At 39.8% G+C, this 272,309-nt stretch overlaps 37 protein-coding genes, 1 long non-coding RNA gene and 1 other non-coding gene across 54 annotated transcripts in view; 16 read left to right on the top strand and 23 right to left on the bottom strand.

Annotated features, from left to right (window-relative positions):
* LOC102719838 (cation-transporting ATPase HMA5-like) overlaps window positions 1-5,113 on the top strand; it is a 5,255-nt gene extending 142 nt beyond the window's left edge. Inside the window, exons 1-9 of the mRNA XM_006648291.2 lie at window positions 1-155; window positions 873-1,487; window positions 1,762-2,191; window positions 2,389-2,714; window positions 3,122-3,180; window positions 3,263-3,605; window positions 3,707-3,907; window positions 4,017-4,274; window positions 4,452-5,113. The exon at window positions 1-155 is cut by the window's left edge and continues 142 nt beyond it. Coding sequence (XP_006648354.2) covers window positions 1-155; window positions 873-1,487; window positions 1,762-2,191; window positions 2,389-2,714; window positions 3,122-3,180; window positions 3,263-3,605; window positions 3,707-3,907; window positions 4,017-4,274; window positions 4,452-4,928 — 2,864 coding nt within the window. The 3' untranslated portion in view covers window positions 4,929-5,113. The remainder of the gene's footprint in view (window positions 156-872; window positions 1,488-1,761; window positions 2,192-2,388; window positions 2,715-3,121; window positions 3,181-3,262; window positions 3,606-3,706; window positions 3,908-4,016; window positions 4,275-4,451) is intronic.
* Window positions 5,114-6,343: 1,230 nt separating this feature from the next.
* On the bottom strand, window positions 6,344-6,784 carry LOC107303657 (defensin NsD7-like). The gene is made up of 2 exons (XM_015833718.2): window positions 6,733-6,784; window positions 6,344-6,543 (listed from the first exon to the last, which is right to left on the bottom strand). The coding sequence occupies exons 1-2, from the start codon at window positions 6,782-6,784 to the stop codon at window positions 6,344-6,346; spliced, it is 252 nt and encodes an 83-aa protein (XP_015689204.1).
* Window positions 6,785-17,439: 10,655 nt separating this feature from the next.
* Window positions 17,440-18,607, bottom strand: LOC107303634. Its single transcript, XM_015833697.2, has 2 exons — window positions 17,956-18,607; window positions 17,440-17,799 (listed from the first exon to the last, which is right to left on the bottom strand). Exons 1-2 carry the CDS (start codon window positions 18,050-18,052, stop codon window positions 17,558-17,560), a joined length of 339 nt encoding a protein of 112 aa, XP_015689183.1. The 5' UTR covers window positions 18,053-18,607; the 3' UTR covers window positions 17,440-17,557.
* A 1,019-nt stretch (window positions 18,608-19,626) lies between these two features.
* Window positions 19,627-24,267, bottom strand: LOC102705220 (glyceraldehyde-3-phosphate dehydrogenase GAPCP1, chloroplastic-like). Its single transcript, XM_006646883.3, has 14 exons — window positions 24,138-24,267; window positions 23,471-23,532; window positions 23,310-23,368; window positions 23,184-23,222; window positions 22,742-22,842; window positions 22,082-22,194; window positions 21,449-21,548; window positions 21,208-21,354; window positions 21,021-21,081; window positions 20,775-20,872; window positions 20,559-20,701; window positions 20,138-20,221; window positions 19,965-20,054; window positions 19,627-19,871 (listed from the first exon to the last, which is right to left on the bottom strand). Exons 1-14 carry the CDS (start codon window positions 24,228-24,230, stop codon window positions 19,817-19,819), a joined length of 1,245 nt encoding a protein of 414 aa, XP_006646946.3. The 5' UTR covers window positions 24,231-24,267; the 3' UTR covers window positions 19,627-19,816.
* A 3,563-nt stretch (window positions 24,268-27,830) lies between these two features.
* Window positions 27,831-36,238, top strand: LOC102704945. Of its 3 annotated transcripts, none has more exons than XM_015833449.2 (14): window positions 27,831-28,009; window positions 29,105-29,313; window positions 30,413-30,463; window positions 30,676-30,707; window positions 30,798-30,914; window positions 31,027-31,149; window positions 32,115-32,173; window positions 32,503-32,672; window positions 33,110-33,163; window positions 33,655-33,764; window positions 34,208-34,321; window positions 34,417-34,542; window positions 34,796-34,860; window positions 35,766-36,238. In XM_015833449.2, exons 2-13 carry the CDS (start codon window positions 29,137-29,139, stop codon window positions 34,821-34,823), a joined length of 1,161 nt encoding a protein of 386 aa, XP_015688935.1. In that variant the 5' UTR covers window positions 27,831-28,009; window positions 29,105-29,136; the 3' UTR covers window positions 34,824-34,860; window positions 35,766-36,238. The 3 variants fall into 3 exon arrangements, with proteins under 3 accessions (XP_015688935.1, XP_006646945.1, XP_015688934.1); XM_006646882.3 differs by having other exon boundaries at window positions 30,577-30,707; XM_015833448.2 differs by having other exon boundaries at window positions 29,100-29,313; window positions 30,577-30,707.
* Window positions 36,239-38,203: 1,965 nt separating this feature from the next.
* LOC121053617 lies at window positions 38,204-39,265 on the top strand. The gene has a single exon (XM_040521276.1). The coding sequence runs from the start codon at window positions 38,341-38,343 to the stop codon at window positions 38,680-38,682; it is 342 nt and encodes a 113-aa protein (XP_040377210.1). The 5' UTR covers window positions 38,204-38,340; the 3' UTR covers window positions 38,683-39,265.
* Window positions 39,266-42,836: 3,571 nt separating this feature from the next.
* LOC102704484 (nuclear transcription factor Y subunit C-4) lies at window positions 42,837-46,767 on the top strand. 2 transcript variants are annotated; one of them, XM_015834000.2, is made up of 2 exons: window positions 42,837-42,891; window positions 45,675-46,767. In XM_015834000.2, the coding sequence occupies exon 2, from the start codon at window positions 45,709-45,711 to the stop codon at window positions 46,483-46,485; it is 777 nt and encodes a 258-aa protein (XP_015689486.1). In that variant the 5' UTR covers window positions 42,837-42,891; window positions 45,675-45,708; the 3' UTR covers window positions 46,486-46,767. The 2 variants fall into 2 exon arrangements, with proteins under 2 accessions (XP_015689486.1, XP_006646944.1); XM_006646881.3 differs by lacking the exon at window positions 42,837-42,891 and adding an exon at window positions 44,470-45,184.
* A 7,399-nt stretch (window positions 46,768-54,166) lies between these two features.
* On the top strand, window positions 54,167-57,573 carry LOC102703931 (MADS-box transcription factor 29). Of its 3 annotated transcripts, XM_015833649.2 has the most exons (8): window positions 54,167-54,189; window positions 54,506-54,757; window positions 56,024-56,093; window positions 56,199-56,360; window positions 56,486-56,527; window positions 56,656-56,697; window positions 56,801-57,081; window positions 57,246-57,573. In XM_015833649.2, coding segments are annotated over exons 2-8 (786 nt in total). In that variant the 5' UTR covers window positions 54,167-54,189; window positions 54,506-54,569; the 3' UTR covers window positions 57,247-57,573. The 3 variants fall into 3 exon arrangements, with proteins under 3 accessions (XP_015689135.2, XP_015689134.2, XP_006646941.2); XM_015833648.2 differs by lacking the exon at window positions 57,246-57,573 and having other exon boundaries at window positions 56,801-57,085; XM_006646878.3 differs by lacking the exon at window positions 57,246-57,573 and having other exon boundaries at window positions 54,180-54,189; window positions 54,524-54,757; window positions 56,801-57,085.
* Window positions 57,574-60,191: 2,618 nt separating this feature from the next.
* On the top strand, window positions 60,192-62,293 carry LOC102704210 (style cell-cycle inhibitor 1-A). 2 transcript variants are annotated; one of them, XM_006646879.3, is made up of 4 exons: window positions 60,192-60,313; window positions 60,399-60,542; window positions 60,725-60,783; window positions 61,752-62,293. In XM_006646879.3, exons 1-4 carry the CDS (start codon window positions 60,265-60,267, stop codon window positions 61,977-61,979), a joined length of 480 nt encoding a protein of 159 aa, XP_006646942.1. In that variant the 5' UTR covers window positions 60,192-60,264; the 3' UTR covers window positions 61,980-62,293. The 2 variants fall into 2 exon arrangements, with proteins under 2 accessions (XP_006646942.1, XP_015689144.1); XM_015833658.2 differs by having other exon boundaries at window positions 60,242-60,313; window positions 60,404-60,542.
* A 460-nt stretch (window positions 62,294-62,753) lies between these two features.
* LOC102703650 (glycine cleavage system H protein 2, mitochondrial) lies at window positions 62,754-65,112 on the bottom strand. The gene is made up of 4 exons (XM_006646877.3): window positions 64,923-65,112; window positions 63,757-63,845; window positions 63,400-63,570; window positions 62,754-63,173 (listed from the first exon to the last, which is right to left on the bottom strand). The coding sequence occupies exons 1-4, from the start codon at window positions 65,008-65,010 to the stop codon at window positions 63,045-63,047; spliced, it is 477 nt and encodes a 158-aa protein (XP_006646940.1). The 5' UTR covers window positions 65,011-65,112; the 3' UTR covers window positions 62,754-63,044.
* Window positions 65,113-67,274: 2,162 nt separating this feature from the next.
* Window positions 67,275-70,122, bottom strand: LOC102703366 (elongation factor 1-alpha-like). Its single transcript, XM_006646876.3, has 3 exons — window positions 70,036-70,122; window positions 68,912-69,394; window positions 67,275-68,428 (listed from the first exon to the last, which is right to left on the bottom strand). Exons 2-3 carry the CDS (start codon window positions 69,371-69,373, stop codon window positions 67,547-67,549), a joined length of 1,344 nt encoding a protein of 447 aa, XP_006646939.1. The 5' UTR covers window positions 69,374-69,394; window positions 70,036-70,122; the 3' UTR covers window positions 67,275-67,546.
* A 2,588-nt stretch (window positions 70,123-72,710) lies between these two features.
* LOC102702816 (pentatricopeptide repeat-containing protein At2g35130) lies at window positions 72,711-81,893 on the bottom strand. The gene is made up of 19 exons (XM_006646874.3): window positions 81,538-81,893; window positions 80,869-80,936; window positions 80,486-80,619; window positions 79,991-80,079; window positions 79,799-79,856; window positions 79,648-79,700; window positions 79,337-79,435; window positions 79,141-79,254; window positions 78,810-78,911; window positions 78,489-78,584; window positions 76,164-76,183; window positions 75,838-75,885; window positions 75,365-75,579; window positions 74,974-75,206; window positions 74,635-74,884; window positions 74,400-74,545; window positions 74,055-74,260; window positions 73,812-73,936; window positions 72,711-73,466 (listed from the first exon to the last, which is right to left on the bottom strand). The coding sequence occupies exons 1-19, from the start codon at window positions 81,826-81,828 to the stop codon at window positions 72,862-72,864; spliced, it is 2,952 nt and encodes a 983-aa protein (XP_006646937.3). The 5' UTR covers window positions 81,829-81,893; the 3' UTR covers window positions 72,711-72,861.
* An 8,084-nt stretch (window positions 81,894-89,977) lies between these two features.
* Window positions 89,978-93,804, bottom strand: LOC102702530 (phosphoglycerate kinase, cytosolic). The gene is made up of 7 exons (XM_006646873.3): window positions 93,714-93,804; window positions 93,412-93,620; window positions 92,076-92,153; window positions 91,714-91,974; window positions 91,020-91,337; window positions 90,510-90,668; window positions 89,978-90,427 (listed from the first exon to the last, which is right to left on the bottom strand). The coding sequence occupies exons 2-7, from the start codon at window positions 93,604-93,606 to the stop codon at window positions 90,230-90,232; spliced, it is 1,209 nt and encodes a 402-aa protein (XP_006646936.1). The 5' UTR covers window positions 93,607-93,620; window positions 93,714-93,804; the 3' UTR covers window positions 89,978-90,229.
* A 2,688-nt stretch (window positions 93,805-96,492) lies between these two features.
* On the top strand, window positions 96,493-99,359 carry LOC102702250. Its single transcript, XM_006646872.3, has 7 exons — window positions 96,493-96,930; window positions 97,193-97,252; window positions 97,479-97,727; window positions 97,910-97,986; window positions 98,548-98,624; window positions 98,719-98,851; window positions 98,928-99,359. Exons 1-7 carry the CDS (start codon window positions 96,534-96,536, stop codon window positions 99,081-99,083), a joined length of 1,149 nt encoding a protein of 382 aa, XP_006646935.2. The 5' UTR covers window positions 96,493-96,533; the 3' UTR covers window positions 99,084-99,359.
* A 2,454-nt stretch (window positions 99,360-101,813) lies between these two features.
* On the bottom strand, window positions 101,814-104,360 carry LOC102701975. Its single transcript, XM_015832897.1, has 4 exons — window positions 104,251-104,360; window positions 103,916-104,144; window positions 102,335-102,459; window positions 101,814-102,248 (listed from the first exon to the last, which is right to left on the bottom strand). The coding sequence occupies exons 2-4, from the start codon at window positions 104,108-104,110 to the stop codon at window positions 102,131-102,133; spliced, it is 438 nt and encodes a 145-aa protein (XP_015688383.1). The 5' UTR covers window positions 104,111-104,144; window positions 104,251-104,360; the 3' UTR covers window positions 101,814-102,130.
* A 5,900-nt stretch (window positions 104,361-110,260) lies between these two features.
* On the bottom strand, window positions 110,261-118,644 carry LOC102701694. Of its 2 annotated transcripts, XM_015833783.2 has the most exons (3): window positions 118,470-118,644; window positions 118,289-118,365; window positions 110,261-111,050 (listed from the first exon to the last, which is right to left on the bottom strand). In XM_015833783.2, exons 1-3 carry the CDS (start codon window positions 118,627-118,629, stop codon window positions 110,496-110,498), a joined length of 792 nt encoding a protein of 263 aa, XP_015689269.1. In that variant the 5' UTR covers window positions 118,630-118,644; the 3' UTR covers window positions 110,261-110,495. The 2 variants fall into 2 exon arrangements, with proteins under 2 accessions (XP_015689269.1, XP_040376699.1); XM_040520765.1 differs by lacking the exons at window positions 118,289-118,365; window positions 118,470-118,644 and adding an exon at window positions 111,455-113,366.
* A 2,731-nt stretch (window positions 118,645-121,375) lies between these two features.
* Window positions 121,376-123,159, top strand: LOC107303606. The gene is made up of 3 exons (XR_005811158.1): window positions 121,376-121,469; window positions 121,969-122,362; window positions 122,438-123,159. It is a non-coding gene; the product is annotated as an uncharacterized LOC107303606 (long non-coding RNA).
* Window positions 123,160-128,318: 5,159 nt separating this feature from the next.
* On the top strand, window positions 128,319-131,307 carry LOC102701510. Its single transcript, XM_015833487.2, has 3 exons — window positions 128,319-128,625; window positions 130,749-130,828; window positions 130,907-131,307. The coding sequence occupies exons 1-3, from the start codon at window positions 128,461-128,463 to the stop codon at window positions 131,028-131,030; spliced, it is 369 nt and encodes a 122-aa protein (XP_015688973.1). The 5' UTR covers window positions 128,319-128,460; the 3' UTR covers window positions 131,031-131,307.
* A 5,398-nt stretch (window positions 131,308-136,705) lies between these two features.
* On the bottom strand, window positions 136,706-138,305 carry LOC102719272. 2 transcript variants are annotated; one of them, XM_006648290.3, is made up of 3 exons: window positions 138,036-138,302; window positions 137,824-137,951; window positions 136,706-137,165 (listed from the first exon to the last, which is right to left on the bottom strand). In XM_006648290.3, the coding sequence occupies exons 1-3, from the start codon at window positions 138,174-138,176 to the stop codon at window positions 136,961-136,963; spliced, it is 474 nt and encodes a 157-aa protein (XP_006648353.1). In that variant the 5' UTR covers window positions 138,177-138,302; the 3' UTR covers window positions 136,706-136,960. The 2 variants fall into 2 exon arrangements, with proteins under 2 accessions (XP_006648353.1, XP_015688414.1); XM_015832928.2 differs by lacking the exon at window positions 136,706-137,165 and adding an exon at window positions 137,188-137,636 and having other exon boundaries at window positions 138,036-138,305.
* A 3,689-nt stretch (window positions 138,306-141,994) lies between these two features.
* LOC102701233 lies at window positions 141,995-144,959 on the bottom strand. Of its 2 annotated transcripts, none has more exons than XM_015832902.1 (5): window positions 144,850-144,959; window positions 144,515-144,743; window positions 142,587-142,663; window positions 142,370-142,501; window positions 141,995-142,244 (listed from the first exon to the last, which is right to left on the bottom strand). In XM_015832902.1, exons 2-5 carry the CDS (start codon window positions 144,707-144,709, stop codon window positions 142,238-142,240), a joined length of 411 nt encoding a protein of 136 aa, XP_015688388.1. In that variant the 5' UTR covers window positions 144,710-144,743; window positions 144,850-144,959; the 3' UTR covers window positions 141,995-142,237. The 2 variants fall into 2 exon arrangements, with proteins under 2 accessions (XP_015688388.1, XP_006646932.1); XM_006646869.3 differs by having other exon boundaries at window positions 144,515-144,730; window positions 144,850-144,958.
* Window positions 144,960-147,732: 2,773 nt separating this feature from the next.
* LOC102700958 (ribonuclease H2 subunit C) lies at window positions 147,733-150,101 on the top strand. Of its 2 annotated transcripts, XR_001549548.2 has the most exons (5): window positions 147,741-147,919; window positions 148,070-148,147; window positions 148,671-148,846; window positions 149,558-149,718; window positions 149,818-150,101. XR_001549548.2 is itself a non-coding variant. In XM_006646868.3 (4 exons), the coding sequence occupies exons 1-4, from the start codon at window positions 147,769-147,771 to the stop codon at window positions 149,621-149,623; spliced, it is 471 nt and encodes a 156-aa protein (XP_006646931.1). In that variant the 5' UTR covers window positions 147,733-147,768; the 3' UTR covers window positions 149,624-150,100. The 2 variants fall into 2 exon arrangements, 1 of the variants encoding a protein (XP_006646931.1); XM_006646868.3 differs by having other exon boundaries at window positions 147,733-147,919; window positions 149,558-150,100.
* Window positions 150,102-150,834: 733 nt separating this feature from the next.
* LOC102718990 (porphobilinogen deaminase, chloroplastic) lies at window positions 150,835-153,903 on the bottom strand. The gene is made up of 5 exons (XM_040521378.1): window positions 153,536-153,903; window positions 152,426-152,831; window positions 152,061-152,264; window positions 151,378-151,555; window positions 150,835-151,287 (listed from the first exon to the last, which is right to left on the bottom strand). The coding sequence occupies exons 1-5, from the start codon at window positions 153,709-153,711 to the stop codon at window positions 151,169-151,171; spliced, it is 1,083 nt and encodes a 360-aa protein (XP_040377312.1). The 5' UTR covers window positions 153,712-153,903; the 3' UTR covers window positions 150,835-151,168.
* A 1,900-nt stretch (window positions 153,904-155,803) lies between these two features.
* On the top strand, window positions 155,804-158,361 carry LOC102718713 (peptidyl-prolyl cis-trans isomerase FKBP17-1, chloroplastic). The gene is made up of 4 exons (XM_015832981.2): window positions 155,804-156,225; window positions 156,508-156,630; window positions 157,604-157,720; window positions 158,008-158,361. Exons 1-4 carry the CDS (start codon window positions 155,953-155,955, stop codon window positions 158,131-158,133), a joined length of 639 nt encoding a protein of 212 aa, XP_015688467.2. The 5' UTR covers window positions 155,804-155,952; the 3' UTR covers window positions 158,134-158,361.
* Window positions 158,362-159,820: 1,459 nt separating this feature from the next.
* Window positions 159,821-164,682, top strand: LOC102700681 (OVARIAN TUMOR DOMAIN-containing deubiquitinating enzyme 11-like). Its single transcript, XM_006646867.3, has 10 exons — window positions 159,821-160,029; window positions 161,791-161,989; window positions 162,244-162,317; window positions 162,394-162,448; window positions 162,791-162,865; window positions 163,014-163,087; window positions 163,185-163,233; window positions 163,847-163,931; window positions 164,112-164,168; window positions 164,439-164,682. Exons 2-10 carry the CDS (start codon window positions 161,828-161,830, stop codon window positions 164,480-164,482), a joined length of 675 nt encoding a protein of 224 aa, XP_006646930.1. The 5' UTR covers window positions 159,821-160,029; window positions 161,791-161,827; the 3' UTR covers window positions 164,483-164,682.
* Window positions 164,683-165,575: 893 nt separating this feature from the next.
* Window positions 165,576-167,716, bottom strand: LOC102700402 (O-fucosyltransferase 23). Its single transcript, XM_006646866.3, has 2 exons — window positions 167,554-167,716; window positions 165,576-167,315 (listed from the first exon to the last, which is right to left on the bottom strand). The coding sequence occupies exon 2, from the start codon at window positions 167,193-167,195 to the stop codon at window positions 165,870-165,872; it is 1,326 nt and encodes a 441-aa protein (XP_006646929.1). The 5' UTR covers window positions 167,196-167,315; window positions 167,554-167,716; the 3' UTR covers window positions 165,576-165,869.
* A 2,449-nt stretch (window positions 167,717-170,165) lies between these two features.
* LOC102718430 (putative E3 ubiquitin-protein ligase LIN-1) lies at window positions 170,166-175,397 on the bottom strand. The gene is made up of 7 exons (XM_006648287.3): window positions 174,361-175,397; window positions 174,130-174,271; window positions 172,063-173,036; window positions 171,790-171,934; window positions 171,451-171,702; window positions 171,040-171,349; window positions 170,166-170,592 (listed from the first exon to the last, which is right to left on the bottom strand). The coding sequence occupies exons 1-7, from the start codon at window positions 175,344-175,346 to the stop codon at window positions 170,483-170,485; spliced, it is 2,919 nt and encodes a 972-aa protein (XP_006648350.3). The 5' UTR covers window positions 175,347-175,397; the 3' UTR covers window positions 170,166-170,482.
* Window positions 175,398-179,715: 4,318 nt separating this feature from the next.
* Window positions 179,716-182,970, bottom strand: LOC102718149 (protein JASON). The gene is made up of 8 exons (XM_015833564.2): window positions 182,862-182,970; window positions 182,717-182,774; window positions 182,520-182,590; window positions 181,424-181,516; window positions 181,274-181,317; window positions 180,368-181,187; window positions 180,210-180,292; window positions 179,716-180,123 (listed from the first exon to the last, which is right to left on the bottom strand). The coding sequence occupies exons 1-8, from the start codon at window positions 182,919-182,921 to the stop codon at window positions 180,087-180,089; spliced, it is 1,266 nt and encodes a 421-aa protein (XP_015689050.1). The 5' UTR covers window positions 182,922-182,970; the 3' UTR covers window positions 179,716-180,086.
* Window positions 182,971-186,443: 3,473 nt separating this feature from the next.
* On the top strand, window positions 186,444-188,931 carry LOC102717871 (4-hydroxyphenylpyruvate dioxygenase). Its single transcript, XM_040520498.1, has 2 exons — window positions 186,444-187,652; window positions 188,491-188,931. Exons 1-2 carry the CDS (start codon window positions 186,514-186,516, stop codon window positions 188,675-188,677), a joined length of 1,326 nt encoding a protein of 441 aa, XP_040376432.1. The 5' UTR covers window positions 186,444-186,513; the 3' UTR covers window positions 188,678-188,931.
* Window positions 188,932-189,759: 828 nt separating this feature from the next.
* LOC102699928 (urease accessory protein F) lies at window positions 189,760-191,664 on the bottom strand. Its single transcript, XM_015833731.2, has one exon. The coding sequence runs from the start codon at window positions 190,750-190,752 to the stop codon at window positions 189,973-189,975; it is 780 nt and encodes a 259-aa protein (XP_015689217.1). The 5' UTR covers window positions 190,753-191,664; the 3' UTR covers window positions 189,760-189,972.
* On the bottom strand, window positions 190,712-200,809 carry LOC102717593. Its single transcript, XM_015832980.1, has 7 exons — window positions 200,675-200,809; window positions 198,294-198,545; window positions 197,926-198,075; window positions 192,146-192,211; window positions 192,003-192,067; window positions 191,661-191,840; window positions 190,712-190,795 (listed from the first exon to the last, which is right to left on the bottom strand). Exons 1-6 carry the CDS (start codon window positions 200,807-200,809, stop codon window positions 191,711-191,713), a joined length of 798 nt encoding a protein of 265 aa, XP_015688466.1. The 3' UTR covers window positions 190,712-190,795; window positions 191,661-191,710.
* A 1,220-nt stretch (window positions 200,810-202,029) lies between these two features.
* Window positions 202,030-211,834, top strand: LOC102699654 (cullin-associated NEDD8-dissociated protein 1). Its single transcript, XM_006646863.3, has 29 exons — window positions 202,030-202,324; window positions 202,667-202,761; window positions 202,859-203,028; window positions 203,459-203,666; window positions 204,533-204,698; window positions 204,821-204,950; window positions 205,173-205,287; window positions 205,369-205,526; window positions 205,608-205,731; window positions 205,902-205,952; window positions 206,034-206,116; window positions 206,289-206,373; window positions 206,436-206,537; window positions 206,615-206,713; window positions 206,798-206,908; window positions 206,990-207,073; window positions 207,149-207,289; window positions 207,775-207,867; window positions 207,984-208,105; window positions 208,180-208,342; window positions 208,418-208,654; window positions 209,300-209,548; window positions 209,633-209,818; window positions 209,922-210,068; window positions 210,151-210,267; window positions 210,374-210,542; window positions 210,766-210,843; window positions 210,946-211,084; window positions 211,303-211,834. The coding sequence occupies exons 2-29, from the start codon at window positions 202,726-202,728 to the stop codon at window positions 211,397-211,399; spliced, it is 3,660 nt and encodes a 1,219-aa protein (XP_006646926.1). The 5' UTR covers window positions 202,030-202,324; window positions 202,667-202,725; the 3' UTR covers window positions 211,400-211,834.
* Window positions 211,835-215,137: 3,303 nt separating this feature from the next.
* On the bottom strand, window positions 215,138-216,061 carry LOC121053607 (auxin-responsive protein SAUR71-like). The gene has a single exon (XM_040521223.1). It carries the CDS (start codon window positions 215,976-215,978, stop codon window positions 215,613-215,615), a length of 366 nt encoding a protein of 121 aa, XP_040377157.1. The 5' UTR covers window positions 215,979-216,061; the 3' UTR covers window positions 215,138-215,612.
* A 14,255-nt stretch (window positions 216,062-230,316) lies between these two features.
* On the top strand, window positions 230,317-238,359 carry LOC102723016 (SUPPRESSOR OF ABI3-5). Of its 3 annotated transcripts, none has more exons than XM_015833527.2 (17): window positions 230,317-230,552; window positions 231,540-231,667; window positions 231,843-231,883; window positions 232,075-232,263; window positions 232,399-232,816; window positions 232,907-232,978; window positions 233,066-233,158; window positions 233,236-233,315; window positions 233,722-233,800; window positions 234,283-234,367; window positions 234,442-234,533; window positions 234,647-234,715; window positions 234,792-234,962; window positions 235,194-235,362; window positions 235,500-236,438; window positions 236,926-237,116; window positions 237,943-238,359. In XM_015833527.2, exons 2-17 carry the CDS (start codon window positions 231,620-231,622, stop codon window positions 238,123-238,125), a joined length of 2,919 nt encoding a protein of 972 aa, XP_015689013.1. In that variant the 5' UTR covers window positions 230,317-230,552; window positions 231,540-231,619; the 3' UTR covers window positions 238,126-238,359. The 3 variants fall into 3 exon arrangements, with proteins under 3 accessions (XP_015689013.1, XP_006646925.1, XP_006646924.1); XM_006646862.3 differs by having other exon boundaries at window positions 233,650-233,800; XM_006646861.3 differs by having other exon boundaries at window positions 233,647-233,800.
* Window positions 238,360-238,885: 526 nt separating this feature from the next.
* On the bottom strand, window positions 238,886-238,957 carry TRNAD-GUC. The gene has a single exon. It is a non-coding gene; the product is annotated as a tRNA-Asp (tRNA).
* A 1,042-nt stretch (window positions 238,958-239,999) lies between these two features.
* LOC102722737 (tubulin beta-5 chain) lies at window positions 240,000-242,823 on the bottom strand. The gene is made up of 3 exons (XM_006646860.3): window positions 242,372-242,823; window positions 241,391-241,660; window positions 240,000-240,967 (listed from the first exon to the last, which is right to left on the bottom strand). Exons 1-3 carry the CDS (start codon window positions 242,763-242,765, stop codon window positions 240,288-240,290), a joined length of 1,344 nt encoding a protein of 447 aa, XP_006646923.2. The 5' UTR covers window positions 242,766-242,823; the 3' UTR covers window positions 240,000-240,287.
* Window positions 242,824-247,129: 4,306 nt separating this feature from the next.
* On the top strand, window positions 247,130-250,087 carry LOC102717318 (pentatricopeptide repeat-containing protein At4g20770-like). The gene has a single exon (XM_006648284.3). It carries the CDS (start codon window positions 247,130-247,132, stop codon window positions 249,545-249,547), a length of 2,418 nt encoding a protein of 805 aa, XP_006648347.2. The 3' UTR covers window positions 249,548-250,087.
* Window positions 250,088-250,256: 169 nt separating this feature from the next.
* On the bottom strand, window positions 250,257-253,685 carry LOC102722459 (thiosulfate/3-mercaptopyruvate sulfurtransferase 1, mitochondrial-like). 2 transcript variants are annotated; one of them, XM_040521160.1, is made up of 12 exons: window positions 253,639-253,685; window positions 253,426-253,532; window positions 253,074-253,133; window positions 252,930-252,992; window positions 252,539-252,663; window positions 251,954-252,116; window positions 251,809-251,868; window positions 251,388-251,446; window positions 251,111-251,192; window positions 250,958-251,021; window positions 250,687-250,754; window positions 250,257-250,612 (listed from the first exon to the last, which is right to left on the bottom strand). In XM_040521160.1, the coding sequence occupies exons 2-12, from the start codon at window positions 253,492-253,494 to the stop codon at window positions 250,505-250,507; spliced, it is 921 nt and encodes a 306-aa protein (XP_040377094.1). In that variant the 5' UTR covers window positions 253,495-253,532; window positions 253,639-253,685; the 3' UTR covers window positions 250,257-250,504. The 2 variants fall into 2 exon arrangements, with proteins under 2 accessions (XP_040377094.1, XP_015689012.1); XM_015833526.2 differs by lacking the exon at window positions 253,639-253,685 and having other exon boundaries at window positions 251,388-251,491; window positions 253,426-253,559.
* Window positions 253,686-254,352: 667 nt separating this feature from the next.
* On the bottom strand, window positions 254,353-257,582 carry LOC102717040 (biotin--protein ligase 2). The gene is made up of 9 exons (XM_006648283.3): window positions 257,185-257,582; window positions 257,045-257,106; window positions 256,414-256,562; window positions 256,163-256,283; window positions 255,905-256,060; window positions 255,661-255,706; window positions 255,223-255,289; window positions 255,075-255,151; window positions 254,353-254,895 (listed from the first exon to the last, which is right to left on the bottom strand). Exons 1-9 carry the CDS (start codon window positions 257,580-257,582, stop codon window positions 254,850-254,852), a joined length of 1,122 nt encoding a protein of 373 aa, XP_006648346.2. The 3' UTR covers window positions 254,353-254,849.
* An 8,833-nt stretch (window positions 257,583-266,415) lies between these two features.
* On the bottom strand, window positions 266,416-268,210 carry LOC121053591 (protein G1-like1). Of its 3 annotated transcripts, none has more exons than XM_040521158.1 (2): window positions 268,161-268,210; window positions 266,416-267,672 (listed from the first exon to the last, which is right to left on the bottom strand). In XM_040521158.1, exon 2 carries the CDS (start codon window positions 267,657-267,659, stop codon window positions 266,877-266,879), a length of 783 nt encoding a protein of 260 aa, XP_040377092.1. In that variant the 5' UTR covers window positions 267,660-267,672; window positions 268,161-268,210; the 3' UTR covers window positions 266,416-266,876. The 3 variants fall into 3 exon arrangements, with proteins under 3 accessions (XP_040377092.1, XP_040377091.1, XP_040377093.1); XM_040521157.1 differs by lacking the exon at window positions 268,161-268,210 and adding an exon at window positions 267,954-268,095; XM_040521159.1 differs by lacking the exon at window positions 268,161-268,210 and adding an exon at window positions 267,954-268,095 and having other exon boundaries at window positions 266,416-267,669.
* Between the last annotated feature and the right edge of the window lie 4,099 nt (window positions 268,211-272,309).

The following is a 272,309-nucleotide window of genomic DNA, read 5'->3' as shown; positions in this document are numbered from 1 at the left end:
TGCGGCGGGTGCAGGTGCGGGTCACGGGCATGACGTGCTCCGCCTGCACCGGCGCCGTGGAGGCCGCCGTCTCGGCGCGGCGGGGCGTGGCCGGGGTCGCCGTCTCGCTGCTGCAGAGCCGCGCCCGCGTCGTCTTCGACCCCGCGCTCGCCAAGGTCTGCCGCGATCCCCTCTTCTTCCTCCTCTCGTTCTCCCTCTCTCTCGCGCGCGCGCGCTCGCATGGGCTCGGATTTGGGATCGTGTCCCTTGCGTTGCTTGATTTGATTTGGCCGCGAGAATCGAGGGGCGGGAAATTGTCCAGCTTCGTTTTGTTGTTGTCGGTTAGGGCGGCTTAGAATCGGAAGGTCGTTAATTGGCGAGCTCGTTTGATGCGCAATTAGTGCAGTAGCTGCTCGAAACCGGTCGTTTCTTCGTCTATCAAGCTCGCAGATTCAGAGACTGGAACCTGAAATGCTGGCTTTGTACAAATTGAACTTGTAGTAGGATGCGTACCATGAATGGGGATCGATTATTATAGCTGCTGCTGCTGCTGTGTTGGGTGAAACTGTACTGACGCCGATTGCTATTGTTATGGAATGCAGTCTTCTCAAAGCTGGCAATTATGTTATTAGAAAAATTGTTCACTATTGTTGATTTAAGTAGTTCATCACTAATCCTGCAAAATATAGTGTTGAATCGCTTGCAATTGGAAACAATCTCCAGAAATATAGTTAGATGTTTGGTCCTTGTAAAATAGCACAACTTTTAGTTTTAAGTAATTTGCTTTTACTTTAAGTGTGGGAAAGGTCCTGACAGGGACTGTTTTATTAAGATGTGTGTGTACCGGTTCAGGTTCTACTGTTGTTGGAAGGCTTAAATATTCTTGCATGCAGGAAGAAGACATCATAGAAGCAATAGAAGATGCTGGATTTGAGGCAGAACTGCTCCCGGACTCTTCTGTTTCTCAGCCTAAATCACAGAGCACTCTATCTGGTCAATTTAGGATAGGGGGGATGACTTGCGCTGCATGTGTGAATTCTGTTGAGGGTATCTTGAAGAAATTGCCTGGTGTAAAAAGAGCTGTTGTTGCATTAGCGACCTCATTAGGGGAAGTTGAGTACGATCCTTCTGTCATCAGCAAAGACGAAATTGTTCAGGCTATTGAGGATGCTGGTTTTGAAGCTGCATTCTTACAAAGTAGTGAGCAAGACAAGGTTTTACTAGGCTTAACAGGATTGCATACTGAGATAGATGTAGATATACTTCATGATATCTTCAACAGAATGGAAGGCTTGCGTCAGTTCAGTGTAAATTTGGCACTCTCAGAAGCTGAAATTATATTTGATCCAGAAGTTGTTGGTTTGAGATTAATTGTGGATACCATCAAGATGGAAAGCAATGGCAGACTGAAAGCCCATGTACAGAATCCATACATACGCGCTGCTTCAAATGATGCACAGGAGGCCTCCAAAATGCTCCGTCTTCTCCGCTCTAGCTTATTCCTAAGTGTAAGTTTGTTTGTTCCTGATTTCCTACATGTTTTCTGATTCTCTCATCATATTTCTAAATTCTAATGAGTTACTCCAATGTATATTTTATTTTCTGCTGGTAGATAGTTTTGTCATAGCTGTAGCTGTAAATATAAATATCAGGCCCATCTGATATGCCAGCACTCCCTGAAGCAATTTTCACGTGCCACATTCTCACCATTATGGAATTAACTTAAGATGAGTTATGTCCTGCTACTTGCATATTGACTCTCCCCTGGTTTCCTTGCAACAGATTCCTGTATTTTTTATGCGCATGGTATGCCCTCGCATACACTTCATGCGTTCACTCCTACTCATGCACTGTGGACCATTTCACATAGGAGACTTGTTGAAGTGGATACTGGTGAGCATAATACAGTTTGGTGTTGGCAAACGATTCTACGTTGCAGCCTATAGGGCTCTGAGACACGGATCTACAAATATGGATGTACTAGTTGTTCTTGGCACCACTGCATCATATGTCTACTCTGTATGTGCGCTTCTTTATGGGGCATTCACGGGATTTCATCCTCCAATATATTTTGAGACAAGTGCCATGATTATCACATTTGTGCTATTTGGGAAGTACCTTGAGTTGCTTGCTAAAGGCAGAACATCAGATGCTATTAAGAAGCTCGTAGAGCTGGTCCCTGCTACTGCACTTTTGCTTCTAAAAGACAAAGGTACAAGATTCATTTTATGGCAGTAGCTATTTCAGAAAGTTCATTTCCAAATTATCTTCAAATTCTATTTCTTTTTTGGCTTGGCATTGTATCGTAAACCGATTTCTTAGAATTGCAATCATGTACATATACTAGTAAGGCATTTTCACATTAGTAGTCTTACATGTACCAACTCATAACACTATCCTTGAATACAGAAGGAAAATATGCCGCGGAGAAGGAGATTGATGCATCCTTAATCCAACCTGGAGATGTCTTGAAAGTGCTCCCAGGTTCCAAGGTACCTGCTGATGGTATTGTTGTTTGGGGTACAAGTCATGTTGATGAGAGTATGGTAACCGGTGAATCTGCACCTATCTCCAAGGAAATATCCAGTATAGTAATTGGAGGCACAATGAACTTACATGGAATCCTCCACATACAAGCAACTAAAGTAGGATCAGGGACAGTCTTGAGCCAGATAATCTCTCTTGTTGAAACTGCTCAGATGTCCAAGGCTCCTATTCAGAAGTTTGCTGATTATGTGAGTGCATCTTTCAGTTTACAAGGTTTCTGAGCTAACCATTTTTTTATATTCAAATAATAAATTGTAAAAATTGTTTTGGACAACTTATGTGGTTAGGTTCATAAGCACCTTGTGGAGGAAATTACATTTTCCTTGATGAATCCCATACATTACTGTTTGATTCATTTGTTACCTGGCATTCATGATTGATACTTTATGACAACTTATTAGTTATAAAGTAACTTATTGTCTGTACAATATTGAATATACATTAAAGTACATGAAGTTAGTTAAGTTATCCAGCTACATGTGGGATTTATGCATCCTTTTTATCAGGCAACAGTCTTTTGCTTTTCGGTCCTTATACATCCTATTGACTGCCGGTTTGTGTTGTAAAATGCTAACACTATGCGTGTTCTTTTTAGGTGGCTGGTATTTTTGTTCCGATTGTTGTCACCTTGTCCTTGGTTACCTTCATTGCATGGTAAGTGTTGCACATCTGTTTAAGTCCACAACTGTGGTTACTAGAGTTCAGGTTTGTCACACATGCCTGTTGACTTTTCTAGGTTTCTGTGCGGATCATTGGGAGCATACCCAAATTCGTGGGTTGCAGAAACAAGCAATTGCTTTGTCTTCTCTCTCATGTTTTCCATCTCTGTTGTGGTGATTGCTTGTCCATGCGCTCTTGGTCTGGCAACACCAACTGCTGTTATGGTAGCAACTGGAGTTGGGGCTAATCATGGGGTACTTGTAAAGGGTGGAGATGCACTGGAGAGGGCTCAGAACGTGAAATATGTTATATTCGATAAAACCGGGACACTGACACAAGGAAAGGCTACCGTAACATCGACAAAGATATTCTCAGGAATTGATCTTGGAGACTTCCTCACTTTGGTAGCATCTGCAGAGGTAATGCAATGATATACATAGTGCATTAACATTAACGTGTATCCTTATTTCAAATGAATACAGTCATGATAATCTTATTCTGCTCTTTTACTATAATTTAGGCAAGCAGTGAACATCCACTTGCAAAAGCTATATTGGATTACGCTTTTCATTTCCATTTCTTTGGTAAACTCCCATCATCAAAAGAGGACATCAAGAAAAGAAAACAAGAGATATTTTCTCAGTGGCTTCTGGAAGTAGCAGACTTTTCTGCCTTGCCTGGCAAAGGGGTTCAATGTTTAATCAATGGAAAGAAAATCTTGGTGAGTCATATGATGCAGATACCTTGAGCTGTCTCTTCAATACATGAAGAATGGAGTATGATTTATATGTTGCTATGGCTAAGTAAATCTGACTACACTCTTTATGTAGGTTGGCAATCGTACGTTGATAACTGAAAATGGAATAAACATTCCTGAAGAAGCTGAAAATTTCTTGGTAGACCTTGAACTGAATGCAAAAACCGGAGTTCTTGTAGCATATGACAGCAAACTCATTGGCTTAATGGGGATGACTGATCCCTTAAAAAGGGAGGCTGTTGTAGTTGTAGAAGGCCTAAAAAGGATGGGCATCTATCCAGTAATGGTTACAGGGGACAACTGGAGGACTGCACGAGCAGTTGCAAAGGAGGTCGGTTGGCGTTCTCATGTTTTATAGTGCTTGGCTGTTAGCTAGCATCTTTATATGCTACTTTGATGCAAATACACTCATCACTTGTTTTTTTTTGCAAAGAAAAGTATATTGATTTACTGGCTTAAATGTGAAATCTTGAAGTCCTAATTCGTTGGTGTTGTTGTGCCTCTGCAGGTTGGCATTGAGGATGTTAGAGCTGAGGTTATGCCTGCAGGAAAAGCGGACGTCATACGCTCTCTCCAGAAGGATGGGAGTGTTGTCGCAATGGTTGGGGATGGCATCAATGACTCCCCGGCCCTAGCAGCAGCTGATGTTGGAATGGCCATTGGTGCGGGAACCGACATTGCCATTGAGGCAGCGGACTATGTGCTGGTGCGGAACAACCTTGAAGATGTCATCACAGCAATTGACCTTTCAAGGAAGACATTCAGCCGAATCCGATGGAACTACTTCTTCGCCATGGCATACAACATCATCGCTATCCCAGTTGCTGCCGGGGCACTCTTCCCGTTCACCGGTCTCCAAATGCCACCTTGGCTGGCTGGCGCTTGCATGGCATTCTCATCTGTTAGTGTAGTATGTTCCTCTCTGTGGTTGAGGAGATACAGAAAACCAAGGCTCACAACTCTGTTACAAATAACTATAGAGTGATCGTTTTGCCTCCCCCTTCTCTTTGTTTACTTTATTCTTAAAAGAAATGAGAGTGGTGCCTATCTGTGGATGTACACGAATACGATACATTTTTACCCCTAATTCCTGTATATATGGTAAAGCTATGTTGCCACTGAAGATTTGCGCAGGATGTTGACTCAAGTATATAGTAATGAACTATAAAACTTAACATCTATCTTTTGTTGTGCTTATTCCAGGCTTTTGCTGACAGATCAACTTGACACCAGAACTACCACGGCCTGATTTGTTCACTCAAGACTACCATGCCATCGTCTTCGGTGGTGATCAGTCAGGTGATGACCAAGACCAAGGTTGCTGCATTTTGATGGTATGGATGCTTTGTATATCTTGTTTTTGGATGCTAGCGAGTTAGCAAGATATATGTGCATATCTTTGTTATGATATTTTTAAATGAACAAGATATTTTTTTTATTAAGTTTATCTTGCTTTTGGCATTACTGAGCATTGGGAGTTGTGAAAAATCTGAAGTGTCCAAATGTAATTTATGACTTTGCACACTTGGCATCATCATGCATACGAAATGGATATGTCAATCTTGCTTTTGGATACTGGTGGTAAGTTAACAAAGTTGGTGTCAGGTTTAGAACAACTTTTCTGACTTTGTAGCAGTTAATTCATTTGTTTGTACACTCGAATATTATAACAAAATCAAATAATCCATCGTCTGTTCAGCCATTTACAACAGGTTCTTTGAACTTTAACTTTCTGATTCTCAAGTGAATTATATCTAGTACCTTGGGCTATGATAAGGGATGAGTTAAGAAAAGTCCAAACCTATCTTAACGAGTAGGTAATTGGCAATGGGCTGATGGTTTAAACTCAGTTTGACTATGTCCCTGGTGTGTATGATTAATGGAAACTTGAGATATTATAAGTTTTGTCCAAATTTTCTTGAATCCTTACTCGATCCATAGACATCAAATTTATGCTGATTTCACGTTAGGAAGAGGAATTTGGGGTATTCTCCCATCTCATGTATTTGCATTCTATATTTCCATTATCGTAACCGAAAAGCCTTTTTCTTGGCACAAGGATAAGAAATCGAGACTTGAACCTAGGAGAGTTCTCTCATCAATGGAGAATGATTAATTCCACTTTATATAGGGCCTGGGCCAATTGATTGTTTTATACAAATTTATGTTCACAGAATTGTTCTCACTTTTTAAACCATGTTTAAGTCAATGTTCCAGTCAATTTCAGAAAACACATCTCCCTGACTCCCCAGTGCATGCCATTCCATCTTGAAATAAAACAGTTTTGAGTTGCAACACATATGCATCAACATCAATTATTCTCTCCAACAAATTAGTACATTTTCCACCCCACAAGCAGCAACACAACAAAACCCTATTGCTGGCCGGCCTCTCCAGCGATCAGGCCCTCGCCGGCGGATCATCAGGCGGGCTGTCCCCTCCACACGGCTTGGTGCACATGCATCTGCGTGTGACGGTGGTGCAGTATCCGCCGGTGTAATCCTCGTTGGTGCAGCAAGCGATGCAGTTCGTGGGCTGGACGCATATGCCTCTGAAGGTTTGGCTATGATCATGGCATATCCTGCTGCCGGCCTCACCACCTGCTTCATCATGAATCACAGGTAGATCAATCAAAATGCTTGATTAATTAGAGATTACTACAGGGCAATTAGTACTATATATGAGGCTAAAAAGGATTTTCAGTTGTCTGTTTTGTCATTGCTGACTTTACAATAGGAAATCATGTTGATTATGAACCAGCAATGATAATTTAGGGTGAGTAAACTCACCAAGGGTGAGGAGGAGCAAGAGTAACACAATGGTTGCAGCCTTGGCCTCCATGAAGTGAATGGATGGATGTGTTGGGTGAGGAGGGGGGGCAAGGGCAGATGGCTATTTGTAGAGTGGAAGTATGGCATGTTTGATAAATGTGTGTGCACCTTATGGAGTGTTGCATTAGTCATACATCCAAAATGGATATGCATTCATTGATTTTGGATTCTTGTGTGGGACAAATATTTAATGCAAACATTTTGGGCACTCTAGAAATAAAATATATAAACATGCATCTATTTAATTCGATATGGCAAATCTTGTTTGGGAGATCATACCATATTAATTTCTTATAAGAAATATGATGGATCTATCCGTGTCTGTGGAAGTCAAACGTGCCTTACACCTTGGCCTTGCCATGTTTTTGCATTTCTTTTAATTATTCATCATCATGAATTCATGATATCGTTCAGAATATAGTCACCGAAATTACTGTACTGCCTTGCCTTGCCTTGATGCTCTAGATCTTGAACACAGTAGGAAAGGATTTTTGTAGCTGAATGCTGGCACATTATAAATTGTTATAGTTTTTTTTCTAAAAAAACATGTATAGTACGTATTAGAAGCATAGTACAAAAGACCGGACCAGACTTGCGGTTGAACCGGAAAAAATCGGAACCGACATATTCAGTGGCTCGGTTTCGCTCAAAGACCGCCCCCGCAATCGACTGATAAAAAACCGGTGAACCGACTAGTTTTCTAGTAAACCCATCGGTTTTTTTTTGTAAACCGCCCAGTTTTTTAAAATCAGACCGGCTTTTTTAATTTGCCATGTGGCAATATAGCATTATGAATTATTAGGTTGCTATAATTAGTTGTGATGTTGTGGCCATATAATAATAGATATATTGGTTTATTTATACATATTTTTACTAATTTGTCATGGTAGTATATCAAAAATATTAAATATAATATTAATAAATACAAAACTAGCGGTTTGACCAGTGACATGATGGTTCGACCGGTGAACCGATGGCGGGTCAGCCTCTAGTCTGGTTTTTTGTACTACGATTAGAAGGAAAAAATACCATCAATGTAAAAGTTTTAGGTGAGCCCTTAGGCCCATGCTCTCTTTTTGGGCGAGTAGAGAGTTGATGATGGTGTGGTGATAGATTCATTTATGTTTTAACTCTATGGAAGGTAGGACCACCAAAGCTCCTCTGTTGAGCACCATATGTAACAACTTGTGATGATACTTTGTGACTTGCAGGATTAAAGGAATTTGAAAGCGTGTAAGTTTTGTCCAAAATTTTCTAAGAACTTTAATCAAACTTGCATGTCCATCATGGTATGAAGGAAGACATTCCTGTAAATTTATCATCCTCAAATAAGTTCTGCCCAAACTACCCCACGAGAAACTTAGAACACTTGAGGCAGGCTCTTGGGTTGGAGGATAACGGAAAATGATAAGCATAGTTTGTCTAGTGCATAATGTGATGTCAAAACCATACACTTCCCATGTCATTCCCTCTTTTACCTTACTTAACACTTTCTTCCGAGCAAGGAACAAACCATAATAATTTTCTATTCATTTCACATGAGTAAGAAATGTCTAGAGCTTGTTTGATTGGAGTTCTCACTTTTACATGCCATATGTTAGCCACACCAGAATTTTTTTAATAAGTATTTGGTTCATTGTCACATTTGTGGCATGGCATACCTTTTTCCTCACCTCTCATAGACTCAATTCTTTGCCAAACATTACCTATGGAGTGGTTAGCAAACTTCTCAATGTCATTAGTGTGTGGAGTGCCATTTTATCATACATAAGTAAGAGTAAAAAAAGGTTTGTTCATATATATCTAGAAAGTATACATGTTCTGATCCATATACATCAGCAAACAATTATCATGCATATTGCCTTTGTAATCATTAGTGGAAAAGTTCACTTTAATTCTTTCATCTTAGCACCATCACACCCTATGAGTTATACATAGACACATATATAGCAACTTAGCTAGTATAAAATAGAAACATGATAATGGATTGCACCACCAAGTGCTCAATCAATCAATCAATCTCATCAACCATTCTTTGTATTCCATCATGTTAATTATTTTGAATTGATCGAGAATTAAGTTGATGAGCTGCAACATGAATCAGGACAACCACCTCCACAACTAACACAATAGAACCCCACTACTGGTCAGCCTCTCCGGTGATCAGGCCCTTGCCGGTGTTGCCAGCATAGCCGGTGGCGGATCATCAGGCGGACTCTCCCCTCCACATGGCTTAGTGCATATGCATATGTGTGTAACGGTTGTGCAATAGCCTTCGGTGTAGTCCTCATTGGTGCAGCTAGCAATGCAGTTGGTGGGGTGGACACACATGCCTTTGAATGTTTGGCTATGATCATGGCATATTTTCGTACCTGCCTCACCACCTGCTCATCACAAATCAATCCATCAATCCTTAATTAATTAGAAATTACTGCAAGAAAATCGATACTATATATGAGCTTGACGATATCAAGAATGGACAGTGGTACTCGGAAGTATCATTGTCTGCTTAGTCACTACCAACTTTGCAGTCGATTGTCATGCTAATTATGAAATAGCAATGGTAAAGGTGTTACGTAGTAGTGTAAACTCACCAAGGGTGTGGAGGAGCAAGACTAACAAAATGGTTGCTGCTTTGGCCTCCATGAAGTGAATGGATGTGTTGGGTGAGGACGGGGCGAGGGCAGATGACTATCATGCCGATGGATATTTTAGGACCTATGCGATAAGATGTCGACGTGGCATCGTTTAGTCGATAGATAAACAATCAATTGTTGAAGGCTTAGATTAGCTAGAAGTTCGATACAAATAGACTCGAATAGTTTAATAAATAATGAATCATTTGTTACAATCGGCTAAAAGCAACTTGCATGTAATCCTTATAAGCTGATGCAACACTTAAAAACCCATCGGCTGAAACCCTAATGAAACAATGATTGACGCCTACTAACTTGAACAAAGCTGATTGGTGTAAAATCACTATAGTAATGCAATTGCCTATTAGCAAATGGCTACCATCAGACGATAGCAAGCATGAGTCTACCAACACCACTTTGCAAAACTATACACCAACAATTCTTCTTGTAATCTTCTTGTGATCAAATATTACACATTTGACAACACCACCTTGCAAAACTGTATACCAAATTCTCAGGGGATCATAGTAAATTGATCTCACTCTAAAACCCTCTAGAGGAGAGTAAAACCCTGGATGCAAAATAACAACTACTCAACATACTGACCTACACTTACCTCTAGGAGGTTTTCTCCATCTCTTTCATTTACAAGTGGGCCTTGGCTTTGTGGACCCTACTTGTTAGCCACCCAACACCAGCCAGCTCATACTCCTTTCCTAAGGAGTGTGCCACACCGCCCGTGAGCCACCTACTCGAGTTGTGCCGCCATGGTGCCTCCGTCTTCTAGCTAGGCACTCCACCCACCTTCACTCCTGCTTGCCCTCATTTCCACGGGGAGACTAAGAAGGGTCGCCTTATAATCACTGGGAACATGAGGTGTCTCTTTCAGCACTAGTGAGCTACTAACCATCGTTGCATTGCTCGGGTGAGCTTCTCCATAACACAGCCATTAGAACTCCTCCCACAATGTCTAACATCATCATAGCTCATTTCCCTTATCTCATGAAGGTCTAGGAAGCTGTGTTGTCACCGTGCGCTCCCTTGTTACCAATGATCGCCATTGGTATTCATAGGTTTTCCAGGGCAAAGGGGTAAATTTTAATTATTCCGACACTTTTTGGTCATGAAGAGGGTTGTTTGCAAATGTACAACTTACGTGGAATGCCACAACAGCAATCAACTTCAGTCAAATGAGATTTGGATCAACTATGATTCATTAAACCAAGATGGTAAACCTAGATATGTAATTTTCAGGTTTACGGGCCTAAATAACATATGCTCTCAAGTTTAAGGACCTCGATGTGCATTTTTTAAGGTTACAGACCTAAATAACATCCGCTCACAAGTTTAAGGACCTAGATACGTAATTTTCAAGTTTACAAACCTAATGACACCCGCTCCCCAAGTTTAAGTATCTAGACATGCAATTTTTAAGTTTATGGACCTAAATGACATTCTTGGTATGAAGGACATGTGGTATCATGATTAATATTATGCATCACGTGGATAAAGTTGTACAAACTCTATAGAGTTTAAACTAATCAGTTAGCCATACTCACGATTAAGGGTCACACGGTAAATTATCATGAGTATAGTATTATGTTTTGCAAAGATGCTTGAAATGTGATTTGAATTGGTGATGAAATTGAATAGGTAAGTTCTATTATTGACTTGTTGCCATGTAGGGCACAAGGATGATGTACATATGTTGATGCTATGGTACTATCTATACTCTATGCTTTAATGTTTTAAGATTTATCATTGCAAAATAACTGAGAAATAAAATTGGACTTATGCAAGGATTATAACATTATATATCAATCCTTGATATGCCCTTGCATGCATTATAGGGTTGTCTTGCAAGTACACTAACTTTATTAATGTATCGACTACTTGTCATGTACGTGTATATTGTTATCTAGATTATGCCTCGAGTGAGGATTATCCCAATGATGACTTGATGAGTGCTCTGTAGGCGCTGCTGAATTTTAGGATGGTCCTAACTAGGGGTTGCCCCTATTGGTTGCTGCTGGTGTTAAGAAGACACGCTTCTGATGGACAACTATCCAGCCAAGTGTCTTTTGTAAAATAAAGTAGTGGTATCTTTATCTTTAATTACTTAGTTTAACTACCTTATGTTGAATGTCATTTTCTAAGGTACAAGTGTGATACTAGTACTATCATGAGACTAGTGAACTATAAGTATGGACTTGAAACATTTTAGATACATGGAGAATGGTTGAAACATAGATCAAGTCCTCAGTAGTATGTAGCGTGTTGGTGTGGTTTGATGGGCATACTTTGCCGTGCGGACTAGTGTGACTGTTCTACAAAGTATCTCTCATGAATCGAGCATGGTAATTCAGTTTTTACATTGTGTCTAATATATGGCATATCAATGTTGTGATGAAGTTGAATGGTTATTGCACTTATTTGGTTTTCATTTGAGATCTCATCCAAGTAGATATTCCGCATCAACATGCCATTTTTTTCTAATGTATTACCCAAGTGCCTAGAGTAAGTAAAAATAGAATAAAAATGTTTTTTCTTTATATATATATAGAGAGAGAGTACCCATGTTCCAATTTGTATAACATCAGTAAACATTTCGCATGCATATAGTTTTTGCATTACATTATATTAGTGGAAAAATTCAATTTACTTCTTTCATCTTAGCACCATCGCAGCATCCATATTACACATACGCAACATATATATATAGCTACTAGAAAAGTAGAAACATGATAAAAGATGATGCCAAGTATTCAATCAATCTCATAATCATTATTTGCATTCCATTATGATAATTATTTTCAACTAAACAAGAATTAAGTTGATGAGTTGAAACATGAATCAGGATAGCCACCACACCACACAACCACTCTTTAGTCCTCATATCGGTGTCGTTGTCGCCCGTGGTGGTGACCGTGCCGCCCACTCTTAGGTGGCAAAGGCTGTGGTGGTAGCGCATCATCGCACTCTTTCATGCAGACACACTTGCGGTCTAGGGTGCCGCTACAGTACCCACCAGTGTAATCCTCAGTGATGCAACGGGAAATGCAGTTGTTGTTATTGAGGCATAGGCCCTTAAACGTCTTGCTATGTTCTTTGCACATCTTGGACTCACCATTACCTGCTAAATCAATCAAAATTCAAAAGGCAAATAATTAACATGATAAATCACATAAACAAATTAAAATGATTAGTAATTGTGATTCATTTAATAGCTAGAAATTCATGTAACATTAAGTTGTTGATATAGTAGTAATTAAACTCACCAAAGGTCAACAGAAGCAAGACCAGGGTTGTTACTGCAAACTTTGTCTTCATCGCAGATGAAATGAACTAAGCTAATATGATTTTGTTGGATGAGGGAGAGAAGGGCGTAGATGAGTTATTTATAGTGTGGAGTTGAATAGTTTTTAATTAGTATGTGTGTAGCAGTTACATTAATTACCACTTTAAGTATGAAATAGATATGGAATTATGTATATCTTGTTTGGGGTACTATTGGATTTAGAAAATATTAATGTCCACATCTGAGTGGTGGGCACTATAAAAATAAATGTGCAGATATTTTATTGGGCATGCCATGTATATCTTGTTTTTGGCTAGTCTAGATTCAGAAAATATTAATGCCCACATCTTTGTCTTGGTCACTATAAAAATAAATGTGGAGGTATTTTATTTGGGATGTCATGTATATCTTGTTTTTTGAGGGAAAATTCCAACATCCCAGTTCAGGCACTTTGAAAGGATAATAAATGCTCATACATTTCTTATTTGGATATTAAAGAAAGCATATATTTGTAACTTAGGCGGCACATCTTGATTTTCAGTCCTAGAGTTGAATAATTATTGCAATAGTTCCTAATTGACAAGTTACCTCCAATGGAGATGCAGTCAACCTGAGGGAAAACATACGATCCTCATTGGTCAGTTTGAGCAATCTGATTGGAGCTCAACCACAACATTCTACCAGAGTTTCATACAGTTGATTCTACAAGATAATGTATTTATTATTCATTACTTCTCAACGCTTGATTTATGAAAATTTAGCAATAATCACCGGCTTATTCCCATGCATGGTGGTATCCATTATACAACATATACTCCAATGCATATATGAACCATAATTGATCTATCTAAAATGATTTACATCCTCGAGCACTGCCGCACACCACCAATCGGATTTTAATTGTAACAATGTGGAATGGTGAGGATGCATCATTTGGGCATTTGAGCATTTCACGCATCCCCAAATCCCCAAGTAAAGACCTCGCAGAATCCGATAAGGTAGTCATTTGCTGCACTTTGATTAGCACAGGCTTGAGGGCTTTTGCAATTCATGTTCAAGGCAGGGAATGTTGGGCAGGAGGCAGCGGCATTAGGGCATTCCTAACCCAATGACTAGGATTGTGTCTATAGCATTAAATAAGTTGTCACCTAGGATGAAAAATGAGGTGGTAAGTGAATAAATGAGGAAAGAGAATGAAACCATGTCTTGCATAAGACATGATTTCTACACAACATCCAAGATATCATGTGAGATAAGTAGCATTAAATTTAAGTGTGGAATAGTGGTGTTTGTATTGGAAAAGTAATGTCTAGTACTAGTTTCTTGATAATGGGAAGTTTATAGAAATCATATCTAGTGTCATGGGTTGGGAAGTTGCATCTGTTCAAACAAACAAAAAGATCTTTACAATGTGATCGAGGCAGAGAAGCATACAAAGAAATTTATCATGAATTTTTGTGATTTTTAGCAGAGTATTCCACAATTACACAAAAAAAGATAAGGAGTGATAAGATTAAGATAGACCGAAATAAGGAGGTAACCTCGCAAGCCATGCCAAAACCTAGGATAGGTTGACATGCCAATTTATAGGGCATGTAGGGTGAAGTTCTTTTTTATACAAAAATAAGTGTGGAGTTGATTAAAGTTCTAATGAAGCTATAGTTTGGTAGCAACCCTGAAACAAAAGGGTAACTGCAAGTGTTTTTCTCTTTTAAAAATAGAAGAAGCTCGAAATGGATAGTTGATAATAAGAGTTGTTTAAAAATGGCATTGGAGAGAAAAGTTTGTGATAAACCAAATTTAGAGGCATGCATTGATCTTTACTAACAATGCACATTGTTGGCTATCTATGTTTGGCTAGAATGAAGGAATATGCTTCTATGACACTCTTACTGTGTTAATATGTAGCAGAAAGCTACAGAGCAGGTAGTTTGGACATGTTTTTTTACTGTAGATGAACAAATATAATCATATGAACTAATGGAGGGAAATCATGGTTAAGTAGCTTAGAAGAGCTAACAGGGATAGCGTTAATTGTGTGTGTGTGTTATGAGTGCCTTAGTTTATAGTACTTTGTTACACAAAAGGATGCAAGAGTCTCTTTGCGGGTTATGTCTCATCTTGCATGTAATATTTCTAATATTTTCTCAACCACAATAAGCCTTACGCGCATCAATAATTCTGAGTGGCAACCAAAAATGTGACAAACTCATCCGAGCAAACTTTGCAAATATAAGCTAAAGATGAGAATTTCAAGTTACTACCTCAGTGTAAAAAATAACCATTTATGCACTTATACTTTTATACTTTTAGTGGTAGGCGACAGATCTATCGATAGTAAGGCGTCAACTGTGACTTCATCAATCTCAAGATTTGGTCCACCCATTTTTAGAGTTGCTCATATGGATAGGGTGTACATATGTACATTTATAGAGGTGAGTGTACGATCTTTATAATCCTATGTGTATGTACTATGTCTTTATCAAAAAATAAGCTTCCTCATGCACCATATAAATTACTATTGTTGGATTGTGTGTGCTCGAATTTGCATGTAGACGAGGGTGACGTAGTGTTGGGACATGGGCCAGGCCTATGCATGTTAGCCTGACATGGTAAAAATCATAGCCCAAGAAGGTCATATATGGGTTGAGCCGGTCCATATATAATTGACTTGATAGTCGGCATAACATGACTTGATGGATTACTAAAGGACTACTACACAAACACCACGTCCAAGACATTCGCATGAATATATCCCCTTCTCTGTATGATACCTTTTCTTACCTTTCCATCTTTAGTCACTACACATTTTAGTGATAAGGCTATAAGGATGCAGTTCTTTGATTGCGAGGTAAATACCGTTTGGCCTAAGATTTTGTAAACATTCGATCCACATATAAACTTTGAACACAAAAATTATATGTACAAGGTTTGTCTATATAAAGTTCAATTTTGGAAAATGTGTAATTTGTCCCCAAATTTCAATATGGAACATTTTCGTTGCAAAGTTTATATGTGGATCGTATGTTTATAAAATCTTAGGAACTGATGTACAGAGTTTCTACACATAAAACTTTCAATGTATAAATTTTGCAGTGATGAAATTACAAATAAGTTACTTATACTTTATTTGTAATTATAATTTGATAACATATTCAAATATTAAAAATTATTATATTTTGGAACGGATCGACAAGTTTGGCACCAATGCTGGCAAACATGAGTTCTAAGAAAATGACCCCTGGTTTGGACTCTCATCACTAATCAGAAATCCATATTCAAATCAAAGAAGCTGCTGAATTTGATCGTCGCCATGCGACGAAACCAAGCACACGCATCAACGAACGCCCAGAATCAATCATCAATTAACTGCCTCGATGATCGTCGCCGGCGAGCACTGGCGAGTGCACATGCAGACGCGGTGGCCGGGGTCGGCGACGTCGGTGAAGCAGTAGCCGTCGGCGTACCCCTCGCCCCTGCAGGCGACGGCGCAGCCGCCACTGTCGTTCTCGCAGTCGCCTCTGACCGTGCTGCTCCGGCCGACGACGGCGGAGCACGCGCCGGCGCCGCCGACGGCGAGGAGGGAAAATATCAATATTGCCACTGCGATCTTGCTGCTCCGGCCCTCCATGCCTGAAATATAAGAACTAAAAGAATAGTTTTTTTTCCTTGAGGCAATAGATTAATTAAGGAATGGTTTTTTATGTGAAAATTAATCTAGTTTACCTTTCGGTTTTGGAATGGATGTAAATGAGATGGATGTGTGTTCATATATATATGCATATTAGGCAATAATTGCATCTGCATTTGGTTCCTCCGGATTTATGTGTACAGAAATACTATTAGATTTATGTGCAATTCGATGCTATTACATTTGTATTTTCAAATATTATGTGCTTTCGATGCTATTGCATTTATATTCTCTTTAGGGCTGTGCACGGAATCTGATTTATTAAATCTGTACCGAATTTTCCACCATGACCTTTGAAACGCAACATTGAGAAAACGGGAATAGAAAAAATACATGATTTTAACTTCAACACAATGAAAAAAAACAGAATATTTCAAAAACAAAGGAAAAATACAAATTAAAAAAGAGAGTTTCAAATGAGCATATAGAAAAAATTCTATAGAATTAAAATCTACAAAACTTTTATGTTTTTCTTCAAATCAAAGGGAGACGTAGCATTCAGGCCATGCATGTTTAGATGGACTCGTTAAGGATAACTTTTTAGGGAGAGGATTTTAAACTCTGGAGGAGATGTCTTTTTATCTACTGCATGCTAACTAAATAGTCATTATAAATTTGAAAAAAATTATAAAGATAGATTAATATAAGATATATTACTACACAAACATGCAAATTTAAATATAACTTCTACAATCCATAACAAAAATAACAAATTAAACTCTGAATAGTATACGTACACTCACAGTCATATTTGTTACTTTTGTTATGGATTATAAAAGTCATATTTGAACTTACATGTTTACGTAGTGATATATCTTATATTAATCTATCTTCACAAATGTTTTTAAATTTTTTGATAACTATTTAAATAATATGTAATAGACGAGAAGACATCTCCTCGAGGGTTTAGAATAATTTTCCAACTTTTTAGAGAAGTTTTTAAGGATCATTTTGTTGTTGATATTGAGAGGAGAACTTTCCTGATGGATCTTCCTATAAGCCCAAACTATACTGAATAATTTTCTTATGAATTTCCTTGTATAGAGAGTTAATACATCTTTCTTTGGCAGTGATACATAGTACATACATACACCACCAACTGAAAAAAAAAAAAACTGATGCAAATTTCAGTCAAAATTTGGCCCATTTGGTGTCTGTTCATGGCGCCGCCGTCGCCGCCTTCATGCTGCCCCCGGCCGGCCGGCCGCCGTTCGCCGGACGATCACCCGCGCACAGCCTCAGGCAGGTGCAGCCGCTGTCGCCGCCGAAGCACTTCCCGGTGGCGTAGCCCTCGTTGATGCACCACGCGATGCAGGCGTCGGCGCCGGAGCCGCCCTCGCTGCCGTCGCACAGCGGCAGCGGGCTGTGCAGCTCGCCGCATTTCTTCGGGTGCGCTGCACCTGCCATCACAAATCACAAAGAGAGAGAGAGAGAGAAAGATCATCTTTTTCTTTCGTCGCCATTGTTACAGCTCTGATCTGACGAACGAACGAACGAAGAGAGTAAATTTCATCAAAAAAGTTCAGTTCTTGCTGATGTTTTCTTTGCGTGCTTACTGCCGGGAGTGGAGAGGAGGAGTGCCAGGAGGAGGAAGAAGATGGATGCCACCATTGCTGCTGCTGCTGTGAGCTTGCTGCTGCTGCGAGAAGCCATGGCTGAAACCACTGAAAAGCTGAAACGAAACCTGATCTGGAGTATTTGATTGATCGGATCGGTTTGGTGTTTGGTTACTCGGTTTGATCTGCAGGGGTTGCTATTTGTAAGAAATCGTCCACAGATTACAAATGGATGGGATTGATGGCATGTGGATAAAATGTTACTAGTAGCAAGTATTGACACTGTTTCTAATTTGTAATGGCATTTATGGGTGTGTTAATGTCTGGCTAATGACAGGATGATCCATCTTATTTGAGACGCCGTATGCGTTCCTTGATTAAGCCAGGTGTGATCTTGTTCCATTTTGGTTCTTCAAGTTGCTCTCTGGAGCCGAAATTAGCTGCATTTTGCATTGATTCAGCTGCATTATGGCTGCGGTTCCTAACGCTGTATCCTTTGTGTCAAATTAGCAAACAAAAAACATCAGACTGTAGCTTGAAAATTGTGTCTCTTTTGGGGTGGTTTGGTAATGTGAAGCAATTTTACACCTGCATATCATTTTTCTTTTTTTTCTATAAATGGAATGAGTGAACTGCACTGCACTGGCTACTATGCAATCCTCAACAGACTACAAAGCACTCAAAAGAAAATCAGATATCAGCTTATCCAAGCTTGTACACAAAAGGAAACACACATCATTTTACAATGGGGTTAAATATTCACTATATTTTATTACTCTCTAGTTTTTAATAAATGACACCGTTTATTTTTTATATATATTTCATCATTCATCTTACGTATAAAAGAATGCTTTTACATACCTTCCACTTAGGATGGCAGCAGTATAGTAGGAAAAATTGTCACCGCTGATTTTAATGGATAGTTTTGTTATTTGTTTAAGTGAGGTGGAAGGTCAGTTCAGGCCACGTTCGGCCATGACCATAAGTTAACTAAGTCCTCTTTATTTTCTGCGCGCACGCTTCTTTAATTGCTGCTAAACGGTGTATGTTTTGCAAAAAAAATTCTATAGAAAAGTTGTTTTAAAAGAATCATATTAATATATTTTATATTTGTAATAATTAATAATTAATTAATCATGTACTAATTTATTACGTATCAGTTAACTTATGCCCCCGTTCCGAACATGGCCTTAGACATGTAGATTAAATAGGCTGGGTTTGCTAACAGGCTAAGGCCCAACACTGTACTGCTAACTCCATCTAAGCAGCAGGTTTTCACACAATTAATAATAATAAATAAAAAGAATCGGAAGTCACCGCTGCTGCTTTTTTTTTTTTTTTTTGCCTCCGCCATCGCTCACGGCGGCGGCTCCATGCTTCCAACCGCCGGCTACTAATGTGTATTTCTCATTTTTCACAGCTATATGCAAGGGGTCAAGAGCATCAAGGGCATGATAGGGGAACTGAAATGGAAAAATCGGAAGCAACTCGTGCAAAACTCAGACTATGCAAGCTAAATAAAATGTTTTATTTTAAATAAAAGTGCAATACTAAAAATTTGCCGTTGGAGATTGTCTGTTAACATTTCTCGCAGGAATCATTCATGTTCTAAGTATCATAGAATTGCTTAATATTGGACTCAATGAATGAATCAGTCACCGGGATATACGGTTTACTCAACAGTTCTGCTTGCTCAGGTCGACGCAGAATAAATTTCACCGCCAGCTACAAACAAGTCATGGGCATTCAAGTCCACTTTTCCATTGTTTTAGACATTAAATCTTATTCCAAAACACAATTAAAGGACCGTCAAAATTGCATCCTTCTTATAGCTAGAGACTATGGGAGGATTCTCAACTCACTAGTGCTTGGAGTTGACGAAAGCCATGTGGGCTATCAGATCCAGAACTCGGTTGCTGAAAGCGAATAATGGAAAAGAATCATTAGTATGATGGGACAGTTGGGAAACAAAACAGACCACCATTTGATGCAATGAGATGAACGCTCACCTGTAGCCCCACTCATTGTCGTACCATGACACAAGCTTCATGAAGGAAGTGCTCAGTCCAATACCAGCCTTGGCATCAAAGATGCTTGATCTGAGATGCAGAAAGAGATAGTCATGTCAACTACTCCCTTTCAGCACAACACAATTTACATCGATTCATCTTTAGGTAGTTACCTTGCATCACCAACGAAGTCATTGGAAACCACATCCTCATCTGTATAACCTAGAATACCTTTCAGTGCACCCTCCGATGCTGCCCTGAAACGCACAGCTTATGTGTAAGGCTGATGAAAGATTGACGATGTCACATACGGGGCACACTACAGAATATTTTGACAGTACAAGTGCATGAACACAGTTTCTCACACAGCCAAAGAGACATAGCAACTAGCAAGGGACTTGTAATTGAAATATTAAACAGTTTTTTTTCTGTCACTACTTTAGCAATTCATTTGTGAGCACAACTACTATTCTGCTCAACCTTCAAATTAGCGAAAGCTACTGTGTCCAGAATTGAGCATTTTTAGCCTTCAAACAATTGACCAAACAGAAACAGCAGGTAATGTGCATGGACAGATGATGTAGTCCTACATACTTGATAGCTGCTTTCACATCGTCATAGGATGCACTTTTCTCGATCCGGCAGGTTAAGTCAACAACAGACACATTAGGTGTTGGAACTCGGAAGGCCATACCAGTGAGCTTTCCATTTAGCTCAGGGAGAACTTTGCCAACAGCCTAATAAGGAAGCAAAACCAGTCAGCCAAAACAGAGATCTAGAAAAACAAGGTAGATTTTTGGTCCATGGTACCTTTGCTGCACCAGTGGAGCTAGGAATTATGTTTTGAGCAGCGCCACGTCCTCCTCTCCAATCTTTCATCGAAGGACCATCGACAGTCTTCTGTGTGGCTGAATACAGGAAACTAAGTCTGTTATGACTTATGAGACAACAAGCTATAATGCCTATTTGAAGTTGACAATGACTATGCGGATGAGGAGGCTGAAGAAGAGACAGTCTCCATCTTTGACAATGACAAAATTCACAAGAGAAATAAACCTGTTGTGGCATGAACAGTTGTCATGAGACCCTCAACTATGCCAAATTCCTCGTGGACAACCTGCGTACCATGGTAGTATATCAATGAACATCATCGGAAAGATTAAAGTATGAAAAATCACAAGAGCAAGTCGTTTTTATGAACAAAATGGGAAAAAGTAACAGGGTTAGAAAATAGAGAAGTTACTTTGGCAAGGGGAGCAAGACAGTTGGTAGTACAACTTGCATTAGAAACAACATTCATCTTGGGATCATAGCTCTTCTCATTTACTCCAACAACAAACATGGGAGCATCTGCTGATGGGGCAGATATTACAACTTTCTTAGCACCACCCTACAAATAAGGCATAAAAACATCACTATTTAGTCCAGTAGAAAAGCTCATCATTTCCCAGTTAGATGGAACTGTACAGAAATGGTGTGCGAACCTTCAAATGTGCTGATGCCTTTTCAGTTGTTGTAAAAACACCTGACGATTCAACAACATACTCAGCTCCAAAGTTGCCCCAAGGAATATCTGCAGGATCTCTGAAAAAAGGAGCAAAATTCTAAGTACAACTGCAAGAACTAAGAGAAATTAATGCAGTCAGAAACAATTGTATTGAAAGCAGGGACATGGTGAGGAAACGATCATGAATTACTCCAAATGTACAACATACTGGTAAGAAAATTTCACATGGGCATGAGTGCACAACAATATTGAGTTACTTTAGCGCTTAGGACTATGGATCTTAATTATAAATCAGTATAGTATGCCTGGTCAATCAGTAAATACTCCAGATATAGTTAATGTCATAAAAGGACATCGTTGTTCTTTACTTCACAAAGCTGCACATTGTAGTATAAGTGGTACCACAAAAGACCAGATTATATGTCAAGCCAAAATAAATATTTTTCCAGTGATCCAAAGCATTTTAGGTCGAATCCATCTGATGGGCTGGGAACACAGTGAAACAACAGGGTGATATGGTACATACATAATCATCAAACACAGTGCTTAGATGACAAACAGTTGCGGCATTATGTCCAATCATGTAATCCAAATGTGGATTTGATATTACCTTTTGCTTGTGATTGCGACTTTCTTTCCATTGATCTCCAGGGTTGAATCGTCCACAACCTTAATGGAACCTTTAAATGGACCATGAGTGGAGTCATACTTGAACATGTAGGCCTGGGAAAATGAGAAGATTAGCTACAAACCCGAAAGGAAAAGAAAAGCACAACCAAATGCTGCATTTGTATGCAAGGGTAGGGTTGCTACTCCATAGTGAAGGCAATTGTATTATAATAGAAGTAAAACTTGGCCAAATTCATGTGCAATGGACTATTATGGTCATTGCACCTAACACATAATACAGGGATGCAATTTCATGGTTATATGAATGAAACAATAAACTGTACCAATATACAGCTAGTAAATTTAATTGCAGTGTACCAACGACATATCATATTTAACTAACTTAAGGTGAATGCACATTACATAAAATTTTCAATGATTTAAAATAAAATAAATACTGAATCAATCCTAATTTAGCTTAACCTAAGGAAAGGCCACAATATTTTTTGAAAGGTTTATAAAACTTATGGAGCCAAAAACAACATGGTATCATACAAGCTGATGAAGTGCAGAAAAATGCAAGCACAACTCCATCCCCAAAAAATTGGAAAAATAGTGTCTGTTGATGTAAAATGAAGCAGCCAAGGTATGAAATACTTACCATATACTTCGCATCAATGAAAGGATCGTTAACAGCCACAACTTCAATATCATCTCTACTGGTTGCAATTCGCAGGACCAACCGCCCAATTCGTCCAAACCCTATGATAACAAAAGCATAACACTAGCATTAAGAACAAATTGCGTTACCTACTTTTGATGTACAGCACAATAAACTGTAGAAGTACTTTTGCCAAGAAGCAATAGTGATTCAGTTGCTGTAACATATAAACAACTGAGCATTGAAAATAGCTTTTACAAAACCTATAGACATGGAACTTGAACTAGTACATTCAGTTGCAATCAACATCATATATTTGCAATAAGAAAAAATGTGTTCAAGACAAAATGAACATTGGCCAGTGTGGATTAAGGTATTCCATTAAAATTCTAGCAATTCTTTTTAATGGACTGGGTTCCTAGAATTTACAGGAGCAACTCACCATTGATGCCGACCTTTGTCTTCTCACCACTCGAATATTCTACAGAAACAAACAAAAAGAATAATCAAATGCTGCTGCCTGCACAATTCTATTATTACATATTTCTTTGGGAAGCCAACCACTTACGTGGGACAGCAGGGGGTGCCTGTGTAGCTATTGCTCTCAGAGGCTCGATGTTCCTAGCACTTGAGTTCAAAAGAATATTTAGATGAACCAAATCATAATCAGAGGCTAAAGTGCACCTACAATGAAAAAGAAAGAAATAGACATTAAAAGGAGGCACTTACAAGGAAGAGGAAGACGCGATTGAGGTGAACTGAGCTGAGCCAGCACTTATCATGCGCAACACCTGTTCCATAACAGGCAAATAGCATCAGCAGGAGACATCCTTCTAGCATTATTAACAATCCAGCTTAAAAGTTATAAATGCAATCCAAGTTTGAAAGTAAGTATGCAGGCAAATAGCATCAATAGGGACACATCCTTGTAGCATTATTAACAACCCAGCTTAAAAGTTATCAATGCAATCCAAGTTTGAAAGTAAGTGTGACCAACACATATAGACCCATTAACACATTAATTAAAGAGCGTAAACATGATTTATTTGAACAAAATTGACTTTGTTAATGGCACCCCACTCCACCATGAAGAAAGCTCCATTCCGGCACAAATATGGACGCGTTTTGCACTCTCACCACGAAGCAACAAGGGAGAAACGCACGGGAAAAAAAATCTGCGGTAGGAAGGAACAACAGCATTTGCCCCCACCGAAGGTTCCCAGATTCACGGAGAGACCAAACGAGGACGAAACCTAAGCGAGGCAACAACTAGTACCACCCAACCAACCGCCACCGACATCGCCCCGACGCGTCCACGCGGAACCGACCCGAGAAATTGCGGAGAGGGAGAGCGGGGGGAGGGGAGGGGGGGCAGGGAAACAGAACAACGCGATACCTTGGCGGGATCGGGACGCGCGGTGGCGGCGCGGGATCCGGCGGCGCCGGCAGCCGTGCCGGCGCGGAAGGGGGCGGAGAGCTGGTGCGCCATGGGGGGAGGGGGTGGGTCTAGGGTTTGACCGCGGCGGGGAGGGGGGAGTGGGAGGGGAGAGGCCACCAGAGTTCGGCGGCGGAGGCAGGCGGGGGGGAAGGTGGCGGCGAGGCGTGTTGTCTCACTCCTCTCGTCTCCTTTTTATAAAGCCAAACAAAATATTTTAAAAATAAAACAGACAAAGATGCATACTATTTCTCCGTCCCAAAAATACAACGACTTCTACTCCCTACCTCCTCCGCTTTTTATTTAAATTTTGATTCTAAGTTTAACTATTTATTTAATTTAAATTTTTTATATAATACAAGATGTTTGACTTTTTTATTACAATGTTCTCATTCGTCTTATTTAAAAATTTAATATAAATACAAAAAATAACAAGTTATGTTTAAAGTTCTTTTGATAATAAACTAAGTCACAAGTAAAACAAATAATATTTTCATAATTTTTTGAATAAGACAAATGATCAAACATTGCAAGCAAAAAAGCCAAACATCTTATATTGTGAAACGGATGAAGTATTATTTATTTTGTTATGAGTTGATTTATTACTAAAGAAACTATAAAAAATAGCTTCTAATTTTGAATAAGACTAACGGTCCACTGCATCAAATAAAAAAAATAGAGATTGTATTTATAATTTGTCCAAAAATATAAACGTCAACTACTTTAGTTTTATACCAATCATAATCTTCTATAATTCAATTTATATATCTGCATTTTTTCCAGTCATAGTTTCAGTTAGTTTTTTAATATACATATCTAATTGTAAAATATTTACATTTTATAATGCAGCTGGTTCCCAATTCCCAAAAGTGAGTAGGTGGGACGCCTACCCCCACCGAATCGGATCTCTCACCTTCCCACCCTCCTGGGCCTCCCTCTCGTCCCATTAATTTACTTTCCGTTTTAAAATCTCCACATGGAAGAAAGATTCTCGTTTTCATTCACATTTTTTAAAAAAATTATATTTTTTGTTTATTGGTAGCGAATGGGAAGAAGAACTCCTCGTGGGCTCTGAATGCTAATAATTCGTCTATGAAAAGGCCACGAAATCGTTGACGAATGGATGCATTTTGCGTTTGTTTAAACGGGAGCATTCTGTTTTGCTCCATAGATTTGAGCGTGCAGCCATGGTCGCAAGTGAAGAAAAATGGGCGTGTGAGGCGAACAAGCCGAGGCAGAAAGGGACCGGAATGAAAAGGAGATGAAGAAAAAAAAAGTAGTTAAAGGTGGTGCTTCCCAATCGAATGACAGAACCCTGTACAGTGTGTTCCTCTGTGAACGTCTTCTATTATTTTCGTTTATGTTTATGTGAAATTTAAGTTTTTAAATTTTATTTGAAGTTGGTTTTATTGGGGTTCTGTCATATTATATTTTTCAAACCTTTCTTTTAAATCCTTACGAATATGGATATATAAGCTTTACTTATAAATTATTGTTCCATTATTAATTAAATTATTGTTCAATTATTAATTAGTCGTTTCGTTTATGCTCAATTTCAACAAAATAATGAGATTGCATGTTTTTTATATGATGTCGTTGATTTTTAGGGCTGCGTTTGCCTGTTCGTCTTGTTCAAAAATTTTATTCAAATATATGAAATTATAAGTCATACTAAAGTTTCTATAGTGATAAATTAAATTATAACAGAATAATTATTAATTATATATTTTTAAAATAAGACGAATGGTCAGACCCATACATATAAAAATTAACGGCGTCGTATATAAAAAACATGGAAGGGAGGAGTATTACACAAAGACATGTACGCAAACACACAACTATAAGTACAATGTCTTAACACATGCTCAGATAAATGAAACTAGCAACAGATAATTGGTCTAACTAAATTTGGGCGTACTTAATATTTATGGGCACTAGTGTTTAAGCCCCAGTAGGATCCTGCACCTGCGGCTCTACCATTGTAAATACCGGTCTTTTTTGCTGTTGTTGTTGTTATTCATAAGGATGTATTCCGTGTACAATCTCGTTTGGAATGTGACATATTTTTGTATTTTTTACATGATGAACCTATGTTGTATAAATATTTTAACAGGTCCATATAATTTGGGGGCACATTTTACATTTTTCACAACTCTGCACCCTATACCACCTTTTGAATTAACCACTGTAAACTGTTTGACAAAAGGGACATCATTAACCAACTTTTTTTTTGTTACATGATCAAAATATAGCCCAACATTTTATAAGTAATGGAGTTTGCAATATGTGGAGACAAGCAAATGGCCAGCTGCATCTGTTGGGGGTTTAGCATGAGAAGAACATGATTTGTGCCAGGTCATTAATGCCGTTCGTGCCAATCTGGTGCAACGGCACCATACATGCTTTTGATGTTTTTAAGCAGTGCCAGTGCAAAAGATAGTCCATAGTGAAGAACACACGCCCACACAATTAATTAATCAGCGAAAATCTCATCCCCAAAAGATTAAACACAATTTAGAACCTTATTAAACGGCCAGCTTAGTTTTGTACTTTATATGCTATATTGTGCAGATGTGCTTCATACGATGTGTGGTAAGTGTCACGAAATGGCCTGTTATAACTGAATGTGTCACTTGTCAGCACAGACAAGTCTCCGTCTCGTCCTTTTTCTTATGTTTATGATCATAAACTAAAGATTAAATTTTAGCCTTAAATCTAGAGTTGATTTAGGATTTTTTACCTAAGTTTATTTTTCAGTATTAGCTTTTAAATCGATAAGATTACATACATAAAAGTTTTATTCAAAAATTATCACCTAGAACCAAAACCATTTTCAAAATCAACTAATGGAGGTAATTTGTCTGGTTTTAAAAGTACAGGGTTAAAAATATATAGGGTTGTAATTCAGCGGGGTAAATTGGACGAACACAAAGTTTAGAGGCGTAATTCGGACTCTCAGTACAGTGACAGACAGTCGTGCTTGTTGCATAATTTTCTAACCAATGTCTAAAGGCCAGTGCATGTAATTCGACTAATGTGTTGCCCTGTATACATATAACTGAAAAAGAAACAACCATGGAACACCGAGGCCGTGTTGGGTAATAGGATTAGTAACATAAAAAAATATATAGTAATATATTAGTACATAATTAATTAATTACTAATCATAAAAGATTTGAAAATTGAATTAATATAATTTTTAATGCAACTTTCCAATATATTTTTTTAAAAAAACTTATTATTTAGCAGTTTAGTAAGTATGGACGTGGAAAAAGAGAATCTGGCTTACATAACTCACCGAATAAACACGGCCTAAGTGTCATAATAATCCCATTCCAATTATAATAAGAGCAACATTATATCAGCGACAGAAAATAATTTACAGATAAATTTTATATTTATATATATATAGTATTAACAATTAAAATTATGGCAAAAAAAAGGTATAATCCAACTTCAAAATTTTGGATGAGGCCTGTACAAACGACGAGGCGAATCACTTTTGAGTAATCGTTGGATGAAAGAAACAATCCATCCATCCACCCATCGAGTCATCGACCGTCGCTAGTGCGCCCTAACCACCTGACACGTGTCCCTCCCCCCAACATTTAAACCGTCGCGCCTACGGCCCTGCCACCCTCGCTCCCACTCCATCCGTACCAACCAAAAAAACGCCATACGCGCCTCGCACTCTCTCTCTCTCTCTCTCTCTCTCTTCCCCGCAATTCCCCATTCCAGTTCCACCACCAACCCGCACCATTCCCACCCCAAATCCCCCGCCGAATCGATCGCGCCGGCGAAATCCAGTCCTAATCCCCCAATCCTGCGCGCCGGTGAGCTCCCGCTGCCCCCGTCTCGTTTTTTTTTTGTTTTTGTTTTTTGGTTGGTTGGTTTTATTCGGAGCATGCTGCGGACGGAGCTTGGGCGGGTTGGATCGAGAGGTGGAGCTCGCCGGCGTTCGTCGCGTCTCGTGGTTCTGGTGATGTGTGGGGTGGGGTGGGGTGGTTTGGCCAATGCGGTTGCTGCTGCTGGTGGTCTCGCCGAGCGTACCTGGAGGCGTGCGCCGGACGCTATGGCGTGTGGTGGTGTGAGCGTCTGGGTTCCATCACGCGACGATTCTGCGGCTGTTGGGTGGGGGGTGGGGGTGACCATTCACTTTGTGTGGCTCTCGGATTGATTGCGCTGTGTTTTGTGTGTGTGGTTGTTGTTGTTTCATCATGCAGATTGTTCCCTGCCTTGTTGGTTCATTTCACGATTTTGGTATGGGGTAAATATGTGCTGTGGATTATCAATCCGTATGATTTGAGGTGCATTGCGGTGGAAGGCATTGGCCAAATGTGGTCTAATTTTGTTAATTAGATTGTCATGTTTGCCGGGAAGGCCCAGGGATTAGATTGTCATGTTGAATGGAACTCTCCGTAACATGCTTCGAAAATTGGGAGTGGTGTATTTGGTGCTCTCGAGTTGATTCCGCTGTTAGGATGAGTTGTCCGAGTTGTGTGTGTGCCACTCTTCTCTGATTGGTCAGCTTGTGCTGTGGTCTGATGATGAACTCCGTACTTCCTTTTTGTGTGACGAGTTCAGCATGCAAGTTAAAAGTATCCTGTAATGGTTTTTGATGCATTATTTCTGTCCATTTTCAGTGCTTAGTCCATGTTATGAGCTCTAAGTGATCTCATACTCTGCTTTATAGAGAAGTGGATGTTGTTTGCATCTATTATGATGCAATCACAGCATATTCTTGTCGTTGATCACGTCTATTTCATTTTGGCAAAGTTTCCATTCCTAAGTATTTGATAGCTTCAAAATTAATTCATCCTCTATGTCATCCCAGAACGAAATGCAGATTGGTGCTTTTGATTTCCGTTTGCTTCAAGAAAGGTACCCTATGGCATCTAATCTTCATTCATCTGTTGCTTCCAGTGTAGATTGACAGATACAATTGCCGATTAGTACAAAAATGGCTGTAAGCTTCAAATATTGGGACGATTGTTTGGATCCCGAGGATATGCAATTAATGTGGGCCGATCCTCAAGTAAGTAAAGAGTGGCTTGATGCTGGGGAGGGGCAGGGACAGAAGGTTCACCTGTCACGGGATCCTGATGGTGAGGCATATCTCACTCAAACTGAAATGATGGTGAGTGATCATCTGTATTCAGTATATCATGACATCTGCATAATCTGCATTAGTGACGATCAAACCAAATTTCGTGTAAACCAATATATTTATATTTTGCAAGCTGTACTTTTGTACTTGTCCTGTCTATCTTTTGGCAGTCTATATGTTACTTGGTTGTTAGTTTTGAACAAGAATTTCCTTGTACCCTATCCTGTAGTGGCATTCAATGCAGGTTGTAGTAGTGGCCAGATCACCAAATTGGTTTACTAAAGTTTAAACAAGAATAAAGTGTTTAGCTGGTCTCTAAACTTGTTTGCCTGTGTCATTTAGGTCGTCATACTCCCAAAATGCACATCTGGTCCTAGAACTTGTTAAAGTATGACATTTAGATCCTCAACTGCCACAACCCCTTTAAAATCCTACGTGACACTAACGTGGCATGCCACATGGACGATAGTGTGGCATCATCTTTAACTCTGCAATGACTGACTCTATTAAAGATGATGCCACATCAGCATCCATATGGTATGCTACGTCAGCACCATGTAGAACCCGGAAGAGGCTGTGGCAGTTTGAGATCTAGATGGCACACTTTAGCAAGTTCTAAAATCTAGATGCATATTTTGAGAGTATATGGATCTAGATGACACAGGCGAGCAAGTTTAGGTACCGATTGTGCACTTTACTCTTTAAACAAGATAAAAATCTATTCAGTGCTATGAGTTTAATGTCTAAAATAATGGTTCTTTTGCTATATTTATCTAAGTGACTAAATTACTATCCACAAATTTGTTACCACTATGCTGGTAAGTTTTCTTAGCTATGAAAACTACAGTTGGAATCTGATAGCTATGAAAACTACAGTTGGAATCACCTCACACCATTTTTTTTTTGGGGGGGGGGGGGGGGAGGGGGGGCTGTCCATGTATTAATATAGTATAGACAGTGTATAGGATCCTCAATTAGAGGGGAATACAAAAGATACAATATAAACTATACATATATGGCTAAACATTCCTAGTAATATGGTGTTATCATTTATGTTCTTTTTTCAAAACACATTTGTTATCTGCACATTTTGGTTTTCGTTTTAAACTAAATTCGTTGATCCTTGCAGGCGGTGGCTGTAATTACTGTTCATAGGCATTTCAAGTCACAATTAGACCCGGTATTGCTTCTTTTTCTTTATGACATACTGATATTTGCACTTGTAACTGGAATAGTCTAAGGCATTTCTGAAGTACAATAAATATGGTTTTTATACTTTCATCACTCATGCAGTATATGATAGGTGCCCTTGCAGAAATTGCAAGTGGAAGAAGACTCTTTGTAGATACTTATGACCGAAAGACTAAGGAGACCAAACTTGGCATGATGCAGGTGACAACAGAAGTTGCTCAATGGCTTGGCAGGTACGATGGAACCATGATAACTCAAATTTAGTAACTGTTTCTCCTTCTATGTTTTCATACTAAACATTTGTTTTCTTTACCTTTTACAAGGGAATTGGGCTACAAGTATTATGACATTGAAGAAGATGTTAATTTGCTCTATTGGCCTTTTGTGAATGTCTACTTTGGTGCTGCTTATGCAAAATGGCTGTTCTCATGTGACGAAAAGTATGCAATTTGGTTGTGCGATTACGTCTGACTCTGACTGTTGACATTAATTTCCTTTGATATATTTTATCTTTCTTCTGCTAAACACAATTACTTGCCAAAATCACTACAGAGAAAGAACTGAAGAATTTGTTGTTAGAGCTTATAAGGGAGGCAAAAAGAAGGCTACCCACAAATCATCTTCTCCCATTTTTCAACGCTATCTTTATGTGAAAGATGCCTTGCTGTCTATGAGGTTTTATTCTTAATAACTTGTTTCCATATTCAGCATAGAACTTTCTTATCCTGTGCAAAGTGTGCCTTGGACCCTTAAACAGATTCAATTCCCTTAGCACTTATGAGTTATGATCCTCTAAGGTCCAATTTAGAGGTATTAGTTATTTAACAGTGCTTTGCAATGGGACATTGAGTTATAATATGCTCTTGATTGTTTTATGGGCCCATAAAGGATGGTCCGAATATAAAGATTGGATGGAAAACATAAGTTATTTATTTGGCCTGATTTTCTTCTGAGTGGGGAGCGAGCATTTTTTTATTTTCATTTTTCTTGAGGTGGGAGTGTGCAGTTGGATTTTCTTTTTTTTAATTTTTGTTTTCTCGGAGTGGGAGTGTGCTACGCTCGAGGGGGAGGGAGGACGAATGACTGCTCTTTTAAAGTAGAAGAGATATTGAGGTTATTTGCAAGCCTGGTAAACCTTCAAGTCGGACCAAATTGATTTGAACTCCTCAAAACGACTGGGAATTGACATAAAAAAAAGTCTAAAATTTACTTTTTTAACATGCCATGTAATTCAAACAACAGTAGTTTCAACTCAAAGTTTCTAGCCCTGAAGCTGGCCCTTGAGCTGGCTGAGTTGTCCTTCTGCGGTGGAAGCTTAAACATATGCTGGAAAACACTATGTTAGTGACTTTCTTTATTGTTGACAGGTCATGTTCACCTGATCCGTCAAAATATCAAGTTAATGAAATAAGATATTGAGAAACTCATGATTGTTTCTTGATTGCTGCATCGTTTGCTTGACCTCTAAAATATATTAAGAATTCAAGCTCTTCTTAATTCTCAGTTATGGTTAGAAGCATAGAAACTATTCAGTGTATTAAAACCCAAAAGTTATGTTTGTTGAGGAGCTATTCTTTTATTTTTACCTTAAGATCCAGTATTGAGCCTGCTGACAAACTGTTTCTCACTATTGTCTGCAGACAACCAGAAAGTTTTAATGAGTTGACTCCTGATCTCCTAGCCAATTCCTCGAGCACAGGTTAAACTTTGCTTTGTTACTTTTTTTGAAAAAAATAATTTTCTGCTATTCAAGGTTGGTGGTTTGTTCAGATGTTAGCAAATATTCTCTGTTCCAAAATATAAACATTTGTGCACATTTTCCAAAATGTATCTAGGCATCCCATTTGAGCCCAGATACATTCTGAAAAGCGTGCATAAATTCGTTTATTCCTTTCTTTTGGAACAGAAGGAGTATAAAATAGGCTATGAATTTTGGATGTCAGTTCTTTGTTTTGGTTCCAGAGAACTGAAATCCTCTAGGTTTCTCGCAACATCCAAGCTGACATATTCTTATCACATTTGAGTCAGAAGGACAGTTGATCTGTTGGGATTCCAAGGTATCAGAGGTAGATATGGATGCAATGTGGAGTCAGCCTGATGTGATTAAGGAATGGACAAAATCTGGTGAGAGGCGTGGAAATGTGAGGTTTTCCCATGATGTCAAGAAGAGGCCTTATCTTTCTCGAGTTGAGGTGAAGGTAAGGGCTGATTCTTAAATTTTTGTAGTTTGCATTTGCAACACCTTAGTAGCATTCTTGTCCTGTTAATGTTGCATACTTGATTTCATCGAGGAACAGCTCATGTGGATGGAATCTAATAAAATAACTATATGAGTTAATATATCTTATATTGCACTATATTTGTGATTTGCACTGCTATAATTTCCTATCATGCAAATATGCAGTACAAATCACATGGAAAAATATTGTTCAGACTTCAGAGCAGCACTCTTTATACTTAAGTGCCATAGCTATTCCTTCTTTTTGTAGCAATCCCAGAGACATCCCTTGTTTGACACAATCACCCTAAATCATCTCACTAGTAAAATGTCTTGCAAGTTTTTATGCAAATGTTATTTTATCAACCAATACTTAATTTCCATCGATCTCAGACTTGGTTGTAAATTTGGTCACAGACTGTTGCTGAAATAACCATATCACGTCACTTGAGCACAAAAGGAGTAACACCGGTAAGTCTTTTGTTGATAAATCAGTGTACAGTCAGGATCTGTATAATGATATTGCTAATTATCCATTTTATATTTCTTTCTGTATCACTCATAAACTGGCCCTTCTCTTATTTTAAATTTGTGATGAGGCCAACGTCTAGGCATCCTGCAAAAAGGAAAAATTATTGACCTGTTTGTTTTGTTGCATGGTATTGCTTTTGGAAGGGATGCGTTTAATACTCACATACTGTGCTGATACTCATCATATTTTGGTTGTCAATTCTCATTTCATTAGTTGATGGATTGTTGTATATTTTATCGCCAAAGCATTTTCTTTGTTTTTCACAAATGTCCACAAATTATGTCCTGGGCAAAATGGAGAATAAAGATGGTATTTACCTATTGTTGTGTCTGTTACAATAACAGTATTTTACTTATTTTAGAGTCCCAAGAAGACTTAGTTCAGACATTCAAAATATTTATTGAAATCTTTACTCATTTGTATGTTCCAGGAAGCCCTAGCTGCTCTTGCAGAGGTGTGCAGTATGCGCTTTGTCCATGGTGTTCGTTCTCGTACCGGCTTGATGGGGATAGACTACCCTACAGCTGCATGGCTTTACAGGCAAGTGTGATGTTTAAAGTTGTGTTAATTAGCCACAAAGCTGTGTTTTTTTTGTCTAAGAACGGTTACTGTGCGCTAGTTGCTTAACCTAGTAGGACCTTACTGGTTCCTTTTACCTTTTTACTAATTATGCCTTTTGCTTAACCTAGTTGCTTGATGGGGATAGCTGAACTATAGTTTTGGTCTATACCTTTTCACACATATCCATATCAGTATATGGTGATTTAAATTATGATAATATCTTTTGATGTACTACTTTGTGTTACTTCAGATGTCAGGCAATCATATTCTAGAAGATTAATTTGGAAAGCAAAAAGGCATAGGAAAGTTAGTTGCTTAGGCTATCAAAAGATACATTATAATATTATAATATTACAGTTAATCTGGATTGATTATAATATTATAGTTTTCATGAAGTTATCTTCACTTGCTTTTACCTGCAGAGATTGTGGCCATAGGGCGTATACTGTCAGCTCTGTGGATGATCTATACAATCCTTTTGCATCAATGTACTTTGGCGCAGCTTACTTGGGATGGTTGTCACAATATGAAGGAAGGTTGGTCCATATTACATACATGTTTCACTGTATGCATAAATAAATATACTAACGAGATAAAAAAAAACTGTCATGCTCTATTTTCTACCTTTCAGGGAAAGGAGTCATGAGTTCATTGTTCAAGCATACCTTGGGGGACCAGAAAACGTTAGCCTTCAGGAGACTGGCCCATTTTGGAACAAATTCCTGGAGGCCTTAAAACTCTACCAAGATCCAAAGAAGTATGATTCTCTTGCTGTTTAACTTAAAAAAAAGAGAGAGAATGAGTGTCTGAGACTCTGAGTAGCCCATTAACAAATTAATAGCATTGTATCAAATGTTCAAACTTCCCTTGCAATTTTAACATGTTACAAATGTTTATAAATGGAGAAAAAATGTACATGCAAGTTTATGCATCAAAATGCAGTTCTGTTTGTGTCTATTTATCTTATGAAATAGCTATACTAAAAGTACTGACTGTTTGCACCTTTTCAGGGAGCACACTGGCTGTTGTATTTTGTAAAGTCATCTGATGTGCCGTTGAGCATTTGTTGCTGAAGGTATCTTTTTGATTCCAAGCACAATTTTCATCCCATTTTGCTACCTTAAATTTACCAGATGCACATGTTTCTAATTGTTTTATCTCATTCAAATACTTGCGAGCGTAGGAAGGACTAGTATGAAAATGTTATTTTGCTGATATGGTTGTCTCAGCTTCCCTTGATCCCACAATGTATGGTTTTATAATGTACTAATGTGTCTAGTCTCTAACTAGCATAATATTCATTTTAACAGTTCATGTAGACTAGTGCGTACAGATTATTATTATTTTAGATGATAAGTTGCTTGTTAGGCAGTAGCACAACAAATAGGCAATTCTAGCCGACAGATTGACCTATTCCATTGCTATCAAAGCTGGATAAACTGATAGACATACAGTAGCTCTTGTTTATGTCATACCAGCCAATCTACTCGGTAGTACCTTGGAATCTTGGATGGTGATTTGGATGTGAGTTTTGACATTGATGCATAAACTCTTCATCATATGCCAGAGAATGCTGTTTGATGTGAGTTTTGACACTGATGCATAAACTCTTGCAAGAATTCACTTATGGGTATGAGATGATATGGCATTACCTTTGTCCATCTACTATATCTTTTTTTTTGTTTTTTTAAATTACTTGCAGTTAAGCTTAAGGGTAGATGTCGTCCTGGCATTGGTTTGTATGCCCCAATTTTTCTCCTCTTTGCTGTTTTTATTTTTCACCGGGCTGGCTTGAAAGCCCTCTTTGCTGGTTTTGGGTTTGTCTGTCCTGGTTTCTCTTCTTCCAAGTAACACCGTCTATGGCGCACAGATTTCTCGTGCGCTCTCTCTTTCACAAACAAACACACACACAAGGAATGTACCTTTTGTTTCTAGATAATGCTGATCCCAAGTTCCACCGTCTGTTCTGCCAAATTTCAGGTTCCAACAGTCGCACACCAAAGGATTCAACAGTAACGAAGTAACGAGCAATGGACTTGCTTGGACTCGTTGCTGAGTTGAGGTACAGGGCTAACCATTCGTATATATTTGGTCATTCGGTGCCCTGCTTGTGTTCCAGTTTTCAGCTGTGGTTGATCCCTTGATCCCCACTGGGTGCTCACAGAGTTATGCCCTTCTCTGCTTCTGTTCATATCTATTTTGCCTTTCTGTTCTAAGTGTATTAACGGCCCTTCTTTTTCTGCATATTGGTATGTTGTAAAACGACTTTTGATATGTAGACATCCCAAAAGGAATTGGTTCAGTTCTTTTTTAGACGGAAAAAGGTTCAGTTACATAAGAAATGTCTCAGTAAAAAGCCTTCATCAAGGATTGTTAGCTCTTTATGCAAATAGAGAGAGTAAATTTTGCAGCCTACTGCCTATGGCTCATAATACATCTCAGATGAAATAGGGGTCCCCTTTTTGATTTTGTTATCATTCCTGTGATGAGCCCTGTTATTAGAAAAAGGATGCCCCAAGACATCTTTTAGGAGTAAATTTGTCAGCCTTGGCAAGATTTTAGCCTAGAGTGTGCATGGCCAGAGCAGTCAGGATTTTGAAACAGACGTAAAAAATCACGTTACATTACAGGTTCCGAACAAAGCCATGCTATCATGTTAGGACTGCAGTCTTGCAGAGTCACCAGAGCTGAATCCAGTCTTTTATATACATCCATGCAACAAGAAATGGTGGCAGCTTGAATCGCACGCGACAAATCTGCTGATCCCATGCCAAATTGCGATGTTTGACTCCATCTGATTATTCCTGCCAGTTTGCTAGAAAAATAGAATTCCTTCCAAACTTGCTGATCTCATAGGGATTCTTTTAGTACATCTACACTGCAACTTGTAGACACTTTCCTCAGTTATCTCACTGGGGTTATGGGTCTTAACCATTACTACTACCAATCTGTACCAGTTGAAACCACCCTCAAATCACCACCGAAACCAAAACAGTGCGAGCATGTGAGCTCGATCTTACCAACAAGCAATCAGTACTGTAGCATGAACCACCTGCTGCTTGAGGATCCAAAGCAAATCGAGCTCATCAGGGCAACCTTGTCGGCAGCTGGCTTGCAAGATGCATGGATTAACACCTTAAAGTGCCTGAGCTTTTCACAACCTTTGCAGTACTACTACTAATTCTATTCACTGGTTAGGAATCATGGCATGAGCCGTTCGCTTTAAGCAATGTGCTCTTTCTCGTCTAGATCATCAGTCCAATCCATTCGCAGAATTCTCGGCTCCTGATTAGTATTTAGTGCAAGTTTAATAGTATAGCCAACTAGAAATTCTAAATCATCTATAGTCAATTTAATAGCTAATTTATATAATAGTTAACTACAAAATATATATTACACTGTTAATATCTAGTATCACCTGTCATGTGTCGTAAAATTTCATGTTGTAGCTGGTTATAAATTTATGATCTTCTCTTTTATTTCTTTAAAATATATTTATAGCTGACTCATATGCTACTGTGCGGGCTCTTGCTCCTGAGTGGACAGCATCTTTGGTTTAAGGGAGAATGTGTGCAACGTGGGTCCTACGGACCTTTTGCCTGCCCATTCGATCACATGCATGCACACACTGTCTGCTGTCCTGTGGATGTTTATGCATGTCCTGCGATGGCCATTGCCTGGAACTTGAAGAGTCGTTCTTTCCAAAGACGACGCTGCAGTTCTTGAAAATTTGACAAGAGCGGTCAGATCAGCTGTTGAAAAAGGTTTGTGCAGTTTTGGTTACGAGGGAAAGAAAAAGGACAGATAGAGAGAGAGAAATGGTTGTGAGATTTGGATGAGATGCGTGTGTGGGTGGGCACGGTGAGTATGGTGGCACTGGCACGGTCGCGCGGCGACAAGCAGCGAGGCGGCCCATGACGACTGGCGTCGCCTCCGGCGTGGCTGCATCCGCAGCTTGTGGTATTTTGGTGTTTGTGGTGTGGTGTACCACAACACGCTGCCCACTGTTTTTCGTCTCTCTTTTTGAGTCCTTTCCCCTGCAGACTGATGGTGTGTTTTGGTTCGGGGAATTATTAGGAAGGAACGGGAGTTTAAACTCTAGATTTAGATTTAAAGTAGATTTTAGAGTTTTTTTATATTTGTTTATTTTGCAGTCTTGACTTTTAGATCACTAAAAACACGTATATAAAAATTTTATTTATAAAATATTTTTTATTTACAAACATACCGTTTACCAAAAAAATCTATGTTTTGAAAAATCTCCTTTTTTTTCAAAAGAGCTCTGAGTAGTTGTTCAAACTAGTAGAATTATCTTTCAAATCATCTTATATGGTTTGAAAGAGTTATTTTTTAAACTATGGTCAGTCTCACATAAACACATTTTATTTTGACTTAAAACCTTGGACACTATAAATAAACACCTCACCGTCGCCCACCACCACACGGACACACGCTGTCACTCTCACCTCACTCACTCATAAACCTTGAACTGCGAGTCGCCGCCACACACACTCAGGCCGGCGGCGGAGCGCACCAATCCAAGAAAGCGGCGGCGATGGCGGAAGGGCGGGGCGGCGTCGTGAACCGGCCGTCGTCTGCGTCGGCGGTGGTGGCGGCCAGGCGGTGCGGCTGCGGGCTGGGGCGCCTGGTGCGCCGTCTCCGGCGGCAGGCGGCGCCGCCGCCGTCGAGCCGGCTCCGCGGGCTGTGCCAGTACGACCCGCGCAGCTACGCCCGCAACTTCGACCACGGCGGCGGCGGCGGCGGGGTGGACGACTCCGACGCCGCCGCGCAGCTCTACTACTACAGCTACACCTTCTCCTCCCGCTTCGTCCTCCCCTCCTCCTCCGCCCGCGCCCTCGCCGCCGGCCGCAGCGCTCCACCCACGGCCACCCATTAGACCAGCCTTCTTGATTTTTCAGCTTCTTCTTCTTCTTGACATCTCCAGCCAGCCAAGCCATGGCCCATAGCTGCATCGAGAATTAATGGAAGCAAAGATTGTGAATACATGGCGGAAATAAACACGCACACAAGAAGTTAGTCCGCGATATCAAAGATCGTAAATTTCTTCCGTTCATCCCCCAGAATGTGCTGCACTGTGCCCAGTGATTCAGCTGGTGATGAGCATGTTCATCGAGGCTGGTCACTTGGTTGCGTGTGGGTGGGATGCAGCAGCGAACATGCCCGGTGCAGTGCATCGATCGCAGGATCATCAGCTTGACGACGACGACGACGACGACAACGACGCATGATTCGTGGATGTATGTGAAGCTAGGGAATAATAATAATGCATAGACGACCGATGCATGTAGCACAATTATTGCTCGAATTCACAGTTTCACCACCTGTAGATCTCAATCTTCGGTGGTGTTTAGTTGTCAAAATTTTTTGGCAAAAATATCACATCAAAAGTTTGACCGAATATTAAAAGGGGTTCTCGGACACGAATGAAAAAACAAATTTCAGATTTTGGCTAGAAACGAAACCGCGAGACGAACTTTTTTTTAGCCTAACTAATCTATCATTAGCACATGTTGGATACTGTAGCACTTATGGCTAATTATGTTAGGCTTAAAAATTCGTCTAAAGATTTCTTTCATAACTGTGCAATTAATTTTTTGATTCATCTATATTTAATGCTCGATTTAAATGTCCAAAAATTCAATGTGATGTTTTTGGAAAAAAAATTGAGAACTAAGAGGTTGTTTAGATGGGGCTAAACTTTTTAGCCCCATGTCACATCGGATATTTGGACACTAATTTATAGTATTAAACATATACTATTAATAAAACTCATCCATAATCTTGGACTAATTCGTGAGACAAATTTAATGAGACTAATTAATCCATGATTAGCTTATATAGTAAACATTTGCTAATTATGGATTAATTAGGTTTAAAAAATTCGTCTGGATTAGCTCTCATTTATGAGAAATTAGTTTTTTTATTAGTTTATATTTAATACTTCAAATTAATGTCTAAATATCTAATGTGACTAGGAAAAAAATAAATCCCTATAAACAAAAACAGGGTCTTCATCTGAGTGAAGTCAAGTTGAGCTGAGTGAGCTACTGTTGCTACTGATGGGAATGAGATGAGAGCTCAGGAGGTAGGTAGGTCCACGCACTGGCCACCAGCGTACGGTAGCACCCACATGAATGTGACGTGAAACTGTACTCCTATGTGTGTGTGCCGGCCTGGGTCAGCAACTCAAATCGATCACATCCCGTGTCTTGAGACGTCGGGAATTGCCTACGGTCGCTGCCGTCGAGCAGCTGTGGCTGACGCATGTAGTAGGACTACTTCTTTCGTCCCAAAATAAATTAATTTTTTATCTATAATTTTTAATTCTTAGTCTTATTTAATTTTTTCAATTGATATTTTTATTTTTATTAGATGATAAATCATAAATAGTATATGTGTGTGACTAAATTTTTTTAAATTTTTTAAAAAAATTTTAAATAAGATGAATGGTCAAACGTTAAACATAAAAACCGAAGAATTGATTTTTTATCGAGAGAGTACATATTTCGTATGTCAGCCTATATTACTATTACTGCACAACATAAAATCTACACTCGTCTTAACAGGATGTAAAATATATGTATTTTTAAGACTTAAATTCTATATTAAAACATAAATATTTCTGTTATTATTATTAGCACCGTTTTCGTTGACTCATAATATAAAATATTTAAACTTTGTTCTGAGGTACTTGGTTCCAACGTAACGTTGTTCTCCTATATCTGTTTTATTCTTCAACAATTAACTTTTATACTAATTTATTATTATCCATTAACTATATTACTTTATACTTTGTTCATCCGACTGCTATTTTGTTTAACGTGACATGTACCTTTGGTGTTTCTTTAATTTGTTATCAAAAGAAATATAATGTTTTGTATTATAGGATGGAGGAAGTAGTATTTTAAAATGTAAAATAATTATATTTTGGAACAAGGTAATACAGAGTTTGGTACTAATACACTGGGTAATGATAAGGTAATAATGGAGAGACATATATACGGGCATATATTCCACCGTTTTGTCATTGTTTGTTTACTAGTCCCTTACAGGACACCACTAGTACATGCACTTTATATCACAGAAAAAAGAGAGTTGGATATCCAAAGTGATCTCAATTCTCTAGGCACAGCACAAATCGATTCGTCCAGCTGCTTTGGTTTGCCTCAGCTTGGATGTAGCAAACCAGTGGCATGTTTGGAGACCTTTTTTTCGCTGCAGCTTCTCCAAAAGTTGTTTCTGCCAGAAGCTGTCTTAAACAGTTCATAGCTTTTGAGAATCTGTAGTTACAGATTCTAAAAAATAAACTAGGAATCTAGAAGCTGGAGAAGCTAAGTTTATGAGCAGTTGCTTCTCAGAATCTAAAGCTCTCCAAACAAGTCCTAGCACTCTTATCTTCATCAACTTTGGTGTGAGTTGGGATGGTAGAGAGACAATGGGTACATATCTGATTGTCTGCCGTCGGTATTTCGAGAGCGTTAGCACATCACTAATATTTACTACCTATTTTACTAATAAGGGCGAGTCCTGTGTTAGTAGGTATTAGTTTTTACTGTAGCCACAATGGTGAAAGAACAAAAGTGGGTAGTAAGCTCGACCCCCACCATCACTAGCTTGAGAGAGAAAGATGAGAGAAATCATTTGTTTATTCCTTATGACTAAGTAGTAAACATATTATATGATATTAGCTACTTACTACTCTCGCTGTGCATATAACCTGCCTATCTTTCCTACCTTATATACACATCACATCGTGGATGCCCTTAGTATGTCAGTGCTGTGATTTTTGGAACGATTGTCTGTCTTTTTTGGAAAAAGCTAAACATCATTTGTAAATATAAAATAATTTATGAATAAATTTTTTAACATATGTGTTCATAGTGATCTAAAAGCTAATGCTTAAAAATAAACTACGATAAAAAAATTTAAAATTAATTCTAAATTTAAGATCAAAGAATTTAAATTTTGGTTTATACACCTAAGCGGAAGCGAGAACGTGAGAGTGCTCATGCTTGACGAAGGTTTTCATAATGTTCTTTTTTAGTCTGAATTACATGATGCTAATCCAAAGGTAGATGTTCATATAAATGACTAATCTATTAGACCGATTATGAGAGTTTTATGGACAATAAATATGATGTCATGTAGACATTTTTGATGATGTGACAATGTTTTAACGAAGAGAGATGAAATGCGTTTCATAGGGATGAAACTTTCTATGCTCGGTTAAACAGCTTGTGTTTTGCATGTAATCTAGGAAACAATAATAGATAAACTGTACATTAAGAAATAAATGTTTTATGCTAGTTTCAAATACTTATTGTTACCGGTACCAAATCTTAGCAGCTTTGTTCCGTTCGCTTTTTATCATGTACTACACCGTAGTTCTAATTAATGAGGTGGCTTATATGTTGACTACGTCAACTGTGTGTGTTGCTTTTTGTACTCGGAGTATTGTCTATTTGAAATGTGTACTACATTTTGAGGACATATTGACGAGTAATACATTTTTGTACTACACGCTCGCGGTAATAATGGGTTCTCCATTATGTCATACAATATTTAAGTAAAGGGCACTACTACGTATTTTTTAAAGTATATTAAATATTTTATTCAAATTTTGGTAAGATATTTATTAATTTATATATTTTAATATGATATATGACACATAAATTTATCGTAGAGTTATATATTTTAGTTATAATTTTATTCTTATAAAATTTATACTACACGTACTACCGTGTGCCGTGTGGTGTACTGGTGTATATTATAAAATCCACATATGAATCTCAGCCCATTACGGGCCCACGCAACGACCGGGGCTTTCCGCTACGGCCCATACGGAAATCCCCGGGCCCACCAGGCCCACCACCCTAGCTCGCGCTGACTCTTCTTCTCCCCTCGTCGCTCCGAGCGCGACCGCGTCTCCTCCCTTTCTCCGCCTCCGCCGCCGCCCGCTCGCACCCGGTGGCCGGAGCGGGGAGGCGCCTCCCTCCGCCGCGCCGCGCCGGAGGAGCGCTCTCCGTCGCCCTTCTCCCCGCCCCCCCCCCCGCCGGCGTGTGAGATCCGGCCGTTCCGTTCCTCGGTAAGCCGAAAGCCGCCGCTCGCCACCTTTCCTCTTCCCCCACCACATTTTTTTTTACCTTATGTTTTGTTGGGAGAATTCGATGGGTTGATCGATCCCCATTCGAATTGCTGCTTGCATGCGTGGTGAGGTTGCTATGGCGGAGGATTTTTCTCTCTCTCGGCTCGTAGCTCGTAGCGGTTGCGGGAGGGAGGAGCCTCTGTTTCGTTCGGTGGACTCCATAGGATCGTCGCTTGTTGCGTGGTTTAGGTTCGATTAGGTTTTAGCTTCGTGTCGATTGCTTCATCTTGGTTAGTTTTGAGTTAGTTGTGTGTGGTGGGAGTGTGATCTCTTGGTAATCGCACGCGGAATTCTAACCCTAGCTCAGCTGCACGGCGGAGTTCAGGAGCTCGCCGGAGAGTTCGTCGTCTCCGGTGGTGCCAAAGCCAGGAGGGTGGGGGGGGGGGGGCTGATGTCATCTTTGATTTTGGGCTATGTTCGCTCTTGTACTGACGGGTGAAATGGAGCTTTACAAGTGAGAAAATGGCGAGGAACAAAGATGTCACCTTCCACCTCCCTGTCCATCGCCGATTCGCCCACGTGACTAGCAAGAAGCACGGTGTGGATGGCCACCCTGGCTTCCTCCGATTGATCCGTTCAGTTTCTTCTCGATTTCTTTGGTGGTGTATCGATAGCAGTTTGTCTTTCCAAAAAAAGGTTGGGGCTTGAGCTGCCCCATGTTAGGTCCGACCTTGCATCTTCTTTGAAGAACAGTGGGTCAACTTGTGGTCGTAGGAGTCCATTACCATGAGTGTGGAATCCATGACTATGATGGATTGCTGATGCATGCTTAACCTAGTTCTGCTACAAGGGCAAACTTTTTCTAGATGCAAGAGTACTATTCTGATACCACTTCTGGAGTTGTTTTGGTGTCATCTTGATGCTGTTAGGATCTCATGACATGCTGTCTAGATTTTTGTAAAGACAGGCTACCCCTAAGTCCTAATTTCTTACCATCAGTTGCATTGTTTCTTCACCAAGTGATACGATGGTTTTCTCCTGGAGACATATTTTCTCTTAGTGCTGAATTGTAATTACATGATCATCCACATTGTTCATGTGTTAGGGCACTGTCCTTTTTTTCCTCCCCAAAGAAGGCGTTGTGATTGGTCCCATGCATTTAATGAGTCCCAAGTTTTGGTAGGTATCTAAATTTGCCTGTTTCTGTATTTGAACGTCATGGTGACACGTTGCTTGCCAACTTTGCTTGCTTATGGCAAATGCGTGAACCACCTGGAACTACACGATCAACATATTCTTCAAGGAATCCCCATTAAGACAGTTGCACTCCACCTTAAGCTTACTTGGACAGCACTTTATTTTGGTACTTATGGCATGCCAAACAAAGAGTAAGACGCCGGCGACAATTTAGATTACATGGCTTTTTTATTAGCTGTTACAAAGCTAATGACATTTTGGGTCATTTTAACATTTAGATAGTTAAGTGTGTATGTTTTCTACTTGCTCGAGTGTTGCAGTCCTGTTTTTACATGCCACTCCTGATTGATGTGGAAAAAAAATTTAAAAAATATTTATATGACTTGGCATCTGGGTGTGTCGTAGACTTAATTCAGTTCATGTAAGTAGATAAGACATCGCGTTTGTAATGTATGAGAAACACATTGTCATGGTATGAGCTGCCCTGCCATGACTGCTAAAACTGGAGCTGGGTAACCACGCCAAATCCAGGACGTCCTTGGAGCGATTGAACAATACAACAGTATAGGGGAAAAAACCTTGATAGCTACAAATACAATTTATTCTTTATTTTCTCATCACAGATGTCAGTGATCCAAGCCATTGTTTTGTTTATTCAATGAGCTAAAAACTGTGCAGCTGTAACTAGCCGATCTGTGTCCTATGGACAAAGCCATTATTCTGAGTTGTATGCAAAATTTTATTTTTGGCATATTGGAGCCACTGCCTAGCCGCTAGTCGGTGGGTCACCGACCGACTACCGACTAGCGTCTAGGTGAACACTGATTTTGAGAGACTCATAACTGAAGCTGTGTGTATAGCTACCTTTTGTGGGTTATCTTTAGGCCCTGCTTCTACTGGATTACATAAAGACATGTGATTTATGCTGTACATGCATGAGAGGCTCCAAACTCTGTGTGATGCATACTTATCCATGTTGGTTTGTAATAGCAGCCCACAGATTCTTTTGTCCGTAACCAGTTTGACCGATAATGGCAGGACCTGACTGTTTATGCAACTACCCACTTGCACATTATGGATAGTAAGAGTATGAAAGGTAATTTACCGTCCTATCACATATTGTAGGGATGGTTTTAATGGAAGGTTCTGGTTTCTGTTTACCTTGCATTTTTCTATTACATTGTACATTCCTGTTTTAGTTCTGACAACATTTTTCCTTTTAATTGCGCTTATTCTGGTTGCCATGCATCCGTAATTTTAATTGAAATTCAGTTTGCTTAAAAATGCAGCAACAAGCTACATGGAAGTGCAGCACTCATGTTACTCATTGGTTGTATTTATATGCAAGAAAAGTTGCAATTGAGTTGCTTTTGTTCCTTCAATCATTTTTTTCCTTCATGCAAGTTTGTATTTCAGATACAATTGAGTAAATAAAAACATGGAGTACTGTTCTTATATCAAGGCATTCTCACTCAGCTGCATTATATTTGAAAAAATAACAAATTTAAAAACATATTATGATCTTTCACACTAATCTATACAGAAATCAGCTGATCAATACTTGCAACTGTTTCCCACAACAACAGGAAGGTCTTTGGCTTTGGACAGACAAGATCTGACATGGAACCATCCTCACAGCCTCAGCCTGTGATGGGTGTTGCCGCTGGTGGGTCACAAGCATATCCTCCTGCTGCTGCATATCCACCTCAAGCCATGGTTCCTGGAGCTCCTGCTGTTCCTCCTGGCTCACAGCCATCAGCACCATTTCCCACTAATCCAGCTCAACTCAGTGCTCAGCACCAGCTTGTGTACCAACAAGCCCAGCAATTTCATCAGCAACTGCAGCAACAGCAACAGCAACAACTCCGGGAGTTCTGGGCTAATCAAATGGAAGAGATTGAGCAGACTACTGACTTCAAGAATCACAGCTTGCCACTCGCAAGGATAAAGAAGATAATGAAGGCTGATGAGGATGTCCGAATGATCTCGGCTGAAGCCCCTGTTGTCTTTGCAAAGGCGTGCGAGGTATTTATATTAGAACTGACGTTGAGGTCATGGATGCACACTGAGGAGAACAAGCGCCGGACCTTACAGAAGAATGACATTGCAGCTGCCATCACCAGGACCGATATCTATGACTTCTTGGTGGACATTGTTCCCAGGGATGAAATGAAAGAAGAGGGACTTGGGCTTCCTAGGGTTGGCCTACCACCTAATATGGGGGCAGCAGCAGACCCATATCCATATTACTACGTGCCAGCGCAGCAGGGGCCTGGATCAGGAATGATGTACGGTGGTCAGCAGGGTCACCCGGTGACGTATGTGTGGCAGCAGCCTCAAGAGCAACAGGAAGACCCCCCTGAAGAACAGCAGCAGTCCCTGCCAGAAAGTAGCTAAAAGATGATACAGTGAAGTTATGACATTGATACATTGTCCTGTGTACTTAGGTCCTCTAAAACTCATGCTTTTGTTAAACTATTCCCATGATTGTTGGCTAAAACAGGTAATCTGATTAGGTCTTAGGCTTTCCTAATGTTAGTTTCTGCTCTGCCTTGCAGCAGCAGAAAAAAAGGATTGTGATTTGGTAGGTGATTTGCAACTAATGTAGTAACTGTACCTTACCTTTCAGTTTCTAATCCCAATACTCAAGGTGCTTGCATGTGGGGACCCTTGTATGAATTGTGTGGTGGTGGTTCATGTCATGCATCAGGTCTTTTGCCTCGTTTATCAGTCATCATGCCTCCTGCTTTACAAGAATCCTGCCCTCCCGATTTGGCAGTCAGCAAAGCAGAGGCTGATGTGCAAAGCACCAGGATTGCTGCTGCTGCTGCTGCTGAGGCATGGGGAAACAGATGGTTTGCTTTCTTTGTTTTTGGATCCTTTCTCTCTGTGTGACAGATAACTCCCAGTCAATAAATTCTGGAGGAAAAATGGGGGCAAGCACCACTGAATCGATAAGCATATCCTGTATAAACTTGCTACACAAAACACCTCATGTCTGTCTGAACCTCGAACCAAAAGCATCCATGTATATATATATAATAAATATAACCGACACAGTTATTTTGTATTATTACCACTGTTTCAGCCACCTAGATTAACAACTAATGGTGATAGATCATGTCAAGGTAGCAAAGAACTAATCAAGGGATAATGACACACATGACAGTATACATTGTTCAGTTTCCTTGGGGGAGGGACACAGAAGGTGCATTGGCATCCCTCGGGAGTGCACTCGCCGACGGCCCCTAGACCAATCTGCGAGCGACAGTTTTCCATGCAAGACTCCGGAGAACATGGGCCTGGTGCGGTGATGCTCCTGCATATGCCATCCTTTGGGGTTACTACTACGCCTTCTGCCATCGACATGTCTGCATTCAGATCAGATTGAATCTTAAGCAGTTTAGGTAGCGTACGCACAAAAAGCAATGAAAAAAATCGAATAAAACACAACCTATGCCGGTTGTATTGCTACCTATGGACTATGATAGACAACGAGCTATTTTAATTTAAAATGCGGGATCAAGAAAATAGAAAAAGGGTAAAACACATAATTCTAATAAGAATGTAAGGACAAAATATTTTAAAATATAGAAATAGTTGTTTAACTGTACTGCATGAGAAACAAAGAAATTTGAGGGGAGGAAACTTTCTTGGGATCAGATCTCATAATAAATTTCCTTCAAAATTTACATAGGATTTGACAACATCTATTTCTTTGTTTTGAAAAAAAAGCCAATTATATAGAGATAAAATCCTCCAAAATTCCTATACTTTTTTCCAACAAATAAAGAGAGCCAAAACAGTAGTAGTGATTTTTTTTAAAAAAAACCTGAATAGTGTGCCACCAGGGGAAGAGCCAGCAGCAGCACATAGAGTAGTTTCATCGTCCTGTCCATGGCTAGCTGCTTTGCTTATATTGTTGAGAGGTCTTGACGGCTAGCAAGCAAGAGAGCAATTGCAATGGCAATATTGCTTGGGTATATGTGAAGGTGATTGCAATCTGATCGATTTGATATAGCTTTTATAGGCGCTGTCCTTGTGTTATTTTTCGAATCATACCAATAATACGATTTCTTAGTAATTTGGAAAGAAGTTAATATTGTTGCGAATAATAAAAGGCTTGACTTTATGGTGCAATCAAAATAATATATATAGGTAACCACTGACCAGGATATGCACAATCAACAATTGATACCATTATTAATTACTAGCTGCATGCACAATAGCCAAATCTAAACCGAATTAAACTAGGAATAATGGATTGGATATGGTTGATTAATAGGGGCAATATTTAAGCGTTTGGTTTACAAGGTAAGTGGGGGCACATATATACTGGAAAATAACCTCTTTCCTTCGGTAGCGTATCGATTTTACTAAATGGTTAGATCACACGACTAAGATTGCGTTCTTTTGTTGCTGATATATATTTGAAAAATAAAATATCATTTGATTTTTTGTTAGCTACTCCATTTAATAGTATAAACAATAGAACCGACCGTTATAAAGTTAAAAATCTACTCTAGAAAGATTTTCTTAAAAGAACACATTCTTAGATGTTGAACAAGCATGCACGGATCTGGCAAAAGAACGCAGTCTTAGGTCACTGACGCATTTTAGACGTAAAAAATCTGGCAAAATAACAAAAACTTGACTACAAATTATACGTTCTGAAACAGAAATCCGGTCACTGGGGCATTTTAAAAATAAATATAAATATAGAAGGAACTAGCGCTCAATGAAGCAACATTAGATATACATGCATGAAGCATCGTGAGAAATGGAGTGCACCATAAAGAAAAAATAAAAAGGTAAAATACTGTCAAATCCAAGTTGAAGGCTTGAAGCACAATGTTTCAAAACGTACATTTGTCGGTTTTGGCCGAACCCAGATGGATTTTATCCATTATTTTAAAGCAACTTCAAAATAAATATGTTTAAATGTTAGATATTGACAAAGCATATTTTATTATGGCGTATTTGACGCTAATTATTAGACGTTTTAAAAAAATATAATGCTAGCATATGGTTATATTGGATGGACTATATACCCACGTGTGATGCTCCTACCCGCATAACTGTGCAATGTACCAGCTCTGCATGGCCTACATCACATGCCTAATTTTGTGTGAACTAGGTTAGTACCAAAGTTTCAGATCTAATATCTAAGAGCATCTCCAACAGAGTTATTATATGTCTTTCTAAGTTAAATTTTGGCAATTTTGATTAAAAAAATTCGAGCTTCAATAGACTTGCCAATCGGATGGCTTGGCCAAACTGCCCCTCCTGCTGGCCAAATTTGGCTAGCCAAAATTGCCTTACCAATCGTGGGCCCCACACATGGGCCCTACACATATTTTCTAGCAATTAGTATTTAGATAGTTATAAATGGAAATGCTATTGGAGTATGTAGCAAATATAGAGATGAATTTTTTTGGCTAGTTGGCCAAATAGACAAATAGAGAGCTAAAAATAGAGATGTCAGAGATGCTCTAAAGTTACTAAGTTTGAGATCTATATGATTAAGAAATAATACATGGGACACTCTGATACCTAAGTATCATGTATAGTATATACAGATACCATGTCTAATATATAGTACTATATTTAATACTTACGTACCAATACGATATATGTGGTACTAGATCAAGTACCCACATTACTATGATACCAAAATCGTGAAGGTCATGAAAGTATCATGTAGTGACCTCTTCTTGAGTAACACCAATCTCTTGTATTAATCCCAAATTTTGTAGTTTGTAGTGCATCTTGGTTGTTGATACTTCTTGGAACATCTAGTCAAAAGTACAAAGTCACACTAATTATAGCCATGCATGCAAGGTTACAGACATATCATTCTATTTAGGACAAATGTGTAATTAATGAATAGAAGATATGAGCATATGAGATGTGGCTAGTCTTAGTTGTGGGTCAAGGTTTAAGGAATAGGCTAATTGATTACACCCTACACTATCTTGGAATTGAAACTATAGTGTACACTACATTTGACTTATACGAAAATTGGTCAAAGCTATATATAACTAAGTAAAAGTGCAAAATGATAATGTGAACCAACGGTTAGTGTACCGAGGGTCATGTATCACTAGATTACTCTTAGCCTATCGGTATGTTTTCCTAGCTGCTTCCTATATTTTTCAAATAATTACCATATTGGACTAGATCGATGTAATTTGGATTATAAATAGCTTTTAAAATATTTATAATTTTGTCACATGCCATGTCTCCTATGTGGCAGCCAAGAATGATAAAATGGAAACGATCCAACGGTCGCAGATGCCAGACAATCAAAGCTGTTTAAGAAGATATATAGCTTTCGAGAATGCGTCATTGAAGAGAGTGGCGAATAGTAAAAAAATATTTTAACCATCCTTTCGATTATGGGTGACTCACGGGCAATAACACATCGTAGTATGTTGGGATCCATGGTACTCCCACCGTTCCATATGATAAGGTGTTTTGGTCCAATCTAAAATCAATAAATATGTTTTATACATGTGGCTAGATTCATCAGTAATAATTTAAAGTGGATGTAATAACTTTTATCGGTCATCGTTCCTTCTGATTGACAAGAATATAATCTTACCTCCCAATTTGGCCGTCACCAAGCAGAGGCACGATATGCAAAGCATCAGGACTGGATAACCCCTCTCTCTCTCTCTCTCTATGAAATTTAACTGCCTGTCTACAAATTCATGCATTGAACATTATTGGAAACTGGGGAAAAGAAACAATCGATGTATGCAGTTGTGCACAACACCATGTATGAACTTCTATTCTCTTGCTTGTTTCACTGAACTCTCGAATTCATGAGTGTATTAGCAAGCTCTTCGTAGAAATTTATTTTCTTCAGGTCAAATTTAGATTCCCTTCATAAGTTAAAAAAAAAACTCATTTAGTGCTATCCTTTTCTTTTGAAGGAAGGGCGAAAGCATTACCTCGGATGGTACTATCTTCTTTCTACATAATGAACATTTCATTAAGAAAATTAAAGCATCTAGCATTCTGCCAACTTATTTAGTACTCCTCTGTAGTCCAGATGCAGTCATTCAATAATTAATACTGGAAAATGCCATATTCTCTATCATACTAGAAAACAACATATTTTTTATTTGTATATTACTAAATGAACAATTTTATCATCCTTGAGAAGATACCAGGAGGTACTATTGTTTTCTATATAAAATTTAGTACCTTAAATACTAGAAGATACTAAATTTTACATAGAAAACAGTAATACCTCGTGTCACCTGATCTTACTAGATACTTACGTCACACCTCACGCAAGCGCACAACAAAATATCAAACGCATACTAGTTTGTACATGTGTCATCCTTGACTTCTTGCTTTGTGTGAGTTAGGAAATACTATGACTCCAATCTCACCTTCTGTTTCCCCCTTTCCTCAATGGTGGATGTAATGTAATCATGTCCTGCTGCAAGTGTCAGGCTGTAGCTATCAGTCAGGCATCAGTCCAATAGTTCTATGAATTCACACCTTGTCTTTGTGATAATCAACAAGCTACAGCTTCATGGAAAAAAAATGGATCAGTTCAGAAGAGGTGTTCAGAGTAGTAGAGTATGTGCTTATTATAGGTGAGTTCTTAGCTGACAAAAGCTGATTGTCTGGAGATTAATGGTGGATGATCTACTAGTTAGACTCCATTTATGATAACCATCAAGTATTATACCAGAAAATAAAATCACCCCTGGAAATTATACAAGCTAATGATATTTCTTGAGTACATTGGCAGTTGGCACATCAATAATTGTCATTGCTGTAAAGTGGTAGTGGTTGCAACTCTGAAACATATATGGCAAGAGATTTCTTGTTAAGCCTCCTCAGCATAACTTTCTTCCATTCCTGTTACCATTTGATTTCACATAACTACGTGGCAAATGCCATCTAATCAATGGTGTTCAGATTTTCACAAACTCTGACCAAAAGCTAGACCATCTAGGTTGATCAGAATAGCAAAGTGCTGGCAAGTGATCAACTTAATCTGCCAATCTTTTACTGAATCTCCTGTATGATTACAGTTTGGATGAGAAATCAACCATGCAAATTTGGATGAATTACTTAGGAAGTACAGTGATATGTATATAATTTTGTGTATTTTTTATATGTCTGAATCTGAGCCGACAATGGATAAATCGGAAGGTGGAAAGCGTGTGATCTCTCTGAATTTGTACTTTTGGTGGGTTGGAGAAAGAATCTGAGACTGAAGCTTAGCTTCATCGACAAAGGAAAGCCACTACTTTGATGCAAAGAGGCCGTTTCATTTCTCTATCACTGTATCATAAATGGAAGCAGTAGCCTTCTGCATATGCAACCCTTGCAGACAGTGGATGAGATGAAATATTTATGTACAAAAAATAGATATGCAAATTGAGATTGTTTGGATGGGCATGCAACGAGTAGGCTGAGTTCCTGATCATATATATTTGGGTAAGAATGCTCATTTACTTTTGGTTAATGTAACATTTTTCTAAAAGCTAACTAGCATGCTTACACAGTTCTGATCCTAAGTTTTTATGTGCTTGTCTACATATTTGTTATATATCTGTGCATATATGTATGACCATCATATATTTGCTACATATATATCCTCACCATAAGAAAAAGGGCTGATATATGCTCAGAAGGCCACCAGCTAAACATTAACATTTCAACATGATCATGAATGTATAGTTACTTACTTTAGCATTACTGATTCATCAAATTAAGAGGTGCTAGAAAGCCTGAATTTAATTTCATATATATGGACTTCTATACTTTGGCTGTCAACCCAAAAATTATGAACTGATTGGGCCTCTGAAATTTGAGAGTATATGAATTTGAGGCATTACCCCACATACAGAATTGAATTGAAAATCACATCGAATTATACGAATGACTAATTAATTAAAATCAGGTAAATTGCAAAACCTATATATCATTCTGAAGAACACTGAACAAATTCAAAATTACTGTAAAAAGAGAAATTACGCGGAATCTCAGCAGAGAAACTTGGCATAGGAAACCCTAGCTCAGCTAGCCAAAGCCATCATGAAGAGAGATCAAAATCTCTGCCAAATTTATTTCATCCTTCCCAAATGAGGGGTGCAGTTCACCCCCTCTACCCCCATGTGGCACAATACAAGATGGCAGTCCCCATCAAGGCAATGCAAGCAAAGCAAAACAACAATAGTGATCAACATGCTATCTGCATCCCTCTCTCTCTCTCTCTCTACCAAGCAAGAGATCACAGCTAGGGTTTTCCTCTTGGCTCTGTTGCAGCAAGCAGCACAGGAGAGCCCAGCTCATGGCCATGGCCAGCCCAAGAACCAGCCAAGATCGGCAAAGGGTGGGCCCACACTGTCAGAGAGGGTGGTTATGTCTCCACACACACAGTGACACAGCTAGCTGTGGCACTGAGGTAGAAGATGTTGCTGTCCATGGTGCCCTGTGAGGGGCATGCAGACAGTTGCTAGCTACACCTTCCTCGCACTTGCAAATTTGCAATGTGTTCATGATTTTATACCTTGACATGTATATCTCGATCTGCTGCACTGTGCCATATGCAAGAAGTAATACTTTTGCTGTAATGAAATTGCATATGCAGCTACCCCTCTCTCTGAACTTTGTGTGGGTGATATCTGCAGTGCAGTGTGTTTGTGTCACAAGCTAGGCTCGTGCATATGTGCAGAGATCAACCTGCAGAGGTGTAGCTTCAGCAAGGACACATGCAAATGGATGCACTGCACCGATCATCATACATATTGCAGTCATGCTCATGTAAGGGTAGTTCATGCCTTTGACTGATAATGGACTCACTCACTATCTGGCTAACACTGTTTCAATAAGAAGGTAATAATAATGTAAAACTAGACCAGCATCAGTTACAGTTAACAAAAAGAAGTTGCTAGCTACTTCGGAATATTTACTGGTTGATGATGTGCATCAGTAATAGTAGTGTGTACAGAGAGAAACACCTACCTAGCATTGTGTGCTAGCTGCACCTCTCCTTCTATATATGTCTCTCCTTCTGCACCTCCTGCCTTAGCCTTTGAAGCAATTGCACTCACTTCACAAGCTAGCTAGGTATGCACATAGCACATTACTGCTCCTGCCCTTCTCTATCTACCCAGATCGTGATTAACTGGAGAGAAAAAAACCATTCTTTTTCGAGTTCTTCATCCTTCCAAAGCAAAGGGTTTTTGCATCGATCTCAGTTTTTGTTCTCTTCTCTACATGAAAATTTTCTACTTCTGATTGCACTGCCCCTAGCTTGTAGAGGAAATGTACTCACTTTGTGATGAGACTAGATCCAATTTGAGCTCATGCCTTATGTTGATCTATTCGAGCAAAGTTCATCCGTGTATCTGTTCATAAAATGGCCATTTTTGTTCTTCGTCAGAACTGTTTCGTCCTGCAGGAGAAGAGAGGAAGAAGGAGAGACAGGCAGAGAAAAAAAGTTGGCCATGGGGCGTGGCAAGATCGAGATCAAGAGGATCGAGAACGCGACGAACAGGCAGGTGACGTTCTCGAAGCGCCGGGGAGGGCTGCTCAAGAAGGCCAACGAGCTCGCCGTGCTTTGCGACGCCCGCGTCGGCGTCGTCATCTTCTCCAGCACCGGCAAGATGTTCGAGTACTGCAGCCCTACCTGCAGGTTCCTGCCAAGCTAGCTTGCTTTGTTCATTCTCTTATCAGATGCAGTGCTGTTCTTTTTATTTCCATCTCTGAGTGAATGTAACATCATGCATGAGGTTTTGATTAGTTTAAATTTGTTGTTATTTGTCAACCAAGATATTAGCTTTTTTTTAGAAACCTTTATTTTGGTTTTTGCAGAGATAATTAGCTGATTGGTTTCTCCCCTTGTTTTCTTTAGTCAAGACTGTTCATGATTATTTGATCTGTTCATATCATGGATGGCTTTCATTTATTATTCATATCAAGTTTTTTTTTCATATCCTGATCGATAGAGTTTTTCCTACCTTCAGTTTTAACTTTAATTTGAAGTGCATATATTTTCGAAGAGCCAGAATATACTATAAAACTAAAATCGTAGTCAAAGGTATACACATGCATGAGCTATGATCCATACAGTGGCCGCTCTAGTGTCTTGTCTACGCATTTGTCTTTCTTGATCTGAACTGTGGACTGAAACAAATATATGTAGCAAGATCTGCAGCATGTCTTTTTTTTTTGTGGTTTGTTGTTAAAGATGTATACTCCTTCCTAGCTTCATACAAATGATACAGTAAGGTAATTAAACTGCATAATTAGTTTTTCTGATAGTTTGTAGGTACTACATATATTTCATTTTTAATTAACTTGATCAACCAAAAGAATTAATGTAGATCAAAAGAGAATTTCGAACAAGTGGGCGAGATATGGGATCATATCATATGCTTAGGGGTGGTAATGAGCTCAACTATTTTGTATACAAAATTTAAGGACCGGATTCAAAACGGGTTAAAAACTAAAATTGTATAGAGTTTTGAGCTAAAATTTTTTAAAGAATTAAATAGTGTTGTGAAAGAACCCACGGGCCTTGGGCCCATTCCCACCCCTATGTTATTCACGTTTCCACAAACCTGCAGGATGCTGCTGTTAATTACTATGTGAATATGCATTTGCAGATTCATTTTTTTTCTCCTCGTTATTCTTGTTATTTGTTAAGAAAAATGTGCTGGTGGTCCTAAGACTGTAAGAGCTGTAAATTGTAGATGGCGACGTTTGTTTCATTTTGATCTAATACAATTAATATACTCTCTAAAGAGCACCAGCAAAGTTGTAGCAACAAATTAATTAATTAATTAATCTATCAAGAAATGTATAGTATCATCTAATCAACACACATCAGAGATTAATTATATACATGAACTAGTCACTACTAATCACTGTACTTGTTTCTACCCTTGACAATGTATAGCTTGAGGGAGCTCATTGAGCACTATCAGACCGTCACCAACACTCATTTTGAGGAGATCAACCACGATCAGGTATGTATTTAAACTGAACTTTTGCAATAATGCACTACTGAATTTAAACTGAACTTTTGCAATAATGCACTACTGATGAATTAATAATAATTCACACATATACAGCAAATATTTGTGGAGATGACGAGAATGAGGAACGAGATGGAGAAGCTGGACGGCGGCATCAGGAGGTTCACCGGCAACGACCTCTCCAACCTCACCCTCGCCGACATCAACGACCTTGAGCAGCAGCTCGAGTTCTCCGTCACCAAAATCCGCACCAGAAAGGCAAGTATATAGTTTTTGATATATAAATAAATGAATCAATCAATCATATATTCTTCAGAATACAGAATGATCAATTTAATTGTGGTCCAAATGCTATTGATTAATTAATGAGCTAATTAATGCAGCATCAGCTCTTGAACCAGCAGGTGGACAACCTGCGTCGCAAGGTAATGTTATACTGTGCTAATTAATCTGAATTATGGACAAAGAATACACACGTTGTTGTATGAACAGTATAGCTGAAAAACTAACCGGTTCTGTGCATGCAATGCAATTGATCGATGAACACGTACAGGAGCACATCCTGGAAGACCAGAACAGCTTCCTGTGCCGTATGGTAATTAATTATTATCAAGAAGATAATTTAAATGTTGTGATTAATTCTTGAAGCGTCTATATATATGTGCTTGGTTTTGATTCTTGGCCGGCCATGCATGCAGATCAACGAGAACCATCAGGCGGCGGCGATGGGCGGCGGCGACGTGAAGATGGTGGCCGAGATGGCGCCGGTGCTGTCGATGCTGACGGCGCCGGCGTCGTACTACGGCGGCGAGGAGTCGTCGAGCACGGCGCTGCAGCTGACCCCGCCGCTGCAGCACGCCGTCGACGCCGCCGCGGCGGCCGCCGGGTTCCGGCTGCAGCCGACGCAGCCCAACCTGCAGGACCCCGGCTGCAGCAGCAGCAGCTTCCATGCCGCCGCCGGCCACGGCCTGCAGCTGTGGTAAGAAATAAGAAACGAACTGAGATATGAAGCATGCACATCCTGATACTCTCATCAGGTGTGTATCAGTATAATCATGCGAATTAAATTATCGCAACAGCTTGTTCATCGATCGCAACAGCGGCGAATTTGACCATGCGTTTGATCGTGTTGCTCGTTTGCAGAGAGATGATTATTTGTGATGGCATTGTTGATTCTTGGAGGAGTAACTTGGAAACCATGCATGACATATGATGCATCATCAGCTGATGATGGCGAGTTGGGTTGCTGTGCTGTTGTTCATCACTTTGGATATATTTGAGTTCTCTATATATATATGTATCTAATTAAAACATCGGAATAATCAAACTTTTCTAGTTAATTAATTAGTACAGCTGCTAGTACTTTGATATATATGTTGGTGTGTGTACTACGTACTGGATGTACTGGAGTCCAATAATATTATTATTATAGTCCATGGAGGCATGCATTTGCATGGTTAATTAGTAGAGACCATTGAGGTTTATATATGGATGTAATATCAAACTTAATTTACTTAAATGATTTATGATTTTTCCTGTAGATTACTAATTATGGTTAGTGTTGGAAACTTGGAACTATTGGACCCAGCAGCTTCTTAACCCCTCACCAAGCTACTTTGCTTTCAAGGGACTTATATTTCCAGTCATAACTTTTTCATTAGACTTGTGGTCGTATGGAAAGATAATATAATAGAATCTCATAACAAATTCTTCTCCCTCGTCTTTTCGCTTATACTTATATTTATAAGCCAAAATTTAATTTTTTAACCTAAAATTTGGAGTTGATTTTCAAGTTTTTTCATCGTAGTTTATTTTTTATTTATTTTGTATTCTTTGCTTTTTAGATTGTTAAGAAACATATATAAAAATTGTATTCATAAATTATGTTTTATTTAAAATATATCATTTGGTTTTTTATCTGAAAAATTCAACAATCATCCCTTTTATGTTGTCTGGGATGCAATCACCCGCATGCATCCAATCCCAACCCCAAAACAAGTTTTGAATTTGAGAAGCCAATTCCCTCCCCTTTCGACAAACCCCCTCAAAAGTTTCTTTTTGGAAAAGAATAGATAATATTTATTCAGTCAATAGGTGTGAAATTCATGGTGATGATTTAGTTTTTATAATGAACAATTGATAAAGGCAATCAAATGTTACCAAAGTTGATTTATGAGAAGTAAGAGCATACCCAACAGTTTATCTATCCCATACTCTATCCTGAAAATAGAGGATAAAGACTACAAATTGAGATCCAACAGAACGGTTATTCTATCATCTATTTTCAGATGTCATCCATATTAGGAGAAATAACCTTCGTATTTAGATGATCTCTCTCCATCCTCCAAAGAGATATATAGAGGATGTAATATATGAATGATCTAGTGGAGTACAAATAGATATGAATGATGAAACTAGTTTAGATGATCATCCAAATAAAGATATAGATGACCAAATTTAGATGAGCTGTTGGGATGCTCTAATGTTGTTTTCGGCAAAATGTCAGAGCATGGACAGTCTATTAACACCTCTGCACTCAAATGTAAGACTACACATTTAGTGAGCCCACATTCACATAGCACTCCAATCACTTATATTTTTGTCCTCACTTCGCGTAAAATGGTTCACCCAGGATTCCATGCTTGAGGTGAGTTAGGTAAATAAGTTGGCCCAAATTGATCTAAACTCTTCATATGCGACTAATCCCACCAATCTAATACTTAGGTCTAACGGATCGAAAATGGAACCGGAACAAACCTGTGGGTCTAATAGATCGGGGTATTATAGTCTGACCACTATGGAGAGAGAGCAGTCAAACTAATGTTACATGTGTAGTCTGGCCGCCATGGGGTGATAGGTTAGACCTTTAGAGTCCATGGCTGGTTTCAAAGTAGATTTGAGTTCATGATTATTACTTGCTATTTATTACTTCCAGATATTTCATATACATATGATATACTGTTTATATAAAGACTCGTAGAAATTTGTTGTTTTGAGCTAATCGTCAACCTTCGAGAATTTGTTCTTTTATACTGATTATTCTCATTTTTTTTCTTGGCTTTTATACGCATGTTTCCCGAACTGCTAAACGGTGTGTTTTTACAAAAAGTTTATATATAGGAATTCATGATCTTATTTTTAAAAATAGTTTTTCAACTTAATTCTATTAGTTATACTATTAAATAGGATCAGATAATCTTTCATCCTTAGTTAACAAAAGAGCACAACGATTATTGATGTTCTTTGTAACTATTGAAGCTCTGGGTCTACGTGAACTTGAGAGAGAATGTATTGGTAAGTGTTATTGAACGGAATTAGAACAGTAAAACCAGAAATGGTGACGATATTGGTTTTATCATAATATGGTAAACAAGACTCGGGATGAAAATATACCTCGTCGGAAGCCTGAATTTCATGCCAAAAAAACTGTAGCATCATATGTATTTAACAGTGCATATATTACAATCACACTAAGTTGGCAATAGATTATAAGTTTCATAAACAATATAACCACTGTCACGATAAAATACTGGGTCACTCTAAAATCACGAAAGTGGATACAATTGAGAGTAAATAATATAGCAACGAAGAGAAGGAAAATATATAAAGATATTTTTTAAAAAAACAATTATATTTCTTCAACTAAATTTACACATACCAATTATTTTCCACAAAGATGGACGTCGACTGATGGGTTAAACCAAAGACTAGACAATCACTTCTGAAAACTTACCGGAAATTTACGAAAACCATTACTGTTTCTTTTTCATCGTCACCAAATTCAAATACCGACCGGAACAATATGGGAAAAAATAAAACAAACACGCCAATAAAAACGGTCAGGATTTTTCATCCCTTTTTTATCAGGAAATTTAACTTTTTACAACTCTTACGAGTGGTCAAAACAGATTTATCATTTGCTGTCTATGACATGTAAACCCAAATAAGTATATAAAGTCTATTATCAACCCTCCTCGTAACATTGATAAAAAGTTAAATGCCCTTTTTTACCCTAACTGGGCCTTACGAGGATTTTACACAGGAGCCCTCGGACTTCTGTAATAGTACCGTTCAAACCCAAACCAAGACTTCTTTTTTCCATTTTTAACATTTCGTCCCGAGAAGCCGAGACCTTGATACTTCCCCGCGGACGGCGGCGGCGATGGGCGCCGAGGGCAAGTCGAGGAAGCGCCGCTCTTCACCCTCCTCAGGTGCTCGAACATCCCTATCCATTTGCTCCTCTAGGGCATCGCCGTCTCTGCCTCCGCGGCGCTGATTTATGCTTTGGTGGTTCAGAGCAGGAGGAGATGGAGCGGAAGAAGAGGAGGGACAAGAAGGAGAGCAGGAGGAGCAGCCGAGATGACAGCGGGCACAAAGAGGACGAGGAGGAGAGGCGCAGGAGGAAGAAGAAGCAGCACGGCGACAGGGGCAAAGACAAAGGTAGGGTTTTTTTTTTCCCCCTCTTTTGCCTTCACTGCCCGGCAGTGGCATTCTTGATTTCTTGTTCAAGAACAGATTCTGTTGTTCTTAATTGAAAATTCATGCTAAATTGGTTGGGTAGTTAGTTTGCAAATTATGCTCATGCATGTGCACCGAAATTCAACATGGGTCTGTTTTGACAGAGAGGGATTCGAAGGAGAAGCATTCCAAGGAGAAGGGCAAGCGAAAACACAAGGATGATGTGAGTTCTCTGAATTCTGATTGATACTCTCAATTTACTGGACATCATCAATCAAATGACTTGCATATGAGCAATTCAGCTTAGGCTATTTATGGTACGCCTTGTTTCATAGATGAATTGTTGTACAAGCTTAAGCCTTAGCATAGCTATGGTAATGGAGCGAAACTGGTTTCTCTTTAGAAGTAGAACCAAACTTGAGCATGTCCCTGGTTCAGGTAAATATATTGAGAGCGCTCACCACGGATAGATCATCACAAATTTCTGCAACCATATCACCCAAAGTAGGAGTTCCTTTTGTTTTCCTGAACAGTGAAATTTTACAGAAGCTTGCTCGAATCTATTTTGTCTCTGAAGGCTGAATATAATGGAATAGCTATTTTTTCTGTTGGCCTGTTGCGTTCGATCTGAATTAGTGATATCAGTTTATGTACTCAGCCCCGTTTAGTTTCCAAAAATTTTCACCCAAAAACATCACATCAAATCTTTGGATATCTAAATAGAGTATTAAACATAGATAAATCGAAAAACTAATTGCGCATTTATGTGAGAAATCGTAAGATGAATCTTTTGAGCCTAATTAGTACATGATTAGCCATAAGTGTTACAGTAACCCGCATGCGCTAACGACGGATTAATTAGGCTCAAAAGATTCGTCTCGCGGTTTCCATGCTAGCCGTGAAATTCGTTTTTTTCATTTTTGTCCGAAAACTCCTTCCGACATCCAGTCAAATGTCTGATGTGACACGCAAAAATTTTCATTTCACTAACTAAACACCCCCTCAGTGTTGTAGGTTCTGTATCTGGATTCTGGACAGCTGGACACTAGTTGTATCATGCATGCATTTTATTATTTTTAAGACTGGCAGTAATTCGGTGAAAGTAGAAAACATACATAATGCACCGTTTGAATTATCCGTTGCCCTTCTCTAGTCCATGCTTCTCATTGTTCTTTTGTTTAACCGATACAGGGTTTCAAAGAAATATCCAAAGATGACTACTTCTCAAAGAACAATGAGTTTGCAACTTGGTTAAAGGAAGAAAAGGGCAAATATTTCTCTGATCTTTCTTCGGAGTCTGCTCGCGATCTTTTTGAGAAGTTTGTGAAAACTTGGAACAAAGGGAAGCTTCCATCACAATACTATGAGGGGATTACTAGTGGTCCACGGTCAGCGCACAGGTGGAACATCAAAGCTTGATACACTGCTTCATCATACTCCTGCAGCGCCTGAGGCCTTCTGTATTTTGTTGAGGAAATTGTTCTATCAGGCTACCAGTAGTATTTATTTCATCGTTTAGGTTTCTGTATCTAAGTTCATATAGTTTGGTCTAAAAATGGAGAGTAGATCTTGGTTCTGGATCCCTGTTTTTAGCATCTATGCTCAGTTTTGTTGCTGCCTTTCACTTTAACTTTGAAAGATGCTTACAGTGAGAAAAGTATCTACTGTTTTTATCCATGACAAAAATCAAGTGTTCAATTGTTTAAGTGATGATTACCATGGGTTGTGTTCTTTTGGAGATTAACAATGAAAGATTATCTGATTTTTTTTAGCTATTAAATGGTGTAAACGGTGGAATTAACTATTATAAAGTTAAAAATATATTTTAGAAAGGCAAGATGATAGACTTTTGTATAGAAACTTTTTGCAAAAAGAAAAATGTACCATTTAATAGTTCAGAAAGCATGTGTACAAAAGACAAGAAAAAACTATGAGAAGTCTTGGATAAAGAACACAGCCATGTGTTCATGTTATTTTCATGGAGATTTTACACCTCCGTGACTTGTTTATCCTTTGATTGAATTTTGATGTCCCTATAATTCTAAAATATTAAAGAAAAGCAATCAAGCATCCCCAATTTATATTTAGCTATTCGTGTACTACCAAATCCAAGCATAATATAAGTCAAAAAAAAAAATCCCAGCATAATACAGAGTTATTGAAGCCAAGAACACGATTCAGAAAACCCAGCGATTCAGAAATAAACGAAGCACATTATTCAGAGACAAATGGGACATGCAGAGCTATAATTGAAGATGAAATCACACATTACTACAAAAGAAAATAACGAAACTCATGTCATTTACAGGTTCGAATTTTGCAATGCCTTTGTAGAAGAGGCAATGCCAACACTAATTTATTTCATTGTGTAGATCTGCGCTGATTTGAGCAGCAGGTGAAAGAAGATAATTGATCCATAGGACATCGCAAGAATTGACAAGGGTCAAGACCCATTCTTGCTGATCAGAAGTCACTCGTATTTGTTCAATGCTTACTGTCTTCTTCCTCGCAGAATTTTGAGTACTTGCCATCATCCATCAGCGAATTGAGCTCACCTGAATCGCTAACTTTGACCTTGATAATCCACCCACTCTCATATGGACTTGTATTGACCTACGCAAGAAAATACGTGGTTTATAGAAGGGGCTTTTTAACCATCCTTGAAAAGTACCGAAATATCAAAAAATTAGTACAAAATTACGATACCTCAAGATACCAAAATGTTATACTGAAAAACATGATACCTCAAGATATTTTTTAAAAAATATTAAAGAAGCTCTTATAAAAGCGTTTAATCTAGTCACATTGGTCTATTACTCTATTATGAGTTAGAACTGACCAATCCAGGTTCATCGCTTAGCACATCGTTCACGGCGACCACCTCTCCAGATACTGGCGAGTTGATATCACTGGTTGCCTTCACACTTTCAACAGCACCAAAGTTCTTTCCCTGGGACACACTGCTCCCAACTTCCGGAAGCTCAACATACACAACATCGCCCAAGTGGTGCTGGAAGCAAAAGCAAAAATTTGATTAACTTCTTACTCTGTATACTGAACATGACAACGTATATTGGAACACTGTTAATGTTAGAAATAGAATGCAGACATTATGTATATGTACAGAATGAACCACTGAATCATCTGATTTACAGAAGGCCTAAAACCAAAATTCACTGAGTGTGAATAGATCAACCTGAGCGTGGTCTGTAATCCCGACGGTTGCTGAATCCCCTTCAACCTTAACCCATTCATGAGTGTCAGCATACTTCAGATCCTTCAGCACTGAAATGGGAAAACAAGCAAGTTGCGCAGCTTCAGATGGGTTAAACACTGCATTGGCGATGAAGAAGAAGAATCAAGGTTTCAATACTAAGTATATGGAAGTTCAGAAGTTCTGAACAGCAGAAATTAGTGGCTCCTTGAAGCTAATTTATAAAGTGGACACTGGGTGTTTTGCCTATCACAATTTTGCCACCATTTGTTAGAAACCAAAGCCTCTGGAGAGGCAAACAGGCGATTGATTATTTCCCAGTTCCTAAATATCTTACTTATCATCTCTCATTTTTTTTCATTTCTATGACTAAAGTCTGTTACAACAAGGCTTTCCCTTATTTCATTGGAGTGCCTACTTTTCAGGTCTGTGAATATGTGATTGTTGCGCAACATTTTAATAATCAAGTTCTTAATTCATCAAACAAACAAGTGAGCAACCATGGTATAGTAACATTATCATATTGGAAACATAGCAATTATTGGTTGGTTGGTAGCTTTCTCCTAATAGCTGCTAAAAAGCATCTTCCTGAAATGCTTCACAGTATGTTGGTGGTAAACGTCGCAAGACATCGAATAAACAGGACAATAAAAAAATTAGGCTACAAAACTACACAATTTCTAATCTGCTGTTCGCTAAACATACATACATCTAAATGCAAAAACATATAACCTTATCGTGCACACGCTGTTATCAGCCAAAACCAAAAGCAGGAACGAGCACAAGGTTCCTTTTCAGTAGTCCCAAAAAAGATGAAACTTTTCGCCCCAAAAATGAACCAAAGCAAGCGGGTCAAAGAACGGTGGCATTCAGACCAACGCCATTGCCGTTTCACCAAACACACATGTTCCTCGATGCATGCAGAGTGATTCTCTGCCTAGCTCGCCACTGATTCACTGAACCCAAAGAAGAACAAAAAAAGAACAAGAACAGTAATCTTCCCCCAAATCAAAATCTTTGTGACGAATAGGAGACGAGATCACACCATCCAAGCACCAACCACCTCCGATCCCAGGATATGCAAGAGCACAGAGCGCGCAACGCAAGAACACGGTAAAGTGGCCATGAAGGGAGAGAGAGAGAGATACCGGTGGAGAAGGCCCTCGGGAAAGCTGAGATCTTGAGGTAGGAGGCGGCGCGGGAAGCCCAGAGCGACCTGGAGGCGGCCATCGCCATGATTGCTCCTCGCCGCCGCTCTCCTCTCCTCCTCTGATCTCTCTCTCTCTCTCTTTCTCTTGCGGGTTCTGGGGTTTGGTGGCTCCTCCTCTTCCTTTTTGCAAAAATATAAGCAAGATGCACAAAAAGGTTGGTAGTGCAGGTTGAAATTTGCAATTCGCAAATTGGATATTTTTTATAAAAAAATACTCTTTTTTTTGGTGAGGTCTTGGCCCATGTGGGCCCCTCCTTTTTCACTTTATGTGATTGCAGTTTTGCCCATAATGTTGTCATGATTTAGGAGAAGTATTCTTTAGAGAATACATGTTTTATGCCAGGGTGTGCTCACTGAAAAGTTCGCTTTTTTGTTTTTTTCTTTTGAAATGAACCACTATGGGTAAACAGAATAAAAGTTACAAGGCTATCCCTAGTGAAGGCATAAGATAAAGGAATATTTATTAAAAACTTAGGGCGCGCATATTGCGAAATAATTGTAAATAATGACTTTGTCAGGGATGAAAATGCAAGTATTGTTTCACTGAGTGTTCAGCCACTATGAAGGATCACTATTATTAAAGAAGCTTAAGCATCAGATGCAATCTCCAAGAGGGCCATTGGTTGCAAAAACCAAACCCTGAAAAAGAAAAAAGAAAGTGATGACCAAACTGATTGGAACGCTGCCATGGAGGCCCCCAACCAACCAAACGCACAGGATTTTCTGATCACGGGGGTGGAGATGTTAATGGTGCTGAGCCTCGGAATGCGTGACTAATTAACAATCTGAAATGGTGAAGATGCGTGCAAAATGATGCCTGGCTCTGAATCTGATCTTTGATGCCATGGGATGATGATGGGAGGGGTTGGTGGATGATGCAGACAGACTGCAGCACAACAGCGGCAGCAACTTGTAGTTGTGGGGGGTCTTTGATATGTCTGACATTTAAAAGATATATGAATTTTATGATGGCTGTTTAAAGATATAAATAATTGAATTAACTAGTGAAAAAATAACTTTAGATGATGAATTTTATATAGATATTTTTTTAACAAAACATATTGTTCGGTAATTTAAAAGGTGTGTCTATATAAAAAAAAAAAAAAGATAGCACCTTTTGGGGTAGGAACGTGGCCTTGGCTGTATTGTGGAGAGTGGCATTGCATTGGCATACCACAGAAGTATACACCTGCTTTATTTAGGATGTATAATACTTCAAGTAGTTTGTGAGAAACTAGCTACTAGAAATCTCAGAAGTTTTCTCCTTAGTTTACTTTATAGATTCTAAAGCTATATTCTCAAAATCTTAGTATTGTATAGGATAGATTCTGATTTCTGGATTTTATGAGAAACTCCCTTAGACAACATATTTAGCTGAAATTGTGTACAACAAATTGAGTTAACCATATTTAGCTGAAAATGTGTACAACAAATTGGGTTAACCTCCTTGTCACATCGGCTTATAGATATCATCGCATCCATCGACTGCCAAATGCCTTATTGAAGTTTCTACCTTCACCAAGTTCCAGTTTTTGTTAGAAATTTAGTTTTGAAAGTTTCTACCTTCATAAACGCGTTCAGGACGATAATGGACCAATGTTTTGCTCTGCAACACTTTTGAGCCGAAACCGAGGGTGACCGACCCATAGCTGCTGAGAACCGTATAGGAACTACCTGGAGGGTATTTAGTTGGAGAAATAAAAAATTTTAAATGTCACATTAAACGTTTGATCCGATGTCGAATATACGAATGAAAAAACGAATTTCATGGCTCCCAAGACGTACTAATTAACCTATCATTAGCATATATAGGTTACTGCTATGGCTAATAATGAGCTAATTAGGCTCCAAAATTCATCTCACATAACTGTGAGATTTGTTTTTCGTTCCTTCAATGTTTTTCCGAAACTAAACATGACCTTACTGTCTTACGCCCACTTCAGCCGCAAACATGACCTTACTGTCTTATGCCCACTCCATCAATAGTACTAATGCTAATCGGTGGGTAGGACACGTGCGGCCGTGCCTTGTCTAGCAATCACAAGCATGCCTTCAAAATTTAAGAACTTACACACACAGGTTTAATATAATTAAAATTTTAGTATTTTGTCGATCCCATCCCAAAATTACAGATTCAAATACAGTCTGAGAAAACTATAGAACTGTAAAGTACCAACCAAATCCCACAAAATAAGGCATAACAAAACAGGGCCGAAGCAACAAGGAAAATTTAAGCAGCACTAAACTTGAAAGCACAAATTAAAAGCAGATCTAAACTAGACAGCACAAATTAAAAACATTTGATACTTTCCAAACATTGCTTTAAAATAGTACGGACTCAGCATCCAACAGCCAACAATTGGCACAAATTAGTCTCTTAAAGCATCCAGAATGGCATAAGCCGAAATTAAAAGGTATTTTAACGATAGGCAACAGGTTGCATCACCGGCAGTACCAACAGCTGAAAAACTGTTAAACCTGCAAGTTCAATGGCCAAAACTTACCACAAGACACATCTACTAAATATCCGAGAAGCGGACATGCGTTCAACCATCAAGCATCTCATTTCTTCTTGGCAGCAGCCTTGGTGACCTTGGCACCGGTTGGGTCCTTCTTCTCCACGTTCTTGATGACACCAACAGCAACCGTCTGCCTCATGTCACGGACGGCGAAACGGCCAAGAGGAGGGTACTCAGAGAAGGTCTCCACCACCATGGGCTTGGTGGGAATCATCTTCACCATACCAGCATCACCGTTCTTCAGGAACTTGGGCTCCTTCTCCAGCTCCTTACCAGATCGTCTGTCAATCTTGGTCACCAGCTCAGCGAACTTCACAGCAATGTGGGAGGTGTGGCAGTCCAGCACTGGGGCGTAGCCATTGCCGATCTGCCCAGGGTGGTTCATGATGATGACCTGGGAGGTGAAGCTGGCAGCTTCCTTGGCAGGGTCATCCTTGGAGTTGGAAGCTACATAACCACGCTTCAGATCCTTGACTGCAACGTTCTTGACGTTGAACCCAACGTTGTCACCAGGAAGGGCCTCCTGGAGAGCCTCATGGTGCATCTCAACAGACTTAACCTCAGTGGTCAAGCCGCTGGGACCAAAAGTGACAACCATACCAGGCTTGAGGATACCAGTCTCAACACGACCCACAGGCACAGTTCCAATACCACCAATCTTGTACACATCCTGAAGGGGAAGACGCAGGGGCTTGTCGGACGGCCTCTTGGGCTCGTTGATCTGGTCAAGAGCCTCCAGGAGGGTTGGGCCCTTGTACCAGTCAAGGTTGGTGGACCTCTCAATCATATTGTCACCCTCGAAACCAGAGATGGGAACGAAGGGGATTTTGTCAGGGTTGTAGCCGACCTTCTTCAGGTATGAAGAGACTTCCTTCACAATTTCATCATAACGGGCCTTGGAGTACTTGGGAGTGGTGGCATCCATCTACAAAACAAAAATAGAAAGGGAACCATTACTTAAATTAAAAAAAATGACAGTGAGACTAGGGACTTAAAACAGTATATCATTCTCAATACAGAATGCACTGACATATCTAGAGCTAGCTTTATGATAAACAACACTTGAAACTGAAAAAAACAATTTTTATAGCATTTGCATCAGTCAGTAATTAATTTTCAATGTGATAACATATAACATAAAGTACAAAGTACTACAGAAATCACATGAATTTAAAATAACACAACAATCATAACATAAACATGTAGAAAGGGGGCTGCAAGCAATTGACATTCATTCTAAGTTCCGAACATGTGCAGGTTGAAATAAGCATTGCATTTACAAATAACCACCTAAGAGTCAAAGATAAGATTTGCAGTGAACATGAGCAGAAGTATCTAATCGACTAAACAGTCATCATAACATGCAAACATAGCATATATTTATCATGAAGGTGTGCAGGAGTTATACCTTGTTGCAGCAGCAGATCATCTGCTTCACTCCAAGAGTGAAAGCAAGAAGGGCATGCTCACGGGTCTGGCCATCCTTGGAGATACCAGCCTCAAAACCACCAGTGGTGGAGTCAATGATGAGCACGGCACAGTCAGCCTGGGAGGTACCAGTAATCATGTTCTTGATGAAGTCACGGTGTCCGGGGGCATCGATGACCGTGCAGTAGTACTTGGTGGTCTCGAACTTCCACAGGGCAATGTCGATGGTGATACCGCGCTCACGCTCCGCCTTCAGCTTGTCAAGCACCCACGCGTACTTGAACGACCTCTTGTTCATCTCAGCGGCCTCCTTCTCGAACCTCTCGATCACCCGCTTGTCGATGCCTCCAAGCTTGTAGATCAGGTGGCCGGTGGTGGTCGACTTGCCGGAGTCGACATGGCCAATGACCACAATGTTGATGTGCGTCTTCTCCTTACCCATGGCTGCAGGTAGTGATCAAAACTACAACACAAAAGAGTGAAAAAGGAATAAGGACACGGCATACAGATCAAATCACATAAAGTGAAACCGTACAAACTGGTAATTTGATGTAACAATATGAAATTAATCGTGCGCAGATTGATAGAACACTAGACATCTAACATATTAACACAGTGATTCATAATTATGTGCATGCAAGGGTACGAAATTTAACATATGAACAGACCACTTTGCATCTAACAAAATCACAACAAATCCATCTAAACAGCACATAACAAATCAATCTGCTACTCCGTATTTCATAGCGAATTTATTTCTATTATACAGATGACACGCTAAGAATTTAACTCCCACATGCACAAATCCTACAAATTTCCGGCGACTTACCAACATCAACACAAAAGATAACTAAATTTCCGAACACAAAAAAACCTACAAAATAAACGAGAGACAGCTACAGAAAAGATGAACTAAGCACCACCACCCCCCGAGAGAGCAACGAGCAACCATGCTACAAAACCCCTAAAAAACCACGGTGAAAACCACAAATCGAGCAAGCTCTACTCGCGCAGGTGCATCGTCAGAGAAGCACGAAGCAGATCTGAGGCTACTCGCCGAGAAATCACGGAGATAACGGGGGGGAGACGGATCTGGAGACTGACCTCGGAGAAGAAGAGGGGATTCGGAAGGCAGCGGCGGCGGTGAATGGAGGGAGAGGACGGAGAGGCGGAGAGCGTTGTGCCCTTTATATAGGCGAGGGGGGGGGCGAGAGCTAGGGTTTCTCGTTTTCCTTTGGGGGAGCGTCGTTTCGGGGAGATCTGGTCCGTCCGATTCGATCGTGCGGTTGGTGTGCGTTTCTAACTCCCGGACGTTAGGTCCTTGATTGGGCCGGGAGAGCTCAGATGGGCCGGGAATATTCGCCTCCAGCCTCAAAGCATCCGTGCTCTGTAGTCGATGATGAAACTTTAGCAAAGAAACTTTTTTTTAATATAGATCATTTTGGGTTTGTTTTGTGATAAACTTTTTCAAGTTTAACCAGATTTATTGAAATGTATAATAATATTTTTAATATAAAATAAATATGTTGTAAAACTATGTTCAATGGTGAATTTAATAGAACTAATTTGGTGTTGAGAACGTCATTATATTTTTCTATAAACTTGATTAAACTTAAAAGATGTTTTGCTTAGTAGGATCTTATATGATGAACCTGAGAGAGTAAAAATGATGAAACGTTAGCAAAGAATATTTTTTTCCATAAACAACTTGATGAAACTTTAGCACGACTCTAGCATAGCTACTCACTCCATTCTTTTCATTTGTCGTTAAGACATCGGCAGGGGTCGAACCAGGAACTAATCAACCGTAAGGCTAAGTTAACATGTACTTCATAATTTTTAAGATTTACATTATAAATTGATAAGATATAGGTGGGATTATAGAGCTAAGACTAGGGCTTAAGCCCTAAATGCTCCACCCTTGTTTCCGCCCCTGGACATCGGTATAGCCTCTAATGCATAGTTTTATATTTTGCATTTTCTAATCATGTAGTATCTCATAATTTTGTTAATAATGTATCCTCTTGAAAGTAATCTTTACATTAATTTACTAATATATCCCTAGTTGGGTACAAAATAGCTAATGTCATTTTATATATCAAATCATAATTTCTTTTAAATACGTGGTTCAAGAAATATACCGAGCGCTAGTTAGGCGAATACCCGGTGCCTAGGTATCCTTATATAGGTTAGAGGGAGGAGCAAATCCAGCATCTTACGCACCACCGTCAGCCATGCTAGAGATTAGGAAGATTTCGAAAGGCGAAGAAAGAGGGCAAGTAAAAGGAAGAGGGCAGTTTAGAGATGTCAACGGGGAATTCCCTATCATGAAAAAATTTCCTCGTCCCCATCCCGAACCACGGTGGGGCTTATATTGAACCCATCCCCGATCACCGCAGTGAAAAGTTACCATGGTTTCCCCCGTCCCGTCGACAGTGGGGAGAGGCGACAGGTGGCCGTCAGGTGGAGAGGGGCTACACGCCGGCGAGCCCGCGTCATAGGCGGGCGGCCGGTGAGCGGATAGGAGCGGCGCGTCGGTGGGCGGCGAGGTCGATGCGCAGTGGGCGAACGGAGAGGGGCGGCGAGGCCGCACGTCGGAGGGCGGCGAGGTCGGCGATGAGCTGGCGGCTGGTGGTGTACTGGTGTGTTGTCTTGGATTGAATATTGACTATGTTGACTAGGGTTAGGTTTATATACATGGACATTGGGCTTTTTTTATTTGGACCAAACCATGTATGAAGTCTATCTTTGGTCCCTTAAAGTGTAAACGGGTCACCGCGGGGAACGGGGACATGGAGTGGTGCATCGTCCCCATCCCTGCCATCCTCAACGGGGATGAGATTCATATCATTTCATTCCTCATGGATATTATATTTTAACCATCACCGTCCCCTAACAGGTGAACCGCGGGGAAAACAGGGATCGGGTCCCCATTGCCACCTCTAAAGCAGTTAAACGAGGAAGATGTTTATTGTACCTGCCTATGTTCGTCGATGCGCGAGTATGTCCATAGTTGTGTGAGAAATATGAGGACGGTTGCTCGGTGGGGAGAGTACACGGTAATGCCCGTGTACTTTCTCATGAGACATGTAAATTTTATAGGAGTATCATAATTGTTGGATATAACCTATCGCTCCAACCCTAACATATTCCTAGTCTCGTATCTCCTACCCACATTATCATGTGCGTAAACTAAAGCATCGAGCCACCTCCTCAAGTTTCTCTGAGAAGCATTGGTGTTGTGTGTTGGTTGATCTATGGCTCATGAGCCAGAAAGAAGCAATAGTCTACTCTAGGCCCATTACACTCGTAAGAGCAGGTATAATAGCAGACTATAAGCCAGCTATAAGCATGTTTTAAAGAGATAAGAGGGGAGAGAGAAGAGAAGTGAGCTACTAATTTATAGCCAGCTGCAGTATAGACTCCAAAACACGATATATATATGACATGTGGGATCATATATTAATATTTTGTAGATAACTATTGTATAAATTGGCTATTAAATTAACTCTAGATTAATTGGAGCGGGTAATTGGCTATACTAATGAACTTGCTCTAATTGTAAGGAATGAGTCAGCAAGACTCGAGAGGAATCACCCCGATCCTCAACCCGATATACAAGAAGACCTCGTTCCCGATGACGATTTACTTAAAAAAGGAAAAATATGTTTCAAATCTACCGATTCCATGTTGCACTATTTATCTTATTTAAAAATTCTACGTAAGCACTATTTATTTTCTTACAATTTGACTTATTAATAAAGATATTTTAAGCATGATTTATCTTAAATTCCAATAAAACAAATAGTCAAATACATATCTAAAAGTCAACGATGGAATCTATTTAAGAAGAACAGGAGGTATTACCATACAGTATTATACACGTGACGCAAAAATGTACAGTATTATACATGTAACGCAAAGTGTTTGTTATACGGTGAAGAGCGTCTTGGCCTCCTTGTGCATGGACCTGACGATGGCGGTGACCTGCTCCACCTGCCGCTCGTCGGAGCACGCCGCGAGCAGCACCCTCGCCGTGCCGGCGTCCGGGTAGCAACCGGCGTCCACCATCTCCTCGAAGATCTCCAGGCACCTCGCGTAGTCCTTCTTCCGCGCGTACGCGCCCATCCGCGACGTCCACGTCACCACGTCGGCGGCGAGCCCCCTCGCCGGCAGCGACGCGAACGCCGCCTCCATCCTGTCCAGGTAGCCCGCGCGCCCGTACACGTTCACCACCACGTTGTACGTGCTCACGTCGGTGCCTCCGGCGCCGGCGCCGGCGACGCGGCCGCGCCGCTCCATGGCGGCGAGGAGGCGCTCCATGTCGTCGAGCCGCCCTGCGCGGCCGTAGGCGTTGAGCATGGCGTTGAGCGCGAAGGTGTCCGGCGTCAGGCCGGACTTGTGCAGCTGCGCCATCACCTCCTCGCACCTCGCGACGTTGCCGGACTTGGCGTGCGCCGCCAGCAGCAGCATGTGCGACTTCATCGTCGGCGCCATCCCCTGCTGCATCAGCTCCTCGAATGCAGCCTCCGCATCTGAAAAACCAAACCGCCATCAAATTATTCACAAGCAATCACTTTTAACCGTTCAGATACTGGCATCATCATACATCTCATGTTATTGATTTCCTCCAACACAAGTGCAAAAAATTGTCCATCATGTATGTCATAGACATGATTGGAGAGCTTCTAACAGTTACAACTTCTCATTCGAATCTCCAGAAGTCAGAAGTCACTTCTCCCAAATAGTACTCAGCTTCTAAGAATCTAGAATTGTAGAATCCAGAAAATAAACTAGAAGCAAAAGCTAAGAAACCTAGCTTTTCCAGATCGTGAGAAGCGGGTTTCTCATCAGCTGCCTCTTAGAGGCCCTATATGTACCTTCATGGAGGCCGGCTCTTCCATAAGCATCAACCAAGATGTTGTATGAAGCTCTGTCAGGCTCACACCCCATGTGCTGCATCAGGGAGAAGATCTCCGACGCGCCTTGCGGGAATCCTGCCCGACTACGGCGCATCGAAAGGTTACAAGGTGGAGTATCTAATGAACAATTCAAATTTAAAGAAATCTGATAAAATTTCAGTTGAGTTTTGTGATCAGTATCCATGGATAAATGATGATCACCTGTAAGCTTCCATGAGGGCATTGTAAGCATACACATCAGGCTCGTGTCCGGCTTGCTGCATCTCCTCGAACACTTCTTCAGCCTTCTCGCACAGGCCTTCCCTTGCAAATGCATTCACCAGAGCAGTGTAGGTGCAGATGTTAGGCTTACATCCAATCGACTTCATCTCGTTGAAAATTTTCATTGATGACATTGGTTGCTTCGACTGTAAATTGATCATGAAAAACAAATGTATGTTAATAAGTATTCAGAGTTAAATTTCTGAAAGAGAAAAAAACCGTGTTCAGAGTATTTAGGCCATCTGATCACAGTGAGCAGGAAAATAGTGAGCTCTGAATTCTGACCTTCCCATACACATTGATCATCAAGGTGTATGTCTCTGTGTTAGTTCTGCAACGTTCTCGTTTCATCCTTTGATACACCTCGACTGCCTTTTCGGTGCATCTCGCCTTCAACAAGCCATCCAGATAAGCATTGTACACGGTAGCACCTGCAAGATTGTTCTTGGAAAGTAGGCATGAGGTATTATTAACCTGCAAGCTCTCTGCAGTGACAAATTGGAAGAACTGAACTGCATACTTGGAGGAATCCCGTGTTCCCGCATCTCGGAGATCACGCCTTCTGCTCGGTGCAGTGATCCAGCATTGCAGTAAGCACGCAAGAGAAGAGCATAAGTGTCTTCAGTTGGCACACACCGAGCCTCCAGGAGAGCCATGTAAATTGACTCCGCCTTGTTCAGCTGACGCTTTTGGCCATAGGATTCTATGAGCAAGTTGTACCAGATGATGTCAGGACGGAATGAACTCCTATACAAGATCCACTCACAGACCTATAGCCACTTTTGACAAATTAAACATCAAAATATTGATCAAAGAAAACTGAAACATTGGAGATGAGAATGTGCTGGTTGGTACTTACTGAAATGACCATATCCCATTTTTTGCTCAGACGGAATTGGACAGCAACATTCACAAGATCATCAAAAAGATTGTGTGTAGAAGGAATTTTATCCAAGGACTCCCAGATTGTTGCAACATCTGTCCCCTTCTGAACAAATTCTAAGATATCCTGCGCCATTGGACTGAGCACAGGGAATACTCCATCTACAAACCCAGAGCCATACTTCCAACCACGGCCTCTCATTGCACCTCCTGCAAGGAACCTGAAGCCATTAACATTTTGAAGGAGAGAAAACAGATGCATTCACAAACATATACCACCCATTCTTGAAATTTATCAAGGCAATGAAAATTCGTGAGAAGTAGTCAGATAGTATGTAGTACTGAAAAGATGATATTTATGGCATTACCCCTTTTTCTTGATATTTTCTTTCGATTGAAGGTCCTAGATTCACCATCTTTATCGATGTAGGCGCCGTTGTATTTCCTATTCTTCCTTTCACTATAGTTATAAGCATTAATCTCTGCATCAAGCAGACCAGTTTCTTGCATGGCATCTTGACATGCATAAATTTTCCATCTTGGTCTTGTGATAGGATAATACAACAGAGCCTCTATCCTTAACCTGCAAAATGGTGGAAGAAGGAATGTCAGTATACTGGAAAGTTATCAACAGGACTGAGATGTTCTTAGAGAACTTATACCCAAGATATTCAGAAAGCAAACATTTCAATTAAGGGGTATCCAAAACACTGAAAACCATTAGGTGTATCCACGGATTCACCATGACCATCAAACAGAACTGCAATGTCCTAATTGGCCAAACCTGTATGACTTCTGAAAGAATCAAGTAATAATTCAGACAAGAAAGAAACTAACTTACATAATAAGCACAAGGTGAAGGGAACACTGTACTCCTGAGTCTTGAGTCCTGACAGAGAAAGATCACAAGGCTGAAATTGTGAAGGGAGAACAATGCTGAGAAGATAATGTTCAGCTCTCAGGCTTAGGTTAGATTGTGTGGTCACTGCTACGATGGTGAGATAGCGAGGTGCATGAGGAGTTGCAAGAGGACAAAACTGAAAAATATCTGCTTTCTCTGTGGTCTCTACCCCTTTCAGGCTATTTTGCTGAAAATATAGTGTTTAAACTTCCAGGATAGGGAAAAAGGAGAGAAATTTTCAAACAAAAATTGGAATTTGAGCATACTTTGCTGCATTTGAAATAGCCTGAGGTCAGCGTCGCCGCTCGTGCAAGGGAAGGGAGGGGGCGCCGGCGGCCGGCGCTGATGGAGAGACCGCTCCGCCGGCGCCTGCCGGCGCCGCTCGTAGGAGGGGAAGTAGGGGAGCCTCTGTTAGCCGAGGAAAGAGAGCGCCGCCGCCGCCGCCCGCCCGAGTCGTCGGCAACACCGCCGGCTCTGCCTCTGCATTTGCGCCGCCGCCATTGAGAAGGGAGATTTGTGCCATTTTGCCATTCTCAAGCGTGGGTTTCGACTTGTTATGCCATTTTAAATTTGGGTTTAGCTAAAATATCACTATCAAATAATTCCTCTTATTTCTTTTGTCATTTCTCCATTTGTTGCAAATTTGGGTTGGAATTTTCTTTTCTTAATTCCACCTCGGACATTTTTGCCCTTGTTGCCGCCCCACTCCCTCGCTCGCCATAGCCCAAAATTCTTCAGAAAATGCCGAACACAACCATTGCATAAAAACTCGTACCGTGCTTTTATGTTTACGAGCTAAAGTTCCGGCACATAAAAATTAAATTATATACTTTAGTCGATACAAAATCTTTTTTTAAGATCCGCTGGAATAATGAAAAAGATTTCTACGCATTCGACCAAACCGATTAAGAATATCATAATCTGATAAATCGGTCTAAATTGGTTCACTAATATAATGCCCCGATCCGGTATAAAATTAGGCTTTTGCTAGAGATTCAATGACTACCAGCCATAGGGGTAAAATGGTCACAGATAAAATTAAAAAAGAAGAAAACCATTTCAGATTTGGAGAAAAAAGAGGAAATGACAAAAGAAAGGAGTACCATCATTTGATAATGGTATTTTAGAGAAACTCAAATCCAACGTGGCATAAGAGACGAAGCCCATATTTGAGAGGGACGAAATAGCAAATTTCTCGAAGGGAAGGATGCATTTTCTGTTATTCTGTACTAGTCTATACCAGATTCATCAGATACTGTAGTTGTAGAGAAAACATGCCGTCAAAATGCTGTGAGATTCACATCACGGAAGGAAGCGAAATCTTTCAGATGAGCGTAAGACGCCAAATTTTCACTCAGTACAGTACACACAGTATTACCGTGTGTTTAGAGCTGTGGAACTGAAAGAAAAATACACAAACTCTTGTCAAGATGTTGGAAGAAGAAACCAAGAAAACTTTATCTGGATGTGTAGTTGGCACCTAGAATTGCATAAAAAGAATTTTTTTCCTTTAGATTTACAGTGGTTGGGCAAGGGCGATAAGATAGGAGCCCATTCTCAGAGAATCAATCTGATTATATTAAAAACCACACAATGAGAACATCCATAAACGGATGCAAGTTTTTTATTCGCTGTGATGTGAACTGTCCAACAGAAACACCAGTACATCAGCAGTGCTAATTTAATTATATTTGTAAAACAACATCAACCAGGTATGGCTGATATTGTAATAGTTATGCAATATCGATCAAATAGATAATGCCATCTAAAAAAAAGATATCACTGTATATCTGACAGCCTCATAATTTTCTTATTATAAGCATAGGCGAAACTACTTTGCTGAAGGAAAACTAAGGCAAGAACCAAACTGCAAATGACCTTTTACTCAAGGTGGGAATTGTAAAATCTACTGGTTCTAATGTACTATACCATGTAGTGTGTATGTAGAGTCAGGAATAGTATTTCAGTTTCGTGGAAAACAATATTCAAAGCTTTACATTAAATGGAAATCTGGTTTTGTGTATAATTCCTCAGCAGTTGGTATAACTTACCAGGTACTTTTCTTAATCAGATTTTATCAATGCAACTCTTAGGAACAGTTGAACCATAGCATGCACAAATAACCATGCCAAGGTTTCATGCAGAACAAAATGCTGCCTTCGAGCTATCACTAACCTATATGCTGTCCATGAAGGTCACTTTAGCAATATAGCTTAGGTAGTCCACACATCCATTAATGATAACTATTACAAAGATTGTAACTAATGCAACAACTCAATCTCTCCATTATTAACCTACAAATTTAACAACATAAATGTAACAAAACATACGATTTATGCTTAGTCTCAAATTTCAGTCAACCCAAAATTAAAGGTTAATTTAAAATATATACATAGTAATTAATTAGTTAACCTTCTTAATAAAATACTTTGTTTTTTATTTAATAAACACTGAATTAAAAAGTCCCTTATGATATACTTGATTCTATCAATATTTATTATCATCAGTCTAAATACAAAGTTGTTGAACATAAGATCCTCTCTCTTTTTTCTATTTTCTGGTATCAAACAGTTCTCGGTGAGTGCAATTTAAAAGTCGGTAGGGTATTTATCGGGCTTAAACCACAAGGAGAAGTCAATTCCTTTCTTCTTAAGATCTTCAGTGGCATGGCCAATCCGATCCAAAAGCTGCAAGTCAAGTAAAAAGTAGCAAGATTCATCAACTACTTCATAAAAATTTTCTCCAAAAGACAAGCAAGAATTATAATTATTCTATATCATACACAAAGTAAATCTTTTGATTGTGATCCTTTAAGCCCACTTAATTGGCTCCTTAGTGGTATGACAATGGATGTTTAATATCAGTATTTTGGTTTTTAGAATGAGAGAACAAACTACTTGTCAAGAACAAACCTGATCATGAACAGCACCATTGGAAACAAGGACGGAACGATCAAAGACAGTAAACTCCCCACCATCCATGCGTGACACCACCCCACCAGCTTCTTCGACTATCTGTAGGAAAAAAGATACCAAATTCGTCAAGTAATTATACTGAAAAACTCATCAAGATTTGGAAAATATAAAAAGAAAGCTCATAAAAATAGATTATCTGACTGAAAATGTGGATTTAAGAATGACAAAAACAATGGAGTCCTTGTTATTACTGAACTTGAATATTTTTTTATCAACATTTGATTCCAATCATGAACTGTTTATTCCGATAGGGTAAAAAAAAGATTACCAGAACACCAGCAGCCATATCCCAAGGCTTAAGTCTGTATTCCCAGTAGGCTTCTGTAATGCCTAGGGCAACATGGGACATGTCAGCAGCAGCGGAGCCTAGCCTTCGGACTCCCTAAAAAGATTAATCAAGGAGGATAAAGCAAAAGGCAAAGGGTGAATTTTAATCTGTAATAATAGAAAAGCATTCACTATACCCTGCTAATGTCGGTATATTCCTTGAACAAATTTATGTTGGTCAGCCATGCATCATCATGTTCATATCCAAAACCAGTAACCAGAAGTGATTGTTCCACCTAGAGAATCAATTAGAGTCAATATCTTGAGTCAAGTATTCTGACATAATTAAAACACATGACTTCTGATTGCATCCAGAACCACATCACTCCATAGATTGATACATTGAGCATATGATCAAAGAGAGATTCCTATGGCCTCCATAAAAAATGGTATGGTAGGCAGACACATGTGCACGTAGCCACATACTTGTATAAAAAAGATAAGTTACCTTGTCTGTCTGACTGACATGAATCTTTTGGCCATTACAATAAGCACCACCACCTTTTCAAGGAGAAAGGAAAACCTTAAAAACCAATTCTGTAGTGTTGTATAAGGAAAAAAGAAACATTACAACTCCAATGTTTGACCAAAGATTCTACCAGATGATGCTGAAATTGTACGAGTGCTCCAGCACATAGGGCCACCACAAAATTCGACCTAAAAAGGATGATAATAAAATGTGAATAGTCCAAAGAAATGCAATAAACTAGCATGCTATGATGATCTGACAATTTGTGGCCCCAACGTTTGATGTATCATATGATTCAAGGAAAATACATGCACATACATACCACAGTGGAAGCAGCAGGTTTTCCGCGAAACAGAACTCCGATGGATACAGAAAAGCTAGGGTAACCATGTGCAAAGTTTGTTGTTCCATCTAAAGGGGAGAAAATCACTGCATTAGATCTCCCAATGAAGAACAGTACAAAGAAAGCCTAAGTTTCTACTGCAGTAATGAAAGCTTACATAAAACTTCAGCCAAAATTAAAATCCCTCGATATGATCCCAATTTCAGATTTATGATCAGTCCAAACACTCTAACATCCATTTTCCTATCAATGATATTATATATAGAGCTAATAACATCCCATTCAGTTACCAACCCATGCAATCGAACATGTTGCCTCCACTAAATCAAATCTTTCACATACTTAATCAAGAGAGCATAAGAGAGAATACACTACAGTATTCGTCAATGATCAAACTCCACTACAAGAATAATGAATTAATGATACATGACTTCCTCATAGTAGAATTACAAAGTAAGAATAAAGTGACCAAACCTAAAGGATCAATGCACCAGAGATACTCAGACAAGGCATCTCCAATAAGTCCACCTTCCTCCCCTAGTATGAGGTGGTCTGGGAAGCTCTTCCTCACAACTTCCAGAATGACTGACTCACTCAATCTGTCTGTGCTGAACAAAAGTACAGAGCACTCTAAATTCAAATGTTAATGTTTTATATAGCTTAGAGAAATCAATAGATCATAAAAAATGGCATTAGCTAGTAGCAGCAGTAAGTTTCTATTGACAAAATGGGATTTTTTTTCCTTTTTTGAAACAACAAACATAATAAACATAACAAGTAAACATCAGACAGGAAGCAACAACACTAGTGATACATATTTCCTAAATAAGAACAGCTCGAGTGAGAAGCATTCTTACTCTGTGACCAAGTCTGCAACTCCCTTGTAGTGAATATTGCGTGGCTTATTAACAGCTTCCATTATAACCTAAAATGAGGAGAAAACAATGAAAGATGACTCTGAGATTTGGCCCTTCAAAAAATGGGGTGAGAAGGAAGTTAGCTTAGCTCACTTGATGAGATGTGTAGGTGTACAACCTACCAACTAAGTTCAATTCTGTTTGGCTCAATTCTTAATAAAATCGATACCAAGTTCCTCAATACCCGCTATAAAACTATAGCAAGAAACACACCATGAACTAGCATGGAAACCACAATGACCACACATAACTCCGATGATTTGGTGACCCTTGAGCATTTATAACATTAATACATTACGAACTACCGCGATCATCATATTTCCTCGTAAAAAAACAATTATTTGATCCCGTTTCCAATCTGGCCTCTCTAATTATCTCTGCAGACCAATAGAATTGCTAGTTCTTTGTATCAAAGCAAATTAACCAGCATGAAAATTATCTTGTTGCACAACAAAACAAAGATACATCTTTCATTAAAAAAAACAAATTATCACCACATCCCAACCTAACCATCAGCCCGTGAAATTTATCCAACTGCCCAGCAGTTCAACACAACCTCTGAGCCACCGCAAGAAGGAAGAGCTACGGAGCAAAGAACCTCAAACGCACCTCGGCCCCAGCCTTGGCGGCATCCTGGATGACGGCGAGGAGCTCCGCGGCCGGAATCGGGCCGGTGGTGGGGGCGGCCACCTTGGGGTACTTGGCCGTCGCGGCGGACTGCTCCGACGCCACCGCCATCACGGGGCAGGCCTTGCTGGGCCTGGAGGCGAGCGCGCGGAGGCCAAGAACCGGTGGCCGCGGCGTGCTGGTGCCATTTCTGCGGCGTGAGGAGGAGAGGAGGGACGAGGCGGCGGCGGCGGCGCCGGTGGTAGTGGGAGGCCGGAGAAGATACCGTGCCATTGGTGCTCAGAGAAGATGCCTCTTTTCCTCTATGCTTCGATTCCACACCGTGTGCTTTTTTTTCGCTTGCAATTCTGTGCAATTTGTATTTACAGGTTGCTTTCGTTTGGATTTGAAAAAGGTGCAAAAGTTTTTAAAATATAAAAGGCTTTTTGTGTGAAAAAAATCTCTCTTTTTTTGGCTATTTCTGATATGGTACTGTCTTTTCCGGCATGCAAGAAATGGGCATGGTAAAAGGAAAAAGCTTGGTTATAGAGAATAGATCGTATTGCATGACATTTTTCATTCATGGGATTTTAATTTAACAAAAGATTATTTATTAACACAATAATATCATGTTATAATTATATTATATATTAGTACTGATCTACGAAACATTCGTCTTTTACCCTATTATTTTTTTTCTCATGCAAAATATAGAGTTGGTAAAGGATAAGTGGCATATGGATGATAGATATTTTCCAAAGAAGATAAGGAGAGTTGGTAATACGCTCGTGGTAGATTTACTGCCCTCCATCCGGACTTATTTTAAAATAGTATGGAAATACTCGCCCGTTTTAAAGTATAGCAACTTAAAGAACTAGATTAGATAAAACCTAATGTTATATAAGAGATTCTTAGTAATATGTGGTTTTATTTAAAAATAAAACTGGATATAAAAGACATAAAAGATTCGTACTACTAGAGTGCTATATTTAAAAAATAAAGGTAATGATTTATAGTTGACACCCAAAAATTGATGTCAATGGTTTTAAAAGAAGGAAGCAACAATATATTTCATCCTAGCATATCACACTGTGAACATGCCAGCGGTCCTAGCTATTTCTATTCCTATTTAGCTGGGCAATTCTAGTTTTTGTTATGATGATCTCATGGATAGTAGTATTTAGTTCTTCTTTTACATTCAGATTGGCAGTAGGTTTTCAGATAGCTTAGCCCTTGATATGATGAAATTTCTATTGGAGAAGACGGGCGCCAACCCGAAGGGGAATGTAGCTATGCTGGGCTTCTTCCTACTAGCTACGGTGCTACATCTGCTCCTAGCTACGATACTGCTCCTGTCCGCCCCTTGATTTATCACCCCTTTGATCTTTTATTGGTCATTGATTTATAGACGGGAGGATAAGTAACCTGGCTCGAGTGAATTGATGAAACGAGCCATTCCTTTAGAAAATAAAATAAATAAATAAGTAGAGGCACTTCTCTAATGTGCATGTTGATCGCTTTTGTATTAGTGGCCCTATAGCCCTTTTTATAGCCCCCTAGGGGGACGGGTCTGTCAGTGAGGATTGTGAAAAGATGCAAGCTATGACATGAGATTTCTTTCAGAGCTTGTATACGTCAGTCCTACGAGCGTCTCTCACATGATATACTCCCTTCGAACCGTACTGACCTAAATATAAACTGCATTCAGATTCAATCATAGAAATAGAAATCCCTCTTTTTAGATCGAGGGAGTAATTTTTGCTCTGGTGTAGCATAGACGTCTAATGTATGACAATTGGGCCCAGTGCCAGGAATAAAAGGCAATTGCCATAGAATCACCGATTTATATGTGGCATGAGAGCAAATCTCGTCTGTCATATTGGGTCTTATCATTTTGTTTCTGTTTATATTTATAAACTAAAATTTGAATTTTTCAGCTATAGATCTGAAGTTGATTTTATGATGATGGTTTTCATCGTAGTTTATTTTTCAGTCAATGCTTTTAATCATTAAGAACGCGTATAAATTTTTTTTTATTTGCAAATATTCCGTTCTTTGTTTTAAAAAAAGAACAACCGATCACGCTGATTGTTTCCATGCATGGTGCTAAAGTCGTTAAAACATGTCAGAAGATATATGGCATGCTTTGACAAATATGATGTGGGCAAGGATTGTTTTTCTAAATATGAATAAAGGAGTGACACTGTGACAGTCTAAATGTTCAGTTGACTAAATTATCACGTGTGCGGAAACCGCAGAAGCATTCAGCATGTGATCCATACAATCATAGAAATTTGTAAGATTAGTTGCAATGCTGCTTTGCAATTAATTAATCATAGAACACATAAATACCCGTAGAATAGAAACGTGTCAGTGTGTTATGGACTTGGGGGTTATCTGGTGTGTTCCACTGGAACATGTGTTTTGTGGTTGTAATTCTCCTTTTCTCTCTATGGAATGAACATGCAGAGCTCATATTATCCATTTCAAAATACAAAATGTAGCACTTGAGCAGAATTACAGGTTTAGCTTGCAGCTGATTCCTGCTTATTGATCTCTGTATATTCAGTTTTAGCTAAGATCAAAACTGCAGCTGCATATACATCTGCAGAGTCTGAAATGAACACTGATTCGGTGATTCTAACTCTAGCAAATCCAGTGATTGATTATCCATTCAGAAATGCTGAGTGGTACTAAGATCAAAATTGCCCGCCCGTACAGAAATTAAGCAGGCGTCTTGGAAAGAAGCATTGACCCTGGCTGCATCTGCATGCCAATGGCTTCAGTCGGTAGGATTTTCAAAAGAAAAATAGAAGAATTGAACTGTTTTTTCTGAAAATCCTGTAAAACTAATGTGATCCGAAGAAACCATGAGTGCTCTCATCTCAGTCCAAATATATTGTTCATATTCAGACATTTTTACATGGTCCTGCGGCCAGCCTGACCGGCTTCAATTCTCTTGTCCGATGTGTATGCATTGCATGACAGTAACTGTAACCATGCAGATGTCGTCATCTTTTGCCAGGTTCAGACAATTCAGACCCCGGGCAAGAGCAGTTGCTAGATTAATCTTCGAGTGAATCCTAAGGCGATTTCATTTGTCCCTGTCTCTCTGCACCTGGGTGAAATTTCCCACATTTCCTGTTAACTGCACATGGTGCAAATCCATGGTGATTGGTGACAGATTCTGAAACGAAAAAAATGGGTCCATAGTTGCAGTTATCTGAAGTTCAGTGCATCTCTTTTTCTTTTTCGTGTGGGTATTCACATGTACCCTCTCTTTTAAATATATATGACGTTGCATTCCTAAGCATGATATTTGATTATTTATCTTATTAAAAATGTTAATGAAAATATAAAAAGTATAAGTTATGTCTAAAGTACTTTTAATGATAAAATAGGTCACAACAAAATCAATGATACGAGAATTTTTCTATGAGACAGATGATCAAAATGTTATGTCCAAAGGTCAACAACTATTTTAAAATGAAGTACTAATACCGGTAAGGATGAACAAGCTAGCGAACAAGTTTTATCTTTTTCACTTATTCTTATGATTATAAGCCAAAATTTGAATTTTGAAACATTAATTTGGAGCAGATTTTGAGGATTTTTTATCGTGTATTTTTTTCAGCATTTATTTTTAGATCATGAGAACACATAATATAAATGTTTTACTCAAAATATTTTTTAATCATTAATAAGTACTTTCACTTATGCTTATAAACAATAAAAAGACTGAGACCGCTAGGCTTTAATAGTAACAGGTATGTGATTTACTTGATGCCACTGTACATTTGGAAGCGTCAAAAATTCAGATCTGAACTAAATAGACTGTTACTAAGTTGCTTGTCTAGCCATAAAATAATCGATCGCTTTTGTTTTATTCAGAAAAAAAAAGGAAAAGTAATGGACCTCATGTTCTGTTAATGATGGCACATCTGCATAAGCATAAACCTCTGGAATACCGGTTAGTTTGTTTGAAGTTTGACAGCTAGCTCTGAATTGTAGGATGTGATTAGACCATTATGGTTATCATTTAAGACGCTGTCAAGTTCTATTTCTTGCTCCATGTTAGGTTGTTAGGCCATCATTGTCAGCCAATTAGTCAAGTGCAATAAAATCATTGCTCACTAAAGCAAGCTAATTGATTTCATGCACAGCTTGTTTGGAAAATGGACTGCTCCATCGTTGACCTCCTATCTCTCTTTAAATCGGCAGGCAAGTTTTGTTTTCAGATCAAAAGTATTGTTTCTCAAAAATGCAATTGTGTGCAGAGCTTTTGCCTGTTCTAGGAGAAGAAAGTAAATTGAGAAATTGATAAAGATATAGAAGGATTCAGGGAGTGCTCTTCAGAAAGAAAGAAAGGAAAGAACAGTTCTTCTGGGAGAATTCAGAGATTGTTCGCTATTGAGTAGGCGAGTGCACGTTGGAGTGCAGATTAGTACCAATTTATTGTACTGCAAAATCAGTTCTTCAGATCAGCGCAAGATTGCTCCTGCAACGCCACATACCTCGACATGTACGCTGTACTGTTCTTCAGTTTCATCAATGTACTGTCATTCTGTTCCAGGGCAAATTTAGACCCACAACAAGAACACCTTGCATTGACAATTTCCTGAATATTTACTCAATCATCAGCGGATATAACCTTGTTATTCGTTTTAAACTTAACATAATATCTGTACTAATACTATAATTTTCAGGACTTTTCAGCTCCAAGTAACTCGGTGTAATTGACACAGCAACATGATTGGTCATCTCATTTGCACTAGAAAAATTCAGGATGATCATCTGCACTAAAGATCGATTTTGTACCAAGAACACTATCATTTTCAGGCTCTTTCAGCTCCAGGTAACACGGTGTAATTGGATACAGCAACATGATTGATCATCCGCACATGAAAGATTTTGCACCAGGTATACTATCATTTTTAGAGGCTCTTTCAGCTCCAGGCAACACGGTGTAATTGGAGACAGCAACATGATTGATCATCTGCACTTGAAAAAATTTCAGATGCAGCACTGGGACAGTGCACATCAGACGCTAAGATACAATACATATATGCAGTAGGGGGCAGTGGTTAGCGATGGCAAGAAAGGCAGTGTCACGAGGTGTGAGAGGCAGGAGAGGGACCATGCTTGTGACAACCACCATGCGCACACCTCGTGCCACCGTTTTTGTCTCTCTTCCTCCTCCCTCCTTCCTCCTTCGCCCACTGGCCATTGCTATCTATCATAAGCCATGTAGTACATACCAATGGCTCTTCTCATTTCTCACCTTCTCCTTCCTATTGTACTGTGTCTGTCTCCTGTTCTTGGTAGAACGAACAGGCCGGGGAAATTTTTTGTTGGTGTGAGAGAATGAAGCTGCCAGCATGATCTGGTTGTCAGGCATGGGCCAAATACCATGCTTCAGTACTGCGATTGTCCCGTGTTTTCGCGATTTGGTTGTCGTGTCGAGGCGCGAAGGGAATTGTGGATTCTTGATGTTGATGAGCATTGTGAGTGAGGTGTGGGTTTGGTTAGTAGAGGTAGAAGAATCATTGTTCTTGCAAGTTTCAGTAAGAGGTAAGGATGCATGGAGTTTGGCTCCATCAGATCATGTTGCAGCTTCACTCTCTCACCACCAACAAAAGATCTGAAGGGGATTGTGCAATTTGTTCATTTCTTCCTCATCCTGTGATGAAGTATGAAAAGAAGGTAGATTTTCTGATCTCTAACCTAGTCATATGATTTCTTTTGTTTATTAGATCTTCCATTATGGTGGTTCTCTTTCTTTGAGAGTTTCATGGTGTCTTCTCATTTTCATGATTTTGCTTTTGTTCTACTTTGCAAAAGCTTTGTCTCATGCATAATTCTCCACCTTTTTCATCTCATATCAATCAACATGTGTTATTATTTACAGAAGTATTGACCTGCTTCAGATGTATGGAAATATTTTTTTAAGGGAAAGTTGCATGGAATTATCTATTGCTTAAGCAGTTTAACCCATTAAACAAAGTTCAGTCTTAGTGTGATAGAACTAAAGAAGGGAAGGAAAACCGATGATTATTTGTCACACACAGTTTCAAATGTTGTTCATTTATTATCCTCTTGAAAGCATTTTCTTGGGCGAGTTTTAACACACTTTCTAAAAAATCTTGAAAACATTTTCTGCGGCAATTCTGGTAATTTTCTTCCAACTTTGCTAGAGTTAAAAAATTCAAGTTGATAACTTGTGCAGTAGAATGTCGTGATTGTATCTTCAATCATTTCCATTTCCTACTTCAGCAGTAGAGTTATGGTACCTTTGTGTAAAATGTCTACTTCTCCAAAGAACAAAATGTTTGTGGTGGATGCAATGAAAGTTAATCCATGATTTAACTACCATGTAGAATGTGAAGTTACCAAATAAATGGTGAACAGAACATAATACAATTTTGGATGGACAATAAACTTGCAAAGTATGTGTGCTGTGGAAGTAAAACCTGCACATTAATACATTATAACAAATTAACAGTGCTGAATAAATCTTGCAGACATTCCAATTGGGGACTATTGAGTATAAAACACTTGGAGGACACCATTATTGTGAAATATCTGAGACACAAAATCAATGTTCATAGTCAAATGTCAGAGACATAAATTTACAAAAAAAGGATAATATATCCAAAAGGCCATGTCATTTCCACAAGTAAAATAAGCACAAGAACCCTTAATTGAGCTACAGTTAGGTACAGATTAACCTAATATGTTCATGTGCAATTATATTCCTTGCCTCCAAAAGGCCATGCAACTCATGGACTGCATTCACTACTAGACCATAAAATTAGATTATGATGTTTGTGCTTGACAGAGACATACATCATGCTACTCCTTTAGGCTTCCTATTCAGTCACAATTTCAAGCACATTCCATGGAAGTCGACTTGCATTATAAGCTCAACTTGATATATTTTTTTTATCACAATTTACTTCTGGGTCGTTTTGGCCATATTATTAGCACATTCCATGCTAATAATAGCATTATGATCTCAAACTTGATAGTTGTTTTTTTTAAAATCACGGTTTACTTGTGGTTTTCTTTGTTTTTTTGCAATTACATAAAATACTTGATAATTGTTTTTTTAACCACGGTTTACTTGTGGTTTTGGCAATTACACACCACCACATGTACACTACACTCACAAATCCATGAATGTATTCTAAATACATGCTCAAAGAGATGGAGGCTCGTTTTTCAGCTTTGTGTAGTTGAATGAAAACGAACACATATAGTTTCTAACTTGTTGCTGATTAATTAGCTCTAGTGATTACTATTTCTGAAAATTGGATAAAAGCATCACGTCGACTAAAAAATTAAGAGGGTGGAAAAATCTTGACTTGGTGGGACAGATGGTATCGAAAGTTTCTAAAGACATGTCTCAGTGGTAAAAAGGTAGAGAAAAAAGAATGATAGACATGGAATAGGAATTTATGTAATAAGAATATCAAAAGTGAAACTCAATGCTCTCTCTTTTTTGTGTAAATATAAAGGTCAAGCCCCAAAGAGAATAACAAGTGGAATTTGAGTAACATGAATACTAGCACAGATATCTTTATGTAGATAAAATTCAAGTGTGAAAGAGTCAGTATGTTTTTTTTATGTCCAGTGTTTATGATATAAAGCTCTTTTTTGTAATAAATATTCATAAGTTTGAGAACAATCGGACGGTTTGGAAAGAAACTTATTAAACTAGGTCATCAGAGTTCAGAACATGTATGCAATTGTCAGATATTGCAGATGAGGCAGTCAGCTGGAAGCATCAAGAGTTTTCCCAAACTCTTTTTTCCCCTTCTTCCTCACTGTATTTGTCTCTTGTATGCAACGTTACGATGTAGGAGTACAAGACAAGACTTGTGTATTCCCTAAAAAACGAGTTTACGAAACACACGTCCAAAAGAGACTTAATCCAGGTGTGGTTCCTGAAGAGAAATATTAGATATAGCAAGTTATGCACTCACTTCGGTTCCACGATTATTGTTGTTTTGGGTTCCTTAATTATTGTTTGGACAGAACGTAGTTAAATTTTTACATTACCTATTAATAACTTTTAAAATATTTAATTTAAACAAGTATAAATAAGCTATAAAGAGTATTTTAATAAAAGTAAATATTTATTATATATATTAATAGAAAATTACAGTCAACGATAGATTTACAAAACCACTATCATTGCCTAAAATGATAATAAGAATTATCAAATTGAAAGGAGTAAGAGTTAACTTTGAACACAATAATCTGCAAATGGTTCCATTCCAGATTGCAATTCAGCGGAACAAGAATAACTAACCATCAGTCATAAGGACAGTCGTTCTATTGATGATGGACGTCAATAGTTACAAATTATCTAGGCAATCAAATTTCAGCATCAGAATGAACAGCGTATATGGCAATATCAACAGACAACAGGTAAAAGTAGTGATGCCATCACAGCGATGCGAAAACTGCAAAGCAAAATATCGATCCATGGGAGTATGTATGTTCAGTTCGAATCACTTCGCTCGCAGCAGCGAGGAAGTCGAAAGCTTATTCACGACTCATCTAGCAAAACTTGACGATAAAAGCCTATCTCAAGTTCTTCATACAAGCATTGACAAGACATCGCAAAGTTACACAGAAGGTCTGAAACGAAAGAGCATGCGTGCTGCTCATGGAGACGAGCCGAATTAGCTTACGCTTCATCGAGGGCAAGAACACCTGGGAGGGTCTTGCCTTCCAGCAACTCCAAGCTAGCGCCACCACCGGTGGAGATGTGGCTCATCTTGTCGGCCAGCCCAGCCTTCTCGACAGCAGCAACAGAGTCGCCACCGCCAATGATGGTCGTGACGCCCTTGGTGGTAGTAAGCTCAGCCAACTTCTTAGCAATTGCCTGATGAAAGAGAGACTGTTTAGCGACCAAAAAAAAGAAAGAAAATGGAGGAGATCAGTGGATGTGATGCAATTGTACTAACATCAGTGCCTGCTGCAAACTTCTCAAACTCAAAGACTCCCATAGGTCCGTTCCAAATGATAGTGTTACAGGTGTCCAATGCTCCACTGAAAGTCTTGATGGCATCTGGGCCAACATCAAGACCCATCCAACCTTCCGGGATAGCGGAGGCAGCAACAGTCTGAAAATGATGTAATAGTGAACACCAAAACAATTAACATAAGTTTGTGCAAATAATTTAAGTAACAGTTGCACCACGATTATACAACACATCCATCTAGTGAGTGAATTAACATCCCATGTTGACATTCACAGAACACCTGACAGCCTTTCTTATCAAGCATTTTTGGAGATACAAGTGAAGACTGAAGAACAATGAATGGTAAAAACAAACACATGAGCTACTTTAATTGTACGATGTTTGATAATGAACATGTCAAAAGTCAGTTCGACATATTAAGCTATCTTTATAAATAATTCAATTTACTACTTGTGCATAAATAAAGTTGCAGAACTGCATAAGTGAACACACCTTGCTTTCAGCATCTGCCGCAAACTTGTCAGCCACTACAACATCAGTGGGAAGCAAAAGAGAAACGCCCTTCGCCTTTGCCTTCTCAATAAGTGAAGTTGCAAGCTCAAGTTTGTCTTCCTCCACAAGAGATTTTCCAACTGCATATCCCTGGGCTTTGTAGAATGTGAAGATCATACCACCACCAAGGATGAGGACATCAACCTTTGCCAACAAAGACTCGATCACGCCAATCTTAGTCGAGACCTTGGATCCACCAACGATTGCTGCAAATGGCTTCTTTGGGTTGGCAACAGCTCCAACAAGATAGTCGAGTTCCTGCAGTAATTAAACCTCAGTACAACTGTATTTTTTTTTAATTCTGACATAAGCATTAGGAAACATCCATCTGCAGAATCCTTTGAAGATTGAACATAGACAAATATATGAGATGCATTTGATTGATTTAATCTCAAACCTCTCTCAAATTCTATGACATCTCCTAGAATAAATTGGGTGGCTGCCAATCCTAAGGGTGGTATTACTTCTTTGAGATGAACACAAAATAGGATGGTTGAGGGTTTAGGTGAATAGTGTATATGAATATAATTCCTACTTGTGTGTTATATAACTGCAGCCTGCAGGACATATGTATTGATAGGAATAAGTATTTACGCAAAACTTGACCAGGACTGAGATTTCGTTTCAGCAATACCTTCTGCATCAGGAAGCCAGCAACAGCAGGCTTCAAAAACTTGGTCACTCCCTCTGTTGAAGCATGAGCTCTGTGTGCAGTGCCGAAAGCATCATTTACATAGAGGTCAGCGACAGATGCAAGCTTCTTAGCAAACTCAGGATCATTCTTTTCCTCCTCCTTGTAGAATCTAACATTCTCTAGGAGTAGAACACCACCCTCTGGCAAAGCAGCAGCCAATTTCTCGACTTCCTCACCAATGCAGTCATTGGCCATCACAACCTAATTATGCATACAAACAGATCAGAAAAATACAAGAACTGTTGTCTAGTACAGCAACACAAAATTTAAGTGTGAGAAACAGCTATCACTCCATAACATACATCAACTCCAAGGAGCTCAGACAAGCGGGGAACAAGAGGCTTCAAGCTGTACTTGGGGGTGACACCCTTCGGACGGCCCTGGAGGTTACAAGTTACAAGATAGCACATGAGAAAATGGAAAGGCAACAGTCACAGAGCTTACAATTGATAGTAATTCATTGTGTTTCTGTTCACAGTAGACACTGCAAGCATATAAATTCTTTTACATACAAGAGTTAAGACAAAAAGGTTGCATTGGTCTGGAAATGAACTCTTAATCCAAGGTTACTATGAACTTACACCAAGTCATCTTGAAACCAACCATAAGCATATAATCCAAGGTTACTCATCTTTTCGTAAAGAATAACCATTTTAGTTTGTATAATTCTAAAATCAGTACACTCTGTTGAAAGCTGACATGGTACAAAAAATTACACGTCTGTTGTAAAAACAATAATTTGGTTGAAAGGAGACAGATGACCTAGACGGCTAGACCTATACATGTGATCATGCTATACAGTCAAATTGAAGATAAATGCTAGATGTAATGTACATGCAAAATGCAGAAGAAGGAGCTTGGTGTCTCTGTGATCTGATTTGGTTATTATCTCCCACTTAATGAACATTTGATGATCAATAGGAGTAGATAAGGAACTTGCATTGGATGAGCAACAAAAGACAGACAATCATCAGCGACCAAATGCATCTGTGATGGCCTTACAGAGTGATCATGCCATTCTAAAATAAAGGTCAAACCTTCATGCCGTCATGCTGAATATGAAGAATTGAAAATAATTTTAGTATAATGGAAGCCCAGTTGGATCAGGCAGATTCTTTGTTAGAAATGCACAACCAAAGCGAAAGACAAGCTCAGACGTCAGCAACAGCATTAAAATTTTAAAATGCACTGGTCCAAGTACAATAATCACAGTCGAAGTTCATTTTGGGCACTGATGACAATAAAGAAAAATTAGTAGCACATCTACCTCGTCTGAAAGTACATAAATTAAGGCAAGCCCATTATTGACTTATTGTCCGTCTGTCATGAATGCTAATCGATTTTATGCTACAAAATCAAAAATATCAATTTCAACTACAACACAAAAAAATGGACCACCTTTGCCTCGATCACATCGAATCCGTAGAAGTCGAGACTACGCTGATCACTATGAACCTAACCAAGGTTTTGATCCAAATTCCAGTACTAACGACAAAAATCTTAAAGCAGCATATCCGCACGAACCTAAATCTCATCATCAAAAGCATCCCCAAAAATCTACTCCAGTAAAAAAGCATCAAAGCGTGGGGGTTGTCAAGGATCGTGGTGGGGCGGTAGTATAGTGGGTCGCTCACTCACCAGATGGCTGGCGAGGACGACCTTGGCGCCCTTCTCGAGGAGGAACTTGACGGTGGGCACGGAGGCGCGGATGCGGGTGTCGTCGGTGATCTTCTGCGCGTCGTCGAGCGGCACGTTGAGGTCGGCCCGCACGAACACCTTCTTCCCCCTGAGATCCGCCTCCCCAAGCGTCCCCACGCTCCTCTTGGTCGCCATTTGCTCCTCCCCCCCTGCGCCACCAAATCCAACCCCGCAAACGTCACAGGAGATCCCCCCGCAGGCAGCAGATCCGAGCGAACGCTCGATCGGAGGAGGGGGCTCACCTTGGAATGGATCGGATCGGATCGAATCGAGCGAGAGGAAGACGAAGGCGAAGCTTTTGGATGCGATGCGGCGACGCAGAGGGGAGGCGGCTTCTTTATAGAGGCGAGGCCAACGAATGGGGGAGGGGAGAATATTCGCATCTCGGCGCTGGCTGACATGTGGGGCCCGGATGGCAGTGTGGCTTGGAGGCGGGGTAAGAAGAGCGGGTGCGGCGCCTGCGGGTTGCGGTGGGCCCATGGATTGGGGATCGACGGCGAGGCTTCGACGGTATTGGAAATGAAGGTTCTGGAAGGTGGGCGGCCGTCTTGTTGCCGTCGATGTTGCTGCTGCTGCTCCGACTGAAACATTAATGTGAGATCTGAATGAAAGAATGAAAACGGATGTGCCATTGGTTTTTTTTTGTCTCATGTTGTTCCGCAGTTTGTGTGCTTGGAATCATGCCTATTAAATCTGGACACTTCAACCGATCACGGTTCATCGTCTCCATGATTTTTAGTGGAGATTCATACATATTGCCAGTGATATAGCAATAAACTTTTCTTTACCAGTGACTCGTTGTGTCCACGTGTATTAGAATCTGCCCATGCTCCTACTCCTCTCAATTGGGGTGACCGAATGCCTTATATGCCCAGTAGAGGGCACATCTATAGAGGTTTGGTAGACGCAAAAGCCTCCCGTCGATGGTACTTGATGCCCAACACGTATTGTGCCAAGCACACGTAACACTGGATACTTTATGCTCCACACTATTGTGTTAACGGACTTGTCGCATCGAGGGCCTCTTGAAACTTTACAGATTTTTGTCGGGCTTAATGCGTAGGCTGAGTTTGTAATCAACCTTATAAATGCTTCATTCTTAACAAAAGTGGATGGCCATTCCAGGGCCTTGTTGGCAAAAAAGAGTAGGTCGAGCGACCGTCCAAGCTCATTTGTCGCCGTCATAACTATAAATCGTCATTGATGACCAAAAAAATTAGCTAGTCACTGGAAAACACTATTAGGCGTATCAGAAAACACTATTACTCGCACATTCTTTGGGTAAACATGAAAAATAGGGGTATCCCCTACATGTCCCATCGTTCTCACCATCATCATCCCCTAGATCCATTTAGAGAACTGAGGAAATCTAATAAATGTCATTGACAAATGTTAAAGTTTAAGAAATACCATAAATGATGCAAGTTTTAAAAAATGTCATCATATAAATGATTTTGTTTAAACAAATGACATCATTGTTTGGGTTATGTCCATCTTGTGCCATTAAATATATTGTTCATCTTATAGCACTTAATGAATGGTTGTTATTGCAACTCTAACAACAATGATATTTCTTAGCCAAAATCGTTTGTTAGATGTCATTTTGTGGAATAGTCATCTATGACATTTGTTAGTATTATTTGTTTATCAATGACATTTCTTAGATTTTCTCTAGAGATAACCTCCATGTGTACGATATGCATACACCCATAACATGCATGCATGTGTACCTTATTTGTAACTAGAAGAGAAGCGGCCAAAAAAAAGCTAAGAAAAGCATTGAGTAGGTCACTCTCACCAATGAACCCACCATTGCGCTACTATGACTACGAGTGTATCGATCCAACCGTCAAATTCAAGCGAGATTTTTTATTTTTATATATTTTTGTATTTCTTTTATAAAATAGATTTTAGAACAACCACTGGCTAGGCACTAAAATCGATGGCAAACATTTACTGGAGGAAGGGCGATGGCTGTTGGATGGAGCGTGGCACATTTGCAGGTGGCCCCTTGATACCCTATAGTTGGGCTTTTATCCCTTGGTCGGGAGCTGCCCGCAAATGTGGCTATTACGCAAGTAGCCCCCTTGCCGTCTAGTAGGAGAGCGCTTTAAGTATGAGCAGGGGAGCCTACAAAATCACCCGAGAGACATAAAAACCATGATTCGAGTGTCCTTTGTTAAAACAACGATAACTTTCGAACTCAAAATCAAGGAAAAAAAAGTATATCCACATACATATATAGAAAAAGTTACATCGGTCTCTCTCATTTGTTGGGTTCAACGAAATCAGAATCGTGAAATTTCATTTGCAAGATTGTGTTTTTGAGACGAGAAGCTTTAGAAACCCGTTCGGTATAACTTTCGAAACTTCTAAAGGTCACATGGTTCGTCCATTGAGCTTAGAATTGATATGGTTGGTTTCCGTGTACTCCTAGGTCAATAGAAAATATAAAAAAATAATAAAATGTATGCAAAATTCACACCCAATGTCCAACGGTCGCCCCTTCCCCCTCTTGTCATTTGCTACCGCATGCGTTTGGAGGCTAGATTTGCTATTTTTTTTAAAAAAAATACTAAAGATATAAAAAATACAAAAAATGTTCGAGGGACGGGTTGGACAGTTGGACTGAGCGAGAGAAGTGTCCGCACTTCGGACAGAGTGTCCAAGGCTCCCATTGTTTCGCTTTTTGCAGGAATAAGCGAAAACGAGTTTTTACAAACGAAAAATAATTTGTAGATAAAACTTTTATATACGTGTCCATAGCGACTCAAAAGCGAAATGTGTAAAACAAACCATGATAAAAAAATCACAAAATCTAGTTCATAATTACGTTCTAAAATTCAAATTTTGGCGTATAAGCAGTTGCAACTGCGAAATGATAGAGCCCAAATTACTGTTGGGCTCAAGTTCGACAAGGCCCAAATAGTTCCTGAACAGATGGGCCGGTAATCCCGAGCTACGCAGCATGTCGGCCCGACCCACGTAAGCCAGCTTCCGACCAGTTGGCGTCGATCCGAAAGCGCAAATCCGCCGCACCTCCGCGAGACGAGGCCGCAGCAATGGCGACCACCGCCTCCTCCTCCTCCCCGCCCCTCGCCTCCGCCTCCTCCTCCGGCCACTTCCTGCCTTGCCCGCGCCGCCGGAGCCGGAGGGCCCGCCCTCGCCTCCGCCTCCGCCTCCGGGCGGGCTCCTCCCTCAAGGAGTGGGGGGACTTCGAGGACGCCGTCAGGAGCCGGGACCTCCCCCGCGCGCTCCGCTTCCTGCAGTCCGTCGAGCCTCCCCCGGCGGGGTCCGCCGGGGCCGTGGCGCGGGCGCCGCTCCCCGTGCCCCCCGGGAGGGACTGGGAGGTGCTGGACGCCTGCATCGACGCCGACGACATGCGGCTCGTGGGTCGGGCGTACCAGTTCCTCGCGGACCGCGGGGTGCTCGCCGGCTTCGGCAAGTGCAAGAACATCGGTGAGCGATTTGGTGTGCGATTTGAGGGTCATACGGTGCGAACTGACTTCAATTTGAGCATAACATGGTCGTGGGATTCAGTTTGATAGGACGCAGAAGGATTGGCAACTCGATAATTTGATGTATTATCGAATCCCACAATGTGACTAGCATCTAGAATTTACTGTCAGGATATTTTTGTCAAGATAACATATATTCAGGTTATCTTTTGGACTGATGTTATATCCTCCTGACCGCTTTGAGTGCATTTTATTTGCTGCAGTTTTGGAGGGGCCAAGAGAAGTCACACCAACTGTTCTGAAGGAGATGACAGGTTTGGAAGGTGAGAATTGTGATGCCATCCCTTTTCTTATGGATTTCTTTCAGACAGTATAGGATTGGAGTCCTTAAATGAATGACCACACTTCCTTTTCGTAACGAATTCATACTGAAATACTCAGTAGTCATTAGGAACACATCTTACAGAATGGTGAAAGTTTCTTTCTTCTATTATGGATTGTGATTGTATTATGTAGAGCTCTCAATTTTCGTTTGATTCCTTTTCTCAGCTACAAAGCTTGCACCGAAGAAGTGGGGTCTCTCAGGAAGTTCTTCTTATGTTCTTATTGGATTTCTTGGAGGTGTATCTTATCTTCTAACTCAAGGAGTAGATTTACGGCCTAACTTGGCTGCCATATTGGGATTAGTAACAGCAGATGCAATGTTTCTTGGTGGTACTTGTGCTGCTCAAATTTCATGTTTTTGGCCTCCTTACAAGCGCCGGATCCTTGTACATGAAGCAGGCCATCTTCTTACCGGTATTGTTTTCCTTAAGAACTTTTTTCCACTCTCTGCTGTCTCCGGCTCATCTAACTAATGCAAAAAGTTTAGGATGGTTCCTAATACGCTTGTTTTTTTTTCTAATATGCATCTTACATTACATCTGACTCATGAGATTGTAATTCATTAACCTAACACTTCTCACTTTTAATATGCATAGCTTATCTAATGGGTTGCCCCATACGAGGAGTCATTTTAGATCCATTTGTGGCATTGCGAATGGGCATTCAAGGCCAGGTACAGTTGTTAGTAGTTTTTATTTGTTGTTGGATAGGGAGTATCTATCATAATTTTATTAGTTTTCTCTTGTCAATTAACTTGTATAGAGTAGTGTAACTTCTGTCACTTGATAACTTCGAGTGCCCTTTTTAATTTTTATTTCCTTGGTTTGTAAATCTTCCAAACAAGTTATCTTTGTATTCTACTATTCTTTGTTTTGTTGGTTTACACCTTTTGTACTTCATATACAGAACTGTTTTCGTTACAAAGGTCTGTAACAGAGTATCTTTCTTGATATTCTGTCCCAATCATGCCTTTAATGGTAAATACATTGATATTCTGCTATGAGGTTCATTCTCATATTTGTTGGGCTCACCTTCTTAGTAGATTATTAGACTCTCACTTGCTTTGCCCTGTAGAGCTTCTGAGCCTGCGTATTTATTGTAGTCCTTTTATTTTCCAAAGGATCTCAGTTATGACATTTGATTATTATGTAGACTTTCACATTTAATTATTATATAGACCTTCAAATGTTATCGTTATAGATAACTGAAGTGATAGCGTTTCATACCTTTGCAGGCAGGGACTCAGTTCTGGGATGAAAAAATGGAAAAAGAACTTGCCGACGGCCGTCTGTCAATAACAGCATTTGACAGGTAGACAAAATATTCCGCCTTGGATGTTGGTACTTGGAGATCTTTGATGACATTTCTTCTTCATATAAGCTAAATTTGAATGCATGAATTGCAGATATTGCATGATTTTATTCGCTGGAATTGCTGCAGAAGCACTCGTTTATGGGGAGGCAGAAGGGGGAGAAAATGATGAAAATCTGTTCAGGAGTTTGTGCATTCTACTAGATCCCCCACTCTCTGTTGCTCAGGTTCGTATTGTTCTGTTTTCTAATCTTCTTGATTGAAACATATATAGTCAACACATATTTCTCCGTTACTTATCAGATGGCAAATCGAGCTCGGTGGTCAGTCATGCAATCCTACAACCTTTTAAAGTGGCACAAGAAAGCGCATAGAGCTGCTGCCAAAGCACTGGAAAGTGGATATAGTCTTAGCACCGTTATTAGGAGAATAGAAGAAGCCATCTCCTCTGACAGATAGCTGGACAAACTGATCTCTTAAATTGTTCCTACGAATCAATATTCCCCGGCAGCTTGCATAATATGCAGAGATGGATTTCAAAATTTGGTTCCTTGGTAGCAGCAAGGAAAGATTGGTAGCCATCAATTAGAATTTGAAGTTGTGAATATTACGGTGCTCCAGGCTGTAGACACTCCCTTGATGTGGGTAAAAGTGGCCAAATCATGTGGGATTTATTAGAGCAACTGCTATTAAGATTTATGAGTTGTATAGAATATATAGCTACTATATTTTCCAGAGGAGAGAATATAGATGGTCATGTTGATTCAGCTATTATGAAATGTACATAGATAGGAGATATTGACTCATCATGAATGTAAAATAAAATACATAGGTAGACGTAGGCCCGTTCGGATAAGATAACTTATTCGGCATGAAAAGCGTAACAATAGATTAGTACATGATTATACCGTTTAGCAGTTCGGGAAGCGTGCGTGCGGAAAACGAGAGGGATAAGATAACTTATCTAACTCCCGAACGTGGCCATAATCTGAAACTGTATCACGACTGTTTTCTTCCATTTAACAGTGTGATAATCGGTAACACGTTCGAACTTTGAACAGCCAGGCGTTCGAACTTTGAAAAAAAAATCATTCACAATTTTGTTTTTGTACTACCTCCGTTTGTGATTACTTGTCGCTGGACATTGTTTAATCTTTATGTATAAACTTTGACCACTTTTTTTTATAAAAAGATATATATATATATATATACCTAAAAATATGGCGTCTCTTAAAACATAAGCACGAAATTTTTTTTTTCACAACTTTAATGATTTACAAAATCATTAGTGCTCAGAGTTACCACAATAAAAGTTAAAGTTAGTATAGTAAAGATCATATACACGGAGGTATGTAAAATAAACCGATCTGTAGAGTTTAAACTTTATCTTAAAAATAGATCTAACTTCTAGTACATTCTTATCTACACTCGCAACCAATTACTATATAATGAGGGATATTTTGGCATTTTCTTCAATATACAAATATTCCATTGAGATTCCTATATAAGATACTATGATGAGGGATATTTTGTTATTTTCTTCAATATACAAATATTCCATTGAGATTTTTATAAGAGATATTATACTGAATTTTTTATATAATAATTATTGGCCTGTTAATTAAATATCTAGTAAACTACACAGTTAGATTTACAATATTAGGATGAACGCTAAACAGTAAAACGTCTAGATATGGTTGCAACTCATAAAAACGTCCAGACCTGGACGCTATATGCAATAACGTCCAGCTTCCGTTGCGGTCGTTCTCTTCGATTGGACTCCACACGAATAGTCACAATAGAAAACAAACAGCAGAAAAGGTGAGATAAAACAGAAGAGGATGCTAGAAAAGTTAATTTAGGAGGAATATTGTATTCTGCACCGTTAGTTCCATGTTGGATACACCCATAAGCATAGCCAAGAACAATGATCATTTTGTTCTCACCTACGCACATGCCAAATGAAAAAAAAAATCAGTAAACCAAGGGTGTATAACATCTAATACTAGCTATGTACTGATCCTTATATTTGTTGGTTCATGTGAGCGCAAGCAAGTATATTATATAAAAATGTTTTCTTCTGATTATTTGGATCTTTACATGGACATGCTTTATATATGATTCGACATGATTATGTTAATAATAATTAAGTAATAGATTGGACTTGTTAGATAATGCAAGCAGATAGATCAAGTAAAAAATAACCAACAAAGTTATATAAAGTGAAAATGCATTCCCTGACAATAAATGCTATGGTTGTCGGCGATCAACACAGGCAATAGATGAAAGTGGTGGCCTTATGACGAGTGGCAACTAGCGAGGCGCTGCCTAATGTGATTGATAAGGGTGAAGCCTATGCCGCCATGACCCCAAGGAGCTAGGGCTCGCACACCAGAACGTGATTGCGAGAGCAGGCAACAATATTTCGTGCGAATATGTTTTATATAGAAATTATTTTAGAAGATCAAATAAATCCATTTTTTAAATTTTTAATAAGTAATACTTAATTAATCATATAATAATTACGTTTATTGTTTTCCGTGTTGCTATTCAGCTTTTGCAATAGACTGCCTTGAACACCGCCATGATTGGTCAGGGCTTAAGTACATGTATGGTAGAGTTTTCATCGTAAACAAGCTGGTGTGGCTACACCCGGATGCTGGACGCTACTTGTTTCGGTGTCCAGACCTGGACGCTACGGGGAACAGCATCACACCTGGACGCCAAGATAATCAACGTACATCCTAGTTTGGTGATTGTCAACATATATTTACTACATATTTAATTAATGAGCTATTATTATTATATTAAAAAAATTCAGTATTATATGCGAAATGGATTATTAATAATTAGAAAAATAATTTGTTGATAGAACTTTTATATGCTCTTAGCGATCGAAAAGCAAAGACATAAAAATAAACTACGATGAAAAAACTCCAAATTCAAGCGTTAAAATTTATATTTTGGCCTATAAACATATGCATAGGTGAAAAGATGGGACGTAACTGATCTGGAAAGGATGATACGAAGCAATTCCCCCATTGGTAGCAAACGGCTATTCATTAAGCGGAGGAAATAGTAATAAAAAGAAAAAGGCTTATGCTCCTTTATCTTAAGAAACGGACTAAGAGGGTCAGCTACTTAGCCAACTTTCATAATTAAATGCTGTCACTGTATGGATAACTCTTATTGTGAAAAGAGCTATTTACTCTATAATGGATAGGTAGAGCCAAAGAATGCGAGCTATACAAGTTCACAATACCCCTTGATGAAATGAAAGAAAGGGCTCCGGTGTATAGAGAGGGCCTCTAGCTAGCCTCTAAATGAGGAAGCACAGATTTAACTAATAGAAAGGGGCATCAATATGCAAGTGCTTAATCTGAAAAGTGCATTACATGTCTTAGATAGATAGCCAGAGGTGTACATCGCCCGTAACCTGCCCCACTGCAAACCAACTAAGTTGGCTACATAGTGTGTTTCTTTACAGCATTTCACGATGGATATACTCATTCAGGCAACATGTAACCGCTCATGACAGATGCAACAAAAATAGTTGCAAGCTTACATCTGAAAACGAACACATCACGACGTTTGCATCTTGGCCACCCAAGTTTGCTCAAAAACCTTCACATATACAAATACATGTTATGAGGACACATCTTAAATGAATAGTTAGTGGATATGCATTCTTGAAGAGCGACAAAAAATACCTGTCAAAATAGTCACGGTCAGAGCTGTGGATAAATCTGTGCAGCTTCACATGTCCAATGAAAATTTGTTGAAACATCTGCTCCAGTTCTTGAAGATGCTTCCGCTCCAGATCAGTCTTGTCATCCTTCACAACAAACAATGGTTGGGAATTCATAGTCAAATGCAATCTGCCTTCTATAATCAAAATGTAATTCTCTATTAATCTGGCTCTAGGAACTGAATTGTTACTCTTATGGAGGATTAATGCTTCTGAAAGAAAAAGCATTACTATCAAACTAGACAATTAGGCATGCCAGTGCATGTTAAATAGAAGAAATAAACATGTTTCTAAGATGAAAATTAACCCCATGCCCATACCCATCGGGTCGGGTATCCACGGAGACTCGAACCCGTGGGTAAAATTGCCATCCCTAGTAGGGAGACAGAATTTCTTTGTATGATAAACAAGCTAGACAATCTCTTAACTTTAAAAGTCAACCAAAGCATCAGCTTAATCTAATCACAACTTATATCTCATACAGTGTGTTAGATGAGTAAGGGACGGAGGGAGTAATAGATGAGGGGATGAGTAAGGCCCGATTTATCTACTGGAAGGAACAAGGAAGATATTTAACCATACTAGGGAGATAGGTACGGAAAGAAAAGAAAGAGTGCCTGTGCAATTATTTTTTTGGCAGTTCTTTTGTTCATTCCTTCTCCTTGTACTTAAATCAATTGCAGAAATCATATGCTTGCATTTGATCTACCAAACTGACCATTTTCTTTATGTGTTACTGATCAGGATGTCAGGTAGCCACTACGTTTCAGTTATGGACCATAATCCACAGTGAGGTGACTGCCATCGGCGTGCTAGGGGGAGAGATGGACAGACTAGAGCAGAATTATTTGAGTAGTTTGTCCTTTCCATAACCAGCAGACAGGGCATTCCTAACTCCTAAGTAAGAACTCTTGTACCGAATAATTGGCAAGTGATTCCATTATGCAAACAAATCTATTACTAGATATTTTCCCTCTTATCCAACCAACTCTCCCGTGTCGAGATGTCCCAACTATAGCCTGATAATCCTGCTGCACCAGCACCAAGTTTTAGGTTGAAGAGTCACTTAAAGCCCATAAAGTAATAGTTTCAACCAGGAAAGTAAACTCTACCCCATCACTTCACTCTTGATCCGAGATTTCCAAAACAATAGCCTTAACAATACTACCAAGGTAAATGATCAAAGTAAAACAAGTGCATTAATAATAACAATGCAGAGAAGCATAAAAGTAAAATAAATGTATGCTAAAGGCTTGAACCCACCCCCACCCTCTCTATCTGAAAATCCTCACAACATTCACGCAGAAATTCACTAACAACTCTGTGCCTCGTCTTTTTGCTTCTTCTTTAAGCATGAGATTTGTGAGTAAAACTTTGATATACATATTCTTATTCTTAGCTATCTAGAAACAAAGGATGAAAAATAAACTACCATGAAAGAACCTAAAATCAACTTTAAGTTTTAAAATTCAAATTTTGGCTTAAACTTAAGCGAAAAGGTGGGGATTTTATCTGGAAACTGCGGGTGGATGGAAAGCTTAACCTTTTCTCTGCTGTGTACTGTGAGGTTGCGGCACCGGTACGGTAGGGTTGGACCGCGGGCGACGGCAGCTTCCAACCCTCCTCCGGACGCGGTGGCTGCCGCTGAGATGGCACGGCGAAAGGAAGGCCCATGTTCCCGGGAGGCCGCGGAAAGAGCGCGACGGACGGCCGACGAGCGCAGCAGCAGAGACGACATGGCCCTCCCTGAGACCCTGATCTGTTCGGAAACCCTAACAGCAGTAGAATCAGAACGAGCGTAGCCATGTAAGGGAGGAGGATGAAGGGGAAATCAACCGAATATGGCAGAAAAGGGAACAGGGGTCAACTGGAACTCACCCCTCGGCCGCCGGAGCTCGACGCGCCGCCGCCACCGTCCCTCGTTTGGATCTGAACACCTTTTTACCCTACCGAAATTACGACCGTTTTATAAAATAAAATATTTGCTTCCCTGGGAAAATATTTGCTTCCCTGGGAAAGAGTTTCTAATATTATTAATATGTTACTTAAGTGAAGTGGTACTTATACCTATATCTATGTCTACACCCATTCGAGCAAGTGTAATAAGCCAGCTAAATGCTAATTTGAAAAAGAGAGAGGAAGAGTAGCCAGCTTATACACAAGAACCAAGACATTATGTGCCAGAGACATGTGGGTCTTGTATTAAAGATGAAGAGCTAACCACTATATGAGTGAACTATAAGAAGTATTATAGCCAGCTTGTTGCCTATATTATTAATCTTGCTCTTATAATTAAACCAAACCAAATTAAGACCGAATTAATTTCATTTCAGAATAACACAGGAAGATAACTCATTAAACACACCGATCCTAATTTCAACGTGACGAAACCAAACCATGTGACGGTACGAAGTACAAGTGTACTTGACATGCACTCTTATATGTCGACATAGTTCTTGTCGATGGAGCCTAGGATAAGATTGTCGCACTTGGGATCTATCCACATGGTGACTAACAATGCTGTCGTTCAGCATCAACTTGTTGTTGTTGATGATCTGGTATTCCACCTCGTTGAGGATCGAGTTGTCTGCTATCTGAAACCTGCGGCCCTATCAAAAACCACCCTCTGAAATAATACTAACCTAGAAAATTGACCAGCAGTGGCGCCTAGAGACAAAATAAGCATCTCGTAGCCAAGACAAGCGCGTCGACCGAATCAGATCCTCATCGTGATCAAGACAAGCACTGTCATTTAACCTTTTCTTAAGCTGCCGCGTCTACGCATCGCATCACTTTAATTGTTTTTCCTTTTAGCTAGAGCATTGCACATCTCTCTTTTTTTTAAAGATATGCGGCCTTTCATCATTTATATTTACTTTTTCCAAACAAAATTTAAATATAAATATAATTAACAACAATAATAATACCATGCAGCCTTTCATTTCATCGTTTGTGTTTACTTTTTTCCGAAGAAAAAATTAAATAGAAACATAATTAACAACAACAATAATAATACCACAATAAAAGTAGGACTCGTTTCCGCTTTTTATAAAGAAACCAAGCAGATGTTTTATCTATTTTTTAAAGCACACGTATACAAGTGTTAATTTTACCAAAATATTGTAATTATTTTCCTGTTACTTACGACATCCGTTCGAAATATAAATATTTCTATATTGTTTATAATAGACTAAAAATATATTAAAATATTCTCTTCTAGTCACTTCAATGGTCAAGATTAATAAAAATTTAAACTTTTAAAGCCTATATTTTTAGAGTGATTTTTAGGTTTTTCATATTATAGTTTATGTTTTAGCTTAAAAGCTGGTAAAGGCACACATATAAAAGTGCTAATTTCACCAACGTATTATAATTATTTTTCTATTACTTAGGACATCTGTCGTCGCCCCTCACATTGGCTCCGCGCACCCGTCGAGTAGGCTGCGATTCCGTCCATCCGGTGGGCCGCGCGTGAGCCCAAGACAATTAAGCCCGGTTCCTAGACGTGCCGTGACCGAATCAGATCCTCACCGCCATCAATTCAATTAAGAAAGGAATAAGTTGATCCCTCAACTTAACGTGAAGTTTATTTGAAATCCTTTAACTCAAAAATCAGAAATATATACCCCTAAACTCGCATAAATCGTTTAAAAAAGGTTTCTTAGCAGTATTGACTTAATTTTTATCCGGTTTTATTGACGTGGCACATGGTGGGTCCCATGTGTAAGATTTTTTTTCTTTCTCTTCCTTCCTTTTCTGTTCTCTTCAGTGTTCCTCTCTCTCTTCTTGGGTTCTTCCTCTAATCTCTCACAGGCCAGGGTGCGAGAGCAACAGGCTGGAGGATGCGGGCACGAGCGGAGCCAGGCGGGGTTGACGGTGGCTTGCGGCGGCCGAGGTAGCTGGGCGGCGCAGCCCGCGACGGTGGCGATGGCCGGGCTGGCGGTAGCTAGACAAAATAAATCCACAAGTGAAGCCATGCGCATGTCTCCCTGCATGTATTTGTTTGTGTATGTATTGTTTCTGTTTTCCTCTTTGCCTATGCATGCAATACATTGCCTTGACTGCTTCCAATGCACACAGTCACGTCACGTTCTACATGAGTGCGCAGGTGATCATCTGGGCGGCAGCGCCAGCAATGATACGCATCGAATCAACGACGACGGTGATGACGGTGCTCCTGGTGCCATTCTTGTTCGAATACTTGCCCAAGATCTACCACGCCATCCGCTTCCTGCGCCCGATGCAGAACGCCTCCGGCTACGTGTATGGCCTACTTCGTCCACTCACGTGAGTCGCTGGTGTGCCGAGAGATTAGAGGAAGAAGAGAGAGAACAATATGGGAGAGAAAATAATAGGAAGAGAAAAAAGAAAAAAAACGTCGGGCGTGGCTCTCTTCTTCCTCTCCCTTCCTCTCCTCTCTCTCTTCTCTCCCGTTCGGCGCTCGGCGACGGATGGTTGGGGCGCGCGTGGCTGGCAGTCATGGCGGCGGCGTTGGCGGTCGGGATGTACCAGCTCAACTCTCCTCCGGCATCCCTTCTCAACCTTCTTCCTGAGCTTCTCGGCACCGAAGTAAATGGTCTGCAACTCTGCATGCGTTCACAAGCATGTACGTACGTACACACCTGGACGTAAGTATAATGCAACGAAAATGCATGCAGCGGCTGACGAGCTAGGTTTCAGAAGCAAACATGCATAATGCATTCACAAGCACGTACGCACCTGCAGGGCGCAAACTCGCCAAGGCCAAGGCGACGGCCACCACTCGCTGACCGTACCCAACCCGCCGGCCCCCACCGCTGCCCCGCAAACAGCTGTCCGTGCCCCCGCCGTCGACCGTCGTCCGTGCCCCAATCCGCAGGCCGCCGCTAGCCACGAGCTAGGAGGACGTGGGTGAGCAGAGAATAGAGGAAGAAGAGAGAGATGAGAGGAAGCGAGAGAAGGAGCGAAAGGAGAGAGAAAAATAAAAAAAACTAACATGTGAGACCCACTAAACGCCATGCCAGCAAATAGACTCGGCATTTAGTTAAGTGACCTCCGATAAACTTATTTCATTAAGAAATGAATCCGTAGACGAGTGGACAATAGGTCCAGGGCTTGATCCCCTCGGTGGCTTCAATGTTGTCATTTAACCTTTTCTTAAGCTGTCTACGCATCGCATCACTTTAGTTGTTTTTTCTTTTGGCTGGAGCATTGCACATCTCTCTTTTTTTTTAAAGATATGCGGCCTTTCATCATTTATATTTACTTTTTTCAAAGAAAAAAATTAAATATAAATATAATTAACAACAACAACAACAATAAGTTTGGTAGTCAGGCTTATTCTTGTATGCTCAATTGATTTACTTTTTCTGTTGCCTGATGTATTCCGAACCACACATGCTGTTTCTATTCACATTAAATGGATATGGTTCCATGTTAATGAACTAGCTAGTTGTCGATGGTTTTCATTTTAAACGGAAAATTGCATATTCATATAGCTTTAGTATACGCATATAGCTTGTTGGGATGAAATTGTAATATAGTTGCAGCTGCTATACCAGATGGTACAAAGAAGATGGGAGTTCTGTCCAAACTTCATAATTTGGCCGTGATCTTTCCGTGGGCCTTATTTCAGATTTTTAGTTGAACAGGAGGTAGGACGCGTTTCTTAATAATTTTCACTATTAATTAATTAAGACTAGGGTACGTCAATTATATGTATACCTAAGAGCTAACCATACCAATTACCAAATGATATTCTGCATGCAGGATTTCTTCATGTGGTTCATGGAATGTCAACAACAATTGGAAATCGTAGCTCTAGCATGTACCAACAGCAAAATGGGGGAAGAAAATCTAGATATATTAGCAGTCTAAACTAACATATGGTCATGTCATTCTTTGTAACACTAATTAGAGCAAGTTTAATAGTATAGCTAACTATTAGCTCCAATTCATTTACAGTCAATCTAATAGTCAATTCATATAATAGTTATCTACAAAATATCAATACATGATCATACATGTCATACACACATTTTATCTTGGAGTCCATATACAGCTAAAGTAGTCTACCTCCTTTCTCTCTTCTCTCTTATCTTTTTAAACTTATAGCTGGCTTAGAGCATGCTATTATAGTACCTGCTCTTATGTTTACAAAAAGAACTTGGCCTTGTCTTCTCAAATCAAAATGTTGATCGTCTCATTCAGTCGAAGCACGCGTCAGGGTCATCATCACCGAGCAGTCTTTTAACATCCCCGGATCAAAGAAGAAGATCAACCGAACCTCTTATAATAAACACTGAAATCTTCAGAAGAAAAAGGAACTCAACCGTGCAGAGCAGCTCGGCCAACCAAGCCAAGCGACGAAGGATCCGATCCGATGGGATCATGGGACTCCTCGGTTCTGTAACAGACCGTCTAAATTGGACTCTTCAAATATCTATTTAGAGACTTCCTATTTTATTTGGCCACTTAAATTTGTTTTTTACTCTAACGGTTTCTCCATCCACCCTCTGTATTCCGAGTCTATGAGAGTTAGATCCCACGTATCATCCTCTTCTCTCCCTCTCCCTCTTCCCCAATCTCTTTTCTCCCTCTTTTCTTTTTCTCTCTTTCTTTCTCTTTCTCAGCCGAGGCAGGTGGTGGCGCAGGGAGCAGCGGGCGGCGGGGAGGCGGTGCAGCCGGCCACGAGGCGGGGAAGCGGCGACGTGGCTGGCCACGAGGAGGCAGCGCTGGAGCGGGGAGGCGGCAGCGCGGCCGGCCGTGGGGCGGGAAGGCAGCGGGGCGCCGACGCTGGCGTCACGGCGTTGGGAGGCGGCGCAGCAATGCCTTGCTCCGGCGACGACCTGGCGACGGCTTGCTCTGGACGGACAGATGGCTTGTTTGAGTATAGTACTGTAGTGTGGGTCCCGTGGGTCCCACGCATGGCAAGTTTGGTTTGGATGACCAAATTTGACAAGTGAGAGGACTAGTTTGGCCATCCTGGATGGTATGTCTCTTGGAAGCTTTTTTTTTCACCAAACTCTCCAAATTTTGGCTTATAGAATTGGATAGTCAACTTGTTGGTGTTGCTGTAGTTCGCTATTGGAATGTCTATCTCCCCATGCCCAATTAATTTTTTTCTTTAAATAATTTAAGACTTTCTTTATTTTAAAACTAAACTCACATTGATTTTCACATCATAAGACCCTTTTGATGCGAGAAAGGATGCTATACGTACGATTCAAACAGCAGTCGGCTAGATCGGACGTACTCTTCGCATCGTATGTATAGCATTTTTGCTTACACATATGGTATATTCTTCTATGGAACTGTCTAACCGTATCGTTATTATGTCAAATGATGATTTAGGTGTACGTTAGTGAGAGAGACCAATAATTGAATTCCAACTATGATTCTTTTGGTTACACTAGTGATAGTGCGTGTTGTAGTAAGCTAAAATTCAAACTTTAGCTTATAAGCATGGGTAAAAAGGAAAAAAAAAACGATGGTGAAAGCTTTCTTTTTAAAGGTGCACAGACCACTTAGTAAGCCGAACACAAATAATGCCGTACTGAATAATGTGAACAAACTAAGACACAAATAATGCCGTACTGAATAATGTGAACAAACTAAGACACAAATAATGCCGTACTGAATAATGTGAACAGCCTAAGACTCAGTTTCACCTTAGGTTAAAAAAAGAAGAGTTCGTTAACTTCTTCTTGACATTTTAAATTAACAGGAGTTTCACATACCAGCAGTTGGAATCAAAATCAATGAAGCATATATGTACAGCTGGAGTTGGAAAACACTCACAAAGACACATATAGTAGGAATATATGTAGCTTGTTCAAGGCATTTAAAATAGCAAATACTGGTCGAAAGTAACACATGGGAAAGAAGGCGTGTCATTCAAACATATAGGTACATATAGGGGTGTATCATTAGTATATCCAGTGGAGTACCAAATGAGAAAGCACTGTAAGTACATATAGGGGTGTATCATTAGTATATCCAGTGGAGTACCAAATGAGGAAGCACTGTAAGTACATATAGGGGTGTATCATTAGTATATCCAGTGGAGTACCAAATGAGAAAGCACAACAAAAAACATCACTCAAAATTAAGCAGTCCTCAGGTCAGGTGGGGGCATTGCAAACTCAGAAGGCATGGTGCATATACCACATGCAGTCACAGATGTAGTAGGATTCCGCAGGAGCCGAGAAGGATAAAGCTACCATCAGAAACAGAAGGCTGCCAAGGTACAAACCAACAATCCATTCCGGATGTTCTTGCCTAACCTTTCTCAAGATTTCAAGAGCCAGTCTGGAAAGGTTCTGGATCCACGGATCACTGCCTACTGTAATGCATGAGTCAATCCATGAAAGACCCACTACCTCTGGGAATTGTCTGCGGACTTCACCAAGAAATACCGCAACAGTTTTTGCTATCATGTTGTGGTCCTTAACAAGGTCATCAACATCATGTTTGAGCTGGTCTTCTGGGGGTGGCTTCTGGAGGTTAAGAGCCTCAATGTAATCTTTATTCACTGGTGGGTTCTCAAGGGATCGCGCAATCCTCTCGAGGCTGTCAGCAATGGACTTACTTGTTTCCAACAAACCACTCATTCTTTCAACCAGAAGTGAGCCAAATTTTTCAGTGGTTTCAATTCCATTGGTGTCTCTCTTTTCCGACATGTATCGGAAGCCCTTCAGCTGAAACAAAAACCTCAAATTCAGCAACAACAAAATTGCATAGTCTCAACAAATTTTATCAGCACATTAAGAGACATTATATCAGCACAATTATTAGTTTCAACAAATTTTATCAGCAATGTCAAGGCATTGTGTAACCTCAAATTCAGCAACAACAACTTTGCATAGTCTCAACAAATTTTATGAGCACATTAAGAGGCATTATATGAGCACAATTATTAGTTTCAACAAATTTTATCAGCAATGTCAAGGCATTGTATCAGCACATTATTTCCTAACAGCTCCAGGCACCAATACAGGCAGACAATCGATGCAAGTTGCGGAGAAAGTGAGTGACAACACCTTCATACCCAAACACTTCCTAGCCATGGTGGCGCATTAGACAAATACAGCAAGTATTTTACCTGGGGTGAGCTCTGGCTGGGGCGGAAGATGTGAAAGCATGGGTGGAAGACTCCAGATTGACGGAGGCGAGGATTTGTGGAAACCCTCGGCGTCGGAGACGGCCCATCGCCTAGCCCACGCCCGTTGAAGTCGGAGCCGTTGAAGTCGGAGAAGGGACCCGGAGCGGCCGCCGCGAGACGAAGCCTCGACGCCGCGCCGAGGAGGCGGAGCCGTGCCGCCGCCGCGGCCATCGCCACCGCCATCCGAACCCTAGGTGGGGTGGGTGGATACGGGTCGCTTGTGGCTTGCCTCGCTCGGCTCACGGGAAATGGAACTACGCCGTATTTGCTACTAGGCTGCTACTTTACTAATTTTTTACTACGTCCGTTTCAAATTCATAACATTTAAATTTTGTACCGCAACATAACTAATCGTGTGCTCCTCAATGATTCTCCAATAAGAGCATGTTTAGTTCCCAAATAATTTTTTTTCCGCTGTTACCTCGAACGTTTGGATACAAGTATGGAGTGTAACCCCCCCAAAAAAAAAATACACAGTTCACCGCTAGCAAATTGCGACACGAATATTTTAAGCCTAATTACGTCATGATTTAACAATGTGGCGCTATAATAAACATTTGCTAATAACATATTAAGTAGGCTTAAAGAATTCATCTCACAGTTTCCTAGTGGAATCTGTAATTTGTTTTGTTATTAAACTAAGTTTAATAGTTCAAATGTGTGTTCGTTTATCCGATGTGACGTGCAACGACAAAAAAATTTGTCAACTAAACAAACCCTAAACCGAAGCTTAAAAAAGAAATATAAACAATTGTCTATTAACCTAGATATGTGCTAAATAATATAGAAATATTTATGTGTTGAAACGGATTAATTTTTTTTGCCACTGGAGCAATGTGAAATTCATTGTGCCCCTCCCAACTTCTCTTTGATTGTCATATTGTAAAACGGAGCGAGGACCTTGGCCCATGGGTGATGGGGGGCCATGGTTGTACTTGCAGAGTTGAGCCAACCGCAGGCTGAGCCGTGAGCACCCACGTACATTGCACGTGCTACTGAGTACTTGCGATGTGCATACCACAGTGTATACAGTAGCATCCATGCATTGTTGGAAGACGACGCAAAACGAAGCTAAGCGTATTAGTCTCACTAGTGTTAAAACTAGTGTTAAATTCACATTAATCGGAAGTTATTGATGCTACACTACGAAATAAATTATTCCAATAAACAAAAATTCAATGCCAATTTCAATTTAAAAAACAAATACGAATTTTATTTCTTATAACAGGAAAAAAATGTGGCCTGCTATAGATTGAAACCAAAACGAACAGTACGTAGGTCGGTTGTTAACATCCTATTGTATTGGTTTAAAATTAAATAATACGAATGATAAACAAATACAGAATACGATAAAAACTTTTTTCCTATAATTCAACTAACGTCCACACTTTAGGGAAGTAGAGTGTTGCAATAAGCATGATCTGTGAAAGGTTATAATTCGAAACATGTAGATTAACCATGTTGATATCCTATACTTCTAGACTAGAAAAGATAAAAACATTTCTTGCCAAAAAAATCTAAAATAAATATTAGAAAGTATAAATATAATAAAAGTATTTCCTCTAATTCTACCCAAATTTTTTTTTGATTATACGCAAAACTTTCAATTTACAAAAGTAAGCGGTGTATCTTAAAAAACATGCTTTTCATTATGTAAAAATATCTTCTTCCTCGGTATCCTAGCACAACCTAGACGGTTTTAAAAAATAGAAAATATTTCTACCACCAGAACCTAGACTAGATAGTGTTAATGCTATCAGCCACCAACAAACTCAGCATTAAAAAAATTACCGTCGATATAACACAGCTCAGCCAAAATTTAAATTTTTAATCTAACGTTTGGAAGGTTTTAGGGTTTTTTTTTCCGAGTTTATTTGTTAAATCACTAAAATCGCGTATACAATATTTTTATTTAGAAATTATTTTTCATTTGAAAATGTCGTTTAGCTTTTTCCCTAAAGAGGAGAGATTGTTTTATTTTTCTATACTAATATAAAAAGGAGGAGTTAGAATTTCTCTATGGCTAACCAAACAAATATACACAGGATTAACTAAACTGATTTTGTAGGACTAAATGATCTAAATCACATCTCTCTTGCAATCACCTCTCTCTTACAATCCTACACGAGACACCTCCTCTAGCTACGCCCTCCACACCCACCACGCCGGTGAATGCTCCCGCCCCAACGCGTCGCCAAAGGCCACCGCATGCTACCGCCCCAACGCTGGCCGCCCCCGCGCTCCCAGCCGGCGCTGGTTCCGCCGCTTGCTCCCACCCCAACGCCGAAGGTCGCCCCCACGCTCCCTACTGGCACTAGCTCCCGTCGCCCCAATTCCGACCGCGATGGCCAGACACCGCTGGCCGCACCGCGCCGTCGGCCACCGACCGCCGAACGCCGAAGGTCGTCGCCAGCCGCTCCAATCCCTTGATTGTTCCCCTAATCGTGCACATTGCCTTGCATGGCGCTAACCTTGCCCCCGCTCCTTTGATCCTCTCTCATTTGATCCTCTCTCACCTCTTCTTGCCATCGATGCCACAACGACGTTGGGTATTCTGATCTGGAGCGATGGGCTCTCCGGTGGAGCAGATGAGGCGGCGACACCAGCGACTTAGGGGGACAATCGGTTGCCACCTGCTCATTTCGTCGTTGAGGTAATTGCCCCGATGGTCTCACCACTAAGGCCGAGCAGATTCTGTCAATACACCGTAATTGTCGTGCAATCCTCACTCTCAAAAAAGTGCTACAAGCCTGGAGCCCTAGAGTCTCAATGCTGCTTCTGCGAGCAAGGTAGTTGTTGCAAATCCAGCCACTTCCTCAAATGAGGACACTGTGGATGCATATTCAAGTTTATGCTCCTGCCTGATAGCTATCTCAATTACTCAATCAAATGATTGTAAGCTTGTATTAGCTATCTGAATGGGTATGTGCACTTTATAAAGCACCAGGGAACCTACATCTTGTGGTTTTGACAATACTCTCAAGCAGGTCGGGAGCCCTCCATTTAGAAGGCAACATAAAGAAACAATTATGCTATATATTTTCTGGCAGGGTCTGATCACTTTCTTGGAAAAGTGAGTTCCCATGTAAATTTTTGACCATTTGATCCTACCAGAACGGGTAAAAACTCTAAACCCAATCACATTCAAATAGAAGTGGGCTTGATATGTTATTGTTCACATACTTCTTTTAGTGTTGCAGTATTACAGTGATCTGGATTAGACAATGAACTGAATTCTTGTTGTGGATGATAGAATGCTTTTTTCTAAAAAAAATCATGTCACAATGTATTTTGATTGTCTTGTTTAATTTATGTTTGTTGTAGCCCAAAGATTATGAACAAGCGAATACTCTTTTTCACATCGTCAACAACTACCAATGCGGCGGTTAGTGTATATATCCAAGCTTTCATATTATTTACCTTGAATGAATAACCTAATCTTCTTTCCGTTGATCACTGAAGGACTCACTTTTGTACTCATGTCAGTCTGGACTGTGAAGACAATATAGTCTTCTGCCATATTTCCAAATTAAGTCAACCAATCTTGTTTACTCGGGAAATAATCATGTTTTAGAGCCTTCCAAACTAATTTATCATTCTGCTCTAATATATTAAGATTCACCCTGAAAAAAGGTCACTGATATCTGCTTATTGTCTCTGTTCTGCATGCATATAAGAGCACCTATGAGCAGGAAAATATTGGATTTATTTATTAGTTGTCCTAAGGTATGTCTTCTCGGTTCTCACATCTGCCATTCTTTTTTCGCAAACTCTATTGTGGAAAAAGTACTTCCAAAGAAGCAACTATAGTACAATTTAAATAGCTCATCCATATTCTGTCTACAGCATAATTTGGAAACCAAAAGGAGTCAAAGGTGAATCTTGTGTTGCCTGCAGAAAGTTCCTTTTCTTCTTTCTATTTGCATGTTGACATGCGATTTCTAGCATCATAGGCTATCTACAAACCCTTTTTTTACTACAGGTATGTGGTCTTATTCACTTACATGGGCTCTTCAATATGATAATTTGTTCATGATCAACCCTTCATTTATCATCTAAGCTAGCCAAGCATTCAAGGTAAAGAGTAATCACCTGTTGTGGCTGGTTCCCCTATTCATTTTCTTACTATCTCAGTTTAGAAAATTTGCCAGAGTGAATCCATATGTTGAATTTCTTTCCAGGGAGAACAAATTAGTTGATGTTATTCCGCGGGAAATATTTTTCCCTCCTGAACTCACTTGTGAACTTCCTCTGTGCAGGCAATATATGCATTATTTAGGGATGGTGGATTTCTAGAGCTACTGAACTACATAACATTATCTGGCTTTGTTTTTTTTTCTTGTTTTGCCTTCACAATCGCTTGGAGGTTCACTATCTTAACTTTTAACCAGTTTCAGCTCATTTGATGGTTCTTTTCCATTTGCACATATATACACTGCTGAATACACACACACACACAAAAGTCAAAGTCGTAGTTGCTTTCTAACAATTGTTTCTGTTATTTGTGCAAATGGCCAACTTAAGATTATAGTGAAGATTGTATTTCTAAAAAAGAAAGCAGCTTTTCAAAAGTCACAAGTTGGTTGCTCATATATATTGGGGTTAAAAACAGAAAAGTTGATGATTTAACACCTAAATGTCAGTAATATCTACACTGTTTTTTGTTTGAGATTAGTCTGCAGCTTGCACCTTGTTTTTGTGTGGTAGGCTGACTCCATATAATTTTTAGAATTAGAAAGAAAATGAATTCTCGCTGTGCAGCTTGACTGATATGTAACTCTGGTCAACTGACCATTCGGAACATGTTATCATAATTTATATGTTGATACATAGACATCACATTTATTTGATTTTTCCCTATAAGATAAGTTTTTCTCACTGGAAGTTCAGACTTTGGGACATGGCACTAATTTATATATGGGTATATTCAACAAATATGTGCCATGAAAATCTTATCCTGTTCTTAAGTATCGACTCAAAAGATTGCCCAAATATGAATCACATTTTAGATTGATAATGGAGGTAAAAGTTAGCAGGTTCTCATTCCCCCAACAAACAACATGCCATTTTTGATTTATTGTTGTTTGATCTTTGTTGTAATAGATTATGCTGTTGACTTCTTAGAACACGATCAACCATTCATCTCATTCAATTTTTTTTCAAATATAAGAAAATATAAGTAATAATTAAATATACATTTATTAACAAATCCAATCATAAGAAAAAAAATGATAATTGCATAATTTTTTTGAATAAGTTGGATAATCAAATGTGTGTTAAAAAAATCAATGACTTCATTAAAACATGTAGGACATACAAGGTAATATGGCTAAGAGTAAAATGAAGATTAATGTTGGTGAAAGTTCTATGAACTAACAAATCAATATGTCAGCTTTGGTCCCCTTTTATATAATTTTAATTTTAAAATAATTATGTATTGATGACGGAATGTTAAATGTAACTGGTGTAAATTGTTTTTCAATAATTCTTTAGAAATATTATCTTTCAATATTTTTTCTCAATTTAGGAAATAAGAACACACATCCTTTAGATAATAAGGTATTCAATTTAACCCCCATCTTTTCTATTTATACTTATGCTTATTAGCCAAAATTTGAATTTTAAAACTTTAACTTAGAGTTGATTTTAAGGTTGTTTTTTCGTAGTTTATTTTTCAACCCTTGATTTTAGATCGCTAAGAACATATTTATAATGTTTTAGTTATATTTTTTAATAATTAATACATAGTTTCAATTATGCTTTGATTAGGGTTTAAATACTTAGCTACTTGAGGGCTTTGTGAATCAATTTGTCTCCATTGTTAGTGTAAACAACCATATACAAGTATTTACTCCATTTACTATATCTTAACGTGCCTTGCACGTGCACACTAACTAGTAATGAACAAAATTCGAGTATAGGAGTTTATTGTTAGGCGATCAATCATCATTTAAGCCTAATCCTTCGATTTTGTTTTATTTTGCTTTCATTCATCATGTCCTCGTATTTATGTTTTTTTTATTTTGTTGCACAAACATATTATATTTAGAAGTTTGTTTTGGAAGGACATAGAGAAACATATTTAGAAGTTTGTTTTGGAAGGACATAGAGAGTACTAGTTTAGTCTATGTTCAGATTCATCATTAGAAAAATTAACGGTGCGAGTTTAGCTTTAGTCTCCTCCTGCCTGCCAAACAAAAGAAGGCAAGTTCGAGTCTGGTCGTTGTAGTAGTGGAACAGCTACAGTAATTAACCCATATTTGTTAGATGAGGAAAAAACATCAAAACATGGTAGTAGTAGTAAAACTCAGGCCTTGTTTAGTTTCTAAATTTTTTCTTAAAAACATCACATCGATTTTTTGGACATCTATTAAACATAGATGAACCAAAAAATTAATTGCACAGTTATGAAAGAAATCTTGAGACGAATCTTTTGAGCCTAATTAGTCCATGATTAGCCGCCATAAATGCTACGGTAACCAACATGTGCTAATGAAGGATTAATTAGGCTCAAAAGATTCGTTTCGCGGTTTCTAGGCTAGCCATGAAATTCGTTTTTTCATTCGTGTCCGAAACCCCTTCCGACATCTGGCCAAATATTTGACGTGACACTTCTCCTAAAATTTTTCTCAATCTAAACACCACCTCATCACTAAAGGTGAGAACCAGAAAAGTAGATCTGCGGTGGAAAGAAAAATAATACGAGTACTCTACCAGGAAAAAACGGATCCAGAAAATCAGAGCACGCATAGAGGGGGAAAATTGTAGACATACCAGAGGTGATACCGAGAGGGGAATTCGCGCCTGACATGACATGCAGGCGGAGATGTACGGCAAGACGGCCTTTTTCGCTGCAGAAGACCACGCAAAAATCACGAAGCGGAAAAAGGAGGCACACAAACATACGGGCGGCGAGGAGGGGAGAGAGATTATACGGTGGATTAACCAAACATACACGCATCCGCACACGCATGCCTGTGCGGTGGCGACGGGCCGGATACCCCCTCCTCCTGCCCACGTAGTAGGCGGCGGCGGTGGCTGATGAGAGATGCTCCTCTACTTGCTTTGGATGCATAGATCTGGATCAGTACCCAGGAGGGGGAGGAGGATGCCATAAATGGTCGATTAGACCTGCAACGTTGCATCTCAGCCCCTCCACGACTTGGATTTTACAAACCTAGCAGCCTTGCTACTTTCCCAGATGCCACTGCCAGGGACTGGTACGTGAACCGTGCCAAAACTGGAGCCCCACAAGCAACCTATGTCCACCGCACGTAATACTAGCGTCCGAACGCGAACCACGGTAAAAATCGGGCCGTATTATTTGGGCGCCTTTCTCCCGTTTCGCTTCTGTTTCGCTTCTGTTTACATGTTCTCCTTGATCCGTATTATCTGGGCCGTAATTTATTTCATTGTTACTAGACTTATAACTTAAATATATTTAAACATAACTTATACTTTTATAATTCACATATTTTTTAATAAGACGAGGTACACGTACGTATAGGCTAGGGTGTTAGTCAAATGCTCTACGTCATTGTTAACGTCAGATTTTGGTGAATTGCCGTTATAGAATGAAACGCGATTAAAGACCGAATCGAACAAGAAAGGACGAATCAGCTAGGGAGGAAGATTGAAGACGACACGAATGCGGCCGATAGAGTTTGGATCTGACAGGGATTAGAGTCTGATTGGGCCCAAAGATTAGAGATAGATTTGGTATTAATCGAGAGTCCGTGTATATTAGTTAGTCGTTATCTTAGAGTTTGTTTAGGATTTTAGGTTTAATTAAAGTCCGAATGCAATAAGTTAGTTACTAATACGAATCCTTATCCGGTTATGTTAGTTAGATCCAAGAGTATAAATATATGTGCCCGAGGTCATTGTCAAATGATCAATCAGATCAAATACACAATTTTAGCGCATCGCCAACCTTTTCGACTTGCTTGGGCTTTCGGTGCGAGGTTTGTCAACTCGCAATGTAAGTTCACATTCATCAAACCCGTCGATCGGCTGGAACATGACTGTCTCGGTTAAGTCCGATCTCCTGCCTAGCTGATCGACGGTCTGGGTTCTATTATTGTTTTAATCTACTGGTAGTTTGGAGTAGTTGTAGTTCTCGATCAAGTCCTCGTGAGTTCCTTTGTTCAATCTGCTAACACGAATCTATTCAACTTGATTCTGTCTCGGTTTAGTCCGATCAATCTAGTTGGCCGGGTTTATGTTGTCAGATTGGATCGAGTGTTTGTGAGAGCTTATTGCTAGAGCTCTAGCCAGCATTATCCCAAGTAATTTGTTGGTTTACTCATTAAATTCATCGATCTTCATATTCCTATAATTATATCGTGCTGGATCGCATACTGTCTTGGTTAGGTCCGATCTATGCATGTTTAGTTCGATCTGTTTATAGGAATATGTCTGATCGGCTGAGATTAGTGAATAGGCTGATGGATTGCACTGTTTTGGTAACCAATTACTCATATGCTGCAATACTTTACTGATTTCACACATGATTATGTTTAGATCTGTACTGTCTTGGTTGAGTCTGATCTTCTAGGTCTAGTGTGAGCATGTATGCGGTTAATTATTATTATTTTATACTAGTAATTGGTATAGCAATCAAGTTTATCTCAAATTCTATGTTTAGTCTCCTATCGGCTGCTGATTATACGTGCGATAAGTGCTAGATCGGTCCGATCGGCTGATTAATCTTAAAACTGTCTTGTTTAAGTCCGATCTTTTAAGATTAATTAGTTGGTTGGTCTATTTGGTGGTTATCCTACTTCTGATTCGGCCAATTGAGCATATTTACACCTATCACCATGAAATTCATGTAAAGCCGATCCTCTAGGGTCCTGGGATGGTATCGACTGTCTGGCCGATAGCGATTTCGGGTTTAACTATTTTCTATGTTATATCTTATTATTTACAACATCAAACTGACTGGCACGCTCAACATTCTAAGAATTATGTCCTACACTGGAGTGATCTTAGAGTAACTCCCAAGTCTATGTGCGTGACACGTTGTTATTCTTTTCAGCGTCAACAGTCACCTGCTTCAATAATGAAAGGGACAAATTTGGTTCATTCCAAAGTCCTAGAAATGAGTTCTAAGAAAAAGAAATGAATAAGGTAATGCATGCTTCAGCCATCGAAAGCTTAATATATCCTCAAGTTTGTACGCGACTAGACTTGCACTTGTAACCACGATGCTTGGCAAATGTCTGCCTGGACTAGGCATGGACCACTAGATGGCAGTAAAGAAAGTGTCGTTATTTGCAAGGAACAAAATATTACATGCTCACGTACAGAAAATTTGATAAGTTTGAAGTTTTTAGGCTATTCAGATGCTAAGTTCGCATGATGTTTAGATATAAAAAAATCTACTTTTGGATATATATTCACTCTTGCGAGGGGAGCCATTCCACAGAAAAATACTAAGAGCATCTCAACAATGGGCAAACAAGTCCCTAAAACACTTTTTCGGTTTTGCATAAAAACAAAGGTCCAACAGGCCACCTAAAACATTCCTAAAATAACAGTGCTCTTAATCCAAGCCTAAAACTTATGTAAATCTGAGTACATAGTACGCACTCCCAATCTCATTTAGCGGCAAAACGATCGCACGTGAAAAGTCTGTGGCGCCTTTTTCTTTTCTCACGCCGAACTTGCGCCATCTCCACCGAAGTTCGTTGCCACTGGTTTCGCCCCCATCGCCGAAGTTCGTCGCCGGTGCCGTCCCATCCGGCGCCGCCCGCTCCGCTGAAGGCCGGCGGCGGAGCCGCCCTCTTCAGCGCAGGCCGCGGCCGCCGAAGCCCGCTCCGCTGAAGGCCGCCGGCGACGCCGCCCCCTCCACAACAGCTCGCCGCCGGCGCCACCGCCAACCGCAGCCCGCTCGCCGAAGGCCGCCGCTGCTAGTACAGTACGATTTAGGCTCGCTCGCTGTCTGCTCCAGGTATACTATTACTGCTTGCTTTTCTAGATTATAAAATGCTTGTGCTTTTCTAGGTGTCTCTTCGTTTAGTACTACTGCTCTACTGCTTTTCTAGAGTATACTGCTACTGCTACCTCTCCCTCTTCTTTTCTAGACTATACTGCTATTCATTTGCTATAGTATGCCATGTTACATTACATTAAATCATTCGTTTAATTGTATTACTCTCGTGTTTTTTTATCTTATATGATATACTATGTGCAAACAATGTTACGTTACATTAAATTATTCGTTTAATTATATTTTTTATTCTTGTGTTTTCTCGATCTTATATGATGTACTATGTGCAAACAACATAAATCAATTAGAACAGTGAGAAAGTGAGAAGGTAACAATGATCATCTTGTAATATTTGAATTATAAATGGATGAAGTAGTTAATGATTATTTATTTGTATATTACAGCCATTGGTTGTGGAAAACTTTATTTTTGCAATAAAAATCCCCCTTGCCTTTTGTAGAACTATTAAAAATGGAAGAAGAAGGATTCTACACTAATTTGTTGAACGAGGGCAACTACTCAGCTGATTGGGATGGTCAGAGTAGTCAGCAAGAGGAGGATCATACACCCTTTCTGAAGAAAGCTACTTCAACTAGACCTAATTAGAAAAGGACAAAGAATTTTATTGAGAAGGAAGATGTGAGGATCCAGTGCTAGGCATAAATCAAACTCGTACTGCATTTTGGAAGATGATTTATGATTACTTTCATGAAAACAAGCAATTCACATCATATCGTAGCCTAATTTCTATTGAAATTCGTTGGAGAACTATTCAAGAAAATGTTAACAAGTTTTGTGCGTGTGTTAGCTAAATCGAGGGAAGAAGACAAAGCTGTGCTACTATAGAGGACAAGGTAAATAAGCATAATCTAGATTCTTTTACCTTACTTCTACATGTTTGCTACAATTTTCTAACTCAAGTTGTGCAGATTTTACAGGCGATGGCTTTGTTTAGAGCCACAGAGGATGATAAGCAATTTCAAATTCTCTCATTGCTGGTCTTTGTTGCGTTCACACCCCAAGTGGCATAATAAGATGAAGCAAATAGCAGCTGAAAAGGATTATGCAAATAAAAAACAGAAGGCTAGTGCAAATGCATGTTCAGTTAGAATTAGCCGTAATGGTGAGATGACTTCCCATGATGTAGGAGAAATTGAAACTACAGAAAATGAAGTGATCAAGAGACCGATGGGTAAAAAGAGGGCAAAAGAGCAACTGAAGAGAGGAGGAGGTGAAGAATGTGTCGCAACTATTGAGCATCTATGGGAGAAAGAAAAGAGAGTTAGATGTGGAGAAAGAGAATAAAAAGGAAGAGAGGTATAAACAGTCTTATAAACTACATGTAGATAGGCTTGAGTTAGAAAAAAAAGGGTTGCAAAGGATACTGATGATGAAGTACAGTTGAAGAGAATGTTAGAAGAAGAGAGAATTACGACAATAGATTTTACTTCAATGCCTCTTCTTCAACAACAGTAATACAAGAGCCTATGGAATGAGATAATCGCTCATCGCAAAAAAAAAAAAAACTCCAATTGACCTTGTAAGTGTTTCTTATTTGTTAGAATTATTTATTGTGCTATTTAGCTACTTGTCATTCTCTTTTTGTTTGATTAAGGGATGCTTCTTGCAAATATTAAGGAGATGAGTTGGCATTGGATATTAATATTTGGTGTTAGTAGTATTCATTTTATTACATATTCCTTTGTCGGGACAATCATGAATTTTCGTTAGTTTATTTGGCACTACTGCAGAATTGAGATTTAAGCTTTAATCAAAAGATGGTTTCAGAAGATTTAAGCTTTTAATCAAAAGATGGTTTCAGAAGGAAGCAACTCTGTCATACGCAGGTACAGTACGGTTTAGGCTCTACTTTGCTTATTTCGTGGCTCTGATACTAACGTATAGTTAGATACTGTGATACACTCTCCGTCCTAAAATAAAACAATCTTTTACTTTTTACCTATAATCTTTGACTCTTCGTCTTATTTAATTTTTTTGTGACTGATATTTTTGTTTTACGTATGACTATTTTTATTAGATGATAAATCATGAATAGTACTTTACGTATGACTATTTTTTTTTAATTTTCTAAATTTTTTTAAATAAGACGGATGGTCAAACGCTGGGAAAAAACCGAAGAATGCGTTTTTTGAGACAGCGGGAGCAGATAATTAGTTAATTATGTACTGACTTGACCAGAGCTGAAATTAGCATACATCGGGCTTGCTCGGCACTGAAGTAAATAGTAGTAAGTTGTTTGATGTTTCTCTATCTGCACGGGCCCACGGGCAGCACCTTTTAACTTTTTTAGGCCTCCTTTGATTTAAATGTTATTTCTATAGTAATTTTTCTACAAAACCCTTTGAATTAAAGGAATGAACCCTATAAAATCCTATAAAATTTCTATAGAATGTCTTTTCTCATAGAGAAAATTTAACAAGAGATAGAATCTCAAGGAAAAAAATCCTTTGATTTTTTATCTCTTCTCAAATTCCTGTGTTTTTTCCTGTGGTCTAATTAAATGGTCATTCCTATGTTTTTCATGTGTTTTGTAATTATCTGTATTACACCAGTATTTCTGTCAGAATCCTATATTTTTCGTATCCTGTTTTTTTATTCCTGTGATTTAAAGGGGATGTACAGCCACCCCCATCAATGCTACATGTAAAGCTGCCACCAAAGTAGCACCATACTACCAGTAGTAGACTGTAAAGCCTACAGACTACAACTATCACCACAGTAGCACCATGGCCGCATGCAGGGCAGGATCGATCTATCTCTGCAGCTAGACTGGCACAAGAAAAAAGGAAAAAATTATAGTAATCAAGGTACACGAGAATTAAAAAAATTAGTCTAGTTTAATCTCGACGGAATAAATGAAGTATTTATAAAGATGGCTGAAATAAAATTAATTTTAATAGAGACAAACTGAATTTTAATAATACAATGTGAATCATGAATATTCGTCTGGATGATGCTGCCAGCATGCCAGAGGTGCTCTACTAAATCTTTTCTTAGTTGATGGTGTGTTTCATTGTCCCTTATTTTTTTTTCTTAATAAATCCCTTATTTTGTGTGTCTTAATAAATTCCTGAAGATCCGGTGTTTCATCATGCGAAACACTAACATTTTCACCTCCCTCGCTGAGCTGTTCTCTAGGATCCACTTCTCCCTCATCTTCTACTATCATATTGTGCATTATGACACAAGGTTTCATAATATATCCTAGTGTCTCTTCATCCCATGATCAAGCCGGTCCACGAACAATGGTGAAACGAGCCTGTAGAACACCACGTTCAACATTCTTTCTTACCGCTTCTTGTGCTTTTGCAAAATATTTCCTTTTATTACCAAGTGGTTCTTGTATGGTTTTGACTAAGGGTGGACTAGAAGCTCGTGACTCGTTAGCTCGCTCGACTCGACTCGTTTTATTTTTCTAACGAGCCGAGCTAGCATTTTAGCTCATTAGAGATAACGAGTCAACTCAAACTGGCTCGCGAGCTGCTCGCGAGCCTTAACGAGCCGGAGCACAAAATACAACACATGGACAACAGGCCATAGGCCCACCAGCCACGACCCAATAAAGAACCCTAGCCATGCAACAAGCAAAGGACAATAGTCATAGCACGCAGCATGCAGCACCACCAGTAGAGCCGCACTCCCACCGCTACCACATAGCCACACAACACTATCACCTCTCTCGTCGTTCGACGACCAGGCGACAGGCGACTGCTCTCCTAGGCGGCTAGACGCCCGCTCCACCGTTGGCGCGTCGTGCCCACCGCTGGCGCGTTGCCCCTGCCACCGACGCGTCGCCTACGCTGGTGCACTGCCTCCCCCCGTCAGCGCTCCCACCGTCATAGGCCACCGTAGATCTACTATGTCATCAACTCGTTTTGTCGCCGGCCACCATACGTTGCTGCTGCTGGCTCACGAGCCTAACGAGCCAGCTCGAGCTTTCAAACGAGCCGAGCTGGGCTTTTAGCTCGTTAAGATAACGAGCCGAACCGAGCTAGCTCGTTATCTTACCGAGCTAGATCGAACCGAGCCGAGTCGAACCGAGCTGGTTCGATATCCACCCCTAATTTTGACAGATGTCACCCAAGATGGATATATGCCATCAAAAAGATAATATCACATTGTATAATTATGACCATTTATGTTATAGTTTACTTTAGGAGCCTCACCTTCAGCTAGCTTTGCAAACAATGGAGATTAATGTAGCTTCTAAAATTATTGTAGGCTCATGCAAGTGGCTGGAGCACATACCTTGAAATGCTAAAGGACAATTCTTCCACTTCCAATACATGCAATCTATAGAACCTAACATTACAGGGAACCCTCTTTTCTTTGCAAGTGCAAGTAATCGAGTTGTATCGTTCGCATTAGGTGATCTTAAGTACTCTTGTTCAAAAACTCCAACAACTGATTTAACAAACCGTCTCAAAACTCTCAAGAGCGGTACTTTCACCAAGGCCACAATAATCATCCACAGCATCTGCAGCTACACCATAAGACAATTGACGAAGCGCTGCAGTGACCTTCTACAAACAACTTAATTTAAGTATGCCAGCTGCATTTCTTTTCTGCACAAAATAGTCATCATGTTGCTTTACTTTATTCATTATGCGTACAAAAAGAGAACGGCTTATTCTAAACCTGCATGAACAAAACAAAATATAATGGGGATGTATATATTATCATTCGTCACAATGATTAAATAAATTAAATAGACTTGGTACAAACCTGCGTCTAAAATAAATCAGCCCATAAGTTGGATTATCGGAGAAATAATCGTGATATAATCTCAAATGTCGTGCTTCTCGGCTACGGTCAATCATCTGATGTCCAGCAATAGACCCACCAGGTTTTGGTAAATTAATAGAGCATGCACACGAATACAATACTTGTGTCATCGCCAACAAAAATTCATCATCATCATCAAATAAGGATTCATCTAATAGCTGTTGAAATAAAGAACGAGGATAACTCATCGCGGATTGGTTGAACTGCAAAACTACTCATTATTAGACTATAAATATATCGTAAAATATATAATATATGAGAATACGAAGAATTAATTTTCATAATTTCAGAGCAATCCCATCCGTGTTTCTTCATACAATAAATCATTAGACAATTAATTACAGAAGGGAAGGAGAAAGAAGAGAGCGACGTGGCAGTCAGAAAAAGAAATACCGTCCACAGCAATGGCGGCGCACGTATACACCAGGTGGCGGCGACGTTCTGCCAGGCGTCGGCAACGTCGTAATGCAAAGGGGCGGCAACGTTAAAAAAAAAAAAAGAAAGATCTATCTTAACTAATTTGGTTGATTTGATCAATTAACTATTTTTAAGACTGGTTTCTATTGGAGTAGGGGCGTATTCTTTAGGCCCATTATTTTTTAAAGGCCTCCAATACAATTTTTTTAGGATTTAATTTTTAGCCATCTATTGGAGATGCTCTAAGCAAACACTGACCGTATGGACGACAGTGCATGCATAATTTGTGACATGTTAACGCACAACATAGCAGGTTGTATGGCTTAAAAATTTTATCCCGAGATTATAAGTGGTTGACAACATTGAAAAAAACCTGACATATACGACAATGAGATCACAATTTTCAATACGAGTAACAAATCAAGTGAGCCTGCCAAACACATTGACTTTAAATATCATATTGTGAAAGATAGAGTTTATGATTAAAACAATTAAAGTTGAATACATAAACACTAAATCGATGCTTGCGGATCCACTAACTAAGAACTTACCTCCTTATTTATTCAAATAACATGTGGCCAATAATGGATTGTGAAATGACCTTAAATAAAATCCTAGGAACAGGAGCTATTAACATTCAATCAACACCTGCTTAATTAATCTTGGTTTTATTTATATAATATAGTGAACTATAAGTCTTGTTGTCTCAATGATGTTAAATGTTATTGTGATACATTGCTTTGAGAAGTTGTATTATATGATGGACTCGTAAATTAACCTCTAAATCAAGAGAAGAATGTTTATCGGTTTAACTGGTTTTTAGGAGAGATTTAACCACCTAATATCTATCCGTAATCTAAATTCATAACTCTAGTGGTTGTTTATCATGGTCGGTGAAAAACATGATAGAATTGGATAACGAAAACCTCCGAGGCCCACCGGTGACCGGTGCATTATATAATAAGAGAAATCTAAGGGGACGCTCGTGTAGTTTTCCACGTACTATAAATTCGTAATTAGACTATCTCATCTATACTTTCTATAAAGTTAACGTCATTCTTTCTTCTCTCAAGAAGCTTCAATTGTTTTTAGCCTTAGGATGATACATCAAGGGTGTAAATTAAGCCACATCATCTCAATTGTTTTTAGTCTTAGAATGATACATCAAGGGTGTAAATTACATCTCTTTACATCATCTTAATTGTTTTTAGCCTTTGGATAATTCATCAAAAGTGTAAATTACATCTCTTCCCACAAAAAACACACCATACCACCTAACCATTTTATAACTTATGGATAATTGGTAAAGACACAAAAATATATAAACACATGAAAAAATTGTATAGTAGGTAAGATTTTTTTAAAAATTCATAGCTACTATATTATCACACAGTTCTCTCGCAGCAACACGCGGGGTATCCATCTAGTTATTAGGAAAGTTAATGCCACGTGTGCAAGAGTGGCAAATTATTAGGAAAATCAATCTCTTAGATGGCAAATATGTAAGAACTATGCTAAAGATGGTATTTAAAGAGATGCCATTCCTAACGGCAGCAAATAGTTAAATTCCCTGAAGAGATAGGAGGGCATTTCATAGAGCCCAGCCGATAACTTGGTTCTCTACTTCTCTGTCCACCCCACCCCAACCACGCCGCCGCCGAGGGAGGAGGAGGAAACCCTAAACCAAGGAAGAGGAAAGCGGAGAGGCAAAGGTAGGAGGCGAGAGGGGATGGCTTCCACGATGCGGCGCGCGTCCGTCCTCCGCCGGGCACTCTTGTCCGCACCGCCTTCTTCAGTGCCCGCCGTCCGCCGCGCCACCGCCCCGCCCCGCCCTTTCTACTCGCAAACGTCTGGCGCATCAGGTGATCAGCCTCCCAAGTCTGCACTTGAGAAGGTAAACTTCGCCTTTCCGTCCCCTTGAAGATCATACCCTGCCTTCCCACAAGCGTAGCTTCCCCGTCCCCGTGGTGGGGTTTCGTTTGATCACTTTGCGCTGTATCAGACAGACCACATCCCGGAGGGATGAAATATTAGTTTTCTCAGAGAGAGAAAGAAATACTCCGTACTTGTTAGGATACATGATGGACCAAATAAATTTCAGGTTGTGTGGGTACCTCTGGTCTTCCGGTTTATTCATCAGTAGAATTTAATTGTTTAGGAAATTTTTACGAGGTAATGGAACCGTCAACCAGAAATTGGTGTTCAGCGTATTCCATGCAAATCATAATAATAAGTAGCATATGCCAGATCTGACTGGATTCATTCATTGATAAATTGTATGTTTTATATGTGTCTAGGTTTATTAGCATTCATATAAATTTGGGTAAGGCTAGAAAGTCTTATATCGTAAAACGGAGGGAGTAGTTACAAAAAGCTTTCGAGCTGTCTCCAGCATTGTTTTTTGCACCTTGCTTCAACATCTATTGCATCCCATCTCATTGCAAGTGATTAGGCTTTGTTTGTTTGGTCCTAAGCTTTAACTTAAAAGTAAAAGAGCCAAATCCAAAACAATCGGATGCCTTCATCGCTGGATGCACCTCCATTAGGCCACCACCATTGCCATCATCTTTACCCTTTCCTACCAGTGCCATTCTAACATCAAGGTTATCTGCACCGTTCCTCATCCTCACCACTCTGAATTTAGTGCTCAATTGTAGCTCTTGGGTCAGATCTGATTTTGCTGCTGATATTTATAAAATATGATTAAGAACCTAAAGAAACTAGCTATCCATATTAAATTAGTTTTTTTTCCTTTTATTTGTTGGGGTAAGTGCTACCTAGGAGGGTAGTTCTAGATTGCAATAGTGAATTTGTGCTTTCATGTTGGTCTTTCAGTGTGTTAATCAGTATTGTGGAGGAATAGTATGGTTAATGAATAACAATAATGTCGCATGCATGGTTTATTTTCATCTCAATTGATTTCCAAGTGCTGTTGCTTTCTATGTTTGCGCATTTTGAATGATGTGAAAGTTTACAAAGACAGAAGTTTCAAAACTGAGTGCAAACCATTTTCTGTTAAAGAAAATTCAAATCTTTACCCTCAAAAAAAAAGAAAAAGAAATTTCATACCATGAGTCATCGTTTTCAAGTATGAACTGCTAAAATGAGCCTATGGAAGAAGATCAGTTCATAAAGAATCCTTGCAGCTCAAGGGTATTTTAGCCTTTTTGAACAATATAACAGCCATGCAGCAAGGGCAGGTTTCCAAACAGCTCGATCAAGGCTTTTTAAACCCAGCCAGGATAAGTTGCTTGTATATTTTAGGCCTAAGTCAAACAAGCAAGGGTTGAGTATATAGCACCAAAGTAAGAATCAAAAGCGTTCCTCAAGTATTTCTTACCCACAGAGCCTGTAAATAACTACATAGATGATCTATTGTGGGTCTCCCCTTAGCTGCACAAGTAAAACTGTTAGACCAATAAAATCCTCTCTCCATGGATAGCCTAGAATAGTGGGTCATCTTTCTCAACAGAGGGAACCTTAACTATGATTATTACTATTTTCTGTGTTATCCTGATGTCTGGTATTTTATACCGTTGAATAGTTCTTGTTTAAAATCATGTGGTGCATGTGCGTCCGCCAGACTTGTCCTGTATCCAACAATGTCATCATCTAAATGGATGTGATCAGGCAGCTATTAAATTAGCTTAGTTAAATCTGTTTTCTTTTTATTTGTTAAACAAGTTTGGATAGTTGCATCACATGGTGCTGTTTGCATACATGATGAAATTAGTGTGTAGCGTGTTGTTAGGTGCTACTGCCACACTTTCCTTTTTTATTCTTGATTCATGCACATTATAATCTATTGATTTGTCTCAACCGTATATAATAAATGGATACTCCAAAAGAAAGGCCAGTAGGCCACTTAGGAACCCACTTGACATTTAAAAACCAAATGCTCAAGGTGAGCACATCACTTGCTTACCTTTGTTTCAAGAATATAGCCCGACTGCTGATTGATTGGAAGTGTTGACCTTTCGTCAAATTGGTCATGTTGCTATCTTTTTTGTCTTATAGTTGGATCTACTATTTGAGGGACTCATGAGAAAAGGAGTTTGTTCGATGGATCAAGACATGGCACAGGAAATCGTCACGAGGTATACATAGTAATTCTTTATCGTTTGTGCCCTGCCCTTTTTTTTTTTTGCAGAAGTACTAATGATTTCTCCTTTTAGCATCCAACATGCTCGTCGAGAGATCATTCAAGAGGACTTGCGGAACTCCTGTATGGTTGCTTTTGTGCTAACGGCTGGTGGAGCTATTGGATACATGATAAGAAAAACCTCTCAGAGTAAGTAAGGGAGCTGAGAGTGTGTGTGGAATCTTGTCTAGTTAGGGAACTTATTTTGTCTGGCAAAAGTTGCAACCAGCAACCGCTGGTATTGTTCTAATTGGCAAGTCTAAGTAGAAAGACGAGTGTAATGTAAAGGGTGGAAATGCTCTCGTGTTTTGGTTGCAACCAACAAACGCTGGTGCTGTAATTGGCATATTGTTCTAACGTATGCGTCAATGATCAATCTCGTTTAAAAGTCAGGCTGGTTTCATCGGTTTTGGTCAAATCAAAACTGGCTTTGTGCAAGCCTACCCTTGCAAATTAATCATTTGTTACTATATGAAACAATTGCTAGTATTTGCTGCCGCTCAGCCTGGATTGTCAGATGCCTATAATTGACAGAACGCCAAAACGCCACTCTTTCTCTCTTCTATTTCCAAAACCATCGAAAAAGAATCCAACGATACTAGTTCAGTTAAAGGTGCCAGTGAGTAGAGCAACAAAAGATAATATTTCAAATGGACAGCAATCTAGATTGTCCGGTGTATCATTCAAAAACTCACTTCCTACTAGTTCAGCTACACACTATCATCTCCTGAGGCAATACCATTCTAAGGGAAACACTCCTGTCGTCGTTCAGAAGGTTAGCGTTTCCATGGAAACTTAATTGGTTGGGAATTAGGTTATCATGTAACAAGTTCGTTGGTTATGCCATTTTGATGCACATACTCCCTCCGGTTCCATAGAGTACTGCCATAGTGCAGACACTTTTTTCCTGGTTCCTGCTCAAATCTGAACCCAGCAGAAGAGCTACAGGAATCGTTCGACACTTGCTCTATGGTGTTGTTAATTCCTGAGTGATTTGAAACCTCCTTTATTTTCCTGTCGAATACAGGAGTATGTAATATTTCTCAATCTTAATAAAATTGGTCGGTCCAATCTTCCGGCTGACCCGCCAAAAAAAGGAAAGGGAAAAAATCTGAACAAAGCTAGACATTTTGCTTAACAATGACAAAATGTATTCATTTCAGTAATATTCAGTGTTAGAAATTCATACTTTGTCTTGGAGCCCTATTGCGTTATATCCACATCATTGCACATTTTCTGTATGCACGGCAGAGCACTGTTGTATATTTAACTATTGCCATTTAGTTTTGTGTAAATTTTTACATACTTTCTTTCAATGCTGGGCCAGTTCTAGAGGGGCACGGATTATTTAAGGTAGCTTTCCTTGTTCTGGAGAACTACACTTTTTGTTAAACAGATAATCGGTTTTTATGCAATGAACTCACAACTGTAGTGGAAACGCAAATCAGTAAGCCCCAGTCTTGTTTTGAATTCAGATTTGGGACGAGGTGCAGAACCTAGAAATTGTGGAAAAGCCCGGAATTACAGTGGCACAAGCTTTACAGGACAACCGACGGGTTAAAGACATAAAAGGTGCACCTTCAAATGCAGCAATTGAAGAATTTTTTCGGATTTGGGACGAGGTGCAGAACCTAGAAATGAACACGTCGGAAAGCGATGACATTAATGTGGAAGACATCAACCAAAGGTGTATTCTCGGTGTCAGACATCTATGAGCTGTTCTTCATTGCAAAGACCACAACACCTTGTGGGAGACTTATATGGAAGTCCAAAGTGCCATCCAAGATCAAGTTTTTCATGTGGCTAGCAGAAAAGCAAAGGTGTCTTACGGCAGACAACCTCATCAAAATAGGCTGGCCGCACAATGCAACCTGTGGACTGTGTCAAGTAGCTCAGGAGGAATGCTTTCATCTATTTGTTGCCTGCGAATACACAACATGTGTGTGGAGACTGATAAGGCAATGGGCAGGCATTGTGTTCCCGCTACCTAGCGGCTCAGCTGAAAACCTTGGACAATGGTGGATTCACGCCAGAACAAGCTGTCAGCCCAAGTTCTGAGCAAATTTTGATTGCCTGGTACAGCTTGTGTGTTGAATGATCTGAAAGGAGCGAAATGCGAGGATTTTTAATCAGAAGATAACTTCGGCACCACACCTGTTTTACGAAATCAAGAAAGAAGTGGGGGTCTGGAAGTTAGCGGGAGTGTTCAAAATAGGACGCGACTAGTCAGCATGACGTTTCCTTGCTGATCGCTCGGTTCGGCTTGTGAGCCGGCGATCAAACCTTCGACAGCTTTCTTGCCGATGTATTCAATTTGTAAACTCTCCTTTTTCACCTTAATGAAATTTGGTTGGCTGTCTTGTTTTCAATCGTGCAGATAATGTGGTACCCTCTAGAGCTGCATTGTCTATTGATGGTAATCACATGCATGACACATCACACATGGCTGTTTTCTCTAAGAAGCTTTCACAAGCTAATGTTTCTGAAGATGAATATTTCATCACACCTGAGCACACTCAGAAAGACCACATCTTTTTTTTCTTTTTTGGTAATTCTGAATGTGATGTTGATTCGAAGACTTCTATATTATTCTAATGCTTCAACTAACACAGACTTTAATGCCCGTTCTTCTTCTAGGTGATTCTGCTGCATCCTCTCTTTGATAGTATCACGTTCAATCTTGTTAGACTTTTGTGTTTCTCAAAATTGCAGCACCAATTTTCATGATTGCTACTATCCAAGAGTTGAGATTTGTATTCCAAATTAAATCTGGACCTGTAATTGTTCGTTGATTGCAGTTTGATGACATTAAATTCTTGCAAATCAACTGATCAGAAGGATCTTTTTGGTTCTTGTGCGGTACTTCCCAAATCAGATTCGTTTATTTCTGAGGGCATCTTTAGTGTATATTTACGTAAGTTTTAAGACTATACATGTCATAAGGTATTAGCTCGTTGAATAATACTCCAATATTTAGACTTATACATCTTAGATTAAGGTGGGACCCACTGAAATAAAAGAAATAAAAAGATGACATCCTTCCCACCTTTCTCCACTATACAACATTAAATATTTAGCTAAAATATTTTTTTAATCTAAGCACTAGTTGTCTAGATAAGCAATGTGTGTTTGAAAAATTTAGCCTAGCACCCTTACTCCAATGTATAGCACCTATATCACATATTTCTCTCTCCTTTATGCACCACCTTAGCACACACATTGGAGCTGCTCTGAGGGGGTGTTTAGATGGCAAAATTTTTTAGCAGAAATATCACATCAGACGTTTGATCGGATATCGGAAGAGGTTTTTGGACACGAATGAAAAAACAAATTTCACAGCTCGTCTGGAAACCGCGAGACGAATCTTTTAAGCCTAATTATGCTGTCATTAACACATATTGGTTACGGTAGCACTTATGGCTAATCATGGACTAATTAGTCTCAAAAAATTCATCTCATGATTTCTCACATAACTGTGCAATTAGTTTTTTAGTTCATCTATATTTAATGTTTTATTTAAATGTCCAAAGATTCGATGTGATGTTTTATAGAAATTTTTTTGAAAACTAAAAAAGGCCTGAACATCAGCACACGCATTGCCTGAGGGGATGGATTTCCTGGTGTTATTTGAGAGCATAAAGTCAGTCTCAGTGGGAGTTTTATGGATAATAAATAGGGTATTATATAGATGTTTTTGATGATGTGACAACGTATTAATGAAAAGAGAGATGAAATGAGTTTTATGGAGATGAAACCATGTAAGCACAGTTATCTAGACAGCTTGTGTTTTACATGTAACCTAGAAAACAACAATAAATGAAACTATGTATTAAAAGAAGGGTGTTTTATCCTAGTTTCAAACATTTTTGATGACATGTGTGACTCTAGGTAATCGTGTCCATAAAACTTACATCGAGAATGGCCATGTCTCACGATCGATATGATTTCCACCCAGGTCTCACATTCTTCACCTCAATCCCAGCATCGGGACAATTCAGCTGCGCATGAATTAGTTGTTTTACCTCTTATTCTTGGTTCCTAGTAGAGGAGGTTAGTATTGGTTTAACGTGACATTTTCATCCTTTGTTTTCCTTGTGTAAGAGGCATATGAGCCGGATTATTCTAGATATGAATTGCCATTTATCATTAATTGATAATGAAGCGACCCAGAATTATACCCTACCCATCTCAAGTAATACGAACATGGTATATATCATCATCAAGTTATCGTGATCTTTGCCCAAAAAAAAAAAAAAAAGTTATCGTGATCTGGTTGTCTGCATGCCAGGGATGCGGTGCTTGAACGGTTTTTATGTTCGAGTCTGGATTCTTCTAGAATTTATTTGTCCATTTAATCTGATTTTTTGTTTAGTTTTTTTAGACTGCCTTTCCTTTTTTTTTTTATTACATGATGCTTGCCATGGATAGTGAATACATTGTATTTGTAAGCCACCTATCAATGAAATAGTTTTTGAGAACCTGGTTGTAACTTGACCTTGTATTAGAATTGCATTCACCTAAGTGAACATCTATCACTTGCAGCTTATACTACTTAGTAAATTCTCCAAAGAATCAAGAAGGGAGACCTTGGCTGCTTCCTCTGCGAAGCTGCAGCCCATACTAGCTGACAGAATGCTTGAAATTATGTCGTTTCAGTGGGTGGAATGAAGTTTCTAAACTTGACTGACGGCTCCAACATTTCACTTTGTACTGGATGTGTAGGTTTTCGGGCAGGTTTTTTCATGTAAAAAGTCAAACGACATATTTACAAAAGAAAAATATAATTTATAAATAAAACTTTTATATACATATTTTTAGCGATCTAAAGGTAAGGTTGAAAAGTAAACTTCGACGAAAAAAAACCCTCAAAATCAACTCTAAACCTATAGTTAAAAAAAATTAAATTTTGGCTTATAAGCAAATGCAAAAGCGAAAATACGAAGTTGTTTCTGTCGTCCAAGATCAATGTTTCATTAGCAGTTATATGACCTCGTTTGGAACTCTGTTGGCAGGTGATAAGGCTTGCAGCTGCAAAGTTCAATCAATTATTATCTGTTCATGCAGCAACCGGTGCCTCAGATGTATACCAAACTGGTCGCCATATCCACATGTTCTCTCCATACTTCAAGTGCCCTGACCTCCGGTGGCTGTTCAAAACTATTCAAGCAACCAGCATAGACGCAATTGCCAAATGCCAGTAGCTAATTTGATAAGTGCCAAACGGGACATCAGACCTCACCTCACTCAGCTAGCACACAATGGCTTGAAATATATGGATCACCTCATCAGTGCAAGCAAATGTTCCCTTGCAAATCAGAATGGCTACTCTGTCAATACTGCTGTAATTGGTACACAAATCTACAAGGACAACAATCTTTACACACTCAACCCAACCCATAGGTAAACTATATTTTCAACCATTAACTGAGCTTAGCTTTATCATCATAATTTTTGGCTCCTGCTGTACCTTAACATGAATGCTGGTTGCAGGATGAAACAGTAGATGTACTGTGGATTCACCATTCTACAACATGACGGGCCTGACCAACTAGTGTTACCCACCTCGTACAGCAACAGGTCCCTTTCAGACCAGTTCAACATCCATGCTGCGATCATCTCATAGATCAACACGCCATGGCTTCTGGAGCTCAGGTTGTAGCATTTCAGCAAAACCAACTCAGCCATCTGTCGAGTACCGACAATGTCACCCACTCCAAGCTGCTATGAAAAAATGTTTTTCTTCACAGCCTCGGTTTAAGACAAGACCCAAAAATGAGTTCCATATATGGTTGGAAAAGTTCAAGAAAATACTATGGCAGATTGCAAGTTTGAATTGCTGAACAATCCGGAGAGCTAAATGTCACACCTTAATTCAAAAGCATAAATAAACATGGGACTGCCATAACTACTATAAGTTTCATCACACAAACCTTTTAAGCCGATAACACATACGAAGATGACCCAGCTCATCCAGATTCACAAGGTTCTTTGTAGTACTGGTAGCATTGTAATGGGCCACTAGTTACACTACCAATATAAAAGAGATTGACATTCTGATCATGCAGTAGACAAAATAAACAAAACACAGTTACATTGTGTCTTCTGCTGCTTGTTTATCGAATCCTGAAATGGATGCCTTTTCCAGGATGAGAGGGCTTGTTGCTTTTGGTGGGGATGGGCTGACAACGCTAGTAGCACCCAACAGAACAAAACAAGGGATACAAACAGCAACACCATAGCACACCAGCCGTTCCCCACCAAAACCAATACGCCTAACTCGTGGCAATGGTACACTGCAAAGCAACACCTCAAATTACTTTTATCGGCTAGAAAATGGAACAAACTAAAACATAGCACAATTTGCTAATACAATTTCAATAGAGGGAAGCCAACGAAGTCAACTCATGATAATTCCAGCATAAATTAGAACGCAAACAAATGGACTTACATAATTTGTAAGCACAAATAAAGCAAACTGGGTAACAGATGTACATAAACTAGACACAAATTAGAAGATGAATGGATATATACATATTCAGATATATGGCGTTTGTAGTGTGTGCCCTCAGCAGTCAGCCCCCATCACCGTCTCATCTATTCCCATCCCCCAAATCAAGAAAACACACCATCCCCTCCGGTGACAGCCTCCCTCTCCTTCCCCAGCGAGCTTGCTCCCACCCTCCCTCTGGCCACTTTGTCCCGGCGAAGCATGCTTGTGAGAAGACGGCCTCCCTATGCCCTCTCTCCAGTGAGATCCCTCAGTCCTTTTGGCATGTTCGTTATCGTAAAAGAATTAGGATTTCTGCTTCGCTGCAGGCTGAGACAGAATTTCACACTCCTCTATGGCCCAAACCGCTCCACGCCGCAACAAGGAAAGATTTTACCCCAATTCGGCATGGGCACATATCGATCATGATTGTTAGATTAGAAACAAATACTAGCTATTACTACCTCCCAGTGTTGTCGTCCAGATACGTGACCATGAAATGCTTCTTGGCCTTCTGCTCAGCATTTTGAAGGGACTTTAAGGCATCCTTGGACAGAGGAGCCGTCTTCATCTCCTCAATCTTGTCCATAACCTGCATGCGATAGATAAAAATTAAAATCGTAAACAAGATAGAATTAAAATAGATGGTTAGGATACAGATACAGATCATACTCACTCGCAGATAGATGGGCGTGGGATCAACCTCAGGATGCCGAGGAGTCCACGTCGAGAAAGCAGCGGGTGTGTGATGGGGTTGGAGAAGCAGAGAGATCCGTGGATTCAGGGAAACAGCCAAACGACGCATCGCCGCCGCCATGGTCGACCTCAGCGGAAGGGGCAAATACCGATCGATGCTTCCTCGGTACTCGCCACCTTACCTTACCTAGGGTTTCTTCCTCTCTCTCTCTCTCTATCTGCGGCTGCTCTCTCCTCTTCCTCGGTTCCTTCTCCTTTTATTCCTTTCACTCTATTGGGCCAAAAGTTTTTTCGGATCTGCAAATCCTGTGACGAGGTCCGGCCCATAAATCCTTTTCACCTGCGGTGAATGAATAGGGCGTGTTCGGTAGAATGGGCTACATGATTAATTGATTATTAATTATTTTAAAAATATAAAATATATTAATATGATTTTTAATACAGCTTTTCTATAGAAATCTTTTGTAATAAAATACACCGATTAACAGTTCGAAAAAAGTGTGCGCGGAAAACGAGGGGTTTAGATAACTTATACCCCCGACCGAACGGAAATTTTTTTATTAAATAAATATTTTTAGCATGTAATTTTCTTACTAAACAATCGGACAATTTTTTCCAAAACTGAACCTTTTGGCCACGCTAGTGTTGGTGGCGTGGCAAGACAACGCTGCCACGTAACCTAGTCGGCGTAGCATGGCGTGACGGTCTTACCATGGCAAGCCGTTTCGTCACGTCAATGTTGGTGGCGTGGCCAAAAGGTTCATACGATGAAAATATTTTTCCGGAGGTTTAGTAATAAAATTATTTGTTAAAAGGGTTTAGAAAATAAAAAATTTCGCCGGAACGCGGCCTAGATTGGCTACCTAGTTTACACGTAAAATCTATTATTAGTGGATTTTTTTAGCATATACACGAATACTACTTTACAATTAAAACATGTTACCTTACTTCTATAATAAATTTCATATGTCTTTTCCTTACGGAAAGTATCCGTACAAGTTCAAATAAATTTAAATACTGCCCTAGACATTCCACTTACTATATAATATCTCACTCACCCTGTAGACAAGCACAGATCAAGAGGAGCCACCACCTATACGGTTGGCAACGCGGGGGTGGGGAGTGCTAGAACGCCCTCGGCCCCAGCCCCAAAATGCAAATAGGGGGAAAATGGTCCCCGCCCTCGAACAGGACCTCAAAATCCCTAAAAACTAGTGAGCAAACATCTCACTAAATTTTCTAAGTCCTAGATTGCGTTAACACACTGACATGCACAGATCAAACCGATCGGCGTCGGCTAGAGGCGGGGGGGGGGGGAGGGCAGACCGACCGAGGCGGCTGACAGCCGGCAGAGGGCGCAGGTTGCGGCAAACCGGCAAGGGCGGAGACGGGCAGGCCGAGTCGATGGAGTGTGGCGGGCGAGTGGGGTCCTAGCTTGCTAGGGTTTTGTAACTTTTGCTTGCACTCTCCATGGTCCACCGGTTTAGGCTGTTCGTCGCTATGGGCTAGGCCCAATAGTGGGTTAGTGCCTTAGTAGGTTACTAGGAAGTGAGAATTCACTTTTTATTTTTTTATATTTTGGGGCCCTGCGGGGATTCTCACGGGTTAAAACTGTCCCTCAACCCTGGCCTCGTTGGGGCCAGTCCCTGTCGGGGCCCTCCCCCATCGGGGATTTTGCCATCCCTAACCACCTAAGACGGGGAAGTAGGGCAGTGGAAAGAAAGGGGAGGTCTGGGTTTTACTTATCGTTTCATAAACTAAAACGGATGTCAAGAATATTGACGGTAACCATAAAAAACCAAACAAATTTAAATTCAATTTGTTAAAATAAAATCACCACGGTTTTGGGGTCAAACCGCATGGCAGTGAGCGGTTATCGCGCGGTAGATATCATGAGGTTTTGGTGAATACGATAATTGCGACATGTGTGACGATAACCATGGCGGTTTTTGCGATAACAATAATCGTGGGTTCACGTGAAAATTGGTGTGATATGTCGCTATTATCGATATACTTCATGATTATCGTGATATTTTTTGGATTTTTCTTCTAACTTTTTTCAAAAATTTTGAATTCTCAAGATCTCCATCGAATCAAACTACGATTTACCATTATCGTGTCCTGGCGGTATGACTGATTATCACCATGATTATCATGATATTGCAAACCCTGGTCTATATTGGGTCGATTGGGATGTGTTGCATGACTCATAAGGTAATCAAATAGTTCAGTTGTATCTTTCTGTGTAGAGGTCTGGAAAAATAACCAAGACCAAGGAACCAAACATAACTCAACCAAAGTTTTCGGTTAGCATTTTTCACAAACCAAAATTAATTCAATTAATTTGGTCATCAATCTTGATTAATCAAAATAACCGAATTAACCAAAATCAGGAAATAGACCATATAGCTACATTTTTTAGAGCATGAGATAGAAGAAAGAGCCACTATTATTATGATCTTGGCAAATTATTGCACATCGTTTGTTATTATCATGTGCTATTTAATTTAAGAAAATGACACCAAAATTTTATTGTAAGTTGCTTAATTTTTTATCCCCTCAAATTGTTGCATATTTCGGTCATGACCAAAGACCAAACCAACAGAAACCGAACTAGTCGTTCGAGCTTTTTACGGTGTACTAATTCAGAGCTTTGGATAACCAGATTTTCTTAAAGGTAACCAAATTAAGCAAAAACTCACCCCCTTCCTGATTCCAGGGGTTTTCTATTCAATAGAAGATATGGCTATAGGCAGCCCCCCCGAAAAAGACAAAAAATAAAATAAAATAAAACAGACAGTTAGTCATATGCGGCATAACTGGTCATCAGTAAAAACTGGTCGGTCGAAACAAAGAAAATGTGACGGCGATGGCGATGTTAAAGCAACTTCAACCCTTTCCCATCCTAACCTTCTATCTCTGTTTTTTTTTTATTAAATTATAAAAAAATTGTCTTTAAAAGTTTGCCAAGTATATATGAAAATACTGATTTCATTTGACATCCAGAAAATACTATGCTGAGTTTCTCTCGCGCCACCGCCCAAAAAATTCAATTGCGACGAAAAGAGGAGTGACGGCGTGGCCGAGTTGCGGTCTAGTGGCCGAGCCGCCGCCGCCACCACCCGCCGTACCGCTGCCGCCGAGGCCCGTTCCCGGCCGCCGCCGTCGCCCGCTCTGCCCCGGCGCGGCTCAGGTTGCCCGTCTTCACCATGACGGCGGCGAAGTCCTCCCAGAACTTGTCCAGGTTCTCGCCGTAGTACTTCACGAGGTCGTCGTCGCCGCCGCCGCCGCCGCCTTGGTACAGCTGCTGGTCCGTGTGCAGCAGCGCACGGCCGTGCGTGAGGCCCTGGTAGTAGTCGGTGTCGAAGGTGATCGGCGTGTCGTCCAGCGAGGAGAGCGCGTCGTTGTCGCCGGTGATCGGGCACTGCTCCTCGAGCGCGGCGGCGTAGGCCGGGTCCAGCGTGTCGGTCTCGTTGTAGAGGCGGCTGCGGAAGAATCAATTGTTTAACCCGGTGACCGGATAGGAGCCGTGACTGTGTGGGTAGCATTATCAAAAGAAGGAAATTTTTGGAGTTAACACGGTACTAAGGTCTCTGGTGCAAGTAACGAATTATCTCTTTTGGAACATTAGAGGTTGTGACCGCACTCATAGCTCCTCTATTTCTCAAGGATCTAAGGCACCGGGAGTAGCCCAACGTGTGGGCCGCTAGAGAGCACGACGCGGGTACCACTGTTTGGGGCGATGAGAGCGACAACAGAGATGGCAATGGGCGATGAGAGCGACAACAGAGATAGCAATCCCTCAACTTCCAACCGACCGTTTTGATAACTTAATGTGTTTTTGGTAAATGGAATATCTCTAACCGTTAGAGATAAAACAATTTTTCCTTTATCATATTGTTTACAAACTTGCTAAACCAGCAGATTTAGGAAACATAATTTGGGTAACTGTTGAAGTTGCTCTTAGAGTATGGCTGGCTCGTTTTCAGGGAGGGATTAGGTTTAATCTCACCCACACCATATGCAGTAAAAACATAGTTTACATAATTTTAAGTTAGATATTTCCTTGTTTGAGATCATAAGACGAGTGGGACAGACTATCCTGCCGTCCGTCTCGCGACACAGCCAAAGCAAAAGTTCCAGTCCTTGTGCACCACGTCTGCTCGCCAACTGACAGGTTAGCTATATTCTGCATGCACAAAAGACCATGGATGAATGTTAATATGCACGCCATAATATTTCTAATTCGACGCAGAAAGATATCTATAATTAAAAAAAAGATGATATTCAAAAGACAAACAAGAATAATGATACCTATTATTATCACATGGCTGAGTCACTCCAGAGTGCTTTGCAGCCTTTGCAACCGCCCCAGCAACAATAATAGGACCAACCCCATACGCCCACCAGACAAACAGACTCACTGGTTTCCTCTCCTTAGCAAGACTGCATCCAATTGTATTAAAAGATGTATAAGGCTTTACTGATGTCATTAGGAGTGCATCTAAATGAACTATGGATGGATTCTTACACTCTAATGCCCCCACACACAATAAATAATTTGTCCAATGCACAGTCTATATTCTCCACATTAAGTGGCTGATTCATCTGCATACCACAAGAGTTAGTTAAATAATATTTATTCATGATATTCTTAGCAGGAATTCTCAACAGCAGCTAGGAGGTTTCAGGCTTAACAAGATGTGTTAATTAATAGTAACAAAAACAACAGAACCAGTGCAATATAATTTCAATACAGATCCACTCGGCACTACTTATTCAACAGAATCTTTCATCATCATTTACCTGATATAGAAAGAGTAGAAATCATGGGGGTAATAAACTACAACAAAAGGAAATAATAGTGTCACTACCACTCAATTTTGACGTTTGATTTAAACACATTAAAAGTTCCCCATAAGCACTCACTTATTCCGGCCAATGGAAGAGCCTTCACTTTTAAATTAATATCTTTTTTACTCCTTTCTGTTCCAGTTACCTGGCTGTTCTTACCATCTCTAGTCTCACCGAGCTTGGTGAGCATCATGCAGACATGCAGTGGAACCTAGATTTTCGGGTCAATGGAAAATAGGTATGAGAGATGGACCAAAATCAACATCTACATGAAGTTCGGGCCAGGCATGGGTTACCCACAGGTATAATATAAAATCCGGCTAGATTTTCGGGTTACGGGAGGGCGTACCCACAGGCACAAAAATTAACCCCATGCCCATACCCATCGGGTCGGGTGTCCACGGATACTCGAACCCATGGGTAAAATTGCCATCCCTAGTAGGGAGACAGAATTTCTTTGTATGATAAACAAGCTAGACAATCTCTTAACTTTAAAAGTCAACCAAAGCATCAGCTTAATCTAATCACAACTTATATCTCATACAGTGTGTTAGATGAGTAAGGGACGCAGGGAGTAATAGATGAGGGGATGAGTAAGGCCCGATTTATCTACTGGAAGGAACAAGGAAGATATTTAACCATACTAGGGAGATAGGTACGGAAAGAAAAGAAAGAGTGCCTGTGCAATTATTTTTTTGGCAGTTCTTTTGTTCATTCCTTCTCCTTCTACTTAAATCAATTGCAGAAATCGTATGCTTGCATTTGATCTACCAAACTGACCATTTTCTTTATGTGTTACTGATCAGGATGTCAGGTAGCCACTACGTTTCAGTTATGGACCATAATCCACAGTGAGGTGACTGCCATCGGCGTGCTAGGGAGAGAGATGGACAGACTAGAGCAGAATTATTTGAGTAGTTTGTCCTTTCCATAACCAGCAGACAGGGCATTCCTAACTCCTAAGTAAGAACTCTTGTACCGAATAATTGGCAAGTGATTCCATTATGCAAACAAATCTATTACTAGATATTTTCCCTCTTATCCAACCAACTCTCCCGTGTCGAGATGTCCCAACTATAGCCTGATAATCCTGCTGCACCAGCACCAAGTTTTAGGTTGAAGAGTCACTTAAAGCCCATAAAGTAATAGTTTCAACCAGGAAAGTAAACTCTACCCCATCACTTCACTCTTGATCCGAGATTTCCAAAACAATAGCCTTAACAATACTACCAAGGTAAATGATCAAAGTAAAACAAGTGCATTAATAATAACAATGCAGAGAAGCATAAAAGTAAAATAAATGTATGCTAAAGGCTTGAACCCACCCCCACCCTCTCTATCTGAAAATCCTCACAACATTCACGCAGAAATTCACTAACAACTCTGTGCCTCGTCTTTTTGCTTCTTCTTTAAGCATGAGATTTGTGAGTAAAACTTTGATATACATATTCTTATTCTTAGCTATCTAGAAACGAAGGATGAAAAATAAACTACCATGAAAGAACCTAAAATCAACTTTAAGTTTTAAAATTCAAATTTTGGCTTAAACTTAAGCGAAAAGGTGGGGATTTTATCTGGAAACTGCGGGTGGATGGAAAGCTTAACCTTTTCTCTGCTGTGTACTGTGAGGTTGCGGCACCGGTACGGTAGGGTTGGACCGCGGGCGACGGCAGCTTCCAACCCTCCTCCGGACGCGGTGGCTGCCGCTGAGATGGCACGGCGAAAGGAAGGCCCATGTTCCCGGGAGGCCGCGGAAAGAGCGCGACGGACGGCCGACGAGCGCAGCAGCAGAGACGACATGGCCCTCCCTGAGACCCTGATCTGTTCGGAAACCCTAACAGCAGTAGAATCAGAACGAGCGTAGCCATGTAAGGGAGGAGGATGAAGGGGAAATCAACCGAATATGGCAGAAAAGGGAACAGGGGTCAACTGGAACTCACCCCTCGGCCGCCGGAGCTCGACGCGCCGCCGCCACCGTCCCTCGTTTGGATCTGAACACCTTTTTACCCTACCGAAATTACGACCGTTTTATAAAATAAAATATTTGCTCCCTTGGGAAAGAGTTTCTAATATTATTAATATGTTACTTAGGCCACCTCCAACAATAAAGATAGCATATTATCTCTAAGCATTTTAAAAGACAACTTCTCCGATGGTCTAGCTCTTAGCAAATAGCTCATAATACAAATGACCCTACCATTCATCCTCACTTGACATTAAAATATATGCAAGAGACTATCTCTTAATTAAGAGATAGCTTTTATCTCTCTTCTATTAAAAATTATATAGTATATCTTATAGATAGCTTATAGATAACCATTGGATGAGGCCTTAAGTGAAGTGGTACCTATACCTATATCTATATCTACACCCATTCGAGCAAGTATAATACAGGCTATAAGCCAGCTAAATGCTGATGTGAAGAAGAAAGGGGAAGAGTAGCCAGCTTATACACAAGAACCAAGACACACGTGACAGAGACATGTGGGTCTTGCATTAAAGATGAAGAGCTAACCACTATGTGAGTGGACTATAAGAAGTATTATAGCCAGCTTGTTGCCTATATTATTAACCTTGCTCTTATAATTAAACCAAACCAAATTAAGACCGAATTAATTTTATTTCAGAATAACACAGGAAGATAACTCATTAAACACACCAATCCTAATTTCAACGTGACGAAACCAAACCATGTGACGGTACGAAGTACAGGTGTACCTGACATGCACTCTTCTATGTCGACATAGTTCTTGTTGATGGAGCCTAGGATAAGCTTGTCGCACTTGGGATCTCTCCACATGGTGACTAACAATGTTGTCGTCCAGCATCAACTTGTTGTTGTTGATGATCTGGTATTCCACCTCGTTGAGGATCGAGTTGTCTGCCATCTGAAACCTACAGCCCTATCAAAAACCACCCTCTGAAATAATACTAAACTAGAAAATTGACCAGCAGTGGCGCCTAGAGACAAAATTAGCATCTCGTAGCCAAGACAAGCGCGTCGACCGAATCAGATCCTCATTGTGATCAAGCGCTGTCATTTAACCTTTTCTTAAGCTGTCGCGTCTACGCATCGCATCACTTTAATTGTTTTTCCTTTTAGCTAGGGCATTGCACATCTCTTTTTTTTAAAGATATGCGGCCTTTCATCATTTATATTTACTTTTTCCAAACAAAATTTAAATATAAATATAATTAACAACAACAATAATAATACCATGCAGCCTTCCACGTCACCAAATTTGCTTACGTAATGATTTTGAGAGTTAGCTAATAAACACCTTTATATGTGCTCTAAGGGCACGTACAAAGGGCTCTAATTGTCGTCTCTATCGCTGCATGCTCGTTAACGTGGAAGAGAGAGGATAGGAGAGAGAAAAGTGATTGATAGGCGAGAGAAAAGTGATTGTGTGGCATGGAGTCAGTAAAACGTCGACTCTTGGCGTATAAAACGAGGAGACAATCAGAAAATTTGCTTTGATAAGAGACGCTGATCAGATGGAATGCGAACGAGAAATTAATTAGCATGAGTCAGTTTTTTCAAGTGACGTGGCTTGAGATAGAGCCCATTAAACATGCCCTAATAGACTCTACCGCAATGTTTAAACATGCACATAAATCATGTAACAACATGCTTGCCAGCCACTTCACGTTTGTAAAGAGCCTACATTGTGCCTTCAAAACCAACGGAAAAAAAATCAGACTAACTCCACGTCAGCTTAGTGCTATTACCAATAATTCCTACCAATTAAAGACCACTGTCTAAAATACTATTTCTCTACCAAGGTTAGATATATATGCATCAATTAGATATTTTGTTTGTTCCATCAACCAATGTGATAATTTAATTCTGGACTTGATGTTTAATTTTGGAAATTATTGTTTTAATTTGTGAACTCATAGCTATTCTTTAGACCGACGTTGCAATTATGAATTATTTTAGATTTCCCCGTTACAACGCGTGAGCACTTTTTATAAAAAGTCTGTATACATAAGTTCATCGTCTCATCTCTCTAGTGTAGATTTTTAATTTTATGACAATTGATTTTTTAGACCAACGCATGAAACCGTTCTAAGCTTTTCACATGTACGCTGATTGAGCAGTGATTTCGCCATGTTACCAGCCACATCACGTGGCGATTCTATGTAACCGGCCCCGTTTAGTTCGAAAAAGAAATTTTAGATGTCGCATTGGATATTTGACTGGATGTCAAAAAGGTTTTTGAAGACAAATGAAAAAACGAATTTCATAATCGTCCGGAAACCACGAGACGAATCTTTCAAGACTATTAATCTGTAATTAGTACATAGGGATTACTATAGCACTTTATGGCTAATTATAGACTAATTAGGCTCAAAAGACTCGTCTAACGATTTCTCCTATAACTGTGCAATTAGTTTTTTTTCTTTTATCTATGTTTAATACTCCATTAAATGTCCAAAGCTTCGATGTGATATTTTTGGGAAAAAATTTTAGAACTAAACAGGGCCAAAATAACTGTCAAAAGTTACCATCTTCTATTTTTATATTGTTCTTGTTACTACTACTACTCCTCCTCCTCTTTACTCTTATTACTACTGTTACTACTACTACTGTTATTACTATTGGTGCCATTATTACTACTGCTATTACTATTAGTGCTATTATTACTATTGCTAAAATTAGGATATTATAATATAAGAGAAAGAGATTTTAGCCATACAATTGTTGTATATCCAAAACCACTTGTAACGTGTAACGGAGATAATATTATTTTTAATTCTTTTGGGCTGACTGAGTATGAATAAATTTGATGGGCTTATCTAACCAAAAAGAAGCCCAGTTGGCCAATCCCAGCAGTGGACAGCAACAGCGAGCCATGGAGCAAGAGACCGCCGCCGCCGCCGTCACGGCCGCCGTCGACCTGTCCCCGGTGGCGGCCGACCTCGGCAGGGTGCACCTCCTCCCCTGCGGCATCAGGCAGAATGGCGCCGCCGCCGTCTCGGACTACTTCAAGCCCAAGGACACAGGTCAGTCAGTCAGTGCGTGCGTTTCTTCTTGATCCCTGAAGCGACGGCAGCCTCGCCGCGAGGATCTCGCCTTCTTCTTCTTGCTGCCTGCTCGTTTGAGGAATCGATGCGTGTGTGTGTGTGTGCGCGTGTGTGTTTGCGCGCGCGCAGGCGTGGAGGTGGAGGAGGCCAGCTTCCGCGGGAGGAAGCTGCAGGGCGCCACCATCGCGCTCCCGGACGGCTACCAAGGTGCGTTTCTTGGATTGGTTTGATTTTTCGTCGATTCATACCAATGCGCACCAAATTGCGAAACAGCAACCGATGAACATGTTGCTAATTCGTTCTGCCAATCTTTCCATCATTTTGTGGAAAGTATGTTTCTTGAATTGGTTTGATTTTTTTGGTCGATTCATGTCATTCAGATTTTGGTACAGTACTAAATGAGTTTACTGTAGTAGAATTAATCTAGACAATTTATTTTTTTCTAATTCAATGCATTGATATATTTATACTACCATAATAACTGCTGGTAGTAGAATATTTTTTTTTGTAGTGGTAGTAGAACTTTACATCAACGATCGAGCTTATGATAATATTGGTAGTAGAATGCTACCACTAGAGAGAGTATCGTGGTCAAGCTCATTTACAGGCATAAATCTAGACATCTAGTAGTAATGACAATGATGGATCTGTAGTAGCAAATGAAAGTTGAATTAAGTGTCTGCTTATGTTGATCAAGTTCGTGGTGGTTCTACCAACTTTTTCTTTGTAGGTTATATATTGGAGAAGACGAGTGGAGGAAAGGATATGCAGAACTTGGAGGGGGAGGTTAGCAATTTCAAATCCCGTGCAAAATTCCAAAACATAACATATTGGAATCATGACACCACACCATCAGCAGAGGATCCCCTACCGCGGTGCTTTCATTTGCTAACTGTTGCGAATGCTGTAAGTTTATTTTTCAAAGGACTTATTGATCATTTTGTGAAGTGTGTGTTGTGCTTGTATACTAGTCTCCTTCGGTTCATTACTTTCTATTAGTCCTCAATTGATCGGTGGATTAATGTGAACCACCTAGCTATAGGGGTGTAACAGAAATAATTGGTGTAGTTCGTTTGACGCCCTATCACCGGTAATGTTATCTTTCAAGTTGGATACTTCTGAAATATTATAATTCTGTCTAAACTATGACATGCTAGTCTCCATTATTCAATGCTTGACTTAGAGGCAGTTCTGTTTTATTCTTTTTGGTAAAATCGAGTTCTTCACCTTCTTGTGCTTACTCTACATTTGATGAACATATTGCTAATTTGTTGAGATTAGCTATAGTATTCTCTACTGGTAATATTCCACTACCAATATTATTGTCGGTAGAAGAATCTTGACCGTTCATTTGAAGTTCTACTGCTAGTAGAAAAGAAAATGTTCTACTACCGGTAGTTGATGTGGTAGTATAAATAAATATGATCCATTATATTAGAAAAAATAAATAGGCTAGATTGACTCTGCTACCAGTAAAGAGCATTGTAGAACACCTATAGTTTGTTTTCCCAATCTTCCTTTCATTTGATGTAATACACTATACATACTAGGACATCATACTTATTTACTGAAAGGGCAATTTGGCTAACTAGAGTTTTTGCCTTTCTGTTAATTCAGGTGCACAAGCCAGTGACCGCCGAAGAGATGGCCAATATGTCAGCAATGCAGAATCAGAGCAGTTAACAGGGATTCATGACATAACGATGCTGCGATTTCACATGATATGACTGCAGCATTAAGAAAAAGAAGCTAGCTATTCAGCGTGTAGTTTCCAGCAGGTGAACCATCCTGACTATCAACCCATCTAGCAAGCAATCTAGTATTTCAATGTCAAGTTCCAACTGAAAAAGAGACCATCTGTGAGCTTGTGGATGCAGATACTCAAGCAAGAAACTTCGCATCAAATGTACTACCACTTTTGAATAATTTTAGCTTAGGACTCTGAACTCCATTTTTACCTGAATCTGTTATTCAGACATTCAGTATATCAGTGACCTGTAATGTTTGGACAGTAAACCAGTTCATATGTCCTGGTACTTACCGTGCTGTAATATTTTGGGAAAGATACTCCTTTGACTTGTATTAACGTGGAAAATTTCTTAGATAGTATAGCTGCAAATATACATATAGTTGACCTGATGAGTTCTATATGCATCAGTAAGCATTTCCATCAGCTCCGGTTGACATAGTATGTTTAACCGTACTCAATGACAAAAAGTTGAGATAATATAATCTATGCCACTATAAGTTTATTCCGGTTTAACGATTTGCCACTAACATTGTCATGTTTTATAATACACTGCCAAAATTGTCAATTGTTTTAAAATATATCATTGATCAGGTATTTTCAAAAGTACACACTGAAGTTCGGAAAATTATGATTTTTTTGGGCGTTGCCTCCTTTCACAAGATAGAAGTTTACTATATATATCAAAAAAATATTTATTTTGAAAAGTTATTTTGTGTGGAATGAGGGAGGAATCACTTAAAATATAATAGCACAAAATATTTTATATAGCATATAAAAGATGATTTACATCAATAATAGCAACACAAAATGTACATTCTATGTAGCATATGAGAAATAAATTCCTCACAAAAATGCATGAAAGATAATTTATAATTTACAAAAAAATAGTGATGAAAAAAACAAAATACTTGTACACAAACTTATATTAAGCAAGGAGGCTACACAAATTTTCTTTTGAAACTTATAATGGAATAAATTAATTGTTAACCGTGTATGTCTATAAGGACATTTTGTGTATTTTTTCTTCAATGGTATATTGGAACAATTGATAAACTTAGCAGTATATTATAAAAATGGACAGTTTCAGTGGCAGATTGGTTGAACCGGGACAAACTTAGTGGTATGGAACGGACTCTCTCCAAAGTTTAAGAAACAATTTCAGAATTGAATTATTCTTAAAACAAAGCACCTGCAGGATTACATCAAATTACAAAGTTACAACATATTGGCCGCAAAAGCCTCCTCCAGAATTCGATGGAAATACAAGGGGATTAAAAACGGTGGGTTCTAAATTTCTAGCTCACCTTGCTAACAGAACCGAGATACAGATCTGAATGAATGTTTCCCGGCAAAATACAGATCTGAATGAGACAGCTCAACATTGTGGTACAATCCTCTAGCAGAACTAGGAGAATATTAAAAAAAAAAATCAAAATAATCCACTCAACGATCTACTTGGCAATGGTGGATTTATGATTTCATTGCAAGCTATCAAAGAAGCCAGAGCCAGCCTTTGCTTTCAGCTCGTGGCCAGCATCTTTACCCATCTCAACCATGACATCAAAATCATAAGGTCCAGTTCTTGAAGTCTCATATACTGTAAACAGCATCACAAGAAAAACAATTTAATTCAATGATAAAATACAGGTGTTCTGTATCATAGATTTTATTGAAAGAAAGGGGATACCTATAGACCCATCGGGTGAAGCCAATAGCCCTCGGAATGAACAGTTCCCATCCTTGTCACGACTAGCATATGCCGCAATTGGGGTTCGGCAGTTGCCATCAAGAACTGACAAGAACTCTCTTTCACATGCAACAGCTAATCTGGTATCTTCATGGTTCAATGAGGACAAGTAATTCATCTGCAAAAGAAGGGGCAAAGAGAGAGATGCCTCATATAATCTTTAGCTTGCAGCGCATCAAAAAAAGAAGAAGAACAGATCATGCAAGCAGCTGCCTCATTCTGCATAGCTGTACAGGGCATGTGTGTATCTCAATAACAGAGCAGAAATATGGGCTGACATGAGAATATTCTAAAAGAATTTTTTGTCTATTGATTGTTTAAATATTTAAAATAAGTAACATATGGTCAGGATAAAGAGTAGCAAACAAATGGATCAAGGCTGCACTAGGTAAATGAAAATGTGAAGAGCTGCTTGACAAGGTCATCAGATTTGTGAACAATTATGTGTCATTAGTTAACAGCATGAGTGGCACAGCTGAGAAAGAAAAAGAAGAAAGACAAGATGTGCTTGAACTTGTCAGTTTACCAGAATTAAAAGGTTTGAGTTAAATTTGGGTATGGCATTCTGCATGCAGCTTCTATGATTTTTTCTAATCTACAAGCAAAAAGCATTAGATCCCTACCATTGTGTCATCATTGCTTCTGCAAGCTATTCCAATAGCACCTTGAGCAACTGCCGGAAGCATTTCTTCCACTGATAATACAGATGTTGCAGTTTCTGCCATGTTTAACCGTTTTAGTCCAGCTAGTGCCAACAATGTAGCATGGACATCTCCTTCTTTGAGTTTCCTTAAGCGTGTCTGAACATTTCCTCTGAAGTTAACAACCTGAAAAGCATTCACTAATATTAGGCCCCTACTAGTTACATAATTTACCTTTTTTACAAAGGTGATATGGATAACCCTTTCACAATAGAAATCTATGCAAAGAAGCACTACCAAAAACACTACCAATACATAGAGTCATGAATGTGTATAAGTCTACTTACTTTAAGGGATGGATATCTGTAGAGAATCTGAGATTGTCTACGCAAAGAAGCACTACCAACAACACTGCCAGCAGGAAGCTCCGCAAGAGAATTTGCAGTCAAGCATATGAATGCATCTCTCACATCTTCTCGTGGGAGATTACAAGGCAATATTGTGCCTTCTGGTAGATATGTTGGAACATCCTTCATCGAGTGAACAGCAATGTCGATTCTTCCCTGCAAAAGTGCATCATCAATCTCCTTGGTGAATAAACCCTTTCCTCCAATATCTGCCAGAGGTTTGTCCAAGATCATGTCTCCTGTGGTCTTAATGATGATAATCTCAACAGCCCCCTCCTCGGCTAACTCCGAGTGTGCGGCCTTCAGTTTGTCTCGGGTTTCATGAGCTTGTGCAAGTGCAAGAGGACTGTCCTACATATCCAATAATATGAATTACATACTTGCATATCTCAAGTAAGATACTCCATCACACGAAAAGTAATTTAAAAAATCCCTTTTTTTCGTACAAGCATAAAGTCACTTTCAAGCCAAAATTGAAAAGAGGGTAAGCACAACAATTCCTGTGAATTTCTCATAGAGTATGGGTTGCAATTTTTACAGGAATTCCAAGTCAAAATCAGAAGTTCATAAGAAAAAGGGCATCTCAAGTCTAGAATTGTGCAAACAACCACATGTAACTTCCAGCTAGATTATAACAGAAACAACACAACCTGTCGTGTTGACCAACAATCGCACATCAGACATCAAAAGTCCACTTTTGCTTACTGAAAAAAGTTCATTCTTTAGCACAATTAAAGTTAACAATGGCAAGGCACCATTGATCCAAAATACCATAAAAAAGATCTCAATTAACTGTATTGAACCAGTGCTCGCAATGCCTACGCAGTCGAGTCAGAGTGACAACTCAGCACCCAAATTCCCAAGGGAAAGAAAAAAAGAAGAAGGAAGAGGGAAACACAAGATCTCGTAGGCACGTCCACCACACTGCGACTCCAAATCCAACCAATTTAGCAGCTAAATACGCGATTTTTTGTTACCAGCCATCGGCACGACTACCACCCAAAACCCCAAAATTAACAGAGAAAGAAAGGGTGGACCGATTCTGATCACCTCCCGCGGGTGCCAATCCGGATGAGCGAGACCTTGGGCTGCGCCTCGGCCTGGACGGCGACGGCGGCGCGCACGGGGCACCTCCGGCGCGGGCGCGCGAGGCAGGTGGGGGAGCCGAGGAGGGAGAGGTGCGCGGTGGTGGCGGCGCATCTCAGCGGCGGCGGCGGCGGCGCCATCTCCTCCGAGGAAGATGCGGGGGCAGCAAAGAAGAGATTTTTGTAAACAAAGAAACAACCCGAGCTGAGGCGGGGTGGCTGGGTCGTCGTGCTTTTGCTGCTGGCGCTCGTGCTTATGGCGTCGTGGTGTTGGGCGTGGATGGATGAGGGACGGGGAGGGGATAATGCGGCGTCCGGATTAGCCAACCGCAGCGAAGTCTTTGTGCTGCTGCAGCACAGCAAGACGGAGAGATAGATGGGATCTCAGTGCTCTTTTATTATTTTAATTTGCACAACTTATAGAAATAGTAATAATAAATACTAAATCCGTTCGTAAATGTTGTTGACTTTTTTATATATATATTTAACTATTTGTCTTATTTAAATCTTTTTGTCAAATATGTAAACCTATGGGTAAAAATATATTTAATCATAAATAAAATAATATAAAAATAATTAGTAATTATGTAAATTTTTTTAATAAGACGAATAGTCAAACGTGTTTAAAAAAATCAACGGCGTCAAACGTTTAGAGATAAAAGGAGTATAAGCTAGGACCCATAAATTATATAGTATCTAATAGTTCTAACTCAGGAGAAAGAGAAGATTGAGATAATATATTTTAATTCATATGACTAGTCCATAAACCATATAGCTAAAGATAATTTATCTTATTTTATCTCTTAATACTATTTTCATAATGTTAAAGTAGGCTATGTAGAGTTATAAAAACCACTTTTTTGATACGGAATACCCTAACTGTATGTTCTAGTGTCTACTCTATCTGTTTGAAATAAATAATTCTATAACTAAATGCCAGTACTGTTGTTACGAACTGAATAGATTTGTAGATTTGACAAATGAGATCGTATGGTTTATTACCTATGACCTGTTTGTTTCTTTGGGGTGGAGAGAGTACGGTTTATGAATTATGGTATGTTTGACCAATGAAATTGTAAAAGATATTAAATCTACTTAACATACTATGGATATAATTGGTTAGCTCATTGTCATATAAATTGATTAATCTATGCAAGGCAAGAAGATAGGATATAGGGCATGTTATTCTTTTATCGATGAAGGATGAAATATAGATTATCTAATTCTTATGATAGTTATTTAAAGATATAAACAATAGAATTAATTATTATATAATTTGCATTAACAAGCAAATCGATTATATGTAGAAAATAACACAATCTAACCCATCAAACTTCTCCATATACTCCCTCCATGATTAAATATATGACGTTGGTTAGTTCAACGTCATATATAAAAAATAGGAGGGAGTATAATATACATGGATGAAAACATAATCAATCTTTTCTCATCGGGAAATTTAACTATTTGCCACATAGTGAGTGGTAAATCTTTTGTCACTCTTCTCTTACTGTAGCTGTGAAAGGAATTAAGTGAGAGTGGCAAAAAATTAAAAGCAATCATTTAAATTACTAAACATAATCAACCTCCTCTCATCTCCAACAAACGATCCATCATTTTAATTTCTCATAAAGGAGTAACAACCAAATTACTAAATATTTGAATGGAAGCTAAAAATGTCGCTGCGGAGATGCTCGGGGATGACAATGTGAGATCTTTGAAATAGTCAATTTACTTAGAAACTTAAGGGTCCATTTGCACTTAGCTATAAGCCTTGTTTTTGTTATAAATATGAAACACTTTTGTTTAGTTGTGGCTAATAAAATTAGAGATTTTTCTATATCCGAATTTTTTTATAGGATTAATGTTATACTGCCTTCGTTTCACAATATAAGTCTTTCTATCGGATCAGTCACACTACACATTAAACCATTAAGAGCATCTTCGAGATATTACCAAAAATAATTTCTAAAATTACTATATTAGAAACTATCCCAAAATAATTATCCTTGTAAACCTTTTCTAATTTAACATTGCTCACATATTTAGATTTAGTTTTCATAGAGGCATGACTCCTGCAATTTTTTTCAACTCCAACGGTGGCTGAACGGCGAGGACGCCGTCGGTGCGCAGATGGAGGCGTCTGAAGGATGGCGAAGACGGACGATTGATGGAGGGCATGGAGGTTGGGCGTGGGCATGCAGTCGAACCGTCGGGGATAGAGAAAGAGCGCGAGAAAGGAAAAAAAAGTAAGTACCGAGAAAAAACAGATTTTTTACCCCGTTAGAGCAATCAAGAGTAAAAAACACCTTCAATACCATACGTAGTATAAAATAAAACAAACCAAAAAAAAAAAGAAATTGCAAAAACTAATGGTCCTCCATGGTCAGTCTGTCGACCGTCGCCGCGCCGGCCGCCGGCGTCGTGCCGCCGCCGCCGTCTCCGAAAACCAAGCCGGTCTCCGTAGCCGAAGCGCATGCTCCGACCATTGCAAGAAGGCACCTCCTCCTCGCCTCTGCTGCCTCCACGCTCCCCACGGCCACTGCCTCTGCCGCCGCCGCGGCCCCTAGCTTTTCCGAGATCCCCGGCTCCGGCGGCGTGAAGGCCCTCGAACTCCGGGAGGGTTCAGGCGAGGTCCCGGCCGACGGCGACCAGGTAAAGGCGCCGCCTTTCTCCACAAATGAATCTGGGGCTATCTCCTTTCTTGTTTTGACTAAACTAGTGGGGGACCTTGGAGATGCATTAACTACTTGAAACTGATGCAAATCATCGCATTGGCGGATTCAATTCGCTTCTTATGATGAAGCCATTACTCTCTTGCGATGCTATTTGCAATACCTCTGGGCCTGTCTGAATTTCTGGTTGAAATTCAGTTTATCTGTTTCCGTGGGAAAGATATCTGAAAGTTTCTTATGTTTACTTGTGTGAACTATGAAGGTTGCAATCCATTACTACGGCAGATTGGCAGCGAAGCAAGGGTGGCGCTTTGACTCCACCTATGATCACAAGGATGAGACCGGTGATCCGATGCCGTTTGTATTCACCGTGGGGGCTGGAAAAGTGAGATAATGCCACAAGATTTTCATCGGAACTTCTTTTCAAACTCCAAAGAAATGAGTCACATTGCTGACACTACATTACAATCTACAATTTTACATACAAGATCTTGAATACTTCCATTCTGAAGTCTGCTCGCTAAAATTTGCGGTTACGATATTTTGATGTTATATTGTTCATAAAAAAAGCAACATGGCGTGGTAGCAGTGTCAAACGGACTCCTGAAAGGTCAATTATTCAGATAACTGCTATATTTTCTCATTATTATTTTACTTCAGGAGTTTAAAATAATGTAATTGAGACACAACTCGCACCCAAGTTATAAATAATGTAGAAGAGGTTCATGTTTTTGTTATGCAGAGAAATTTTACTGGCTAAGTAACAAACAAGGGGAACTATATCATCCAATGACCTATGAGGTTATGATATGCATAGGTCTAATTTTAAGATGTCGATTTATATTCTGGTTTGGAATACATATTCTCACTTCAGATTTTTTGAAGAATTTAGACTAAAGTGTACAAGCAATCCCTAAACTTGTTCACCTGTGCTATCTAGATCCTCCTATACTCAAAATGCGCATCTAAGTCTCAAAGTGTGTCATTTAGGTCCCAAATTGTCACGACCTCTTCGGGGTCCTACTTGACACGCCACACGGATGTTGATGTGACATCATCTTTAACAAATCATTCACTGTAGATTTAAAATAATGCCATGTCATCGTTTGTGTGGCATGCCACATCAGTGCCACTTAGGATCTTAGAGGGGTTGTGGCAATTTGGGATCTAGATGACACTTAACAAGTTTTGTGACCTAGATGTGCTCCTTACGATTTTTTTTTGTTTTTATGGTATTGTCAACTTGGTCGTATCTCCCTTTTATCTGACATCTGCACGGTATGTTTTTTGGGATGTTTGTTTTTTAATGTTTTTGGGTGGTGACAATATTGCCTAGATCTTATGCATGAGTTATTCAGGTTATACCAGGTATTGAAGCAGCAGTGAAGTCCATGAGAGTTGGTGGTCTTCGCCGTGTGATCATTCCACCATCACAGGGATATCAGAACACATCACAAGAACCTATTCCACCTAATGTAAGTATTGTTCCAACAAAGTTCCATGCTATCAGGAATTCTGGATTTCTATGCCAGGCTACTGTTGCTTAGCTGAAGTTTTCCCAATCTTGGCAATTCCTACATGTCCTTTATTAGTTGGACGTGTCAAATATTCAAAACTGATCTATAAATTGTCCCTTTTGCGTTAATACAGAGTCACATACATATGAATGCTCATCTTTTGATTCTTTATCCAAGATTAAAGGATGTAACTGTAAAAAATATGGAGAAAAAAACCTAATTTTTCTCTGCTGCTTCTGGTGCAGTTCTTTGATCGACAGAGATTATTTACTACTATATTTAACCCAACACGCCTGGCAAATGGTGAGGGTTCCACTCTTGGTACACTCATCTTCGACATCGAGCTAATCAGCATAAGGCAGCATTCATAACTGTTCAGCACTGCCAAGGCTGTAGGCTGATCAACACCCTGATAGAAATGTTTTGGCACCTTGATGGCTTTACTCTAGTGTCTCAAGGAAGCTCTGATCATACTTATGTTCAATCCCTTCTGTAATGTGAAGAAAACATACTGATGTCCTCATTCCTTGAGCAAACTAAGTGTATATACCAGATTTTATGGTACGGAAAGTACAAGCAGAAATCAATTATACACAACACACTTGGATTCTAATTCAATTTAATGTATACATTTCTTTTGATATACATCAAGAGAGAGGAATTCTACACGTTACATTGCAGTAAAGAAGACGTGTGGGCATTTCTCCATTCTTTGTCCACATGATCTATTGCCTTTTTTAACAGGCTGGTTGTTGCTCTTGAAGAGTACTAAAATATTAAATAAGAGATTAGAGATGCTTCTGCAATAGAACACATGGTGTTTGGTATTAGTACACTTTTAATCTCAGATAAGTAGATATAGTCTTTCTTCGATGTTGCAAAAAGAAAAAAAGAATGGCGATTCTGTTCAGTGTGCGCCGGTGCTGATTTTAGTTTTTTATTTCCTCTCCATTTGATTATGATTCAATTGTTTTTGTTTTGTTTCAACAAAATGCAAAGGTGACGCTTTTCATATTTTGGCCATGTTCATGCAGCCTGAGACCAATCCCAGTGTGTTCTCAGAAGTTTCCTAGAAGCAATTACGGGTCCTTGATCAAAATACCTCTATGCTGGGATGAAATCTTGTGGTTAGGTTACATGACTGTGGGTGGGTTCCAAATTGATTATGGAAATGAACCACATGGAACATTGGCAATCACATGTCATGAATGCAATTTACTGTAAGTGCTATACTTTTTTGTTAACACAAAAAAACACTGCCATAGGGGTTTCCTCCAGCGTTTCCCAGTAAAACTAACCATAAAAAACACTGGACAGCAAATCCGTAATTTGATGTCAATTATTAAGAAGAAAATATAAGCCACACCATAGTCGAGAACATAGATTGACGGGGCTGAAACCACGCATTCACGCCACTACACCAATAATCATATATCAAGTTGTTTCCGTTTATACTACGAGTTTCTCCACATATTGTGCCCGCGGGGAAAACCTTAAGAAAATGCCATTTGAGAGAAAAACAAAAAAATCGAGTAGATCATAGCGCTATGGAGTCATAGCCTATTATCAAATGATCTGTTGTAATGTCACATATATTACTAGCACATAAAAAATATAACTTTTCAGGAAAATCAATAGGGCGCGTTCGGGAGGATGGGTTGAGATTCTAGTTAGCAGCGCATGCAAAACGAAAACATCATTAGTATATGATTAATTAAGTATTAGCTATTATAAACTAAAAAAGAATTAATCTAATTTTCTAAAGTATCTTTTATATAAATATTTTTATCAAAAGATACACCATTTAGCGGTATGAGAAACGTGCGCGTGGAAAAATAGATATTTATTAGCCCGGACCTGCTCTCTATAACGCACTCTATAGCTCAAGCAAATTTGTTGCTTTGACTGCACGGATGAATAGCCAATGTTGACATTTGGAGTTACAACCAGTCAAACACTTTGTTAATACAAACAAGGAAATTACGAGAATGCCCTTCTATTTTTCATTTTTTTTAAGGCAACCCCTCTATTTTTCTTTCTTGTGTTGGCTTGTTTTTTCTTCCTTTCCCGCATCTTCTTCGTCCTACTCCTCCCTCCACTGTCGCCGATCTGTTGCGCCTGCGCGAGCTCCTCGCCGCCGAGAAGAAGTAGGGTGTGGCAGTCCTCCTGCTCTCCTCCCCCTCCTCCTCCTCTGTGCACATCGCGTCCCCCACAGCCGGCAAGAAGGTTTCTTGGAGCCTCCGTCTCGGTTCGAGGCGAATTTGAAGGTATTCGTTCTTGTCTCGTGAGCAGTATCGATCCCTTTTCCCTATGCACGCACTAGTTCATCAGCCATCCGGAACCTGGAACTCTTCTAGTATTAGTTTCTTCCCTCTCCTGTTAGGTCGTCCTAGTTTTCTGGAATTTTTTTTTGATGCGTGCTGCTATAGTATTAGTAGTAGTTCGATTTATCCGTCCCAGTTAGCCCGGTTTGGTAGATGTTTTTAACATTGATTCTCCGAATAATCAATTAAAGTACATCTAAAATGATAAATTTGGTTCTCCGGCGACTGCAGCCGCCGTCTCCCTCCTGCAAGGTTTGGTTTTTCCAGATGTAACCTTAATGTTGGAGCTGACATTTAGAAATTGGCAATCTTCTCCTGTCGAAGAAGCAAGCAATTGCTTCCAAAGTATTCGTATTGGAGTACTGCAAACCAGAGAAGGATCAGAGATCTTTCTATGAACAAATTTTGGTTATGAGATAAGGAGGAACAGAATGGGGTGTCTGAGAATGAGGATAGAAATCGAGTACCTTGAGATACTGCCACAGTGCTACTGAGTGCTGAAGCAGGATACTTACAAATGCCAAAGACAAATCAAGTGAGAGCCAAACAGGGCACTTCTTTGGCTTGTTTTGATCTCTAGTAGTAGTTCACAAATTGTTTTTTTTTCCACAAGTAATTTTATAAAAATTTGCACGTAGTCATGGCTACTTATAATAATTATTGGAGTTACATTAAGCTACATAAAGAAATATAAAAAAAGTCAAATCTCTTTCTATGCTAGTAGTAGTATAGACAGTTTATCTAGAAGACTCCTAATAGAATCCAAGATTATTGTTTCTAGCCAAACGCCTAATCAAAGTGATTCTGATTTTGTCTGAGGGATTCAGCTCAACTCCCATGCCTCATGTTAGGACCTGTCGAATGGAGCTCTACATTTTAGATTTTTAGTTCCCGCAAAATTAAAAAAATAGCTTTTTGTGGTAACTTTTGCGTCCGGTTAGGGAGACCTTTCCTAGTTGCAAGCTCAGATCCATTGCTTCATTTGTAATATTTCTGTGTGGTAATTCTTACAAAGTTAGCCCAAGCTTGGCTGTTGTCTAGGGAGTACGTAGTTTCGTCTTGTTGATTAGTATTCGATAATGCAAAGAGGCGTGTTAAAATTTGCTTCTTTGAAAATACATCAGATATCTCTTGTTTGATTATTAGTGTTGCTGCAAGGAACAGGCCATCCAGTTGCCTAGTTGATGTTTGTCTCATTGTTTAACAAACTAGAACTTAAGACGCACTTTGCGGTGCCCTACCATTTATTAAGAGCTTTGCAGTTTATAAATAATTATAAACGAAGAGAACCATTTTCTTATCTGAAGTTTCTAAGAAATACACCCTGAGCATTCACTAACACCTCAATCTCAGTGCTTAGCAATAGTGCCTCACAATCTACTATATTTGCATGAAGCTACAGCAAAACTCATTCTGCATAGGAGGCAAAATCCTATAACATTATGTCAATTAGCAATGGAAAACCTCAATTATCTATGAAGCCTAGGAAGACCAAGAAAGCACAGAGGAGCCACTGAACAGATGACGTTTATGGTTATTCTGTTATGAATGAACTGTTGTCAGCTTGATAGCATACAACAGACACTTGCCAGCATACAAACAATTCAATGTTATGTCTTGAACACTCTTGGTATTATTAAATGTGTGCTCCTAACTTTTGGAGTTCTGTTTCACCGCACTGATTCTTTCCTTTGCAACCTGCAGTCAATCAATATATTCTCAATGCTCCTTTTGAGGTAGCATGTCTGAACAACAGGATCATGCAAGTAAAAGCTCTTCCTCAAGTATTAGCAGCAGTACTCAGGAGAGTGAGGAGGACGTGACAGTTGGTACCCTTTTAACTGAACCAAAAAACAGTGGACGAAGTCTTGGAAAGCGCCTCTCCCACTTAGATTCTATCCCGGTACTAGCTTATCAACTGCTGCCTATTGAATATGTCTTTATGATAGCTTTGTTGCCTTCTGCTTCCTTGAAATTTACCTTAGATCTGACATGCTTACTGACAGGAGCTATTCGGCTACTTAGCTGTCTAACATTAGAGGTTGTCTAGTAACAAACAGACTATTTTTGATATGTGCTTCATATATTCATCATGGTCATACTGCAAGTTCTAGTGGTACTCTTCCTCCCCCAAGTTACTGATGTACTCATTGGCAGCACACTCCTCGAGTTAATGGGCAAATTCCAGATGTTAATAATGCAACAATAGACCATGAAACATTACTGGAAAGGTACACTTTGTGTTGTTTTCTTGTTTTCACCCTCTGATTTCTATATATTCATTTGCCTGATTTTTGAACTTGTCAGATTGGGCACTTATGGCTTAGCTGAGTTCCAAATAGAAGGAGATGGAAATTGTCAGGTTGTTATTTTCTACATGCTTGTGGAATTCCTATTCATTTCTACAAAAAATAACTATTTAAGAGGCGTTCACCTAGCTCAGTACTGACTAATTATTGTATAATATGTTCTCCCATCACTTCTTCCAATAGAAAATATCTCATCAGCAAATATTACCTGAATGTATTCAAAATTTAATTACTAATAATTTAGTTTCCTGTATAAACTTGTGACATATTTCCATAATGCATTCTTTCAACAGAAGTCTTATCTTATAATAATCCTATTTCAGCTCATCAACCAGATCAAAATTTTCGATCTTTGCCTCTAACCATTATTTTTGTCATGTGTTTTTCCCTTACAGTTCCGAGCTTTGGCAGATCAAATATTCCGCAATCCAGACTATCACAAACATGTGAGGAAGTCAGTAGTGAAGCAGGTATGACCATCCCCTCCCCCCCCCCCCCCCCCTCTAAATTGAGTAGATTGAATATTTCCATACATCAATCAATAAATAAGTTTGTTGTCTTAGTTAGTCAATCTAGTTTAGTGATATGAGCTATGCTGAAATACACTCTCTGGTTTAGCTAAAGGAATTCAAGAAAAACTACGAAGGTTATGTTCCAATGGAATATAAGGAGTACTTGAAGAAAATGAAAAGGTTCTGGTTCATAGCAATTCAAGAACCCCTATCATGTGAAACGTTTCTTGTTTATTACCTTATTCTAACTGTATACAAATATGACGCTTTCTTGTAGATCTGGAGAATGGGGTGATCATGTGACCTTACAAGCGGCTGCAGACCGGGTAACATAGCACTTTTAAGATGGCTGATTTGTTTATCATGAGCAAAGACCTTTTAACTGTAGGTTTTGACATTATTTGTCTTGTGGCATAGTTCCGCTGTTGATAGATCCGATGCTTTCTCGTACATAAAAAAAATTCTGGCAAGTCGTAAGCTAATAACATTCTTCTTGCAAAGAAAACTATTTCCTCATTGTATAAATATTATATTTGAAGGAACTTTGTACTGTAGTTTTGTAAGCGGATTTGGAGGATGGGTCTTTCCATTTTGGTTCCTGGATATAGTTTAGTGATTGTTCTGAAATTATTTGTTTACATCACTGCTTCTTTCTTGTGTATGGTTGAGTAAAAACCCAAGTTCCACCTCCTATCATCTCCTCAAATTCTCAACCAACAGCACAACACCTTGTTTTTGCTCGTATTCCTTCTGATGATTGGGCAAGTTATCAGTCTGTAATTCACATTTCCCACTCTTAGTTTTGAAAATTGAAATATGAATGCTTTCAAAATCGTGTATCTTAGAAAACACAATCTGCTGGCACTTCAAGTTGTAATGTTAATAGGCATCATGTACCAGTTAAAATTAGTCTAATACCAGTTTTATCTGTTGAATCAGTTTGCTGCCAAGATTTGTCTGCTGACATCGTTTAGAGACACATGCCTAATTGAGATAGTCCCCAGAGGCGCCGCTCCCACAAGAGGTTGGAGTTGAGAACTTGAGATTCTGTCCGATCCAATGCTTGCGTTTTCTGTTGTGTCAGCATGATTCTTTTGTATTATTCAGTATCGACCACTTCATCGTTGTTATATTTGCCTGTTAATAGCAAATTAAGTTCATGTATAACTATGGTGTTTGATCATTCCCTTTGTTTCTTTTGCAGAGCTTTGGTTAAGCTTCTGGAGTGAGGTACACTACAATTCCTTGTATGCAACTGAAGGTACGGAGTATTTTTTTTCCTGTGAGCTGTTCCTTTGTTTTCTTTAGGCAAGTAGGATTTCCTACTTGCCATTGCCATCTAAACTTTGTATTATCTTTCTTCAACGCAATGACACAACACAATATTCAAAGTACTTTATTGTGCTCACTGGTATTTGCCTATTTACATATGTAATAGAATTTCAAATCCATATATTTCAGCAATTTCTTCTGGGATAATTCTGCAGTGATGATTAGTCTCTCATGCTCATAAAATATTCTTCACTTTCAGATCTTCCAAATCGAAAGACCAAAAAGAAGCACTGGCTGTTCTAAGTAGGTGATTCTTGGAATTATACCTGCCATTGTTGTTCTCACTCGGTCTAGCTGCAGCTGCAACTTCATTTCACTTCGCTTATTTCCTGTCATTGCTGATGTTGTAAGTTGTAACCCAGGAACATACTTTATAAACTTTTGTACAGTTAAATGTTGAACTTTGAACTATGCGCGGCAGTTCGCAGCCGTTTCAGTAATTATCTGTTCATCTCCTTTTCTGAAGGCTTGTTTCAGTATCACGTTACACGCCGTCAAAAAAAGAAAAAAAAATAATGTGTACATGCAATTTTTATTACTTTATGTGAAAAAAAAACATCTACAGAAATTCATGGTAAAGTTATTGGGCAAAGGAGAAAGGACAGCTCGATCATGTACTCTTGAAGTGAAGAGACGACAGCTCCATCTTTTCCTTTCTGTTTATGTCTACAAGTCAAATTTTTAATTTTTAATATTTAATTTGGTGTAAATTTTGTGGTTTTTTCTATCGTACTTTATTTTACAGCCTTAGCTTTTAGATCGATAAAAGCTTGTATGTTAAAGTTTTATTCATAAATTATTTTTTATTTACAAATATGTTTTTTGATTTTTTTTCCATGAATTAGCTAAACAATCACCCATGATAATTTCCTGATCAAATAAACAAAACGCCCCTTTTCTTTGGGACGAACTAAATACGGTTGATATTTAAGAGTACCAGTGAACTAACCTAAATTATCGGCGGTAGAATGCAGTGCCAATTCTCCTCAATTCTAAATAATTCAACGCATGACCAGCGGCAAAATACTGTGGCATGGACTGTAAACCTTGATGAAACTAGGCCAATGGTTGTTTGTAAGATTGAATATTGTTCATTCTCAAATTTAAATCTATGTACATCAACTAGCCCTCTTTCTTACCACAGTAATAGTTTCAACTAAGTTTTGAAACTAACGCACGTCCAAATTGAATTCTATTTTAAGGAAGGTATCACAGTATTGATGATCAAGATCTTGGTAAGTCATAATAACTGCAGACAAACAAATACACCTCATGCAAATGCTCGTTAAAGTGACACCATCAACTTCCAGTATGAAGCCTCTCGGGAAAAAAAAAATCCAGTATGAAGCTGCTTTCTGAAACCATGGCATAAAAGAGTTACGGAGAAGTACAAAGTACCACACAATATTTAACTTTACAAACTAAAGACTGTTCAATACAAGTCAATGTTCTTCAGGGAACTGTTTTTGTATACTGACAAAGGTCTACAGACAATTCTTGGCCAAAGTCTCACAGGTGTGGCATGATGATATCCACCTTCTAACATGGTCCTTTGTTTGTAGATAAAATTCTGCCAAGAATCATCCATTGTGTGTATGATCGTGTTCAGTCAAGTGTTTTATGTCATAAGTCAGTGGCATGAGATATTATTTGTTCCGTAACTCAAGTTCTGGAGGCTTGTGTCTGACATATCCGTCATCCATCTCTGCGGCCCACCATCGTCTCCGATAACATTGTATGCGTAGGATGAAAGTCCGACATTCTCCCCACAAGAGCTTGCCTTTCCCATGTCATATAGCCTTTGAGTTCTTGACAGCACTACAAGGTTGGAAAATGTTGAGAAGCTATTGCCAACAAACACGTCTGCTCTCGCGCACACCTCGAAGTCAATAGCAGACTTTATAAGATAGGGTTGCCTATTATAGATGTCAGTAACTCCAAGTCTCTTCTTCTCGAAAGCAACCATGCCCACTCTCCAGCCACTAGTTATCGAATCATCTTCAAGAAGGCTGTCAGCTACTGCAAGATAAACCACAACTGGCCGACGCAGGTCAGTGATCTGCGAGACCTTATGAATGATCTCTTCTTTACTGCTGCAGATTTCATTCGAATTGGAACGCTGCTCCCACTTCTTACAATGGATCATCCAATCTTTTTCTATCCTCATGTGGACAGCAATATATGGCACAGGTGGATTAACTGTACCTTCTTTTGCATGCTTATTATGAGAAATACCAGCCTCATGTCTTGCTTTTAGGCCTGCCTCTCTAATCTTGGATATGACCTTAACCACTTCAGCTTCTATCTCTGGAGCTAAGGCAAGGCAATCGAAAATTCTGGCATAGTCTTTCACTGGCCAGTGGTCAGGCCACAAAAATGGATGTTTCCCGATGATTTCAATAACTTCGGAGTCATCTGCCTCACCCCTTCTGTACTGTAGTAGTTGATCCAAATCTTTCTCCACTGTCCACCTTCTACCACTTCCCTTTTGGAGTTTGAAAGGCTTGGTTTGATTTGAAACTTCCGAATACCGAGCTAACCTTACAAAACCCTGGCAACGGGCATTGAACTTGGTAAAGTCAAACACCTTGTCAAAAGTGATTGGTCGCAGCAAGTCAACCTCTTTGTAGAAAAGTGAAGCACTCAAGCTAGGCATGAGCAGAGACCGGTTGAGGAATCTCGCCGTCAAGCATGCTCTGGCAAATGCAATCTTCTGATTGTTCAGCCCCCATATAATCTGCGGAACCTCAATAAACTTGTCTCGCCTAATCCCAGGCAGCAAATCGGTCGTCGAGTCATAAAAACCCTCCTTCTCAGACGAGTTAACGGCGAGAAACGGGGTTACAATTGCCCTCAACACAATGAGGGCAATCACAATAAGCAGTCCTTTGCAGATGACAGGCCGCGCCGGCAAGCTGATGTGCTTGAGATGCTTTAGCTCTAGTAAGATGTTCATTGATCGAAGCAATGGTTCAAACCAATCTCATCCTAAAGTGACCTTTTTTTACCACCCAGCATCGCATGCAAAGATTATCTCGTCATCACACACCTAATCTCGAGCATCACAAGCATTTCCCTGAAAATGCAAAGCCACAATACAGTAGCAGTTCAATGGAAACAGCAATCACCCAAACAAAACAAACCTAACTAAACTAACGCGGGGCATGGGGGGTTAGCAGAACCCAAAATCTTTTCTTGGAAGCAGAAGCCGCCATTAGCAAGTGCTCCAGCACGCCGCGCACACGCATCGAAGAAATCCACAATAAAAGTGGCTAATTGGAGACGCAGACCTAGCAGAGAAGAATCGGTGGTACCTTCGATTCGATTCGATTCGAACCGAGATGGGGGGCAGCTCGGCCCCGCCCCCTTCGAAGGCGTTCGGGAGGGGAGGCTGCAGATCGGAGCACGACGGCGATGGCGGAGGGTAGGTGCGTGCGTGCGGGAGGGATGGAGAGGAATGGAAGCAAAGATGGCGGAGAAGAAGGGCAGGTTGGTCATTCGCCATTTTCGCTGACTTTTTGTGTATTTTTTTTTCAAATTAAAAGAGTAGTGGGGCAGTGCTATGCTATCTATGCACACAGAAATCTTACCACTTGCTTCATATTTTGACCCTTTGATTTAGGGCTGCCAAGCTTTTAATCGGTGTGTTCAGCGAAAAATATATAGAGCATTATCTGTTCATTTTTGTTTATACTTGTAAGGTAAAGTTTAAATTTTTAATCTAAAGCTTAGAACTGATTTTATGGTTTTTCATCGTAGTTTAATTTTCTATACTTTTTTTTAAGATCGCTAACAATATGTATATAAAAGTTTCATTCATAAATTAGTTTTTTTTACAAATATATCGTTTATTTCGCTCTTTGCTTTTAGATCATTAAAAACACATATATAAATGTTCTATTTATAAATTAGCTTTCGTTTGCAAATATGTTATTTATTTTTTTCAGTAAAAACCAAAAAATGACACTGATTCACAAAGGTTCATTCTCTTTTTCTTTCTAGTAAAATGTAAAGTTAAATCATTTGTTTACTTCCATAGATTGCTATCATAAAAAAAGGATAATTCTTCAATTCTACCATCGTCATCTTAATTAGTTTGTAGCCATAGAAAATTAAGATGCAAGAGTACTATGTCATATCAGTTTCTACAGAATTTCTTTTTGTGCGTCTTAATTAGTTTGTAGTCATAGAAAATTAAGATGCAAGAGTAGTATGTCATATCAGTTTCTCCAAATAGTATAAGAATTTCTTTTTGTGCGTGTACCATTTCCGAAATTAAAATTATTGGCCCGGTTCTAATCAAATGAGTGAAATGATGAATCAATACGTATACTTTCTGCTTTCCTAATAAGTTCGATTTTAAAATAGAAATAATCCACCCTGCACCATCGATAAAGCAAGAACTCTACTATAACATTTCACTGACAAGCTCAATACTATATGTCTATATTATGTCATCGAATAGCTGTTTACTTCATCGTATGTCATCGCCGTTAGTCAACCATTAGTCAAACTTGTCAAGAGAGAAAAAATATCCATTCGACCCCTAGAGTATGATATGTACACTTCGATTTTCCTAGTCATGACTCATGATCCAAATACTTTTTTATTGATGAAAGATAGAATCTCAAGTGTTTTCTTATCATCAAATAATATTTTATGTGACGAACTAGTGTGCAAAATCTCAATTTTATCCTAGAGGTAGTTTCAACCCTTGATGATCGACTAACGACGATGTCATGTAAGGAAGAAAATGGGTTGTTGGATGGTATATTTGTCGAATTGAGCTTTGTTAGTGGCATATTGTGTAACTCGTGCTTTGTGTATTGCATAGAATGGATTGACTCTTTTAAATAAAATTTTATATATGAATCTGTTTTTAATTTTTAATGTTTCATATATTCATTCGTACCCTTAAATGATTATCACAAATCATTCAACGTAAAAGGACGAGTCCAGCTAAACCCTTTGCAATAATAACTTGTCTCAATATATGTTTTAAAATAGCTGAAAATTTTATGAAAAATATGTAGGCATTTGAGGCTTGTTTCGGAAGCTTCTGCCAACTGAAGCTACTTAAGAAAAAAACTTTAGCTACCTCAAATTTTCGGAAGCTGTTTGAATCCAGAGACTTTTTTTAAGTCTCTTATCTCATCGAATGTTTGGACGTTAATTAGGAGTATTAAATATAAATTGATAACTAATTGTATAAATAAAGGCTATTTTATTAGACAAATTTTTTGAGACTAATTAATCCACGAATAGTAAATGTTTACTGTAGCATTACATTCGTCAGTCATGGACTAATTAGGCTCAATAGATTCGTCTCGCGAAATAGTCCAAAGTATGGGATGTGTTTTATTAATAGTCTATATTTAATGTTCAAACATTCGATGTGACAAGGACTTGAAAAAAATCCGGTTGAAAACAAACAGGCACTAAGAAACACCACCTTCTCTATATCCTCTCCAGCTAATTGCTTGGATCTCTGGGTCCTGTCTAGAATGCAAGGCTCCCATCATTTCGGTTTTTTAAGAGAAAAGACGAAATCACATTTTTGATAATAAAATATAATTTATAAATATTTTTTATATATTTGTTCACAGTGTCTCAAATACAAAAGTTGTAAAATAGACCATGATAAGAAAAACCATAAATTAAGTTTTGAAATTCAAATTTGAGTTTATAAGAACAATGGGAGCTCATGACTATGTTTTAGTTGTAACGCGTGTCACATGCCAGTAACTACCCCTTTTGGTTTTCAATAGGTGATGCAATTATTTTTTACATATATTTAACCATTTATCTTATTAAATTACTTTGTGTAAATATGTAAAATTTAAGTCATACTAAATTATCTCTATTAACAAACTAAACATAAATAAAATAAATATTAATTGTGTAATATTTTTGAATAAGCCAAATGATTAAATGTACGTCGAAAAGTAACGGTGTTAGCTATTACAAACCAGAGGGAGTAGTAAAAATAGATGAATTGCTTAGGCGGGCGTATCAGAAAAGATTTGGATTTCAGCATCTGATTGCTCAATGTACAGCAGATGAAAGCAAGCCACTTGCCAGATAACTTCTTTACAAGGGAAAACAAACTCTAGGGATTTACAAATCAAGAAAAGAAATGTGTACAGCAGTGAGAAATTGCACTGCTTGTAATTAAGCAATCACTAATTCCACATTGAAATACTATTCTTCGACATTGAGAAACTGTTCTTCTTCCGATGGCTGTCATCTACAGCATGCAAAAAGAAGCTCCTTTGCAGTCCATGTCACTTCTGCAAGATCTTGCAATGACTCCATTGTGTCTTTCTTCAGTGGGAAAAGCTTCTCTAAGCATTCTGTCAGAAGGAAAGGTTGCCTTAAAACAATGCAGCTTGAAGCGATTTTGTGGATGTAAGATTATTGGGAAAAAATGGATCTTTTACATGATTATAGAAACAACATTGTTCTGGCTTGCTTAGGCAAGTTTGTTAAATCATAGACAAAAAAATAAACTCATATTTGAGAGGTTTTCCAACAGCACTCTGGAAATGGTACACCCTCAGATGAATTTTATTCTGAAATATTGAAAATATCAAACACTAAATTTATAGCCAGATCAAAGCAAATTTCCTAACATTTCACAAGGGCAGTCAAATTTATGCTCAAATTATGCTAGGCAGAAATGACTGCATGCTGAGTGTATCAAGTTTGAAAGTTGTAGCTAACAAGTGTAAAACAGTACAAGAAAAAATTAAAAGAAATTCCATTCACAAGAACATGTGAGATGGTCAAAAGAAACATACCTGGATGTCTCACAAGGTTCAACAGTGACAGTGAAGCAAGCACCCTCTCTTCCAAAACTCTGTCATAGCTTAGGCTATCCAGAAGCTTAGTTGCAAGGATGGAACAAGCTAAAGGCTGGAACGTATTGCACCCATGCAGTGGGGAGAGGGAGCTGCTCATCCATGTTACAGTGATGAGGCACGCTCGGGCCAAACTAGGGATTCCATCAGATATGCAGTTTGATAGTGCCGTGAGGAACTTTTTGTTCCCACTGTTTAGCAACATGAGGGCAAGTTTCTTCAGACGTTCCTCAACTATCTTTTCTTCTTCCTGGTGATTGAGATAGAATGCAGATTAATAGAAGATAGCTTCAAGTCCAAATTATAAGGTATAAACTACAGAATATAGTTTTTTGGAGCATGACAACATACCACCCTTGCACTCTTATCTTTGAATATCTCTGTTCTTCGAAAGGATTCGGACAGGGAGTCATCTAAGCCTGCTCTCTTTAGTAGCCATGCTTCTGCAATCGGTTCCCCCGAGGATGAAAACCTCCCTGCCAAGAGTAAGAGAGCTCGAGCACACTGTTCTTGCAACTTTCTGCTGTGTGAACTACGCTCCAAAGCTGCCACCATAGCGTCAATTGCTTCCTCTCTGTAAACACTGTACTGCGAAGAATCTCCCTGCAAGAATACTATGATATGGGGAATGTACAAATACGAAACTCTTGCTTGGCAAAGGAAGAAAAGATTCATCTATCAAGATGTTACCAGGAGATCAAGCTGGAGTAACATGACAGCTGCTAGAGGATGTTGGGAGATAGGAGCTTGTTGGAGATAGACCAATAGAATATGCATTGTATTCAAGCAGCCACCATTTTTCAGCTCCTTGAGGAACTCTAAAATCTGGGTTGTTCTGTTTGAAGAATCATTAAGAAGCAGGTTCAATTCAAAGGATGATTTAGTATACATGCATCTAACAGCATAAACCATTATTTTTTTCAAAATGTCATAGTATACACCATATCAGCAATGTATAAGTACCTATTAAGGCAGACTAGTTCACTCAGCAAGTTAAGGGCAGCAGCACTAGTCTTCTTCTGATTTCCTACAAGAAGTTGAACAATAGGTTCCTTCTTCAGTTTTTCAACCAAATAGTGTCGACAACTGCCATCAGCTTGGATACATGAGATTAAGAGAGAGATGCACTTTTTGCTCTCGCGGGAATCACTGCCATCGATTCTGTTCATGAGAAGGTCCAAACCACCAAGAGCAATCATCTGCTTTGCATTCTCAACATTTCTATCAACGTCAAATCCCATAAGGAGCTGATCTAGTAAATATAGTGCAGCCACTTTTGGAGCGCATTTCACAGAAGACAGGAACTGCACCTCATCCCCGCACTCCAATATGTGCAGTACAAGTGGTATCCAGTCCAATGACAACATTTGCTTAGCTTTAGGCTTCATCAAATAAAGAACTACGGCCACCTTCAGGAACAACTCTTTGCTTCTCAGAAGTCTCAAGAAAACTTCAAGTTGTGGATCTGCATTAAGTACAATCTGTCTGTTCACCTCATTGCTCAAAACCAATTCTCCCATTATCAAGATTGCACATTCAAGTACTAGATCATCTTTGGAAGTGAATGTGACCTCGAGAAGCCCTTGAACAAAGGATGGACATGACAGCCAATTTCCAAGGTTTGGATCCTCTCTGAAGTTTGAACATGCTCTGGCAACTTCTTGCACAGCATACTCGCACTGTGTTAGACTGTCTGAACTAGATACCGTTGAAACTGCTCGTTCTAGAGTCATTTTTACCTCACTGCTTTCCACCTCTTTTTCGACAGATACGACTTCCTTCTTTGGTAGCTTAGGGTGGTTGATAACATTCCTGGTTAGATCTCCACGACATGAGAATAGTCGGAGAGAATAGGATTTGCGTGGTGTTGGTGCTGTTTCTGGAATATTGCCATCTTTTCGAATAACTGAATGCTTTTCTTGGAGCCCCATGTTACTCTGTCTACTCAAAACAGGCACAAATTAAGTAACTCCAAGTGCATATACATTTATACAAGATTAGACTATTCAGCTTATGTAAGAAATGAACGCCAAAACTTAGCAAGCTCAGACATTAATGTCAAGGAATGGTAAATGCACCAGGTAGACATGGACTCTAAAGCTGTCTCAATTCTATTAAAATGATTCTGGTTTTTCTTACACCAGTCCATTTGGATCACTGAAGTAGGATTAGAATCAAGAATTGAAATCATGTTTCCTATTTAAAGGCTGTTAGGATACTCTGGATTCAACCTTTGAAGTTCGAACTTGACCCAAGTTCGCAAGTTTTGGTTACATATTACAACTAATGACCAGCCCATCAAATCCAGGCCCAATAATTCATTTATTTTCACCTTATCTGCATTTAAAATCACTGTAAATGCACCCCACTAGGAGAATAAGTCCAGATTGCAAGTATGGTCTTTGATAACATAGCCCCCATTTTGTAGCCACGCTCTAGTGTAATTTACTACTAATACAAAGAGTATGTCACTGCTTTCTGCTTCAATGCTGCAATACTAGAAAGTGCCAGTTCTGCGTCCCCTATACTAGAATGCTAAGATATTGTGTTTAGCAAGGTATCAAGGAGAATTCATATATTTTGACAAAATTTGCACTTATAATAGAATGGATAATCCAACCAGATGGATAGGAATATTCAGAAAAGCAGTAACAAAATGTGAAAACAGTTCGCATTCTAAACCAAAATTACTACCCACATACTTACTTGGCAAAAGGTAAATCAAACGAGGCACAAAAGACACGGTGTTCCTCAGTTTAATGGCAGCTAGAAACCGAACAAGGCCAAGCACTTAAATAGCTCGAATATGCAGCCAAAGCTGTATTGTCCCAACAGTAGATAAAACAAAAATTATTCCAGGGGCTCAACCAGCTGTCCCCTTGACACCAACTTAATTATCAGAGTGTAATGAATGAGGATAATTTGTCTCTTGTCTAAAACATGATGGTACTAATCTGAGACCCCAAGAGAATAATATAAACACCATTATGAGGCTAATCAGTGTACTGAAAAAAGCGACTGTTGACTCACATGAGCAAGCTTCCCCATCTTCAGGCAACCTGGATTGTCCATTAATTCAGCATCTGTCTCAAGAACCAATTGGGTCTCATCATCCAGCTTTGCATCTTTGACATCTCCCAGCTCCATTGCTGTGCCGAAAACCGCATTGTACCTGCAAAATTCAGATAAGCTCAAGAAAAATCAAAACAGATTGATTCATAAAAAGAAATTGGAATTTCTTTCAAGTGCAGTTTCACCCACAGGCCTCTGTTGATGGAGCTTCTGCGCAAGGAAGACGAATGCTTGTCCCAAACATCGCAATCTCCCGGCGTGGAGGGCAATGGCACGGTGGGGGGAGGAGGAGCCTCGGCTCCAGACTTGAGCCACTCCTTGTAGTAGAGGGCGAACTGAGCCGTGCCATTGTTGAGGTGATCGTTGTACAGCCTCTGCAGGCTCTTCATCCGGCGGCTCCGGTCGTCGGCGTCCCAGTCGGCGACGAGGTCGGCCTCCCCGGTGAACCAGACCTTGAGGTGGAGCAGGTGGGGGAGGAAGACGTGGTCCCAGAGGTCCGGGAGGAGGTTCTTGCGCGCCAGGTAGGGCGCGTCGACGAACACCTGGAGGAGGTGGCGCGCCGAGACGTGGTCGTTGCGCTCCATCTTGTAGACGACGGAGAGGTAGAGCTGCGCGCAGGCGGAGAGGTGGGAGTTGGGGACGCCGCAGGTGTGGGCCTCCGCCGCCGCGGGGGCGGCGGCGGCGTGGCGCGGCGGCGGCGCGTGGAGAGAGGCGACGACGCTGAGGAGGCGGATGGAGTTGCGGAGGGAGCGGATCTTGGCGTCGCGCTGGGCCGGCGCGGCGCCCTCCGCGGCGAGGCGCTCGATGCTCTCGATCCCCAGCTCGAGGTTCGCCAGCACGGCGTGGCCGGCGCCACGGCGCGACGCGGCGGGGGCGAGGCACGCGGCGCACTTCTCCCGCAGCCCGCGCCTGAACCCCTCGTCCCTCACGAACCGCCCCACGTACCCCGACAGCATCGCCACCACGGCGCCCACCGCCGCGCCTCCCCCATCGCATCCTTCCTCTTCCTCTCCACCGCCACCGCCACCCTCCTCGCAGTGCCTGCCCGAGCGCGCCCTCCGCGGCGCCGCGAGGGAGTGAACCTCGAGGCGCTCCTGCTCGAGCAGGTGGCGGAGGGAGGACGATGAGGGAGGCATAGGCGGCGGCGGCGTCGTCGTCGTCGTCGTCGTCGTCATCGCGGGTGGTGGTGGGCTCGCCGGCGTCGCGAAGGAAGAAGCATCGGCTCGTCGCCCTCGTAAATGGTGAGCGCGGTGAGAGAGAGAGAGCGAGGAGGTCAAGAAGGGAAGGAAGGGGTTAAAGCTGTGGGGCCCACATGTCAGTGGCCCGCACGCACGCGCACGCGCGACAACGGGAAGGTGACGGACGGCCATTGTTTTCGCTGTATGTTCCATTTGTTTCTCCGTAGGCCTAACTTTTGGGAGGTCGCGTCCACCCGTTCGATTACATATTAAAAATATTAAATATAGTGTAATTTTAAAATAAATTTTAGATTTTATCTGAAAAGTGTCAGTCGAATCTTTTAAGCATAATTATATGTCATTAGTACATGTTTGATACTGTAGCACTTATGGCTAATCATGTATTTAACTTAAAAATTTGTCTCACGATTTTTCCTATAACTGTGTAATTAGTTAGTTTTAATGTTATGTATATTTAATGATTTGTTAAGGTGTACAAAGATTCAATATAATGTATTTAGAAAAAGTTTTTGAGAACTAAACAGGCAACCTCGCTCTTCACGACGTGTGCCAACGCCCACTCTTCTAGTTAGTTACTTTTATGTCAAAGATGGATGATGATGAAGATTTTACGATTTTTATAATAGTTATTTAATTATGTAAATGATAGAATTAACTATTATAAAGTCAAAAAATCTATTTCGAAATGTGAAATGGATGATTTTTTTATAAAAGCATGTGAAAATGTATTCTTTAGCGGTCTGAGAAGGGTTTGAGAAAAAACCGGAGAAAAACTAAGAGCATTTTTAAAAGATGTATAAAATTGATCCCTAAAACTGAATTTTATGAATTAGGCTACAAAATATATCTCCGACAGGTTGTCAAATACATTACTAATATTTACATATATCTAAAAATTAGATCTCGTGTATTCTAAATTTAGGGGAAAAATGTGTTTCTAATACAACTTATTCGGTTTTAGATTTCTGTTGGAGGAGTGTGTGATTTTTATGCTCATTTTTTAGATAAACTCAATACAAGTTTTTAAAAAATAAAATATTAGCATTCTCTTATAGATGCTCAAGAAACATCTAGGAGGAAGAACACAACATTACTCCAGGCTTGTTTGCTAGCGGTTTAGGGTGAAATTGTAGAGCGGGTGAACTACACTACATCCTATGTATCATTTTTTTTTCAGATTAATCTAGCATGTTTGAGGTGGAATTGAATTGTTTGGTTAAGATCCAGCTGTACAAAAGATAGATCCAAGAGCTAAGTGATCTACACGCCAAGTAATTTTACAGTACTTAAGAATGATAGTGTAGGTATCATTATCTTAAATGATATCAAAATTTACATCACTAGTGTTTTCTTCTATCAGGGCAAGGACAGTAATATCATTTAGACGCAAGAATTGAACTGTGTCATATGAATATATCACCTATATTACCTGTCATCCGTATGTTTCTGAATTCTTATGCGTGAGTCTGAAATAAGCAGCATTTTGATATCTGAGGCGGAAGCTAGGTTGCTAGGACAATGTGCCTCTTTTGTCTCGGTTTGTACACAAGCTAGCTAATCCAAATCCTAGAAGAAACAAACAAACCTCTCCTAATTTTGAACCACAACTTGAACATCACGGCATGCAAGAACGTCTACGAATCTCCAAAAATACACCTGCATGCACGTAGGCACAGTGAAGCTATATATTAACAATTTAACATCACATAATCCCATCAATCGACCTGGGTCAATCGATACTACCTCTGTCTCGAAATAAGATCATTTTTCAATTTTTTAATACAATATTTTGACTCTTCTTCTTATTTAATTTTTTTTGCGTTTAATATTTTTATTCTTACTAGATGATAAAACATAAATAGTACTTTATGCGTGACTAAATTTTTAAATTTGTGTATAAATTTTTTAAATAAAACGAATGGTCAAACATTGAACATGAAAAAATAAAAAATAAAGTTATTATGGGACTGAGGTAGTATTAATTTAATTAGAGTAAGGGCAACATGTGATGTGAGGTTGGTTGAACTGCCTCTAATCACCAACTTGAACTGATTTACAAAGTGACTCAAAGTGTGTGTGTGTTTGAGTGAGAGGATAATTAGTTAATGTCAAAGCCAGAGACAAGCAGCAAGTAGACAAAGGCTGCAAAACTAATGACCCTTTTGCAGATCAACATGCCTAGATACTGACAGGGGTGTAGCTTGCAGCCAGCAGACCCTTTGGCAGCTTGCCCAACTCAAATGGGCGTAGCTATTTATTTGTTCCAATCTTGCATTTTGTCTGCTTGCTTGCTGGAGATCAGGTAGTTGCAGAGCACTCACTCACCCCCATGCATGCTGGTCCAAGGAGAAAACACATTGGCCCCATGGCCTTTAACTCAAATGCAAAGATCCAAACTGAGCAAGTGAACATTACTACAGTAAGAGATAAACAGTGGTAGCAATCCATAGCAAATTATCTCTGAGCAAGAAAACATTCAGTGGACTGTAGTACATATTGTAGTGCTCCCTCCCAGTTTCATAATTCTTGACATTTATATGATAACACGGTCTTCAAAACATTTTTTTTGACTATAATATATATAAAAATATGTAATAAATTAATTTTATCGAAGTAATTCCTAAGACTAATCTATACATCATGTTTTAGTGTCTTCAACAATATTTTTTTTTAAGTTATTGATAGTCAAAGCTCTAATAGTACGATTTTAACATTATCTACAACATCAGGAATTATGGAACCGGAGGGAGTAGATTAGGCTGGCATGAACAAATTTGTTTTAGATAAGCCGGCTTCTGTGTCAGAGACCCACAAAGCCCGTAGACGGATGAATGGGGATGCCAGCGAAATCTACTAGGGTTAAAGATTCATGCATCAACTTGGGGTCAGGAGGAGAGTGTTTGCAATGCAAGATCTGTAGCCAGTCAAAAAAAAATGGATGCAAGTTGCAACGGAAACGACATGGATGTAGTGGAGAGGTGTAGCAGGGTTTGGCCAAAAGGAACAGTTCTTACCCGTGATCATGCAGCTGCATCTGCAAACGCTGCAGCCATCACTCCATCAGGGAATACAATATGTGACCAATTTGAACACCTGCATGCTGCTACATTGCTACCAGTAGTACTAACTGCCTCTAACAAGATCACCTGGCTGGTTCATGGTGTAGGTGCACATACATTCACTGCCCCATCATTTATTGTTTTGTGGTGGTTTGATTCGATCTGAATGTGACAGGGAGCCTGTCCAGAGTCTTGCCATGATTGGGATTTGGGAGCCCACGGTTTTAACCTCTCCATCCACCGTCTTGGATTATTCTCTTGATATCACTGTAAATTAAACCTCCCTGTATTTTACTGAACTTTTTTTTTCACCTCTCCGGAATCTGCATGCGTTTGGTCTGACGAGGATGATCTGTCTGGAGAAGTAATTTAATGTGGCACTGTGATCTGGACTTTACACTGCAACCACCGTAGTTAGTTTGTTCGGTAGAGGAGCCATTGCCATGTCCAATTTGCCACAGTGCAAGACTGTAAACTGGACCATGTGTCCTTTCCACTGAGCCTGAGCCTGAGCTAGCCATCAGGTTGATTCAGGAAGCAGAGATATTGCTGTGTCTTGGGGTGAGATTTCCTGAGACCAAAACTGTAAAACATGTGGTCAGATCAGGTCAGCTACTGTGAGCCTGTGACCCAGAAAGTAAGCTCTCGAGAGAACAGAGAAAGAACAGCTCGAGTTGCTGTGCCTGCTGCTAATCGACGAAAATGTCTCAATGATTTGGCGATAATTGGCTAGAAGTTTCATGGATATATGTATTATGCATTGTAGTACAGCTGTCTTGCATCTCCAAGCGCTATTTGCTCCTCTTTAGTACAAAGTTCCGGCTTGCAGGTTCTGCCACTGGCAGCTTAGCATGCCAAAAGGAACAGTCTTATAGTCTGGCACACTGTGATACCGCTTGGATTTTGACTGGATTGCATTGGATCCACTATTTTCCTTGAGTTACCTGGAAAGTACAAAAAGAAAAGGAATGGTATCAGATAAGAGCAGGCTTCTTTGATGTGCTATCCTCAAGCTTGGGTCGCTAGTATATGACTCTCATAGTTGGCAAGTTGACGAGTCAGTCACTCGGAGTCAGAGGAGAGTAAGTTAGAGAGGATTTGTTTCCATTGAGCAGTGGTAGCAACCAAAATACTTCAGATTTCAGGTTGTCCTAGTCTCCTAGATGGTTTCGTTATATTCGAAATCACTTGTTTCGGTGTTACGTTCATTGTGTGAGGAAATGAAGGAGAAACAAGTGAAGGTAGATAGTAGAGTAGAAATGCCAGCAGGGTATGGCAACAGAAATGAAGAAAACTATAAGCAAAGTTTTGTTCTTATTGATATCAAGAACCAAAATTAGCGGTTCATGTTCAAAGGATGCAGCAGCTATACCATCTTTTTTTTTAACAGGGGAGAATGTTGCAACGTGTAGCAACTAGCAAAACGACAACTTAAGTTGACAACTTCACAATAACGGTCCGAAATGAAATAGACGGGAATGTAGCTCAGAAATCCTGTTCGCGAATGCTGTACAGATGACAAGATGTGCATCTTGTAGAGCTCATCTCAGAGGACCCAAAGCTGGGGCCCTTTCACAGCTCAGACTGTTTCAAGGACGATGGTGATTCTGCAGATGCTATGAGGATGATACTCTTCTTGCAAGGTTCTTTAGTTGGTTTATTCATCAAGTTGGATCAGCTTTCCGCTGAGTTTCCTGGTGCAAGAATCATCATGTCAATATTAGTAGTAATTCCAAGCAACAGTAGCTTGCAGACTATGATTAGAGCATAAGCAGGAGACCTTTGATGATGTGGTTTCTCATCGGACAGAACTTTCAACAGCCTTTCCTCAAAAGGAGTTGCATGCCAACTGACTTTTTGGTCCTGATAACAGCAAAGCAACAGCGTAAGTAGGCAAATAAGTGCAAGATTTGGAGAGCATCGTATGAAAGTATATACCTCTTTGTACTTGGTAGTTGTGTTTGGGATACCATTACCATCCCACAGCTTTGGCAACACAGGAGTAGGCTTGTCATCGTCCCAATTCAGACCAGAAGCTGTAAAGATAGGCAGGTCTGTAAAAACACTATTGTCATAGCATCTTTGCTTTCCCACCTTGCCTTCTGTGTCACTTTGACTCCCACCATCTGAAGATGGAGGCTTAAGCCAACAAGAAAGGCTTGCAACACCCTTCCTCGCACTGTCTGCATTGTATTTCAATTGATCTACATCATCTAACAGCTTTCGGTTGTCGTTCTCACTCTTGGTTTCATCCGGAGATATCACCCCTTGATCCTGCTGTGCAGTAATATCATGAAATGAGGAGGCAGAGGTTGTCTGCTCTGTCCGTGTAGCCATTGAATTTTTAATGATCTCTTGAGGTTTCTCACTAGAATCTGTGCTCAAGTATCTTCTCTTTGGAGGATTGGATAACAGCACAGGTGAAGAGTCATCTCTTAATTCCATCCACTGTAATTTGTTCTCGATAGGTCTGAGGACAGGATAGATGAATTGCTTGTTGGCCCTTGCGCGCTTCCCAGACCTTAAAGCCCCCTTATATGCAGTAGTCAGTGTTCCAGGAGTTTGCATATGACCTCTGAGAACCAGAGGGGTTGGGTAAGGTGAATCACTAGAATCAAGCTGCTGGTTTTTTATGTTATGACTTGAAGACTTGCCCTGTAAAGATGATTGAGGCACAGATTCAACTTCGAGAAAATGATCGGCAACTCCATCAATGTACTGTTCATGTTTCAAAGCACTATGATCATCACAATTGAACCTGTATCACAAGAAAGAAAGAATTGCTTGTGACAGTGGTATGCAAGATTGTTACATTAACGAAAATGAATGGTATCTGTTGTTTACCCTTCAGATAAGTTTTCTTCATATACCACTGTCGCTTTATTCACCTGTACAAAGCAAGACGAGTCACTAGACCTTACATTATGTGTTAAAAAAAATAAAAATATCAGAAGCAAATTTTAGGAAACAAAGATGCAGAAACACATTCCTCACCCCATTAGTTTCTTCTTCAGTGGTTTGGATCGGACCTTTCAGAATTTCTGGTGGGGTTTCGGCTATCGCACCACAGGATTTCAGATAATTTGCCTGGTTATAGAAAGATGGCATGAAAATTAATTTCAGTTAAATTGAACATAATGTAACATGTATTTACAAACTATGACGTTTAACAGTTAAAAGAGAATCATACAAACTTCAGTATGGTCTAAGTAGTGTACACATAACTACATAAGGAAAATGCAAACCACATGTACATGTAGGAAATATATTATCCATCCAAAGTGCTTTCAGAACGTTCAAGGGTGTTATACTAAATACAAAATGGGATGAATATTTTGAATGCTGAAAGTTTGCATCAATTCTAAAAGCACATAAGACACAGTAAGTTAGGCATCAGTGGATGGACTCCTTTATGGTACTTTGAGTGAGTACACTGACAGGTCAAAACCAGTACAATATATCAATGCGATTTATATATGAAAATTATAACCTTAACTGATCAAGTGATCATCATTGAGTTATAAGCTACAGACCTGCCAAAAACTCATTGCTATTATAACTGTAACATGATATATATCTAGAGTTCTGGATATGATATGATAATCAGAGTATTACCAATATCCATCTATAGTAAGTTACTAGGTTAGTACCAAAAGAACTTGACATAGAGATGGATGGAACAGCTGAGCACACGAGTTGGTGACCTGGCACACATTTACAAATTCTGAAAATGTCTTAAGAATTACAGTAAAATTCAGCTGTGTGGATAGGTGCAAGCATGAAGTGTAACTTTCGTGGTGAACTGTATACACGCCTAGTGATGCTGGACCATAGCAAGAGTTAAAACATTGGATCTAAACTACAAAATTGCCAACCAATGTGATCTTGGCATAACTAGCAGTCCAACATCTCAAGGACAGATCGCAACCCAGCACCTGTAAGAGAGTAGACAGTATATACGTGACAGCAAAATGAGCCTACACTGTGAACTACACTCTGAGGTCCAATTTTGCTTCTGCTCGCCGACAATACTGTCCAATTTTGATACAAATCACTCTTAAAAAACACGGTGATTCGAGAGATATACTACCCAGTTCCGATAAAATCGCACGCTTCCGCCATCGCTGCATTTCCCACCCAGCGTCAAGCTCGTTTCGACCTCTGCAGATCAACCACGCCACGCATAAGCGACACCAAATCAAACCAACACAAATCTCGGTTCACCTCACCCGCGATCCGACGGGCACAGCGAAAACGTAAATCGGAAAAGGGAAAAACAAAACCCACTCGTCTCGTCGTCCAAGAAGGCGTCCCCGAGCCGGCCCTCCTCCCACACGAGCGGATCCTGATCAACCAAAAAAAAACGATAAGACCATCAAAATCATCACCACGCAGAACCACAGATCGGGAGGCGGCGAAGGGGGTGGCTTACGCGGAGGCCACCGGCGGGGGGATCGGCCCCGGCGCGGAAGCAGGAGAGGAAGCAGCCCATGGCGCCGCCGCGGCGGAGGAAGGGTTTGGGGATTTGGAGGCGGGGGTGAAAATGGCGGAGGCGAGGCGACGAGGCGATTTGAATGGAGACGGAGCGAAGAGGGAAAGTGGCGAGGAACGAGGGGAGGGGGGATTTGGTGGGCCCTTTTTCTACGGGCCGTGGGCTTGCTGGGCTGGGCTTTTGGTGGGCCCATTGGCCTTTGGCGAGTACTTCTTGGACTGGGCTTTTGGTGGGCTGATTGGCCCTCTGGGAACTATTCGGTGAGCTTAAGATTAACAAGCAGTCAGCATCTTATCTTATAATCTGAAAAAAGTTGGGTCTTGCAGCTTATCTTATAGTCAGCTTCTACTTCTAATTCATTTTTCTGGATTCTACATAACTTTAGATACTCCGAAGCTGGGTGCTGTTTGGGAGAGATTTTGATTTCTGAAAATTTTATGAGAAGCTACGGTTGGCAGAATCTAATCTCCTTCAAACAGACCCTTGAAAACTACTGGATCTAATAGGCAACTGTTGTGGTTCATATGGCAGACTGGATCAGGCGAGGAGGATATAGGCTTGCGCTCAAAACGATTTAATTGTAAATAAAAAGTAATTTATAGGTAAACTTTTATATATGCGTCCATAGTGATTTAAAAGTTTTATTTATAATTATTTTTTATTCAAATATATTGTCTGGTTTTTTCTCTGAAAAAGCTAAACGATGAGGGCTGACAAGTGCACGAAAGGAACTCAAACTTAAGGAATATTATTCACAAATTTCTTTGTTCCAAAGTCCAAACGGTGCAACAGTGATTCCTTTTTCCAAATGAAATCCTTCGCAATTTCCTTGAAATTCCTCCAATCAAAACAGGGCCTTAATGGGCTGGGGCCTATACAGACGGCCAAGCAGCGATGGTTTAACGGAGGCAGCGTTTAGTTGCTAAAATTTATTGGCAAAAACATCACATCGGATATTTGACCGGATATTAAAAGGGGTTTCCGGACACGAATGAAAAAATAAATTTCAGATTCCGTCTGGAAACCACAAGACGAATCTTTTGAGCCTAATTACGCCGTCATTAGCACATGTTGGTTACTGTAGCACTTATGGCTAATCATGGACTAATTAGTCTCAAAAAATTCATCTCACGATTTCTCACATAACTGTGTAATTAGTTTTTTTAGTTTATCTATGTTTAATGTTTCATTTATATGTCTAAAGATTTGATGTGATGTTTTTGGAAAAATTATTTGGGAACTAAATAAGCCCTGAAATGAATCAGTCACAGAGATAGCCTGTTTAGCTAGAATGAATCAGTCACAGATATATAGGTATGGAACCAGCTGATGCTAAGCCAAATTTTTAATGGTTTATTCCATTCCGTACGGCTATTCTCAAATGGGTGGTAAATTATTTTTCAATTACCACAAAATGAACTATTCTTTCATCTTTTACTAATATTCAGACCAGTCGCTTATCAGTTCAATTCATTTTGAACTTGTGCTCCAGTTTCCAGACTGGCTTTCACAAAAGGGAATGCTTCATCTATCTTTATTATTGGAGGCTTGCACAGTTCCATTGTTGTTTGCTTCTTGGTTACATCGTTTTCAGAGTTGCTGGTCGATCACTCGATTTGACACAGCTGCCACATTGCTTGTCCCTTCTGAATGGGCATCTACTACATCCAAGATGGACTGATGTCCTGGAATTTTGACATTTTTTTGTCAGTTTAAAAACTCATTTTATAAAATCTCTAGAAAAACTTATTGTTTTCTATTGTATGAATATGCGTTTTAATCACATCAACGTTACTGCCGCCGACATTGAATAGGACGGCGTTAATATCGTTAGCGATGTTCTCCTAGCATTATTCACGCCATACTCATGTGGCCAGAGGACGGCGCTAACGATATTAGCATCATCCTATTCAACGTCGGCGTCAGTAATATTGGCACAGTCAAAAGATATATTCGTATAATAAGTTTTTTTAAGAGTCTATTTATAAAACAGGTTTTCAAAAAGGACCAAAATATAAAAAAAAAAACCACTGCTGATGTCTGATGGTAGTAGCAACACCTAAACAGCAGCAGCAGCAGCATCAAGTCGAGAGATAGGTGCAGAAATGGTTCATAATGCTAATTCATATGGGTTGGGGCTCAGTGTAGATGAGGCTTCCAGATCTATAAACTCCAACCGTTGAACAAGAAACCAGGCAGCACAGTCAAGCAAGAAACCAGGCAGCACAGCGATGAGTCAATCACTTATCCGGCTCCTGGATTGAGATCAAAGCGTTTCTATCTATCCGCCAAGGCAAAAGAGATTTGTACTTTCAGATCTCCTTTTGTGGTACGCCATAGTTTTTGTTTTCTTTGGATGATAAGGCTTGTTTGGATTGATACTGATTTTTACCTTACCAAACTATTGGCAATGGCCAAATATTACTGAGTTTTTGCAGCACTAAATTTGGTAGTTTATATTTTGTGCTGTTGTGGGTAAAATTTGGTAGCCAAGAGCATCTCCAACAGATTAGCCAAAATTTACCTCTCCACATCCTAATTTAGCTATTAATGTCAAAAGATTCTATAGCCAAATTGATATGTGCTCCAACAGATTAGCCATCTTCACTAGCTAAATCCTAACAAACATGTGGGCCCAGCCAAGTTTGGCAATTGAGATGAGGTGGGAGAGACTAGCTAGATTTGGTTATTAAGGAAAAATTTTAGCTATTCTAACAGCCTACCAGGTTAATATTTCTTCTCTTAGAGATTGTTTTTTCACACAATAGCTAAAATTTAGCATAGCTAGTTATATACCTAGTCTTTTGAAGATGCTCTAACTAAACATATATGTGTTACTATTGAAGTTGCCAAAATTTTGGTAGGTTCAAAGGTTGGCTTCAATCCAAACAAGCCCAATCTCCTTACATTCTAAAATATGATTTTTAAAGTAACTTTTATATAGATAACTTTTATAAAACATATCGTTTAGTTGTGCAAGAAACTTGCTAACGAAAACCAAGAAAGTCTCTAAGCTGAGTTGCTAGATTAAACGTGTCCTAAGGACATCCATGGTATGCATGATAAAGTGACTCTAAGCAATAGAAAATCTTTATGCTCTACCTATGAATTCGAATGAGGGCATACATCAAAATAGTGAATTAAGATCACGTGATGGCACGTTAGGGCTTGCTATAAATACTACAGTACCAACATATATTAATGACGGAATAATTATAATTAGAAGATTAGTCTCGTGGTTTTCAGTCGGAATCTGACATTTATTTTATAATTAAAGTTCGTTTAATACTTTTTAATGGATATCAACAACTTGATTTGATGTTTTTAAAAAAATTAACACTAAACAAGGCCTAAATGGCTATATGAATATTGTAGTATTTGTTATACGGCAGAAGACGTGTATATGGCCAGCCAGCAAACTCATGAGCTTCACAAATTCAGCAAAGGACAAATCCCATCCGCATCCACTAGACCCCCAGCGTCCACGTGGCGCCATCTCCTCCCTTTATTTATTAACTTCCCCGCCTCCCAACTACTCCCACGCCCACGCCGCCCACGCTCCGCCGCTGCCATCCACTCCCACCGCGACGCCATGCCTCCCACTCCCACCGCCACCGCCACCGGCGGCGCCGTGTCGGCCGCCGACAACGCGGGGTTCCGCCTCGTCGGGCACCGCCGCTTCGTCCGCGCCAACCCGCGGAGCGACCGCTTCCACGCGCTCGCGTTCCACCACGTCGAGCTCTGGTGCGCCGACGCCGCCTCCGCCGCGGGCCGCTTCTCCTTCGCGCTGGGCGCGCCGCTCGCCGCGAGGTCCGACCTCTCCACGGGGAACTCTGCGCACGCGTCGCTGCTGCTCCGCTCCGGCTCCGTCGCGTTCCTCTTCACCGCGCCCTACGCCCACCGCGCCGGCGGCGAAGGCGGGGCCACGGCCTCGGCCTCCCTGCCTTCCTTCTCCGCCGACGCCGCCAGGGGGTTCGCCGCCGACCACGGCCTCGCGGTGCGCGCCGTCGCGCTCCGCGTCGCTGACGCGGCCGAGGCGTTCCGGGCCAGCGTCGCCGCCGGCGCGCGCCCGGCGTTCGAGCCCGCCGACCTCGGCGCTGGCTTCGGCCTCGCGGAGGTCGAGCTGTACGGCGACGTCGTGCTCCGCTTCGTCAGCTACCCGGACGGCGCCGCGTCTTTCTTGCCGGGATTCGAGGACGTCAGCAACCCAGGCACCCAGGACTACGGCCTCCGCCGGTTCGACCACGTCGTCGGCAACGTGCCGGAGCTGGCCCCGGTCGCCGCGTACATCGCGAACTTCACCGGCTTCCACGATTTCGCCGAGTTCACCGCCGAGGACGTCGGCACCGCCGAGAGTGGCCTAAACTCGGTGGTGCTCGCCAACAACGCGGAGACGGTGCTGCTGCCGCTCAACGAGCCGGTGCACGGCACCAAGCGGCGGAGCCAGATACAGACGTACCTGGACCACCACGGCGGCCCCGGCGTGCAGCACATCGCGCTCGCCAGCGACGACGTGCTCAGGACGCTGAGGGAGATGCGGGCGCGCTCCGCCATGGGCGGCTTCGAGTTCTTGGCTCCGCCGCCGCCCAACTACTACGACGGCGTGCGGCGGCGCGCCGGCGACGTGCTCTCCGAGGAGCAGATCAAGGAATGCCAGGAGCTGGGTGTGCTCGTGGACAGGGATGACCAGGGAGTGTTGCTCCAAATCTTCACCAAGCCGATAGGAGACAGGTAAAAATGTCACCTTTTTTCAGCTCTTTCCTACCATAAATAAATACAGTATATGGTGCATGTAAATGAACAGGATTATAAATTCAGATTTAGAGTTATCTGTTGCTGATTGCATGGATTAAGCACAAAAGGATATGAAACATTAGGAAGTTAGAATCCATGAAAAATATAATATGACAGTGAGTTCTGTGATACTACTATGGATAGTCTTTTTGTGCCTCCATGAATCCATGATATGCTCCTTTCTGAAGATTGTGACACTAAAAAGGGGAATAAAGCTGAATGTGCATAGTAGTGCAAAATGAAAAGCCAAGGTGTGTTTGTATATGGCTCTTGCTGTCTTGCAAGCATATCCCAGTTCCCTTTTGCTAGCGTGTTATAATGCAGATAGCCACATATAGTTAATTAATTAGTGAGTATTACTTACTGTTACTAGATCCACGGTCAGTGGATTTCTGTCTTTAAAAGAAAAAAGAAAAAGAAGAAAGAATCTTATGGCAACTCCATCAGCATAAACCAGCGAGGCCATTGGGAATAGCTCAATGGTAAACAGGTTCAGGAAGTTGTAATTGTGTTCAAGTTCAGTAGTGGCCTGTAGCCTAGTAGTTACAAAAGCCTTAGTAGCATCTGAGGTCTTGGCTTCGATTTTTCGTTGGAGCGAATTTTTTAGGATTTTTTAACGGCTTTGTGCTTTCAGTGGGGGTTTGCGGGATTTTTTAACGGCTTTATGCTTTCAGCAGGGGTTTGCGTACGTGCGTTCTTAGGGGAGCGTCTGCACTAACTTCTATTATTTCCTCTCTGTGATTCCAAATCTAACTGGATCGGCTATTTCCTTCAGGCCAACCCTTTTCCTGGAGATGATACAAAGGATTGGGTGCATGGAGAAGGATGAGAGTGGGCAGGAACACCAGAAGGGCGGCTGCGGCGGGTTTGGCAAGGGCAACTTCTCAGAGCTGTTCAAGTCCATTGAGGAGTATGAGAAGTCCCTTGAAGCCAAGCAAGCTAGTTCAGTTCAGGGATCCTAGGTAGGAGCTGGAGCACTGGAGCAACAGTTGTACCAGCAACTAGTTTATTTGTATTATGGAGCAAAAGAAAACAATGTGTTTTGTGATATGTGTCATGCAAGTTGATGTTGTAATTGTTGAAGCTAAAGACAAATGATGGTGCAATCACTCTTAATAGATTAATAGAGATGGCTCACACACAGGAATGTAACCTACTGTTGGCATTATTACTGTACAATCTTGCTTGGAAATAAAATAAGAATGAACCTGGAGAATCTGTCCTTGTGATGCTTGTGATCTTCTGATGTCATTTTATTTAACAGAAGGCAGTGGTCCTCTGCTGCCCCAACTGCCTAGCGTAAAACTGCAGGCAGAATTACAGCGAATTGCAGTCAGTAACCTGCAGGAGGCAGGAGAGGAATTTTTTTATTAAATAAACTTTTATAGCAAGTAATTTTTATTACTAAATCACCAGGCACAATTTTTTCAAAATTGAACCTTTTGGCCATGCCAGTGTTAGTGGCATGGCAAACAGCCTGATTGGCGTGGCATGCCACCCACAATCGGTGGCGTGCCCAAAAAGTTCATACGGTAGAAATAATTTTTCCAGAGGTTTAGTAATAAAATTATTTGTTAAAAATGTTTAAAAAGTAAAAAAAATCGGCAGGAGACAAACAGAGTAAGGCCATCTAAATATTCAGCGTATGATGGGATGATCTTGTTTGTACCTAAAATGGCACAAAATGGACATGTAGATCTCAAAAGTATATGATAATAGGGTAAAAAATGCGTCACTGGACTGAATGAACTGCTCACCAGGTAAAACATTACTCATGTCATGTGAACCTCAAAGCATTTCATCAGTAAGTTGCATTGCAATAGCACATGTCAAAATATTACTCCTACGAAAGTACAAACAGAATAAAATTGAAGCATGCAGTTTACAGTCAGCACAAAATTGAAATTCTTTTATGTGTATTCATTCAAATATTATGTTAAAAGGGTAAAAATGCTTCACTGGATTGAATGAACTGCTCATCATATAAGACATCAGTCATCTGAACTTTGAAGCATTTCATCACTCAATTGCATTGCACTAGCACATGCCAAAATGTTATGGAAGTAACAAAGAGAGTAAAATCGAAGCATGCGAGTTACATGAAACATAAAGTTGAAATGGTTCGTGTGAGCTCATTCAAATTTTATTATGTACAAAATAGCTTATAGAAGATGTAAGTGTGGCAACCCTGCAACACAGCAAGGAGATTATCTATCATAAAAAGAAAGAGACATGGAGATGATAGCACACCTCCTTGTCAGGAGCAAAACAGCCTAGAGAACATGTAAGCATGGCAGCCCTGAAGTGCATCAAGCAGAGGGGCAGTCTGCGTTGCTTCTTCAACACCACGATCCTTCCACTTCTGCATCATCCTTTCAGCATCTATCGAAATCTGGTGTTGCAGCACCGAAGCGGCTAGTGGTCCGATCAAATTAAGCCTTGTTGCAGCAGAGATCACATCCCTCATTGTGACAAACATGTAGGCACGCTGTGTTGTCTCACTGTCAAATCCAACCAGGCCGCATATCAACCCGAATATTGGCGCATGGTGGAAGAACACGGTCTTGGAACCAAGGAACGTCTGTCGAAGATCCTGCAGCGACTGAACCTCGGTGAAGACAGAAGCTGCCACTCTCAGTAGAGCCGAGCCTTGAGATGTCGAGGCCTTCCTGCTAACTTCGTTCGTCAACATTGCTTCCAGCAACTGGTCTAGCTTCACCCACATCGTGGCATCAGGAGACTTATTAGCACAGTACACAAATGGAAGCAACATGCTGCCGGTGTTCTCCAAGACCTGGACAACAAATGATCTCAAATCCTCCGGGTTGTTCACCATGCGAGATTGCATCGCGGCCTCAAGGCCATACGAATGTGCGAACCCGCCGGTTGGGAGGATGGAATCCAGTAGCTGCCACTGGCTCCAGAGCGAATGCTGATTCATGCCTGGTGCATTGGTTAGCTCTTCCTTGACAGTACAATCCATATCCATTGGATGGGCCAGCCTTTTCTTCTTCAAAACGGGGGAATCACATTCCATTACCAACAAACGGGACAGATAGACAGGCCTTCAGACTTAAGCACTGAAAATAGTAAAATTTCAAATAATCAGCAGATGAAACAAATAGAACATGATGGCAATCAACAACAGACCAGTTTCACTGCCACATAGGAAATGGATGTTTTCTCACCATTCCACTCTGTACAAAATGCACACACACACACAGCTCCACCAAATCATTTTCCATACCCGATTGATTTATTGTTTTCTGAAGAATCATATACAGAGAACTATCCTCTGAAAGGTAAAATTGCTATTTCTGTTCATATATCAGAGCTCACAAACATTCAATTGTTTTCCTGCTGCGCTAAAACAAATTTTGGTTTCTTAAGTGCAGATTCTAAAGAATTTACTGAAAGAGTTGCCCCTCCAATATTGGAAGCAAGCAACTCTGATGGTCTTGACATCCGTATGTTTTCTATTACCTCCGTTCCACATTATAAGACTTTCTGGACTTGGCTAGATTCATTTGTGTGCTGACACATATACAAAATATATACATTGATATATGGATAAATTTAGACGCACCCAGAAAGTCTTATAATATGGAACAGATGGAGTATTAGAATAACATTGGATCCGATAAAAGTATATTTTTACTGCCCTTTTCGATTAATTCCGATAACCTTTCTTCCAGGCAAGAGGACTACTCCACTCCAAACAATGGATTTTCAGATTGTTGAGCTTCTACTTCCCCTCTCTCATCTCAATGAACATTTGAGCTGCAGTTTTCTAGTACATTGTTAAACTGATCTTTTTGTGGTTTTCTAGTACATTGTTAAATTACCTTTTTGAGGAAGCATATAGCAGCAAAATTAAGTAGCAGTGTAGTACTGTAGTTTACTATCCACAAACAAGAAAAGAGATAGTCTCAAAGAAATATATGCCTTTTCTAGAAGAAAACAGTTTGGTTAATGTATCCCCTTTGGTAAGTGTATCATTCAACCCTAAGTTCATTCCCAGTATTCTTCTCAGCTTTCTCTAACCGAGAGGCAGGCAAGATAGATCTCAGCTGGTTGTTCTCCATGTTTGACAAGAGCTGTACAACAGTCTTGATTTGAGAAGCACTGCAGAGTTTGAAATAGGAGGTTAGCAGAGATGATATACAAGGAGAAAACTTTGCCCATGCCGTCAGTCAAAAATCTATAGGGCACATAACAAATACTCCACTAATGAGCAGCAATTAGCACATTCTTGTGTTTGCAAATGAAATGAATTGGGAAGGTCACCTTTGAAAACTAGCATCCATATAAGCATCCAAGGAAGAAATCACATGAGGTAGCTGATGCAGGACCTAAAGAAAGAGAGAAACGTTAAATAGTCACTTCAACGGAAGCAGTTTCCTATCCAAATCATTCATCATTTTCCTTACTTGCCCTGTGTTCTTAGCAAGTGATGCCTTTGCCAACAGTTTCTTGCGAAGTTTTGCCAGGTGAGCCTGTGACAAAAAAAAAATCCTCTATTAAATAATAATGGTAATGATTAATTGGATGATCCAAAAACTGCTACTCCTAACTGTCACGCCTACGGTTGTGACCGGTGCAGTGGAGGATGAAGCGGAGAGCGAGAAGGCGTCTTCGGGCCACGGAGGCGAGGAGAGAATATGTAATGTGAGTTTACGTCTTTGTGTTGAGTTGTGTGTGCGTGGGGCCCAGAGGGCATGAGCGGGCTGAGCTGGCTGAGAGGGAATAAAACCCGGGAGTACTGTAGCTTGTGGGGTAAGTTTTGAGAAATGAGAAATCCTTAGTCTGTTCTTCTCCAATCTATTCTCTGAATTCTCTGGCTCTATTCTCTTGCGATCTCGACTTCTTCTCCCCAATCGGCGGCGACTTCTCTCGTCGGCGACGTGGGATATCACAAGTTGGTATCAGAGCCGTCGGTCCCGGAGTGCACTCCTTCATCCTCGCAGCTTGGTCGGTAAATTCCTGTGGCCGAGTTGGTGGTACCTCACCGGAGTCGAACTACTGTGAATCTCGTGTCTGGTTCGACTGAGTTTCGTGCAGGAGACACAACGGCGCCGTCTAAGCAAGGAGTGCAGGTGCGACAAGTAGTTGCAACAATGGAATCCATGGAGGAACGGCTGCTGAAGCAGTTTCAAGCGTTGGTTAAGCAAATGGAAGGGGTGGAAACGATGGTGTCTAGGTTGGATCAGATTGATTCACAGCTGAAACACCAAGGGGATTGTCTAGAAGCAGTGCAGATTAAAGTGGATTTGTCCATGACTTCCCTGGGGCAAGTGCAAGCAGAACAACTTCAAGTGGCGAAGGCTTTGCAGAAAGCTACACTGGGGTCAGGACCTCATCTGTCTCCGCCACCGCCACCACCACCAGCTCCTCCCCCGAGGTCTGAATCGGTGCTTGGGTCTCCATTTTTTCATCCTGGTGGGGATAGGGAGCATGAGGAGAGGCATTGGACTCCGACAATGGATTTTTCGAAGTTTGATGGTTCGGGTGCTCGTGTGTGGGTGGATAACTGCGAAACTTATTTCTCGATGTATAACATCATTGAGGGTTTTAAAGTGTCAGCTGCATCGTTGAATATGGTGGGCGATGCAGCCAATTGGTACCAAGCTTGGAAGCAGGAAATGGGATGGCCAACCTGGGAACAACTGAAGTTGGCTGTTCTGGAAGAATTTGAGGCTCATCTTCATCGTGTAAAAATGGATGAGTTGTTACTGCTGGCACAAACTGGAAATGTCTATGAATACAGGTCTCGGTTTGCTCAGTTGGTGTATGAGATTCGATTGTATGACCCGGCAGTGAGTGGACAAATGTTAGTTTCCCAATTTGTTTTGGGCCTGAAAGAGGAGTTGCGATTCTTTGTTACTGCTCAACAACCTGTAACTGTAACTCAGGCTTATTTGGTGGCTCTAGCTTATGAGGGAGCTGCTAGAGTAAAGAAGTCTAATCACAGAAGAGAGTTAGTTCCATACAAAGGTGGAGATATGAGTAAAAATGGGAGCACTGAGTTATGGAAGGCCCAACAGTTGAAGGAGTATAGACGCACGCATGGATTGTGTTTCAAATGTGGTGACAAGTATAATCCAACTCATGTGTGTGGGAAGGTTATTGAGGCACAGTTGAAAGCTCTGGAGTTTCAGGAGAATGAAATACTATCTGATGAAGTATTGGAAGCTGTCACTCGGTTAGAGCATTCTGAAGATGATGGAATGTTGTTGTCCATTCATGCTATTTCAGGGACATGTACAGCTTCCTCATTACAGTTACGAGCTTTAGTGGGAAATCAGGTTATTCTTATATTGGTGGACTCCGGAAGCACTCATAGTTTTATCAATGCTGATTTGTGTAACAGGTTGCAGCTGACCACACAAGACATTGCTCCTTCTGCTGTTCAGGTAGCTAATGGTCATACTTTGCATTGTACTTCTGTTGTGCCCGATTTTACTTGGTGGATACAAGGTATAACATTTGTAACTCCTGTGAAAGTATTGGATATGAGGGGCTATGATGTAGTGCTAGGTATGGATTGGTTGCAGCTACATAGTCCTATGCATTGTGATTGGAATGGGAAGTGGTTAAAATTTGAGTATCAGGGATCAACAGTTGAATTACAGGGTATTCAGTTTTCGGAATTGTCCCAGTTGCAAATGGCTTCTCCTGAACAAGTGATTAAATGGCAGCATGGTAATGATGTGTGGGCTATGGCATTAGTTCAGCCCTGTTCAGATCAAGAGGATACACCTGCAGTTCTAGCTTCTGTTCAAAAATTATTGGATAAGTATCAATCTGTTTTTCAGACTGCTTCCTTTTTACCTCCTCACATAGATTTGGATCATGCAATTCCTTTGATTCCAGGTGCTGCTCCAGTTAACAGCAGACCATATCGGTATTCTCCAGCTCAGAAAGATGAGATAGAGAATCAGGTCAGTGAGATGCTTACATCTGGAATTATTACTCAAAGTTGTAGCCCTTTTGCTTCACCTGTTCTTTTAGTCAAGAAGAAAGATAATTCTTGGCGATTTTGTGTGGATTATAGAAGGTTAAATAACCTTACCATTAAGAACAAGTTTCCTTTACCTATTGTGGATGAATTGCTTGATGAATTAGCTGGCACTAAATATTTTTCGAAGTTGGATTTGAAGAGTGGTTATCATCAGATCAGGATGAGGGAATCTGATGAAGAGAAGACTGCTTTTAAGACACATCATGGGCATTTTCAGTTCAGGGTGATGCCATTCGGTCTCACTAATGCACCAGCTACTTTTCGATGTTTGATGAATCAAATTTTCTCTGCTTGTATGCGTAAATTTGTGTTGGTGTTCATGGATGATATTCTGGTGTACAGTCCTTCCTTGGATAGTCATATTCAACATTTGGAGATGGTGTTGAGTACATTACAGCAGCATCAGTTGACTGCCAAGTTGAGTAAATGTTCCTTTGCTGCCACTCAACTGGAATATCTTGGTCATATTATTTCAGTGGATGGTGTAGCCACTGATCCAGCTAAAACAAGGGTGATGCAACAGTGGCCGACTCCTTCTACGATTACTGAGCTGCGGGGTTTTCTAGGCCTGACTGGCTATTATCGAAAATTTGTGGCTCATTATGGTATTATAGCTAAACCACTTACTGTGCTTTTGCAAAAGTCTTCCAAGTTTGTTTGGTCAGCCCAGGCTGAGGCAGCTTTTCAATGTTTGAAGCAGGCTATGTGTACAACTCCGATATTAGCATTGCCTGACTTTAATCAACCTTTTGTATTAGAAACTGATGCTTGTGATACAGGTATTGGGGCAGTTTTATCTCAAGCCGGTCATCCTATTGCCTTTTACAGTAAAGCTTTGGGTGTCAATAATCAACAGTTGTCTATCTATGAAAAGGAGTTCTTGGCTATTATGATGGCAGTTGATAAGTGGCGTTCTTACTTATTACGTGGCCCTTTTACTATTCATACTGACCATCAGTCGTTGTGTCATTTGGATGATCAACTCTTGACTTCTGAATTGCAACGCAAAGTGATGACTAAGCTTATTGGTTTACAATATAAGTTTCAGTATAAGAAGGGTGTGGAGAATAAGTCAGCGGATGCTTTATCTCGAGTGGGTCATCATTTTTCTCTTCAAGCCATTTCTATGGCTCATCCAATTTGGGTACAAGAGATAATAAATTCTTATGCTGTGGACACTCAGGCTCAAAACTTGTTAGTTGAGTTGGCTGTAACAGGTTCTAATGACAAGGGTTTTTCTCTCACTCAAGGTCTGATTCGTAAGAAGGGCAAAATTTGGGTAGGTGCTAGTTCTGCACTGCAAACAAAGTTAATCTCAGCTTTTCATGCGTCTGCTTTGGGTGGTCACTCGGGTATGCAGGCTACTTATCATCGTCTCAAGAAATTGTTCTGCTGGACTAGTCTCAAAAAGGCTGTGGAAGAGTTTGTGCAGCAATGCTCTGTGTGCCAACAGGCTAAGCATGAAAATTGTTCTTACCCAGGTTTACTTCAACCGTTACCAATTCCGGATGGGGCTTGGTTGGATATTTCTATGGATTTTATTGAAGGTCTTCCTCTTTCTCGAAACAAGAATTGTATTTTGGTGGTGGTTGACCGTTTCTCGAAGTACAGTCATTTTATTGCTCTTCGGCATCCTTTTACAGCTCCTCAAGTGGCGGATGTGTTTTTGGACCAAGTTGCTAAACTTTATGGCATGCCACACTCTATTGTGTCGGATCGTGATAAGATTTTTCAGAGTTCCTTTTGGCAGACATTGTTCAGGAAATTTGGCATTCCTTTACACATGAGTACTGCTTATCATCCTCAATCGGACGGGCAAACTGAACGTGTGAATCAATGCCTTGAAATGTACCTTCGTTGCTCAGTAGCGCAATCTCCCTCTCAGTGGGCAGCCTGGTTACCTTTGGCGCAGTTTTGGTACAATACCAGTTTTCATACCGCTTTACAGTGTTCTCCTCATCGGGCTCTTTACAGACAAGAACCATCTTATGGTCTGCTTCCGGTGGTGTCCTTGAATGCGGAGGCTTCTTCGTCTGAGTCTAGAGATGCTACCACTCTGTTGACATCTCGGGCCTTTTATTCTAGTTTGCTCCAGTATCAATTGGCTCGGGCCCAGAACCGGATGAAACAGTTAGCGGATGCCAAGCGCAACCAACAGGTGTTTCAGGTCGGGGATTATGTTTATCTGAAATTACAGCCATATGCTCAGACTTCAGTTGCTCGGCGTCCTTGTCCGAAACTGGCTATGAAGTTTTACGGTCCATATCAGATTCTTGACTGGGTGGGTTCGATGGCATATCGTCTTCAGCTCCCAGCCAATAGTCTCATTCACCCAGTGTTTCATGTCTCTCAGCTCAAGCACTTTGTTCCCAACAATGCTCCGATTTTCAGTGAGTTACCAGTCACCATGGAATTGGATGTTCAGGAACTTACTCCTACCGCTATTTTAGAGCGTCGGCTTGTCAAAAAAGGGAATGTTGCAGTGGTTCAGGTTTTGGTGACTTGGGGTTCACTGCCAGAAGCTACGGCCACATGGGAGGATTTTGATGTTTTAAAAGCACGTTTTCCTTCCGCTGCTGCTTGGGGTCAAGCTAGCTCTCATGGGGGCGGCAATGTCACGCCTACGGTTGTGACCGGTGCAGTGGAGGATGAAGCGGAGAGCGAGAAGGCGTCTTCGGGCCACGGAGGCGAGGGAGAGAATATGTAATGTGAGTTTACGTCTTTGTGTTGAGTTGTGTGTGCGTGGGGCCTAGAGGGCATGAGCGGGCTGAGCTGGCTGAGAGGGAATAAAACCCGGGAGTACTGTAGCTTGTGGGGTAAGTTTTGAGAAATGAGAAATCCTTAGTCTGTTCTTCCCCAATCTATTCTCTGAATTCTCTGGCTCTATTCTCTTGCGATCTCGACTTCTTCTCCCCAATCGGCAGCGACTTCTCTCGTCGGCGACGTGGGATATCACACTAACTGACAACACAAGACAGCACACAAACAAGAACTGGGTTAACCATGAGAGCGTAACATTCGAGCTGTATCAAAGCAGTGCGTAACAGCGTAAGATATTTACGACAATCAGATATCTCGCCCTAATTCCAGCAATTTGGTGCTAAAACCTCTCCGCTTGCTTTTGGGGGGACCCGAACCCGAAGGAATCGAATCCTAGTCCTAGAGAGGAATAAGAAGGAGGAAGACGACCTGGGCAGGGCAAGACTCCTCCATGATGTGGAGGAGGTTGGAGGTGGAGTGTAGCGCCTGCCATCTGCTCCGCCACCGCGGCCGCGGCCTGCGCCTGCGCGCCGCCGGCGGCCATCTATGGCGGTCCGGCCGTGTCGGTGGTCTGGAACTCTGGATCCACACAAGGAGGGGAGAAATACGAGATCGATGAGAGAGAGAAGAGGACTACTCCAAACAATGGATTTTCGGATTGTTCAGCTTCTACTTTCCCTCTCTCATCTCAAGGAATATTTGAGCAGCTGATCTTTTTGTGGTTAAATCCTACTATATTCTGTAATTTCAATCAATAGTGCAACCATGAACAGGAGAAAGGGAGCAGAGGAATCAACCTTTGAGGCGTCCAGAGGTTCCGCCGAAGCGGCGTCCGGGGAGGAGAAGCGGAGGGCGCGGCGCCGCCGACGATCTGCAGCGGATTGGGCGGGGACGGCGGCCTGGAGCGGAGGGGGCGGAGGAAGCAGGGTCACCGGCTTGTAGCCGAGGGGGCGGAGGAGGCAGGAGGAGCCGAGGGGGCGGGCCGGCGACCTCGAGCGAGCGGAGGGGGCGGAGTGGAGCGGAGACCGAGGAAAATGAGAAAATTTTAACTATATGCTACTGCCTCCGTGTGTTTGACTTTTTTTTATAATTAGATTTATGCGATTATAAATTTATTAGTTTTGAAATATGACATTATTATTTAACTAGTTGTAGAGATGTCATTATAATTATAGAACTATTTCAGATACGTCATTTTTGGACTAAATTGCTCTTTGCATATATCAAAGCACAGTGAAAAAGCAAAGGTGCAATATGGTCCAATTTTTTTAAAAAAATACACCGAAAGGGTATGGAGTGGCATATTTTAAATAGTTCTGAGATTATAATGACATCCTTATAATTAATCGAATAATAATAGCATATTTTAAAACTAGCAAATTTATAATGACACGAATCTAATTAACCATTTTTAACGTTTAACCATTCGTCTTATTCAAAAATTTAGTGCAAGTATAAAAATGACAAGTCGTGCTTAAAGTTCTTTTGATAATATAGCAAGTCACATGCAAAATAAATGATATTTCCATAATTTTTAAATAAGACAAATGATCAAACATTGCAGACAAAAAAGTCAAACATCTTACGTTATGAAACAGAATTACGTTATGAAACAGAAGGAGTACTACTCAACTTTAAGAAAATGTCATCAATACCCTGCAGTTATAAAAATATCATCCATTAAGTTTCACTTCTTAATAAAATACCACCCTGGGGTACTTCAAGCATTATTTTATTAGTTTTACATTCAACTGACTCGTGAAATGACTAAAATACCCCTCCTAAACTGATCAATTAGAGAAGAGACTAAAAAAGAGAAGAGGATGAGCCATCGGCTCTGGCTCGAGCGCCGGCGCCAGCGATCCCGGCCGCCATCGCCGCTTCGGCTGTCCCTCTTATTGCCACCGCTTCAGCCGTCCCCCTCACCGTCGTCGAAGCCATTGTCGTTGCCGCTCGCTTCGTCTTCCCTCGCCAGCCGAATTCTCTTCTCCATTTTTTTCTCTTCTCCATTTTGTTACTTTCTTCTCCACTTGATCTGTTGAGAACGAGATATTTTAGTCATTTCGTGAGCCGATTGGATGCAAAACTAATAAAATAATGCTTTACTCCAGTGTGGCATTTTGCTAACAAGTGAAGCTAAGAGCAACTCCAAGAGTTAGGCAACAATAGTTTCCCAAATCTGGTATTTTGGCAAGTCTCACAAAATTATGGGAAAGAAAAATTCTACTCTTTATCCAATAGTTTGGGATAATTTATTTGACAAAAGTAAAAGTTGGAGCACAGTCTATTATTTTCTCCTGGAAAGTTGGAAAGATCTGACAGCATAAAATATCTCGTCTGCGCCATGCCTAGCCCCGAAAAGGCAGTGGCCTAGGGTTTACGATCCCGCGGTTACCGCGGGAACCGCGTGGTCCGCGGGGGCACGGCTTCGGTAAGCCGCGGTAACCGATTTAAATTTGAGGAGAATGGATAGATAGGGAGATGTTGGAGGGAGAATTGTGGGATTCTGGTCTAGTGGGTCGGCAATAGTTGGACCTCTGTGACATTGGAATGATAGAATTTTATGTAAAAAGCTTCTATGTACTACCTCTAATTTTCTTATTTAACATTATTGATTTTTAATCTATGTTTGACCATTTGTTTATTGAAAAAATCATTTAATTATTAATTGCTTTTATCGTAATTTGTTTTGTTATCAAATGTACTTTAATTATGATTTATAATTTTGTATATTTGCAGAAAATAAATAAAACAAATGATCAAAAGTAAATCCAAAAGTCAATTACATTATATCAAAGAAAAAATAGACATAGTATTGCGGAAGAGCAATGTATTCTCTAAGGAAAAAATACACGCTGGATCTAAGTATAGGTATACCGTATTCAAATGATATTCGACCATCCGCAACCTATTGTATCTCTTTATCATGGAGATGGTAAAACTCAATTTATCATCATATCAGAGATAGTTTTGTTTTACGTATGATTATTATCTAACCATTTGTCTGAAACACAATTATATATTCATGTCTTATCAGTCATCAGAAAAAGCCAATGATAATGACACTTGTTTATCTACTTTGTTCGTTTCCTTCTATGTACAATGGGAATAGTGGGTGGTTTTTTAGCAAGGCAAAGTCTAAGATGGCAACTTGAGCACGCTAATTTATGGGCTTTACATTTTCTCTAGCGAAGACAAGTAATGGTAGCAAGTATTTCTTCAATGTCATCTGCAACGCTTCGACCTTTACGCTCAGAAGTGGATCGTCTAATGCAAATTTTCTAGTGACATGATCACTGACATGTGGGGCCATGAAAAGTGGATCCACATGTCAATGACCACATCCCTCTAACATAAGCACATGGACAACGGGGCCTATATGTTAATGGCGATGCTCTCTGATTTTACATTAGAGGATCTTAACCTTTTAAGGTGAAGAAGCTAATGTACTAGAAGGAAAACACGTATATGTTGGCAACAAGTTCTAGGGTGGACTTAGGCATTTTGTGTACTCCCGAAGACGACCATCGACAAGGTTTAGCACATGGACAAAATATGGTTTCGTTTAAAAAACTTGAGGACACAAATTACAAAACCTAAAAAATTAGGCAACATCACAGCTAAAACTCAAAGTAGGGGCATGAACGCAATTTCCCATAACCTTTTATAACTAGATTATGTTTGTATAGTATACATTGAGCTTTTGGTTGTAATTAGTGTTCTAATATATTTTGACCTATCGTAGAAATATGTTTACAGATGTTGTAGGGGACAAAGGTCACATGTGCAAATTAGATGGATACAAGCATTCTCATGGATCGGCTGCTGCGTGAGGATGCTTGACGTTTTGCCTCACTTCAAACGTTTCACCTCATAATCTTATCCATACTTTTTGGATAGAGTAGTTATACAACTAACTCATTACAGTTTATGTGATCTATCAGTTTTTAATGTCACATACTCTAATTAATGATATAATTATTTTCTTTTAAAGATGACGAAACACACAACATATTACATGCATTATATGTAAAGTAACCTATACTATGTATTATTAGTGTGGTACACTCAATCTATATAGATGCACAGCTAAAAATATCTATATTCTGGGACATGGTAGCACTATGTATACTTACTAGATGTAAAAGGAATCTAACATCTATAACATCTATGACCATAAGTAAGTGACATAAATAATTAGACTGAACTCAATCCGTAGAATAATCAAAGTACCCGTCATCGAAGAAATAGAAATATCACTCACACACATGTGCTAAAACTCAAACCAAACACTACTTTGTGTGTTACAAAGTTATCTAAATATATTTACGCTGTATCCACCATAAAAAATTATCATTGACTAGCTCGCATTAATTTTTAACATTCCCTATAAACACACACTGTAACCTCATTTATACATTTTTAAAAAACAAAAAACATGAAAAACACTCCAAAATCCAAATAATTTCAAACCAAAAACCACAAAGACACGAAGAAAAGAAATGAAAAGGAAAGGGATCCATCCCATTCCCAAAGGCAGGCCAACCCCAAGTGACCTACTTCCACCCTTCGCGATCCCAAAACCACCCCAAAATCCCCCATCGTCGTCGGTTCAGGGCCTCCCCGACTAGCCCTAGCCGCCGCCGCCGCCGTACCGCCGGCGCGGAGGCGCACTTTGCTTGGTTCTCCCGCCGTCGGTGACGTCGCCTCGATCGGGCTCCCCCGGGATCGCGCTGTGCTGGACTGGGGCTGGGGACGTCGTCGCCCCTTTCTCTCCCCCGCTCGGCTACGTGGTCCGCGCCGCGTCGTCGAGGCTCGCCGTCGCTAGGTTGGTGTTAAGCTCTGGCTGGTCCGCTCGTTGGTTCGGCTGGTTCCGCTGCGTGCGTGGTGGCCTCTGGTTCTAGGGCTCGGAACCGAATTGCCGGATCCGTGTGATTCCTTCGTCGCGTTAGGTTTCCGGTTTCGTGTCGCCGTAGATCTAGCTGATAAGATGTCCTGCTTTCTGAAGCACACCTTCACCCCTAGCTCCTCCATTTTTTAGGACTGAAGATTCTCTCCGTGATCATGGATTACGTCTAATGTTAGCCGAGTTCTGAATCTGTGCCAGCAAGCAAAATGCTCAACAATGTGTGCTGTTACTTATCGCATTGCTTTATTTTTTTCCTTCCAGCAGGGCAGCAGTGATTAGTTCTGAGAAAAAACTACTCGGATCCATACAGTTTAGCTAAAATGGCGAATATGAACATAACCACCATCTTGGAGAAGGTATATTCTGCACTAATCTGCATGCAGACTGTATATATGAAATTTGCTCTTTATCTATGCTTTGATTTTAACGTTGTAGTGTAAAATTTTCTTTCAGATGACAGGGAAGGACAAGGACTACAGATATATGGCAACTTCAGATTTGCTTAGCGAATTGAACAAGGAGGGCTTCAAAGCTGATCAAGACATTGAGCCAAAGCTGACTACCACTGTTCTTCAACAACTGGAAGATGCTTCGGGAGATGTCTCTGGTTTGGCTGTTAAATGGTATGTATTCTTCAATTGTCACTTTAAGTGCTTTTGCCATTTATTGAGAGAGATATCATCACATCAGCAGTCTGTTTTTTTATGTTAACCATCAGACCTTTCCTGCAAGAACCTGACATTATTTATATCTCATTATTCTTACAATTTATTCTAGGTGCAGTTGCTATTGTTAAGGAGTTATACTGCCTCATTATTTTTTCTGGACAATCATTGGATGCTGATTTATCACGGAAGATGTGTTTCTGTAGATCTCTAACTGCTGTTTTCCACTCATCAGTTGTTGCACCTTCATGCCTCAATCATTGCATCTGTTGAAACACTCTCAGTATAGCTATTTGATAACCAGTTGTTCTGTTATGTTTTCCACATTCTGGTAGTCTGCACTTCCTGGTTTGCGATGTTCATTTGTATTATTACTTCTCTTGGTTAGCTTGGCTCCACTTGTCAAGAAGGTTGGTGAGGATAGGGTGGTGGAGATGACCAACATACTCTGTGATAAGTTACTCAATGGAAAGGACCAACATCGAGATACTGCTAGCATTGCTCTGAAGACAATCATTGTGGAAGTTACGACAACATCGCTTGCTGAAAAGATTTTAGTGTCTCTTGCCCCACAGCTAATCAAGGGCGCCACTGCTGTAAGTTTTAGTTGCGGAAAAACATTCCATTCCATATTAATCTTGTGGCATGTGCCACTGCCAGTCAGACCATATAGTTTGTATTTGTCATTACAATTGAAAGTTTCAGCCTGCTAATTAAGTTTTCAGCGCTTCTGATAGTGCATTCTACTTTTGTGAGGTGTAATACCAAAGAATGCATTTGCAAATCAAAGGTAGCTGTGTACTTATTTTTACCTCCCTACCCATCCAGTCTGGTTAGGCGCACAATCATATTTCCTTGCTGTATTCAATTAAAGTCACTATAAACTGTCCAGTATCACAACTTTAGAATTCTTTTAGCAGCATACAGAGCCAAAAAGAAAGTGTGTTTTAACATTTGTTGTTAGTTTAAGAGCCATGGTAGTAAGCGAGTGAGTGCCATAGTACCCTACCTTTGACTACTACAGAAAGCTGGATAGTTTCTCAGACCTGTCAATATTGCTAGATTCTTCTAGCCGCCATAAATTACAAACCACAAATTTAGCTGTTGCAGCTGTTGGTAAAACTGGCAATTATGCTGACTATGCATATAGCTTGTGAGGTTTTATTTGGTAATTTCTAGCTATCTGCATAACTATAATAACACAGTAGATTTCATCTCTGCATCTTACCTTAAACAAATGAAACAGTAGTGCATTGAATTGCTTACCTTTGCCAGCACATCATGTTCAACATCTGTCTATAATAGAGAAATATGTAAACATATATACACATTTTAGGGCTTAGTAGCTTATAATTGGTTTTGGTGATTCCATGGGATGTCTTGGATATGTTTGATGTAACTCTTCTTCTCTTGACATGGGATGTCTTGGATATGTTTGGTCTAACTATTCTTCTGTTGACAGGGGAAAAGTGCGGAAGTTAAATGCGAGTGTCTTGATATATTAGGGGATGTACTTCATAGATTTGGAAACTTGATCACAAAAGATCACGATAACATGCTCACTTCCTTGTTGTCCCAGTTGAGCTCCAACCAAGCAAGTGTTAGGAAAAAGTCAGTTTCTTGCATTGGTAAGTTGACAACTGTTGTGCATTTAAGTGTTTTCCATCTCATTGGTTGTAAGTTGTTTTTATGGTGGCTTGAATTTGTAAAGCTATTTACAATGACTTTTAACATGCGATTTTTCCTTCAGCATCTCTTGCTGCTTGCCTGTCTGACGATCTATTAGCCAAGGCAACGTTTGAGGTTGTCCATTTGCTGAAAAATAGAAGTGCAAAGTCTGAAATAGCCCGGACAAATATCCAGATGATTGGTGCTTTAAGGTATATATTTTGCCTTTCAAACTGTAGATGTATAAGTTTTGAATAGTTTTCTTGTAAGGCACAGAATATACTGCTCATAATAAGCTTAGGTCAAATCAATGGTCACACTTCAAATTTATCTAGTCTGTTGAAATCCAGAGGTTTACTACTTTCGGTGATTTAGTGATTCTTATCTGATGTGCTGCAAGGCAAATTTTAACTCAATACTATTTTGATTTATAGTCGCTCGGTTGGATACCGTTTTGGGCCGCACCTTGCTGAAGCTGTTCCTTTGCTCATAAACTATTGCACAAGTGCATCGGAAAATGATGAAGAGCTCCGTGAATACAGCTTGCAGGTGAAAAACTTTCTTCTTTCCAATGTTAGATGACTAAGGAATGTCCTCTTGTATGACTCATGTTTTTCCCAATAAATTTAGGCCCTCGAAAGTTTTATGCTAAGGTGTCCAAGAGATATATCTCCATATTGTGAGGGTATTTTAAGTCTTGCTTTGGAATATATAAGCTATGATCCTAATTTCACTGATAACATGGAGGAGGATACTGATGATGAAGCTCAGGATGAGGAAGACGATGAGTATGTAACTGATGCTCTCACAATAATAGATGAATGACATCTTTTGACTTGATCAAAATATGTTTTCGGTATTTTGTCCAGTGAGAGCGCAAATGAATACACAGATGATGAGGATGCAAGCTGGAAAGTCCGGAGGGCCTCAGCGAAGTGCTTATCTGCAATTATAGTATCTCGTCCCGAAATGTTGTCTAAGATGTACCTGGAGGTATATCAACACAATCAAGTTAAACCAACATGTGATCTGAAAAATGTTCCGTCTCAATTTCACACATGTTTTGGACAGTATTTCTATAATGGTGTTTGCTTTAATGTGCCCCATCAGCTAATAATGCGAGTGCCACCATTTAACTTGTTTTTTTTTTCAATTTTATACAGGCTTGTCCAAAGTTAATTGAACGGTTCAGAGAAAGAGAGGAAAATGTAAAGGTAATTGACTGGTATCGATAATTTTCCAGTCTTTGAGTTGTCTCTGTTTATCAATCTTATGAAGCTTCTCTATGATCCTAGATGGACATATTTAACACATTTATTGAGTTGTTACGCCAAACTGGTAACATGACAAAAGCACAAGGTGACATTGATGAGTCTAGGTAAGTCAACTTTTCTCTTCTTTGCATCATTATTACTTTTCAGAATTTTGTTGATTCTGCTATATGTTATAGCATCTGATGCAGTTGATTGTTCAATTACTTTACATGCTTGAAGTTAATCCTACCATGTTTAAAGCACTGAACTCATGTTGTCAATCCTTTTGCTTTGCAGCCCTAGATGGTTGCTGAAACAAGAAGTACCTAAAGTTGTCAAATCTATCAATAGGCAGTTGCGTGAAAAATCAATCAAGACAAAGGTTAGGTCTTTGACTGCAAATCATGATTATTGACGTGGTTCTGATCTTAGCTAAAATTTCAGGTTGGAGCATTCTCTGTATTGAAGGAGCTTGTTGTTGTACTTCCAGACTGTCTTGCTGATCATATTGGGTCACTTGTTCCTGGGATTGAGAAGGCTTTGAATGTTAGTGATTCCCATCTGCTAACAAAATCCTGTGTGTAGGATTTCTGCTTGTTTCTAATTTGTTATCTCTTTGATAGGATAAGTCATCTACCTCCAACTTGAAGATTGAAGCCCTTGTATTTACAAGACTTGTTATGGCTTCACATTCCCCAGCTGTGTTTCATCCATACATAAAGGTATTGTAACATATATCTTTAGTAAAGTTATACTTTTTGCATTTGTCATCATTAGTTGTACTGACCATAACAATCAATTTCCAGGCACTTTCTGGCCCAATATTATCTTCTATTGGAGACAGATATTACAAAGTCACTGCTGAGGCTTTAAGAGTCTGTGGGGAGCTAGTTCGTGTACTTCGTCCAAATTTTGAGGTAATCTTGTATTCCATATATCACTGACAAAAAAAAACTAATTATTGTGTTTCTTGAAGCCTTTGTTTGTTTGTGATACAGGCACCCTCTTTAGATTACAGGCCATATATTGGTCCAATCTATAATGCTATCTTGGCCCGCTTGGCTAATCAGGATCAGGATCAGGTTGAGCAAAATTAACACCTCCCTCCTCTCCCATCTCTTTCTTGCTCTGGTCTCTTATGGAAATATTTGTTTCAGGAGGTTAAAGAGTGTGCCATATCTTGCATGAGCCTTGTGGTGTCCACTTTTGGTGATGGTCTCCAAAGGGAATTGCCAGCGTGCCTTCCCATTCTTGTTGATAGGATGGGCAATGAAATAACCAGACTTACAGCAGTTAAGGTAAGCTATCAACTGCACCTTTACATATAGATAGCATTCTTAATCTCCTAATTGACTCATTACTTATGTGCACTATTTCTGAGCACACTTATGTTTTGGTCTCAACTTGAAGATTTTAGTTGGAAAGAATAGTTAAGTAACTAAAGCACCACCTGAAGCATATCAATATTCTGGTCAATGATACTAAAAGAACTACAAATATTTTGATCATTGCTGGTTTCACATCTAGCTTGATTGCCTGAAAGAAAATGCGATGTAGTCAGTCCATTTTGATGCAAACTTAGCTGACCTATGATTTACCAATCTTTTGCTCACATCATGTCCTCAGAATTTTAATGTTATACCCTATTATCATTTGCTTAATGCCTACATTTGAAAATTAGATGTTTTTTATTACTCTGATGTGCCTGACATTTTTTAATTGAATGCATATTTTTGTTTTGTTGATCTGCTCCATGGTAGCATATAATTTTTTTCCTTTACAGGCATTTGCAGTGATTGCCAAATCACCTCTTCGTATTGATCTTTCGTGTGTCCTAGACCATGTTATCTCTGAGCTCACAGCTTTCCTTCGGAAGGTAAAGATGCATTATACCCATGTTTGCATTGATTTTCTAATTATGTGAAAACTTTATAAATAGTATGCATAGAACTTATAGTCTAAATTTTATTTGATGTCTGTTTGTTTCAACAGGCAAACAGAGCTCTTAGGCAGGCAACATTGGGAACACTAAATTCTCTTGTTGTTGCATATGGTGGTCAAATTGGATCCTCCTCTTATGAAACTATTATTGCTGAACTTTCTACCCTCATAAGGTCCGTTGTTATTCATCAACCCTGTATTTTCTGGTTATCATGACAACTGCTATTGACCTGATTTACTGTGGCAGTGACATGGATTTGCATATGACTGCTCTTGCATTGGAGCTTTGCTGCACAATCATGGTCGATAGAAAATCCATCCAAAATGTTGGTCTGGCAGTGAGATACAAGGTTTTGCCTCAGGCCCTTGTTTTGATCAGGAGTGCCCTCTTGCAAGGGCAGGCACTACAGGTACTTAACTCATTTATATATCATATTTATTCTTAAGATGCATGTTGAAACCAACATAGGGTGTTGCTGCCACAGGCACTGCAGAGATTTTTCGCTTCACTGGTCCAGTCTGCAAATACAAGCTTTGATGCGTTGTTGGATTCTCTTATTTCTACTGCTAAACCATCACAGTCAGGTGGACTTGCCAAGCAAGCGCTGTCCTCCATCGCACAGTGTGTTGCTGTGTTATGCTTAGCAGCAGGGGATCAGAAATGTGCCTCAACTATTGAAATGCTTAAAGGCATTTTAAAAGATGACAGTGCTACTAATTCTGTAAGGCTTGCTTATTCTTGATACTCTTTGGTGTAACACATGCCATATCTTGGTGGTCCTTTTTAGTTAGGTTTATAAATTTTCTTATATCAGCATCTTCTTTTGTATTCCCTCAGTTTCATATTATAAGTCACTTTAGGTTTGTCCTAAGTCAAACGTTGTAAGTTTGACCAAATTTATAGAAAAACAAAGCAACATCACCAACACAAAAATAAATATAGTATAAAAATGTATACAATGGTGGATTTAACGGAATTAGTTTGTGCTGTGGATTTTAGTACATTTTTCTGTAAGATTGGTCAAACTTGAAGATATTTGATGTAGGACAAACCCAAGTGACTTGTAATATGAGATGGACGGAGTAAATATTATAACTCTATAGCATTGTGAATTAGTAGACTACATTCTCTCTAAACTTGTTTCCTATACCTTGACAGTTTTGAAAAAATATGGCTGTATGCTAAATTGGAGTGATCATGTTTTAGTTTTTCAATTTGATATGATTACCTTAAATTATTGTATGGTAATTGGTCTTAAGGTCCTCGGTGTTATGTGGCTTGTTTGATGCATTAATTCAGGTTCAACTCCAATATGACCTATATCATCCTCTGTATAGTCTGTTGACTGCCTATGTTTGTTTGCCAGGCTAAACAGCACATGGCCTTGTTATGTTTGGGAGAAATCGGAAGAAGGAAGGATCTCAGCAATCATGCTCAAATTGAGAATATTGTCATTGAGTCATTTCAGTCACCTTTTGAGGAGATCAAGTCTGCAGCATCATATGCTCTTGGAAACATTGCTGTTGGAAATTTATCCAAGTATTTGCCTTTTATCTTGAATCAGATTGACAATCAACAGAAGAAACAGTATCTATTGCTTCATTCGCTGAAAGAGGTCTGTCCACAGTAGAATTCCGTTTTAAAGTGCATTTTCCATATCTTTGTTGATTAATTGTTTCTCATGCTTAAAATCACTCAGGTAATTGCACGTCAATCTGTTGACCATACTGGCCAGAGTGAGCTTCAGGATTCAAACATTGAGAAAATTTTGGCATTGCTCTTTAATCACTGTGAAAGTGAGGAGGAAGGAGTCCGGAACGTAGTTGCTGAGTGCTTAGGCAAAATTGCTCTGATTGAACCTAGGAAATTAATCCCTGCTCTAAAGGTGCAACATGTGGATTATTTGCTAGACTATTTTCTTCATTTTACGTTTCTGTGTCTGTTTTTATGATTAGAGGGCTGTTGGTTCATTTCTTATCTTTCCGTAGGAACGGACATCTAGTCCAGCAGCAAACACAAGAGCTACAGTTGCCATTGCTATAAAATATTCAATTGTTGAACGGCCTGGAAAAATAGATGAAATCATGTACTCTGAGATTTCTACCTTCCTGATGTTGATTAAAGATAATGACAGGGTATTAAACTCAACTACAGCTTATCATTTTTACTTAATGTTGTCTAGGAGTGTTGTTCACTGTTTTCGTTTGCACTTTGCAGCATGTGAGGCGTGCAGCTGTCCTGGCTTTGAGCACAGCTGCCCACAACAAGCCAAATTTGATTAAGGGTCTTCTTCCTGAATTATTGCCTCTTTTGTATGACCAAACTGTTGTTAAGGTATTGTTTCTTATCGATCTCTTTGTTTTGTTGTGAGCTGGAGTTATATGTAAGTAGAAGTTCCATCAATTATCCATCTTAGATGTAATGGTTTTCTTGTATGCAGCAAGAATTGATCAGAACAGTTGACCTTGGGCCTTTCAAGCATGTTGTGGATGACGGTCTTGAACTCAGGAAAGCTGCCTTTGAATGTGTGGATACATTGCTGGATAGCTGTCTTGATCAAGTGAACCCTTCATCCTTTATCGTTCCTTTCCTCTTATCTGGTTTAGGTGGTAAGTACAATTGCACTAAATAATTTATCACTTGACTGCACATTACATTCAGTTTAATCCACTGTAGTACTATAGAGTACTATGTGGCACACACAAATAAATCATTGTTTTAGTTTACTAGTTACCAGTGTTTTTTGGCCAATATTTGTGTATTGCTGCCTACGCTCGGTATGCACTCAATGATGTAACTGCTTGTTTGTTGTCTTATTGAATAATTTTGTAGATCATTATGATGTAAAAATGCCTTGCCATCTGATTCTCTCAAAGCTAGCAGACAAGTGCCCTTCTGCTGTTCTGGCAGGTTTGTTTTAATCTAGTGGGATGCTTCATATGTTACAAATTACGAATATCTTTCATATACTGCAAATGTCGGTGCTAATATCCTTACTATATACTGTTTCAGTTTTGGACTCATTAGTCGAGCCTATTGAGAAAACTATAAATCACAAACCCAAGGGTGATGCAGTGAAGCAAGAGGTTGATCGCAATGAAGACATGATTCGAAGTGCTCTTCGAGCAATTGCTGCTCTAAGCCGCATAAGGTCAGGCATTGTATTTATGGTTTATCCAGAATCAACTGTGCTGCCAACTTTACTGTTACTAGTTAATTACCACATCTTTATTCTTGGCCCTTGACTAGTTAACTTATTTTTGCTTTGCATTACGTTCATTCTATTCAGGTCATAGGTTTCAAAGTGGATTTCAGTCTAACTTAATTATGTTGAGCCTTTCTAATCTTTTGGATTATTACTGTCTGCAGTGGTAACGATTACAGCATGAGGTTCAAGAATCTGATGAACAAGATAATGGCCTCTCCTCCACTTGCTGACAAGTACAACTCGGTGCGCAGCGAGTAAGAGCTGAGCTTTTGTATATGGTAGAAAATAGTTGAAACCGACCTCTGGTACATGTGCCTCTGCCTATTTCTGAGGTGATGATTCAACCACTGCATTGCCCAATATTTTCTGGTGGAGCTAGTACGAAGCTCTCCTACAGTTGAGAGAGGAAGAGAATGTGCGAACACAAGGTTCTGAGATCAAATGGGTAGTTGTTGCTAGACTTAATCTTTTGTCTTGTACAAAGTATGGTGGCAATTCACTAGATTCAGTAAAGGAGGGTAACATTGAGCCGCCTTGTGCGGTAGTTTTTAGTTAGCATGTTATCTCTTGATTACGTGATCTCGATCGGCGGTCTATATGGCTTGCCAACCATATGGATGCGGTTAATGTTACTTCCATGGGAATCAGTTTAATTCCCATGAAATTCCTCAAAAAATCCTACGTTCTGAAGAAGCCCTCGAGTCTCTTTTCCAAACATCGGCAGTTTCCTCTTTCCTCTTCGAAGCTTGGGAATGATTACCAACGAACTGACCGGAACATGAAATTAAAAGTTCGTCAAATCAAATTTAAGAAATGGTACCCGATAGTTATTTATCTTTTTTTAAAATTGAAGTTGACCCTGTACGGTGACGCCATGCCACCTGCTTCCCATGACGACCCCAACTCTTCAAAAGAAAAAACATGTCACCTGAACGACTTGTCGTCGTCGTCGTCGTCGTCCTCGACCGCGACCGCCTGAATTCAGCTAAAGAGCAACCGTTTGTTCACGCTTCTCTTAATCGCCCCAGCCGTCGGCGGCGAACTTTGCCGGCTGTTGCTGCAAAAGAAGCCAGGGCAGGAGCCCTCTTGCAATTGCATGTGCCAGCCACGCCATGTGGCACCTGAAACCCTGACGATGATGCCACTCAAAAACGAGAAAATTTTACACCAGCTGAGACCGGCCACAGACCCCTCTGAACCCACCATGTGTCTCCCTGCCTTGGGCACTTTTGCCTTCAATTCATTTCATTGTGCCCCTTCAACTGCACTACTGTGGGGCCTATTCGGATCGGAGAAATTTCGCCGGGAACTTCGGAGGAACCCAACTGTTCTTTCTATAATAATAGTTTCGTTAAAAAAATTCCTGGGTTCCGAAGAAGCCCTTCAGATACCAATTCGGTAAGCTGCATTTTTTTATTTCATGTCGTCTCAACACTCAACTGCTCCCCAACTTTGCATCTGCACTTCTGCATCGGCACTGTTTTTGCCATGGCTCCAATTGCTGCACTGCACTTGCTTGCAGAAAGCTGGAACTGTTGGGGGAGAGAAAGAAACTTCCTGGTGCTCACCATGTGCTGCAAATGGAGACTTTTTCCACATCATTAGCAAACCTGAAAAGAGGGTGTGTGTGTGCATCTCTGCCTGCTTCTGTATCTTTGCTTCTGTATCATGCATGTGTGGGTGATGATGGAGTGCATATCAGAGAGCACTTATGAGCATGGAAAATTGGTGGTATTCATTGTTTGCCTCCACTTGTGTTCTTCCCTCACATGTCCAAACTTGGAAACTTAGTAGTGTGCTGCATTTGCAATTGCAATTGCAACCAACCCTGTTTTATTTTATCAGGTATGGATTGCTTGCTTAGCATATATTTTATCAGGAGATTCAGAAACAGTTCCTCTCTCTTATCTTTTTGGGAGAGAAGATTCAGAAACAGTTTTACACTGGTTCTGTCACAATGATTAGGAAGGAGGACACCATGATACTAAATAATAATGCAAGATTAGTTGCCTTAGGTATAAGTAGGTTGGATCTCTTCTGAATCTTCTTCCCTATGAGCTAAGTCACAGTTAAGATAGTTGCCTTGGCTATTGACTTATTGTCAACTGTACTAGTCAAGCTCTCTGCACATGGAGCTGCTGCTTGCTCTATAACACATCAACTAGTCAGTTTTTTCCCCTCAGCTTCCTTTTTCTTTCGACACGGTTTTATATGGTTGTGCAGAACATTTGAATTCAGAAATTTCATGGAAGCCTCCACAGAGAAACTGTAAAAATCGGATCTTTGATTTGGTTAGACTGTCAGCTTGGATAGCTGCGTTACAGAAGGGTAGCAGCATATTCTTTCCTCGTGAGATTTTTAGATTTTCTGAATTATCTGATTTTGTGATAGCTATTTAAGGGTATAAAAGACTAAATTAACTACCACAAAGTCGAAAAATTGATCTAGAAAGGTCCTGCTAGAAACCTTTCTATACATTATTTTCATGGAATACATCATTTAGTAGTTTAAGAAGAGCGTCGGCGATAATCCAAAATCGATAATGGAAAAAACAACATGCCTTATGACCAAGACCAAGTAATCACTTGTAGCTTTATTTTCTCCGAGGAAAACACATGAGCATCTCTTGACTGAAGATTCAAGCAATATATTTCGTACGGATTTTTGTCCCCAGAAAATGTTCTCTTCACAACCAGACTTATAGAGACTGCAACATGTCATGCATCAAGCAGTTTCCCAGCGGTCAACTTATCGCCTTCGGTGAAGGCGATTTGATACCAATGTTTCCTGGCTTAAAGAGGGAACAGGAGAAATGAAGAGCCAAGTCATCAACCGTGGCTGTCTCATCTCCTTTTTCAGCTCTGCCAAACCCAAGCCGTCCTTCTCATGACAGCCTGACGATCAGCTAAGGGTCGTACCAAGAGAAGACCTGCACTTGTTCAGGATACTTCCTTCTTGCCCTGCTCCTGTCAATAGCTAGCCATGTCCTTCTCGCCGTTCCAAAATATAAGTGTTTTTGTTTCAAAATACAAGTGTTTTTAGATTCTTTAGTAGAGATTAAGGTTAAAGAAAAATAGATTTTGATGCTGCTCAATAAATATGGAATGAGAAATATGAGAGAAAATATGAGGGTAGGATAGAAATAAATCTGAATGCGAAATGATTGATAAGACATGTAGTAACAAGCATTTATATTGTGGAACCATATTTGTATTTTGGAGCATAGGGGGGACTGTATATCTTGACATGCAAACATACAAACATTAGCATCCATCCAATGAAGATATGGGTCCTTTTCATTAAGATGGAAATGAAATAACGAAAACTCTGCTTTATTAAGCTGAACGAGCTTACTATCCACAGTTCCACATGCACAGTTTGTCACATGCAGTCATACGCAGAAGGCAATCCAGATGTTGTCAGCTTCGAGTTTTGAACTCAATTTTCAATAAAGACATATTTTCAGATTAGGGAAAAGAACCAGCTGTGGAGATTTTGTAGGGGGAAGGAGAAAAATGTTCATGTTGATTGTAATGAAAATGCAGTGGTACGGTTGCAAAAAAGGGAGCTTGTGTGGTGAAGCTGCAAGCACACACTGTCCTGCTTTCTTTAGCAGATTCTGCTTCAATCAGTAGGTTTGCCATCTTAGGCTGGACCACCAAATATCTCTGGGCTTGGCATCACAGCTTGCTTGCACCAAGTGTTAGCTTTGTGCCCCAAAGTTCAATGCAAGAAAACATCAGTTCTTAGGTAGGTAGGAGGGGAAAATTACAATATCTGGATTGCTGAAATTCAGTTGAAATTGAGACAATTCGCGGCATTTTAGCGCAGAATCCCACTTAGAATTTCATGTGAATTTTCTTGATCTTCCCTTAATTGGGAGAAAGATTGTTGTAGTTTTTTTTTCTTAATTAGATCAATATATGAGTCACACAGAAAGATAACTGAGGAGATGAACAAAAGAAACACAGCAACAGCAATGTACTCTACTAAAAATTACTACCACTAACTCCATAATAATATATAAATGGCATCAAACTAGCCTCAAGGTCAAGGATTACATGTATGGTTAATGCTGAACACCACAAAATCCTCACCCACTCTCTCTCACAAACTACTGCAAGTCCTAGAACTAAAAGGGAGTGATTAGAAAAAATGAACACCCATAGTTCTACCCATCAGCAGCTAGAAGATATCATACTAAGTACTAGTAGTAAAAAAGAAAAGAGAAATTCACAAATCTGTAGGTGAAATGCTACCCCAAATCCCAATCCTGCCACCCATAATCTGCATCAGATGATCAGATCAAAAGCTCTGCATCTCTCCCAGTCCAGTCCCTCTATGTACACTCTAATTCTACCCAGGGGTAAAATGGTGAAATGGCCACGGCCTCCAGTGGCAAAGGCGTAAAATGCGCCCGGCCAAGAAGGGCGGAGGCGGCGAGGCCGGAGAGCCGGCGAGCGGCGGCGGCCTAGAAGTCGGAGGAGGGGTGGTCGTCGGCGGAGGAGAGGCTGAGGAGGAGGTGGCGGAAGTCGGCGACGGGGCAGGGGATGCGGAGCGCGCCGGGGTGGCCGTACCCGTACTCCTGGGCGGCGCGGCGGAGCAGCGCCGCGAACGCCGGGCTCCCCAGCAGCTCGGCCCGCACGGCGAACCGCTCCACGGGGCCGCCCTCCTCGCCGACGCAGACCGGCACGTGCCCCTGCGGCACCTTGCCCGGCGCCGCCGCCGCCGCCGCCTTCGGCCGGAGCTGCTGGTACGCCGCCGAGGCGTGGGCGTGGGCGAGGGAGGAGTCGTCGGCCACGCGGGAGAGCCGCTTGAGGATGCGCTTGGCCTTCATGGCTGGGCTGGCCGCCGGCGAGGCGGCGGAGGCGAAAGGTGGGTTCTTGGGGAGCACAAGAGGCAAAGGCGAGAGCTTTTGCGGTTTGCAGACGGTGCAGCGCTTGGGACGGGTGCTGGCCTTTTATAAATGCGAGATGTGGGGGGTTTAGTGCTTGCTCCACTTTACATCCATTCATTCATTTTTTACTCACCTCCTCGGTTAGTTTTGCAAATTGCAATTCTAGTAGCACATTGTATAGGCGCATGTTCTCTCCCCGTTTCATATTATAAAACTAGCTGAGTCTATATTTACCTATATATTAATGTATATGTTATATATATATATATACTTATATTCATTAGCATACATAAATTTAAGCAAGATCAGAATGTTTTACAATATAAAACAGAGGAAATAATCAATTCTTCAATATAATAAAATATGTATTAATAACAAGAAAGCTCATATACAATACATATTAAAGTGATAGTGTATAAAGAGAACGACATATTGTAAGCGTATGAGATTTTCTCAATACATGATAATCTTTAGTTGTGTATCAAGAGACATACATAAATAATACCATATTCAACATCGAAACTAATGTAACAAAAAATAATGCAATATAGATGGCATTAACGGTAAAAACGACAATAACATTGACAGTATGCCTATTGTAATAGATCATGTGTGTAACTATTTGGAATGTAGTCGTACCTCTTGTGAAGCTATATTTAAGTTCTTTTGTCATGAAGAGATAACTCTTCACCAAGGATAAATTCATCGGAAGACATTTTGTTTATTAACACTGTACACATGCCATAAAAATATGACAAAGAAAGCACACGAGCAATTTCAAATACCAAGGTGTTACGAATAGTCAAAAACCCAAAGCAATTTTTTTTCTTAAAAAAATACCTATACATAATTCAAGGAGAAAAATTTACATATTTATATATCATATATATAAACGCCGATTACTTTTTATAGCAATTTTTGCGCCTCAATTAGCCTGACCGTAGTACCGTACCTTATATTGCATTAAATCAACATCGTAACGTACTAATTTATTAATTTATTAAAGCATATAATGCTACACAAAGCTACTCCTACCATTAGAATCTAAAACAAGTTGAATTCCACCACCGATCACCTTTTCTTTTAACATTCGTTATATGCTTACTCAAAACATGATATACGTGCGATCCATATACTATATAAATAAGTAGCGAAACCCATAGAAAAAGAAGCCCGGGATTTGAACGACAAGAAACGGTGGAGACACGTAGGTGTGAGGCTAGCAGATAAAGAGAAGGGTAGTGACTAGTGAGTGAGGAGGAGGGTAGTAGCAGTAGTACAAAGCTGGTGCCGAATAGTGTACCCGGCAGGTACGAGCGACACAAAGCCGGTGGAGACCCGGGCCGTGCCCACCACGCGCCTTTAGAATTAAATTTTTTAGACCCGGTCGGTCTCGCCTTGGCCGGTGCGTGCGGCGCCCTCTCTCGCGAACCCCGGTTCAGACCCGGTCCGGTCTGGTTCAGTGCGGTCCGGTTCGCTGTGCCTCCGCGTGGCGTGGCGTGCCGTGCCGATTCCGTAGTCCGGCTCGTACGGCTTTGGCCAGCGAACCGACCGACGGCGACCGGGGACAGTGGGGACGAGCTGGCGACCGACGGTGACAGGTGGGCCCCACCTTGGAATTGCCGCACTGATGGCGATGCTCCTCCAGTTGCTTTCTCTTTTTTTTGTTTTTTTTGTTTTTATTTTTTTTTCTCGTTTATAGTTTTTGAGTTTTTTTTTTGTGTTGGTGTGGTGAGCTGATGAACCGGTGATTTCTCTCTCTCTCTCTTGTGGACTAGTATACCTGTATAGTATAAGGTTGTGAATTTTTTATTTCTTTCAACAAATTTTTGTGGTTCGCTGCAAGGAATTGATATGTGAAGCTGCGAAAATCTGAACAATATCATGGATTCTAGGCGAGGTGGGTTTTTATGTATTTTTGTAGAGCAAAATATACCGACGGTACAACGACGTGCGGAAACGAAACAAGTATAGGGACTCATCGTTTGTCATTTTGGCGGAAAAAAGTAAAGTGATATATTTAGTAGATAAAAAGTAATTAATAAATAAAATTTTTATATATGTATTCTTCACAATCTAAAAGTAAAGTCTGAAAAATAGAGTGCAATGAAAAATAACTCGAAATCACCTCCAAATTTAATGTTGAAAATTTAAATTTTGGCTTATCCGTATAAAAGAAAATTGAAAATATGAGGTTGATAATGTTACTACTATATGTGGCCTCATGGTATTTGTACTTTTGTAGTACGTTGGTATATATATAGTGTAGTTAACCCCATGATAAGTACGTAATACTCCTTCATTATTTTTATCTATTGCCGTTGGTTTCTAGATCTACGTTTACGTTTAATTCTTTATTTTATTTAAAATTTTTGTTCAAGTATAAAAAGTTATGAGTTAGGCTTAAAGTTAATTTAGTAATAAATTAAATCATAACAAAATAATTAATAATTATATATTTATAATAAAATAAATGGTTAACCATAATTTAAAACGCGTTAAATAAAAAACAGAGAGGTCATAAATGCAGCTATAGCTAGCTAGCTAGCTTCTATCATCCACTGTCTCGATACAAATTGATGGATGATTGACACTATTGGGTGATGCCCAGACATTGTGGAATTGTGGTCCATGCACGTATGAATTAATAGGAGAAATGGAAATTTGATTAAGGTGGTGTTTAGATGGAAACATTTTTGGTAGTAATGTCACATCGAACGTTTGACCGAATGTTCGAAGGGGTCTTTGGACATTAATGAAAAAACGAATTTCACAGCTCGTCTGGAAACCGTGAGACGAATCTTTTAAGTCTAATTAAGCCATCATTAGCATATTTTGGTTACTGTAGCACTTATGGCTAATCATGGACTAATTAGTTTCAAAAAATTCGGCTCACGATTTCTCCCATAACTATGCAATTAGTTTTTTGGTTTATCTATATTTAATGCTTTATTTAGATGTCCAAAGAATCGATGTGATGTTTTTCGAAAAAAAATTTGAGAACTAAACGAGGCCTAAATATATACTTTGCCTGCCCTAGCTAGCAAACCGCATAAATCATAGATATACTTGTACCTGCACGTACACGATCGTACGTGTACGTTGCCCCAAGCATGAAGATCTTTTGGCTTGAGACCTGTCGCGATCCTGGCTGCTTCAATTATATATATGCTTTTCAAGCGATGAATCGAGAAAAAAACATGTCCAACCTTATCGTTTTGGCAATATCATATAAATATATGTCAAAATTTAGATTTCAGAGCTTCATTTTCGAGTAAATTTTGAGGGTTCTTTTAATCATAGTTTATTTTATAATATTTGTTTTCTAAAATTATAAGACACATGTCTAAAAGTTTTAGCCATAAAATACTTTTTAATCACTAATATATCATTTCGCTTATACTTAATGACATATATTACGTGACCGGAGGGATTAGGACATATATGTACACTTCTTTCATGCAATAAATTGGTGTGGCTGACATTATTTCCGTCTTTTGACGACGCAACTTACCGGCCAATCGATCTAAACCATATCGTCGTCATGAGATGGATAGGTATCTCTGTCTATACCAATATAGAGTATTAGATATGTGCATGAGCTTGTAACGAACTTATCAGGGTTTTCATTACTGTGCACACCAAAATATACACAGATATACTGCCAAAAAACACAACAAAATAGGTAAAATTTATTCAATTTTTTTAAAATAATCTGTTCAATCTTGGTTGGCTAATTATATTCCCGTGCGTATCCTGACAATAAACGGCATTAATTCGTGTAATAATTACCACTGGTATTGAAAATACCAGAAGGAAATGAGTCAGCTGTACCTGTTTGCGCCACATATGTGTAATTGTGTACTACGTACTCCAACTGTTCACTAATTTCTGGTTACAAATAGTTTTTTTTTTCTTTCCTAGGAAGGAGTGAGCAGTAAGCAAGTTCTAATCTAAAGCCTTTCCCGCATCATGATACCATAACATGAAAAGTTATAACAAGAGGACAACCTAGAACAGCAGAGATACTCCATAAAGTTCCAAAACATACTCCATAAGTTACAAATAATTTGTATACGAAGCCGCACAGCTTTCTAGAGAAAATATGTGAGCCATATTAAGACCCATCAAGAAAACGATGATGTCACCGACAATGAATCGCATTGTCTGACCTAGCAGTGGTCCTACAGTATCCTATGCTAGCCAGACTCGTATGACCTGATAATAATTTTAATATTTAGTTATTTTGAGCATATATTAACTATATTATTAATTAAAAATAAGAGTATCACGTGCCCTTTCACGTAAAGTATCCCGGTAATTTTTGTTCCGCCACCAGCCTTCGCTGCTGGCTTTCTTACCGATAGGCTGTTTTGCGTGGATCTAGCGGCGACCTAGGGACAGTAGTTAGGGTGGAGTCCATGTGTCGGTCGGTCAGATCATGTGCCTGCCTAGCTATTGCTAGCTAGACGAAACCTACTACCGCATACTACTGTGCCACTACGCGTACCCGCGCTCGTGGACACATGCACGACAGATACTCGTAATGCTCCCTCCATCCATAAATGTTTAATGTCGTTAACTTTTGTATATATGTTTGACAATTTATTTTATTTAAAAAAATTGCAAAATATGTAAAGCTATATATATATATGCATAGAAGTATACCTGACAATAAATAAAATGATATAAAAATAATTAGTAATTTTATAAATTTTTTGAATAAGATAAATAGTCAAACGTGTATAAAAAGATCAACGATGTCAAATATTTAGGAACGTATTTGAGTAGCTAGCTAGCTACTCCATCCATTCTAACGTGCAGATGTTATAGTGCCTAAGTTTAGTCCTAAAATATAATTATTTTTAGCTATTTAATTGCCATTATACACATTTTAATCATATTTATACTAATGATAGTCATTTGGTGTTTCCACATTGTTCCTTAATTGTATATGCTGAATAACTCAGATAAATAACTATATTTTAAAATCGAGTAGCTGCTAGTGTAGATAAGCTTGGTAGCTCTATCTTTTGGCTTATTTGGGAAATAAGTGAAACGACATATTTATAATAAAATAATTTATGAATAAAATTTTTATATATACGTTCTTAAGTCAAGGCTTAAAAATAAATTAATTCAAAATTCAAAATTTAATCTATAAACATAGTATAAGTATAAACGAATCGACCAAGGTATAGTCATGCAATGCAAGTTGCTAGCGATCGAATCCACCACCGTCACGGCGCATTAATTTGTTCGAGTTGGCTAGCTGTTCCCAATTCAGTCTGTGCATGCGCGTTATCTCTTTTTATATTTCTAATTTTCAGGTTCATCAACCCTCTCGAAATACGTATGTGTGACGTAGCTGTTTTTTAAAGACATGTCTAATTATTTGTTTTATTTAATTTTTATGTTAATATATATTTTGAATGTTTGTCATGTAATTATAAGGTTCTCGTAATAATAAAATTAAATATAATTGCGTAATCTTATTTGAATAAGAATTTAAGTCTAAAGTCAACAATATCCAACAAAGTAGGTACTAATCGAGATGAGTATAGCCGTACATATATAGCTATATGTTTCTAATTCTAACTCTTATTAATCTGGTTGCAAATTAATTAGCGTATATGTAGGGGTAGATTTCTAAGTATGCATGCATTAATATTGTTGATTGATATTATATTATTGATAATTATCTTAGTGTCAAAATGTGACCCACTACTCCCAGCTAGCTACTTCACAGTTGTTCTTGATAAATGTGGCCATTATTTGCCCTTTATATTGAAAAAGACAAATGACATACTTATAAACGAAAAATAATTTATAAATAAAACTTTTATATATGTATTTTAATAACGATCTAAAAGTCAATATTTAAAAAATAAACTTTAAAGAAAAACATTAAAATCCACTCCAAATTTTAGATTAAAATTTTAAATTTTAGTTTATAATCATGAGCGAAAGCAAAAAGATAGGGCGAAAGACACCCATTGCTTTTGATCGCTTCGGACAAAGATTACATATGGATGAAACAAGATCAAAGGGCCGGCAAAAAAGATGCTACTACTATAGTAGATAGCAAATGCAAGAGATCGATTGGATTCCTACGGCACTCATCATGCAAGTCGAGAAGATCGACGACGACGACAACAACAACACAAGCTGGAGATCGATTTGGAACGCACAAAGCACACATGCACACTTACCACGTTCATATACACGAATGAAGATATATGTTGCGTTCTTTTGTTAGATAAAGATAAAATATAAAAATAAATTTTTTTATTAGTTATTTTATAGTATAAATGATACCCCTATGTCCCTAAATGTTTGACGCCGTTGAGTTTTTTTATACACATTTGATTATTCGTGTTATTCAAAAAATTTACATAATTATTAATTATTTTTATATCATTTTATTCATTGTTAAATATACTTTTTTGCATGTATATATATATATATATAGCTTTACATATTTTATAAAAAATTAAATAAGATGAATGATCAAATATATATAAATAAGTCAACGGTGTCGAATATTTAGTGATGAAAGTAGTATAATCGATTACTACAAACTTTAAAAATATAAGATAGTCAACTTCAATACAATTTTTTTATAAAAATGCTCTATTTAATGGTTCGAAAAGCCTATGCCAAAAACTTGAAAAATAATATGGAAAAAAATGCAACCCATAATAGTAGTAAAGCAAAAGGATTAAAGGGACACTATCCAAAATGGGGCATACATATGCATGTCAGGATGAGCTGTCACGTACCACCTTGTGGGCCATGGCTTCTATACCTACCTGTCCTCCAATGTACGTATGTACGGTGATGACGTCAGCGGAGCGCCAAGTTGGGAGTCCACGTGGACCGTACAGACAGGTACAGTCCGGAATCACGGGCGGTGTAGTACTAGTAGCAGCACCATCTCTCTCGTGTTCAAATGCTGCATGCATTTTAGCTTTTTTTTTATGCTTATTATAAACTAAAATTTGAATCTTTACTTTTTAATTAAAGTTGTTTTTAGGGTTTTAAATCATAGTTTATTTTTATATCAATAAGAATACGTATGTAAAAAATTTACACATAAATTATTTTTCGTTTACAAATATATTATTTTGTTTTTCTCTAAAAACTCGAGAAATTTATATCATAGTTTATATATAGTTTTTAGAGAAATTTTACATGTAAAATTTATATCATAGTTTATTTTAGAGTAAAAAACGAATTTGACTTGCCAAATGAAATGGAGAGTAGCTAAATTGATATTTGGAGAGTCTAATTTGGGTTGTCTATTGGAGATGATCTAACCTATGTATATTTAAGGGTGTCGGAGCGAATTCAGACGGATAGTGGTCAAACAGTATTCTAAACCATAATTTTTAACCGCATGTGGATCTTTTCGGATTCGGATGAGGATACGGATTGTTGTGGATGTCGGAAATGGTGCGGAGTCGGTGTGGAGTCGGCTCGAAAACGGATTATTATGACCGGATGTGATATGTACATACAATCAATACATTATCATTCAATATTGGATAAAAAAATACTTGGGCTATTAATGGGCTTTTGATTGAGTGCTTTATGGACTAAAGAACTTGGATTATCCACCAAAATGACTATCAGATTATCCGGTAATTGACGATACCACATCCGTATCCGAATCCGTAACTCAATATCCGAATCCGACTCCATATCCGCCAGATAGTTGCAAACCCCTAACACATCCTTAATTTAAATAGATTCGGATCGGATCGGATCTTCAACACCCTTACTTATATTAGACTGTGGGAGGCATGTATTAAAGGGGTGTAGGCATGCACGCGCGCGTGCAATGCAATTAGCTTATAAAATTAACAGCCATATGGAATCGTACCTCGTGACATCCAAGTGTACTACGCACGCGTCAAACTTGTGAGTTGTACGTACGCGCTCTCTCCGTATTTTAATATGGGATATCATTAATATTTTATACATGTTTGGTTGTTTGTCTTAATTAAAATATATTAATAATAAATTTAATCACGACAAAATGAATAACACTTACATTTCTAAATAATGGTTTATTTATTAAGATATGGACAGAGTACATAATTCTTTTGGATAAATATGAAAGATTAAAAATTATCTGATTTTTAATAGCTATGTACTCTCTCCGTCCCAAAATAAACCAATCTTTCTTTTTTTCCTACTATATTTGACTTTTCGTCTTATTTAAATTTTTTACGATTAACATTTTGTTTTTATTAGATGATAAATCATGAATAGTAATTTATGTGTGACTAATTTTTTTAAATAAGACGATGGTCAAATGATACGCACGGAAACCAAAAGTTTGTATTATTATAGGACAGAGGGAGTATCGATCTAAAGTATAATATTAACTGTTATAAAGTTAAAAAAACTATTTTAAGACATGATGATAATGATATATTTTTTTTAAAAACACATCATTTAATAAGTCGAAAAGCTTACCCATAAAAGACAAAAAATAATATAGGAATAAGCTGATAAAGGAACATTGCCCGACCGTCAAAGGTACTGCCTACTACTCCACTTTGGTGAATCAGTGCACGCCTGTATCGCATATCATATCTTTAATTTTTATCGTATCTTCCATGCTAACTTTTTTTTCTTTATTGAAAAGATAAAAAAGAAAGTAAAAAATAGATAGGAATACTAGCTACAACCTATAGGTAGCAATGTAGGATCGTCGTTAGCTCAACTTTCCGTACCATATATGCACCACCGCTACCGACCTTCGTACGAATATTTCACCGTCAAGATGTAGATGATCTCGCTCTGTTCTCAAATGCTAGTGCTTCTTGTCACCAAATAGTATTCACATCTTTTCTAAACTTTGATCATATGTATTATTTAAAAATATGTAAATACTTACAGTGGTCTAATATATAATAAGCTTACTATTATAGCCTAACTACTTACGAATTACTATTATAGTCAATGTTAATGTTAAAAAGTACTTACAAACAAGCTGCTCTTTTCGCCTATGCTTATGTTTATAAGCTAATATAGAGTTTATTTTTGAATTTTTTTTATCATAGTTTATTTTGCGATCTTTACTTATAAATCACTTTGAACACATAAATAAAAAATTTACATAAATTATTTTTCAATGGTCAAGAAGCCCATTCTTCCTATAATCCAAAAGATGACCGCACACTATTATTAATCATATTATCTTTCATGCCATGAAAGCGACCCAAGCACACGCAAACAAGCACAACTTTTGACCTCTGTCATCAAACCATGCACATGATCTTTTAATTCGGTCGTCACCAAGAACAGTATATCTTTAATCTGACGACTGATATAAAAAAAAGGGAGGATTAGAAGGATTAAGGAGGAGGAGGAGGATTAGATGATCAACTTGAGGATGAGATCTTCCAACACGCATGTTATTTTAATGGCGTAGAATTAATCTGTTTGTTTTAAAAAAAGGCTAGTGAAAGGTACAGTCGTGATTTTCTTCTTCTCCTACTCACATCACGTCGCCATCTTTTTGACTCGGAGTCGCATCCATCTCGTTGGAGACTCGGTGAGCGAATTAATTAGCTGCTAATCTAGATGTCGGACCAAATATGTGTTAATTAGACTCCATGCATGATACATGCATTCATGGATGCTGGTAGCTAGGGTCCTGCCTAAACGACCAGTGTATGACTGCAAAGTTCTTCATCTAGCCTAGTAGCCTTGTCCACAGGTTTAAATACTTTCTCAGTTCCATATTATATAGGATTATGACTATTGATTTATAATTTTTAACCATTCGTTTTATTAAAAAATTTAGTGCAAACATAAAAAATTTATAAGTAATACTTAAACTACTTTTATTAATAAACAAAATAAATAATATTTTTAATTTTTTTAATAAGAGGAGTGGTTAAACATTACAAACAGAAAATCAAAATCCCATATAATATGGGACGGAGGGAGTACTAATTAATGGGCTTGTCAAATTAGCATTAAATAAATTGTACTTCTCTATCAAGTTTCATAATACTTGTTTTTTTAAGGTTTTGTATAAATATTTTATAACTCTGACCAAATAGTGTTTTACAATATGCAGCTTAATTATTATCATGTATGTTGTAGGTATAGATTAATCTTGAAAGACGATTGAATGAAGTAATGCTCAAAGTTCTTTTAGAAGACCGTGTATTTGATCAACAAAAGGTATTATAGATCCATGATGTAATTGTAATTAAGTATGAGTGTGCATGTATGATTTTACCACATGTATAATAAGAGGAGGGCGTGCCTTCTAACACCTACAACCAAGTAAATCCGTAAACGGCACACCTTCCTCTAGACGCACTATTTTTTCTCTTTTACTTAATTATATTTATAAGATAAAATTAACGTTTTAACATTAAATTTATAATTAATTATGAGGTTTTTATCGTAGTTTATTTTTCTACCATTTAGCTAGGAATATATATATAAGTTTTATTCATAAATTATTTTCCGTTTGCAAATGTGGTGTTTGACATTTTCACTGAAAAAGCGAAAAATAACCCTGCAAAAAAATATCTGTGGTTTTTGCCGACAACCGACAACCATACATGTATGCACATTTGCCACCAAACGTTTTTGTGTGAGACGTAGTGTTTCTCGTGCCGTATAAATTAAAGACAGCCAAAAGTCTAAAAGATTCTGATTTTTTTCTCAAGCTGATGTGAAAGTTGTCACCTTCCATTGTGTTGCATTATTTGCGACCGGCGTTGAGTAAAACCTAGTTTGGAATATAGTTTTTTTTAGAAATTTAATTAGAAATAAACCGATTTACATAAAAATTAAATATATAAAATTTATGTATTCCAAACGAGCCCAGCTTCCTGGAAGAAACACGGAGAGGCTAAGGCCTTTCAGTTAGGTGTTAGGGATTATTGTAATCTGTATTATTAAGTCAGATTTATGTAAGATGGATTATTATAAGCTAAAGTAAAAACGAATGATAAATATGAATAATTAGTTTAAAGTATAGTAGGGTAGTAGGTCTAAAGCTACCCAATAATCTAAAAAAAAGCATATTTGGATGAGTTTATCAGATTATAGTAATCTGGGCTCTAGATTATAATAATCTGTTACAATAATCTATATGTTTGTTTCAGCTTACTTCTAATAAGCCATATTATAATAATCCTAAGCTGAATCAATCAGGGCCTAAGTGGTTGTTTGGATCTAATGATTTTTTTAGTCTCTTGTCATATCGGATGTTTGGACGTTAATTTGGAGTATTAAATATAGACTGATAACAAAACTAATTGCATAAGTAAAAGCTATTTCATTAGACAAATTTTTTAAGACTAATTAATCCATGATTAGTAAATGTTTATTGTAACATCACATTTGCTAATCATGAACTAATTAGGCTTAATAAATTCGTCTCGTAAAATAGTCCAGAGTATGAGATATGTTTTATTAATAATCTACATTTAATACTTCTAATTGATGTCCAAATATTCGAAGTAACATAGACTTAAAAGTTTGGAGGATCAAACACCCCCTAAGCTACACTGTACGTGTGAAGAGCACGCGAGCAATGATCGTCAAAGGCTTCGCTTTCCACGCCGCTGCCGTCCTGTTGTTAATTTCCCCTCGAGAATCTTCTAGAAGATCTTCTGATCGACTCTGCTACAACCTACTCCTACTCCTACCTTCTTCTTTCTTTTTTTTTTCTGAAACAATTAATCCTTTCTTTTCTTTTTGCTGAGAGCGATTTTTTTGGTCGCCAAAATCGAATTAATTGTGGATGGTTATATAACATCGCATATACATCACACGTACGCGTGTATTGCCATCTCTGTGCGTGTATAATTATGTACGTACTCTCTTTATATTTTAATAGATGATACCGTTGTTTTCTTTTCACATATTCGATCATTTGTATGTAAAAAATTCATGTAAACATGCAAAAATTTAAATTATAACTGAACATAATTGGCAATAAATCCAGCCGCAAGAAAATAAATAATAATTACATAAGCTTTTTTTCAAATAAGACAAATGATCAAACATATGTTAAAGTTAACAATATCATCTATTAAGATACGGAGATAGTACGTATGTATATAGTCGGTGGTGTCGACGTCTGAGTGAAACCGTAGGCGACATCTTTGTTTAATTTTCTACAAACCGTGTAGTAGAATTTGCCTTCTATCCCTGTCTCGTCGATCCTTTTTCCACGGATGATGGAGACGACGGCCGGCTCTCGCCTACAGTCTCGCTAGCGGCCAGTTTAGTTCAAAAAAGTTTTTTCAAAAAAGCATATCGAATTTTTAGACAACTAAATGGAACATTAAATATATACGAACATAAAAACTAATTACGTAGTTATGGTGAAAATCGCGGAGACAAATACGCGATTAGCCATAAGTGCTATAGTACCCACATGTGCTATTAACGGATTAATTAGGCTCAAAAGATTCGTCTCACAGTTTCTTGACGAAATCTGTAATTTGTTTTGTAATTAGACTATGTTAATACTTTAAATATGTGTTTGAATATCCGATGTGATGTTTTTGCAAGGCGAAGAACCTGTGAATTTGACATGTCCTGAACTGCGAAATTGAATAATGCAATGTTTTGCTAAACTGTTTCTCGTTTTGAATATAGTACACGTTACAAATGTTGCACTAATGGGTACCTTAGTTCCAAATTACACTTTATGACTGATGTTGATTGCCAACGCACAGCGAGTGTCGATTGTGGAGAACGGTGATAATATTTATGGTTAGACTGTATATCTGACGTTGATTGCTTAAGAAAAGCTAGCGCCGATTCTATATACCGGTAATAATATTTATAGGGATGTGCATCGAATATATCGGACGATGGTGATATGGAGACACGGATTTATATAAATAAACTACCCAGGGTGGATCTACTCGGCACACCTCAGTTTGGCTAGAGCAAGACCCACTCTGAGATACCCTGGTTCCATAGACCTGGCCCCGCACGCACCAAGTGTCTGTAAGATGTTAGAGCAAGTATAATAGCAGGACGCAAGCTGGCTAAATACTTATGTATGTCAGAGAGAGCAGTGAGCTGTAATCTTATAGCCAACTTGGACACGGGAACCAAGAAATAATGTGAGTGACATATGGGTCCTGCATTAATGATAAATAATTAACTATTATATAGGTGAGCTAAAAGAAGACAACATGAAACCTTATAGCCAGCTGTTGGCTATATTATTAGCCTTGCTCTTATATTAAACTATATCCATACCTACATTAATTGAGTATTTTTTAGGAGCTTTCGCATTAATTGGAAAGACTATCAAAACAAGAAAACTAAAATTAAGACTTTAAACTGAATACGACTTGATATCCATTAACTAAAAATTTCAGAATTATTAATTTGTGAAAAAAAATCACTTTTAGCACTTTTAAAATCAATAACAAATATTGAACATTTTTCTTCATAATTTGACAAAGACAAGCAATGCATACAACTTAAAGCGGCCACATAGAAACAACGATCATGTAAATTTTCGATAATCCGAGACAGATTTATAGCAATAGATGTTAGATCTATCTTTGTTTTAAGCATTTTTATTGTATAATAAGCTAAGTTTTGATATTGTAACTTGCAGTCAGTTCGCCTTACAAGTCTCGGCATTAATTTGGTATAGTTTCTCCGAAGTAAAAGCTAGGATGAATTCCATTATTATGTAAAAAAAAATCAGTACATGCTTGCTTGAAAACAAAGAATTGTATAAATGATTTCATTATATATCTACTGTGGGATATTTTTACTATAATCACATGAATTTTAACTACAATACAATTATATTGAAATTCCAAAGTAGCACAAAGCTATGGGCTATTTTTTAATTACGTGATATTTATATTAAAATTATATTATAATTGTATTGTACTTATATCCATGTGACTTTAGAGAAAAAAAATCTGTTGGGTGATATATAGGCATTCCCCATGTATAGAAACCAAAACACACACACAAACGTGGCCACGTGGGCTTCTGGAGGCTTTGAGCCACGGCCCACAGAGCCCAACAGCGCGACGAGCACTTCGGGCCTATTCCTTCCCCAGGCCTATAATTGGGCCGGGCCGCAAACCCGTTAAGGATTCTAAACGGGTTCATGGCCCGGCCCACCTACGACCTACTCCGAATCGCATCGCATTGAGACCCAGCCCAGCACGGCCCAGCCCAACTCCCACCTCTTCCTTTCACCTCACCTCGCCTCTCGCGTCGCAATCGCAAACCCACCAGCACGTCGCGACTCGCGGCCGCCCAAACCCGCACGCCGCCGCTCCGCCGCCGCCGCCGCCGCCGATTCCTCCCCCCCCCCTCGATCGCCACGCCACGCCCTTCGGTCGACCTGTGCCGCTTCCCTCGGAGGAGGATATCCCACCAGCCAGCGAGCCGGCGGGGTCGCCCTCGCGCGAATCGTGGATCGCGATTCGCGCTAGGGTTTTCTCGGCCGTCTGTCTCGCCTTCGTGCGGATTCGAGAGGTAAAGTAGTAGTAGGAGGGGAGGGGAGGGGTGGGGGGTCGGGTTTCCTCGTCGTCGTGTTCGATTTCGGCTTATTACTACAAGGGTATCCTACTGTGTGGGACTCATCCTAGTGGATTTCCCTTCTGGGGCTTCGAATTTCGCGGGGTTCTGTAGAGATTTTGATGGATAATCATGATAATTTGACTTGTGTTGATACATGTCAATTCAAGGCGATGTCATATCGTAATTTTACTAGCTTATAGTTTGGAGGCTTATTTCCGGGAATTTTATCATGTTATAGTGAAAATCATAGGCACAGTTTCTCTAGGTTGCTTGTGCAGCTGCTGCATCAGCATTTGATTTTACAACATTGTGCTAAATCCAGTGGCTCTACCTGACACTTAAATGTTCACGATTCGATCTACAATTCTATATGCGAGAACTATTGTCCACTTCTATATACTTCGGCAAACTGCTGTACCTGTATGGGATACTTTTCCAATACACCAATACTTCCATGAGTAAATAATATCTCATTTAAGAACCTAGTAGATTCCTTGTGCTGTGCCATTATTTTGTATTTTCATCAATCTAAGCCCTCCCTGTATCCATGGTTTTGGAAAATTCCGCATCTCCTTATTGTCATACGACTGATTCTTAGCCAATCTATGTACAAAATCGTGAACCAAGACAATATATTATATAACCTTCTATCTGTGAAGCTGGTTGAATGTATTTCTTGGAATTGCTAATTGTGCACTGTATGAGATTCTAAGAAGGGAAACAGAGACAACTCTAGTACTGATAAATTGAATCAATTTCTTTTGCTGATAGAAACAGAAAATATGAAATTTGAGTGCCAAGAAAAGTTAAATTTGAAACTGAGACGACTAGTGTGAAATAAATGGGAATGTCTTCTTGATTGAAGGTCCTGTAAAGGGGTGGCAGTCGGTGGTTTTCTTGTTGGCATTTGCTTAACCGTGTGATATCATGTGTCTCTTACAGGACACTAGAAAAATCTTCACCCCAAATTCTGAAGATACACCAAGAACGTTGCAGTCTAACTTCAACGCAGAATATCAGAAATGGATCATGGGCGTTATGCTCCACAGCATGGGTGGGAGAACAACAGTGTAATTGAAGCCTTTCCCTTTATTAGCTAACAAGGAATAGCAGATTTGTTGGCCATGTGGTTGGCCAGCATTGTGATGTAAAGAATTTGAAGAAGCGGACATTGCTTAAATGGAATGGGTTTACCTGCCTGTTCTGTAGACTTACTTGCTGACTCGACTTCTGTTGAATCTACAGGCATTGGATGGGTATGGCGTCATCAATGGCCCAGATTATAGGTAGGTTAATACGCTATTCTGGTGGTATGTTAACTGTTATATTCATGCTTATCTCCTGTTCTGTTCAACTTATTTTTGTTGTGCACTCAGTTATATTTTGTTGGGAGTAGCTGAATTTCTTTTCCATTATGATCTGTTGTCTAGTTTACTCTGTCAATTACCATATTTTCTACAATTGACTCAAATTGCAGGGGCAGTGGATCCTACAACGGTAGGAGATTTGTGGATGATGGCTTTCAAGGAGATTCATATGGAAGGGGTGCATTCTATCAGGACACGCATGATAGAAATATGTATCCACCTGCACCTGCTGGCACCATGTTGTCTCAGCCTCGAAGATTTCATGATGATGAATATTCATCAGCCAGAGATTACAGAAGGCATGACACTTACTATTGCGGTGTTGGAAAGCATCATGAATTTGAATCCTATGGAGGAGTTGATAAACTCCGTGGTAATTATTGTGCTGCTGACAACTATGAACCTGGTAGTTACCGTGATTTTGGTTTTGATAGGAACAAAAGGATTGGGAGTAGAGACCATGCGGAGTTTCATGGTGACTTTGAAGACCGGTACCGCAGCTCTCACCAAAGCAGAGAGGATAGCTACGAGAGAGATCGTGATTATGATCGTTACAGTTATGATTCGGACTATGAGAAAAGCAGGAGAGATGGTAGCTGGAGAAGGCGTGATTTATGTGAGAGTGAACATGAAAGAAGAGGGTTGAGTCATGAAAGGGACAGAAGTCCATACATGCGCCATAGCCGCTCACGATCACGTGGGCACGATGACCGATCGAGATCTCGGTCTAGATCAAGATCACCTCGTGGCAAGAGTCGTGGTCGGAGCCAAAGAGATGGCTTTTATGATGACAATTCCTTTGGCAGGAGAAGAGAGTATGACTGGGATGAGAGAAGGCATGGATATTTAGTGGTATTTCCATCCATTTGTTCTGTAGATAAATGCATGCTTCAAATTTGTTTATGAACTGATGAATCCAATAAAATACGTTCATGCTTGTAGGCTCCATCTGCCACTGTTGTTGTTAAGGGTCTGTCCCTGAAGACTAATGAAGATGACCTAAACCAGATTCTTGTACAAGTTCCTCTCCACAAACTGTTATACTGGTTGCAAGTGTATTGTCTGGTTTGTTTTAATCATTTGGAGTCTGATATCTTTTAGGCTGAGTGGGGCCCTCTTCGTAGTGTGCGCGTAATTAAGGAACGATCTTCTGGCATGTCTCGGGGATTTGCCTTTATCGACTTCCCTACTGTGGTATTAACCATAAAAGATATTTACCCATTTGGACTCTCATTTAGTGTTATGCTCAGAAATTTTATTGTACTCTACAGGAAGCTGCCCGCAGGATGATGGAAGGTACTGGAGACAATGGCATTTTAATTGATGGTCGAAAGGTATATTTTCAGTACAGGTATGTTCCTTTTTTTATGATATAGTTGAAGTTGTCCATCGATATTCACCAGTCTACTTGTATGTAACATTGTTGAGTTTTTTACCGCTAGAAGTTCAAGTATTCTGCTTTGGGTGATAAGAACTCCTAACTTTAACCAATGTGGAACAACACAATTACAGATGTAATTCATGTCTTTGTCTAGTGTGTATTATATTATCGCTTGCATCAAATTCAGTTTTGCATAAGGGCACATTGAGGAAAAACAGTTTGCATGCATCTAACCTTTTGCAAAAGTATACTCATCTTTTTTCTTCCACTGTAATTATTGCTGGCAACTTCTTTACTGCAGTAGTAAACCAACTAGTGGGATGAGTGGGCCTTCTCATGGAGAAGAAAATTTTACAAGGTATAACTATGGGCACAGGACTGCTGCTGCGCCATGTGATTGGATATGTACTATATGTGGCTGCATGAACTTTGCTCGCAGAACTTCTTGTTTTCAGGTATGTTTTACTCTATTATTGCAAATTATTCTTGTAGGTGTGTTAATCGCAAGACCCATTACATTTATTATCCTTGAGAAGTTTGCATGAAATCTTTTCTGTTTTTAAATCCAATCTAGCGTGCTTGATATTTTTCTGTCATCAGCCAATATTATAATTTTCTTGATGGAGTAGTTTTCCCATCAGATTCAACATCCCTCTTGTTAATGAGAAGTTGCCAAATTTAAGTAGTCTCATTATCACATAAGCTATAAGAAGTTGGATTAGCTGATGATGTTTGAATCATTAGCCTAGTATAGCAAATTAATAAGATTTTGTCGCATAGAAAATGCCATTAGTAGATTTGTCATGACAACTACTTTGGGTATGTTCAAGATGACAATTATAAAAGCACGAGGCAAGTAGTATTTCCTGGCAACTGACTGTATGTTTGTTTAGTTGAGTTTTTTTTTTCTGGCTAACTGCATGTTCTATTCTCATAGTGCAATGAGCCACGAACCGAGGATTCTCTACCTGCTGATCCAACTGGTTCTACTCCACTCCATGCAAAAAGGGGATCTGAACTAGGCAAGTTCTATGCTTCTATTGTAGGATTATGTAAATTATTTTGCCAGTTGCCTTAATAGACACTGCATTTTCAGGTCCAACTCATGTTTTAGTTGTTCGTGGTCTGGATGAAAATGCTGATGAGGAAATGCTTCGATATGAATTTGCCAAGCACGCACCTATAAAGGTGGGAAGAAGCTTATGGCTATTGAAATTTGCACTGTTCTGTCTTTTCTGTTGAGAAGATTTGCACTATTTCCTTCCTTTCTGCTGAGAGAATGACATGCTGTTGTTGTGCAGGATATTCGCCTTGTTCGGGATAAGTTTACTCATGTGTCCAGAGGTTTTGCCTTCATCCATTTTCATTCTGTAAGTAGTGGTGGGCAAAAAGTGAAGTTTTTGTTTGATGTGTATTGCCATATTCATCTGTGTCTAATTGTGTTAGGTGGAAGATGCTACAAAAGCTCTTGAAGCTACAAATGGGATTACACTTGAGAAGAATGGTCAGGTTTTACGTGTAACCTATGCTAAAAGTACACACGGACCAGTATCAGGGGCTTCACAGTCAAATAGCCTTGCTGCAGCTGCCATTGAGGCTGCATCATTTTCTCAGCAGGTTTGTTGTAGCCCCTACTTGTAATACATCACCATGTGCACAGAAAAGGAAACATTGAATTGAAGAAAATGAGAAATGGCCCTACTTGACTCCATTAAATTGATGCACTAGAATGGCAAAATCTCTCGCGGCATGGATTGCTTATACTAGGGTAGAATGGTTTTTGCATACAGTTTTGGCAGTTTATAGGCACAATGCTTATTGCTTTATTCTGTTTGCCTTTTGGATCAGTATGATGCTGTAGGTTGGGCCCCAAAAGAGTACAATCCTGATGACAATCTGAATAGCACCTCAGAACCTCAGAACAATGGCTCTGCTCCACAGTCAGGATTTGTTTGGGATGAGAAGTCTGGTTATTACTATGATTCTGCCTCAGGATTCTATTATGATGGAAATACAGGTATGCATGTTGCAACAATGTCCTTACCATAATTAATTTAGAAATGCTTTCCAATTTTCCATCCCAAGTAGTTTTTTATTTGCTCTATGTCAATTGTTCCAAGTATTACGCGGTTTATAAACTTGTGTTTGTTGCAGGACTTTACTATGATGGTAATGCCGGAGTGTGGTATTCATATGATCAACAAACTCAAGAGTATGTCCCTTGCAATGAACAGAACAGCAGTAAAGCAGCAGGGGACACGGCAAATACTAGCACGAAGACCTCAGAAAGTAACAGTGGTAAAAATGTAGTGATTTCTGCACCTGCAGCCACGATTAAACAAAGCGAGAAAACTTCATTACCTGAAGCTGTTCAGGCTGCTGCAAGTGCAGCACTGGCTGCAGAAAAGAAAGAAAAGGAGAAGGCAAAAGAGATTAAGTTGGCATCGAAAGGTAGTCTTTTGGCAAATAAGAAAAAGATGAATAATGTCCTAGCAATGTGGAAACAAAGAAATCAAGAAGGCCAACCAGGGCGTGCTGTCCTTGATGACAAGGAACCGTCCAACTTTGCTGATGATAAATTAAACAGTGTACACAGTGCAACTGGGTTCTCAGTGAAAGGCAAGCCTAAATCAGACTTTGGAAATGTTAAGGACATGAACTTGCCTACTAGCTACAATTCTCTTGGCCGAACAGCTGCGCCCACAGAAATGATAGATTCCGACATAAAGGCTACACCTGTCAGTAACAGTTTAGGAACTACCATTATGGGTGTCATAAGAGGCTCTGGTAGAGGAATAGTCAGATCAGATACTGCATTTCATGCATCTGATGCTGGTGGTGCTGATTCTTCCTCCAACATAGCAACAAGCACAAGCGGGTTAACAGCAAATGCTGGGGTACCTACTTCTGCACCCTTCAAAACAGATTTATCTGCTCTGGCATCATATACTCCATCTGGAGTTCCAGGGAGTGGTAAACGCCGGTTTTCTGAGGCTCCAGGACATTCACAGTACAGAGATCGGGCTGCAGAAAGACGAAGTTTATATGGATCATCTTCATCACTTGGTACTGATAATGATGGACTGGATCCAAGTAAGGATGCACTTTCTCAACTGCCATTTTCCAATTTCCACCATGTACAATTGTAGCTATTATTTTCTATCCTTATTTATTTAACTCAAGATGTTACTATCCAACCACAACATAGCCTTTTTTGTCATCACAGTACATTCTGTTGTTTAGCTTGTTAGATTTATTCATAAATCCTTACCTTTGACCATAAGCACATCTTGAAAAGACTCCCTGTAACACCACATCCACACACACATGAGAGAGAGAGAGAGCGGGGGGGGGGGGGGGGGGGGGGGGGTGGTGTTAAAATGCAGTGTTTTAGGTACAATTGTTTGAATTATTTTTTGGCAAGGCCTTCAGGAAACATGAAACCATAAGTATATGTAAATGGAGAAAGTTGTAGTAGAAACAAGTATTTACAGACGGAGGTAGTACATTACAAGGCTATTTCTCTTTATATAGCTTGTTGAGACTTGTATTAATTGTCTGGAAATTCCTTCTTGTCAAGCTGGTGAGCACCCATCTCGAAGGGGTTCAAGTGAGATGGGATCAATGCCATTTCCTCCAGGGGTGGGTGAACGTTCTAGTGGTGAAATTGGCAATACTGAGAATTATGAGGTTATCACTGCTGATAGAGCAATAGATGAGAGCAATGTGGGCAACCGTATTCTACGCAATATGGGTTGGCAAGAAGGACTGGTAAGCTCTAACTATTTCAGCCTTTTTACTCTTTGATGATGGCTTCCCTGCAATTTCATTGCTGCTTCGTGCATTTGATAATTTTCTTGGCAGCTATTTTTGTTTGTCCAATTATTACATTGTTTTATATTGGGGTTTCTGTTGCATTATATCATTGACAAATGATTTAAGTCGACCATGACTTATATATGTTATAGAGATTTATTTGGCTCACTTGTGACCGCATTTTTTTTAGCTATTTTGAGTTTGGAGCTTGTGTAGGGGCCTCCTCGTTTGTCCTAAAATCATATGTTGCTGCCAAAATTTGAATTCAAAAAACTTAATTTTGCAATTGTTTCGGGGTTTCTCATCGTATTTTCTTTTTCAACATTGGTGTTAAGGCGCCAAGAACACAATTATAATAGTTTTGATCACAAATTTCGTGCTTGGCCAGCAGATGGGGCTTTAAGATGTCAGTGTTGAGTGTCAAATCTCACTGGTTGGCTTCCTCATAAGGAAATTTAGTGGATTACATTCTCATCGCGTTTGACCAATAAACTATTGCTTCTTGTGACGTTTCTGGTTTCTACCCCCAAAAGACTAGAATAAATGTGGAAACCTGCTAATCAGTAACCGCTTTGCTTGAGAGAGAAATCTGCAGTCGGCTTGAGTAGTTTGTTAGGAATGAGAAGTTAACTGTGTAAGGAATGAGAAATTAACTGTGACTGCAGAAGAATCAATTTGCCGATATTTCCTTGAACATGGAATCTGCGTAAATTTGTATAGTGTCTGACGTGAGTGCACACTGGCATTTTCTTTTGCTGGCAAATTCTTTGCAAATACTCAGGGTCTCGGAAAGACTGGTAGTGGCATCAAGGAACCAGTTCAGGCTAAACCTGTCGATGTGAGGGCTGGACTCGGAAGCCAACAGCGGGTGAAACCTGACCCGTCGCTGGAGGCGCAAGCTGGCGATAGCTACAAAACCATCATCCAGAAGAAAGCTATCGCAAGATTCAGGGAGATGTCCTGAGCTGTTGTGTCAGTTTTCTTGTTGTAATATGGCTGTAGTAGTAATGTTGAGGTGCCCTTGGATAGACAATTGAATATATTTGTCGATTTCCTTCTATTACCTCTTCCAAAAAATAAACTTTTAGGGTCAAACTTTGAATCACAATATAAGCATTTATGTGTTGATTTCTATGATTCTAATAATGTCAGGGGGGATTGTTTGGCTTTTTTGTAGAAAAAGCTAAATAGTATATATGCAAACAAAAAATAATTATAAATAAAATGTTTATGTATGTATTCTTAGTGATTTAGAAGTCAATGCTAAAAATTAACTTAGGTGAAAAAAAACAAAATTAATTTCAAATGTAAGGTTGAAATTAAATTTTGGGTTATAAGCATAAGTGAAAAGATTGAGAATTCAAAATTCAAAAATTAACTGTTTTTCTGTAAATTCAGAAATTTCAATGTTTGAAAAGCTAATTGGTTGTTTCGAAAAGAAATCTAAGCAATTTAAAATTTTAAATTGATCACTAAAGTGACTAAAAAAAATATCTTGATATAATCTTAATATTTGCTGCAAATCACACAAAAGTACAAATATATTTTAGGGTAGTTCCCAATGCCTTCCAGGAATCTTGAAATGGTTTTTCGACCAGCACATGCACTGGAGTGCCGGACGAGAACGCGCGGCTTCTGGGAAGAAGAGGTCGCCGACGCCCACCGCCCCACCGGAGCAACGCCGCACCATGATTAGCAGATCAAAAAACAACAAAATTGGATATCGCCGTTGCCGGGGATCGAACCCGGGTCACCCGCGTGACAGGCGGGAATACTCACCACTATACTACAACGACTTGGATGCTTGAGGATGGAGTAATAGTTTTAATGAGTGATCGAGAGGATAGACATAAAGAGGCAGATAAATTTACGACAGTTATTCGAGACAAATAAATTTAATGTCATAGAGTTAAACTGTTCTAAATATTTATATGCCTACTGCTTTTGACAATCGTCGCCCTCTACCTCCCTAACAAAAATATCAGACTGAAACGCGGCTCCCATAGAAAAGCTCAGTCAGTTTTTTTTTTTAAAAAAAACGGTTGGTTGAAAAAACCGGTTGCTCCATCCACGTTCCATTTTAATCCTTGATTGCGTAGAGACCCAATATAATCCACGGACAATTTAGTAGCTACCAAAAGTTATCCCAGAAATTGAACTTGCCGAATACTCTAAGGACCTGTTTGACAAAGTTTCAGCTTCCAACTCCAACTTAACTGGAATTGGAGTTTTACCAAACGGTACAGATTCTAATTTTTCTGGAGCGGAGTTGACGAAGTTGCTCCTGAAAAATGAACTTACAAGGGTAGAGCTGGGTTTTTGCTACTCCACAGATCCACTCCACGCTAAAAGACTAATTACCCTTTATTATTTTATTGTAATTACTTGAATCTGTCACTCATGCTACTATATATTATTATATATTATTAGTAAATATTTATATTGTGTGTTAACTATCATATAGTATTTTATAACCATATAGTTGTGTTGTTGAAGTTCAAAAGAAAAATAATCAGTATTTAATTACATAAAAAGAAACATAATTAAATCATGGTTTAATTATGACTACACATAATCTACAAGGCTATTATTATCAATCTACTTCATATTCGTATTCTCTCACTAGGAGTTCGTATTCTCTCACTAGGAGTTAAAGTTTAGAAGTTGGAGTTTAGAGCTAAATCTAGAGTTTAAAGCTCTACCAACGGGCACTAAAAATTAGTAACCGGGCCCTAAAAAATAGTAATCGGGAACAGCTGCATCCACGCTTACATTCAAGAGCACGTCGGTTAATCGGTGCAACTTGTGCAAGTGAGACGAGGAGTAAAAAGAAACTGATCATCGAGCAACGGACGACATTACTGACAAACAGTAACAATTTCCAGGATCTAGTAATTTAGGTCCACAGTTAAAGCTAGTAACACAATTCGCATCGACAACACGGCATTAATCAAAACACAAGAAAAAGGTGGCTAGAAGAAGCATCAGATCACCTAAACATCTTAGGACCATTGCAATACAGCACACTAGAGTAATTAATGGTAATAACAACACAAGGCGGGCACATCATCATCATCACCACCATCATCTAGGATGGGATACGAGAGCGAGGTAAGGGCAGGTGGCTTAGGCAGCAACCTCGTCTTCCTCCTCTTCGTCGTAGCCCTCTTCCTCCTCGTCGGCCGTGGCGTCCTGGTACTGCTGGTACTCGGCGACCAGGTCGTTCATGTTGCTCTCGGCCTCGGTGAACTCCATCTCGTCCATGCCCTCCCCGGTGTACCAGTGCAAGAAGGCCTTCCTCCTGAACATGGCCGTGAACTGCTCGCTCACGCGGCGGAACATCTCCTGGATCGACGTCGAGTTGCCGATGAAGGTGGACGCCATCTTCAGGCCGTTGGGGGGGATGTCGCACACGCTCGACTTCACGTTGTTGGGGATCCACTCAACGAAGTAGGACGAGTTCTTGTTCTGGACGTTCAGCATCTGCTCGTCCACCTCCTTGGTGCTCATCTTCCCACGGAACATGGCTGAGGCCGTGAGGTAGCGGCCATGCCTTGGGTCGGCAGCGCACATCATGTTCTTGGCATCCCACATCTGCTGGGTCAGCTCGGGGACTGTAAGGGCACGGTACTGCTGGGATCCCCTTGAGGTCAGTGGTGCAAAGCCAACCATGAAGAAATGGAGACGTGGGAAGGGAATCAAGTTGACCGCAAGCTTGCGAAGGTCAGAGTTCAACTGTCCCGGGAAGCGCAGGCAGCATGTAACACCACTCATGGTTGCAGAAATAAGATGGTTCAGATCACCAACTGAAAAAGAAAGAGATAAAGAAGAGTCAGAATCATGCATATTGATACACATAAAGAAACAAGTTAGAACAGCATAAAAACCCCTATTTCCATATCAACACTGTAGACCATACATGTAGTACAAGCAAACTTAGAGATAGATCATGTCAAAAGCGTCAGTAATAGCTGCACGTGACAGACATACTCATTAATTGAATCAAGTAATGCCAGGATGCACGAAATACACAACAGTGGAAAACATGGACCAGCTAATTCATTACTGCCTCATATGAGTAAATTCATACAGTGGCATCTGACATAAAGATGAATGATTTAAGCTGCTGTGGTGTACCAGGATGAAGATGAAATCAATGATCTATTGTTACATGGAGCACAGTACGGTAACTGAGCATGGTACCCTAATTATAGAATGTTTTCACTTACAAGTGGGTGTAGCTAGCTTCAGAGTGCGGAAGCAGATGTCGTATAGAGCTTCATTGTCAAGGACCATACACTCGTCAGCGTTCTCGACAAGCTGGTGGACTGATAGTGTGGCATTGTAGGGTTCCACCACAGTATCAGAAACCTTTGGTGAGGGGAAAACTGAGAATGTCAACATCATCCTATCTGGGTACTCCTCCCTGATCTTTGAGATGAGCAGGGTACCCATACCAGAACCAGTTCCTCCTCCCAGGGAGTGGCATACTTGAAATCCTGCAGTAGACAAAAACATTATTTCATATTCAGTTCTCAGTTGACCCAAAAAAATGAGGGGAACATACACTATTTTTGCAACTGCATCTATAATTGTAGCAAACATCTGAGGGTTCAAAGCTAAAACTTGAATTTCGCCCTAGATTACACCAATGTAGCCCGCAATTACTAATCCCTATCCTCCGCTGGTGTAAAAATGCCGGTTCAAAGTAAAATTACAAGTCAGGGAAGGTAGAGTTCCCACAATTGCAGCTAAGCATGAGAACAAGCCAATCATATCGACAAAACAAACACAAAAATGACAAACGAAATGTGCCACACCTATCATCACATCTGAAGTACACGAGTGAAGGCAACAAAGTTGTTGACAACAACCACAACTACTAGGCTACTAATCACTAGATCCCGCTAGTTGGAACCGCATGAAACCGAAGCATTTCTCCACAAATGGATTCCGCAGCGAAAGCTAACCCAAAAAAAGGTGTGGAGCATACAGATCTAGAGGTTAGGGAGAATTCCCATTGTCTCCTGCAGTGGGGGAAATGGCCAGATCTACGAGCTAAGAGCCCTAGAATTGGATCGTTCCCAAAACCAGAGCGCCTTGAGATGCATATGAGGTGAGATCTAGGCACCAAGGCGACACCAAATCTCCCACCATTCCCAAGCAAAACGAGCAGATCTAGGAGGAGGATGCGGGCGGGTGTAGTATACCTTGGAGGCAGTCGCAGTTCTCGGCCTCCTTGCGGACGACGTCGAGGACGGAGTCGATGAGCTCGGCGCCCTCGGTGTAGTGGCCCTTGGCCCAGTTGTTGCCGGCGCCGGACTGGCCGAAGACGAAGTTGTCGGGGCGGAAGATCTGGCCGAAGGGGCCGGAGCGCACGGAGTCCATGGTGCCCGGCTCGAGGTCCATGAGCACGGCGCGCGGGACGAACCTGCCCCCGCTGGCCTCGTTGTAGTAGACGTTGATCCGCTCGAGCTGGAGGTCGGAGTCGCCCGAGTACTTCCCCGTGTGGTCGATCCCGTGCTCGTCGCAGATCACCTCCCAGAACTTGGCCCCGATCTGGTTCCCGCATTGGCCCCCCTGGATGTGCAGGATCTCCCTCATGGCGGCGGCGGCGAGGTAGGGTTCCGGTGAGGTTTTGGAGGAGGGGGAGGATTTGGGGTGGTGGCCGGTGGGGAGGAGTGGGTGGGAGTTTTATTGGGAAAGGGTGGGTGAGGGGAACGCGATGGTGAGGTTACCGCGATCCAAATTTGAAATTCGTTTTCGGGAGGGTCGGGATTTTGGGGTTTCGCGTGGGGGGCGGTGAGAGCAGGCTGGTTTTACCGGGTGAGTGTACTTCGAATGTTCATTTGTACGTTGAGTTTATCTATTTAATCTCAATGAGAGTTTTATTAGTAATAAATAATGTGTCATGTATATATTTTTAATAATATGATAAAGTATCAACGAAGAGAGAGATAAAATAAATTTTATATAGATAAAACCTTCTATGCACTGTTACCTAGACAGCTTGTGTTTTTCTTGTAACCTAGGAAACAACAATAGATAAAACTATGAATTGAAAGAGAGGTGTTTTATCCTAGAATTTTTTAGATGATATGTCACTCTAGGTAATCGTGTCCATGAAACTTACATTGAGGATAGCCTTAGAGAAAGGCTAATAATATAGCCAACAAACTGACTATAAGACTATTTGTAGTCTTTTTTTAACCTACTATTATAGAAGTTAGCTCTTTATCATTAATGCATGACTCATACGTCTCTCTCACATGATTTCTTGATACTTGTGTCCAAGCTGGTTATAAGATTATGGGACACTACTTTTCTCTCTCCTCCCCTCTCTCATCCACATAAGCATTTAGTCAGCTTGTAGCCTGCTATTATACTTGCTCTTATGCGCTTGGGTAATTTTTAGAAAAGTTTTTAATATATGATTATCTTATTTTTAAAGTATATTTTTAATTTTATATTAGCTATTTTTATTGTTGACAACATGAAATAGTTATTATAAAAATTAGATAATCTTTTATCTTCATCTAACAAAAGAACACGATAATGGTCCATCTATCTTAAAATTAATTATTTTTAGAATTTAAATGATTAAATATTATATCAAAATATACACATCTATGGTAAACCAGCTGTTGAATTACAATTTTATTATTTTGACTCTTTTTCGGGGGAAACTTAAAGGAGTTTATTAGATTGTCAAGGACTTTTTTTCACTATTAATGGGGCAGGTCAAGGTTTAGCCATGCCATCCTTGAATTTTGTTGTGCTCTCTGCTGTTGAAATATGTCAAAATTTTCTGTTGTTCAACAAAAAGAAATCGTTGTCAGTAGGGCGCTATTTTGATGTTCGACAACTGAAATAATCTGCATCTATGGTAATTTGGGTCTGTTTGGAGAGCTTTAGATTCTGAGAAGCAGCTGCTTGGTAGCCAGCTTCTGAGAATCTGGAAAAGCTCTTAAACCCAGATTCTCCAACTTATGAATTCTTAGTCATTTTCCAGAATATGTAACTACAGATTCTCAGAAGCTGTGGATCGTTTAGGGCAGCTTATGGCAGAAGCAGCTTTTGGGAAAAGCTGCAGCTAGGAAAAGCTCCCCAAAAAGACCCTTCGAGTAGGTTCGGTTATAAAATATTGTATTGTGAGATGAGACCATAATTGGGATGTGCCGACAAATTCTCATGGTCAGACAGTCTGAATCTTAGTTTTCAGTCTCAGAGCTCAAGTTCTCAATAGAACTGTAATTACGCAGTTGTGCTAATCTTGTGCAGTTTTAATTATTAATCTTGTACAGTGAGAATAAATAACAAGCTGTCCAGTCAGTTTAGCCGAGCAATTATCATGGCCAGAAATTCAGTAGCTTAGTTTTCAGTCTGAAAGTTCAGTCTGCTCAGCAACTCCATCACAAATTCAGAATAGCTCAAATGCTCAATAGCACCCGTAGAGGTTGCTAAAAACTTTGCAAATGTCATGCAAATATTAGCTAGCAGTAATTTGTTACTAATTCTTTAACTAAATATACTTAAACAGTGAACAATCAGTGCAGATCTATCCACAAACGAACAGGGCCACAGACAGTTGCATTTGTCTGAAGAAAAGGACCACTGTTTTACAGCTGAAAACTTGGGCCTTCCATGCATGCAAGTGGTCTCATCTCTCGTGTATATCATCATCATCAGCAGCAGCAGCAGCGGCGGCGGCAGATGATACTTCGCTTTCGACAGCTTCTTCCCAACAAACTGCTGCATCCATCTCTTCTTGTTCTCATCTCCACATCACGGTAGTTGCAGTTGCAGCCAGCCGGCTTGACGGACTCACATAAAGTCATTGTTAATTAAACAGAAACTGATTTACAGGTTCATTATAAGTACTCGTCTTTTCGCTTATGTTTATAAATCAAAATTTAAGTTTTTAAGAGTTAAATCTAGAGCTGATTTTAGAGTTTTCGTTGTATCTTATTTTTCGGTCTTTGTTTTTAAATCGCTAAGAACACATATATCATAATTTTACCTACAGGCTAGTCGTAATAAACGGTTTTGCTTATGCTTATTATAAGCAAAACGATAAGACCATATTAGTTAAATTGATTCTTATATAGTATTGGTTGGTTACGGAAAAAAAAACTGTTGTGATCATATCGTACATTGTTATAAGTAAACATCACTTCACTTCATCTTGCCTCTTAATTGAAAAGCAAAAGTAAGTATAACTACTAATCATATCCAAGAGCGATGGATAGATTAGATAGATAGATCTGAGTTTGTTGGCCTTGTCACATGAGCAGAGCAGCCACTGGTCCATGAGGACCATGGCCATCACGTGCCTGCCTCATGAAAAGGCACGGACTGATGAACTGGATAGATCATGGATGGATTCATCAGGTTTTTATCATCATCATCAGAGATCTATCCATGAGCAGCTGCATCTACTTCTACATTTATTGGTCTCGGATCTAACACCGGCAAATCTCTCTGGTAGTACAGTTAACCTAGGATTTGCCTGTATCTAGTCATGGTTACTTTTTCCTTTTTTTAGTCATGGAGTTCAGGCTGAAGGTATGTGCCCATGCCACAGTCACGCCACACGCACTAGCGTTATTACACCATACCGCATGTTTAAATAAGACTCTAGGTGTCGCCTTAAGTAGCATGGGTACGTGCTTAGATAGGCATTTGTATACTTATTGTCGTAGAAAATATACTTCCTCCGTTCTAAAATACGGTGAAAAGGTGCTGTAATTCTAAATTTCAATTGTAAAAAGGCAATAAGAGTGGATAATTTTCCACCACTAAAATCTCCGTTTTAAACATCGTGATGGAAAAGGTGATGAATCATATCAGCTGAAAAGTCCATATTGCATCCCTCAACTATGGGTTGAGTGTGATTTACCTTCCTCGGCAGCAAAAATGGGTATGCCATCTCCCTCGAATATAGGAACCAATACAAACAGACTCCTTTGACACTACTGACAATAATTTCAGACTCCTTTGACAGTATTGATGATAATTTCATCCTATGTGGAGTATACTTGGCACGTTGATATGGTTTTCGTGTGGTGTGGCACATATGTGGCAGTTACGTGCAATTATGGCTAAACAAAATGTAGCGATCACCCACATATCAATGACCTTCCACCACCTCTCTCTTCCCCCTCCAACCCCGCCGCTCCTCTAAATTGTGCTAAAGAAATGCTGGTTGCAACCATGTCGAGGGTGCTCAGACGCATTACACGATTGAGGAGCAACATCGAGATTGCTAGACAAACAGGTTAGGGGAGGATGTCCAAAGAGTAGGCATGCAACAAGGAACCTCATTGAACTTAGGATTTCGATGCCCGACCCTTGGCCACCACCTCCCCATGATGTTGTCCAACCCCTTTTCCTCTCTGGCTACTGAACCAGCCAATTGGAGTTGGACTTGAGGTCTCCAATGAAGGTCACGATACGATGCGACTCAACGTGAATCCATATAGGTGATCGAATATAGGCAAAGGCAGGGCTCAGTTCCCCTGTGATTGTGGTTAGCCCATTGCGGAGCTACCAGAGCGAGTAACGTGGGTAGGGAGTTTCGGTATGACCTAGAGCCGCCTGCTCCGCTGTCGTCTAGAGCACAAAGTAGGAGGAGAGGTGTAAGACAGAAGGGATTGTGAGGTGAGCATTTTATTTTAAATGTACGACATATGCGATCCACCTTTTTATTTCTTTCATAACCAAGTCGCCACCTAAGTACCATATCAACACAGGTAGACCGAGTCAACATGCTATTTTGAACAAAACCACATAATATAATGCCACGCAAACGTCACATAGGATAGGTTAAAACCCCCTTCAAAACCATAAAATCGGACGGCCCATTGGTGTGGGCCCAAATAAAACTAGGCCCATATTCGCAGCCCAGTTATGTCTCGGGCAGTATAAATGGCGCGGGTCGCTAGGATTCCCTCGCGCGAGGGGGCGAGATGGCGAACCGGGCGGCCCAGCTGGTGGGCGCGGTCGAGGCCTTCATGAAGCGGCCCAGCCGCGGCGGCGCCAAGGCCGCCCACGCGCGCGCCCTCGCCGCCGGCCTCGCCGCCGACACCTTCCTCGTCAACCGCCTCGTCGAGCTCTACTCCCGCGCGGGCCTCCACCGCCTAGCGCTCCTCGCCTTCCGCTCGCTGCCCCGTCCCAACGAGTACTCCTACAACGCCGCGCTCTCCGCGTCGTGCCGCGGGGGGGACCTCGACGCCGCGCGCGCGCTGCTCGGCGGAATGCCGCGCCGGAACGCCGTGTCGTGGAACACCGTCATCTCCGCGCTGGCGCGGTCGCCCTCGCCCGGCTGCGCGGGCGAGGCGGTGGAGATGTACGGCGGGATGAGGGCGGAGGGGATCCTGCCCACGCACTTCACGCTCGCCAGCGTGCTCAGCGCGTGCGGCGCCGTGGCCGCGCTCGACGACGGGAGGCGCTGCCACGGGGTGGCGGTGAAGGTCGGCCTCGACGCCAACCAGTTCGTCGAGAACGCGCTCCTGGGCATGTACACCAAATGCGGCCGTGTCGGCGACGCGGTGCGGCTGTTCGACGGTATGGCTCGCCCGAACGAGGTGTCGTTCACGGCGATGATGGGAGGGCTAGCGCAGGCCGGCTCCGTCGACGAAGCGCTGAGGCTGTTCGCGAGGATGTGCAGGAGCGGTGTTCCTGTTGATCCAGTGTCTGTCTCTAGTGTTCTGGGCGCCTGCGCGCAAGCTTGCTCCAGTGATTACAGCAGTGCTCGAGCATTCCGGCTAGGACAGGCCATTCATGCATTGGTTGTCACAAAAGGGTTTGGATCAGACCAACATGTGGGGAACTCATTGATCGATATGTACGCAAAGTGCATGGAGATGGATGAGGCCGTCAAGGTTTTCGAGTCGCTGCCCAACGTCACTGTTGTGTCTTGGAACATCCTTATAACTGGATTTGGTCAAGAGGGTAGCTGTGTGAAGGCAATGGAGCTGCTTAAGAGGATGCAAGAGGCTGGCTTTGAGCCCAATGAGGTCACTTACTGTAATTTGCTTGCTTCTTGTATTAAGGCGAGGGATGTTATTTCTGCTCGTGCAATGTTTGAGAAGATATCAAGTCCGAGTGTGACCACGTGGAACACACTTTTATCGGGATACTGCCAGGAGGAACAGCATCAAGATACCATTGAGTTGTTTAGAAGGATGCAGCATCAAAATGTGCAGCCTGACCGGACAACTTTGGCTGTGATCCTCAGCTCATGCTCTAGATTAGGAAATTTGGATCTTGGCAGACAAGTGCATTCTGCTTCAGTAAGACTCCTGCTCCACAACGACATATTTGTTGCTAGTGGTCTGGTTGACATGTATTCAAAATGTGGTCAGATTGGTATTGCTAGGAGTATTTTCAATAAGATGACTGAGCGAGATGTGGTATGCTGGAATTCCATCATCTCAGGCTTGGCTATCCATTCTCTGAATAAAGAGGCCTTTGATTTCTTCAAGCAGATGAGGGAAAATGGAATTATGCCAACAGAATCCTCATATGCTAGTATGGTAAATTCATGTGCCAGATTGTCTTCCATACCTCAGGGTAGGCAGATACATGCTCAGGTTCTGAAAGATGGTTATGATCAGAATGTCTATGTGGGCAGTGCACTTATTGATATGTATGCTAAATGTGGTAACATGGATGATGCACACCTTTTCTTTGACTGCATGATGATGAAAAATATAGTTGCTTGGAATGAGATGATACATGGATATGCTCAGAATGGTTTTGGAGACAAAGCAGTTGAGCTGTTTGAGTACATGCTAACTACAGAGCAGAAGCCAGATACTGTCACTTTCATCGCCGTCTTAACAGGATGTAGTCACTCCGGTCTTGTTGACAAAGCTATGGCATTCTTTAATTCCATGGAGAACGGCTATGGAATTATACCATTGGCTGAGCACTACACTTGTCTCATAGATGCACTGGGAAGAGCTGGTCGCTTTGTAGAAGTGGAGGCCCTGATACGTAAAATGCCATGCAAAGATGATCCTATAATTTGGGAAGTTCTACTTGCTGCATGTGTGGTACACCACAATGCTGAATTGGGCAAATGTGCTGCGGAGCACCTGTTCCGCATTGATCCTAAGAATCCATCTCCTTATGTACTTCTGTCAAATATATATGCGTCCTTGGGCCGACATAGTGACGCATCAGCTGTTAGGGCACTGATGAGTAATCGTGGAGTTGTCAAAGGTCGTGGATACAGCTGGATAGATCAGAAGGATGGTGTTCATGCCTTTATGGTTGCTGATGATCTTGGAACAGATGGTGGAGAGTTCATAATGTTCAGCAACGAAGAGAACATTTCTGGGACTACAAAAGTACATCAAGACGAGATTTGTGTCAGCTGAAACGACATGTGGGTTTTCTGCTGTTAAATGCACTGATAAATCCGAGCAAATGGTTGCTGAGTCCAATCGTGATTTGGTGAGTGGTGACATTTGCTTGAGAGCCTTCAGATCCATTCTTGTAATGTGGTCAGTGAGGGCGTCTGGATGGTCTGCGGCAAGAATCTGAAAGGCAGGAATGGTCTACAATTCCAGATTATTGTCATTCCGCTGCCAAGTGTCGAATTCTGGGTAGTGGAGAGCTTATGAATATTTTAAAAGTGCAAAGAAATTCCTGACCCATCACATAACAGTAAGCGAAATGTACCTGGATGGACCATTGGATAAAACACGATGGCGTTCACACCGACTTTAGTTAGCCTGTAATACGCTGGTCAGTGCATTTGTCTTACAGTAAATGATGATGACTGATTAAGTGATTATCAAACCACCTGTACTACGAGCAAAGATGTTTCTCTTTTCTGTACCTGGTACTCGCTTCAGGTAACGTATCGTGTGCTGATCTCTAAAACAAATGGCTACCTTATGTGAAAATTTGATGCATTGGCCCTCATGTGTTGGTGCTAAGCTGCAGACTTGCAGTGCACAATTCATTTGATTCTCCAAATCTGTAGTCACTATGCCAAAAATGATGCTCCAAATCTGTAGAACACTACGCCAAAAATGATACTCCAAATCTGTAGGTACAATCTGATAGCACATTTTGTGACCATGAAACGAAAAGAAAAACAGCATGTTTATTATTCTTTAACATTAATATTGGGTACATCAATGATCTTAAGTTTAATGGTTGACAATATGGCCTTAATAAAATTGCCAACAGTACACTTCACACGGCCTATTGCCCTATTGATTCAAATGCTAAGCTTGTCACAGAGAGATCAACTTGCTGACAATCTAAACATAAAGCTGCAGATTCAGCAGATGGATACATTATTTCAGAGGTGATGGTTTTAACTTTTAAGAACTGGAAGTAACTTTTGGATAATCATGATCCGGTTGAGCTTCCCATTCTGTCCAAGATCCATCATAAACTGGAATATCTTGCCTCCCAATCCTATAGAGCCCCTGTGAAGAGATTGGTGTTAGAGAGCTATAGGACCAGATGGCACAATCCAAGATGAGCAGGCAATATTCCGAACCAGAGCAAGTATGCAGGCAGTTACACCAGATCCACAAGAGACTACAATGGGGCGATCAAGGGATATCCCTGAAGAAAAGTTAAATGAGGTATTGTCATTGGTTTCAGCTTGGTGAAACTTTCACATAGTTGTACATCTATAATATCCTTCAGAAATATCTGCATCTTGAACCAGAAAATCTACACTGCTGAAATATGTGTTCTACTTTTCATGCAGTGTACATTAGCCAAACTACAATTTGTAGGACAGTGAGATGAATCAAAGTTCAAACCTGATTGCTCAAACTTTTTACGGATCTCATCTGCAGGGAGAAGCATTGGTGCACCATCAAACATCTGGGATAAGACCAACAAAGCCAAAATTTAGCAGTTTGTGACTATCCAAATACCACGTGGTATACTGCATATTTTTCATTATAGCAAACCTCAGCGAATGGAACACTTGCGGTCCCTGGGATATGTCCACTTCTTACTCCTTCCCGTGGTTCTGGAGCTACACCATCAAATCTGTCAACGATGTGTAAGTGATTTTCTTCACAAAGTAATAACTGCTGTCAAGATACCTATTACTACTTATTTTGGCTTAGCGTAGACCTAATATTATGCTAGCCATCATATATTGACATTCACATGTTGGCATGCTGCACTTAGTTATCATTAGAGCTTCTAGAATCAGCCCTGGCAACAGAAATGAGAGGGTACCTGCCCTTTGGTCGGGCATCAACTTGTTGGTGAGTCTGTGCGGCCATGTTATGCTTGACCTGTTCACAAGCAAAATAGCTCAACAGCCATGGGGATAATCGAGCCTGTTAGACCCTGTTCTTTGGTTAGGTAAGTAACTGGTGCGGAAAATGTAGTATCAGATTAGTATATGATTAGTTAATTATTAGCTCAACAACCATGGGGATAATCAAGGTTTCATTGAGTCCTGTTAGGCCCTGTTCTTAATACTCTTCTCTTGTTAAAACTAAGATTTTCCAAATTTAACTAATTTAAATTTAATATCATGAAACTAAACAAGTCCAAGTAATATAAAGTAGGAGAGCAATATAGAAAAAAATGTGTTCATGGTCATATGTAGCTCTAAAGCTTTCATTTCAAAACAAGGGAATGAAGAGGTCACCTTTTCTAGTGTCCAAAATAGATGAGGTTGGAATTGAGTCTGAAACGTTACAGCACTCGACTGGAAAATGAAACCATAAACCTTTCAATAAGCAAAAACTGTTTCAGTACACTTAAGTAGACCATACTTGTAGCCAGCTTATTACCAGTTGACCATTATAAACCATTTCGACAGCACTATTAGCAGCTTTAGCTTTCAGAATTGCATAGGCAGGACAGTTGCTTTCAATATCAAATCCAGAAGCTCGCCACTGAGGTAAACCTCCATCTAACACCCAAACCTTATTGTGACCATAAACTCTGAACATCCTGTCAATTGATAAAATATACCAAAAAGATCATATCATCTTGAACATGCTAATGAAGTAAAACAAATATTGATTACTCTGGCATGTTTAGAAAATATACTCTACTATTGCAATTTGCAATGAATCAACTACCGCTGTATAGTTCATGAAATATCATGACTTCACTGCATGATTAGACTTTATAAATTATAAAATCTGGTTGAAAAAGTAATTAATTATATTTTTATTGGATTGTATTAACGAGAATTGCTGCAAAAGTGTAAAGGTGCCTTAGATACACTAGTAGAATGAAATGGACTAAACGAACATGATTGTCGAACATTTCATATGATTATAAGACAACAACTCAAATTTCATTGCAGATTTAGCTATCTTCGGTGGATGTCATCATTATGGTATTGCAGATCGTAATATTATGCTTACCACCATACACGAGGTGCACTGAAAAATCCCTTTCCATCATAAACAATAACTTTATCATGATTTTTTATATCAAGTGCAGAAACTGCTGCTGCAAAGGCCTCTTCTGATGGCAGCATGTGTGGCAACTGAAACAATTTCATGAAGTAAAGATATATCAAGCATCTAAATTTATATGCCATGCCTTGAGAAAAGACAGAAAAGCTTCATTAAATGAGAAAATTCAATTATTCAGCATAAACCTTGCACCATTGAATTGAAAGAGTAAGTTTCCAGTTGGTGGCCAAATTAACAAGATGTGAAGTGCACTTAGAAGGATGTTCCTTCTGCTTATTTACCTACTCAAACAATAATTGAAATAAGAATGAAAGGTATATCTGTAAACATCTCTCACATCAGTTGTCTTGTCGATTATGCCATCTATGTCGAAGAACAATGCTCCAGGGATACGGGCCACCTGAGTACATCATAATGCTTGAGCTGAGAAAACATTGGTATCACAAAAGGAGAAACAAAGCACAATGCAACTGGAACAAACCTGGTATTCTTGCCATGGATCCCTGTTCTCTACAGGCATGTACCAGGAAGCATCCAGCACCTAAACCGAATAGAAGAATGTTACAAAACAAAGCAACATGTAGCCTTACAATTCTTTTGCCATAATAACAAAAACAAGCAATATGCAATGAAGTAGTAGCAAAATACTACTTAACAACGATTTCTTATCACTGAACTCATAAACTGTACTCCATGAGTACTAGTAGCACTTAGATACATGTGGATAACTGGATTGCTAATCAAGAACAGATTGCTACTTCCAAAATGCAGGCAAAAGGAGGCTGAAGCATCTTTCTGGACTGAGGAGGAGCAGATGAAAGTTCATGCCTCACCTTAACATCAGGCTGCCCTAATTGCTCGTGCAGCCACCGAGCAGAAACAACCGAATCATCCGCCGCCATCAACTTGGCCCGGTTACCGGGGCTACTGCCGGCGGCTGCTGAAGGGGATCAGGAAGCAGAGTTTTGCAGATGAGAGATTCCGAGACCAACGAAAAGCAAAGGAGCAATCTTTTCGGGATTGACTGGAAGGAAGAAGGAACTCACCTCGGTGATGGGAGAGGATGGCCAGAGCAGATGAGAGATGAGTCGCAGGCAAGGATACCTTTATATAAATAAATAAATAAATAAATAAATTATAGTATTAAAATAAATACTAGTAAATAAATAATACGAGTAGAAGTGAGTAGCTGTTCAGGGATGTGCCGTGCGAGCGCAAACTGTGGTCACGTTTGTTGCTATGGCTGGAGGCCAGGAGTAGAAGCAGAGAAACTGCGGACTTGCTGTTTGCAGTGCAGATTCAGGTTGTGGAGGACGTCATCCATGACACTTTTTAGCACAGGACTCTTCTAATCCGGTGAGCTATATTGGCGTTTTTCTCGTGTTATTTTATTTATTTTTCCGATCAAGATGAGGTGAACCAGTTATGATAGTGGGGCCGTATGAAAGTATGGTATACCAGAAATATCTCGGTCACTTCATTTTTAGCTCATCAATTATCATGTTTGTCATATAAAGAATTTATCTTTAAACAATTATTATATGCGAGTTTGGTAAACAAGATGATAAATATATTGAAGACAAATATATTGGATTTTGAAAAGGTAAATAACATTCTAGTTTTTCTAGCTTTATATAGTTATATGTGAGTTAGTAAAATGAATTTTTTTTATGGAGGGAGTAGTATTTTTCTTTCATTCCTGTTTAATCGGATGAATGCAAACCTGAAATGGTACCTTTCAGAACCATATAGACCAGAAATTAGCCATCACAAAAGATTAGCTTAGTGGTACGGTGGCTTCAGACTTCAGTCATCGATCTTATGACAGTTTTACCACGAACAACTGAGGGTTACAAAAAGTTCACAGGCTCCTTGTTACTACATTGTTTCAAGAAAGTTACAACTTACAAAGGGCAGCATAAACATTTTACACAGCATGGCTCCTCCTGGTCCTTGGCACTCTACAGGATTTAACAGGTCAATGCATTCCCATCTTGGATTGAAAGGAATTGAAAGGCTTGTTGATTTTATGCTTGATGGTGCCATGTTAGCCGTAGCGGTTTTTTGGTTAATTTACATACTCAACCATGAAGCAGTTTAATATCCCTCATGTTTACAAGCATAGAGATGCATGTTATTCTTTAGTTTGAATAATGTTTTCATTCCATCCATAATCCATTCTGGAAACTCTTAACAACATTCTGTTAATTACTGTACACTATGTTCTGCTGCGCTTATACTTTTCTTTGTATTCATACTATGTTTCCATCTTCCTTCTCACTAACCCTGCAAAGAAATCAAAGCTGCAGCGCAGGAAATTGCGTGAGATGTCAGTCCTTGACAAAAAAAAAAAGGATACTATCTGGCGCTTTATATTTTTGACAACAGAAATCAGACGAGAACTTTATATTAAGATATAGTAATACAGATACTGAGTATTAGGACATGAGGAAGATCTTAGTAATGGAGAAATGGACAATACCTGTTTCCATCAGGGTGCAACTCATAGCTTTTGCCATCCTCGCCAATAGCATACAAGTACCCAGCTGGTGTCAACCCCTGAAAAAGAACAGAATGGTCCGATAACTGGAAATTTGTATTTAATAATAATATCTAAATTCGGTGTTAACCTGAATAGTGACCACACTGTCTGCACGCTGGGCTTCAGGCCCGTCCTGCACAACAACCTTCTGTCCACTGCATATCAGTGAAGATCAGTCTCAGTAATATCGAAACATATGTAGAAAATATATGACAAGCAAGGTGATTCACTAAATATCAACATTTTTTGTTTCCAAATATTTTGCATCAACTATTCTCGCACAAAAGTTTCATATGGCAAATGACTGAAGTTAACAGTAACAAATTGATACTAGGGTGTTCATGGATAAATCTAGGTGTTTAGTCTGACTCCACATTTTTCTAAATACTAACAGCACAACTCCAACACCAAGGCATTCCCAGGTCAGAGTCTGGAAACCACCTTTAACCCGCTTGACCCATGGATGTACAGCACTGGCAGATAAGATTCAAGCAATAGACATTAATATTGAGATACTATTCCATACCTATGAAGCCAAGAGTTGTAATACTGTTCCTCAAGAGCCTGAAATCCTGGAATAGAAGTTAAGAATGTCAAGTTATCATTTATTCAATTCTGGCCCTAAAATTTATACAATGCAGCACAAGAAGTGGTCACACACTAAATAACAAAAATAATCAGCAAAATACCATGTCTAGGGCATGCGTCAAAGGACATTGTGCTTGAACATGTGGCCAGAACAAGAGGAGAGGAGTGGAAATATAAGCTACCTTCATTTGAAAAGATCTCAAAAAGAACTTCAAATTTATTGAAGAAGGATGCCAGTATGTCTTCACGTTTCAATGTGGGCGAATTGGCCTTCATTTCTTTCAATGCAGCATTTAAACATGTCGTAGGCTCCTTATTGTCCACATTTAAACCAATACCTGAAAAGCATAGAAATAAGCACAAATTTATCATAAGAAAAACCTTGACAGACAGTGTTGCTTAGTGATATTGCAATCATCAGCATTAAAAATAATACTCACCGGTGCAAATATTGTATACTTTTGGTTGATAAGACGAAGTACAAAGGATTCCACCAACTTTTAGCCCTTTCAGATAGAGGTCATTGGGCCACTTTATCTTAACTTCAAGTTCTGGCAGCCCCTGATTTTAAGTCACAAAGAGAGTCAAGCCCAGAAGGTATCCATCATTCGGTAGAGAGAGAGACATAAAGTGATCAACGGGCTGCACCGAAAATAATCACCAAAACTAGTGGTACTGCACTACTATTTACCTTATAACAACACAGTTCTTTGATGGCTTCTGTCATGGCAAGGCAGACAACATACTGCATAAGAGGAAGTTTCCGTGCATCCTCCATCTGTGAAGTGAATGAGAACATGAGACATCCTGCCGGTGATTCCCACACATTCTTTGAACGGCCTGCATAAATTCATCAGTACGATCAGGGAGGACTCTGATGTAAATGTACCTCACATTGTATCGATGATTAAAAGGATGCATGAAACAATCAGATACTCAACAGGCTCATTCAGCTAGCACATATAACACAAAGAATTATCATGGCCATAAGAAGCTGAATCAATCAAGAACATGTTTTTGCCACATCATATTGCCAGAATGATCTCACTTCTGAAATTACGCCGTTAACCAGGATTACATCTGTAAAAGTTGCTCTCTGTTGAAGACATAGCAGAGATCACCCCAAATCGAGCCACCGAATTTAACATTTCTCGAGTCATTAGTCCCAATGTCACCAAACATATCATGACTAGAGAGCAGACATTACTAATCCACCTAAAGTGACAGAAATCGATCGCAGAGACTGCAAATTCATCACAGGTATTGTTCTAGAACAGTACCAACAAACAAGCACCACTTTATTAGCCTAATATCCTACTTACCTCTCCCTCTGAACTGCACGCCAGCGACGCAGACGACGCCCACCGGTAGCTTCGCGAAGTTCCTGCGCACGCCGAGCAAGCGAGCAGTCAGCCAGATAAGCCCAAAGCAAGCACTCGAAAGAGGCAAACAATGGACTCACTGCGTGACGAGGTCGTGGGTGGAGGCCATGCTCGGCGACCAGAGCATCCACCTCCCGAAGCGGGACGCCCGGAGCGCGCCCATGTACGCGGCGGCGTCGAAGCCCGCGCCCGCGCCCGCGCCCGCGCCGGAGTCGCGCGACACGGTGATCTCCTCGACGGAATCGCCCTCTCCTAGAGCGAGAGAGCCCGCGGCGGAGGCGAGGAGCCGCTGGTCCTCCGTGGACTTGCCGGAGACCACGAGGGCGACTCCACCGGCGCTGCCCCCGCGCCGGTGCGCGGACGTGGCCATGGAAGAGCGGGTACGCAGGTACCTGCGGAGAGCTACGGCGGCTATCACGGCCGCGGCCGTAGCGGCCGCCGCGGTCGCTGGCGGCGGGAGGCGGACGGGCAAGCGCATCGACGGCGGCGGCAGGCGGCGGGCGGCGGGCGGCGGCGGCGCTCTTTGTTTTCTCCGCTCTTGCTCTCTTTTTTTGGCTTTTGATAGCCAACTCTGGGCCCACAAGAGCTCCGCCTATTGGGCCGAAAATATTAGGTCTAGTGGGCCCATGTGAATTGGGCCTTGGAGATCTGGGCCGAGTGCGTTTGAGGCCACTGGGCCAGAGGCCCAAACGGAGAGGGTTGGGGCTGGAGGATTACACATGCGCACAGGTGAAGAAGGTGACATTTAGGCACGAGTCAATAACACGTGAACCAGGATAACGTATCTACGATTTCACAAAATTATAATGATATATTTATAATTTTCCCATAAAAGAAACAACCAAAATTGTTCTTTCTTCCTTCAACGTTATATTGGGTGGCAGCAAACTTTCCACGCACGCAAGAAAAAATTATAGGCTAAAGTAAAAATATATAAGTTGAAATTTTATAAAGTTTTAAGCTAGAAATATACAAGTGCTAAGTTTTTATGAAATGGTCTATGGATTTTGACCTATTACCTCCCCCCTCTTACATATAACCTTTCACGTTGTAACCTCTCCGTTCCAACGTAAACTGATATCTAAAGTTTAAATTTTATGATAAATAGTTTAACTCTTGTATTCTTATGTACGCTCAGTTCACAAATCAATAAATTTTATTCTTTTGATACACCTTACCAACTTATCCAGGCATACTATTTTTGTATTAATAAAGTGTATTTTTTTATATTTTTTCATCTCATCAATTAGTACTAATTTTATTCTAAAATGACTTGTTTTAGCCTACACCACATATATGAGCACAAAGATACAATAACCAGAATGTGTTTTTCTTTTTTAAATCTCAATGCATATGTTTTCTACCTTTTAAATTCTAATGGATGTCCCCCAGTTACTAAACTTCAATGCAATAACTAGTCTAAAAATAAAATCTTTCGACAACAAATGATGAGAGTTAATAGTGAAGTCTCTGTGTGTATAGGTAGTAATTCTTTAGAAACCCAGGAGTTATTCGTTGTGAGGCGGAGATAAGAACACTTTACCAGCTTAAAATATAATCATCTATAGGTTGTTTCACATAGATTAAGGCTAAGAAGAAGAATTAATGTAGGGTTAAAGAGTAGTTGTTGATAAAATATAAAGAATCTTAAATGAGAAATAATTAATATGATAACTGATACCGTGAAGCGCCGTAAATACTTAAATTTTGCTATGAGATCTAAATCATTCAGTTACAAAATAACTAGGTTCAGATGGTAGTAAAAAGAAAAGATATAGCTGGAACAGAAGATGGTTGTCCTAGGGCGACAGGAGATAAGCTAAAACTTAAAATTTAAATTATTAATTCAAGTTAATTTTAGATTTTTACTCTAGATTTATTTTTCAGTTTTTAATTTTAGATGGCTAATATATATATATATAATTTATAATTTTTTTTATAAATACGACGTCTATCTTTTTTAGCTACGTTTAGTTTCTAAAAATTTTTACGAGAGAGGTCAAATCGACGCATACGATCACATATTTGAATTATTAAACGTAAGTCTAATTAAAATACAAAATTTAGATTCTGCCTAGAAACCGCGAAACGAATCTGTTGAGTCTAATTAATCCATCATTAGCCTATGTTGATTACTGTAGCACATATAGCTAATCATGTACTAATTAGGCTTAAAAATTTGTCTTATGATTTTCTTGTAACTGTGTAATTAATCATGTATATTTAATGTTTCGTTTAGATATCAAAGAGTCGACGTAGGTCACCTTTGATTCAAAGGAAATTTATAAAAATTTTAGAGGATTTTATTCCTATATGAATTTTTTATACAAAACCCTTTGAATCAAAGAAATAAATCCAGAATCCTATGAAATTCTTAGGAATACCTCTTTTCATACAAGTTTTAGAGGAAATTTAGTAAGAGGCAGAATCTCTTGGAAAAAAAATGCTTTGTGTCTTTATCTCTTCTCAAATTCCTGAGTTTTTCATGTGGTCTAATCAAACAGTCATTTATATGTTTTTTTTATTTTATAATCCTTTATTTTACATTTATATTCCTATCAAAATACCATGTTTTTACCATTACTTCCGTGATTCAAAGAGGCCGTAATGTTTTTTAAAAAAGTTTCTATACACGAACTATACACGAAAAGCCATCCAATCACCCGAGCGAGAGATCGAGATAGGGAGAGAGGACGATGACGGGTCACATCACATCACATCGGGGTCATGTCAAATCGTCAACACGGCCCCGTCGTCGTCCTGCCGTTGCTGTTCACAGCGCCACCTGCTCCATCCACTCCAATAGTACGTCGTCGCTGCTCAGCCGGCCGCGGTTTCCGGCCGGACAAAAATATTACTGCTCTTTATTTATTTTTTGAGTTATTATTATATACTACCTTCTGTTCCATAATAATCTTATTTTTTATTTTTTTCTAATGATCGACCATTCATCTTATTTAAAAAATTTGTAAAAAACTTTAAAAAATTAGTCACGTATAAAGTAATATTCATATTTTATCATCTAGTAACAATAAAAATATTAATCGCAAAAAAATTTTAAATAAGAAATGGTCAAATGTTGAACTCGAAAAAACGAAAAATGAGATTATTATGGGTCGGAGGTACTATTTGAGAGTTTAGGAAGGTTAGGAATAAATTAGTTTTAAGCGGGTGCATTTTAGTCTATGACAGAGACTTCCTATGTTGTAAAATTACTTTATCTTTCTAGTTTAATTTTGAAAAGGTACGGTACATATACTGTTACTCTCTTTGTTCTGGAATTTGGTCCATATTTCTTCTTCAAACTAGAAACATGAATTTGTTCTAGTACGTAAGAAGTATGGTACGAGTCTACTAGATCTAGAGTAAATTTCAAAAAAACCACAAATTTCATCATCAAAATTGCATAAAACATGGTTGATATGATAGGTAACTGCATGCTTTATGGCATGAAAGCTCAGTAGAATCCTACCTTACAAGAATGCAATCTAAATTTAGGATTGTTTAAAACAATTTAGAATATCAAGAACTGCAATTCCATAGACATTTTATAAGATGAAAACTTTTACAATCTATACTTGACATGCAGAGAAATGGTGTTGTTTTGTGAAACCTCGGATACATAATACCTACAGTTCTATGCCGCAAGTCAAAATATGTGTGATTTTCAATAACTTTAATAATAAAACATGGCTTGAAAAAGATTGTGTGCTTAACCTGACCCGAACCTAGCTATGGAAGCCAAAAAAAACCAAAAAAGCGTGGGAAGATCATCGGGCTCAGGCTAGTCTTAGACCTGTTTTGTCATGATCAGGCTTTTTTCGAGGCCGGCCTAGTGTTTGAACATGGCTAGCTGTGGCAGACTCAAACAGGTGTATGCATTTCTTGATGATTTTTTTCATATTCTAGCCTTTTTTGCAATAATTTTTATAAATAGGTCCCTCCCGAAAAATATTCGGGTAATGGATCCAAGTGTCTGTTCCAAAAATATGTTTCAGGAGAAGTCTATTTAATTATATTTTTTTTCCAAAGAGAACTAGAAGGTGCAAAATTCAGCATTTCTTGCTCCGGCCAAGCTCTTGAAAGTGCCCTTTAGAGCTCACAATGTTACCTGGGCCCGTTCGGTCGTGGAGGAGGTAAGTTAACTTACCCAATACGAAAAACGAAGTAATAGATTAGTATATAATTAATTAATTATTAAAAAAATAAAATAGATTAATATGATTTTTTAAAATAACTTTTTTTTGAAAATTTTATAAAAAATACATCGTTTAGCAGTTCGATAAACGTACGCGCAGAAAACGAGAAATTTAATTTAACTTACCTTTGTCGCCGAACGCTGCCTTGAACGGGTCGGATATGATGCCACTGCTCCTAGTCCTAGCCTCCTACACTGCGCAGTACGTAATGTACATTGGTTTTATGATCTGTAACTATCAACTGGAGTAGTATAGCTTATCCAAGCTTCTGCCTTCCTACACAATACACATTTGACGTAGTCGATTTTTTTATAAATATTTGATTATTTATTTTTTTTTAAATATGTAAAATATATATATGTATAAAAGTATATTTAACAATAAATAAAATGATATAAAAATAATTAATAATTATATAAATTTTTAAATAAGACAAATAATTAAATATATATAAAGAAGTTAACGACGTCGAACATCGATAAGGACGAGAAGGAGGGAGTAATTGACAGCCGTGCACTAGCACGTACGTAGTGTGTGGCAGTGACAGCGCCTATATACCTCCATCTCTCTTCACATCCATTCGCACTGTACGTACGTCTCATATACGTACTGTAAGCTAGGTAGACCTCGTCAACACACACTTCACATGGAGTATACACGATCACGATCACATGAACGCACCACTTAGGGTGCGTTTAGCTGGATATCGATTTCCAAATGGAAGGTGACCGTTCAGTTTTTTTTAATTTGATTCGTGGGTAAAGTTGGATTAGGTGGTTTAGAAAGGAAATATTTCATAAAGAATAGCATACTATCCGTGCGTTGCAATGGTATTCTATTTTAAAAATATCATTAACAATTTAACATGATATTAACATTATTTTTCTATCATTTGTCATCTTTGAACTGCTACGTATATTTGGCATTGACATGTAGGTCTATTGGTCCCAATATCTTTTTCTTTTTATAAAGAATAGAATTGGTGTGAGTGACATGTGAGGTTCACATATACTTTTTTTCTTTTAAAATACAAAGTATAGATAAAAAATAGGAAGTTGGTGGTGGTGGTGGCAGATTCACTGCCACCAGCCACCACCACTAGGGAACTTTATAGGAGTATAGAAAAATAGAATTGGTGTGAGTGACACAGATATTTTTTTCTTTTAAAATACAAAGTATAGATAAAAAAAATAGGGAGCTGATGGTGGTGACAGATTCACTGTCAACAACCATCACCACTAGGCAACTTTATAGGAGTATAGATATTGGATGAGTGTATAATTAGTTAGATAAGCGTATCTAACTCCACTGACCGTGATCATTAGTAATTGTTTAGTGATATATTTTGTCATTAATTAGTAATTACCAAGTTTAAAGTATTGTTAATTAGTGATCATATATATATTTTGCTGTAAATGTGTGCTAATTATGAAAAGATCTATGATGAACAATTTATATTATTATTCATTAGTAATACAATACGTTGATTCATCCAACTAAGGTCTTGTTTAGTTGCCAAAAAGTTTTGGCAAAAGGGTCACGTCGAATATTTGATCGGATGTCGAAAAGTATTTTCGGACACGAAAAAAACGAATTTCACACCTCGCCTGGAAACCGCGAGACGAATCTTTTGAGCCTAATTAATCTATCATTAGCACATGTTGTTTATTGTAGCACTTATGATTAATCATACACTAATTAAGCTTAAAAGATGTGTCACACGATTCTCCGTGCAATTAGTTTTTATTTTCATAAAACTCTACTTGTCAGTGATGCACGATGGATCGACAAATGCACTTTGGCGCCGGGTACAAATGTCGAGTCCACATCAAACGTAGCACTACACCGACACAGAGACCAATCCACATCTCAAGATTATATATATACTCCATGAATAATATTTCAGTTGAATCAAGGGGGTATTTGGATCCTAATGTCTTTTTTAAGTCACTGTTACATTAAATGTTTGGGTATTAATTAGAAGTATTAAATACTGATTATTAATAAAATTCACCCCATACTCTAGACTATTTCGCGAGACGATTCTATTGAGACTAATTAGTTTATGATTAGCTAATGTGATGCTACAGTAAATATTTCCTAATCGTAGATTAATTAGGCTTAAAAATTTTGTCTAATGAAATAGCCTTTATTTATACGATTAGTTTTACTATCGATCTATATTTAATACTTCTAATTAATGTCCAAACATTCGATATGGTAGGGGAAAAAAAAATCCCTACAGCCAAACCACCGCTCAATGCTCGTATCGCCACCACGCGGGTGGATATATATAACCAATCCCAATCAATCGCGATCAAATCAGTTGATTAAACCGATGAACCAATCGTCGAAATCTCCCACCCATTCCTACGCAAAATCCCATTGACTGACTGACCATCCACGACAGGTGGTACTAGGAGGATTCGGCTTAGAAAGACTAAAGAATGGCCATTCCGTTCGAACGGAAATGTTAAATGACTTTGCTAATAACTTTGCCTCGTACACCGACGCCGGACTACTGTCTCGCAGACGTGAGGTTCACGTGTTCTGCACCAAGCTTGGCCTCGACTCGACGCCCTACGTCGCCAACAAGACGGGTCGTGTTGGCAGCGCTGCCTCTGTCGCCGGTGCTGGCAGGATGCCGAGCAACGAGATCTCCGTGTAGGTTGAGGTTACTGCCGTTGTTGCCGTGAAGTTGTGCTGGCTCGCTCTCCATTGAGGCCTAGCTAGAGCTAGCTAGGTAGACCAACCCAATAACCGTTTCATACTTGCTTAGCTTTGCTTTGCATTGAGTGTGAATATATTCTGATATTTTTTATGTGATCAATCGATACATATTGATATTTTATGATACCTGTTGATACCTTTTGGTATCATATAATACCACACTAAAACCTAATGGATTGATACCTTTTGGTATCTTTCGGTATCATCTGACACAAGTTGATACTAATCGGTATCATCCAGGTTTTCATATGGTAAACAAACGATACCTATCGATACTTATTGATAACTATTGATACATGCTAATATCATATGATAGCACTTAGAACCATATGGTACCACTTGGTACCACCTGGTACCATGTGATACATATATCTTTTTGAGCTTTCCTTGTCGCACGACGCTATGATGCCAGATGATACCAACTGGTATCACACTAGTGGTATCATCTGGTACCAGGTACGCGCTGGTACGTGAAGCGCATCTGAGCACGAAGGCGGCGGTGGAGGCGTGCGACACGCTATGGCGAGAGCGCGACGTCGGCGGAGGCGGGCAGACGATGGCGGAGGCGAGCGGACGCGAGGGGACTCGGTCACGCATACGTATACCCATTTTTTTAATTATCCCGTCCAACGGGATGCCGTGCTCTAGCCATGCTTATTCGGTTTGCTCTTCTCTTCGTATTAATGTTTTTGTGTGTATATCTTATATACGGTTAAATAACATGTTTTTTAAAAAAAATGTATAAAAATTAATCATCTCATATTTTTTGACTAGATTTTAAATTTATGTAAATTATTTTTATTTCTATACCACTAAACAATATAAAAGTTAGATAATCTTTGGCCATAGATACAACCTAGCCGAAGTACTACACTATACTGTGCAAGACCAATCATAAAAGCGAAATGGAGCCAGCACTGTTGCAGATGATCGATCGATCGATCGCACACTGACGATCGCATCGACCAAAAGCAGCAAAAGCTATGGCTGTTTCATAACCGAGAAGCCCCTGTCCGCCGATCGATCTTCGGTTTCGTCAGTGACGAACAGGAATGGTCGCAAGCAGTGTGTGCACACCATCGCCGGTCTCGATCAAACTTGGCTTTCTCATCGCATCTATCGAAGGGGTGCGGTGCGGTGCGGTTCGCGGATCGATCGCCGGTCTGATTGATCGCTCGGTTGATGGAGGCGTTGATCAGTGGTGAGAAATGCCTTGACGTTAGGTGCCATGCCCTTGCCTGATCTACGCTGGATTTTCTCCTCATTTTTATCGGCTCTAGCCCTTCCATTCTTCCTAGTATAACCACTCCTAGACTTATTTTCCCCTCTAGCTGTAGATATATAAAAAGTTGTTTTATTTTTTGATAGTTAGTTAATGGGTGAAGGATGGAATTAGCTATAGTTGAAACTAGGGTGGAATGAATGATGAGATCAACGGCAAAAAAAAAAAAAGAATGATGAGGAGATAACTATGATTGTTTTAGATAGGAGTAAGTTGGTGCACAAATTGAATAGAGTTATTTGTTGAATTGTGATTGGTTGGAATAAGAAAATAGGTAATGAAGTAACCAGGTTGAAGGAAAACTTTAAAGAAACTTGAAGCAAATTGTATTTGAGACAGAAGAAAAATATGCTTACGTTAACGGAGATCAAACACAGTGTCAACTTGGATCGGCGATCTCAGAGAACAGATATAGGAGACATATTTGCAAACAGAAAATAATTTATTAATAAAACTTTTATATACATATTTATGATCTAAAAATCAATAATAGAAAATATAATTTAGTGAAGAAACTCCAAAAGGCTGAGTGTCTCCGTGTATTGTAATTGGATCTCTGACCTTTTGGAATGTCCCCGATTCCACTCGTGCATGCTTAGAAGAAAAATTAAATTTTAGTCTATAAACATAATCATAAACGAAAAGATAACGGTGATATCACACCGTGCATACATATATCCAACCATGCGGATATATTGTCTTTAATATGTTTTTAAGTGAAAGTAAATATTTCTATTATATATAAATAGAAAATAATGTTAAAAAATTCCGAAGAATGCATCACTATTCGACACCGAAACAAAAGAAATCGGATGGGAGGAATTGATAATTTTGCTGGGGACAATCCAAGGATGATTATTTGTCTTTTTCATAGAAAAAACAAACGACATATTTACAAATAAAAATAATTTATGAACAAAAAATTTATATAAGTATTCTTAATTAGCGGTCTAAAAGATCAGAATTAAAATAAACTTTAAGTGGTAAACAATCAATTTCAATTTCAAGTTTAAGATTAAAAATTCAAATGTTGATTTTTGGTTTATAAAAATACGCAGAAATTAAAAAATGAGTGCGAAAATGACACAGGTTATTACCGGTGGAACCCATCAAATTAAGCTCAAGGCGCCAACTGATGAATTAGCACAACACTAGTACAAACTTGTAGTGTGGAATTAATGCTGCGTTGACTAATTAATTTACATGCATTGACTAGTTCTGAAAAATCAACTTAAAAAGCCATCAAGATAATCAACATCGATCCGCTCCCCAACAGTTGACGATCTTAGCTGTTTCCATTTGACTAAACCAACTGCGACAGTTTAAACTAACTAAATTAACCCTACCATTTCGTACACAAAACCATGCAGATTACGTACAGCTAGCCACTAATTGGAGCTCCCACGCGCGCGCTGCGAGCGAGCAATTTCGATCGCGAGATGATCAAATGGCGATGCGTGGTAGGGGAGCCATCGATCGCCATGGATGGCTTAGCAGAAGCTGCAGAAGCTTTAGGATTAGTTAATAATGGAGGTGGAGGCGCGGACCTAGCTAGCTTAAGCTAGTTGAACACCGACAGTGGCATCATGCACCCGGCGGCGTGCGCCTCGGCGGCCGCGGCGGCCGCCGCCATGGCCAGCACAAGGTCCTCTCCGCCGGCGGCGGGGGCAGTGGCCGTGGTTGCGGGGACATCACCGGCCTGGTCGCCGGCCGGTGCCAGGAAGTAGTGGCCGTGGAGGAAGTGCGCGTGGGGGAACAAGAAGTGCGGCACCGTCGTCTCCGTCAGCGGCGCGGGGGAGGCCGTAGTCGCGGCGGCGGAGACGGCGACGGGTGGGTGCAGGTCCGGCTGCGGTGGCGGCGGCTGCTTCTGCTTGGGCTGCTGCGAGCTCCGCTTCCGGCGCTTCTTCTCGTAGGCGATGCCGCGCGCCTTGGACTGGCTGTCGCGGACCTCGCGGAGGTAGAGGCGGACGGCGCGGGCGCCGAAGGGGTTGGCCTCGGGGCGGCCGCCGTGCTCCTCGAAGGCGGCGCGGAGGCGGCCGACGAGCGCGTCGAGGCTGCCCCACGCCTGGCGGAGCGGGCAGGGGCAGGGCGCCGGCGGCGAGGGGTGGCCGAAGAAGGGGCAGCCATGGGCGTGCACCTTGGTCTTGCCGAACTGGTCCAGGTACCGGAGGAACTCCAGCACGTGCGCGCCGGAGCACCGCGCCAGCTCCAGCGGCGGCCGGTGGTTGCGCAGGTACTGCCCGAACGTCTGCCAGTCCCGCCGCTTCTGCGACTCGTACCTGCTCGGCCTCGCCGCCGCTCCTCCCGGGCTGTCCGCCGTCGCCGCCACGCCGATCATCTCCATCCCCTCTCACCTGCTGCCCAACCAACCGCCATTGCTGCTCATCAGTCAACTTCAACGCCACGACCATTAGTCAAACAAGCAAGCAAGCAACAGTACACTCTACAGCTACTATGCTTCGTCTAGCTTTAGCTCACAGCGTGGATCAGAATTCAGAAACAAAACTAGGGTTTCAGCTAATCACCCACGCAAAACAAAACAGTACTCAGCCTAGCTCACTCACTCACTGACGCAGTCAAGAACTGACATAAACTGTAAGCTTGCAGGCTAGAGCAGAAGGAGAACCACTGTACCCACCGCACAAAGCAAAAGGACGATCGTTACAGCCACGCACACCTGCACAGTGCCGGGGCGATCAGCAAATCGATCGCTGACCAAACTAATCCACCTCGATCTAAACCCTAGCGAAAATTAATCGATCAGGTCAAGACGTAGGTAGCAGGGGTTCTCAAATCTTTGCCGCAGAGAGAAACTGTTTCAGAAAAAGAACAAAGAAGAGCTTACCAAGAAGCCAAGAAAAGGGATCGAAGAAGCGCGAGCGGCGGGAGGAGGAAGACGATGGGAATGGCGGGGAAGAGAGAAGAGAGGAGAAGATATGGAGGGGTGGGAGACAAGGTGGGGGACCCAGCGGCGCAGATATCAAACCTGGTGGGTCAGAGAGAGGAGGAGGAAGAAGGAGACCGCGGCGATTCTTTCCACATTACTATACGCAAAAAGGTTGTCACCTCACCAGTCACCTCACCCTCTCTCTCTCTCTCCTGTCCTCTGGCCATGGCTGGCTGACTGCTGCTGCTCTTCTCTCTCTTCTTGCTCTGTGCCGACGAGAGAGAGAGAGAGAGGAGACGACGACGACGGCGACGAGAAGCATTGAATGCGACGAGGGGGGGAGTGGGGGGGGGGGGGGGGGGGGGGGAGGTATGGAGATGTCACCTCAGCTCAACATGGATCATCTATGGAGGATATCGGCTGTATTCAAACTCTATCGACGGACGCAGACGAGCATAAAGGATTTTTTTACTTCTATAATACTCCTATGTTTAAATATAATTATATTTATTGATTTTCGTGTTTAATATTTTATCAGTCTGTCTTTTTTAAAAAATATAAAAAATAAAAAATAGTTACTCATACAATATTATTCATATTTTATTATCTAATAAGTATAAATAATAAACATAAACTGTGAAAAATACACACTTATTTTGCGATGGAGGAAGAATCTATTTAATGATATAAATATAAAATTAATTATTATAAAATTAAAAATTTATGAGATAATAAACTTTTACATAGAAATATTTTATAAAAATATTCAGATTTCTTTTTTTGAAAAGAACACGTATATCACAAGAGAACAATGGTCAAACACGCTTGCAGTGATGCTCTACTATACTCTACTCCGATCTATATTTGTCAAAGGCTTTGGAGAGGGGGTCGAGGGGAGGGGGCATTGTCACTTTTATGATATTTAATATATTCAGCACTCGTTGTGTACGATATATATATGGATTTGTCTATGATATATAATATATAGATTCAGCGATAAAAGGTTAATTATTCCGAGGGACGGTGGTCACGGAGTTGTTCGCATTGGCGTAGTACGTACGTAGCTCTCGACCAGTTGTTGCCTAGCTTTGCCTTTTTGTTGTGGTGTCCTACTTATGCATGCTGCAGTGCTACCACCTCTGCATATGACCATGGAGTGTACCGTGTACGTGCTCTTTGCATGTCTGTCTGCTTTGACACCGCACATGGTGGTCAGTTTTTTGGTTTCAAATTTCTCTGGATTTTTTTGGAAATTTCAGAAATTTGTCCCCCTGTACAACCCGAAAAAATTTAGGGAAATGGGTCGGCCGAAAAATTCAGTTTTTAAATTATGGGATTATTGTTTAAATTTAACCAATATTACTTTAAATTTCAACATTTTTTGGTTTAGATTTTTTACATTTTTCTCAAAGCTTCAGATCTATCGGCAACCGTTAATTTTTATATTTCTAATATATTGACTCGCTGCGGCAAGCCTTATTTAGAGGACCCGCAGAGTAACAAAAGATTTATATTACATCATTCATATATATTTTATTAATATTTTATAACTGTCTAATCTTGTATTGTTCTTGCTCTCTTCTCTTAAGATTAGATGTTGGGATACGAAGTTTCTCTTTCCAGCAGGAGGGATACTTTTTAAAGAATGGGATGGAATTTCTCCTCGAGAGGTCCGCATCTTTGGCTTTTGCTTATGATTATATCCTCCAAAATTTAAGTTTTTAACCTAAAATTTAGAGTTGATTATGAGTTTTCTTTCATCCTAATTTATCTTTTGGCAAATGTTTTTAGATCACTAAGAATACGTATATAATTTTTTATCATAAATTATTTTTTATTTATAAATATATTGTTTGGTCTTTTCCTAGAACGGCCAAACGGTCACCCCTAGATTATTTGAAATAGTTGGAAAACCCAATACTAGACAAGATATGCCTTGTAGAGGATCCAAAATATTGTACAAATTATTGCCCCGAATTACTACTCCCTACGGTGGATAATAAGGGGGTGTTTGTTTGTTTAGTCCTAGTTAGCTCGGATGTTTGGATAATTATTAAAAATAGTAAACGTAGTCTATTAATAAAATCAATCCATAATCTTGGGCTAATTTGCGAGACGAATTTAATGAGCCTAATTAATCCTTGATTAGCCTATGTGATGCTACGGTAAATATTTGCTAATTATGGATTAATTAGGCTAAAAAAATTCGTCTCGCGGATTAGCTCTCATTTATGAAATTAGTTTTTTTATTAGTCTATGTTTAATACTTCAAATTAGTGTCCAAATATCCGATGTGATATGGGGCTAAAAAATTTAGCCCCATCTAAACAACCCCTAAAGCAGCTCAGTTCATTAAGGCTCGGTTACTTTTGTCCCGTTATCTTAGAATGCGTTTGGTTCGTGGACGAGATGGGTTGGGTTGGCTCCATCCCTGGATTATAGGAAGGGTTGGTTTTATTTTTCTGTTTGGTTGGATGGATGTGTTAGACCTTGTTTTTTGTTTGGTGGAAGGGATGAGATGGGATGGGTTGGACCTATTTTTTTGTTTGGTTAAAGAAATGAGATGAGATAAAAGTTACCTCTCATATCCAAAATAAAGTATTAAATACTAGGATTAATATATGAATAACCTAAAGTAATTGAATGTATATCAATACAAGTAATATATTTTAAATAGATTTAATAAATAAAATTGACACTCCTCTGTGCGCCGTGGTCGTCCTGGGACGGATCCGTTCCACCGTTTTGGTGGGATGGATTGGTCCTGGATCTGGGAGAAATATTTCTCTTCTGGGTACAACCCATCCCACACATCAATCAACCAAACAGGGTCAGGATGGGTTGTCCCAACCCATCTCATCCCTAAAACTAAACACATCCTTAATGTGCTAGCTTGGCTTGACTAGTAAGCAGGCTTGTTAACAATCTATTTCTATTTAATTAATCTCTGTAAAATATATAATAACTCAGTAAATATAACTGTTTGGACGTGACTAAGAACTAATTAATAAGTTCTAAATTGGTAAAAATATAATGATCTTTTTTCTATTGAGCTAAACAAGCATATCAAAAGTTGGTCCATTAACCTCACGAGCTAAACGTTAGTTTGTCTTGACTCATTAAGACTTCAATTTCGAGTCGATGTGAGCCGACGTTAATACGAGCCATGAACTTTTGAGCTTTTTGTCCATCCCCACTACTCCCTCCGCAAAAAGTGTAACAAATTATAGCATTTAAAATTTGTCCGAAGTTATCTTTTCATACAATTACAAACGGGGACCTCCTGTTGCTGCTGAAGAAGCTTGCAACGACCAATCACACCCTGCAAATACAGATCCTTTGACTTTAGGTCAGAGGGACTCGTACCACTGACATATATGCTTATGAACGGTGAGGATCTATATATCAATGATACCGTTCTTTGACTTAATATCAGAGGAACCGCTTCCGCAATTAATTGGTGTTAGTGCAACCGTTACTTTTTCTATAATTTCTATATACCAAAGTACCAAACACCTAAGTACATATGCTTTTTATATATTTTTACTCTCTATTTTATACCTGGATTCCTAGGTTCTATTTTCCTTTATTTCACTTATGTGTTGTGTTTTCCTCTGTTCCAAACAGATCAACGCAAAAAGAACTGTTTTAAGAAAAAAACAGTTTTTTTCTTCAAAACACGGAGCAAATGTATGTTACTATCTCAACAATCCAATAAGCAAGCATAAAAGGGAAATGGGGGTTATTCTGCAGAGTAGGCCGTACTGGATTAGTAATTAAGTTGAATGCCCTGAGATGATGTATTTTCAGGAGGGCAATAGTGCAAGAGAAACAAGCTGGCAAACTTCTGGTGAGATGGTATTGATCACCTGTCAGTCTGTTCTAGATACGGCCCTACAGTAGGATCGATCTGATTATGCATACCATAGGTACATTTGAAATGACTTCACTGTACTTCTGCTACGGATAAAATTCGTTTGGTCATGCAGTACAGAGTACAGCTTCCAGGCTCAGCAGGCGGCCATAATACACTGTCAAACAAATTACTCGAGGCTCCTTTAGACGAAAAAATATGATGCTCTTTTCGTATTTTAATAGATTATGTCG

The sequence above is a fragment of the Oryza brachyantha genome, chromosome 2, assembly GCF_000231095.2.
Source record: "Oryza brachyantha chromosome 2, ObraRS2, whole genome shotgun sequence".
Taxonomy (NCBI): Eukaryota; Viridiplantae; Streptophyta; class Magnoliopsida; order Poales; family Poaceae; genus Oryza; species Oryza brachyantha.
Note: the sequence above shows the minus strand (reverse complement) of the source record. Positions and strands in the feature narration are given on the sequence as shown.

Coding starts and splice junctions, on each gene's coding strand:
- LOC102723016 (XM_006646861.3), top strand. CDS start 231,620: ATGGATCATGGGCGTTATGCTCCACAGCATGGGTGGGAGAACAACAGT. Junction 232,979..233,065: donor ATGACCTAAACCAGATTCTT/GTACAAGTTCCT, acceptor GATATCTTTTAG/GCTGAGTGGGGCCCTCTTCG. Junction 234,716..234,791: donor CCTTCATCCATTTTCATTCT/GTAAGTAGTGGT, acceptor TAATTGTGTTAG/GTGGAAGATGCTACAAAAGC.
- LOC102704210 (XM_006646879.3), top strand. CDS start 60,265: ATGGGCGCCGAGGGCAAGTCGAGGAAGCGCCGCTCTTCACCCTCCTCA. Junction 60,314..60,398: donor CCGCTCTTCACCCTCCTCAG/GTGCTCGAACAT, acceptor TTGGTGGTTCAG/AGCAGGAGGAGATGGAGCGG. Junction 60,543..60,724: donor CGACAGGGGCAAAGACAAAG/GTAGGGTTTTTT, acceptor CTGTTTTGACAG/AGAGGGATTCGAAGGAGAAG.
- LOC102703366 (XM_006646876.3), bottom strand. CDS start 69,373: ATGGGTAAGGAGAAGACGCACATCAACATTGTGGTCATTGGCCATGTC. Junction 68,429..68,911: donor TGATCTGCTGCTGCAACAAG/GTATAACTCCTG, acceptor TTTGTTTTGTAG/ATGGATGCCACCACTCCCAA.
- LOC102702250 (XM_006646872.3), top strand. CDS start 96,534: ATGGCGACCACCGCCTCCTCCTCCTCCCCGCCCCTCGCCTCCGCCTCC. Junction 97,253..97,478: donor GGAGATGACAGGTTTGGAAG/GTGAGAATTGTG, acceptor TCCTTTTCTCAG/CTACAAAGCTTGCACCGAAG. Junction 97,728..97,909: donor AGCAGGCCATCTTCTTACCG/GTATTGTTTTCC, acceptor TAATATGCATAG/CTTATCTAATGGGTTGCCCC.
- LOC102702530 (XM_006646873.3), bottom strand. CDS start 93,606: ATGGCGACCAAGAGGAGCGTGGGGACGCTTGGGGAGGCGGATCTCAGG. Junction 91,975..92,075: donor CTGAGCTCCTTGGAGTTGAT/GTATGTTATGGA, acceptor ATGCATAATTAG/GTTGTGATGGCCAATGACTG. Junction 91,338..91,713: donor CTGGCTTCCTGATGCAGAAG/GTATTGCTGAAA, acceptor TAATTACTGCAG/GAACTCGACTATCTTGTTGG.
- LOC102722459 (XM_015833526.2), bottom strand. CDS start 253,494: ATGGCGGCGGATGATTCGGTTGTTTCTGCTCGGTGGCTGCACGAGCAA. Junction 252,117..252,538: donor AGTGCACCTCGTGTATGGTG/GTAAGCATAATA, acceptor ATCAATTGACAG/GATGTTCAGAGTTTATGGTC. Junction 251,492..251,808: donor TATTTTGGACACTAGAAAAG/GTGACCTCTTCA, acceptor AGGGTCTAACAG/GCTCGATTATCCCCATGGCT.
- LOC102700402 (XM_006646866.3), bottom strand. CDS start 167,195: ATGAACATCTTACTAGAGCTAAAGCATCTCAAGCACATCAGCTTGCCG.
- LOC102701975 (XM_015832897.1), bottom strand. CDS start 104,110: ATGTCGTCTCTGCTGCTGCGCTCGTCGGCCGTCCGTCGCGCTCTTTCC. Junction 102,460..103,915: donor CAGTACACAGCAGAGAAAAG/GTTAAGCTTTCC, acceptor TTTGTTGTGAAG/GATGACAAGACTGATCTGGA. Junction 102,249..102,334: donor GACCGTGACTATTTTGACAG/GTATTTTTTGTC, acceptor GTATATGTGAAG/GTTTTTGAGCAAACTTGGGT.
- LOC102718149 (XM_015833564.2), bottom strand. CDS start 182,921: ATGGGCTGCTTCCTCTCCTGCTTCCGCGCCGGGGCCGATCCCCCCGCC. Junction 182,591..182,716: donor CTTCTTGGACGACGAGACGA/GTGGGTTTTGTT, acceptor GTTGATCTGCAG/AGGTCGAAACGAGCTTGACG. Junction 180,124..180,209: donor GAGAAACCACATCATCAAAG/GTCTCCTGCTTA, acceptor TTCTTGCACCAG/GAAACTCAGCGGAAAGCTGA.
- LOC102703650 (XM_006646877.3), bottom strand. CDS start 65,010: ATGGCGATGGCCGCCTCCAGGTCGCTCTGGGCTTCCCGCGCCGCCTCC. Junction 63,846..64,922: donor CCCGAGGGCCTTCTCCACCG/GTATCTCTCTCT, acceptor TTCCCATTTCAG/TGCTGAAGGATCTGAAGTAT. Junction 63,571..63,756: donor GGATTACAGACCACGCTCAG/GTTGATCTATTC, acceptor TTTTGCTTCCAG/CACCACTTGGGCGATGTTGT.
- LOC121053617 (XM_040521276.1), top strand. CDS start 38,341: ATGGCGGAAGGGCGGGGCGGCGTCGTGAACCGGCCGTCGTCTGCGTCG.
- LOC102717318 (XM_006648284.3), top strand. CDS start 247,130: ATGGCGAACCGGGCGGCCCAGCTGGTGGGCGCGGTCGAGGCCTTCATG.
- LOC102719272 (XM_006648290.3), bottom strand. CDS start 138,176: ATGGCGGCGGCGATGCGTCGTTTGGCTGTTTCCCTGAATCCACGGATC. Junction 137,952..138,035: donor CCACGCCCATCTATCTGCGA/GTGAGTATGATC, acceptor TATCGCATGCAG/GTTATGGACAAGATTGAGGA. Junction 137,166..137,823: donor CTGGACGACAACACTGGGAG/GTAGTAATAGCT, acceptor GTTGCTTTGCAG/TGTACCATTGCCACGAGTTA.
- LOC102718713 (XM_015832981.2), top strand. CDS start 155,953: ATGGTCAGTCTGTCGACCGTCGCCGCGCCGGCCGCCGGCGTCGTGCCG. Junction 156,226..156,507: donor TCCCGGCCGACGGCGACCAG/GTAAAGGCGCCG, acceptor TGAACTATGAAG/GTTGCAATCCATTACTACGG. Junction 156,631..157,603: donor TCACCGTGGGGGCTGGAAAA/GTGAGATAATGC, acceptor TGAGTTATTCAG/GTTATACCAGGTATTGAAGC.
- LOC102717871 (XM_040520498.1), top strand. CDS start 186,514: ATGCCTCCCACTCCCACCGCCACCGCCACCGGCGGCGCCGTGTCGGCC. Junction 187,653..188,490: donor ACCAAGCCGATAGGAGACAG/GTAAAAATGTCA, acceptor TATTTCCTTCAG/GCCAACCCTTTTCCTGGAGA.
- LOC107303634 (XM_015833697.2), bottom strand. CDS start 18,052: ATGGCTTCTCGCAGCAGCAGCAAGCTCACAGCAGCAGCAGCAATGGTG. Junction 17,800..17,955: donor CCTCCTCTCCACTCCCGGCA/GTAAGCACGCAA, acceptor TTGTGATGGCAG/GTGCAGCGCACCCGAAGAAA.
- LOC102699654 (XM_006646863.3), top strand. CDS start 202,726: ATGGCGAATATGAACATAACCACCATCTTGGAGAAG. Junction 204,699..204,820: donor AAAGTCAGTTTCTTGCATTG/GTAAGTTGACAA, acceptor TTTTTCCTTCAG/CATCTCTTGCTGCTTGCCTG. Junction 208,106..208,179: donor GAACTTTCTACCCTCATAAG/GTCCGTTGTTAT, acceptor TTACTGTGGCAG/TGACATGGATTTGCATATGA.
- LOC102704945 (XM_006646882.3), top strand. CDS start 29,137: ATGGCTGTAAGCTTCAAATATTGGGACGATTGTTTGGATCCCGAGGAT. Junction 32,174..32,502: donor AGCCAATTCCTCGAGCACAG/GTTAAACTTTGC, acceptor CATTTGAGTCAG/AAGGACAGTTGATCTGTTGG. Junction 33,765..34,207: donor ACAGCTGCATGGCTTTACAG/GCAAGTGTGATG, acceptor TTTTACCTGCAG/AGATTGTGGCCATAGGGCGT.
- LOC107303657 (XM_015833718.2), bottom strand. CDS start 6,784: ATGGAGGCCAAGGCTGCAACCATTGTGTTACTCTTGCTCCTCCTCACC. Junction 6,544..6,732: donor CTTGCTCCTCCTCACCCTTG/GTGAGTTTACTC, acceptor ATGATGAAGCAG/GTGGTGAGGCCGGCAGCAGG.
- LOC121053607 (XM_040521223.1), bottom strand. CDS start 215,978: ATGAAGGCCAAGCGCATCCTCAAGCGGCTCTCCCGCGTGGCCGACGAC.
- LOC102717593 (XM_015832980.1), bottom strand. CDS start 200,809: ATGGCCCCACATGTCAGTGATCATGTCACTAGAAAATTTGCATTAGAC. Junction 198,076..198,293: donor AACCTCTGGACGCCTCAAAG/GTTGATTCCTCT, acceptor GTGTGGATCCAG/AGTTCCAGACCACCGACACG. Junction 191,841..192,002: donor ATGGATGCTAGTTTTCAAAG/GTGACCTTCCCA, acceptor CAAACTCTGCAG/TGCTTCTCAAATCAAGACTG.
- LOC102699928 (XM_015833731.2), bottom strand. CDS start 190,752: ATGGAATGTGATTCCCCCGTTTTGAAGAAGAAAAGGCTGGCCCATCCA.
- LOC102700958 (XM_006646868.3), top strand. CDS start 147,769: ATGGAGCAAGAGACCGCCGCCGCCGCCGTCACGGCCGCCGTCGACCTG. Junction 148,148..148,670: donor GCTCCCGGACGGCTACCAAG/GTGCGTTTCTTG, acceptor TTTTCTTTGTAG/GTTATATATTGGAGAAGACG. Junction 148,847..149,557: donor TGCTAACTGTTGCGAATGCT/GTAAGTTTATTT, acceptor CTGTTAATTCAG/GTGCACAAGCCAGTGACCGC.
- LOC102702816 (XM_006646874.3), bottom strand. CDS start 81,828: ATGGCACGGTATCTTCTCCGGCCTCCCACTACCACCGGCGCCGCCGCC. Junction 80,937..81,537: donor CCGCCAAGGCTGGGGCCGAG/GTGCGTTTGAGG, acceptor TCCTCATTTTAG/GTTATAATGGAAGCTGTTAA. Junction 73,467..73,811: donor AAGAGCCGGCCTCCATGAAG/GTACATATAGGG, acceptor TTGGTTTTTCAG/ATGCGGAGGCTGCATTCGAG.
- LOC102704484 (XM_015834000.2), top strand. CDS start 45,709: ATGGAACCATCCTCACAGCCTCAGCCTGTGATGGGTGTTGCCGCTGGT.
- LOC102701233 (XM_015832902.1), bottom strand. CDS start 144,709: ATGTCGTCTCTGCTGCTGCGCTCGTCGGCCGTCCGTCGCGCTCTTTCC. Junction 142,664..144,514: donor CAGTACACAGCAGAGAAAAG/GTTAAGCTTTCC, acceptor TGTGGTATGCAG/ATGAATCAGCCACTTAATGT. Junction 142,502..142,586: donor GTGTGTGGGGGCATTAGAGT/GTAAGAATCCAT, acceptor AATTGGATGCAG/TCTTGCTAAGGAGAGGAAAC.
- LOC102718990 (XM_040521378.1), bottom strand. CDS start 153,711: ATGGCGCCGCCGCCGCCGCCGCTGAGATGCGCCGCCACCACCGCGCAC. Junction 151,556..152,060: donor GAAGCAATGATGACACAATG/GTAGGGATCTAA, acceptor CTTCTTTTGCAG/ATGAATTACTTGTCCTCATT. Junction 151,288..151,377: donor TTCACCCGATGGGTCTATAG/GTATCCCCTTTC, acceptor TGCTGTTTACAG/TATATGAGACTTCAAGAACT.
- LOC102701510 (XM_015833487.2), top strand. CDS start 128,461: ATGGCTTCCACGATGCGGCGCGCGTCCGTCCTCCGCCGGGCACTCTTG. Junction 128,626..130,748: donor CCAAGTCTGCACTTGAGAAG/GTAAACTTCGCC, acceptor TTTGTCTTATAG/TTGGATCTACTATTTGAGGG. Junction 130,829..130,906: donor GCACAGGAAATCGTCACGAG/GTATACATAGTA, acceptor TTCTCCTTTTAG/CATCCAACATGCTCGTCGAG.
- LOC102701694 (XM_040520765.1), bottom strand. CDS start 111,697: ATGGCGGTGGCGATGGCCGCGGCGGCGGCACGGCTCCGCCTCCTCGGC. Junction 111,051..111,454: donor CCAGCCAGAGCTCACCCCAG/GTAAAATACTTG, acceptor TTTTTGTTTCAG/CTGAAGGGCTTCCGATACAT.
- LOC102718430 (XM_006648287.3), bottom strand. CDS start 175,346: ATGACGACGACGACGACGACGACGACGCCGCCGCCGCCTATGCCTCCC. Junction 171,935..172,062: donor GAACTAGTCTGCCTTAATAG/GTACTTATACAT, acceptor TTCTTCAAACAG/AACAACCCAGATTTTAGAGT. Junction 171,703..171,789: donor TACTCCAGCTTGATCTCCTG/GTAACATCTTGA, acceptor GTATTCTTGCAG/GGAGATTCTTCGCAGTACAG.
- LOC102717040 (XM_006648283.3), bottom strand. CDS start 257,582: ATGCGCTTGCCCGTCCGCCTCCCGCCGCCAGCGACCGCGGCGGCCGCT. Junction 255,707..255,904: donor TGAGATCTTTTCAAATGAAG/GTAGCTTATATT, acceptor CTTCTATTCCAG/GATTTCAGGCTCTTGAGGAA. Junction 255,290..255,660: donor TACAACTCTTGGCTTCATAG/GTATGGAATAGT, acceptor ACTGATATGCAG/TGGACAGAAGGTTGTTGTGC.
- LOC121053591 (XM_040521158.1), bottom strand. CDS start 267,659: ATGGAGATGATCGGCGTGGCGGCGACGGCGGACAGCCCGGGAGGAGCG.
- LOC102700681 (XM_006646867.3), top strand. CDS start 161,828: ATGTCTGAACAACAGGATCATGCAAGTAAAAGCTCTTCCTCAAGTATT. Junction 162,866..163,013: donor GGAAGTCAGTAGTGAAGCAG/GTATGACCATCC, acceptor TCTCTGGTTTAG/CTAAAGGAATTCAAGAAAAA. Junction 163,932..164,111: donor AGGCGCCGCTCCCACAAGAG/GTTGGAGTTGAG, acceptor TTTCTTTTGCAG/AGCTTTGGTTAAGCTTCTGG.
- LOC102705220 (XM_006646883.3), bottom strand. CDS start 24,230: ATGGCGCACCAGCTCTCCGCCCCCTTCCGCGCCGGCACGGCTGCCGGC. Junction 21,082..21,207: donor GTCTTGCTCCCCTTGCCAAA/GTAACTTCTCTA, acceptor CATGGTACGCAG/GTTGTCCACGAGGAATTTGG. Junction 20,055..20,137: donor GACTTCGTTGGTGATGCAAG/GTAACTACCTAA, acceptor TCTGCATCTCAG/ATCAAGCATCTTTGATGCCA.
- LOC102703931 (XM_015833648.2), top strand. CDS start 54,570: ATGGGGCGTGGCAAGATCGAGATCAAGAGGATCGAGAACGCGACGAAC. Junction 56,528..56,655: donor TGGACAACCTGCGTCGCAAG/GTAATGTTATAC, acceptor GAACACGTACAG/GAGCACATCCTGGAAGACCA. Junction 56,698..56,800: donor ACAGCTTCCTGTGCCGTATG/GTAATTAATTAT, acceptor CCATGCATGCAG/ATCAACGAGAACCATCAGGC.
- LOC102722737 (XM_006646860.3), bottom strand. CDS start 242,765: ATGAGGGAGATCCTGCACATCCAGGGGGGCCAATGCGGGAACCAGATC. Junction 241,661..242,371: donor GAACTGCGACTGCCTCCAAG/GTATACTACACC, acceptor TGTCTACTGCAG/GATTTCAAGTATGCCACTCC. Junction 240,968..241,390: donor GAAGCTAGCTACACCCACTT/GTAAGTGAAAAC, acceptor TTTCTTTTTCAG/TTGGTGATCTGAACCATCTT.